General features: G+C 40.5%; 2 protein-coding genes across 10 annotated transcripts; one reads left to right on the top strand and one right to left on the bottom strand.

The window, feature by feature from the left end:
* Window positions 1-702: 702 nt before the first annotated feature.
* Window positions 703-120074, top strand: FLT1 (fms related receptor tyrosine kinase 1). 4 transcript variants are annotated; one of them, XM_065830275.2, is made up of 30 exons: window positions 703-1036; window positions 16798-16894; window positions 17197-17417; window positions 27642-27766; window positions 35424-35586; window positions 35672-35808; window positions 37331-37505; window positions 39392-39509; window positions 41427-41596; window positions 42005-42164; window positions 59797-59911; window positions 68672-68780; window positions 75003-75293; window positions 80387-80533; window positions 85436-85567; window positions 91566-91672; window positions 94903-95041; window positions 100036-100140; window positions 102649-102762; window positions 103480-103568; window positions 105601-105760; window positions 106178-106275; window positions 106821-106943; window positions 108196-108307; window positions 109957-110056; window positions 111431-111536; window positions 111630-111760; window positions 112163-112247; window positions 112782-112873; window positions 118058-120074. In XM_065830275.2, exons 1-30 carry the CDS (start codon window positions 979-981, stop codon window positions 118260-118262), a joined length of 3984 nt encoding a protein of 1327 aa, XP_065686347.2. In that variant the 5' UTR covers window positions 703-978; the 3' UTR covers window positions 118263-120074. The 4 variants fall into 4 exon arrangements, with proteins under 4 accessions (XP_065686347.2, XP_071660650.1, XP_071660657.1 ...); XM_071804549.1 differs by having other exon boundaries at window positions 102649-102792; XM_071804556.1 differs by lacking the exon at window positions 106821-106943 and having other exon boundaries at window positions 102649-102792.
* Window positions 120075-122863: 2789 nt separating this feature from the next.
* Window positions 122864-205009, bottom strand: PAN3 (poly(A) specific ribonuclease subunit PAN3). Of its 6 annotated transcripts, XR_011737537.1 has the most exons (21): window positions 204340-205009; window positions 191509-191630; window positions 180889-180955; window positions 179092-179162; window positions 176853-176915; window positions 167894-168055; window positions 159224-159374; window positions 151144-151391; window positions 150481-150585; window positions 149766-149823; window positions 148460-148621; window positions 148176-148292; window positions 147961-148062; window positions 139959-140124; window positions 139439-139526; window positions 134247-134386; window positions 133270-133399; window positions 129673-129737; window positions 128821-128959; window positions 127548-127685; window positions 125725-125814 (listed from the first exon to the last, which is right to left on the bottom strand). XR_011737537.1 is itself a non-coding variant. In XM_065830289.2 (20 exons), the coding sequence occupies exons 1-20, from the start codon at window positions 204755-204757 to the stop codon at window positions 125674-125676; spliced, it is 2715 nt and encodes a 904-aa protein (XP_065686361.2). In that variant the 5' UTR covers window positions 204758-205009; the 3' UTR covers window positions 122864-125673. The 6 variants fall into 6 exon arrangements, 5 of the variants coding, with proteins under 5 accessions (XP_065686361.2, XP_071660643.1, XP_065686372.2 ...); XM_065830289.2 differs by lacking the exon at window positions 127548-127685 and having other exon boundaries at window positions 122864-125814; XM_071804542.1 differs by lacking the exons at window positions 125725-125814; window positions 127548-127685 and adding an exon at window positions 122864-124748.
* Between the last annotated feature and the right edge of the window lie 5328 nt (window positions 205010-210337).

Genomic DNA, 210337 nt, shown 5'->3' with positions numbered 1-210337 from the left:
GTAAGTGTATAGAGAGAAGAAATATATTTCTAGGGTAGTCCTGGATGTCAGAGGGTCAGTGAAGGTCAGTAGCAGCACTAGCAGGGCAGACTCCTGGAGCATTCTTAGCCAATGCTGCTGTTCTCTGGCTTCCCTCCTCTGACCACTCAGTGATGCTGGCAGGGGACCCATGCTGGTCTGGGTCAGACCACGCATAAAGCAGGCTGCCCCCCAGTCCCCTCCCCAGGGAAGGCGGGGAGAGCAGCCCCGGGGAACAGGCAGCGTTTTGGGGCGCTCTGAGCATCGTGCCTGGCAGCCAGGGAAAGGCTGCACTGCACCGACCTGGCCTGACCCACGAACCAGGAGCCGGCGACAAGACGCGACTCTGGCGGGGTCTTCTTGTAGAGCAGGAGAGGGAGTCTGCTCTCAGCCTTTGGTCCGGGACTCGCGGGTCCGGTGCGCGCCTTCCCTGGAGGAGCCCGGCGGCATGCGGCGAACCCCGCTCCCCGCCCCTGCAGCTCTGCGCCCCCGGTGGCTGGAAACTCCCCAGTGTCGGGCTCCGGTGGGAGGGCATGGCCGGGCTCCGCGGGGACCGGGAGACGTGCGGGGAAGCAACGCTGTGCCCACCGGCGAGCGGGCGGGGGACGCGTCTCGGGGAGGGCGTGCTCCCGGCGGAGGATGTGGGCCGTGGGGGCGGAGGGGTTCGCGGTGAGGGATGAAGAAGTTATAAATCAGCGGGGCTGGAGCTGGCTGGTAATTGATGTCCGCGAGAGGTGAAGCTGGCAGGGCAGCTCGCAGCGGACACTCCCTTTCCGCGGGCCGGGCCGAGTAGGGGAGGGCTTAGAGGCTGCTGGATGTGGATCCCGCACCGCTCTACGCCGTTATCTCAGCCACCGCAGGAGGAGTCTGAGACCGAGGAGAGCCCGTCGGAGCCCAGCCGGCGCCTCTGCCTCACTGCCGTCGGCAGGGGAAGAGCCCTGCGCTCCCGCGGGCAGGACCATGCCCCGCCAGCTCCTCTCAGGGACCGTGCTGCTGGGAGCCGCCCTCCTGCTCGCAGGTAAGGGTCCGCCGGGACCCGCTGGCCCATCCAGCCCCCGCTCTGCGCCGGGGTCTCCGCGACGTGTCCCCAGCGATGTGCCTTCTCGGCGGCGTCTCCCGTGCCCCTGACTGGCCCTGTTGCATCCGGCTTGCTGGCTGGAGCTGGCGGGCACCTGCCTCCTCTCCACCCTTCTCCTATGGGCAGGACCGGGAGAAGCGACCCCGCTTTTCAGAGTCGCGAAACGCCGCGTCCCGAGCGGTCGGTAGTCTGCAGATTCCCGGGGCTGTGCCCCGGTAGCGCCCGAGAGCAGAGCCCTAGGAGCTGGCGGGAGTGCGGAGCTGCCGTGCCTCCTCTCCTCTGGGCAAGGCGGCGGTGCCGGCGGTGAGCCGTCCCTCTCCTGGGCACGGGGGACAGCTGTTCCGGGAGAGGTCCGAACCGGTGCATCACAGAAAGAAGGCATGTTTTAGCTCCAGGGCAGGCTTTTCTCCTCCATACTTTGTTTCCATGTGGGTTCAGCCTCTCACAGTTCCGCCCTTGAAGTGGAAAAGGTGCCCGTTTCCTTCTCAAAAATTCAGGTCTTGCTGCCTCTCGCCCGGGACTGCGGAGCATCAGTCGGGGCTGCCTGCGGGGCTGGCCGCGTGGGTTCCAGGCGTGAGTCTCTCTGGAGAGAGGGATGGAGTTGCTCTTCGGTGCCTGCCGGTGCTTGTGCCGGAGTGGATCAGTGCAGATTAACTTTTTTTAATCGAGTTTCATTTTACTTTGAGGGAAGAGCTGGCCCTCCTGTGCTGGAGGATTGTGGTGGGCAGCGCGTCCCAGCACTGGGTTGCTGATCACCTGTGAGCAGGGATGCATGGGGGTCGTATGCGATCTGGTCTCGCGTTGGTGGGTTCATCGCACCGCAGGGCCACAGACCTGTGGGTCTGCTCACCGGTGCGGATCGGGGATCCCGCAACCCCTCCGTGCCCAGGGCTCCCCGTGTCCTGCACGGGGCTCCCAGGTGCTCCTCGGGACGCGGGCAGCTTCCGCGCAGCATCATCGGTCCCGGAGGCCGTCTGGGAGCCAGAGCTAACTCCTCGTGGGCAACAAAAACCCCGAGCTCTCCCCAGGGTTCGCGCCAAGGCCAGTGGCCGCGCAGCGCCGCGTTTTTGCGGTCAGCCGACCCGCCACACTCCGCCGCCCGAGTGGCCAAGGGCTCGGGCTGCTCCGCACTGCTGAGTCCGCGGGAACGGCCCCGGCGTGGTGCGGTGTCCGGTGTGCCCGCGGGAACAGCCACAGCGCGGTGCCGCCGTGCCCCCGGGAACAACCCCGGCGTGGCGCGGTGCCCGGTGTGCCTGCGGGAACAGCCCCGGCGTGGCGCTCCCTGGGCGCTCCCCGGGCGATGCTCGTGCTGCCGGCTGCGTCCCGAGGCTGGCCGGGAGGAGAGCTGGCGGGACCGCTCCGACGAGACGTTTTTCTGCTCGGGAAGTGCTGATTTAGTCCTTTGATATAGATACATAGTTTGTTGTGGTTTTGGGTGGTTTTTTTTTTTGTTTGTTTTTGCCTTTTTTTTTTTTCCCCCTTTCTTCTCTCCGAGAAAGTGCTAACTTCCTCAGATTATTTGTCTCTGCCAAGGAGGTTCTTTTGCCCAGGATGAAATAGGCAGAGGAACGGGACACTCTCCCTGGACACAGGAAATGTGGGTTCAAATCTTTGCCAAGCTTCCTTCACAGCTTCAGCTTGAACTTCGGCGTTCAGCTCCCACATGGGCTCCTGTAGTGGCCAGCTATGCTGGGGGACTGGCTTCCTCTTTCCGGTCGGAAAGGTTTTCCATTGTGCAAATCATGACAAACCCACTGCCCAGGGAGAAGGTGGATTCTGTGAGTGAGAGGGCCTGTGAGACACCTTGGTTCACCTTCCTGTTCCAGCGACTGTCAGGGACATGTGCACCCTAGACCAATTCCAATGGGAAAAACTTGGCTTGTTTAGAGGAAAACCTGGTGCTCTGGGTTTTGGGCTGCAGGGATGTACATCCCACGGTTGGCTCAGGTGCAGTAGGCACTGCAAAGATGCTTCTCTGTAGTTTGGCCAAGTAGTTTTACAACCGGTTTTTTACAAGAGGTTGTGGTCCAAATCAGAATTTAGACTTTTTAAATTATTATTATTATTTTTTTTTATTTTTACAAAAATCATCCTTGCTTTATTTGGACATCCCATACAGGTTGATCTCTTCTGGGTCGCTGGTAGAACTCTCAGTACTTGCATTTGCACAGAGCATTTCAAAGTTATTGGTGGAGTGGTGGGGTGTTTTCTACCATGCACCTCCCTATGCTTTTCTTCCCTTTCCACCCTCCTTCACTGACTGTTTAACTGAAACTATTACTCAGGCTGTCCAGCAATTCCCATTTCAAGTGTTCTTGATGAAACTAGATTCACCACTGCTATGTGGTCTGATCTTGTAATTCAGTCTCTGCGGGTGTCTGTTGACCTTCCATTTACTGACAGGTACTGGAGGAGATTCACAGAAATAGTCACTGGCTCAGGAGTTACTACAGAGAGCTTCAAAAGGAAGGGACAGGAGGAGGTATTTTAGCTTGTCTATGTCTATTTAATAATTTAAATTTCCTCAAAGCAACATGCAACATACAAGCCATGAGAGTTCCCATTTGAAAAATGAGGTTAAAGAAATGACGTTTCTTTAACGTGTAGATGTTGGAGACTTCAGCCCTCTTGTATTTCTATGCACATGCATATTTTGGCTATTGTGGGAAAGAACAAGATTTTTGTCTGTCTTTTGCATAGTACTTGCATGTGTTTCATTTATAGTTTGTGTATATTTACTCCACAAATTATATTACATGCATTTGTGCTGAAGACTATATACATAATGGTCAATATGAAAATGTTGGTGCCTCATTCAGGTTTGATCTCCTTTGTGTGATAATTTTAATTGATAGCGTTTGGGAATGTGAAGGACTGGCTTTAAACCCTGAAAAGATCAGATTCCACAATTTGGATCAAGGGCTATGTGGTCACAATTCCAGAAACATAAGCAGATAATTTGGCTTTATTTCCAGCTGTTCACACAGAAGCAATACCTCACAATTAGCAGCTACAAGGTAAATGGACTCTGTTACAACCTTATCTGTGAATAGTGCCATACAAATCTCAGTTATTCCAGTTAGAACTAGATAATAAAAATCCACAGGGAATGATGGACTTTTCAATTTCATGGTCAGCTGGAAAAAATGAAGAAAGGAATTACAGGTCAAATCTAATCAGTGCTGAGGTTAATTTCTTACAATAACTAACATGACTTCTCTGAAAGTGCTATTTAGTTAGAAGTTCATACATTAATGTTTCGGTTTGGTTTGAGTACTCAGTTGAAACAGCTGCACCAACACACAGCTACAGCTGTCTAATTTGCAATTAGGGCTCGAGATCTTAACAGACTCTAGAAAAAATGTGTTTACTGCATTTTATGGATCTTCATGGAAAAAGGACTCCTTTAAAAATTCCAGACAACATTCATACAAGGTAGAAGAATTAGACCCCACCATATAATACAGGCTTTAAAAAAATATGTATATGGGGTTTAAATACCAAAGTTTCGGGCATTGCTAAAGAAAATCACTTACATCAGTTCCACTCATATGTCCTACACAAAGCTGGATCTCACTCACTTAGAGCTGGTCTAAATCTGGAGCAATTCCTTTGGTCTTAGCTAGCATCCTTGAGAAGTATGGTTCATGTGTGAGGAAATCACGACTTGGCCTGTATGCAATAAATATCTTTCTATCCAGAAGCACCAAATACATTAAAACTGTAACAAATTGTTTTTCAGGAGATTTGAGGATTCCTTTGGTGATGATTTTTTTTTTTTTTTTTTTTAAACGTGTGAACGGTAGCAAAAAAATTGAGCCTATTTTTTGCGAGATGCTTCAAAGACTGAAACCAGTAGCCCTTCACACTGTGTGGGTGTATAGGAGAAAAGGAAATGCTCCAGATTTGCAGGACAGTTGCTGAGTCCTTACACTTTAATGTGGTTTGGAAACTTCAAGCACAATGTTAATCAAGTCGCTACTTTTCACGTCCGACTGAGATTGGGAAAGGAAGAAGTTCAGCAGATGAGGGTTAAGGTTTGGTGTTTCAGAAGTTTGTGTCCAGTGGGGCTGTGGTGGGGTTTTATCAGCCAAATTGTTCCTTTGAATCCCCCAAAGTTAGGGGTTGGAATCTCCTGCTGCAGTCCTGCAGGGAGTGGAAAGCACCGATGCTGGAAGAGGAGCTTTGCCATGAAGTGTAGGATGCCCAGCTACCACAGCCACCTCTGCTTGTGGAGACAAGTCTCTCCTATTGGTGTGAGACCTTCAAGAAGCCAAATGCTCTGTCCACCGACATGCTTTATCTTCGGATCTCACTTTCCTCCCAGAATTATCTTCTTTTTTCCTCATCAATATTTGTAAGAACGTGCGGAAATGTTTCTGTGCCTATTTGAGTATGAATTCCACCCATGGACTGCACCAGGCTCCTTTCTTTCTGTCCTTGTGATGCATCCTTACTACACACATACCCAGAACTGAGAAATAGCATTTCCCAAGCAGTCCCAGCTAGGATTGGCCAAATTACTTGAACCACTGTGTGAGAATTTCTCATCCTAAAATTAGTCTAGGGATTGTCAGAAAGGTGCCCACACAGTTTTTTTCTATCAAGATAGAGAAGTTCAGTTTCATTCCCCCACAGCTGGAGGTCAGCACAGCATAAATCCTGGTGGTTAAAATAAAAAGTTAGATGTGCTGCAAACAGCAGTTTGAAAGCTGAAAATGCAAGCATTGGAGCTCTCTCCAAAGCCAAGTTTCTATCTGAAACTTAAGTCTTGAGCCATTGAGATGTATGGAGAAACTTGGACTGGGAGTGTGACTGACTGTTTCTTCTGCATGAAATCTTGTTTGTTGGTGTTTGGGTTGTGGTTTTTTGTTTGTTTTTTTCTTTTTTTTCATGTTAGGGTGGCTGGAAATGTGCTGGCCTGAGATGAAGAGGAAGATGTTTTTGTTTCTGATGCATCTGTATTGTTCAAGACCATTATAGATGCTAGTAGAAACGATTAAGTGATTTATTCATCATCTCTCCCAGACATTTTTTTTGTTTCTGTTAATGGAGGGACAAAAGGTTCACGTTTATGATGACCCAATTTTACACTCTGTTGTTTTTCCATCAAATCCCAGTTGATTTTCAGTAAGAAAATCAATTCATCCATATCCACAATGTTAAGTCATCCCTGTAACACATTCAGACAGAGCACAATCCAGCATGGTGGGATTGACACTGATGACTGTTTGCATGGGTCCAATACTTTTCTAGATGTTGGGGGCTACTCTTCCAACATTCACTGATACGTGGCACTAAGCACTCCTAAATGCATCCCTTTTAAGTCACATTCCCTTGTTTGGAGCTACAGCCTTGAAACAAGGTGTTTTTTGCCATGAAAGCAGCTGATGGATGGAGAAATAGTTAGAAGGAAGCTGTTTCTAGGACTCCAGTGGGTTGAAGATGCTGTGGCAATGCAGTGACATTATTTCCGTGCTGTGCCTGGAAGCGGGAGCAGAGTGGATAGGGCACAGTGGCTCTCGCAGAGCCAGGGACCCCTGAACAGATGTCTCTGCTCCAAAGAAGTTCCTTTGGGAAGCCCGTGCTCTGGGAACAGGACCCCCTGCTTAGTGCGTGGGGAGCGGCGAGAGACGAGTGTGAGGGCGTTTGAAGAGAGACATTTCACAATTTCACATAGTTCACTTAAGCGTCCTTCCTGTGGGATTCTTCCCTGCCACAGAGTGAAGGAATTTGCCCCTTTTGTTCCCATTGTCGTTCCTCTGTGGAAAAACCTCTCCTCAGGATGACTGTGGGCTAATGTTAACAGAAGTGTGAGAGTTGCCATCCTGAACTGGATAAGGGCTCTGTTTAGCTCTGTGTCGTGTCTCCGGCAGTGTCCAACATCTGATCTTCAGGGGAGGTTCAAGGAACCTTGCAGGAAGCAGTTATCTGATAAAATTCTCCAGAGAGGAAATTTTTTTTGTAGTATGATCTAAAATCTACTATTATTTACTAAGAAACCATGGGATTGAGGGTAAAAGAAACTAAAATGAGCGTCCACCAAAGATTAGGTGCTGTCTACATTTATGGCAAACAGATATAACATAGTGGGATTAAATGACATTATAATGTATAATACAGAGAATTTTCTTCTGTTGTGCTGGCAGCATTTGAGGTGAAAACCCACCTTTGCTTCATGCCGTGCTGTAATTAACATTCACCCTAATGTGTTTTATAAGCATTAATGATTATAATTTCCCAACATAAAATGAGACATAGGAAAGCTTGCCAAAAGCCTTCTGCGTGTGCACCTACTGTAGACATGGTTGTTTAGATGCCACTTGACTGCAGAATGTGTTTAGCCTCTTGGGGCATTGCAAGGGAATCCTCTGTGCAGACCATTCTGGCTCTTCTCACCTCTGTCATTTAAGTTATTGTATCACATTAGTTATTTTCTCTTGTTTTGAACCTAAGACCATTGCTTATAGCTCTGTTTTATAGGTTTAAGTAGGGTGGATGGAAAGTCAGTTTATGACTTCGTCTTTTTTTTTCTTTTTTGCCTTGGAGCATTACAGGACAGTTCAGCCATAATGATGCAGCATCTGAAATAATAACTGGCAGCCTTCAGCAAAGTAGAAAACCTGCAACTTTGTTTTACTTTTTTTTTTTTAATATACATATATATTTCCTAATTTATTTTGTTGTGCACAGCTTGATGAACAGCCTCAGATGTATTTGACAAGTCTGCGTTGCTGTCTGAGCTGGCAGGTTACTGCCAAGTAGGTAGTTTGTCTATGTATATGAAGCAATCTTCCAATTCAGTCCTATTATATTGTTTAATTTGTCCTGCCAGGGAATCTGCAGCAAATTTGAATTATCAAGTTGATAAAGAAATTTAATCTGCTCAGGAAAATTCCTCCATATAGGAATTCTAAATTATTTTTGTGCTGGTTTCTAATGTGCTTGCTTTCTCTTTATGCCATATCAACACTTCCCTGCTATGCTAGTTAATGGTATAAACTTTTCTCAGAAATATATAATGGATGGTTTTGTGCTGGGATTTGCCACAGTGGAACTGGAGCAGAGGTGCAGTGATTGCTGACATGTGTCATTAAGTGATCAAGTAGATCTGGTGACTCATGGATGTGATTAGGGTAGGGCTACCTACACTGCTGTATGCAGCACAGGCTTAGTCATGCGTGTGAGGTGTGAAACCACGCTCCTGGGTAAATGCCTATGGCTGCTCTCATAGGGTCACTTTTGGATGGCTAGATGATGCAGTCACAACCAGCTCTCATCTGCAATGGTCTGAGCAGGGGCTCCCCAGAGGGGTAGGCACAGGCATGTGGAGGTGGAGGGGCCTGAGAGCCACATGGACCTATAAAGAACATGGTTGTGAAGGTGTCACTACAGTCTAGCTCTGCTATAAACTCTCGTTTCTGAGAACAGCCTCAGCAGACCTTTTTCTTTGAGCTGAGAATTCACCAGACTAACGTGAAAACAACTGTGATATTTCTCTTGCTTTTCTCAATGCACACCATATATGTATGTGTTTTTCTCCCTTGGTCTGTTTTACCAAAGCGATGATCCTATGAGGGTTCATAATGGAGGTGTTAGACTGTACATTTCAATACTCATTCTCAGTTTCATATACTCAATGGGAACTAATAGGTTTGCAATTATGGCTGGTTTTACATCTTCTCTGTAATTGCTTTCTCCTTATATAGCTAGTTAAATGAGCGCCTTCACCAGGCTAGATGCTGGCAAAGGTGCTCATTTCAGATGCTGAGTTTCTAGACTTATTAAAATTGGATGGACAAAAGAGGTAACAAAGATTTTTTTTTTTTTTAAATTATTACTATTTTTTACTGTCAGGTTTCTGAATGTTGAATTTTGAAAGTTATTTTTAATTGGCATTATGTAAAGTGCCCGTGCTCATGCACAAAAGTCATCTGGTGACTTTAGGGCAGAAAGGACACAATGTTTTGTGAAGCAAGTGCTTTCAAGCAAGTGTTGCATGGGCACAGCCCATTGAACTGCATGGCCTTGGCTGTCCAGGTATGATGGGAATTGGTAGCAATTTCAATTGGTAATAACTGAAGCCGGATTGATTTCAAATAACCAACCATGATTTAAGTCTGTTAAATTTCTATATCTACATTTTTTTATTAACAAAACTCCCTGCTATTTAATACAATGGCTTTATCACAGGCTTCTCTAAGTATAGCCTGACTTAGCTAGTGCAAATACTGGCAAAATATTTGGCAGTTATTTGGGAAATACATATCTGTTTACATTTGCAGCTATTGACCATAGTGGTATGGTAGTGTGTAGTGCTCAGAAGTATTAATGAAGTGCTATTAGAATTGTACTTGCTCCATTTTTAGCTACTGCATGTTATGCTTTGCTTCTATAGCATTTAATCTTGTATCAGTGTGCATACACATCTAGGGACCGCAAACCCACACAGATAGTAAATACATTATCACTTACTCTGAGACCCAGAACTCAGAGAGGAAGGACAAACTTGCTCGTATGATAGACATACACAATTTTCTGTCCTGTGAAGGCCTTTCTTGGGCAGTAACATAACCATTTACCCTGATGACTGATTTTTTATTCCAGGGCATGGAGTCAGGGTCAAGGCATATTTGTCTGTTCAGGACTCTTCTAATCTACTGTGATAAACGTTATGCTGTTCAGACTCTATTACGATGCTGTATCACACAGCAGCCCAGCTTTCTCATCCAGTAACCTATCCATTTTCTTGGCTGGCTGTTATGTCCTAATGGTACTTTAAATTTTCAAATTATAGTTGAGATGAATAAGATTTAAGCATTTGATCCAGAAATTGTTGGGTATGCATTGCAGAACACCAGACTGCATAATCAGAATGTCCCTTCTGGACCTGAAAGTGACAAACCAATTCTTTTGGTCACAGCAGAGGCATGTGTGAGTGATAGATCCATTGAGGAGTGAGACAGTTTGAGCCGCTTCTTCTGCACTGAGTGTGTTTCTGTCATGCACACGAGTCAACAGGAAATAGGGACAAAGCTACCTTGAAGTCCAAAGACCTGCATCTGTTAGCTTGTGAAAGTCCCCATGAACATAAATTGCTCTGCAAAGTTCTGCTTTGACAGAAATAGTGGTTACATTTTGCTGTGTCACATCATGAGCTTGCTCATCTGGCCAGTTGTGAACATCAACTTGGGACAAAGGCACACTTCCTTGCTCTCTTGCAGATCAGCTGTCCTAGTTTCTTTTCTGCAGGCTCCAGGTGTGAAGCTTGGATTTGTTTCAGAGAAGTGGTGTGAAATTAGATGTATGAAGGACTGTGAGGTCTCCTTTAGAATTGGGACCCTAGATGGCATCTGAAAGACTCAGAGATACTGCTTTGAATCTTGGAGTGGCTCATGGTTTGGTACTGTAGGTCTTCCCTGGAGGTTGTTTCTCAGTACAGGTGATAGAGATGGTGCTTTTACCTCAGAAACCAGACTGTGCTGCCTGCTTTGCCCATGCTTGAGCATTATTAACCCAGGCGACATAGATGAGATGGGGACTATTGCTGCCATGGAGATAGAAGAGTGTCTTCTTCCAGTAGTGGTTCTTTCCAGCCACCAGCAGTCACAGAAGTACTATAGAAAGCTTCATTATCTAGGGCGATCTCTTCTTCTGGTTCTGTGGCAGAACCAAGCCAGACATTCATACTTTGAGAAGGAAAAAAAAAAATGTTTCTAGTCACCATCCAAATTTTGAGGCAACTCTGCCTAAAAGTTTTCTTGTCTTATAAATGCAAGTATTGATGCTGATGAGAATCTCAGTGTTGATTAATATTGACCTATTGGTCAATATTCCTCCTTACGGTCAGACATAAATTGAAACTTCAAACGGCTCTTCAGAGTTTACCACAAATTCCTTTTTCTGTCTGTCTTTTAAAATAGAGTGATTTGGTGTAACGCTGTGATTGAAATTGCTATGGATAGGTACAAATGTTTGATCAAAAAAAGGGTTATGTTTACTTAAGGAATGCTCTGAAGTCCTTTTAGAAGATATGGTAATGCAACATCTTGTTAGGAAGAGCTCTGAAATAATGACAACTACTGGTAAGTCAAGTTTCTTTACAAAATGGAGTAAAGACTTATATCCCATATGAGGTTTGCTGGTGCTCATGTTCTGGCTAAGGTGCTATTGCAGATTGGAGTCAGCTCATGTCACCAGAGATGCACTGAAGGTCAACAGGCCGGGTACTACCACGCTCCTGAGCATTTTGGCCAGATTCTGCAGTTGCTTCTTAATTGCATACATGTGGGTATTTCTGTTCCCTTCAGTGGGATGACTCATAAGGAAATGCTCATAAGCAAGAATAAAGTCCTAGGCTGTATTTGAACTGAATGACCTGTATTTTAAGGAGCACAGAGAGATGAAGATACTATTAAGAAATCACTTGCACTTTCTTTCCAGTTGAGGAGCATCCTTCACAAAATACATCTTTTGCTGCACGTGTTTGAATCAGGAGAAAATTATATTTGATGGTAAAAACCACAAAGCATCAGTTATGTTTAACAAGCCTTAAAACATGTGCAAATCCAACAATGACTGAAACAATTACTTCATGATGGATAACTTTATTGCCCGCAGATGGCACTTTAAACCCAAAAGGTCAGATTCTTTGTATACACTGAAATTGCAAAAATAAACTGATCATTCTCCTTAACATCTCATTGTGCAGGTGAGAAAAGGTTAGTCAAAATGTTCAAGATAATTGGAGTGGTTGGAAGAGAGCCACTCAGCCTCGACTTACGAAAAAGACTTTAAAAGTAAAAGATCTGTTAACTTCAAAAAAATTTCTGATAACTTCTAATACAGATTTTTTTTTTTAAACTAAGGCTAGCTTTTGGCTTGACTTTCTTTGGTCACAAGTAACAGAAATTCACAGTGTATAAAAAGAAATTTAAAATTAAAACCTGGAAAAAATCAGAATGGGTATCATAGTCCAGAATTTGTTCCCAATTTTAAGCTCAGCGCATCTATCCTTTTAAGAGAAATCGAGTTTTAGCTAAAATCAGTGGAAGATTGATCATGTGTGCATGATTACTCAGATGTCTGTAGAACTGAACTAACACATCATATTGGAAAAAAATATGCATGTTCATTTATTTTTTTAAATTACTTGAAATCAGTGTCTAGTCCTGCAAGGAGCAGGGAGCTGGACTCAATGATCCTTACAGGTCTCTTCCAAGTTGAGATATTTTATGATTCTGTGAAATTTTTGTTTACTTTGTTCAGGAAGAGCATTGCCTTCTTTGCAAGGCAGAAAATAACTGAAGAATGTTTGTTCTTCTCATCCTTTGCAAATTACGGTTTATGCCTTCTACTTTCTTAAAAAAAATATATATATACATATACATATATATATACATATATTCTCCTTCCCTTATGGAATGGTTAACTTTTGTGATCTAAATTAAGGTTTGCTCATTCATTAAGCAGGCCTGTTGACTGACTTTCCAATATATCTAATAAACCTTCAGAAACAAATAGAATATACCAAAAAACTCACCCCTTTCCTTATAGGAGGAGATTCCTCAGTTATCAGGATTAATTAGTTCTCTTGTTATCACATGAAAAGCAGTTGCACCCTTCAATGTAGGTCAGTGTGAGGGTAGGCTGCTGACGGTCGCTTAGTGACAGGCACAATGATAAGTGAACGTGTCCTGTTGAGCCATGACCCTTCAGAAAAGACAGTGTCAAGTAAAATGCCCAGAGAAGGTACATAGAAGACATAATCTGCTTCTAAATATTGACAGTAGGAATTTCCGTGCTATTCTTCTTCCTTTTTCTTTTCTGGTAAGCATGTCAAACTCTATTGCGTTTGTAATCTGCGTTAGTTTTGAAGCATTTAAAAAAGTAAGGAAGCTAATGACCCATGAATAGATAGGATGTGAAATAAAGCTATTTTTCTTCAAGGCTTAGCATCTTGCTGGTAGAGCACTGTCTTGCAGACTTGTAAAAGCAACAGTATTGGCTTGAAATAAGATCTTTTACTTCATTTTTTGTCAGTGAAAAACTAAATGAATGAATACATAACAAATCTGATATTTCATGCCAAATACACTGACATTAGGTCTTGAATATTAATATGATAGATTACTGGATTTAAGTGTCTAAAATATACTTGAGATCAATGAAGAAACTTTGTCTTATATCAATGGGAGCAAAGTTAGACAAACACTAAGCACACCCTAAGATCCCACCCAAAATATTTACAAATACTACAATGTCTTTTAGATATACGTAATAAGAGTAAAAGGGCAAAAGCTTCAATTTGTATCCAGTCTATCTGGGTTTCTTTTTTGCCTGCAGGATGGGGTGAAAAGATTTGGTGGTTTTGTTTGTGTTTTTTTTGTTTTTGTTCGTTTGTTTGTTTGGTTTTAATAACTCTTAGTCAGATCTTCTGAGATAGAGGCTTCCAGGATGCCTTGTTTTGTATACTTAAGACAGATCTTGAGATTTTTGTGCAGACGTGCTTATATCTTTGCTTATATCACCATAGAGTTATCAAGAGAAAAGTCTGCAACATTTCTAATGTTTTCTTGCTTTCACCTTTGGTACACTCTGAAAATAAGCTCAGCCCACACTCCCAGGGCTGGCTTCCTGGTCTCAGCATGGGTCAGGTGGCAGCATGGTGCTGCACGGCTGGTGCTGTTACTGGGCAGGGTGCTGGTGCCGGTGCTGCTGTGGGTGCTGGTGCTGAGCAAAGCCAAGCACTCAGCACTTCAGTCGTGATCAGGCACTACAGACCTGCCTTGTTTTCAGAACCTGTCACTCACCTGGATTTTCCACCTTTCAGTCAGTTTTACACTTGAAGTAACCTACTTGTCTTGGCTCTAGCAGATAAGCTTTGATTCCGACAGGTTCATCTGGCAGACTGTTACTAATGGGTCTTTATACATACTGACCTGTTTGTAAACATCTTTGCATGCTTTCAGCTTTTCTAGAGCCTGAAATAAGGGCAGTTCAGAGGCCAGGCTCTAAAGTCAGGAACAAGATTCATAATGCTGTATGTAAACTCTATGTTCTTGGGAAAGCATGTGAGCCTCCAATTCTGGGATGACAAGAGGAATACAAATACAGTGGCTTCATGAAAATGTCAGATCGTTTTGTTGGAGGATGTTGACAAACCCGCTCAACAAAGTGCTTGGGTTGCTCTTCACAGAAGCTCCCTGATCTCAGTTTCTCAGTGTTTAGCTTCAGGAACATTCTTTCAGAACTGCAAATGAGTAGACTCATAGACCGTAAGCATCTATGGGGAACTATCCCATAAAAGCACAGTGTGCTATTTGGCAGACCCAGCATTTCAGAGTTCAGATCCTTAAACAGTAGGTGAGAAAAATGTATGTTTGCAAGACATCGCGTAGCAAGTTGTTTCTTCAAAGATCTGCTGAATCTTTTTTTCCTCCCTTCTTAACAGCTGACAGAATATATTTGTTTCTAGTTAGAAGCATGGTTGTCTAGACAAATCACAGAGGAAGCCTTTATATTTGTACAGTATTAACATTCAAATTTCTGGTAATATGTGCGGTGTAGTTCAGAGGACCTCTTTATTCTGAAAACTTGTTATGCTCTTGCTTGAAACCTGTTTAGATGAGTTATTATAGAATAATTTATGTCTATGCTTACATGTACCCTTTAAACCTCCTTTTGAGTAGGGATGGATGTTGGTATACACAGGAAAACTGCTGGAACCACAGCTTAAATGAGATTTACAGGGCTAAAAAGAAAAATGTAGATCAATGTAACTAACTTAGATGCCAAAGATTAGTTAAAAGTTACACTGTACATTTCCTATATTGTTAAAGAAGGGAAGCAGGTCCCTGAAGGCATCTAGCAAACAGTTTTGAAAATCTAATCAGCTATTTGCTTCTTTTCATGGATTGTGTTATGTAGACTTGCAAGCTGATATAGATCTCTTGTCGCCACTGATGTTATAAGGAATTAGTAGGAGATACTGATAAATGGAGTACAGCTGGCTCCTCAAAAAAGACTCCCAAAACCAGCAGATGGGGGCAGTGCACCTTTACCTCTTGTACAAAGTATTTGTACTTGTAGCATCTCTCTCCAAAAGTGAAGACTTGGGTTCTAGGCCTTTCTCACACTGAAGGAGTTCAAGTCCACATCTCGGAACAAAGCTCTTGCCGTTCTGCCTCTAATCTGTGGTTACATCTTCTACTGGGTGAAAGCTGCTGAATTTGGAGCAGCCATTGACTTTGGAGAAATTTAGTCGCCAATCTCAGCCAGAGTTGATGTCCAACAATTCCTTCTATAGTCAATGAAAGAGGGAGGCCTTTCTAGTGGTTGAACCATAGCAGCTAAATAAGGTTCACATATTTCTACTGTTGGTACATACAGCTGTTCATATTTGGCTGTGGCAGGGACCTCTTCAAAATGCTTAAAATAGCTAAACTGAAACTACACTTGGCTGTGTTCTTCTGGAAAGTCCATATTACCCTTGTTTACATGATGCTGCTACTCTCCTAAGTTGAGAAATAAATGCTTTGTCTTGGAATAAAGTGATCTGGGGGTACTCTATGCTCCCCTCTCACAGCACTGAAATCTTCACAAATTTCACTCAGGTCCGGATTTAGACTTAAACTGGTTTTCAAATTACACTGTTTCAAAATATTTGCTTGTTATGTTCCTAGCTCCTGGAACATTTGCTGCCACTGCAAGGGCAACAGGATGGATGACTGTTTCTTAAAGCTTTAAGACATGCATTTCTGTCTGTTTGCCATGAAAGCTTTTGTGGCTATAGCCCATTATGGGGCAAAGATGCCTCTCCAGAACTTGCTGGCCTGATGTGATGGAAGGTTCTGCGTTCCTTTAGTCTTCTGACCATGGGGCTTTTTCATTGACTTCCTAAAAATTGCCTTCTGTCTGGATGTTTTCAAGTGTCCTAAGCTACCTCATGTTATGCTGACACCCAAGGCTCCACCCATACCATAATGATCTGGCCATGACCAGAGTCACGTTAGCATGCTTGCTTTCTCAATAAGCAGCAAATCTGATCTGGAGGATTCCTTGAACTTGTTCTCAAAATTTATTGTTGAGCTGCCCAATTACCTTTCAACACCACGTCACTGGTAGAAAGTCTGCAGGTAGTGAGGGACCATAGGTAACAGTGCTGTGACCCTCAGTCAGGAAGGGAAGATCCTTAATCCCCTTTCACACCTTTCAGAACAGTTCCAGCTTTGCAGCAAATTGTTTGAGTGGCAATTTGGTATCTTAGAGGTCAACTTGTGGCTCTTGTTATAGAAGTGGCCAACTTTTACCCTTCCAATTGAACGGGTTGCCATGGTGGTGTTTTCTAAGGAAAGGCAGCAAGTAGTGCTTGAGGTTATGCTTCCTTGGCTAGATGGGTAGCCACAGGTCTTGAGTTTTCTTCCTGGTATGCTAAGTGAACAATTTGGGAGTGAAGTTATTGACCGAAACTTGCATAACTTTCATTTCTACTTTCTTTCCTGAGTAATTCTAATGGAAGATCCACAGTCCTCAGCTAGGACAGCAAGATTTCACTCAGAGGAAAAGAGTATGTGTGATAGGGGGAACATCCTCTTTTCTTTGCTTTCCCTTCCAGTATAACATAATAAATGTGAGTGGATTTGAAACAGCATGATTTGCCATTGTTAATGTGTTTTTTTTTTTTTCCTTTGTTTTTCTAGGATCTAGTTCAGCATCAAAATTAAAAGTTCCTGAGCTGAGCATAAATGGCATACAGTACGTTGTTCAAGCAGGCCAGACTTTAAATCTCACCTGCAGGTAACCAACTGAGTTGAATTCTGATAAATTGGCTGGGAGTTCATGCACCTGACACTTTCTTTTTTTGTAACTGAAATTAGAAAAAAATGAAACCTTATGTTGTGGGGAGAGGTGGGGGAGGGGAGTGAACTTCAATAGCAATTGTTTAATAGTTCTTTGTTGTTTCTGTTGTTGTTTTTGGAAAACAAGATAAAAGAGAACCCCAGAAATAGCCTGATATAATAAAAAAGAAAGCTTGGGAACTGGAGCTGTATAATTGCAGCCCAACATAATTGTTTCAGCTTCCTTATCTGTATTTGCAGGGGGGAAATGGTTCATTCATGGTCTTTGCCTGAAACTCTAAGTAAGGATAGCAAAAGGCTGAAAGTAATTAAATATGCCTGTGGAAAGAATGGGAAGCAGTCCTGCAGCAGTCTGACCTTGAGCAGAACTCAAGCAAGTGACACTGGAAACTATAGCTGCAAATACCCAACAAGTCCAGCAAAAAAGAAGAAGGAATCTACGGTCTATGTATTTATTAACGGTAAGATTGTATTTTTTATCACTTCTTGATACTTTTACTTCAGTACAGCAAAATGGATAAATAAGACAGTTCAGCTGTGATTGAATTCAGGGATTTGAATGATATTTTCAGCCTTGCAAAATGTCATGATAATTTACCAATTCATGTATACAATTTGCTTTCTCAGAGCTTGCAAATACAAGTGCTAGTGTTTTATCTGTTAGGAAGAAAATGAAGAATGAAAAAGACCCAGTCTAAGCAGTTTGCTACAGTAAACAGAACTCCACATGGAAGTAGACTTGAAGTGAAACTGTGAAATGGGTATCAGAGAAATCAGATCTTACAGAATCAGATGATGACTGATGAAAACTGTGTATCTAGTATCACATCCACTTTAACCTAAGATTATAGATTTCTAGGCAGCTGAAGGATGTCAAAGGTGTCTATCCAGATCACTGAATTATCTCATGCTGTAGAAAATTACTACTTACCTGTTAAGTCACATTCAAAAATGTAATCTGTAGTTCATGTTACACAGTTTGTAAAAAATCTAGAATAAATGGAATCAAACTAAACAGAGAACTGTGTTCAGCTAGCAGTATTGTGAAATGTATGGGAAATCCTTGAATTAGGTCAGTTAGACTATAACAAAAATTGCTTTCTGATCCTTTTTTCTTCCAGGATATTAATCAGACACTTCTCAGAACAGTTGAATACAATAGACACAATAATAAAAGAAGACATTATAAACACTTTAGGGATTCAATTTAAATTTCTATTTTAGTTTTTCTTGACTTTTACAGAAAAAATTAATAGATTAATGTAAGCTATCAGGATTCACAGATTTTGAAAGCCCATATTACAGAGAATGTGCAACTGGAAGTTTTCCAAATTATGTGTCTGTTGCTTCTAACGAGTTCACATCAGAGTGACATAGCCTTTGTTTTCATTTTGTGACACAAAAAGTGGGACTGATAATGTGAAAAAACAGAATGAAATGGACCTCTCACTACAGTGTTAGAAAATAAGATAGCTCCCCCATTATTGTGTGTTTTTTATTGAGAATTATTGAATAATACATGCTGTTCATCCTGCTTTCCTTCCTCTGCCTTTCAGTAATTAAAAGGGGCTTGTAAGAAAGATGGGGACAGACTTTATAGCAGGGCCTGTTGAGACAGGACAAGTGGCAATGATTTTAAACCAAAGGAGAGGAGATGCAGGTTAGACATGAGGAAGAAATTTTTTGTAATAAGGGTGGTAAAATACTGGTACAGATTGCCCAGAGAGGTGGTAGATGCCCCATCCCTGGAGACATTCAAGGCCAGGCTGGATGGGGCTCTGAGCAACCTGATCTAGGTGAAGATGTCCCTGATCATTGTGGGGGGTTGGACTAGATGACCTTTGAATGTCCCTTCCAAGCCAAACTGTTCTATGATTCTATGAAATATACTGTGGAATGTTTTTCTCACCCAACTATTTTCATATAATTCACTGGATATCACACTATATATACACTCATGAAAGCATAACCAAAGTAGGTTATCAGTTCAGTGAGCAACATTTCCTGCTGTCTAGTAAAACATACATTTTTCTTGGATGATTTTTGCAAGTTTCCCATCATGGGACCTTCTTGAACCTCCCACCTTGGATGTCATCTCTAGCTGAGATCTACCCACAATTCTCTCCATTCACCACACAAGAAGAGCAAGGATGGTTGCGACTCTGCCTGAGAATCTCTCTGCTAAACCTTCTTTATAAGAGATTCCTTTATGTTCTCTTGGTCTCTTTCCTGTTCAAAGTGTTAATTTTTCAGGATTCTGAATTTTTACAAATGAAAGACAGTCTTTCTAGCTCTTCACTGCTTCTGAGATTATGTGTAGCTTGCATATGAAAGAGGACCTCGATCGGATGTATATGAACAAAGGGTGTCTGCCTAATTCACATGGTGATGGAAGAGAAACATACCATAGAAGAAAAACTTTTTGACACCTTCCCCTCTGCCAATAATCAGTTAAAGAAGAGTACCTGAATGGCTTGGTTTTGTTGACTTTTTTTTTTTGGGAAGACATTCAGTCATTAAATGTTGATGTCACTGTTGAAGGCAGGGTTAGATTACATTTCTCCTCATACCTCACTTGCCAAAGCAGTAAAATTTTTAGATTACAAACCTGGATCAGGCTTAGGCATCTTTGGTACATTAGTTTTCTGAATTTGATAATCCTTTTAATTGAAAACCAGTATCTCAACAGGTAAGTGTTGATTGTGTCTTAGTAAGCACATATGAGAGTTAGAGAAAACTACTGATAATTAGGGAGTCTGCAAGCTAACTGCTCACTTAATGCTTGTTGAAAGTGTCACTTTGCTCTAAGGTGAGGAAAGACATAGTAGCCCTCCAAAAATGTACAGTTTGAGGAAGAATTGTTGAACAGGCTGAAAAGAAAAAAGATACCGAGTACCAAAACTCACCCTTTCTGATCGCGTAAAGTTAGCATTTGGAAAGAAAATACTTAAGGAATCTCTTAATATGCCGTCGTTTTTGCGAACATGCATAAAATTCAGTTATCTGGCTCAAGTGGTGTGAGACAGGGGTAACAAAATCCTCTGTGAAGACTAGCTTTCTTGAGTTTGATTTTATTTTAAATGAATTTGTGGGTGCTTAGGAAATAAGCATTTGTAAAATTCAGCTCCCTCCTAGTTCTCTATTGTTTCCTGTGGCAGGACGTTGTGTCAATCCATTTCCCATATTAGCTCCATGTGGATCACCGAGGTGCCTGTTTCCCATGTCTTAGCATGCTGCAGATGAGAACAAATAGTTGCTATTTACAAACACAGAATTCGAATCAGGAAAGTTGATATTGTTTGTACAGGAAGTGATCACTTATTGTTTTAAAAATGTTATTCATTTCCGTAATTAGAGTGATACTGAATATGAACTGGATTAAAAAAAACCCAAAAAACAGTAGGTCCCTTGGTTCAGTAATAAATGTATGCTAAAACAGAAAATGATCTTCTATAGACAAAACCAAGATGCAGGACACTGAGAAGACTGCAAGTCCCACGTGTCCCAGGATGACTTGAAGCATTTCTGAAGTCCTATGTTTGGGGAACAAGCAGCCTGGTGACTCCTCATGCAGGAGATAATCCTGACACCATCCTTTTTTCAGCTGGAGAGGTCACTACTGAGTCGCTCAGGGCAGCGAGTGCACAGTGTGTGCCGCAGCAATTCTTGACCACACACTAGTCAAAAATTGGGACATCAAGTGAGGGATATTAATTCTCTTAATAACCTTGGACTTTGCTCTAAGAAAACAAATGGCCTGACTTCCACCACAAACCATGGGAAAAATGTGAAATGAAGCAAAGCCTCTTTGCCAATTTCTGCACTGTCTTGGACTAAAAGCTCTTCTCATCTTTGTTTTGTTACGCAACTCCATCCTAGTAGTGAAATGGAAAGGTTTGTAACGAACACTCACTGCATATATTGGAGTGAGGCATGGGGAATTTTCTGCTAGAAAAGGGATAATTATGGAATAAAGACATTTAAGAAACACCAAATTATTAGCTGTTTTGAAACCTATGTAGATTGGGGACAGTGTTAAAGCTTTTTTTTATTATTGTTTTTGTTTTTGTTTTTGTTTGTTTTGTTTTGGTTTTGTTTGTTTGTTTTGGTTTTGTTGCTTGGTTGGTTGGTTTGGTTTGGTTTGGTTTGGTTTGGTTTGGTTTGGTTTGGTTTGGTTTTTTCTGCCTGCTTTCATTCTGTTATCTTCAAGACACTCTTTTACAGTTACTGGAGCTCATTCACTTTCATTCAAAAATGTGAAGTTCTCTTCATTCTCTACTCTCATCATCTCTTGCCTTTGATTGTTCCCGTGGTATGACAGAGGAAAGCCATACAAGTATTTAAAGAAACTTTGATTCAATTTGAAGTGTTGCAACTTTCTGTGATGGAGGCAGCTTTCAGCCGTTAATATACAAGAGTAATGCCTTAATTCTGCTGCAATGGGGAAGTTGTACTTGGCTTTAATATACTAACTCATCTCCTCTCCTTGTCTCTCCTCACACTCCTGCTGTGCATGTCTTCTGATTGCATGCTTTTCCTTGCAAAATGAGACATGTACTGGTTCTTCAATCAAGCACCATTCAAAATATTCTGGTTTTAAAACTGGACCCCTCGCCTGAGTCAATTGTCTATTCTCTTTCTGTACTCAACAGAGAGAAAAAAGGACCTTCTGGTATATATTTCTCATCGCTGACTTTTAAAGGAATCTGGAGAACAAAGCTTAGAATAGATGTCTTGCTTAGAAATTATTTAAGTAGGTGAGACAAATCAGAGCTTGGTAATTAAAGGTACAAGTCCCAACAGTACTTGTACCCAGCAATGCCTAAAATATCAAACATGTCCACTAGTTTTGGATATTTAGCTTGATATGTATCTCAGGTTGGACAGTCCAAAATACAGGGCTTTTGCATTAGTGAATGTTCAAAATCTAAACCTTTGAAGTGCAAAACATCTGGGGTTTTGAGTACATTTTCAAACTCTAGAGTTGTATTCTGCAAGTGCTGATCACATGCACCTTCTCGGGATGTTTGCAAGCGCTGATCATATGGCACCTCCTTGGGAGGTCCACTTGTAGACAGATAGCTGGATCCAGTCCCAGAACTGACATGGAATTAAGATTTAGCTTGAATGAACTGGCTCTTGTAACTCTAAGCGTACTATATTGCAGAACAGGAAGGGCATCCAAACAATACCCCAAAAAGTTCTTTTAAGATCAGAAACATCAAAGTAAAAATAATTCAACTGGTGAAAAAGGTAATAAGACAAAACACCCTGAAAGCTAACAGAAAGGGAGATTTTCTTCTTCTTTTTCTCTTTTTTTTCTTCTTCTTATTCAGAAATAACGTACTGACAGAGGAACCTGCTGAGGCCTCAGAAACTCCTCCCTTGTGCCTTTTCTCTGTCTTTGCTTTTGGCACAGTTTTAACTTATGAGTGCTATGGTTTTGGCTAACATTGTCAGCCTTAATGATATGATATCATTTCTTTTATGAAAAGGAAACTAGTTGAAATTAAACTATGGTACAGCTGTATCAAGTATGTGGACATATTTTTAGTGTCTAATGAGGTTCCTGATACAAAACAGAGCCCTCTAGGACTTGCTGACGTCTATAACCTATAATTACCGTGCTTTTGTTATTACATGTACATGGACTTCACATTATAGTACACTGTGAGTGGTGCATGTGTGGATGCCTTGACAGTATCAAAGGCCATGTACTAAGTCCTTCTTCCTCACTGAGGCTTATAGGTTATCGCTCCTAATGAAACAGAAATACGTTTCCAAGATGAACCATCATGAGGGAGGATTACACCTGAAAAAGTATCCCTAATGTCCACTGGCCTTTCTAGAGGTTGCTTTCTAAACATAGTAATTGCTTTAGTGTGGATTTCCTGGCTGATGTGGTAAGAATATCTTTTCTTAAGAGTTTTAACAGCGGTGTGTGTGTGTTATGGACCTACGTTGATGGCAGCATAGTATAACTAGCCCCAAAGGAAAACAAACAAACCCTGCCTAAAAATCACTGTACAATTACGTTAGCAATGCTTTGTGTCTGAATGTTCTCCAGATATGTTCACTTTTTTCTTTCTTTTCCTCGGCTTCTGTGATTATTAATTTATATCTTGAGTCCTCCTTCAATGTTTATAAATCATTTAAGTACTATTTTACAGGCTAAGAAGATGCAAGAGTGCAAAAGCCCTTCTTGTGGATAAGTGTTGTGCTTTCAGACATATAAAACGAGATTTTTTTTTTTCTTAAGGGACATAGACACATACATGTAAGCAGGTTAAATAGGTGCTTTTCATGGGACATGTTTCATCTCATTGTAACACAGATATCTAGAACAGGTTAGATGAGTCCCATGGCAGAATTTCCCCTTTCTCCTCAGTGACAACAGTAAGAGTTTGGCCACCTATCTCAGTGGGAAAAGAATGTATTTTAGATTTGTGAGATGATGGTCACTCTTGATGTGCAAGGTTCTCCTCAAATTACTTCTGAACAGCCTTACTAATTAATCAGGGACAAATAAAGCTAGCTAGGGTGAATCCCTATAACTGAGAGGGGAATTTGGCATTTGGCACTTTAATGAAGTTTGCAGGTCTGTACTTTAATAAAGACTTCAGTCCTCTTCACATGCATGAGGGAAAAGTTCGTTATGTGAATGTGAGAAAACTGTTTTGGCTCTTCTAGCCTGAAAAAAAGCCTTAATGATGAGCTAAATGTAAGTAGGTGTTTTGGAAGAACTTCAGAGGACAAACTTTCAGAGATTTAAAGGAGCTCAGACTTCCCTGCAGAGATTTTTTCTTTTTGAAAATGTATGTGTAAGTACTCTGACTTACATAGCTCAGATTATTAAAAACAAAAGAACCCCCAGAACAGTAGCTGAAGCTTGTGGAAACAAAGAACTTTTCCATCTTTTCTGAATTTGGCATTTTAGTGTTGGCTGATGTAGTTGTTTGTGCAAACCCCATAAATAGCCTAGATATGTTACTGATACCAGACATAATATTGCTTGTGTTAAATCTCTTATCAAGTTTGTATCTGGCTGCCAACCAGCTTAATAAAAAGCTGATATTTATGTTCTTTAACAATATAGCAAGTGACCTTCATGGATTTTGTGATTTCATGAATGCTCTTTGTGGTTTCATGTTGATTGTAACTGATAGATATTGTAAGGAACACAGTCAAACCAGCACATAGTCATTAATTCCAGACATAATTTAAAAATATGCTAATCTGACTTTTAAAGTAACCTTTAGCATATGCAAATATTTGGACTACCCATCTTTCATTTTGCTACCTTTGTGGGTATCTCTGAAGCAAAAAACCCAAAACCAACCAACCAACCAAAGAAAAATTAAAAAAACTGGGTCAACCCTCTTAGATCTTCCATTCCAAATCCTGATGGAGCTGAATGTATAACTTGGATGTAGTCTTCAAGATATGTCAGTCCATGACGTTGCCTTTATGTCTAGAGCTTTCTGAACATGAAAGTAGGGTGAAGCTGGCCCAGAAGACTGCTGTCAGGAGGTTAGGTCACTCCAGATGTACTGCCAGCCATATGCTCAGGGAAGGATGGCATTTACCTCCCCCCAGGAAGGAATTGTGAGAAAATGTAGCAAGAGCCACTGGCAATAACTAGGGCTATGATGGGAGGGGAAGATGAAAAAGGAATGCTATTATTTGTGGGAATAGAAGGATTCCACGTTGTTGGCATGTCCTGCCAATGTGGCGCAACCTACCCTGGTGCTGCTGTGGGTTCAGCTTTGCATGATCCAGGCTGGTAGAGCCTGCACCAGATTCTGGTCTTGAGGCACTGAGAGTATCCCCTTACGGCCATTAAGACAGAAGGAGAATAAAATCAAAGGGAATCAGGAAAAGCCTCCACACTCATTATAAAAACAAAACTGTGCTAGGAAACATGATGCGTATTTCTTTTAATCAAAAGCAGGAAGACATTTGGAGCACTTGGGGCCATCGATTGCCCTCCGGCCCATGGCGGAAGTCCCCGGTGATGTCAATGGGAGCTCTGCACGCGAATAGCGGGGGCATGGAGACGCCTTGGTGTACCACTGCAGGGAGTGTACCAAGAAAGGCTGTAGCTGGACTTTAAAGCCTACCAAGAGCAGCCAGAGTATTCAGTTGACTTTTATAGAGCATTTCATTGACTTATCCAGACACAAACGCGCATTTCCATTGAAGAAGAAGAAAAGAAGCAAAGTGTGTTGTTTTGTGCATGTTTCCTGTCCCTGCCTTTCGATGGGCAGGAATCCTGCAAGGTCTGAGCTGCACAACCCCCACTGCCTCAGTATTGGCATCAGTCAGTGGTGACACTGTGTCTGCAGACAGCACCGGTAGTCCCCAGAACAGCTCTTCCTCACACTTGTAATGATCTGGAGATTATGATACAGGAAACTACTTTGCAAAGTTTGCTGCTTTGGGGCAGGAGCTCTTAATTTTTTGACAAAGACAAATGAGTCTTGGGAGAGTAGTAAATCCATTTGTGTGGTGATGTTAAAGGGTAGGTGACCTCTTCTGTGGCTGTAGCCCCTGAAAAACAAAAAAGATTCTTTTCACCATGCTACAAACACGTTCATTCTTGGTCTTTCCTTGAATCATATTGCAGAGGAAACGTCAGCCTAACAAGTCCTTAGGGTATTTTTTATTACATATGCATCCTCTATTACTCATAAGTTCCTTTTGCGATCTCTGTGGATATTTAACACCTATTATTAAATAAAGCACTGAGGTAGTCTTTCATTTCAGAATGTTTGTGCAACAGTTTCATTAAATATCTTTAAGACTTTTTTTTTCTGTATCCTGGGGTACATTTGAAATACTCTGCCTTAGGATTCTCCATAGTATAAATTTGAGCAGAAATTGATTCTCTTCCTGCTTGATGTCTCAAACAGAACTATTATTGCATAACATAAGAAAAGAAGATCCCAAGGGCAGAACAGTTCTATGACACTGGGAAGTGCAGTTCATTCTTTTGAAAGAGAAACAAAAGTAGTGCATTTGAAGAACTACTTGAGTGAACAAAGGTCAACATGCAAAAGTCTGGGATCAGAACACTTTAGTAAAGTAATACAATTTAAGGTTTTATAAAGGGTCAGTCTTGCTAGCTTTACTGATTTCTTTTCCAAGAAAGATGTCCATTGTTGTTTGTAAGATTTTTGACTCGGTGAAAATAATAGGATTTGCCTGAAAAAACATTGGAGCCGTAGATAAGCACAGAATTAAGATCTGCATGTTCCACTTTTTTAAGAGTTAAAAGCCAAACCTTATGTGAATTTTGAGGGAGTTTCTGTGCACTGGGAGTCAGACCGAACCTTCAAATCTGAACACCTGCAAAGAAGATTTGGAGCCAGAGCCTGTGGCTTGAGCCCCTCTTTGTTAAGCAACCCAAACAATAGCACTAGCAGCAATGTTCCCTGTTCCCAGCGCAAGCTATTTATGACAATGTCATTTGTTAAAAGGATTGTTCAAGGGACGGTAAATTACTCTGCCAAGCTTTAGTTATTGAGTCAAGCAGAATGAATGTTTTCCTGGCATTTTCATTTACCTTGTCACTTACAAAAGAGACATATAGGTATTGTGATAGTGGGAAGCACAAGAATAATTAACTCTTGCTAGTCTGTATTCTCCGTGTTGAAAATATGGTTGGATAATCACAGTAGATTCTTTCTGCTGGTGAAGTCAACATTTTTTCCATCCATTTCCTTGCAGACAGCAGGAACATGTAGTCTTTAGGTCTTTCCTGATAAATGAATTTCAGTCATAGAATGTCCTGAGTTGCAAGGACTCACAAGGGTCATCTAGTCCAACTTCTCTCCCTGCACATGACAACCCCACAGTTCACACCATGTGTCTGAGGGTGTTGTCCAGACTCTTCTTGAGCACTGTCAGGCTTGCAGCTGTGACACCTCCCTGAGGAGCCTGTTCCAGTGCTCCACCACCCTCTGGGGGAAGAACCTTTTCCTAATGTCCAACCTAAACCTCCCCTGGCACATATTCCTGCCATTCCCTCAGGTTCTGTCATTGGTCACAAGAGAGATCAGCACCTGCCCCTCCTTCTCCTTCCCTTGTGAGGAAGCTGTAGCCACCATGAGGTGTCCCCTCAGTCTCTTCTTCTCCAGGCTGAAGGAAACAAGTGACTTTAGCTACTCCTCATACGGCTTGCCCTCCAAACCCTTCACCAACTTTGTAGCCCTCTTCCAGACACTCTCCAGTAGCTTTATAACCCATTTATACTGTGGTGCCCAGGACTGCACACAGTGCTCCAGGTGAGGCTGCACCAGTGCAGTCCCTTCCCATCTAATTATGTTTCCTTGTGATAATAAAATAGAAATGGCCTGAAATAAGAAACAGATCCCTAAGCAGTAGAGATACTGCTGTAATGGTAAAATTGTACTTGAAACTCTCCTGGATTTTAAAGGAGATACCAAAGTACTGCTATTGATATTGAGCAATGTTTGTTGGTTTGTTTTTTTTCTTCAGATATTCAATAGTATTGTGCTAAACTTGTTTAGATGACAATAAACATAAGAGTCATTTGAGGACATGGTCTAGCTTTCATTACAAACAGGATTAGTCAGTTCTTTCAAGACTGTATGCACCATTGCAATTTCTATAAACTGTCTTAAGGGATCAGATATTAACCTTTTCTTTTTTTTCTCTTGCAGATACAAGCAATCCATTTGTAGAAATGCACAGTGATATACCAAAAATAATACACATGATTGTGGGAAGAGAAATGATCATTCCATGCAGAGTCACAGCACCAAACATTGCTGTTACTTTAAAAAAGGTACTTCAAGCAAAGCATGTTCTGAAGGTGTTATCATGCTTTTTGTTTGTTTGTTTGTTTGTCTACTACTATCGTAGTGCTTTTAAAATATTCTAACAATTTTGTATTTCTTAAACAAGGTTTTTGGGTGTCAGTGTGTTCAGAAATATTGCAACTCTGAAGGCTTCATCTCATATGTCACAGAAGGGCTTCCTCAAGTTGCTTTTATTGGATGAGAGTTTTCTGAAGAGACTTAAACTTTTAATACCATTTTATTAAATTTTTACTGACAAATGTTTCTTAAGCCTAGGAAGTTTTTTTTTGTTAGGAGACTTCCTCCCACATCTTCCCCTGCCCTTCCTCCCCTTTCCTCTTCTGTCCTCTGCAACAGCTGGTCCCTGGAGACTTGCTGGGGCTGTACAAGGATCTCTGCAAGCCTTTGCCCTTCCTCAGTCCCACCACTGACTTCGCTGCTTCCTTTTCCATATGAGTGCACTTATCATCAGACAGGCGAGGGCTTCTCCTTGTAAGGAAACTTGTGCAGGGTTTGAGATGATGAGGACAGTTTTAGAAAATCTAGACAATTTTAATGTTTCGGGGAAACCATTTATTTCCTAGGTTCCTTGAGAGTTACACAGACAGCTAACTGACCTATATGCCTGTAGTAAAGTGCTTAGTACCAAGACAGAGCACAGCTCTTCTTTTTCTAAAGTTCATTTGTTTGGCTTAGAAATGAGGTGGAGGTGCCAGTGATGTTTGGTTTCTAAATAAAAGGTGTTTGGTACATAGCAGCATAAATGTTCATCATTGTTACAAGGAAAATAAATTTGTCTCTTTATAGAATAGCATGCAATTGCCAAACAGTACCACCTTAAAATGCCTATCTAGATCAATACAAGTCTTTGATTCCTCTTTGGCTGTAGAGTTTTACACAAGCCACAGACTTGATCCGGTGTTTTAACGTGATCTAGAGGTTTACAAATAGATACTGATTTTGCCTCTTGTTTTCCACCTGTTAAATCTCGTGAAAGAAAGCAAAATACAGAGAAAATAAAGTAATCTGATCTAGGATGCTACTCTGTGTGTGTATGCAAACATGTACATGGTTCTCCTGCAAGAAGTGCACCATGAGATTCTGTGGCTGTAGAATCAAAAGTAAATGAGATTTAGCTTTCCATAGTGTGGATTTTGTCAAGTGGGAACTTATCATGCTCATCTACAAGAAGTGCTGGAAGGATGATCTGGGGAACTACAGACCTACCAGTCTAACCTCAGTGCCAGGGAAAGTAGTGGAGCAGATTATCCTGAGTGACATCACATGACGCATGCAAGAAAACCAAGTCATCAGGCCGAGTCCACGTGGGTTTATGAAAGGCAGATCCTGCTTGACCAACCTGATCTCCTTCTACAACAATGTGACCCACCTAGGAGATGAGGGAAAAGCTGTGGACGTTGTGTTCTTAGACTTCAGTAAAGCCTTTGACACTGTGTTCCACAGCATTCTCCAGGAGAAGCTGGCAGCTCATGGCCTGGATGGGTGTACTCTTTGATGGATAAAGAACTGGCTGGAGGGCTGGGTCCAAAGGGTTGTGGCGAACGGACCCAAATCCAGTTGGCAGTGGTCATGAGTGCTGTTCCCTAGGGCTCAGTACTGGGGCCAGTTCTGTTTAATAACTTTGTTGGTCATCTGTACGAGTGGATTGAGTGCACCCTTAGCAAATTTGCAGATGACACGAAATTGGGTGGCAGTGTTGATCTGCTGGAGGGTAGGAAGGCCATATTGAGGGATCTGAACTGGCTGGATGGAAGGGCTGAGACCACTGGCAGGAGGTTTAACAAGGGCAAGTGCCGAGTTCTGCACTTGGGTCGCAACAACCCTGGGTAGCTCTACAGGCTTGGGGAAGAGTGGCTGGAAAGCTGCCTGGCAGAAAAGGATCGGGGGGTGTTGATTGACAGCTGGCAGAATATGAACCAGCAGTGTGCCCAGGTGGCCAAAAAGGCTGAGAGCATCCTGGCTTGTATCAGGAACAGTGTGGCCAGCAGTAATCATCCCACTGTACCCACGCTGGTGAGGCCCTATCTTGAATCTTGTGTTCAGTTTTGGGCCTCTCATCATAAGAGGGACATTGAGGTTCAGAGAAAAGCAACGAAGCTGGTGACGGGTCTGGAGCACAAGCCTGATGAGGAGCAGCTGAGGGAACTGGGGCTGTTTAGCCTGAAGAAAAGAAGGCTGAGGGGAGATCTTATCACTGTCTACAACTACCTGAAAGGAGGCTGTAGCATGGAGGGTGTTGGTCTCTTCTCCTAAGTAGCAAGTGATAGGACAAGAGGAAATGGCCTCAGGTTGCACCAGGGGAGGCTTAGATTGGATATTTAGAAAAAAATTCTTCATGGAGACGGTGGCGAAGCAGTGGAACAGGCTGCTCAGAGAAGTGGTAGAGTCACCATCCCTGGAGGTGTTTAGAAGTTGTTCTTAAGAACACGGTTTAGTGCGAGTTAGGTTATGGTTGGACTCAATCCTGAGGGTCTCTTCCATCTGAAATGATTCTATGATTCTATTCTGTGGTTCTATTTGAGCACTGTATTGTAGCATTTGAAATTTCAGCATATTAAATTCCTGACTGTCAGAATTTAGGTTTCTCTCTCATTAAACAATATAAGAAATTTTTTTTCTCCTTATTTGGAGAACATTGAGACATGTCTACTCTCTGGTTTTGTATCAACTTCCCTTTAGTTTGGTCTTGTAGTGTAAGATGCATCTTTACATCATCAAAACCAGATGTAATACACTGGGAACGAGAAAGAGGAGGTGGAGCCAAGTCTTGAAAGAAAGGATTCGTTGCTTACATGTTTTGCATTCCAGGAAAAATTAATCCCAGAAATTCCTGAAGTATGTAAGCTACAATTACATCATATCTTTTTTTATCATCTGTGACACCCACGTATGAAGATTCCAGCAAGTTTTTGCTCACATAGCAATTAAAAGATGTTTTAAATGCATTTCACAGCTGCAGGCAAACTGCTTCGGGAGAGACGGCAAAAGCTCTTATGTGTTTTCCATTTAGCAATAGAGGAAGAAGTCAGTGTCCCCATAATGCAATCCTCTGGAGCTAGAAAGAAAATTCCAGCATTAGAGTAATTAAATTCTGCATTCTATATTCTCGGAAAATCAAAATATAGAATATTTTGGTAATTTCTCTGTTCTAAAAGGACTCATTGGGACAGTTGCATGAACACTGCCTGCAGCATTTTGTTCCTCTGCATTGCTATTTCTTAGTTTTAGTGGACCAGTGTGGGGAAGTTTCATTGTCCATCTTCAACACTACGAATGATTTTTTTACTAAAACTGCATCTTTACCGTACTCAACCCTTTGAGGTACCGTGTTTCTCTAACTTTCAGGATGAACATCTGTGCAAATTAGATTCTTTAGCATGGCAATCATATACAACATGGGAGGAGTCTTGAAAATCAAGTAGTTAATAAAACAGGGATTGGGAAATGGGGATGGAGCTTTTCATTCCTATTTCAAATCCAGCCGTCAGGTCCTGTTATAATCTATATTTGGAACAGCTAATGGCCCTTCTTCATCATATGAAAACCTGTGAAATAAATTTATAGTTTTGATCTAATGCTTAATAGACAGATATCCAGAGCCTCTGAAACCATCATTCCTATCAATATGATTTTGGCAGCCTCATTTAAGATACCTAAAATCAGACAAACCCTATTGCAAATAAAGTATACATTTCTCTTGCCTCTTCATTTGGTCTTATCTTGCTAAACAGAGAAAGCATCACCTTTTTGGTACAATGGTTTGATCCCTCTGTTTATTCTTATTTTGGCTTCTCTGTCATAAAGTCAAAAATGACATTCACAGGAATAAAGGTAAATGAGCTTCTGCATAAGAAATGAAAAGAGTTAAAAAAACCAAGGATGCTGAGAGTCACACACTTGGACAGTCTGAATTCTTGATAATGCCACCTCATCCTTCCCAGATTAATGGAAAGAGGGACATGAAAGACAAGTATTCAAAACTCTAATGTACATTTTTACTATACTTTCAGCTGGTTCTTTCTAACACAATCTGCTTTTGGAGACATGGGGAACCACAGCTTGACTAAGTACACTTGGCCATATGTATATACAGAAAACATTGTGGTAGTACTGTGTTAATGTTACTGGGTACCAAAAAAGGTTCAGTGACTGGTGCTGAACAAATAAGGAGGCACAGCTTATACCAAAAGAAACTGAAGCTTAGTTAGAAACAAAATACAAAGAAGGTGAAAGGCCAAGACTGCACTGGGATCCACAGTGATGTGGTTCATGCAGATAAGTATGTAGACAGTAAATTCCATGTTTACTGCAGCTGTCGCAACACATTGATTCTTTGAATGCTTCTGACTATCTGCTGGTATCCATCTGTAAGCTATTATTTTAGTTGGATTTATCCTCTGCTGCTTCAGGGGAGATCTCACTGTTCCAGCACTCTGTTTCTTCACAGGTTTTCTGCTTCTCTCTGTGTTGACCAAATGGCCAAATTTTTTGACAAGGCCCTGAACTACATTGGCCCTGCTTTGTGTGTGGGAGGGACCAGTTGACCTCTAGAGGTCCCTTCCAATCTAAATTATTGTGTGATTCTGGGATCATCCATCCTGTACCATTTTTGCAGTGATCATCATGGTGATGACGCTGTGTCTCTAGATGGTTGCCTGGAAGTTGGTTTAGGGTGCAGCAAAGCAATCATGCTTCTCTGAGAGTGGGAAACAGGTCACCTGAACCAGTGGGGCTGGCAGGGGAGAACAGCATGGAGAAGAGTTGGGTAAGAAACCAAAGCAAGCAAGGAGAGAGCGTTGAGCTGCGAAGGGCCATCAGGGTGAACACACAGCCTCCACTCTTGGTTTCTTCTGAGACAAAATCCTAGTATTTCCACCCTATGAAGGGGCTTGTTGCAGCATCCTGTTTCCCTGACTTTGCCAGCGACAAGCAGTGTCACGGTGGTCTTCCACTACTCATAGACTTCAGTTTTCTAAAGTATTCTGTGCAATAAATTTAAAACGTCCATTTATGCTTTCATGTGTGAGTGTGTGAAACATTTTAGTCTCAATGTTGCAAAACACTACACAAAAACATGTAACTCTAGCTGGTTTTTGAGGGGTGTCAGATCAGTAAACTGTGCAGGCAAAGATCTGCCTCCAAGGCAGGTGAACCTATTGTATATACAGACAACCAACAACATTCGGTGTTGCAAAGCAGGATCATATTTATTAGATGAGCACTTTATTTACAAGCCCCATACACTTCTGGGTGATTTGGTTACTTTCCCATTCCTGCAGTAAGGCTAATATAAATTCAGTAATCCATCAATGAACTAATTAATGTGAAGTTAATGCTTTCCCTTGGAAATGTCAGTCTAGGGAGGCTCTGAAGCTCGGACTTGTCTCTTCCTTTGTGGGTCTGTATGAAAACCTATAGAGGAATATGCTCAGAAATAGTTTGGTTTCCATGAAAGCAGCAAGAGGATAAATTCAGTTGAAGCCATGGAAAGCAAAATTATGATCTACTTTAAACCAAAGCCTGAATATTTGTTTTATTTAGAACAGGAATGGCAATGGATCTCTTAGAGTACAATATGCTGTTGAATGGTAGCCAGCAGTCTAGAAAGTAATGGGTTTTATTTGTATGTGTGTGTAACACACGTTTCCCCTGCAATTTGCATGCTTATTATAGCATCTTATCAGTTGTTGTAAAGATAAGGAATTCTACCACAACATTTTGTGCTCTGTAATTACTGTTTGTTTGATTCACTGTGCACTTCTGCCAGAGGAAATGGCAAGAGATGAGTGGAAGTGATCTCAAGGGCAGCTTTTGGTGTGCACTGAGCAGACAGCACCAAGGGTTCCATGTTTTGGAGAGACGCTGTACCATGCAGTAGGGTGCTGGGCAGCCATGCTTTCCCCAGCCTCTGGCAGCCTCTGGCAGCCTCTGGCAGCCACACATGCTGGGTTTGGCTGTAGGAAGGAGAGGGCTGGCCAGCATACAAGTCCTCTGCTCAAATAAAGGGGAAGAAAGAGAAGAAGGGGACATAGTGAGACTGGGTGCACAGTGAGAGGTGATGGGCTGCAAGGTGCTTAGTTGACCCAGAAGTCTTTGCTTAGGGAACTAATTCACTAATTCACTCAAGCTCTATGTGCCATCTTTAAAAATATGTTTTTATTGTGAAAGCAGGCTTTGTAAAAGGAGAGTCACATCCAGGCTTTATACTTGTGGCTGATCTCTGTGTTATCCAAATGGTGGCATTTATTCTGTTGATAAGGCATAACAAAAGAGATGATGTGAACAAAAAAGAGGTCTTGTCTAAGCTTCAATGCCTATGTCATGCTTTGTTTCTTAAGGTTTTCTTGATACCTTATTAAAATGGGGCTTAAAACTCGAAGGATCCTAACATAAAATGTAATTTTTACTGCTGACAAAGTGAACACTTGATCCCATGTGGCAATATTTTAGCCTTTCTTAGATTTCAGGCCTTAAATTTAAAAACACTTGATGGCTTTATGCTAATCATTTGTTAGGTCCTCAACTTCGGAGAGATTTAGAAATGCCAATTTTTTTTAAATGTGCTGAATACTTTTTTTTCTGTGGAAATGTGATGTATCTAGTGTTTCAAGATGTCGTCTCAAAATCCCTCGTCAATATGACTTTCTTCATTCAGTATGATCAGAAGTTTCCAACAGAAGTACCTAAGGAACCTAAGGAAGTTGTGTGGTTTTAAAATTTGCACTTCATATTATACATAATGACTTAGAGATGTGTATTCTGTCACTTGTCAGCTTTGGAACTGCCATTCTTGTCCTTAACCTTTTTTTTTTTCCTTTTTTTTTTTTTTTTAACAGTCCAGTCCTTTAGACAACATAAAAGTGAGAAGCATCAGATTGAATCCTGGCAGGAGTTCGTTAAAGCCACAAAATGACAGCAAATTAAGTCCATTTGTCACCTCCATTCAAAAATCTGTATTTGTGTCTCATTGGTGAAACCAGGATACTTAATTGCAAAGGTTTGCCAAGATGAGCACTTTAGCTGCCAAACAGGAGCCAACAGAATAGCAGTCCAAGCACTGAGGCTAATGACAGTGTCAGTCTATTGTGTCATAAATTACATCCTGTTATAAATGATGAAATCTTGGAAACAAATAAAACATTCACATTCTTTACCCAGATTTTTCCTCTATTTTGTGATGAAAGTCTGACTTGAAAAAACTGCATAATTAAATGTCATCCTTTCTACTTTGATTGGCATTTTTAGGCTGTTTTTTTTTTGTGGTTTGTTGTTGTTGTGTGTGTTTTGGTTTTTTTTGTTTTTTTTTTTTTTTTTTTTTTGTTTGTTTGTTTGGGGTTTTTTTTGTTTTTTTTCCATTCCTTTTTATTAAGCTGCTTTGATTAGGCAGGGATATCAAACTCATTTTCACTGGGAGCCGCATCAGCCTCATGGTTGCCTTCAGAGGACCGAATGTAATTTTAGGACTATATAAATGTAACTACTCCTACAGGCCTAAAATTACATTCAGCCCTTTGAAGGCAAACGCAAGGCTGATGTGGCTCCCGGTGAAAATGAGTTTGACATCCCTGTATTAAAGAATAGCATGAGGATGAGTTGTTTCTACAATGTGTTTGACACTTCCAGATTCCACGTGAAACCCTAATTCCTGATGGCAAGACAATAATTTGGGACAGCATGAAAGGCTTCAGAATACCCAAAGCAACCTACAAATTCATAGGGCTCCTGAGCTGTGAGACAACCATTGGTGGACACAAGTATAGCACAAAGTACCTAACACACCGAGAAAGTAAGTAGTGTTCTCCACTCATCTTTGCATTAGGCACTCTGCCCTGGCGATGTTATTCACTTTTCTTTCTCTTCATCACATACAGCCAACACAATTTTTGATGTCCAGTTAAGCACTCCACGTCTTGTCAAGCTGCTGAAAGGTGACAGCCTGGCAATTAACTGCACTGTCACCGCAGCTTGGAACACCAGAGTGCAGATGACGTGGACTTATCCTGGAGAGGTGAGTGCTGTGGTTGAAATAAAGAAACCAGGGTTTTCCCATAGATCACACTGCTTCTAGCATCTCAGGAGGAATTTTGCCTCCAAATGCTTGCCATGCTTCACATTCCATTGTTTCGACCCTTACTGACATGTCTTTAAATGTTTCTCTTTTATTTCTTTCCTGGTGCTTAATTGCATGAGGAACGTGTTCACATGGTGTACTCTGGTAATACTGCATAATCATGAGCAAACACTAGAACTGTTTCATCCCTGGGAGCTTCTTTTCAATCTGGAGAAATGTTAGAAATATATCTACACAGGCAAGGGCTCTCTCTTGTGACAAAATTTTTCAGTGAGTTGCTCTTTCTCAGCATATCCATTTAAAAGACTGGCAGACAGTCAGGCACCCGACTCGAGTGTGTTTAGAAAAGATATTTTGATTTAGCTAGCCAAAATCTCATTTGTTAAGTGTCACATGAACAATCCTCTTGTTTTGACAACCACAGGAATGATCTTGAATGTGCTTCTCCTCCCACCGCATTGGGAGCATCCTCATAAATACTTGTCACTTACAGAATAACTGCCAGGGAGTCCATGTAAAGCTGATAAAAAAATTTACATTATTTTAAGGTTTACAACTCCCATTCCTTTCATGTCAGTTTGATTTATGCTGATGATTCAAGTCAAGAACATTTATTATGTCACTCATTGTACCTAATCACAAGCTGAAATTATGATTACATTATATAGGGAAGATTAATGCAATCATTTATTGCACACTGTAGCCATTTTCCTTGGCATTTTTTCATCTCAGAAATAAACAACTTAGCAACGAGAAATGCTCCAAATATATTACATTACTCATTGGTCCCTTACCAAGCTCTAGCTGAGCACCACACTTGTGAAATTCTGCTTTGTTTTTATTTGGATAATAACTGAAGGGTGCTCAGTGTTTGTGAGACACCAGTGATGTCCTGGGTTAAATAAACTTTGATGCTGAAGGCTGAGGGCGAGTTGCAGGAAATAACTCCTCAGACTCACATTATCTTCAGTTCCACCCTGTTATTCCCTTGCCAAATCTTGTTCCTTTTCTGTTTATACCGTTTCCAGAATTCTCCCCTCTTGTCTGCCCTCTTCTTATATATATCCACTGCTTATGGATGCTGAATCCAGACACCAAACTATGTGCTCCTCTTCACATCACAGCTCTGGGGATTTTTATGAGCAATGCTGGTCAAGGACCAATGTGGAGTTGGGTTTGTTGCTGTGGCAGGCTGTACAGAAGGGATGATCTTCATTTGGAAAGAACTAGTTTGGGTGTTATCACAGCTTTGGTGAAGATAGGAATAAATCGCTATGCTACTTTCGATTTTTATTTTTTGACCCTCTGGAAATGTTAAGTGTATTTTGTATGTCAGTGCTGTCCAGAGGGATCTGGATTTTTTTATTAAGGTATGGTGGCAGTATTGTAAAATAAAAATTTTAATAATAATGAAAATTGGTTTGATTACACTCTTACTTGTTGATTTTTGCTTTTATAGACACGGAAGAGAGGTTCTATAATGCAGCGCATTGACCAGAGGAATATAGAAGCCAACATTTTTTACAGTATCCTTGTTGTTGACAAAGTGCGTGATATTGATAACGGCCAATACACCTGTCACGTGAAGAGTGGGCCATCAATCAAGGCTGTTAACACAACAGTAATTGTTTATGGTAAGAAATGTTGCAGATTTATAGAATACTGAACGCTCATCTACCAAGCTCAGTCGTGCAATAACTTTACACCTTGACACAAAATGGAAGTGAATTTATTGCATCTTTATCATAGTCAGAAAAAGGAGGGAGACAAAAGGCAATATGTGCATTTTCTTCCATGACTGGTTTGTATTGTTGGCAGCAGATATGTTAATATTCAGTTTGGTCATTCTTGTTTGCTAAATACTGTCCTCAGCCAGTTCTGGCAGAAGCAATCAGTTAGATTATAGTTTGCAAAAAACCCACATGTACAAGCTGAACTTAAAAAGAAGAATCTAACTTCCTCTTCTATGGTACTTATTTATTATTTTCTATGAAAAATGAAGAATAAGTAGATACACGACCTCTATGTGGAGCAGGTAGCTGCTAGACCATCCAAAATAATGAAACAAGCACAAGATACTGCAACTCAGGAGTGTGGTTTTACAGTGAGAACCTTGAACAAGTTCCTCATAGTCTTCCTGGGCCTTCTGTGAAACTTGGGCATTTCTGGGGTTATTCCAAATATATGTGAATTATGACTTTTGTGCATTGAGACTACTATGAAAAGTTACCTTCTTTGTGGCATCCTGTTACGATTAGGACTATCTAGGACCTTTGAAGCATTATTGGTATTAAAGACCAAGCCATTTGTGGGTGTCCTCTATGGCAGATGACACATTATCATAATATTGATTTGTTCCATATTTTCAATTATCTAAGTTTTGCCTTGTATCTGAAAGTGTGGACTAAGCATTCCGTCTTGGTATTCTTGGTATTCTTTCAGTTCTTTTTCTTTCTTTAAGCCTTGAACAAGGTCACTGGGAACATAAGATGAATCGTGATAACAGCCTCTTATATTCTTGAACAGATAAGTCTGAAGCTATCAGATATTGATTAAAATTAAAGTCAGAGAAGCTGGAACTGTTGAAGCTAGCTTGTAAACTCTTATTTACATGAGTGTGAATAAGGGTTTGCAGAACTGGCGTTGTATCTTTAAAGTATAACCCAACTTGCATAATTAAACCGCTGATTCATCTTATGCATGTTATTTTCAATGTATATGACAAGCAATTGAATATTGCACCTGTTTAATAGATATCCAACATTCTTATGCAGTGCATAATGTGAGTAAATATTGCACTAGAGCCTCTATCAAAAAGACACTCAAACAATTGTTTATGTTTTGAATATTTTATTTTACTTAAGTGCAGTTTGGGTAGTGAGGGGGAAGGAGGTTTCCTAATGTATTGTAGAGTGTTGTGTTTTATCATCTCTGATAAAACCCATCAACTTGCCAAAGAGTTTGAAATATGGGGCAATACAACTGGAAAAGAACAAATTCCAGCAGGTTGAGATTGTTCCAATGAAGTGATAAAGATTTGTTTGTTTGATGAAACAGCTGTTTACCGACAATACAGAGAGTTTCTCTGAAGATCCCTTAAATCCTCTCTGGCAGAGTATTTTCTTTTGGAACGTTCATTGATTCTCAGCCTTCAGGGGTGGAGGGGTCATCTGCTCATCTAGTTCAGCTTCCCATGTACCACGAATCACCTTATCTCTTGTGCTGAAACAAGTGCCTTTTTTTCTGACTGAAGCACAATGTGAATTTTGGCTAGAGCATATCTTCTCTAGGCAGATTCATGACCCGGGAATCGTATCTCAGTTTCTTGTGTATTTCTGGTATTCTTCTCCATATTTTATAGATCTCCAGGAGGTTAGGTTTTATTCTTCCTGTTGACATTTGGGAACACTGAAATTATAAAAGATAATTTTTATTTGTTTTCCTGTTCTCTTTAGCAGAGCAACTGTTTCTAAAGACCGACAAATGGTAATAAAGGCACACTCTTTTTCTTTTGTTTAAGATAAAATGTTCATTAATTTGAAACGTCGAAGAAAAACTGCACTGGAGGCTGTAGCTGGAAGAAAATCTTATCGTTTGTCAATGAAAGTGAAGGCATTTCCCTCTCCGGAGGTTATATGGTAGGACAACAGTTACTTCCACATATGCACACTCAACCTCTTCTTAGGTGAAAAATAATATCTAGGTAAAATATTTAGAAAAGACCCCTTGAAAATAGCAACAAACTGGAGACAAGCCAGTTGTGGAGTTTTATTAGAAGTTTCAGTGTTGTCCTGGGTTTTAACGATTTGTGAGAACATTATTTCCATTTTGCACATGCAAAAAAGGAGGTCTGGAAAGTTTAAAGCTTAAATCTTCAAATATGTTACATATGTCTCCTATTGAAATCAATGGACACTCTACAGCTAAATATCTCTTCTACCCTTGACTGAAGTGTTGCATTTGACTTCACTCAGACTTAGATATGAGACCTGAACTTGCTTTTCAGACAGTAGGAGAAAGAAAAGGAGGCTTTCGTTAAAATAACTGACTAAGCTGAGTCATGTAGACAAACACTATTAGAAAACCATATACGCTGATCTGCAGGTTGTAGACCTACTTTAGTGACTGGAGCATTAACTTGGCTCACATATACTGTGCTAAGTAATCATTTCAACCATGTTTTGTATTAACCCAAACCATTTTTATATAAAACAATATTATCTATTCAAGATCTCAAGGTTTTTTTGTTTAAATCGTTTTAAATACCCGTAGCTCTTGCTCAGTTCATTGCGCTTTAACAAAGAGTCTATGACAAGACTGATTAAGAAAACAAACCATATATACATGAACAGTAAGAGTTCATGGTATTCACAGCCAGAAATTACTTTTGCTCCAAATGTTTTTACTTTTACAAAACCCTTACATTTACAGCTCCACATGGAAAAGGGAGGAGTGAAAGTGAAGCTGATGCTAGCCATTAATACAATATTTTCTGTTTCTATAATGGTTGGCTTGTTGACTACAATACAGAACCAAAACTTCTGAAATACAAAAAAAAAAGTCTCCATCCTTGGAGCTGTTGAAAACCAGACTGAAAATGGTCTGGGGCGACCTGCTGACCTTGCTTTGACCAGGGGGTTGGACTAGATGATCTCCAGAGGCTCTTTCAGCCTCAACTATTCTGTGGTTCTGTAAAATACAAATACAATGAAATGCCTAAATCCATAGTCCTTAGACCCAGTTTTTAGTGCTCCTCTAAGAACTGTAAGAATTTTCTGTAAATACTTACTAAAACCTGTAAATCATTTTAATTAAGTCCATCATCATAGTGAAATTCTGTTGCACTCTTCTACTAATGCTGTTTCAACCTTTGTACAGCAATCTACCAAAATGTGCTTTATGCTATATTTTAACCTTTGAAGAAAAATGTTGTGCTTTTTCAGGAATATGTGTGTGAGCAACAGTTAGTACTTTTTAGGCTGATTTTCTCTTATCTTTAGAAACATTCACTTGATAGCGGGGTATCTGATTCTTAAGTGCTTATCTAATCTACTTACTCTTCCTCTTCCTAAAATCACAGCTGTGCTTAGGCTACTGTAATACTTTGTCCCAGGATGTATTCTGAGGTCATAAATAAAGGGTCAGTGCTAGATGACACAACCTTCATTTGTGTGAATGAGTCCTAGACAAAATGGTTGTCTACTAGACTAAATGGCGGCACAAGCACGGAAAACTGGGATCTTCAGAAAGAGTTGCGATTTTCAGCTACTCTCAAATGTTATAGAACCCTGTCAGATCCTTATCAACTTTAATATGTAGAATGGCATTTTCCAAATTGCTTTGACAAGATAAGTATACAAATTTATAATTTATTTATAATTTGTAATTATCAGCAATCTTATTGTAAGGGAAGGATAACCCTCTGGTAAACAGGATCTCAGGTTGTAAATTCAATCTTTGCCCAAAGGTCAAGAAATGTTGTGAAACAAAATAACACAGGCAGTTAAAGCAACATTATTTCTCAAAATTTTGATTTCTGGAATTCTTTTAAACAGGTTAAAAGATGGGCTACCTGCTGCTGAAAAATGTGCCCGATACATGGTTAAAGACTATTCATTAATCATCAAGGATGTTGCTGAGGAAGATGCTGGAAACTACACTATAATTTTGAGCATACGACAGTGGAACTTGTCTAAGAATCTTACAGTCACTCTTACAGTAAATGGTAAATTTACAGCATATTCCCACGCTTCTCCTGAACATGCAAATGCTAACTTTTCATTGAGCTAGATTTTCAGTGATCTTGCACAGTTCAAGTTATAGCGGGTTTTTTACTGACTGTCATAGGTCCAAATCCAAGCCCCACATGCAGGGCGACAAACACATCTTTGAATCAGCACAGACACTGGTTTTCATTAGAAGGGTTTCCGTCTTCCACGGTCACATACTTGTTCTTGATGACTTGAACATGTTACTAACCTCTCATCTGACTTGACTTAGACCTGCTGTTTTGCTTGGTTCTCCTGGGGATTTTTCTTATCACTCACCCTGCAGGAATGTAGTATTTTCATGATGGTGCAATACATTGGAAATGAGGTTGTTTAAATTGGTTTGCAATTTTTACCCTTTACAGTGAAGCCCCAGATATACGAAAATGCTGTGTCGTCACTCCTTGATCCCAATCTGTATTTACTGAGCAGCAAACAAATGCTGACATGCACCGTGTATGGTATTCCTCAGCCTAAAATTACGTGGATGTGGTATCCCTGTAGACAAAACCATTCTAAAACAAGGTAGGACAGCTTCCTTACTTCTATTTAGCATGCCTTTCCTTAACATTACATTTAAATATTTACTTTTGTACAAGAATAAAACCTACCATGACCATTGCTTAGTTAATACTTTGTATACTTTTAATCAATGTGTTTTTTGGTAAACATGTAGGCACAATGCATTTTTTTCTGCATAATTATTTGAAAATGGAGGATAGAGTTGTTGTTTTGTATTGCTGTTTAGATTTGTTTATAGTTCACTACTATTCATGCATGCAACGTCCAGAGGTGATAATTGCTTTTTATTTTTTATGAGGGAAATCTTGCAGGCAATGTCTTGCAAAGTTCACGTTTTCTCATGGAGGAGATTTCCATGCATTCGTCCATGCATGGTGATTCTCCAGTGTGGCTCCTTTTGAAATCCAACAGAAATAATCTTAAAGACTTTTTCCATTATAAAAGTCAAATCTCTCTTATGATACATTGACTCATAGATTCAGTTCAGCAAGCCAAATGTGCCCAGTATTCTGCAGAAGATATTTAGACAGGGTAAAATATAAATGGCACCATAAAAGCTTACTTGATGCTGATGTGGCACTTAACTAATCCTCCTTTATATTTAAGCTTTCTTTGGAACTCTGTTTCTTACAAGTTTGTGTGTTGACTCATTTGTCCAAGGCTCTTACTGAATCATGAAATCTGACACAATCTTAATGATCAACACTCAACCTCTACAATGGCATTAGCATTAAGCTACTGTTGGAGGGTTAAACATGCAAGGTATTTGGATCGCTGCACCACAAAGTTATTTAAAAGCCTAACAAAAGTTTAGGAACTAACATTTCTCTGTTTCAGTCGTAATTAATCATTTTACATAGGATTTAACTTCTTCAGCATTTTCATAGAATTGGGTTTTAGTGGCAGTCCATCCAAACATTTAAGCACATACTTAACTGCAGAAACACAAGACACCTCATTCAATTAAATAGGTCAAAAATCGTATTTCAAATTTAGAGTGCTTGCAAGTGCCTTGTGATCAGTGAAAGAGTAGTCAGCACTTTCTAGAAGCACACATAATTTTTCCAATTATGCCTTGCTTTGGGATTATGCTAATGGTTGGCTTTCTGTGCCATTGTCACCAAGAGGTGGCACTAGCAATCTCTTGCTTTGCTGGAATAGGTATAACCTGAAATTCTCCATTTTGAAGACAGGTGAGGGCTGCATTTCCTCTATGTTACCTTCGAAGGACAAGCTACAAAATTCCAAGTATTAATTTATTTTTGCTTACAGGTTCAAGGTGTAAGAGAAAACACAACATCTTTTAGGTAGATAAACCTTGTGAAAGGCATGCATGAAAATTTTCAGTCTTTTAGTTTCTTTCAAGTCTTTATACATCTATGCATGCTCTGGATTGAAATCATGGTGCAGCACTGATAAAACAGTTGGTTCTTCTTTGGTAGCTGGGTTGGTGCTTGTCCATTGTCAAATATTTCCTTGTGTAAACAAGCACAGATCTGCACTATGGCACAGGAGAGCATGTTATGAGAAACAGAAATTAATATCCACAAGCAGGTGTTTAATAATGTGCTAAACTATAGACTCGATTAAATGCTAATTAGAAGTGTATTTGAGCAGGTGATCAAAGGAGAAATGTAACAATTTGAATCAGCTTTTGGCTCTGTTACAAGGTTGTTTCCAGACTTGCTTCCAAATTGCCTTCATAATTGTTCTGTGACAATTCTCTTTAACCCCCTCCCCTTCCTTCTCCTTTAAATGCTCATTGAAGAAGTAGTCTGGAGAGCACCATTTTTAATGCTTTGCCTAAGAGGAGTGGAATGATTTCCCTCTGACTAATATGATGGCAATTAACTATCGCAGAAAGACAGAAATACCTGAATAATTACATTTTGTCTCCAGCTCCGGGAAGGGAGCAGAGTGGAATACCTCAGCAGCTGGCAGGCCTTTGCTCAGGCTGATGTCTGTGCAAGTTCAGGTGTTCTCCATGAAGAACTGGAGAACCCTTTAATTCCACCTATTTCGCTATGCTTACCCCATCGTATGAGGGGACGTTTGCCTAAGCAACAGATTCAAAGTGTGTATACCTTGTACAGTGCATAAAAAAATCTATCTTAGTCTGCCATTACAGCATTTCTTTGGATTTAGCTGTCCAATGTTAAGTTTCCAAGGCCAAAATGTTGCTCTGTTTGTAGTTGAGGATTGCCTGCTTCTGTGCACAGATGTACCTTCTACCTTAAGTTGATAAACCCTTACAGGTAACCATTATCCAGTGTATGGCAATAGGGATTCTCATAAAGTTTCTGAATCCCAAGCTACAGGACAAAGCATACACTTTGAGTAAAAAGATGCTGTTGCTCCAAAGACCTTGCAGTGCACAGATCTGTTTGCTCCAAGATTTATACATGTGCTTAACTTCACATCACTAGAGTACTATCACTGCAAGATGGGGAATGATGCATAGTGCATAAATTAGATGGTTCTATTTTTGAAGCACTGTTGCCTATGGCTCCTTAATAGAAACCATTAGGTTATCTGGCTGCTTACTTCAATTTCTGTTGCAGTTAGTATTTCTGTTTCAAAAATCTAAAAATACTTTGGTGGATTCCGTTGCTTTTAAATAAAATGCAGATGTATTTTAATGCTTTGTGGTTAGTACAATAAATTTGCATAACTCTCATCTCTATATCATTCAGGCCAGTAACAGGAGGTCAGCCAAATTAAACAGTTTTCATAGTTTCCTGGTAGCAAATTAAAAAAAAAAAAAAAGCTGTAAAATTGCTCCACAAACTTGACTTTTTGGAATGTGGAGAGACCAACATCATTAATATTCCCTGTTCTTCATTTTCTGTTGAAATTACTTTGCTTAAAACAAATCTATTGCCATCAAATAACCTTTTGTTAGCTAGCTAGATAACTAGATGGATAGATAGAAATAATCTCTTCTGATGTTCACCCCAGCAATGAAGCTTAGAAAAGTCAAGAAAAATTGTCTGGGGCAAAAAGTAATGTTTTGGATTTTTTTTTGAAGCTTATGAAAAGCTAGTAAATTCAGAGATAACAGGTAAAAGACAGTTGAATATGCAGTGGGAGTTAAAATAAAATGAAATTTAAAAAAATTAAATATTAGTGTCTCTTAAATGATCAAGAAACTTCTTTTTCTGTGCTATCTTAGTCCAACTTAATCTGTTGCTCTGTAGCAGTCACATACATTCCCAGGCTGGGCAGTCCCCAGTTGCTCAGTGGATATAGCAGAAGACAGGCTGAGGGACACTTGCCCTGCAGTAGCCATCAGCCTCTTTGGCCCCTTCCCTACCACCCTGGAGTTGTTCTTTCTGGCCACATTTTCCCTCAGTCTGGGTTGTCAGCAGAGGGGCAGCCAGCGGCAGGGCTTGTCTTTGGAGCCAGCGGGGCTGGGCTCCACCTAAAACTCACCAGCTCTGAGGCTGAAGAATGAGCATCTGCATGCTGAGAATGTGCTTGATGTTAATGGTTCTTGACATGAATCTCTTCAGCAGATTTGTGTTTATCTTAAACTGGTCTGGCAGAGATTGCCAAGAAAGGCACGTGGGATATTGATATTGTTCAGTGAAAGCACTGGTTTCCTCAACGGTTGTGCAGTGTCATTTGGGGAAAGTTTCTCTCTCTGGACAGTTCAAGAGGTGTCTTCATCATGCTCTGCCCAAGATTTGGCTGATTGGCCATTCAGAAACTGCAAACAGGTATAACACTGAATTTTTGCCTTGGGTGTTCTAACTCTCCCACCACCTTGCCACCTTCGTCTCTCCTTTAGCTATCAGTTTTGTTTAGCCTCAAACCTAATGTCAGATTATTATTTTCTGCAGAGATAGAGAAAACCTGAAAATACCATAATGAAAGTACATGACCATACTCTCACCAGCTTTGGTGAAAGAGGAGGCAGGCCATGTGTGCACAGCAGTCTAATTGCATTTCTGCATTGTTTCTGTCAGTGTATTAATAAAGGATTGAAAGGCAGAATCATTAGGATGTGCTTGGATAGATTATCAGGGGAAACCAGATTTGGAACATCAGTGAGGTATGTAAAATGAACAAGTAAAGAACAAATGTTAATTATACTTAATTAGAAATGTACTGAACCACCCAAATTTAATTGTGGATGTCTGCAAACATTGATGCCCATTAGTTTGTCCACAGTGACTGTTTTTGTTCCCCATGCCACCTTCTATTTTCGGGAAAGGGAAGTCTGAGTCCTTAGAGCTGGTAAAAGTAGGTCAGATGCCATTAATAAACAGGTAGTTCAAAAATGCCTTTGTTTAATTTGACATGTGGACAGATCCTCAGCTCTAAATTCACACTGGCTGAGGATCTGGCTGGTGGCATTTGTGCCTTCCACTCTTTACTACAAGAAAATCTTCTTACAGTGATCTAGCAATGTAAAGGCACTTAAAATGGGTACATCAAAGAATATGCTAGCTATTCCCTTATTTTCCTACAGTTGGGGAAATAGATCAGCATAAATAAAAAAAACCTGACCCTGGGTTTTTCACATATTTTTAAAAAAATGCAAAGGAACAGACAGATGTACATTGCGGCAGCATGGACTGGCAGAGAATTTGAAGCCAAAAGAAAGACAGAAGTGAAATAGCTTGACCAATTTGCTGAAGCATCTCATTTTGTATTTCCTCTGTACAAAAGTCAATGCTTGCTTGTGAACACCTTCTATCCTCTGCAAACAGCTTGTAGGACCGTATCCTTGTTCTCAGTCAGTAGTTTGGAATATTTTACATTTTTAAAATACCTTATTTACAAAATAGCATGTGAATCAGACCTGGCATATACATATGGATAAGCTTGATAAATACATGCTGTACATTGCATCTGTCCTCAAGGTAACACACTGATGAATTTATTCTGCAAGCCGTAAATGAGTCTTAGCTGAACTAGAAGCTTAAGCTTTCAAATTTTGATATTGCTAGTTTTCAAATCACTTTAACTCAAAGTTTTTCAGGTTTAATAGGAAATGTTTTAAACCAAAATGCATTATGTTGCCCAAGTAATCTTTTTGATTGGTCATTGATCAAACCTAAAATATAGGAAGTACAGTTACATCCAGGTGGTCAGGGGTTCTTTGGTTAGTATCACACTTCTAACCCTCACTCTCCTACATTTTTTTGCATTTGCTGTCCTTTTTTTTTTTTTTTTTCTCCTGGTCCCTTCACAGGGTGGTCTCTTGACGTTACTAGGGACAGTCTGACACCTAGTCTTAAGGAAGAACAAGTAAGGGTCATGCACATGTTTGGACATTATTTTTCAGTCTTTTACTCACTGTTGCCCAGCCCATAGAATCTAAAGCGTGTGACAAGCTGTACATGGGGATTGCACGTTGTGAGTGAGGCCCCGCACGCTGGCGATGCCCGAGCCTGTGGGACGTCCCAGCCTGTAGCCAGAAACTTGCTTCTGTACTAGCAGGGGCTCTTGGCCAAAGGAAGGCACCAGGTCACACTCTGTGTGTGCTTAGGAGTGATTACAAATGGAGTACTATTACTGGATTGAGTACACCTTTTACAAAAATATACAAACTTTAGTTAGCATCCTTTTTCCTTTTACGTGTATGCCTTTCAAAAAGCATTTGCAGAAGGCTTTGAACAGACACGGCGTATGGGGTAAGATCACGCTCAGAAAAAAAATATTCAGTTAAAAAATAGAACACAGAGGTTAAGAGGGAGCAGTCAGTTCTTGCAGGGTAGGAAGGCAACCAGTGAAGTTTTTCGGGAGGTGGTGCTGGGGTCTGTACTTGTCAACATGTTCAGAAATAACCTGGAAAAGGTGGTAAGGAGGTGACAGAGTTTGCTGATGATATGAAGTTATTCAGATTTGTAAGGATGAGAGCCGATTGAGAAGAAATGCAGAACTATCTGAATCTGGGTATCTGAGTGATAAAGTGGCAGATGAAATTCACTGAAGATAAATGTACATGATGTATACAGGAAATAACAAGCTGAATTTCACACGTAAAATGTAAGGGCAAAAAGGCTGTACATGTGAAAAAGCTGTTGGCTGATCATTGCTACCACAAAGAGAGATCTGAGCATTGTGATAAAAGGGTCTGTGAAATTGATCACAATCATGATCAGCTCAAAAAGCAAATCAAATGTTAGAAATTACCAGGAAGGAAATAAAGAACAAAATAGAGAATGCCACAATAACTCCACATAAATCCATAAATGACCGACATCTTTTATTCTATGAGCATTTTTGACCCTTTCATCTCAAAGGATGCAGCCGAACTGGGAGACACACCAGGAGGGGCAACAAAAAGAATCAAAGGAATTTCAGGGAATGAGAGGAATGTGTCAGGGACAAGTGAGGAGGGAGGTCAAGGCTCTGCAAACCAAAAAAGAGGTGACTTGGGGGCTACATGATAGAGATCTGCAGAGCTGTAAAGGACACATGTCTGAAGATGAGTTTTATGTCTTTTCCAGCTTAGAAAGCAGGGGCCATTCGATGAAGCCAGGAGGAGTGAAATTCCAAACAGAAAAAGGAAATGACTCTTCATGCAGTGGGTAGCAGATCGGTGAAACTCCTTGCCAGGGCATTTGTAAAATTTGCATAAAGTCTTGGAAGAGAAATCCACTGAAGTATAGAAACGACCTCTGTTGTGGGAAGCTCTTGAGCTGATAATAATTGGTGACTGGGGGAGTATTAGGAGGAAGTATCTGAAGTTAGTCCTGCTCTTACTCATCCCCAACCATCTGCTTATGGTAATTGTTGAGACAGGATATGGGGTAGATGGATCTTTGGTCTTATGTCCACATCTGTCAGTATTTTCTCTTCCTGTTTCCCCTCTAATCAACTCCCCTCTCTCCTTAAAAATGTTTCCCTCCATTCTTTCTCATCCTTTCCTTGTTTTCTGCCTGCACTTCCAGTCCCTCACTCCAGTCAGCCTGCAGTTGCTCTCAGACCCCTACTTGCAGTGAAGCTAAAAACAAACCATCTTGAAAAACACCACCTCAATGCAGCAAGAGCTCTTTCATCTCCTCTGCTGATCACTAGAAAATGAAAAGGGTGTTAGTCATGCTTCCAGCTTGTCAACAAGACAGGGAGTATTAATGACTGTGTTAATAGATTAGTAAAGAATTACTCCGTTCTAGAGACAAAAGGATCCAGACAGGACAGCAGAGAAAATTTCAGCATTATGAGAAGGAAGATGTTGGGAGTACCTGGATCTTGAAGTTTATAGATGTGAGGTTATGCCTAGAAGTGAGCTGTTCGGAGTGACTTGTGCATGGAAAATAACTCATGCTGGACGTGTCCGACCAACATGTCTAACTTTATACAGAGGAAACTTATTTGCAAGTAGAAGAAACAGAGTAAGTGTGGACATCATAGGTAGAAGTTTCATGGTCTTTCTCTTTAGGTTTCTGACTGCTCAATCCAATCAGAGAACACCTCTTTCTTTCAGCACAACATAGACTATTGAAATCAGATGCCTTTTCCTAGCAAGAAGTTCTAGGTGCTTGAGTGATAAGTCTAGTTCCAACCAACATTCATTTCCTCTGTGGAGGGCATGGTTGATGCTCTCAGAGAACTAAAGTGAAGGCTGAGTCACAGTGACCACATGGAAGATGAGAGTGAGTATAGTCCAGCAAAGGTGGAAGGGAAAGGAGGCAGACAAGGAGAAATGAAGGAAGGATTGACTGAATCGTGATGGTGTTGTGTGTCCATGAGGAATGCTAAGCAGTGTGAAGTGGGAAATAGAGGGTCAAGAAGCAAAATATAGTTATATGATAACCAACTCAAGGTAAGAAAATTTCAGGTCAACTCAGGATGTGCAAAAAATTGAAGAATTACTTTCAAATGCTGTTAGGTTCCCTGATGGCCAGGGGTCTCAAATACTGGCATACTTGGAAGTAAAATGTGTTTTTTGGTGACCCTTAGCTTCAGTCATGTGAATGTTTTGTTGTGAATAGCTGGTGCTGCAGGGTGTTCAAGTGTGCAAATGTAGAAGTGATTTTTTTCCTGTGGAAATGTGAGCATGGGTTGATGAAGGGTTGAAAAGTGGGTTAGGTTAGACTCCTGTTGATCCTACTGCTCCTTTTGAGATAATTCAGATCAATCAGCTTTATGTGGTAGCATAATGGGGCAGTTCAGGACAAGCCATAATGTTTGGAAAGGATGACTGTGAAAGGGAAACACTATCCATTCATTTGGTTGAATGTAGACAGTAGTGGGAAAGACAGTGTGCTGCTTTCAAACAATTTCTTTTTCCATAGAGCCATGGTGATATGCAGCAACACCATGACTGCCATATCCTCTACTGTTTTCAAAGATGCTCACCGGGAGGATGAGACATTGAGAATGTTGGGGATCTCCTCTACAGAATGTGCTTTCCCTCTAAGTATCCCCCTCAATGGGGACACTGATTATCCTATAAAAAATAAAACAACTCAATCCCCAATCTGTAAACTGAGCAGTCCACCAGGGCCCCAACCCAGCCTAATGCAAAGGCCAATGAGAAATCCTCCAGCAATCCTGCAACTCATCAGTGAATAACTTTTCAGCACAGCTAATAGTGTCCTTGGTCACAAGATACTCCCACTCTGGAGGCAGAGGTTGAGGAGTGGTGATGGAGAATTGCTGCTCTCTGAGAGTTGTGAGCATGTTTGAAGTGAGATGGGTTGGTGATATCCCATCTGTTCTTGGTAGCGAAATGTTGACACTGCAGTGAACAGCAATAGGGACCAGTGACAGTGAGAGCAGAGAGGTGAAGGGTTGAAGAATGAGATATGCAGAGGAGGAACCTGCACCACTCTCATCTGGATTGCTTGTTTGGCATTCCTTGCTAAGCTCCTAAATAAATATAAATAAACAAACTGCAATTTATGATGTAGACTGTATCCAGCTCCTCCTGTTTGCAGAGGATTTCCTCCTAGCTCCACTAACTCACCTACTCTGTGTGAGTGTGTGTATCAGGGAGGATGCCTGGCATGAACTCCCATCTGGCCGCAGCTTTGCCACTGAATGCAGTGGGACCAGCATTTTGACCTATAACCAATGATTTTTTACCTAAAAAGGGAACACTTGGACCATAGCTCCTTAATGGATGAGTATGTTATAGTGGTACAGCCAAAGCTCGTGGAGCACGCTGGCAGGGAGCCAGCCCAAGTTCTCCCCCTCCACCCCCACTAAGTACGTTTCACAACCTGAACATGCTCCCTGCTACTATTCTCCCTCATGATTTCCTGCTTCAAAGTGACTCAGTATTGCCCAGGACACGTGGCTACACCAGCCCTGCACTAGCAATTGCACGGTGCTGCACGCCAAAGGACAGAGCAGGCAAGGTCCATGTCATTCAGATTTCTTCAATAACTTCCAAGTGGAAAACAGTTCCTACATATTCTTTACAATTTCAGGAATTTCCAGAGTTCCTGTCTTAAAGTTAGTGTTGTCACCACTGCCTCTTGAAAGACATGAGTCAGCCCAAGTTGAATTTGTAATAGCATTGTCCTGATGCTTCAAGGGATTGACCGCTGCCCTAAAAAAAAAGATAGATGCCGAGAAAAATATTGTGTTTGCCATTAATCACTCTCAAAAATGGTCACTATCCATGACATGATGGCTTCCTCTTTCTCCTAGTACTGGTGCAATTGTCAAATACTACCTCAGTAAACAAGAGTGTGTTTGAGACTGCCAGTGGCTTTTTCAAGAGGAATTCTTAGAGAACTGAATCACTGAATCACAGAATCACAGAATGGTTGGGGTTGGAAGAGACCTCTGGAGATCATCTAATCCAACCCACCTGCTAAAGCAGGTTCACCTAGAGCAAATCGAGCAGGATCGCATCCAGACAGGTTTTTAATACCTCCAGGGAAGGAGATTCCACAACCTCTCTGAGCAGTCTGTTCCAGTGCTCTGTCACCCTCAAAGTAAAGAAGTTTCTCCTCATGTTTAGATGGAACCTCCTATGCTTTTGTCTGTTCCCGTTGCCTCTCATCCTATTGTTGGGTACCACAGAAAAGAGTCTGGTCCCATCCTCTTGACACCCACCCGTGAGATATTTATAAGCATAAATAAGATCTCCTCTCAGCTTTCTCTTCTCCAGGCTGAACAGATCCAGCTCTCTCAGACTCTCCTCATAAGAAAGATGCTCCAGACCCGTGATCATTTCTGTAGCCTGCCACTGGACTCCCTCCAGTAGTTCCTTGTCCTTCTTAGACTGGGGAGCCCAAAACTGGATGCAATACTCCAGATGCAGCCTCACCAGGGCAGAGTAGAGTGGGAGGAGAACCTCCCTCAACCTGCTGGCCACACTCTTCGTGATGCATCCCAGGATACCATTGGCCACAAGGACACATTGCTGACTTATGGTCATCTTGTTGTCAACCAGAACTCCCAGGTCCCTCTCTGAAATGCTGCTTTCCAGCAGATCCGCCCCTGACTTGTACTGGTGCCTGGGGTTATTTCTCTCCAGGTGCAGGACCTTGCACTTGCCCTTGTTGAACTTCATCGGGATCCTTTCTGCCCAGTCCTTCAGTCTGTCCAGGTCTCGCTGGATGGCAGCACAGCCTTCTGGTGTATCGGCCCTTCCTCCCAGCTTGGTATCATCAGCAAACTTGTTGAGGGTGCACTCAGTCCCTTCATCCCAGTCACTGATGAACAGGTTGAACAAGACTGGACCTAATACTGACCTCTATGGAACCCCACCAATTACAGGCCTCCACCCAGACTCTGCACCATCGATCATAACCCTCTGAGCTCAGCAATCCAGCCAGTTCTCGATCCATCTCACCATGCCTTAATCCAGCCCACACTTCCTGAGCTTACTTAGGAGGATGTTATGAGAGACAGTGTCAAAAGCCTTGCTGAAGTCTAGGTAGACAACAACCACTGCTCTCCCCTCATCTACTCAGCCAGTCATACTATCATAGAAGGCTATCAGATTGGTCAAACATTATTTCCTCTTGGTGAACCCATGCTTACTACTCCTGATAATCTTATTTTCCTCCACATGCTGGGAGATGACGTCCAGAATGAGTTGTTCCATCACCTTTCCAGGGATGGAGGTGAGGTTGACAGGCCTGCGGTCTCCTGGGTCATTTTTCCTGCCCTTTTTGAAGACTGGAGTGACGCTGGCTTTCTTCCAGTCCTCAGTTACCTTTCCTTTTCTCCACAACCTTTCAAAGATGATGGAGAGCAGCTTAGCAATAACACCTGTCAGCTCTCTCAGCACTTGTGGGTGCATCCCATCAGGGCCCATGGATTTATGGATGTCCAAGTTTGCTTAAACAATCTCTAACCTGATCCTCCTCAACCAAGGGAAGTCTTCCTTTCTCCAGACTTTCTCTCCTACCTCTAGGGTCTGGCATTCCTGAGGGCTGGTCTTAGTGGAATGGGATGTTACAGGAAGGAAAGATTGCAATAGCCTCTGGCATCATGCAGGAGGGCTTGGGAGGGAGGAGCTGAGATGATGAGAAGACAGAAGATGAGTATTTTTCCAACTGTTTTGGGGGTGGAGGCTCTTCTGCCGGTATTTGTCACAGTACTACTTGAACTGCAAATTAAAGAACTGTCTCCAGAATGGGGAAGAAGATGTGTCTGGACACAAGCTGGGTCTAGGGCTTTCATTTAGGACTGTCTTTCCTACAGAGTGCCAAGTCTGTCCTGTATATAAGTAGAAAAATCCTTTACCTTAGCTCCTACTCTTTGCTGTAGATCACCAGGATGACAACAAAACCACTTGTCTTCTGAGATCAGTAGTTTCATAGGCAAGACTTTATCTTGGAGCTGGTTTGCAGTTTGATTTCAGTGAAATATATCAAGATGACATGAAGTACACTCTTACCCTGGAAAATTTTCCCTGTCGATAGTTATAAATATACCACACTGTTGTGCTTGGCATGCTGTATGCTAATAGAGGTGAGGGCTCTAAAACTCATTAGGAAAGGGAGCAGGCTGTGGAGCAGAGTGAGGACAGTGTGAAGCTAAGGTTGATAACCATGGCCTTGTCCAGAATAGGCCATGGGAGTTTTCTTATCTCACTTTGGCAGGAGGTGCTGTTAGCTTCCTGTGCGAAATCAGGAGCATATGCTGCTTTCCTCTTGTTGTTTCGCTTCCTCCGCTACACAAGACGGTTCCCAGCACTGTGATTATCTTTGCATCTTCAAACATGGCACACTCTGCTTCCTCAAGGGCTTGATGTATTCTTGAGAAGCAGGCTGGCTCCCCTCCCCCAGGCCACTTCTCTAGGTCCCCCACTGGCCGGTGCCAGCTCCGCACATCACAGATCTTTTACAAAGATGAACCTACTTCTGGTTGCATAAATCTCCCCCTAGCCTTGCCAAAGAAGTGTAAATTCCCAAAGCTAAGGGCAGCAAGCAGACCTGCTGGCAGAGCTCACTCTGCGCTGCAGGCAGAGGGGCTGCCAGGGCGTGCTGCAGGCTTCCCCCAGCACCAGCAGAGCTGTCTCACCCCTCCTTTCCCCCATGCTGGGCTTCTCAAAACCTGCAGGAAACGTAACAGCTTCTGTTTTTACAAAGGAATAGCCTATCTCTCAGGCTCTTGTCTCAGAGGGTGAAGCGTGCCTGTGTGTGCGAGTGTGTGCATGTGCACAGAGGCAACGCACATGCAAGCACGCACGCAGGCACATGGAAAAAAACTGCTTAGGGGTGAGAAACCTCACTGCTCTCTTTCTCCTAGTGCTTGACTATGACAGTAGAGTCTGGTTACCTTGCTCTGAGATTGCATAACATTTATAAACATACATATGTACACATACCTCCTTAGCATTTTTACATAGGATTTCTACACGTGTATAATCGCACCCACAAACTAGGGACATGAAAGGATCTGTAGGGAAACAGGTGTAAGAAGTGCTTAGAAATGTGCTGGCAGATATTAGCTTGTTTATCAATCTCTGTGCACACTGTGTGCTTTTTCATTAACCTGACGGTAACCCTGCTCTGAGCTTTCCTGAAGATGCAAAGCAATGAGGTTCATCCCACAACAAAACATTTCAGGAATTCATGCATGCCAGAGATATGCGGAGTAATATTCAGATATCCAAAATTCAGTGGAATTTCCCTGCAAACACATGCAATTCTTGCTAGAAAAATGGTACCCTTGCTATTTTACTGAGTGGATAGTTTGAAGTAACTTGCAATTTCTTTACAAAAGCATAAAAATATGTAGCTGATGTCATCTGAGGACACATGCAATCAAACATCAATTGACTTAACAGGAAGATTATTGTGTATTTTGATCCCAGCCAGAGTAAATTTTTGTATTTTCGTTTTTCTCTCTTTCCAAGCATTTGTACTTAACACAAACATTTGGCTTGATGACTACATCTAAGTTCAGTGGAACCTTCTCCCTTTCTGTTGCAAAATGCCTCTTGTTAGAAGTTGAAATCAGGTTAGGAGACAGGACTCTTAATTACTACCATTTGTCCCCTCCCCATCTCTCCCCGATGCTGCTGGCTTAACCAGTGGCCTCAGGTGGCACCACTGGTGGCAGCAAGAGGAAAGGTGACCGAGTACTAACCTGAGTAACCAGATCAGGAGACTGGATGTGGCTCATGTTTTCTGTCCCTAGGGCCCTGGTGAAAATGAGTTTGACACCCCTGCCCTAGGCTGTGTTAGTGTATTTGAGGTTAAAGTGAGAGCATTTGGCAGCTGAAGAGATGAAGCATCTGGTTCTACATCCAAAGGAATGAGTCTGAGTCTTGCCCTAGATTTTGGCAGCTGCACTGCAACTGATTACAAACCTTTGCCGGTCCAGCAGACCGTGGAGCCTAAGTGACGCGTACGACAGTGCTCACATCTCCCGCTGTGCACCGTGGCCTGTTGATTAATGTAATCCCAGTTTGGTTGTGACTCCCTTTTTATTAAAACCATGGACAACAACTATTAAGTGTATTCAATTTTCTACTGTAATTGCATTAACATTGTAATTGGCAGTTTGGAGATAGTATGGTACATGAAGTCAGTAGAGTTCATATATATGTGCCTCCAGGGCTGATATTTCACCTAGTGTTTTACATGTGTTTTTCTTGTTATTGTGATGTTATTGTAATTATTATGGTGGTTTGTCTTACGGTATTAATGAGTAGTCAGCACCCCATTGTGCTAACTATCAACAAAGATATAACACTGTCCTCGTCTCTAAGAAATTGCAATCTAAATGTATACAGTCTTTTTCAAGGAATCGTGAGGAAGAGTGTAATAATACCTAAGCCTGGAGGCTCCAGAGCTGCAAGAAAGGAGACTGGAGATGTCTTTCAGAGCTGCAAAAGCAGTTTCTGAACATGCATTGCACCTTCTTTCTGTCCTTTAAAAAACATGTCTCTGTAAGGTTTTCTGTAGTAAAGAGCACAGATTTTCAGCCTTGTAACGAAGAAATATAAATTCATTCTGTGGGGAAAGGTGCTGGTTTCCATTTGTTTGACATGATAGATATTAAAAAAAAATACATAGTATGGATGAAACAAGATTTTCGATTCTCCGTCTTCCTATTCAGAGATCGCCAGAATATCCAGTCACAAGTATGTGCTTTTGATACCGCCTGTTTGTGTGCTCACAGTACTGGCATCATGAAATAAGTTCTGATATGTGTTATGGCATGGAAATGTTATCAGCTTACCAACATTATCACGCCTTCTGTAGCCTAGTCTTGTTACAGAATCAGACTTTTTAAAGCCTTAAATGTGCAAAGTAAATGGCATCTACCTTTCTGAACAATTTTAACCAGTTTTTCCCATCTGAATGCATCACCAGTCTCAATGCAGTTGTCTTTCATCCACTCTGGCTTCAACAGTCATGTATTAGAAGTTGTCTTTTAAACCAGAGTCGGGAAGAAAGAGCTTTCTTAGAATCACAGAATCACAGAAAGTTAGGGATTGGAAGGGACCTAAAAAGATCATCTAGTCCAATCTCCCTGCTGGTGCAAGAACACCTAGATGATTGTTACACAGGAGGGTGTCCAGGAGAGCTTTGAATGTCTCCAGAGAAGGAGACTCTACAACCTCCCTAGGCAGCCTGTTCCAGTGCTCTGTTACCCTCACTGAGAAGTTTCTTCTCATATTTAAGTGGAACCTCCTGTGTTCCAGTTTGTATCCATTGCGCCTTATCCTACCATTGGTTGTCACTGAGAAGAGCCTATCTCCATCCTCCTGACACTCACCCTTTACATATTTATAAACATTAATGAGCTCACCCCTCAGTCTCCTCTTCTCCAAACTAAAGAGACCCAGCTCTCTCAGCCTTTCCCCATAAGGGAGATGCTCCACTCCCTTCGTCATCTTCATTGCCCTGCGCTGGACTCTCTCCAGCAGTTCCCTGTCCTTTTTGAACTGAGGGGCCCAGAACTGGACACAATATTCCAGATGTGGTCTCACCAGGGCAGAGTAGAGGGGAAGGAGAACCTCTCTTGACCTACTAATCACCTCCCTTCTAATACACCCCAGGATGCCATTGGCCTTCTTGGCCACAAGGGCACAGTACTGGTCGTCCTGCTGTCCACCGGGACCACCAGGTCCCTTTCGCCTACGCTGCTCTCTGATAAGTCATTCCCCAATTTATACTGGAACCTGGGTTGTTCCTACCCATACACATGACTCTACACTTGGCCTTGTTATATTTCATTACATTTTTCCCCGCCCAACTCTCCATCCTGTCCAGGTCTCGCTGGATGGCAGCACAGCCTTTTGGCGTGTCAGCCACTCCTCCCAGCTTGGTGTCATCAGCAAACTTGCTGACAGTGCATTCTATTCCCTCATCCAAGTCATTGATAAATATACTGAATAGTACTGGTCCCAGTACTGACCCCTGAGGCACTCCACTAGATACAGGCCTCCAACTAGACTCTGCCCCATTGACCACAACTCTCCGGCTTCTTCCCTCCAATCATCCAGACCACACTTCTTCAGTGTGGCTGCAAGGATGCTCTGGCAGACTGTGTCAAATGCTTTACTGAAGTCAAGGTAGACCACATCCACTGTTTTGCAATCATCTATCCACTTTTTTATGTCCTTATAAAAGGCTATGAGTTTGGTCAAGCACGACTTCCCCTTGGTGAAGCCATGTTGAATGTCATCTTATTGCTCCCTGTCCACACTACATGCATTAATGACCTTGGCCTGCTCCTGTTTTTTGACTTTTTCGTAGAATCATAAAATGTCTTTGAGTTGGAAGGGACTGACAAGGATCACTGAGTATGACTTCTGTCCCTGCGTCTGACAACCTCACAGTTCACACCATGCATCTGAGGGTGCTGTCCAGTCTCTCCTTGAACACTGTCAGGCTCACTGAGCCTCTCAATGCATGTTAAGAAATTTGGGCAAACAGTCGTATATCTGTGCTAATGATTACAGCCCAAGTTAGTTTACATATCACCATTTCTTTAAGCTGTAATATCTGATAAGACACTGGCCAGCTTGACACAAAGCTGCACAATTAAAAACAAGCATGCAAAGTTAGTGTACCATTGATATTATAAACAGCACAAAGTTTAAGCAAACTGCACAGTTAGCTGAAGGGAAATGAACCTCATTCTTTGGTCATGATTGCATCACATGCTGTTATCCACTCACTGGGCTTTAAAGTTCATTTCTCCAAACAGCTGATATACATGTCAGAACTATGTGACTGCAGATACTACAGTCGTTATCTTTCAAATCCATGCAAGATCAAAGGAACATATATTTGAAAGAGCTTGACCTTACTGAGGGGTTAAGCTCCTCTGTCGAAGCTGGAATTGAACAAGCAACAAGTAATTTTGGATGAAATGCAAAACTAGATATCCTCAAAGAAGAATAGGAACAGACAACATTTAAGAAGCATTCCAATATGTTTATTTCCATGTGTACCAAATTAGGCTTTGGGAAATAAATTAGCTCTACCATGACCACACCTGAATGTTCTGATTAGAAGCCAATTCGTTGCATAAGGCAAAAACATTTTTCCCTGAGATTTCCATTCATTAACATGACTTGGATTTTTTCAGATTAAATGAACATTTAAAACCCTTTGGCAATTAGATATAGCTTTGTTTAACATTGTTTTGTGAATTTGCAGGATTATTGTTGTTACTGTGTGTCCTGTAACCATTGAATCCTAGTAGTGATATTTTGCCATTTTGTAAATGAACTGAAGAAAACATTCAAAAATGAGAACTTGCATCATCTTTCATTATAACAAAAAATCCTGCACATAGTGATACATCATCCAATACATAATGGAATGGATCTTGAAAAAATATAACTTGTCTTGATTTTAATGCTGAAAATAATATGAACTCATGTTTGAAGCCAAGCCTGAATCATGACAATGACTGAAAGCAGCAGCACCGGAAATGAGATGTTGGTCTTGCATAGCCCTATAATTAGGCTCAGATTCCAAATTCTGAACTCTCAGTCCACAGTGGGTTAAATGTTAACACTGACTCCAGAAAGCTAATATTCAAGGACAGGCTGTGGAAGTGAATCCAAACATAGGGCTCCAAACCTCAAGATTTTATGAAAAGTAACTATACCTGCCTGGTCAACACAGCACCTACAGTTTCTCTAACTGAACACTGTTTCCAGAAGAATTGTTTTGTCTTACGTGTTGAATGTTTTAGTCTATCATCAAACCAATAAAACTTCAATTTTTGTTGTCTTCAGGCATGGCTTTTGCTCTTATACCGATGGATCTTTCGTCCTGAAAGCTGACAGCAACGTAGGAAACAGGATCCAGAGCATCACTGAGAGAACAGCTGTAATAGAAGGCAAAAATAAGGTAAGATTTCTAGAAAGAGATAATGTTTCTATGTGACAGTATGAGTTGAAAAGACGCTTTAAGATGCTATCATGTAACAGCGAAGAAGCCAGTATCGTTATATTGTTCAGATTTGAAGAGCTGCATACATGCAAATAACTTCCAACTTCCATACTTGGTATTTGTTTGCTGAGATGTAGAGCTGTACTTATATCTGCGTGCAGTCATATTCAGGTAAATGACAAGTCAGGAGAGTATGTCAGTGGGATTCATCATATCTGCTTTTTAGAGCTGGACTGTAGTATCTTGAGACACCTCAGGAGCACAGGGGCAGGTTTCCAGGCCATCTTTGCTTCGTTTTGTGACATTGCACAATTTCCTCTGTTTTGTTTTTCTGTTTTTTTTTTTTTGGTGGTGGTTAGAGAGTTCATTCACAGACGTGGTCCTAGATTATTCAATGACCAGGTCTTTTCTTACAATAAAAAATGTAGAGGGCCAAGTTAATCCAGATGACAGAAGAAGACTTCAAGAGACATCTCAGTCAGAAACAGTATGGTGGGATTCATCCCAGCTGAATTAACTGTCTAAATGTTGTGTCTAGTCCAAGTTGGGCTGTGGGGAGATGCAGGCACTTCTGAAGGATGAGTAGGCCTGTCATCTGTTGGTGTCTAATGTGGGAAAGCCAATGAAATTAAATTACCAAGGGCCATGGAGGATTCTCCATCAGGTAAAACCTTTAAATCAAGGTGTTTTCCTGAAGGATGCCCTAGATCCCTGCATTAGACATGCGACTGGTTTGATATGGTTGATTGCGTGTGCTATGGAGGAGTTCAGGCAAATATGCACAATGCCATGCCACTGTCACAGCATCTGGTTTTTCACACTAGTTGGGTTTGTGGCAACAATGGATGAAGAAATAGATTTTAAAGCCTACCTTATTCTAGGTCTGTGATTTCTAAGGACACTGAAGTGCTTTTTGTGATTGAAGGACTCCAGGGATATAGGTCTCCTTTCCCCGGTAGCTGCCTTCCATCTTCTGCATGTGAAAATGGATATAAACTGTGATTACTCTCATGTTAGAGCCCTTTCACAGACTGCAGAATAAATAGAGCTTTGCATGCGACCAAGAATCAGGCCTGGGACTGCATCTTCTCCTGCTGTTGTATTATTTAGAAAGTACAACAGGTGTTCATGACACTGTTCCAGTGCATGGGAATGGGCTGGATCCCAGTGAGGCATTCAATCTATTTATTTGGTCACCTCTGTGTGCTTAAAGATTGAGGCAAAGATGGGAGCAAACAGCTTCCTAGGGGTGACAATCATAGGAAAACACATGAAAAATGAGACACAAGGAGGGATTTGAAGGAGGAAATGGAAGTATTTTCAGGCACGGGAACACACAATCTATTCCAAACGGGTAATGAAGAACAAAGTGTGATAAGGACCCGTTATTTTCCATAAGGAGTTTAGCCATGGCTATGGCTGAGATCTTACCTGCTTGCAGGGTGCAGAAGGAGCTGTCTAATGAGCAGACCTCATTCTCCTTGTGTGCCATGCATTTTGGAGACAGCGGAAGAGGAGTGGCTGAAATGTCAAAGCAACTTCCAGTCAACAGCAAATAAATTCCTCCCTGGAGGAAGATGCTAATAATGGGTCCTTGTGACAGAACTGCAGGTTTTGTTTGAAGTCTTTGGCAAGCAGCCCTTTTTTAAAAAACGTATCCAGAAATGAACCAAGGCATGGTCTCTGCATGTGTTGCATGGAAAGTTTTAGCAGTAAATCCTAGTGGCTCTCCTAGGTATTCCTTGTCTTCATGTTGTTTAGTTCATCTAAAAAAGGTTACCTTGCATTGATTAATTCCCTCTGGTCCCTATTCGGGAAGGGAAATTAGAGAAACAATCTCTTTGCTTCACTTTTCACAGCTTTTCTAAGGTTTCTTCATTGCTGCTGCTCTTCCATAGCTTTTCAAGCACAGCTGGATTGCTATTTTAAGTAGAAAATGCTCTCCAAGCCTTGATTCCTGGCTAAGCTCTGGGTGGCATGATTTATACACACATAGTTGCTCTAGAACATCCAGGATTTTTTTTCTTCCATGAGAATCTATAGCTTTTCAATCTTTGCAGTCTGAGAGTCATTCTTGATCTCCCAGAGCAAACTCAAAGGGACACAGTTCAGACAAAACCCTTCCTCATCTGCTGAGATATTGTAAGACTTCTAATAGCACTGAGCTCACTGGATGCAGCACGTCATCAGAAGTGTCTGGCTCCAATGAACTGCTACTGTGAGCAGTTCTGCTACTGCAAACAGCTATGAAGATCTTTCTGAGGCATTTCCACATCAATGGAGTCCTGCTATCTAAACAGAGTGTCTACCCCACTTCCACATCCAAACATCACATGATCACATGCATGGTGAACACAATCTCCAAGCTCAATGGAAAAAAACCAAAGAAGTAGGAGACAAAGCAGTAAGAAATGCATCAAGAAACTCAAAAAGTTGCACATTTGGGTTAGCATGAAAGGAGAAATGGGGTTGGCCACAGGATGAGATTATTGTAATCAACGGAAGAGATGAACAAGTAATGGTCAAAAGTTTCTTTCAACAGTCAAGGTAGCTGTTTTCACCTTGCTCAAAGACATTGTGCCAGTTCCACCAATTTCCTGTATGTGCAACATCTCAGTGCCTCCAGTTTGGCATTTTGCTGTGGTAGGTTGATTTGTTTTTTCTTTACTTGTGGTTATCAAGGTAGCCACAAGTACATTTTTAAAGTCAGAAAAACCTCAAACCCTGTGTCGGTACAGTTAAGGTCATGTAAGAAGTCTGTGCTACATTATTCTTCTGGTGACAGAGAAACCATGACAACAGTACTTTAGTAACTTTTCTGCTGAAGCCTCTCTAAAAAGACATTGAGAAACTCATGTGGTATAATGGAGGAACTTTGTAATATAAACCATAATACCTAATCAAAAGACAACTCTCAAAGTGATCTGATTCCCTTTTGTTTTCATTTCATTGGAGTGACTTCCTACAAAGCTGGGCTATTCTTAGGCTTATCATGTAAACAGGTCACAGACACTCTCCTGTCATTCAGCTGCTAAAAACCATAACTTCTCAGTGTTTTCAGCTGAAGCTAACTGCTATGTATAACTCGGGGCTGATACTGATTATTATTATTATTCTTCGCATAAGCAGTGTTCATTAAAATGTCGATGACCTGCAAAAATGAAGTACAAAGAGCTGGTGTATGCATTAATATGGTGCACACATACTGGGCATGTGTTTTCTCCCATGTGTGCAGGCACACACTGATTTATCAACAACTTTGAAAGAAAGAGTCAGTACTCTTTGTACAGGGGTGCAATGGATAGGGAGCTGCAGAAGAGTTGGACAAAGATCCTGGGCATGGAGAATGCACAGAAGAACGCTAAGAAGGCGAGCTCAGGTGAGAGAGAGTAGAAGGTGTTGACCAAGAAGGAAGGATGATAAATCCAGCGGAAGGAGACAGTAGAGAGGACAGAAGTTGAGAACATGGGAAGTTGTAAGGAGTAGGATGAAATCCCCTTGCTTTTGGAAAATAATCTACTGTGGCCACATTCTTGAGCACTTGACATGGGACAGAAGGTCCCTGACTGCCCCACCCCTATACTACTAGAAAATGTTGGAGTCTCACTGACAGTAACAGATACCATGAAGGTTGGATCTGTGTCACAGTGTGTGCCTCCAGGAACTGTGTATAAAGAATAATAATGCACGAAGTTGTGGTTTGTCATTAATATGTGTATGTATATATGTATGTATGGTGTTGTTTTCCACTGCATATGTACCTTACTGACACAAGATTTTAGTGGTCTTCTTTCTCGTGAGTGTCAAAGCCACTTGACTCCAGGGAAAATGGAAAATAAGGACCCTGTAACAAGATTGTGCAAGACCAAACCTAGGCTCGCTCTCACCTATCTCTGGTTTGGCTGGAAATGATGGGTCAATGTGGCATGTGCTTACTGTGACCATCCAGCATAAACAGAGTGCTAGAATCAATTCTTCTTGGACATAAGGTGTGACCATGCAACATAGGATGGGGCCATCTCTTGTGCCTCTTCTATGCTAAGCCCTAAACCTCTAGATCTCTTCCATGTCCCTTTATTACTGATGAGACAAGGAAGCATGTGTGTGTCTGTTCTCAGTCCATACACATGACAGCTGTCTGGCCAGTACATCTGCAAAGATTTGCCATCTGGAACCCAAAGCAGAAGAGAAAGCTGTTTAGCTCACTACAACACTCATTTTGATATTCCTCCTCTACCCAACAGCTGATTTTCAGGAAATGCACGAGATCTTATGAACTTTGATTTGACTGTCAATTTTGGCTGAAATTGGGCAATGGGTTCAAAAATTACTGAGGACATGGAAGAAGGGAGGATACTGGCAGACACATGGACGTGCTGGCAGACAGATGGATGGACAGACACTGTGGTCTTCCTGGGAAGCCAGGCTAAAGATAGCAGTGGGAGTGTAGCTTGTCTCTTTCAGCACAACGTAACTTGTCCTGGGGCCTTCCTGAGTGCTACTAGAATCACTGTCAACAATTTTAAGCAGATCACTGGGATGTGCCAGCTGAGCTGAGCCCTTGGTGAGACTAAAACCAGCAGAACTTGGCACCTGCCTCTGCCAAGCTGCGGCTCCCTCCAGCTCCTGAAACTGATCCCCTCCCTCAGTGCGCAAGGAAGGCAAGAATCAGGCGCTGCCTTGCTCTGCGAGTGTCCCTGGGGAGGAGAAGAGAGGTGCCTGTGGTGCAGCTGTCCGTAGCATCATCTCCTCATAAGTCAGCTGGCTGTGTTCAGTCTCATGGCCTTTTGAATGGGATAACATGGGATGGAGAGGGAAACCACAGCTCTGCTTGCTGAACAGCAGTGACTCGCCTGTCTGACCCCAGGGAGGAAGAGGGTGCTCTCCTGCACATATTCATGTACTGCTGTTGAAGATATTTTGGTGCTGCTTCTGTGGCAGTCCTGAAGGTGAAGTGTGTTGTCCAGATGTTTTACACTGATGCTCCTTGCCAACACATGAGGCATGCAGAGAATATGTCTTCAGCATAAGCAGAACAATCCAATGTTGTGCTGTCAATATTTCAACATGAGTCTTCATAAATAATATTCTTCTAGCCAAAGATGAATCCAGGGGTGTGAGAAGAGTGTATTTTTATTTATTTCCTATTTTTTTAAAAAAACGGAAAAAAATTGTTTTCTTAAAAGCATAACTAGGAGGGAATCAGCAATATTGGGCAGACTTGCACTACCCTGATCAATGGTGAAAGGACAGTATTTTGGGTTTAAAATATATGGGCTGTTTAGAGAAGTTAGCACAGCAATCTCTGGATGAAGCATGTTTATGCCTATGTCTACAGGGGACTTCTAGGACTCAGGAAAGAGTCAAGTTACCAACCATTTTCTGAAACCTCCTCTTGCTTCTCTGCCATCAGCTACAGCAGTGGGAATCCCCTATCTAAGCTACTTTGAGACACGAAAAAAAATCAAGAAGAACCTCCAGGAGGAGGCCCAGCCCACCCTGGCTCCAAGAACAACTATCACGCCACTTGCTTTGCATTCTCTTTCCCCAGCAGTGTTTTCCTCACCAGTCTCCACCATGAACAAACCTGTAATTTCCTCTTCCATCTCAGGATTTCTGCTCAATGCCTCTTTTATTTGCAGACAGAAGCATCAGCAGAATGTGATTTATTTCCCTCACCTGTGGCTCTGAGGTGAGCCCACAGCATAGTGTTTCAGCTGAGGTGATGAGTGCAGAAATGAGGAATAAAGGACCAAAGCTTTCATGGTAAATAGGGTTTGTGGACAGATGATGCTCAAGATGTCCAGCATGCCAGGAAGGATTGGTCCTGTTCTGTCATGGAAGCTGGATTTGGACTTTCTCTATGTAAGATGGATGCTAACCCAGGTCTTCAAACTTCGTTGCAAAGCCAGATGATACAAGGCTGTGCAAAATTTTTCTCTTCCTTCTTTTGCTGCAATGGCTGTATGAAGGAATGATGCAGCACAAAGTGATCTCATACAGCCATCATTGCTCAATAAACAGCAACATGCCAGGCTTAGTTTTGTACACACTTCTTCTCTGGTGGGTTTTGACTGGCATCCACAATGCAGAACACTCACTGCTCCACTGGAGGGCTCACAAACTATTTAAAGAGATGTTATCTTATCCTTATGACTAATTTATATTTATGCAGAGACATACTATCTTTAAAATATTCTGTTCTGTTGCAAAGTCAGTCTTGTTTTTTCGTAGACACTGTGGCTTTCTCTGGCTTAGACAAGTAAACATGCCAATGACTGCTCTCTACCTCTAATGCCTGTGTTCATAACATGTATCTCCCTTGCCCTCCAAAGAGGTTGGTTGAAGTTGCCTGTTGGGAGTGACTCTCAGCCCATGCTGGAGGAGTATTTGGGACACTGCAAGTTGGTCAAAGCCAAAACAATGCTGGGGAAAAGCATTCAGTTTAAATCACTGAATTTCAGTGCCAAGGAATGTTCTCTAGGTTTGTTTAATATGCAAGAAAAGATGCAATCTATAACTGCTCCAGTCAGTAATTGCAGTCATACTACTTAAGTGTAACTGTATGTGCCGTCCTCAGTGTAATAAAAGCAATAATCACATAATAGTGGGCTGGAGCAGTAAAACATGTATAGAGTGCATAATTTTTCATTAAAAACTAATACCTGATAATGTCATGACAAAATACAGTTTAATACTAAAAAAGAATTTCAAAACCATTGAACTAATTGTGGGAGGAATAATTGACATGAATTTTTCAGAAATGCCTCAGTTCTGGATGTAGTAGAATAAAGACAGATGCCCTAGAGTCAGAATCAGAGAGTAACAGCTTCATTCTCCTTCAATGTGCATTTTAGGTCACTCTTCCTACCTGGGTAAAGTTGCTATGAGGTAATACCAAATAATGCAAAAAGAGCTAATTTTGGGGTGGAAAGTGTGGGATGGCAGAATTAGTGTTTAACTGCCCATGTTAGCCCTCTGGCAGATGTTATGGACTTCCTTCTATTTTGAATTAGTGTTGATCAAACAGTAGCAGGAATCCTACTGCTGAGCCTTGTGTCCACACTTCATGAAATTATGTTTAAAAACCATAAGGAATTCAAAGAGAATGACAAAATAAAGACAGGGCTGTAGCCATGCTTTCTAATTATACATTTGTAGAGTTCAGCCTACTGAATTTAGCAAAGCAGGATGATTTTTTAAGGGCTATAATTATCTATCTGGTATTGCTGAGCCTCTTTCATCTCATGGAAGAGCCAAAAAGGTAGATTAGAAAAATTCTAGCTGGAAATAAGGTGTAGTTTGTTAGCAGAGAGGTAGCTGACCATTGAGACAGCTTAATAGGGTAGAGGTCTGTTAGTATCACTTGTAGTCTTGAATTTGCGGTTTTCTAAAACAGGTCTAAATTGAACAACTTGACTCCACTGTGTTTGCTCGACTAGTAGGAAAAGTAATAGACTCATTCTACTATAGAATGCTTTAGGAAACCAGAACATCTGTATTATTTGAGTGTTCAATAAGGAGCCTGGAGATAACCATGAAGTCTCTGAGTAGGAGACACAGAAGCAGTGCAAATGATCAGCCACTGTTTATGTAGATATGTAGATAGCTGGTCTTTATTTATTACTGACTCACCCTCTTGTGTTTGTCTCTGGACTCCAGCAATCAGGCAGACTTAAAATGTATTAATTGCACAAAAATGATTTTGAAGATTTTTAGAAAAGCCAAATAATTCCAAACAACAGGATTCTGCGACCACACAATTTCCATCCATCACTGTCCCAGCTCTGTCTGGTAACTCCAGCCAGTTCATGTTTTATGGAAGAAGTAAAATGGAGACAGAAAATTAAGCTACTAAGTTGTGTCTGAGAGCACATCCCACTGCTGAGCTCCATATGTGTGCCCCATGTCTCATCTTTGTACTAGAATGACACCTCCGTTGCTTCTGCATAGCATTCTTCTTTCATTTAGTGCCCAAGCCATTAGATCATGACTTTCCATCACCATGAAGGTATAAGTCTTATTATTGCAATGGGTTTTTTTCTAAAGGCACATCAAATATCGTTAGTCCCTGATCTTCCAAGGTCTCATCTTGCAAGTCATACTACTTTACAAAAGTATTTCATGTGCTGAACCTTTCAAGATGGTGATAGAATACAACATAAAGAAACCCTACATATTATTTTTTAATAACAGAAATATTAAGTCCAAAAGAGGACACATAAACTTTGCATTCACCCGTCTTTTCTCACCTGACACTTACTTGAGAAAACGAAAGAGAAACCAAGTGCATTTACTGCCAAATGGAGCTATTTTTTACCCTGAGGCATTCCTCACCTATTTCCTTTGCAGTCTGGTTGACTTACAGGCTGTTCATCTCCTTGAGTGAACCACTTTGTGTAATGTTTCATGTTTTCTAGCTTATCATTACCTCAGTGGCAAGAGATAAATCAACTTGAAAGACACATTCAAAGATTTTTTATTATGATGGCTCTGATAATATAAGGGTCTACCAAGGAGCTTGTTTTCTGTTATTCTTCCACACTTTCCAAAACTGCATATGGTGACATCTCCTTAAATAGCCCCAGTGGTACCTATCACTGAATGAATGGAGGGACTGAATCATTGGACTGTCAACAGTAACTTGGGAAAAAGAGTAGAGAACCTTTAACTGAGCTCCTGATCCAATGAGAGCTAAACCTCTTATTTCTTTTGCAGACTGCTAGCACTCTCGTTGTAGCTGAAGCCAAGTCTTCTGGAATCTACAGCTGTGTGGCATCCAATAAAGTCGGAAAAGCCGGAAGAAATGTCAGCTTTATTGTAACAGGTAAGATCTAGTCCCCACTAGAGCCAAATGTGTTTCCTGGTCCTAGAATTATAACTGTCAGGCTCTTATGGCTTTTTCATATACCACAGTTTGAAAATAGCAATAATGTGTGTACCTGTAAACTCATACCACGCTTTTGGGTGATCCTGGGGTGGCATTTCAGAGCAGCTGGTCTGGATTTATAAGAAGGACACCGAATTTGGTGAATGACTCATCCCTCCATGACATATCCCACCACGACACAAATTGCTCACAAGCATAGCAATCATTCCATATGTGACATTTTACTGTATTTTCATGCACCAGTAAGCCAGTTTTGTGTGCTACACTGATGATGTCTACAGCCTCATCCTGTTGCCAACCAGAGCAGTGTCAGTGTCTGCAGGCAGCGTGGTAGCAGGGGGGAAATGCCGGGGCTACCTGGGCAGCTTCTCAGCTCTCAGGGACTATGGAAACTTTTAGGTAGAAAAGTGGCAGGGTACAAACTACAGAGTTTTGTTTCCTCTTCTGAGAAAGACAATCTTGAATGTCATTTGGACCATGGCACTGAGAAGACTCATCATCTTAGCTGGACATACGTTTCCAGTTATTTTTCCATTACTAGATGTATGCAAGTGTTTGCAGGTTCAGAAAAAAATGATTAAGTGTTTGATTTCAGGAATTACTGGGGGAAAAAAAAAAAAAAGAGAATGAGTTTTTGAGAATAACTACTGCATGAGTTAGCAGCACAATGTCTGCAGATGCCATAACAAAGGATCTGTTTTCTGGGGAAAGATATGATTTTGGTTTTATTAAACAAGTGGTAGTTCATAGAGCACTTAGGCTGAGGACAACATTCAGTATAAGTCATTAAAGATACGCAATTTTTTCCAGATTTTGAGAAAAACCAATAAGGTTAAAATATTCTGATATTTTAATCCCAAAATCATAATCTTGAAGATTAAAGGGAAAAATTATTTTAACGTGTCCCATTTAATTTTTGTTGTTTCTCTCATCTGGCTTTATTGTCAGTCTCTTGCTTATCCTTCTGATGAGTGATTGTATTGAAACTCATTCTGTTACTATACTGAGAGATTTCAAGACATACCCTCACTAGATATGTTTAAAAAAAAAAAAAAAAAGAAAGAAAACTTATTTGAAAAATGTCCTCTCTCCTGATTTCGTGGACCAAAATTCATATTTTTAAAATATTCTGACTAGCTGTAATAATACACTTCCACATTTAGAAAGTGCCAATTATCTATAAATATAGGAAACCGGTAACAAGTGTGAGAAGGAGATATTGAAGTATAAACAGAACAGTGACACATAGGCAGGTTCTTTGTTAAAATACAGAAGCAAGAACATCTTCATGTTCTGTTAATGGATGTGACAAGAACATTTGCCACTGTGAAGATGACTGCTGTCCCCACTCTCAATTCACAGTTTTGCTTTTGTCCCTATCTTTACGTCATGTCTGCTTGGACAGAAAGCTAAACAATGATGCACGGTTCTCCATAAATTAGCCTGCCAATGGAGCTGTATTCCTATCTTTATGTGGGGACTTCACATGTAACTTGAGCAGTCACTGAGCGTCGCTCACTGAGGCTGTTACTCTTCTAATGTGCAAGATGCTGCATTTGGCCTTCTCTAGCTCTTACTCCTCATTCTTCAAAATGTCATGTGGAAGATCCTGAAACAAAATGAAGCTGAAGCTTGTTGTGCCCTATTCACTGTACCCAAATCTTCCTTTCAAAGTTTTGATTGTGGCTTTGGGTATTTTAGGGCTGTGACATGAAGGAGTTAGTTTCTCTACTTAGATCTCTCAGTCTTAGATCTTGACCAGGGATAGACGGAAATCCTCCTCCTTGATACTGAAGCTTGCATGAGAACATGCAGAATATTCTGACTTTCCTTTGAAGACTCTTGTATTGGCTGATGTTCAGAAAGAGGAGTGACTGTTTTATTATTGCTTGGAAATTCTTAATGTCTTGACTGGAGGCAAACTTTCTATATAGGGTGGTGACATTGAAATGCATTTGTGCTTTGAGTTCCTGGAGCTGAGCACTTTGATTGTGTGACATGGAAAGTTCTGATCATCCACTGACGCTCACTGGCACTGACTGGAGGCTGTTTGTTTAAACAATGCTGCTGTTTTGCCTTTAAGAAATCAAGTCAGGCTCATTCTTCTGGCTTGCGCACAGAGTGCATCAGTTGGGCTCACGCGGTGTAATCATAGTTCTCCTCTATCAGGCTGAAACCAAACTGCTGTGTTTGGGTAACAGCCTGTGTTCTATATCAATGAAACAAATACATCCAGCATTTGTTGACAAACACATTGAGGGAATAAAAAAATGTGAGCCCTAATTGCTGATGGATGTGAACAGGACACTGCAAAGTATTTCCTTCTGATGAGTCCCAAGCCAATGCTTCAGGTCTCAGGTGACAGCTTGGGGCTAGTTTATCTTGTGTTGTTGGTTCTGCTGGCACCATGTGAAGCTGTCCTGAACTACACAAAAGGAAGTGTAAGAGAAGTGTCTAAGCAGGAGAAGGTGATCCCTTGTAGAAAGAAAAGTTTCTGCCCTCTGTAAAAGGGACAAGCCAGAAAGGACTCTGAAGAGCAGATGAAGATAAAGCCTGTCCTGAACAGAAAGAATCCCTTTCCTTGGAGGCAATCTCCTTCAGGCCTTGTCCTGGGGATTAGAAAACACATGTGCTGCAGTGAAGCATCTGTGGTGGTGTGAGGAGTCTTCTACAGGCAGAAAATGCTGGGAAGGTGGTGGGAAGGCAGAGCTTGTCCCAGCAACCCTACGTTAGCAGCAGCATGTTCCATCGCTTCAGGGAAAGGTAGATCTGAGGTAATAAGTGCAAGAAGGTATAGCAGAGTGTAAATCACATTATTTCTGGGCTTGAAGTGCAATTTGCTTGCATTTCTGGGAGATTTGGCAGTAGTATAATTTTATACCCTTGGCCTGAGGGTGTAGGACATGAAATCTATGGGCTTTGCTGCAGCTTTCCTTTCCTTTACTATGGACATTTCTGGGATGTTGTCACACTCACTTATTTCTCAAAACAAATCTTTGTTCAGGGCACGAAAGTAGCTGTGAGTCTCATATAAAAACCATGTGGAAAGGTGATTTCTGAATGCTCTCCTTGCTGATATGGAAACAGTCTCTGTAAAAACATCTTTACGCCAAATTTAACTGTGGTACTCCCCTGCCCTCCAGCCTGCCCCTTTCCCTACATTTTGGGCTGTTTTGCTGGCACACAGCAGGACCATGGGTGTGTTTGCAATTACAGAGGGTGAAACAGGAACAGCTCTGCCTTATCTCCCTGGTTTCCCAGTGTCACTAAACGCATTTTATTTTGAGATTCCTGATGGTGCTTGGCAAAGATAAACAAAATCTTCCATCAGGAAACCTGGGAGCTATTTCCACAGGAAGCTTCAAATCACTAAAGTAAATAAAACCCTTTTACATTATTCCCAGCTCCATTATTTAGCTAGCCTGAGTCTGTAACAATTGATGAGAGGTGTCATATATTAGGGGGCTCGTGGCCTTTAAACAAATGATTCTCTTGGAATCCTGTGCATTTTGCTTTTGTCCCTAGATCTATTCAGAAAATAGTCTTTCTTCACAGAAAATACATCTAGGAAAAGCTCCAGACCTGACAACATGGAAGTAGCTGCAACTATATTATTCTGTTGACAAGTTATCCTTTTACATTAAAAATAGCTTATTTGCCTCAGTCCCAGGGGATCTTCAGTTTCATCTTAAGAGTTTTGCTTGGCTCTTCCTAGCTTTCATGGAGTACTGACATCTGCAAGAGTCAAAAAAATTATCAGTATTTCAGACCCAAACCCTGCCTTTCCCAACACATATCATAACAATTAGAGATGCAGAGCAAGACACAGCAATTTCTTTGATCCAAATACTCATCCACAGTGAAAACTTTGTTCCCTTGATTGGTTTTAAGTGTGTCTGCATTCAACGCTTTTTACCAAAATCAAGTATAGGATTCACTTCATCTAACTAAAACCTTATAGTTAGGTACTAAGCCTAAGATGATCATGTAGGATCATTTCATAATTAAGTGTGAGGGATCAGGATCTCTGGAATTTGACTCATCTTAAGGCAATGGGTTGCATTGCCCTCTGGAGGTGCCTGTGTCACTCTGTTGACTGTAAACTATTGTCCATACAAAAAACAACTATATTCAAGTAGATGTCTACATTTTGATGACTTAGGCTAAATATTCTCTACCTTCTGTATGGAAAGGTTTCATCTTAGTAGCACTCCCAGTTGACATGTTCCTGAGACCAGAATCTCACACCATGTGTCCTTATATTTTAAAAAGGATGCTGCTGATAGTCACTTATAGATGAGTTTACTGAATTTAAAGTTTTTCTTGTAGTTTTGTTTGCTGGAGAGAGGAAAAAAGGGGAACTCAGTGAAATGTAAGAGGAACAAATAAATACACAGGCTTTAATAGCCATTCTAATATGTTAGTGTCCCTGCCTCCATTAGGCTGATGGTTGGACTACACACCTGAAGTACAGCTGGTGACAGGCACACACTTTGCTCTGTCTTCAAGGGCACAATGAGTTCAACCAACAGAAATCAGGCCTCTCCCTGGAAGGCATCTACAGTCAGAGGAAATTTCAATCCAGGACTTGCAGAAGCTCATTTACTCTGTGTTTGACACTCAGGGCTAAGTGTGAAAAAGAGGATATTAAGGGGAGCAAGTGATGCCAGACTTTCAACAGGCAGAACTTTGAAAGGCAGAGGTGAGCAGGTCATGTTCATGGTCCTTCTGGGAGGGACTCAGTTTGCATTGTGGGGATTTAAGGAGAAGCTTTCTAATGGATTGGTCAATCAGTGAAAGAGGCTACTGAAAGAAGGTATGGAATATTATTGACTTAATTTGTCCCTGCTGCTGTGATATTAAACCCGAAACAAAATTCGTAAGCATGGAACTGAATGGAAGTTAGCATTGAGCTGTTCATGCTCTAAGAGACAAGAAAAAAAGGTATAATTGTCCCTTATGAAAGATGAAACCATTCTTATGATTTTCAGTCAAGTTCACAGCCAAGTGCTGTAGCAATTAGCAGTGAAAGAACAATTGAAAATGGCCAAAGTCTATGTCACTTGACCGAGAAGAAGGAAATGACTTTATCAGAATATTGGCTACAAATAAACGAAGAGTGGTTGCATTCTAGGAGTAAAACTTGGAAGTGCTTTCTCTCAGGAACTTTCACTGAGGTCAGTGGTGTAACTGCCTGGCTGGAGGGATGAGCCCCAGGCAGCAGTGGCTGGGAGGCAGCCAGCGCCACCGCAGGTCTGCCATGCTCCCCAGGTGAGGGAAGCTGCAGTAACAGCACCAAACACTTTTTCAAGTATGACTTTTTACATCATCAGCTAAATTATTCCTGCCTGAACTAACTGCTATGAAAAATCCTTGTGAAAACTTAAGTTGTGTTTACCCTTAGTAAATGGTTGCTGCAATGATCCTTGATTTCTCTCAAGTAGAAATATTATTCTTCTGTGTGTAATGCCAAGCAGTCTGAACAGAGATATCTTCATCCTAGTACTACCTGCACAGAGCTGGACACCCAGGCCAGTGGGTACTGTTTCTACTTTCCTCTTGGGTGGCTGGCACACTTCAAATTCATGGAGGGTAAATATCTCTGTTCCAAGGGAAATATCAGGCATGTAATCACAGATTCAGTAATTTCTTAGAATGTGAAGCATTTTCAAGAAATAGACATGATTTGTCTGGAAACTCAGGAATACCAAGGAAATAATATAACCAAGCATGATAAGCTGCAGTATTTTTCTACTGTCCTCTCAAGATTCATTTTCTCTCATGCAGTTCACAAGCTGGAGCTGAGATCAGAATTTTCTTCCATTTTCATAGTCCCACTGTGTTGTCTTTAAATAATTCTGCTTTTGGTACCTTGCCCCAGCCTGTCTTAACTTGGCATAACATTTATGCAAACTCATTACTTCCAAGAGTGATTACAGTTTACACCAACTGATGTCTGAGCCCAAGTGTCTCCTAGCTCCAAGACAAATTATAAGAATAGCTGGAGCCTAGCATATGAAAGGAAAGATTAGAGACTTCAGCAGGAAGGCAATGACATTGATTAGTTCAAAGGCTTCCTGATAAAGGGGAGAATATATGCTGTGTTAATTTTGGCTCATTTGTTTCGTATAAAGTAAAAAGTGTTCTTGATTTTGACAGATGTACCGAGTGGATTCCATATTAGTTTGGAAAAGATGCCCATTGAAGGAGAGAATTTGATAATGTCCTGTTCGGCCAACAAGTTCCTGTACAAAGACATTGCCTGGATTTTACCAAGGACAGTCAACAATCAAACGAAAGCAAAGAGGTCTCTCAAGAAGGAATACTCCATCACCCTCACTCTGACCATCAGGAACGTTTCCCTGGAACACTCGGGCACCTATGCCTGCCGAGCAAGGAACATATACACGGGGAAAGAAGTGCTTCAAAAGAAAGACGTTACAATCAGAGGTGAGCACTGCAACAAAAAGGCTGTTTACTCTCGGATCCTCAAATATAAAAGCACAAGGAATGATTGTACAACACAGAGCAATGTAAAACATTAAAGGACTCCTTAAACAGTAACAGGTGTCTCATATCATCTTGATTTTTTATTACTGTTGCTACCTTTCAGGCCCTGAGGTGGTGCTTATTCCCCCATGGGTTGGACGTAGGAGGAATAGCAAACAAAATCGTAACGCAGGAGCTTCCAGTTGAGTTCAGACGAGTGTTTTCTGCTTTGACAAGGCACGTGGAAGCTGGGGTTTGGAAGATCCCCCATGCTACGTTTTGCATGTCGTTATTTTTTCGCTTGCTGTCTCCTACTGAGCGATAAGGAAAACTTTGGATCAATCTTTTCTTCCACTTTGATATCGGCCTCATCAAAACTGTCAAAGCTGAATAAACTGATTAACTTTAGAAACTGCTGTTTTCAGTCAACAATGGACATTTAATAAGTTAACTTTAATGTGCAGAATGAGCACTATTCAGTTTGAGATTGACTGGACTATATATTTTTTATTTTAATCTGATCTCGATGGACTTTTATAAATATTACCTGCTGAGCAAGTTCTAATGCTTATTTATTTGAAATTATTTTCTACACTAAAGTACATTAATCTTAAAAAGTATCCTCTAAAGGAAGTATGCAGGGAAGAGATAAAAATGTTGATATAATGCACAGACCTATCATATCATTTATAATAATGATGATTTTAAACTGGTAGACGTGAACCATGTTTCTCCAAATAAATCCAGGTAGACTTCCAGTTACTGTGTTGGTCAATTTTTAAAGTTGGTTCTGCACTAATGTAAAAAGCTACTGATGAAGGTGTGAGTATTGCTCCTGGCCTGAAAATACAGGAATTTGTAATGTTGTAATTATTTTATAAAGTGAGAAATACTACACTAACATGACTGACAAGGTTGCAGCCAGCACAGTGAGTTGTTTAATATGTTTTCAAAAATACAAATTCAAAATCGAAGCCATTAAAAATATTCACTGCTTTTGGTATGCAAATGACAATTGGATTTATTATGGGGATTAAGAACCAGCCAAACTGCTGAAAGAGAAAAAAGGGCAAGCTAAAACTTCCTTGTGAACATTTCCCCTTTTTTTCCTTTGTCATGATTTTGGTATGAGATGTTTCTGTGTATTATAAATTCTGTACAAGGAAGAAGTTGCTATTTTTAATAGATCTGATAACTTTATTTTTTTACAATACATAGCTTTTATTATTTTTGGTTACATTTATGATCGATCATTTATATAGCATTTACATAAGCCGTAGCAAAACAGACCGTAGTGACCAAAATAGCTACAGCAAAGGAACAAAGTGGCTGTGCTTTTAAAATAGAGGGTGACAACATGACAGTTTCTTGTGCTTGGGAACTCACCAGACTATTTCCTCCTTTAGGTATCAAGACTGTGTCCCACGGCTAAACTTGTCTTTCACGTGGGAATTTCTTTTGTCAAGTGTGAAAGGGTAAACAATAGCATTTCCCCATAATGCCAGTTGCATGGGGCCTAAAATGCTTAGAAAACAATTGATAACCTGGAAGTTGTCAGAATAAAGAAAAGAATAATAATTTATATCTTGAAATGTCACCTATAGCCTGCTTATATACAGTAGCTCTTTTGTTCATTATTAGTGTGATGGCTTCCAGAAACAATGTGTTCTTGCAAAGGGACTTGGGTCTCTCTTTTTTTTTTTTTCCCTAAAATATGCCTAAAAAGCAAGCAAAATCATTGGTGGCTGCTTAAAAATGGGGCAAGTGCACTTTTCAGCATTTGCAAGTCTTCAAAAGAATTAAAATACACAAGGCTGTTTCGTGAGAAGACATTTGATGGCAAGGTGGGCGGTGATGACAGGCCATTATGAATTTTCCATGGCCTTGGGAGCCGGGGCATGATGACTTGTAGCAGCCAGTTGCCAGGCAATAAGAGTTTGGGTCAAAAAACAAGAGGTTTGGCAATTAGACTGTTCCTCTATGAAATTGTGAACTGTGATAATGTGTATTACTGTTGTGTGGATGTCCTACCAACCTGGTCTCAACTAGAGCTCGGAGAGCCATGCTGTGCGAGGATGTCGTAAAATCCTGATGTGGCTGCCTGTGTTGGGAGACACAGAGAAACCTCACTGGAAGTATTTGAGGAAAGGAGTTCTTGGTGGCCAGATAAAAACTACTGATGTCACTTTTGATGTCCTCAGATGACTCGAGAATCTCATCAGTTTGGGGAGTTTCTCTGCCTTCTGTTGTGTAATATACTATGTAGGGAGAAAGATGTGAATTATATTTCTTTTGGGTTTTTTAAGTATTAAAGTTAAAGCTTGTATTTATATTTTTGTACTGATTAATAAACATAAGTGAACAGACAACATAATCATAACAAAAGGCAAGAATGGATGGAATGCAAAAGTAACCCCAAATGAACAAATTGTAATGTTTTCCCCTTGTTTGCCATTGTTTGCATTTGGAAATGGAAATTTTCCCTCCTTACTGCCCTGAGTCAGCTGAGTGCTCTGACACCAATGTCCCCTTCTTCCCCTTGTGACTCTCCTGTCGCTCCCCTGGGCCAAACTTTCCCTACAATGAAGTTCCTCAGGGGCACTGAGAGCAGAGTTTGGCCTAGCAAAGCAGCATTTTTGGGCAGGCATAAGGGCTGGTGTTGAGCCTGGGGGGCTGCTCTGGGAGCTGAGCAGGCTGGCAGCTAGGGCAGACCCTCAACTTGTAGGTGAGCAGAATGGGGCATGGGAAACTGTCCCCTTGGCTTCACTGTGGAAGTGAATGGCAGAAAATGAGTGGTTTGCAAAAGAGAACAATGCTCAGGTTGACCAAGTCCTTGAAAAGTCAGCTGACTGGAGCAGAGAAATTATTGAAAGTGTGCGAATGGTGACGTAAGTTTTAAGCAAAAAAGTTTTTCTTAATATGAAAACCCATCTTTAGTGTATGGTTATAAACAAATTAAAATTAATCACAAATAACTCACAGAATGTGTGATTTGCCTTTGTTGTGTCATCTTGTCTGCCTTCATTTTGGATGTCTGGGCTGGGGTGTCAATCAGGGACCACTGATAAATGTGAACTGTTGAGCTCTTCTCAGCGTGTGTATCTGGACATGCATCAGACGATGCCTGTTCATAGACAGTGTTTTGAAAAATGAGAACTGTGCAAAAATCGAACCAAGGTATCAATAAGAAGGCAGTAGTCTTCTTGGTCATGTCATTGTGTAGGTATTTTATGAAGAATTTACTTTACAGCCTCTCTCATGAGCGTTACTGTTTGGGAAGAGAGAACAAATTGTCTACTGCACTGTAAACAAAAACTAGCATTGCCTGTAGAAATTACAGACTTGCAGCTCAGAAAAGCCAAAACTGGTCATTGCAGGGTCATGACTATGCTGGAATTAATTTCAAAGGGTAAACAGCAATGATAGCCTACTTTGAAAGTGTTTTTAGTACTATGGGGTTCATACACACTGCATAAGTTGGTGGTACATAGGTGCATCATTTATCTGAAGAGTTTTTATTTACAGCTGGTAACAGAATGATTGTGAAGATGGAAAAGTCTGATTGCCAGTTTTTCTGAAAAGACAGAGTATAATCTTGCAAACACAGAATGTCAGAAATATAGCTGACATAATACTTGAACTTGGTGTATTTGTATTTATTGCAGTCTAAAAGAAAGTAGTTGCAAAGAGTTTGTTTCTGCTTTGTTTAATTTAATTTAATTTAATTTAATTTCATTTCATTTCATTTCATTTCATTTCGTATTTTGTATTGTGTGTCTTACTATGTTAGTAATTGCTGATCCTGGCAGTGTCCTTGAAGGGAATGATTGCAAATAATCTGTTCTTAGAAGGCTGGGGAATTCAAGGAAACCTGCAGAGCATCTGCACCTGTGAGATTGCTCAGGAGCTCCCTGGATTCTTCATCATTGCTTTTAAGGGACCAAAATAACAAAAAAGACAATGTGAGAGTCACAAATATGACAGAAAGATGTTGCCATCCAATGTGCATAAACATTGCAAATATGTTGATCTTATGTAGAACAGCCTGTGGCTCTGTATGAAATGGGGGAAGGTGTGGCAAAAGGTTGAAATGAGAAAGATTTGCTGTTTTGCTTCTTCTTTCAGGCATGACTTTAACATGATGTTTATAGAGTGTTTTCGAAATGCCCTTCTGCTCGGCTGGGAGGCCCTTGAGCATAAGCAGAACAAACGAGATACACTTTCAGTAGTCATTATCACTGACTGTTATGGAAATGTTTTATTACATTGCATTTATATGAATTTCAGTAGATAAAAGAGGAGCAATGTTGCTATGCTGTGTGGCCTGCTAGCACTCTGCTTCAGCTCCTGCCATCAGGGTTTCCAGCAGCTGTGGGCTGCTGGAGGACACGGGCATGTTTCTTACCAACGCAGTTTTGGCAGGTGGGCTGTGGTGTGGTTTGGCCAGACCTTCTTCTGTTCAGCCAAATATGTGAAATGCAAAAGTAGAAGAGTTTATTAAGACTTTGGAACATGTAACGTGATGAATTTGTGCTTATGGTTCTTGGGTTTAAATGATGTGAGTTTACTGAATATGATTTGTAAGCATACACATTAAAGTAAGTAAATTATACAAGTCACTTTTGTGAGTATCATGGCATACAGAGCTGCATGGTGCTCTTAGTGATGCAAAGACCCTCACTCTGTCCTGCTAATTATTAAAAACTGTGGTGTCATGGTTTGTTTCTCCTGATGGTGAAAACCTCAAAGCTTTCACAGAAACTCATTGCTTTCAGTAAATCAATGTGGTTTGTAAAGGAACTGAAGAAATCTTTTAAACAAAGTCATCATTGGGTCTTCATCAGTCATCATAACCCACTATCGCTGAGTAACAGGAGTACTCTGTACATACCAAACTCTCTTAAGCAAACTGGAACAGTTAATAAAATCTGTAAACAATTAGTTTGGTAGTACAGCCATAACGATCTCTAACATCATTAACATACTGGTAGGGATGATAATTAAACCCCCACAGTTACAAGAATGTAAAATGGAGGTGTCGTTTTGTCTTGTAGCTCAAGAGGCACCAGCCCTGCTTCGGCACCTTATGGATCAGACAGTGAACACCAGTAACTCTGCCATGTTGGAGTGCCAGGTTCGTGGCATCCCCGAGCCCCAGATATCCTGGTTTAAAAACCATGAGGAAATACAGCAAGAATCAGGTGAGAGCTCTGTGTACTCACTTACCTTTAAGAGCTTTTTTATTTGCTCATCTGCCTTAGGTAGCCATTTGCAGGGTCACTGGCATCCATACTGAGATGTAAGGAAGGAATATTGCCTGGGTGTTACAGGCAGGCAGGCAGGCAGCCACACAGGTGCTCCACGTTATTCTGTCTCACTCCAAAACCCCAGCCAGCCTTGTGCAGGCACAAGGGGCCTCTATGGAGTCAGTGGGGGAAAATATACCTCTCAATTTACATCTTAGAAGAGTCATCTCCAGAAAAAAAAATAACATCGTTCTCTCCATTTACTATAGAGGGAGCCTAAGGATCAGGTGTCTTGGCCAGCATATAGCTAGGCAGGAGAAAACCAAGCTTGTGTGATGTGTGTAGGAGTACCAGGAGGAGTCTGTGGTCAGGTTTGCAAAGTCTGGTCCAGGTTCACAGCCTAGCCAGCAGACTAATTCCCTACCTGGGGTCTCTAAAACCAAAATGCATCTGCCAATGGCTTGGGGAATTCAGGTCTCACGCAGCAGAAAGGAACAGCTTCCCAGGTGGCATGTTGCAGCTACAGGAAAACTTTGGGTGGCAATTACAGAAACGTGGTGGGACAGTTCACGTGACTGGAATGTGGTCATGGATGGCTACGCCCTTTTCAGGAAAGACAGGCCAGCCAGGCGTGGTGGTGGAGTTGCTCTCTATGTGAGAGAGCAACTGCAATGTACTAAATTCTGCCCAGGAGCGGATGAGGAACGAGTTGAGAGTGTATGGGTCAGGATCAAGGGACAGGCTGGCAGGGGTGATACTGTTGTAGGTGTCTATTACAGGCCACCAGATCAGGCTGAGGAAGTTGATGAGGCCTTCTATGCGCAGCTGAGAGTGGCCTCACAGTCACAGGCCCTGGTTGTTGTGGGTGATTTTAACCTCCCTGATGTTTGCTGGAAGGACCATTCAGCCAGCCAGCCACAGTCCAGGAGGTTCCTCCAGTGCATTGATGATAACTTCCTCATGCAGATGGTGGAGGAGCCGACCAGGAGAGGTACACTGCTGGATCTCATCCTCACTAACAAAGAGGGTCTGGTCGAAGCAGTAAAGGTCGAGGGCTGCCTGGGTTGCAGTGACCGCGAGATGGTGGAGTTCAGCATCTTGTGTGGCAGGAACAGAACAGCAAGTAGAATTGCAACCCTGGACTTTGGCAGGGCTAATTTCGGCCTTTTCAAGCAATTGCTGGGGGAAATCCCATGGGCAAGACTGCTTGAAGGAAAAGGGGCCCAAGAGAGCTGGATTGCATTCAGAGATTGCTTCTTCCATGCTCAGGATCAGAGCATCCCCACACGTAGGAAGTCGAGGAAGGGAGCCAGAAGACCTGTGTGGTTGAATAGGGATCTGTTGGGTATGCTCAAGCAGAACAGGCGAGTTTACAGGTCATGGAAGCAGGGACTGGCCACTTGGGAGGAATATAAGGCTGCTGTTAGAGGATGCAGGAAGGCAGCTAGGGTAGCCAAGGCCTCCTTAGAATTACAGCTGGTGAGAGGGGTCAAGGACAGCAAGAAGAACTTTTTCAAATACATAGCAGATAAAACTAATACCAGAGGCAATGTAGGCCCACTGATGAATGAGGTGGGTGCCCTGGTGGCAGAAGACACAGAGAAGGCAGAATTGCTGAATGCCTTCTTTGTCTCTGTCTACTCTGCTGGATTCTGTCCTGGGGAACCCTGTACCCCTGAGACCCCGGATGAAGCCAGGTCAATGGAGGAGTTTGCTTTAGTCGATGAGGACTGGGTTAGGGAACAATTAAATAGTCTGGACGTCCATAAATCCATGGGTCCAGATGGGATGCATCCGCGGGTGCTGAGGGAGCTGGCTGAGGTCATTGCTAGACCGCTATCCATCATTTTTGCCAAGTCTTGGGAAATGGGAGAGGTGCCCGAGGACTGGAGGAAAGCAAATGTCACTTCGGTCTTCAAACAGGGCAAGAAGGAGGACCTGGGTAATTATAGACCGGTCAGCCTCACCTCTGTCCCTGGGAAAGTAATGGAACAGCTTATCCTTGGTGTCATCTCAAGGCACATCAGGGATAAGAGGGTCATTAGGGGCAGTCAGCATGGCTTTACCAAGGGTAAGTCATGCTTGACCAACCTCATAGCCTTTTACGAGAATGTAACAAGGTGGATGGATGATGGCAGAGCGGTGGATGTGGTCTACCTTGACTTCAATAAAGCCTTTGACACAGTCCCTCACAGCATCCTCACAGCTAAATTGAGGAGGTGTGGTCTAGACAATAGAGTAGTGAGGTGGCTTGCAAACTGGCTTAAAGAGAGAAGCCAGAGAGTGGTGGTCAATGGTGCGGAGTCCAGTAGGAGGCCAGTATCTAGTGGAGTGCCTCAGGGGTCAGTACTGGGGCCAATATTATTCAATATATTCATTAATGATTTAGACGAGGGAATTGAGTGTACTATCAGCAAGTTTGCTGATGACACTAAGCTGGGAGGAGTGGCTGACACGCCAGAAGGCTGTGCTGCCATCCAGTGGGACCTGGACAGGCTGGAGAGTTGGGCGGGGGATAACCTGATGGAATTTAACAAGGGAAAGTGTAGAGTCCTGCATCTGGGCAGGAACAATCCCAAGTTCCAGTATAGGTTGGGGAATGGCCTATTAGAGAGCAGTGTAGGGGAAAGGGACCTGGGGGTCCTGGTGGACAACAGGATGACCATGAGCCAGCACTGTGCCCTTGTGGCCAGGAAGGCTAATGGCATCCTTGGGTGTATTACAAGGGGGGTGGTCAGTAGATCGAGAGAGGTCCTCCTTCCCCTCTACTCCGCCCTGGTGAGACCCCATCTGGAATATTGTGTTCAGTTCTGGGCCCCTCAGTTCAAGAAGGACAGGGAACTGCTGGAGAGGGTCCAGCGTAGGGCAACAAAGATGATTAAGGGAGTGGAGCATCTCCCTTATGAAGAAAGGCTGAGGGAGCTGGGGCTCTTTAGTTTGGAGAAGAGGAGACTGAGGGGTGACCTTATTAATGTTTATAAATATATAAAGGATGAGTGCCACGAGGATGGAGTCAGGCTCTTCTCAGTGGCAAACAATGATAGGACAAGGGGCAATGGGATCAAGCTGGAACACAAGAGGTTCCACTTAAATTTGAGAAAGAACTTCTTCTCAGTGAGGGTAACAGAGCACTGGAACAGGCTGCCCAGGGGGGTTGTGGAGTCTCCTTCCCTGGAGACATTCAAAGCCCGCCTGGACACATTCCTGTGCGACCTCACCTAGGCGTTCCTGCTCCAGCAGGGGGATTGGACTAGATGATCTTTTGAGGTCCCTTCCAATCCCAAACATACTGTGATACTGTGATATTTACTGCTATGTCCAGAATGTGCCTTCAGATATCAGCTAATGCTACATGTCCAGCTTTGATCGCACCGTAGTCACGGAAGTGTTCCTTGGAGATTTCAGGTGACGATGAATGATGGGGAAAAGGCAAAACCTTTCTCATGGGAGTTTATCCACATTTGGATCAGAAGCACACAATGAGCTAGTGTTACAGGCTCAGCAAAAAATGTTCAAAGTGATTTGGTCTATATGAACTTGAATCCTAAATGTGTTCTTCAATAGCACTGTTTTAGAAGGTTTGTGTTTAAGGTTCTGTCCTGTGTTATTGGAAATTACTATAGCGTGAATAAAAGCAACTGGGAAAAACACTGAGAATTTCTCCAAAAAAGTTAGAAGTCTGTGCAGACCTGCAGCATGGGCACTAAATTTAATCTAGAGCCAGATTCCATGAAGCTTTACAGTGACCACATGGTTGAAATGTATGTTACTAACACTGTCTTCTAACATGAATGTTATGTGTCTAACGTGAGTGTAATGGAACAACGACATTTAGGAGCCAGGATGATGTCTCTAGTGGGTAGATCAGAGCACTTTAGTTACCCTGTTTCCCCTAAAATAGACAGGGTCTTATATTAATTTTTGCTCCAAAACTTATTACTTTTTTACATGTATAGCTGCCTGGACAACATTTAAATAGATGTTTTTAATGAACTGTAACTAGGGTTCATTTTTGGAGTAGAGCTTATATTTTGAGCATCCTCAAAAATTCTGAAAAATCATGCTAGGGCTTATTTTCAGGGTAGGTCTTATTTTGGGGGAAACAGGGTTGGTGCCTGAAACACGTTTTGGTAAGACAGTAGTTCTGACAGAACCAAACACACTTGAGTGCACATTTCCTGGCTATGTGGTGCCCTGAAGGCAGTCCTGAGACCAAATCTGCTCCCTGACTCTTCCTTACTTGCTGCAGTATTGTCCAGACTGGCTTCTGTGTTTACCTAGCTGGAATAAACAAGACATTGAAGACTTCAGGTAACTCCTACATTTTAGGGTGCACCTCATGGGACCTCTCTGCACGAGCTGAGGTCCTTCTGCGAAGGGGCCCATCGTCCCATGCCACATGGACAAGCAAAGATTTGGAGCGAGTCTGCTGCCCATAAGTCCAGTGTGGACACATACAGTTGCATCTTGGAAGTGCTCTAAGCTTGAGCTGCTTCTGGTGCAGACCTGATCCAATAAGTAATCAGACCACCCATTTTCCAAAAGTTGGAGGCATGCTGAAGAACTCACTTGGATGCAAGTCTAGGCACAGTCCTAATCAATACACATGACAACAAGTGCTCCCAAGAGTATTCCCTTAGGCTGAGCTTTTTCACTCACAAAAGTGCTTTGTAAACACTGATTTCCAAAAGATTCCCAAAACATCCAAGTATATTTGGCTTTCCTGCAGATAACATTGTGCTGTGCAGTCTGCGGCTCATTTCTTTTGAGAAGAACTTGAAGCAGATATTATTACACAAGGGCCTGTTTTTGTTTATATCCTGGCTCCCTCTCATTGCAAAATATTTCATTTCACAGGAATAATTTTAGGGCCCGGAAGCCGAATGCTGTTTATTGAAAGAGTAAAAGAGGAGGATGAAGGACTTTATCAGTGCATAGCCACCAACTTAAAAGGTTCCGTGGAGAGTGCAGCATATGTCACAGTACAAGGTAAAGCATGACATTAAATGGGAAGAGCAAGCTTGCTAGGGTGATATTCCTACTCAGGTTGGAAGGGCGAGGGTATGACCTAGGGCTCATGTGATCATCTCTGAAGGCAGCAATTTGAAGGAAGTCCTAGCAAGGGAAGCGTACCAGGTTGGAAAGGAAGCCCATCAGGAAATGCTAACTCAGAGCATGTTTACACTGAACTAGAAAGAAGAATTGCTTCAACCCAGCAAAGATCAGGTCAGGGTGGAAGACAAATGTAAATTTAGTATCATCAAAACAAACGAAAAACAGAGTAAGGAACACTCTCATACCCACCCGTTTTCCCATTTCAGGTTAATTCAATTGAAATTAAAGGCCTGGGATATTTTCTTTTGTTTATTTTCAATGTAAAGTGAACAGCCCAGTCAGACTAGAAGATTTTAGCCTAGCAGTAGCTACACATGCATTTTCAAAGATACTTGTAACAAGTAGGTATGATCTAGTTATTTCTGTAACCATTATTGAGCTATTTTGCTATTCATTTAAATGTCCAGCTTTGTTCTGCTTTCTGCCAAGCTTGACTCAGGCCTGTGGCAGTGACTTCTATCAAGGAATTTTACATTGCATAAAAATAAAGTTTATTCAGTGATTTTTCAGTTTCATTTAATACCCGTTTGGTTCATACATTATGAGACAAGAGAAGCAGGTTGACATTCTCCATATAGGTCAGTGCCATGGATAAATTGAATTTGACGTAACCTGCCTTATGGATCTCATGTGTTAAGTAAATAGTCCTAAATGCATTTAGTTTCTCTTTACAGAAAACAACTTGGTTACCACCAGTACTCTCAGACAGGCATTATGTCTTTGTGGATGTTCTCATAAAATTACTAAATGCACGTGAACACTACTGAGTATTTGGATACTACCCTACAGCGGAAGACAGTCACAGCTAGTAAATCAATATTGATTTTCTACCATGAGTGTGTTAGCAGTCTCAGTTAATAATAGTGATTACTGATGAAACAACGATGCTTTTGCTTTAAAAGGTGAGGGACAAGTATAGGTACATGTGGGCTGGCCTAACTTATATAATCAAGGAGTTAAAACCTATCTTCTGATGAATAATGCTAAGGGTTGTATGGCTTCTATAATAGCTAAAAGAATAACTTGTGCCCAAGTGCTTGCTGTCCAATGCATACTACTAATTGATAGTCCTGGAAAATGTAATTAATTATTGTATTGATTTTTAAAGTTGTACCTTGGCTATTTATTACAACCACAAGCAGTCTGTCAGATGGCTTCTAGGGAGCCATATCTCCTAGTACATGATCCAGAGGAGAGAAAAGAGAGCCACCAGGGCGGCTTCTTCTCTGATTACATGTCCTGAGGGACCACTGGCAATGTTCTTTTATGACTCCTATGGGAGCACTAAAATAAGCAGGAGATTAAGACTACTATATTAAAAGGTATAGCTTTGAGACCGGATGAGAAAGACAGAGATTTTGTCTTATATACTGTGATAAAGGCATTTTTTTTCACTCGTTTCACTCATTCTTACACTGATATGAAGTGTCTGTCCCTCTCCTAGGGGACAGCTGACCCTCACCGCATCCTTGAGCCTGTAGGGATGAGATCAGGGCTTAAACATGGGGCTCTTCCTAGGCTTTGCCACTTGCTTATCTTTTAGAGAAATGTAGATTCAGATTGCCACTGTGAGCACCAAAGCCCTCCTTCCATCCTGGTGGCTCTCAGAGCTGCATATCAAAGGGAGCGAAGCAACATCTCATGTCGATGGCCGTGTTTAGCCGATTGGAAATGTAGCTTGTGAATGAGTCAGGAAGGAAACTGTCTGCTCTCTTTATTTCCTCTGAAAAAACATTCTTATACTCACAGATAAAACAATGTGTTATTTTTGTATCTGAAATGGATGAATGGATGGTGGAATCAAAGGGCCATCTTTAAATAAACACAGCCCGTGTTTGGTTTGGAAGCCACGCTTGCTGGGTTGTCTGAGCAGGAGAGGGGCTACATTTGTGGACATGTCAGAGCAAACTGTCCACTTGCTCTTGGCTGAGGAACTGAAGAGGCAGTGAATCTGAAACACTGGAATGGGAACAGCCATTGGCTGCCAGAGCACCCAGCAGGCAGAGGGGAGTGTGCCCTGGAAAGCCTGGGCACACAAGCTGCTGGGCACAGGGGCAACACAAGCTGTCTTGGGCAGCTCTCTTTCGGGGGTCACCCCGTCGACAGAGTGGACAACTTGCCATGAAAGCCTTGCCCTGCTTCTCCTGGGGACCCTCGCACCCACTCTTAGGGGAGCCAGCAATTTAGCTAGTTGCAGAGAGGCTTCACCATTTGAAGGGGATGTATTGAGGAAGGAAGGAGCCTCTTTTACAGATCATGCTCACTGAAATCTGGATGTATAACAAGCAAATGAATACAGCAACATGCACTGTCTTAAAGTTGATTCTTGATAACTTAATGTCATCCCTGCTGATGAAAAGGAAAATATCACATTTATTAAGCATTCACTGGACTATTCAGACACTATAACATGGGTATTTCCTTTTTAAATTACTGTTTTTCTATCTATCTGTCTATCTATTTATCTCTCTATCTGTTTTTCCGGCTTCATATTGTATGTTGTGCTTTTTGGGTCACTTTGACTCTGAAGTCATCAGGAACATTTCCATGAAGTTTAACTGGAATTCCCTTGGCTACTGAAGGAGGTTCAGCCTGGGTTATGTGGGTGACTATAAGAGAAAAGGCGAACATCAGAGGACACTTAGACTCTTGTTACCTCAGACAACCACAAAAGGGGGTTGGAATGGAGTCCTGGAGGTTCCTAGTTCATCCTCAGCTCAAATAAAGATCATCACTAACACCACATCCAGTCAGTGATGGCTTTGTCTGGCCAAGTCACGAAAACTTCCAAGTATTGGAATTCCTCAGCACCTCTGATCACCCATTGCAGTGCTGCACTGCCATGACCACGGGATCACATGGATTGAGAAGAGTAGGTCACTTTCGTGTAGAGGTGAAGGATGCTTTGGGTACAGCAGTGGTGGTGGTGCCCCAGGCATTGCTTTTTCCCTGATTGACACCTGACACAGAACTGTACCTCAGTGTTTAGAGCTGACATCCTTATGACAGAGCCCATGCCAGTCCAAGGTTTGAGCTTGAGCCTGGAGGGGTCAGTGTGTTAGTCCAGGCTCTTATCCCTACATGCCTGCACGGTCCTGGTGGCACCTGTCACTGCTGAGAGAGAGAAGCTCCTGCATTTCTTCTGTCACCCCTCTGTAGCATTGCAGAGACACAGGATGGTGCTGGGGGGCTTTCAGAGGGGCTCTGAGGCAGAAAGGGGGCAGCTGCTTGCTTCAGCGAGTCAGGCAGGTGGGGCAGAGCTGCACATGGGGGAAAGTTTGTGTCTAATGAGGTGACCTGGTGGGTAAAGTTCTGGAAGGGGCATAGGGGGGAGACAGAAATCTTGGGCTATTGGGCAAAGTCTTAGTCTTAGTCTTAGTCTTAGTCTTAGTCTTAGTCTTAGTCTTAGTCTTAGTCTTAGTCTTAGTCTTAGTCTTGCTTACAGCCTCTCCAAACTGCTAATCCTAAACTCTTTTCTGAGTGTTCCTGTCTGTTCTGCCTCAAATCAAGCCTTTTCCTGCCCAGCCTAGAGGTAGTCAACGAGCTCTGGCTGCAAGGTTTTTAGCAAGACTAGGAATCTGGCATTTGATAACCCTACTCAGCTCCAGCCTGGAAAAATGCTTTCTGGTTGCCTGAATTCATTCGGACATTTCAAAGACATTACCTTTGCATCTCTTCGCTAACTCCTGGGCAGCAAACGTTAATGATTAGGGAGCTGCTGCCTTCCACCCCAGGGCTGGCTGTATAATGCCTCATGGGGTTTTCTGAGACCCACCATATGTTACAGTGGCAACAAATGAACCTTCAGCCCCTCTAGGTTCTGCTGAATAAATGTCAGAAGCTATTACCATCTGGATGGGTGCTGCTCAGAAGCAAGAGGAGAGTATCCATATGTAAAGGGAAAGCCTGATGCACTGGGCTGTACAATTTATGCCATCACTATGTCCCATATCTCAATCAAGCCTTTAAAAAATATTTGTGATAAATTAACACTCCTAGTATTTTGGATAAATAGGTATTTTATATCTCAATTTCTGGTTGCAGTTGTATTTTTCTTGAGTGAGCTTTATCCTCAAATCTCCAGAATGGACATGCCAGAGGAATCATAGATATAGGGTACAAACACAAATCTGATTATCATCTTTAGAGAGGGAAGATGTTATGCTAGTTAAGCTACAGCTACAGGAAGGAATTCAACCTTTGAACAAAGCTCTGTAGCTTTGCCTAAAACCAGGCAGCACATCCTGCTGGATTACCTAGTAAGCCCACCAGTGAGACATCAATCATCCCTTTTTCATGTGTCAGGAGTAACACCAAGTTGTTCAGGGTCTGAAACTGCTGCAAGTGCAGTTGACAAAACTACTGTGAGATCATGTTTAGAATTATTTCTTCTTGTCCTCTCATTTTCTCTCTGTGGAGGGTGTATCAGAATAAGAGGCAGAGCATGAGGAGGTATTTTGCATTTGCTACCAATCAGATGGAAAACGTATTGTGGGAAGTGTGGTATTTTGATACAATCACAGGATCTGCAAAACAGACCACTCTGAAATCAGTTGATGAGTCCCTAAGTAGCAGTCTGAAGTGAATTTTATTTGTGCTTTTTTTTTTTAAAGATCTCTCTATGCGCTCTAATACTCTCCAGATTTCTAATGTTCATGTTTTCTTGCTGCCTTGTTTTCAGTCACTGTTGTTTTTGTTTTTCACTTTCTGTACTTAATCTGTTCCTTGGTTTAGAGAGCTCTTCCAGCTCCCTACCAGATGGGTTCTGTGAGGTGCTGCTGGGGAAGGAGAGAGTCCCATGTCCCCTGGGGGATCCTGGCCCCATGCTGCTAGTGTGACCGACAGGAGACCCACAGGCACAGAGCCTGGCAGAACTGCAGGTTGGAGGGAGCACTAAGCCCTATGCCCAAGGTTTCTGTCCAGTGGGAATGGGGCTCAGGACTCCCATGCCATGTTTTGCATGAGCTGAGCTCACAGATGCCAGACTGGATCCATCCAGGCTCCTGGAATCCTGCTGGCTGCATCACAAACCTCCAAGGGAGCCTCCAGCTCTCCCCCAGCAAGGTTTTTGGTGAGGGCTGGTGGGTTTCCAGCACTGCAAGGTTCGAGCTGAAACCTGCAGGGCTCAGCCATCTGCGTGGAAGAGCTCACTGAGTTGAGACAGAGCAGGTGTGTTGCCCAAGGAAAGGCATCAGACGTCCTGGACAGTAAAAACTAAGCAGTGGCACCACAGCATGCTCCAAGTCATACCTGTATTCACTGGTGTCTACACAAGTGCTCCCTGGAGCTTCTCCTGCATGTTAGCAGCAGCTCTTACACCATGGCATTGCCCTCAGGGAAGGACCAGCAGAGCTGTCCTCTCCGTGCAGACCCCTCCTCTCCCAAGGCTGCTGGGGAGGGAGTGTTTTTGAGACCTCTGCTCCTCTCTTGGATGTGAGCTTGGCCAGATGGGTTTCACTGTTGTGTGTGGGGGGGGCGTGAAACTGCACGCACAGGCCCACACACATTCTCACACAGAGAAAATTTGGCTAAAAATACCCTGCAACTGAGTTTCCACCTCAAAAGTGAATTACTATGTGACTGACCATCCTCAACCTGGTTTACTTTGCCTCCTGCACCCCAAAGAAGAGCTGACTTTTTACTGAAAAACTTATGGACGGATTGAATGCAATTTTGCCGTGTTCAATAAAACAACTTTGTTGTGGGTACCCTTTTTTTTTCCAGGTTCTTTGAGCCAATGCAAACAGAGATTAATACTCCATTGAAAAGAAGCTGGTTCTTCCTGGTATTTTACTTTAATGGCGAAGAAACTTAAAGTGCCCTTGCTTTGCAGGTCATTTTTTAAAATGTTTTTTTCTCTTGATATTCCCAGGCACATCAGAGAGGTCAAACCTGGAGCTAATAACCCTGACCTGCACCTGTGTGGCTGCAACACTCTTCTGGCTGCTGTTGACCCTCTTCATTCGCAAGCTGAAGAGGGTAAGAATGGACAGGGATATCCCGGTGACACCTGCCTCTCCTTACCAGCCTTTGCTCATGCTAGAAAATCCTTCTCAGGTCACTGGGATTGCTAAGTTTAGAAAAAGAAAAAAAATTAATAATAATCCAATTCACTTACTGCTCACCTTTGTTCCTTGTGCAATATCCAGGCTGCTGATAGGTGCCCAGGGAACTGTGACTAGCAAGGCTGAGCATGAGTAAGCCAAGAAGCAAAGCCTGGGTGGGAGCAAGGATCCGAGAATCACAAGCATTTGGGTGCCTGGCTCCCACCAAAGGCATCTCCCTTCCCTTACAGGCTGTGAGGCTTTGGCATCTTAATGTCTTTGAAGATCTGAGTGAGTGGTAATGACAGATCTTCACAGAGGGCGCTGAGGTCTGGTTTGCACACAATGTCTGCTACAATTACATCACTTCCAAAGTGATATTTTACTGAAGTACTTTTGGTGGCACAGCCTCTAGAGCAGATGATCCTGTATCAGCATGATAAAGTTAACTGCCTGTGCAGCTGACCCTTCTTGTCCAAGCCTGACTGTGATGGTTTAAAGCCCCTTTGTGCTGATAGCACCACATCTGGGTTGCATGGTGTGTGCAAGTTAAACCACAGCAGCTCTCATAAGCTGTTCTTCAGTAGTGCAGAAAGATCTCAGAGCAACTTGGAGGAGCAGATGTATTTGAGGGAAGGGGGGTATTGGGGCCATGAGGGCACTGCAGGACATGAGAGGAAGAATGGCTGCTCGACCCCCTCCCCTGACTCCCACACCACTGAAGTGCTGAGCACCAGCTGCCCCCAGCCCAGGAGGTACCACGGCGTGGTGCCACCAGGGTCAGCTCACAGCCACCATAGCTGGGCATGTTCCAGCTGGCCAAGCTCCGTGATGACTGCTAAAGGTTGATTGCAGCCCACCAAATCATCCTACCTCAACCTGTTTTCAGGCCTGCCTGTATCTGAGGTTTTACACTAAGGACTTCTATTGACTGGTGGGAATGCAGGACCAGACCTCGAAACTAGGCTGGCATAGCAGCAGTCACTCTGCCTGCCTTGCTACTGACAAACTTTTGTAAGGAGAAATGCAAGGGAGTTTGGGGAGAAAGAAAAGTAGATGTGAGCTGAAGCTGTGGAGAAACTTTGTAGCTATAGAGAAATAACAAAGCAAGTGAGACCAGTTCTGACTGCTCACCAGTAATGGTGAAGCAATTCATAACATGCCTGCAAAATCTTGGAAAAACATAACTTTTTTAAAAGGAGTAAAGGGTTGCAGATTTTTTTTTCTTATGCCACCAAAACGTGACATTCTCTTGTTAGAGTGTTAAAAGATAGCAAAAAAACCCCACATTGTTGCTGTAGAACAAGGAACATTAATTAGATGACATGGGAAGGCTCCTTTTCAGATGAGCCTTTCCAGCTAGTGTTCATCTATGTTTATGGTCTTCTCTGTGTTTCTATTACAAACTTGCACTCTCAAGGATTTATGTCTGGAATTAACTCTAAATTAATTTCATATACAAATTATGTTGCCTCACCAGGGAAAAATACTTTTATTCTCTCTGAGAGCATTTTCTTAAAGCCTGTCTATTACACAAAAATGAATGATATAGTTAACAATTCTTCATGATTCAAAATGTTGTTTCAAATCTCTAATGGGGCCAAAGATTTGGTTTTCAAAGCACCTGAATAAGGAAACATAGGAAGCTCTCTGAACCTTCCCACTCCCCTGTTGCTTTTTCTGGGATGGATCAATTTAAAAGCTCTTGTAAAGAGACTGGTAAGAGCAGTCCGGTACACACATCTCTACCAAGAACTCTTCTTTTTGGAGCACCACACACACTTCTCTTTCTATCCATATCCCACTCACTTATGTCCGGCCCAGGGTCAGAGGGTGGTTTGGAGCCAGGCTTTATGCCTCCTGAATTTTCCCCAAGCATGCTATCAGTGTAATTGTTCTTGGGACTAACCCTCTTATGTACTTGATAGGGTGAAAGGCAACTAAAAGAGCAACTATTAGCTTTTGTCATCCTAGTGGAGTTACGTTTGTAATGAAAGCATACACAGCCTTTTAAACAGAGGCCTGGAAAAGCATGTGTTAGGAACATATTTCCAGGCTGCAGAGGAAGAAAGCTGAAAGTCACAGGAAGCAATTGAAGCAACAACAAAAGAATATGTAGATCTGTCTGTGTGTTTGTGCATGTGCCCATGTGCTGTTTCTGTGAGTTTAGGAAAAGCAACATGAAGAGTCTCAGTTCAACAGATTTTCCATAAATTCCAACTAATAGCCAGGAAACTAGAACAAACACTAGACCTTTTATATCGGTATGTAAAACAGGTATATAAAATACATATAGATATAAATGGGTATGTGTAATTATATATAAGTATATATAAATATATAGAGAAATAGAACTGCTCCTGTGTCAAGTCCAGTGGATTACAGTGGCAATCTAGGTTCTCTTTGAAGGAAAAGATGCTTCAAAATGGATGGACTGCAGAAAACTTTGAGATGAGGTTCACCTTCCTTTACATTTCTCATTTAAAGTGGATAATTTATTGGATGGTAGAAACGGAACTCCTGGCAAATTCATTCAAAATTCTGTGTTGTAAACTATGTGTTTGTGTCTGGCTGTTTATGAATTCCTCCAAACTCAAATATTTTCAGTAAATTTTTCAGAAATGATACCAAGGAAATAAAAAATTCTGAATATTTGTAAACAGTTTCTGAAATGGATAACATCTAGTCTCCTGATGATTAGTCTTGCACAACTTCTAACCACATACAATCTATCTTTGCCAGGTATATGGAAAAAATAAACACTGGCAGTTGAACTTCATCTGTTGCGTATGGCCATTTCTTGCTTTGTGCAGTCATGAAGGAAAGCTATTTTTATCAGCAATGTTTAGTCATTTTCTGAAAATATTTCTCTTGACTGTGCAGAGGGCCCATATCATAGCACCATAAGTTAATATAGATGCACACAGATTTCATTGAAGAAACCGATATGTCACATATGAGCAAAGCTAAAGAACAGAGTTTCTTTTATATAAAAAGTGTTGCAATATTTAAAAAATACAAAGAGTGCTTACTCAAACCATCTATTGGACTGTGAAACACACAGCCCCGTGGACAGAATTGACTTGAAAACCTTGATCCAAACAGGAAGATGTTGACAGATATCATTAACCTTTTTTACATTTTTCTATATTCTTTGTTTTCTAGCCTTATTCCTCCGAAATGAAGACCAATCATTACCTGTCAATCATAATGGATCCTGACGAAGTCCCCTTAGATGAGCAATGTGAACGTCTGCCTTACGATGCCAGCAAGTGGGAGATTGCAAGGGAAAGGCTTAAACTAGGTAATGGTGGCATGCTTCGTGCTGGGTTTGCAGTGATTGAATGAGATGTACTTGAACAGATAAGGAGGAGAGGGGGTGTGTTTTAGACATGCAGTCCAATGTACTGCCAGGTTCAGTGTAAACTATTCCATACCAACTACCCTGGTCCGTGACTGACAGCATTTAGGACTGACTGTCTCTAGCTGAGTTTACAGGTGTATATTTTTGACTCCATGTAAGGGAACTAAAATACAGAAAATAGTGTTGCACTCTATTTTTTGCAGACTGATTTACTTAAACCACAACAGAAAAAAAGGGCAATCAAAAGCTTCCCAATCAGACTGCTGACTTGGATGATTCTCTCTCTAGATTCAGGAGGCTGACCTTTGGCATTTACTGTAATTTTCTTCCCTTGTAACCTGGTTATGTGCTAATCTGGCAAAAAAACTATGGAGAAATGGGTACTCACAGTACACCCTCTACCCCTCCCTGTTTCCCTCTTTCCTCTTCTAACCAGCACACTCTCCACATTTTCCTTCTGTGCTGCTGATTTATAAACATTCCTGTTCGTGCACTGCAAATGCAAGAATTTGACAGTTTAGTCCACACAGAAATTAATTAATATCTTCAGAAACTTTGAACCTGCAGCTACCTCACCTACAGATACCTCAGTGAAATATGTGGGTTTGGGAGCATTCCTTACGTGCTTAGCCTATTGTGAGGCTGGCAAGGGGGGCAGGAGGGTAGGCACTAGGTTTTGAAGTTGAGGAATCCCTCTGGAAACCACACAGGTTTTAACAAGAGGCTCAGCCTTAGCATATCAGTGATCTCAGCCTGTTCCTATAGTGCTGTTTGTTCTTTCAGCATTAAATTTGTCCTATGGCAAGGGCTAGAAAATCCCTTCATTTTAGCTAGGAGCTGTAGCATATTCCTTCTGTCCTTGCGGGATCAGGGACAGAGAGTGATTAAAACACGCATACAATTAGGATCACGCTTAATTCTCTTACAATAAGTCACAAGGTGACCAGATGTGGATAAGCACAGCTGAAATACATTGCTAGCAATTTGTAATTGTCACACACAATTCTGGGAATGCTGAAACATAACCTTCTGCTGGAGTGTCTTCAATCTTCAAATAGTGTTCTTACAATGATGGAATAAGAACTTCATGTGCAGACAATGTGATCACTGGTTTATGTGATGCTTTATTTGTATATAAACCCCATGGAAAGAAATAAGCAGAAGTGGACTGTAAACACCAAGGAAAACCCCATGTTTTGTAGGGTTGATGTTTGGACTCTGGAGGTAAGGAATGGTGCCCATAGAATGAGTTAAAAGTGGAAGAGCTGGTGTAAACGAATAAAGAATGCCAACAACGAACCAGATTCAGAGAAGTTGGGTATGTGCAGTATGCTCGATTAGCTCAGTGGGAGTCCTGCTTACATGGCAGTTGGCTCAGTCTTTGAGTAACCTTGGCAGCCTCCAAGGGTTAGTGTCTCACAAACACAAAATGCGCTTCTATGTTTTTTAAAAAATATTTTCACTTAGAAATGCAACCCCTTCCAGCATCAGATATGTCAGTTTTTCTCTTTCCACCTACTTATCCTTCAAGTTATGTACTTATTATAACATTTGCAAATAAGTCTCTCCTTTCAGCCCGCGTGTCCTTCTCTGTGCATTCGTCCAACACACATACATGCAGCCCACGGCTGCGATGCAATACTTATATAACAGGACTCCCCCTTCATCTGTAAGAGCTACAGATGTTACAGGAAATTTCATACGGGCACCACCAAAGTCACGATAATTAACATTCAGTGTACATTAGTCTGACTGAGAGCAAAATGTCATCTTTTCTTTAGGCAGAAAAACACAGGTGCTATAAATCACTGTCGGTGTGGATGGCGATAACGTTGCAGTCCAACATAAGTGTTGGGTGAGCTATCATGTATTTCTCACTTAAATCTTGGCCTTGACCTTCCTAATCTATGAGAAGACACACACCGCTGATGCTGTGGTGCAAGACCTGGAGGGAGTGTTGCCATGTCTCGGGTGCTACGTCAAACACACCAGTGTTAGATGTTTTCCTGAACTCTGCTCCTCACTGTGCTCTGCAAGCCCGTAGCACTGACACCCAGCAGAACCCTTTCTGTTCTCCTTCATGTGCAGAGCTGTAGTACATAACAGAATGGAAAATATGAAGCCATATAGGGGAAAACCCAAATGACTCAAACTGCAGCAGAGGACCCGAGAAGAAAACATGGCTTTGGGCCTCTGCCTTCTGGCATACAAGGAGAGTGGTGTCTGCAAGTGTTGCTTGCTGATACCCCAGTCCAGCAGCTCATATGCTTGAAGCACCTTGTTAAAATGGGACTAAAATGGAAATCTTCTGATCCAAAACTCCTTTACTGTGACTCCTTGGCTACGTTCACTTTATTAGGTTCTGAATTGCCCCAGAAAACCAAAGTCAAGTGCTGAACATTTAAGTAGAGCATTTTGATTCCTTGGTCTGGTTATAGATGTTGCAACATGTCACAGCTGAGCATTACCCCAAACGTGGCCACTGTAGCTGCTTGAGGACTGTGACAAGATGACGGCTCAAATGGTTGGGTAACATGATATTCCTCTGTTTGATCATGTTATTTAATAATTTTGTAATTACCTTTTGTGTCAACATAAGGGGCTTTTGCAAATACAACCTGTTAGTGTTATAGACACAATTGCACATACTAAACTGTTGAGTTCGACCTGTGCTGTGAAAAGTTAAAGCATCCTGATTCTGCACTAACATTTAGTGTGGTACAAACAATAGGAGAGTAACAAAGGCTAAAACATCAAGTCTTATTACAGTTTCCCGTTAAAACACAATCGTTGTTTAGAGAAGGAAGTGTTGTTTCCAGTGTTCATTCTCCTTTATGAAAGGTTAGCAGTTTTGTGTAGCTTTATGAGCTAACAGGTACTTTTTCCAAGAGGTGACTAAGTAGGTTATCTTCATGTGGGAAGTGAGTTAACAGTGATGGAAACAGATTAAAGCTATGGATTGAAAAAAGGTACGAGGGGTTTTACAGGACCTCAAACTGCAACTTCATCTTGTAGAAACCACCAACAGTCAATACATTAAGAACTAAGAACATCAATTCACTGAGAAAAACGAGACAATGTTAATGTTCCTTCCCTTATACATCTGATATATGCAGTAACTGAAAAAGGGGACTGTAGAATTCCAAAGATATACACGGATTCACTTGTATTTTTGTGTCAGATTCTGAACCCTTCACACACCAAGGCTCAGTCTGTTGATGCTTTTCATCCATCCAAATTAAGTTCTTTATGTTTTTGGTTTGGTTTGGTTTGTTTTGGTTTGGTTTTGTTTTTTTTTTTTCTGTAAAAAATACAACATTTCTGCATGTCTAGGGGAGAAATAAATGTATGGGGTTGTTTTTGGTTTAGTGTATTCCACTAAATGTTTCCATCGTTTTGATGACATATGCTGTTTGCTTCTACTGACAGACATACTGAGAATTCCAGTTTAGAAATGGGATACACATGTAAAAAGTAGTACTTATTTAATTTAATTTAGAACTGACATCAGCTCTTTTTCTCTGCCTCTGAGTGTGTGGGTGGAATTAATCTCTCCTGTAGCTTTAGGCATCAACAAGGTAGATGTGCAAGTGAGAGCTAGTTAAACAGATGCTCACCACAGAAAAAGGAAATGGTTCTATGGAAATGGCTGTGTCATAAGTGCCTATCTGAGAAATAAATATATGGTACACGTTTTCCTTTACTTTTGTATGAAAAGCTGGCCTTCATTTTCTGCTCTTCTCCTCTACATCACAAAGTCTTCTGCTATGCTCTTTCTTGCCACATAGATGCGTTAGTTCTACTGAAGGTGAAGTACAAATACAATCTGAAAATAGTTACTTGGAAATAAAATTTATTGTTAGCTGATAAGCTGACAAGATCTCTCAGACCAGAACTCTGCCAGTCACTCGAGAAGGGCAGAAGCAGCCAGGCCTGTCTGCGTGAGCACATTGTCAAGGAGGTGGTCAATACTCCCTGCTTCAAACAGTAATAAATCACAAAGGAGGTTGTGAAGATCATAAGATTGGCATAAAATGTCATGAATTCTAGAAAACTTGCAAAGGTATCCTTGGAGCCTTACCTGGTTCTGAACATGAAGGATGAGGATGTTTTGCTTCTACTGCTGGAGAAATTTTTGTGCTCACTGATTTCTCTCTGGGTGCCTCTCCTGGTGTCTCTTTAGTAGCAGCATGATGATGATACCACAGCACAGATGTCTGCCCTCGGATACCTGAAAGCATCAAACCCACCATGAACAAACTCATCTTTCGTCACTCCAAGTCCTCTCTCACTGAAACCCCCTAGAGCTCATTTTGCAAATGTGAAGTTCTCACTTGCACAGATTTGCAGGTTCTCACTACTCCATGATCTCAACGTACAAGGTCTTGCTAGGGAGAAGCATCATGGGGTTGTTCATGTATTACAGGGGTTGCAATGCAAAGTTGCTGCTGCCTTCCTGGAATGAAGATAATTTTAAGGCACCTTGTTCAAGAAGGAAGAATTTCATTTGTAAAAATTACCAAAGTCTGTGTCAATCTGCATCTCAGTGTGTGTGTGAGTTTAAGCTACGACCCTGTGTTGTTGTGGACATGAGTGGCAGTGTCACAGTCCCCTGCATCATGCAGTGTGCTCAGGGTAAAAAAAAAAAAGAGTAAATCTTTCTTTCTGCTGGTAGAGCTAGACTGAAAAAAATGTATCAGAATCCAGTATACATCCACTGAATGGCTGTATTCATTTAGCATCATTTTCAATCATATCACTTATTCCATACAATGATTCAGTCTTCTGGTTTGTCTGCTTACTGTAAAAACAAACAAACAAACGATTTAAGACTCATTGTAAAGCACATTTTTTAATTCATTATCTATGAAGTAATTTCTTGATAGGATTACTTTTTAACCAGAATGTACCTCTCCAATTTATTTTCTTTACAGGGAAGTCTCTTGGACATGGAGCTTTTGGAAAGGTGGTACAAGCATCTGCCTTTGGAATTAAGAAATCGCCAACATGCAGAATAGTTGCTGTGAAAATGCTGAAAGGTATCTTGCTGCAAAGCTGGGATGTAAAGAATGAAAGAGTCACTTTTGTAGGATCAGAAGGGACAATAGTATTTCCTGCATACCCTACCTTGTACCATTATGCTAGACTGATCCTGTACCAAACACTACAAGTGAAACTCATCCCTAACCCAGAGTCATGGTGGCATCCCTTCCTCTGTATTCATTCTGTGTTCAGTTTTCCCTTGTTTGTGTATCTAAGGATCATATCAGGTTTGTGAGGGTTTTGTTTGTGGTGAGTTTTTTGTTTTGTTTTGTTGGGGTTTTTTGTTTGTTTGGTTTGGTTTGGTTTTTTTTTGTTTGCTTGAGTTTTTTTGTTGGTTGGTTAGTTGGTTGGTGCGGTGTGTTTATTTGTTGTTTTAGTTTGGGTTTTTTTTTTGCATTGCCCTGGGAGCTTATGCTGAACTGTTTAGCAGTCTTAATCCTTGAATCCGTTTCAGTGTCATCCTCTGCCAGATCACATCCCCTGTTCTGCCAGTAAGACTTGGATCCCTGATGTTCTCAGCTGGCTCTGTTCAGGCATAGTTGGACTACATCCCTCTTACCCAGTGGCTCCAAGCTCCACAGCTGCTTACCTGCTTATCATTTATCAGGAGATCTGTACATGTTACTTCCAGCCCATGGAGGAACATGTGTGATCCTCTCAAACCTACAGTCTGTCCCTGCAACACTCAACCTGAAATAGCTTCTATTTCTTGCCAGCATTGTTGGCAGCCATATGCTGTGTAGGATGTGTCCTCTTGATATTGTCCTCAATAGGCTTGTTCTGCAATACGATGCTAAATGCTTTCCCAGGGGGTGGGACATGCTGCTGTGACATCCAGGATCATCCTCAAGGAGGCAATTTGCAGCTGAGAGGGTTGCAAACCTTCCTTCTCTCTCTTGTTCCAGAAACACAGAAATACCCTGTTGGCCAACACCAAACCAACAACTACCCTACAGCAAGCATGTCTGGAATATGGGAGGAAGCTAAAGCTTTGATCCCTGTCCAGACCTTCTCTGCAGCAGTGGGCCAATAGCTACCTGTGTCACTGGTTTCAGTGGATGCCTGTCACGTGGGTCACCACCTGACCCGTGGTTAACTGAGCTGTTTTGCCAAAATACAGACATATGTGCTGGCAGAGTGGTCTGATAGATTCAACATTTCTTCCTGTACATCAGCAGGATTCTTGTGCCAGCCAGCACCACCAAGGCAACAGGGTTTGCTCCTGGAATAGACAGGAGCAGACAGCAGTTACAAGACGTCTTCATGGTGGGATTCATGTGCAGAGTATATGTTTGTAGCAGCGTTAGTCACTCAATTTCCCTTCATTTTCAGTGGTGAGAAACAACAATTCATCCCATCCTAAGGTAGACCCCTGCATATGATGAGCTGAGAGCTTGTTTAGCTCTGATGACTATGAAGAGAGCCTGTGGTGATTAGATCTTCTGTAGGCATCTTCACTGTGGGCACCCGAAGTGAGGGAAGATCTGCCTTGTTCCTTATGTCCTCACTAGATTATCCAGGAACTTTGCAGTCATTCATGAGCTTTGTCCACACAGAATTCCCATGAGGTAGAGGGAAAGTGTCACCGCCTATACAGATGAATAGTGAGTCAGCGGGTAGATGACAAGTTTTGTGTGGAGCGGCCAATAAAATCTGTTTAAACCAAGACCTTTAAGATCTAGCTCTAGGTTCTTTCCACTGGAATGTTCTTACTCTTGGTGTCACTAAAGCGAAAAAGTCCTTTTGGGTCTACACAAAACAATATGTTTTTTTCTTACCAAAACAAAATTCTGCAGAAAAAAATTGCTCAGAGGGAATGAAAAGTTTCACTCAACACTAAACTGAATTTGGGCTTAGTTGTGGGATTTCTTATATCATTACTATTACTATTATAATGAATATCAATCATAACCAGTAATGGTAAGATGCAGCCACCTAATTTTAACCATTTAAAATTTACTTCCCTGATCTAAATACTCCAGACCTCTTCTATAATGGACAGAACCAAACAATCAACACCAAAGGGTGATTCATGCCTTCCCTACTCAGATGGGTAAAGCTGATGGCTGTATCAGCCTCTGGAAATGCATTGCTCTTGCCACTGACTCCTTGAGATGTCGATTAGTTCAGGCTGGTACATAACCCTTAGACCTGAAGTCGGGTCAGCTGAAGCCTACTCTAGATGGAGTTAATTATAGCTTTGAAATCCCTTTTTATTTGTTCTTTCATTTTTTGGCTGAAACGACAAAACTATTCATGTGAAAAAAATTTCTCTCAGTTCTAAATATATCAAAGTCTACTGGGAGGAAGTTGAGTGCCTAATTCTTTTTATGGGTTTTATTGCAAGTAAGAGGATGCTGAGCAGGGACAAATAGACAAAGAACATCAACACATGAAGTACATCCAGTAATGGAGGTTATTTCAATTAAAAGTGCTGATAAGTGGTAAAGCTCAGCAGGACCCATTCTTTGCCATTTCATATTGACTTTATTTTTCATTTACAGAAGGGGCCACAGCAAGCGAGTACAAAGCACTGATGACTGAGCTGAAAATCCTGATCCACATTGGTCATCATCTGAATATTGTGAATTTGCTGGGAGCATGCACGAAAAATGGAGGTAAAAAATTCTACACTGCACTGAAAACAGGTTTGGATCACCTCCCAGTAATGATCAGTTGGCCATGTTGTTTTTTATGCAGAGGTCAAGTTATTAACTTGAAATATTTGAAGCTGTCCTGTGGCTGGTGATAAAACAGAAGAGAAAAAGAGATTTTTAGTCATTTAGTGAAATGATTAAACATTTTCTCTACTTAAACTTTCCTTTAGTGTTAACTTGGACAGTGTGAATTTAGGACCATGCCACTTGTTGTCCTTTATCTCCCTCTCTTTACTGCTCAAGCACAGGTTAAACACAATTTGGAAAGGCTGTCAACAAGGGATATTGACCGCTGTAAAATCCTTCACAATATTCCACTAAGAAAATCATAGGGCCAGTATGAGTGATTGTTTTAGATATGTCACTTCTTTTAGTTCAACAAGCGTGGGCTGCAGGACTCCAGTCTGAATGCAGACTGCCCAAAGAGGAAACAGAGGGTCCCTCAGGACCCAGGTTCATGACCCAGTTTTCAAAAATTAGGCCCTCCCTAATTTCCAGAGATGGTGGTGTTTTGCTAACATCCAGTGTCCTTCAAGCAGCCTTCTACTGCATTAAGACATTGTTAGTTAGTCTGGACTCCAGTTACAGCTATGGGACAGAAACACTACTCTTCTTCTCAGAACTGATGGCCCCTTATATTGCTTTACACTACTCAAAATGCACTTTCATTTTGCCCAGGGCCTCTGATGGTGATTGTTGAATACTGCAAATATGGGAATTTATCAAACTACCTGAAGAGCAAGAGGAATCTTTTCTGCCCCAACAAGGTGAGGAGACAGATGTCTCTGATAGGGTTCATCTTACCTAACATGTCAGTAATGTAGATGCCAGCCTCTGAGTTAGTGTCCTTAAACTGTCTCCTGCCAGAAGGGAAGAATGGCTTTTGGGTGCAGTTCACCTGATGCATTTTAATGTTTGGTGTGGGGTGTGCTGTGACAAGAAAGGGCTCATTTCTCTCCCCTGACTGCAAAGGAGAATGCTGTAATTCATATGGAGGTATCTACAATGAGAGGAAGTGAATTCCATCCAAAGTGTCCCCACATGCTCTCACTCTGCTGCTGACAAACCCGTTCCTGCTGGGCTTGGGGTCACTTCAGAGGCTGCTGTCAGCGAAGCCAAGGGAAGTGGTTTTGCCCACTGATTTCAGTATCGCTGGGAACACAACCGAGTTAATGCCATTTAAAGCTCATGTTCCAAGACACCCTAATGTTCAAAGATTTGCAAGTAATCTTCTTATTGTGTGAGGAGAAGGGCTATCAAGAGGAAAAGAGATTAAAGTCTTGTCCTCACATCCCACAACCCTCTGAATCAAATCCACAGGGTGTTTCTTATTACAAACCTGAAGCCAAATGTGCCAACTATATCCCTGCTTGTGCACTTTCAGCAAAATCTCCCAAAGGATTAAGGGATCTGAAGGGGGATTTCAGAGCCTGGACCCAGAAAGGCAGTCCTCAAAACTCCCACTCAACTGTGACAAAAGCTCAGCAGCATCTCAGGGGTTTTTCAGAAGGGCTCTATAGGAGGGCACACTAGGCAGGACCTCCACGTCCAAAGAGTTTTGGCTGAGTGTCTGTTCCCAAGGCCATCCATGTTGGACTCTGCATGAAACACAACAGCTGCCTCCTCCAATGTGTGGTTGTTGGGGCAGGAGGCTCAGCAGGGAGCATGGCCATGTGGGGTCCACCATGAGGACAGTCACCTACATCTTTCCCCCAGTGAGGAGCCTGCCCAGACTCAGTGCTCTGGAACCCCTGGGAATGGTGCCCAGGTAGGAAGGAGGGAGCCTGGCTCTGCAGCAGCATGTGCAGGAGAGAGACATGGCCACAAGACAAGAGGAAAGAGGAGATGGGGCAAGAGCATGGCCAGGTGGCTGGGCTGTTCACCAGGGAACCATTTTCCACACAGTGTTGCATGTGTCCCATTAAACTTCATTGAATGTAACCTGAAAGCATTGGATAAAGGCATTAGGGAAGACAGGCATTCACTTCCAAAAGCAGCTCTATTTCAAACACAAAGTGCCCTTGCTTCTTGTTGGAAGGGTTATAGCCCCACGCCAAGCACTGTGCAGGGACATAGAGGCAGGTGCTTTAAGTAGCCTGGGACAAAAACCTGATGCTTTATTTTGAGAGAGCTGGGACACCTGCACTGTGGGAATATCCTTCTCAACTCATCCCACCATGTTCCTTCTCTAGCTACTGGAGAAAAATAGGCCCTTTCAGGTGTCTTGTTTCAGTCTGAGATGAGCCACAGACCAGCGGATGTGTCCATCCATGGACCCTGCAAATCCCCGCCACATCAGAGTCAGTCCACCACCTGGATTGCCCCAGAATGACGTGCTGGTTCTCCCAAGCCACCATATTTCTGGCATCTGTGAATGGCAACCTTGTTGGAGCGCAGGCCTACCACCAACTCCAGTCTGCTACAGTGGCACTGGACACGTGGACCCATGGGAGACGTGGTTCCACGTGCCATGTCCTCAATGGTCTCAAGTTGCTCCAGGGGAGGTTTAGATTGGATATTTGGAAAAATTTCTTCATGGAAAGGGTTGTCAGGCTTTGGAACAGGCTCCCCAGGGAAGTGATTGAGTCACCATCCCTGGATGTGTAGATGAGGTTCTTAGGGACATGGTTTAGTGCCAGTGTTAGGTTAATGGTTGAACTTGATGACCTTGTGGGTCTCTTCCAACCAAAATTATTCTATGATTCTATGGACTAGCATCTTCTCCTAATGTAAAGGCAACAGAAGTTCCTCTTCCACCCCCTCCATTGCTCTGATGTAGCACATCTTCTCTGTTTGAAGGACTCCTGTCTGCAAGGAGAACCAGTGAAAGAGAAAAAGGATATTGAGCCAGTGGAAGGCAAAAAACAAAGGCTGGCCAGTGTCACCAGCAGTGAGAGCTTCGCAAGCTCTGGGTTCCAGGAAGATAAAAGTCTGAGTGATGTGGAGGAGGACGAGGAGGGTAGGTATTAATTCCTTCCTGTCCCTACACAGTCTGTGATATTTTTACAACATACTGTGCATCCCTGAAATTTTTTTCCTCATTTATCACCCTAATAAACATCCGTGGGAGACGCTCACAGACACTCACAGACACTCATGTCCAGAGGGTAGAAGATTTAAAAAAAGATTATTTCCAGCATTACTAAATCTGACAGGAAAATGCGTGATTGTTTTCTTCTGACTGGTCCTTATCTTTGGGGAAAACACAGCAGTGTCCAAAGCACAGGGTATGAAGCAAGCATTATTTTTGTTTCCAGTGACAGTGGATTGACCTTCAACTACTATTCTGCGAAGACTGAATTTATGGGAGTAATAGGGGGGAAAATAACTGCCTGTGAGCTAACTTAGCAACAAATCATGTTTTCCACTTTTGCAGGTGCTGATGAGCTCTACAAGTTGCCGCTCACGATGGAGGACCTGATCTCTTACAGCTTTCAGGTGGCCAGAGGCATGGAGTTCCTCTCCTCAAGAAAGGTGAGTTGTGCACTGAGGATTTTTCCCTGTAGAAGGATGGGATTCAGAGGTGAAATCATGTCTATGTTTTAGTGACACCTTCCTTGGGAGAGCTCCCAACGGAAGAGTCGTTTTCCTCTTGGTGTTATAAATACAACAGTGTGTTTATCCAAATCTCCATAGTCCATAAACACAGGATCATGGCTGAAGGCAGCAGGTCAAGCTCATTCATTCAGGGGAGATCTTTTGGGTGTGGTGGTCTTTTTTTTTTTTTTAATTCATTCCAACATATATTAGGCAGGGAGCTCCAAATGAACCAGCACTTTCCCTGCAAATGTCAAGGTTCTTAAGAATTCAATACTTTTTGGACTTGCGAGGTTTTTTTGTTGAAGAACTGACACCGTTTACAGTAATTTCATGTAAACTATAGTCAAATTCCCCAAAAAAATGTTAAATTGATCTCTCAAATAGTAATAACAATTTTTAAAAGGATATGGGAGACAGTCAGGAAATTTGTAGGCAGGATTAAGGAAATGCAGTTTGATTGTGAAACTGTTTTATTATAGTGCATTCATCGTGACCTGGCAGCCAGAAACATCCTTTTATCTGAGAACAATGTCGTGAAGATCTGTGATTTTGGCCTCGCAAGAGATATTTATAAAAATCCTGATTATGTGAGAAAAGGAGATGTAAGTCAAGATGCTGCTTATTTACCCAAATATTTATAACGTATCATTTCAAACTGTCCACCAAAATGTTCTGAAGACATTCACATTTCCTGAACTTAAAAGAGCTTGAAAGCTGTCACAGTTTTTATGAGAAGATGCATTGTGGGTCTGGAAAGCGTTTCTATCCTCCAGCATAAGGCTTGGATATGCTAGCTGTTTCACAGCTCTGCCCTGTTAGTACTCTACATGTTCTTTAGACATTTGTTTCTTGGCTGGCTCTGCAGCTTAACCAACTCAGCAAACTTCCTTCACGGAAGCTGTTCCCTCTGAAACAAGGTGCATGTCCCCTGGTGCACCCAAGTCAGAGCCAAGTGCTGCTCGTGGTAACTCCAGTAGCTGAGCTGGACTCACCACCTCCAGCACCTACCCTTTTAATTTTACTTTTCCTGCAAATAGTAGGCAGAAAGCCCCTTACCAGGCCTGCATGAAGGCTGGGTCAGAAAAATGTGCCTGCACCCACTGGTGCCATGGGAATTTGGTGTGGGCATTGGGGTCACACAGAATCTTTCTGAAGGTCTTGCTCACCTGCCAGCTATTGCCCCATCTGTAGCTTTCAAGACTTGCAGCACTACATGTAGCTGTGAAGTAGAGTCACCATCCCTGGAGGTGTTCAAACGGCATTTAGACAAGGTTCAGGGACACGGTTTAGTGCTAGAGTTAGGTTATGGCTGGACTCAATAATCCTGAGGATCTCTTCCAACCAAAATGATTCTATGATTCTACGATTCTAAGTGTTATTTGCCTAACTTGGGTACTGCTCAGGTAGCACTAACAGGCTGCAATTAGGGGGCTTCAAAGGTTGCCAACACACTCCTGCAGTTCAGGCTCTGAAAAATTCCCCGAGAACATCTCTAACACCATCACAGAATGATTTGTGCTTGCATGTAGGGGTTTCTCCAATGTCTCTAGGATCCTGGCAAGAGACCTCTGTTTCTTGCATATCCCCACAAAGACCAGGCTTGGTCATTCTGGTCACAGTTTTCCAGTCTCTGGTGTTTTGTGCCACATGTATTTTAAAAACAGCCTTTTACTCTGAGATTTTGTTAAGAAAGTGTCTGAATGAGTGTGGGTTTATCTTGACTGCCTGTAAGGAAATCCCACAGGTTCCTGTTTGAATGGTAATTATTTACCTAACAATATATAGTTGATTCATCTATGATTAAATTCTTTTAGGCTTTGAAAATAATAGTCAAGTTTGTCCCTTTTACTCCAGGCTCGACTTCCTCTCAAGTGGATGGCTCCAGAATCCATATTTGATAAAATCTACAATACAAAAAGCGATGTGTGGTCCTACGGGGTCTTGCTGTGGGAGATATTTTCCTTGGGTACGTTAACTCTGCACACCAGGAGCTGACTTAGCAGCGGGGACATCAGCCTGGGGAAAAAACATCCATCACCCTCAATGAGCTTTTGCTGGGCCTTCCATAAGGAACGATCTAAATCAGGCAGAGGTGGGGGGTGTGGGGGTAGGGGAGAGAACTGTGTGTATAACACCCCTGTGAACCAGAAATTTTGGTGCTTTTAAGGGCACTGAAAACTGTCTCACCAGGCTGAGTGTCTTATTGGACAGCATAGCTATCTGAAAACTTCCCCGCCTGTTTCTGCCACGGGCAAAACTTCGAGTTTCCCTCTTTCCCCTGCAGAAACCCTTGGCAGAGATGCAGGGCTGCACAGCCAGAGCAGTTGCAGGGCTTCATCTGACCTGCGAGGCAAACCAAGAAAATTGGGAAAATTTTTAAGTGTTTTTATTAAATGTGGGGTAACATGGAGATGTGGGCCTGGGTCAGCAGCTGCCAGGGACTGAGATAATGCCTCCTGTGCCACTGATATCATTCAAGACATTAAGTGACATGGGCTGGGTGTTCCTCGAAAAGCTTCTTACTTCTGTTGTGGGAGCAAGGGAGCTGAACACACATGGAGGTCTTTGCATGTCTCAGACTGTGTCACCCCCATTTCCAGCCTGAGACCAGACAGTCACCTCAGCCCAGGAGGGACCCAGCACCCCCCTTCACCCAGACTGCTGGACACAGCAGGCGACCAAGCATCCGCACAGATGCTGCAGGATGAACTAGAGCATGCAATCTGAAATTAAAACCCAGTGAAGCTTTTTTTTCCTCCTTTCTTTCACGTGGAAAAGGCAGGATACAAGATGCACACTGAGCAGGAACAACAATGACCGTCAGAATAGAAGAATCTTAATTGGGTTCGCCACAGAGGCTGACAAAAGAGGCGAACAGCAGAGGAAACAATACTATACAATTCTCAGGACAATCAATCATTTATTAGTTTAAATACGTGTTGCTGGTCAGCCTGCCAACTCTTGTGATTTTATGGTCAGCCTTATAATACCTACTATTTTTTTCTTAAAGCCCCAGCTCCTTGACCCTGGTGACTGTCTGACTCTCAGAAAGCTCTCTTGTTTCTTCTTTCATTTTCCCTTTTCCTGATGTTTTTCTTATCTACAGAAAGAAGACCAACAGCACAATCAGGCTGAACCTTAAACCAACAGAAACTAGAGAAATAATGCAAATGTACAATGATCTGATTTAAAACCATGATTTTGGTATTTTCAATGTGATTTTGAGCATTTGGGGTTTGCTAATACTTTGCTTACTAGAATTCATGGTGGGCCAAACCACAGAGAGATCAGACTTGGTTGCTCTTGAGGGATTCTTTTCAAGTCAAATTCATGTTTGGTTTTGGTATTCAGGTCAGACAAACACCACAGATAGTGCCAGGTTTCATCCTAGCCACCCCTCCAAGGACCAGGGCTTAAAGCAGTGTCAGCAGCAGCTCCCTGCCTGCAGCAGCTGGGGGGGCCAGACCCCCGGGTGGGGGACGTCCCCAGGCTCCCAGCTCTGCAAGCAGAAGTTGCACACCCTGAGTGTTTGGCAGGGATGCATAGGGCCAAGGCTAGGTCACAGGTGCCCAACTCAAAGCATGTATGACCCTGTTCTCCCAATGTCATCCCCAGGTGCCTCTCCTTACCCTGGAGTCCAAATAGACGAGGATTTCTGCAGCAAACTAAAGGAAGGCACAAGAATGAGAGCCCCGGAGCAAGCGACCGAGGAGATGTAAGATGCCTTTCTACGCTTGCCTTGTGTACCGCTGCCCTCCAGGGTTACCTTGCAGATGATGAATGAGTATCTCCAAAAGTACCTCGTGCCAACATAAGGAAAAACAACTCAGTGCTGCCTTGTATCTGCTTGTTGCTGTCAGCATCTTCTTGTGTCCTCCCCCATGCTTGGCCCCTTGGCCATCCCATGGAGTAGGAGATGATGAGGAGGGACCACTGGGGCTGGGCCCAAGGGGACCTGAGAGAGCAGCCCAGAGGAGGGAGGTCATTCATCCCTCTCCAGGTTTAATATTTACCAACGTGGACACAGATAAGTGCTGGAGGAATGCGATATTATTAACGTCGTCTTGACTTAGGAAGCGACAGGGGAGGTTTCCTCACAAACACTCAGGCGAGGAGTGTCCACCCTTTCCTGGAGACAGTGTCTGACGGTAGAGGAAGGTGACAGGGACCTGCAGCCTCCCTGTCTGTGTCGCCTACAGGGTTTGTCTAAGCCCCTCCACCATGACATTGGCTGTGGCTCCCTGGTCCCCTGCCTTCAGGTGCAGCCTCCAGCTGCCACTGCATGGCCAACACCTTTTTGGAGGTCCCGAGGGAGGGAGTCCAAGTGAGACCCTGAGTTTGCAGCCCCTCTGCCCTGGCAGCAGGACAGAGCACCCTGCTGGGGGAGGCACCTGCAGCACACCCAACACGCACCCCGGGGCTCAAATCATTCAGGAGCAGGAACATGTCAGGGTATTTTTCCTCTGGAGGCAAAATCAAGTACAGGTAGGTGTCTTTGGTGCCTTTTCGAGTGCTACATCATGGCTTTAAATAGCAACACTTACCAAAAAGTAGTTTTGGAAGAAGAGAAAGGATGTGAGCCAGCCATGGCTATGTGGCAGTATTACCCATTGGCTCGTTTTATTATCCTAGTGACAGTAGATAAGAGCTTTTTTTTTTTTTGCTTTTTTTTTTCTTCTTCCACGTATTTTATTGCAGGAAGGAAAGCTCAACTCACCCAATACAAGGAAGTGACACATTCATATAAGTCATCTTAGGATGCCCTAACTTAAACATTGTCACTCAATAGATGTTTAACACAAAGGTTTAATGCTTAATTAGGAATAAAAAAAGAAAGTATGACTAGTTGGCTAAATTATTATTTTGATGTGGTTTTCCTGATGTCTTGCGGGAAGAAGATTATTTGCTTTTTCTTGTGGAAAGTTTATTCTTTTAGTAAGACGTCTTGGTGGTGTTGGAGAGCATCCTTGTAAAGTCAGGTGGGCTTGGGAGTTAACTCTACTGGTGACAAGCTGTCGGAGACTGGGTTGCCTTGAATCCAGCTGGTCTGTAACCCCACCATGTGCTCTTTTTGTTTTTGCCCTCACAGCTACCAAATCATGCTGGACTGCTGGCGAAGCAATCCTAATGACAGACCAAGGTTCTCCGAGCTGGTGAAAAAGTTGGGTGACCTGCTGCAAGCAAACGTCCAGCAGGTACTAATGTCATGACTGTGTGCTGTCACCAAGGCAGGGGTGACTGGTCACAAAGTCCCAGGAATAACACTTGGATTTCTTATGTGTGTTTAGGAAGGCAAAGACTACATACCCCTCAATACTATATTTACAACAGAAAGTGGGTTTCCATCTGCATCCAATCCTTTGTGCAATGAAAATTTCCCTGTTACAAGCTCTAGCTGTGGAAGCACTGAAAATGTCAGGTGAGAGAAACAATATCAGTTCATTTGTTGGGTGTTCTAGCCTGCTGCATAGCCTGGTTTGGACCTGGGTGGGAGAAAACATCCAGAGACACCCCACACAGTCTGAGTGTCCCACCAGCCACCACCATCAGGATCCCATTGGACTGGGATGGCCCATTAAAGCATCTCTGTCCAGGGAGTCCATCAGGTCACCAAGCTCAGGCACTGTGACAGAGGCAGCTGTGTGCGTCCCAGGGCTGGGGAGAGAGATTTGGGTGGGGTCTGGTTAGGAAGTCCCTTTGGTGTAAACTACCTCGGTGACAGTTAGGCAACTGCTTAAAGAAACAGAAATACCCAGGGCTTCCTGCTTACGTACTCCACACTCTCATCAAAAATTGTCCTGCTTTTTTTTTTGTTGAACAGATATATAAACACTTTCAAAATAAAACCACCCCAGCGCATAAAGACATTTGAAGAGCTTCCCATCAAGGAAACACGTGTATTTAATGTAAGTGACTCTTGAGCCAAATAGTACACCATTCATCTCTTTTTATTTGTGTGACAGACTTATACAAGGAGAATCAAGAAAGGGTTTTACTGATTTGTCAGCTCTCCTGATACAAGGTGCAAAATTAGCTGTGCTTGCAGGATGCTGTTATCCCATGTCCTACAAACTGGGGACAGTAGATCCTTGCTGACTACGCAAACACTCCTTCCCTGATAAGAAGTGGCCAGTGCCAGCAGATCTGATAGGTACGGCTGCTGGGGTTCCATCTGAGTCCCACCACTGTGGAAGAGCCACTTAAAATCCCTTAAATTTGTGTTTTTGTCAGAATACTAGTGCACAAATGAGAATTGTGGGACACATTTCCATCAGAGGTTCCTGGCAGGAACAAGTCCTGTTATCAGTCAGATGGAGCTCCCTGAGCGTAAACAACAAAAACAATGCTGAAAAGTTGACCGAAGAGTAATTGAGCCCATTTTAAAACTAACTTTCTACAGTTAATGCCTAATAGACTTATGTCTCTCTTTTTTCTTCAAGGATTACCAAGCAGACAGTGGGATGGTGCTGGCTCCAGAAGAACTGAAACGCTTCACCTGGACAGGCAGCAAGCAGAAACGGACACTTTTTGGGTTTGTATTTTATGTTTCCTTCTTCTCCTTCACGTTTTAGATGGCAAAGGAGTATTCAAGGTCCTTGTGCTAAATCATGCCTAGTGAAAGTGGCTGAGGTCTCCTTGGTCCCTGCAAACACTTGCTGAAGCGTGTCCTGCTCAGCTGAGTCAGCAATCAGCTCCCACACCTCACCCTCCATGTGCCTTTGAGCAAACGAATAACCCTCAGCCCTTTTGATGCGTATCACCAATATGATTTACTAGCATGCTACCGATCAACCTGAGCCTCAACTGCACACTGAGTGCCAGAAGGGACTAAGCTGGGGCAGAGGTAGGTAACTGTAGGAAACAAGCCCTTGGCAAGGGGGAGGAGGAACATGTGGCTATGAAGGATTTGTAGTCATTTCTGCAAGTCCCCAAGGGCACTGCAGCTGGGACAAGGCTCCCCGTGCTTGTTTTTGCCCTTCTTTTCCATGACTCAGCTAAGCACGGCCCATTTAACACCCATGGGCTCAGGATGCTAAAGTGGCAACTTTACAATAGATGGATGTGAGAGCTTCGCTTCTCTTCCTGCCTTTAAGCACTTTAATATACTGGCCACCTTCCTCCACCTAATTCCTGACAGCTGCCCAAGCAAGGAACTAGGGCTGCCCTAAGAAATGCATTGCACTGACACAAACTCTCTGTAAATGGGAAATGTTTATTTTCTCAATGGCGGCGGTGTCTCAGTTCCCAGACGCTGCGAAGCTGGCGGTGTCTGTGGCTGGTTTTGGCTCACTGCTCTCAGCCAGCCCAGGGACTGCCCAGGCCCAACCCAACGTTCATCTTGTGCTGGCAAGAGGTCAAGGCCATCCCGCCATCCTGCCTGAGCCGAACTTGTCAGCAACTTGCAGCTGGGCAGGCTGGGAGGTGTAGTATTGTCTTCATGAACAATTGGAGCTGGCTGAAATGTGCAGTCAAGGCAAAGAGGTCTCGCTTCAAGAAAAATTCCGGTGACTAAGAGGGCGTTAGTCAAAAGCTCAGAAATACGTGTATGAGAGCATGCACGCTCACACAGCCAAAATACACAGTGTGCCGGGCAAACGTGCTGCTGGCGGGAGTCTGCAATGGAGCACTGCTCACGCGTGGCAAAGCTGGGGTGATACAAACCACTCCAAACAAGTGCTGGAAAACCCTTTCTCCTGTCTCGACTGTTCAGAGAAGAGGCTTGTGGGCAATTTTATGGTATTTTGATGTTATTGAGGCAATTTTTCACACTCTCTTTTGAGGACCCAGGTCTTACAGAGCTTGGAATGTGTGTGGATATTACAGGGTTTCAAAGGATGCAATGTTTCCTAGAAGTGGTTTAACCCATTTTTAATTTGTGTAAATGTGACATTTCTGAAGGCTGCTGTCAGCTGCAGAGACAACATGGCAACCTCCCCAAATGAAATGTATGAAATGCCTTTTTCTTTGCATGGCACAGAATATGTGGAGTGTGCCCCAAGCATCCCTCCGGAACTGCTTTAAGGAGCATTTTCAGCTGCAAAAGGAAAAGGAATGCTTGGATGGGGGAAAAATACTGAACTCAACAGTGGCTGCTAGAACATAAATCCTCATAGAAACAGAGCAGTTGGCTGAGAACATACAAGGTCATCTGGCCTGTAAGCTAAACTAGCAGTACTGTAGCACGATGCCAAAAAGCACTCATGCATGTGAACGCATGCAATGACCCTTAGTCTACACACATTCCTAAAAGTGATAGCTTCTTAGCTAAGCATCCTTTACTCAGGCTAACAGTAAATAAATACCCCTGAATGTTGCACGGAACACTGAACAAGGCGGATCCTGGAGGGGTTTGACACATGGAAGCTGATCTAACCAGATGCGTAGTCCTGCTTCTTCCCTTTCGTCTCAAGCATTCTGCTCTGCAGTCCTACCCCCTCTCTTGTGCTGACATTTCTGCTTGGCTTGCCTTGCAGAGAGGTGGTTCAGGTCGCTGGATTATCAGAAGAACAGCCCCAGAATAGCTCCTGAGTGAGCAGCAGCAGCTCACCATCAGTACAGCTGGTGCCATCACTAGGCCGAGGCAGGGGTCATCTTCCTCTGAGCAGCAGCTTATACTTAGATCACCTTCACTATAACACCTCACTGCTTCCGCAGCACTTACCTTCATGCTGTAAACCTCAACACCGCAGTTCAGGACACAGATGCAGAAAAGATGCAGGACTTGCAGGTCCTGCGCTGAGGGTACTGCAGAGCCACGCGCTGTCCTCTCCCCACTCGCCAGCAGGCTGGGGCAGGCTGGCTGTGCTCACTGCAGGGTCACACCGAGCCCTGCCTTTCCCTGGGACCCCGCATTTCGCTGCTGCCCAGAAGAGAACAACTGCGCTCAGCATGTTGTTTTTTTTTCTCAATTCAAAGCATGTGAAATCGTGTGCAAGCCCACACAGTGGGGTGATGCTCTCAGAGCAGCACAAGGGGGTGTGTGTGCCCTGGAGCGCAGCATTAGAGGATTCAGGCTTGGTGGCATGGGGTGGAAGGACCCAAACCTGGTGCATCCTGCCTGTCCCCAAAAGTGCACCCAGGGTTTGTTTCAGAGGAAACTCATCAGTTGACTCCAGGAGGGTGCCAGTACATGCACTGGTCCTTACTCAGCTTGATCAATCCCAGAGGAAGGAGCCAGGTTACCTGAGAGTGCAGGGGCACCCCACTGAGCCAGCAGAGTCCCCTCCCCTCAGGCGCCCGCTGCTGTGGTGGGAAAGGCACCAACATACAAAGCTCACCCTCGGTTTTGCTATAGGAAACAAGCATCAGCCCAAACCCTGGTGAGCCCCTGAGGCCCAGGTGGTGGCCCGGAGTGTAAAAACAGAAGTGGCTGCTACATGTCTCGGACTTGCTATTGCCATTGAGATGAAAATAAGTCATACTCTGAACAGCACAGAGGTAAGTCCTCCCTAATGTAAGGCCTCAGGTGACAAGATCCCAATAGAAAGGTCTGGAGGCAGAGAAAGGACCACCTTCTGAGCTCTGCTCCTTTGCAAGTGGAAAGGATCCCAACTGAACTCTCTTCTAGCTTTTCAGGATTGGTGAAAAAGCCCAACCCAAGTAAGCCAAAATCTTCGGGCTGGAGCAAACCCCTGAGTCAAAGCAAATTGCTAAGCCAGAAAAACAGCTGCGAACTCCACCGCTTGTGTGCTGGAACAAGCATCTCAAGAGCCACAGCCAATCTCTAACCTCCCTCTGTTCTTCAGTCTGTCAGGAAAGCAGCAGCCATTTCCTCCAACAAATGATCCCAATTAAAAACCAACACGACAGCTGCTCATTTATATTTCTAGAGTGCAAATGAGATAGTCCACAGCTAGAGAAGCCTTTACAGACTGTAAGCTCGGTCTCAAAACAAAGCCTGACTATGGATTCCAGAACCCCAGGGGCTCCCTCAAAGCTCTCTATGGGAGGGTATGCCCAGGTACAGCACTGCACTCAGGGTAAAATTAATAGATGCAGCTCTGCTGTTATAGTTTTATTAATCGAAGTAGAAGCCAAATCTAGCTCACAAGAAAATTCTCAGGATGCAAAAGCCTGATGACGAATGAAAGGATCAAAGCATGATGATTTTAAGTCTCATAACTTCACATGCACACTACACTTTTGCCAGCCCACTGCTCCCCAGGACTCACAATGTAAATCACAGAAGTGTTTCTCTTTAAACCCTTCACAAAAATTCTGTGTTAGTCACAGACCCATTCAGTCTGTGACTAACCTTGTCATATAGTTGCAGGATTCATCCTAAGGCAATTACTTGCCCATCTGCCAACAGATGCAATATAAAAATATGGGATGCATCTGCAATCTTCATCATGAGGGCTCCTCCTCATGAATTCCATCCATCTACAAACAAATGTAATGAGGTGGTCTTCTTGGGAGGACCCTCCAATTTCCTAGAGCAGGACAGGAAACAGGGACCACACTCCTTAAAAAGCACACAGGCTCATGAGTTAAAGATTCAAGAAACTGTGAAATCGAAGAGAAACTGTTACTTCTCAATTTCTTAATCAGGAAAGGCTCTGTGCTACCAGTTCTGTGCTTCACTTGAAAACGTAGCAGTGCAAATTAAAACGAAAAGCAAACCCCTGGGCTCCAAAAGCCTCAACAGATGTTCTGACTGTCTCTTCTGGAATTCAGGACTAGGACTGCCAATGTTCCTGACCTTATAAACCCAGAGGAGCAGAGTGTCCATGAACTTGTAAAAATACAAAGGAGAGAATCTAATTTTAGGCATCACAGTCCAACATAGGTTTACATTAGGATTTCATGTATAATCATGATGGAAATTATTCTGTCTTGTCCTTCGTCTACAGAAAGAACTTTGGCATCTAAGTTCAACGGTGTGAAAATTCTCTTTGTCTCAAATTTCTTCATTATTGAAAAAGCCTTTTTAAGCACTATGCTCTCTGAATACAGGTGAGAAAGTGCTGCAAGGTGATCAGTGTCTTAAACAGTGGCTTAGCTCAGAAGACATTAAACCCCTCTTGTAAAGGGCCAGTCTACAAAATAACCGGTCCTTTGTGGGACAGGAAAACTCTAATTCAAACCAGTTCATGTCTGCGGCTGAGAGAAGCCAAAGAGAGGAGATACGCAGACCTTGTGTCCTTCTTCAAAAACATCAGGCATTTATTTTAAAAAGTCATCCCAGCATTAGGCTTTGGGAACACGTACAGTTATAGCTTTCTGCTTTTGCCCAGAGGCTTGAGATCTTTCATTATTTCACTCCTCCTGCTAAAAAACCCCAGTTCCCTTAGAAAGAACATTCAAGTGTGGGGACCCTATGGGCATCCCCAGCCCAGCATCAGCACAGATACTCCACACTGCTTTGCCCTGCCATGAAGTTTCACTCCCTAGCACAGGCCACAAATGAGCAATAGAGCTTAGGCTGAGTGATCAAATATCCCCTGTAAGCACCAAGACACTTAAAAACAACAGCAGCACTTTAACAGAGATGTTCACTCACAGCATCTCTGTTCAGAAAGGGCTTCAAGAGAGACACAGGAGAGCTTTCAGTCCTCCGTTCCGCTCTCCCATTGAGCAATCCCATCTGCATCAATGCCGTTCCCATCAACTGAGAATAAACAATGCTGCTTCTTGTGATGTGGCTTTGCTCAAGTCATTAAAACAAATGCCCGTACACATTAAATATGCTAACAGTGACACTACTCTGTTACAGCGTGAAAGGTGTCAGCAGGAGCAAGGAGTCGGTGCTTTCTGGAATAACCAAGCCAAGAAGCTTCTGCAGTTTCAGTTGTGATCAGCTCAGTGACTCCAAGCAAAGATATACATATGGTAACATGGTGCTGGAGAAAATGAAAGAGTGTCATTCACCCCCTCCAGACTACAACTCCGTGGTGCTTTATTCTCAGCCGCCCATCTAAGCACTTCTAGGCCAAGATTTAAACATGTGTTTAATCCAAAAAGGTTCTTCTGAAACACTGTCAGTTTAAAAACTTTAACCCAAATAATTTTAATTATCCTAAAATTGAGAAAGATATCATTGGCTTAATCTCAATTATCTGCTTTTCTACAGACTGCAACAAGCATATACAAAATATAGCAAAATACTAATGCTTAGGTCTTGACTTTCCCAATGTTGAACACCAACAGCTGCCACCAAAATCGCCCAGTGCTTCTGAAAACCTGGATGGTTATCATTGCGGAGAAAACATGGTTGCTGTTTGGTCCCTGGTGGTAGGATGGTATTTCATACCGTGGTCACCCAGCCTCTGCTCAGCCCCGGTGTTCTTGTTCAGAGAGGCAGCTGGGAGCCTTTGGGAACCCTACTAGTGGGGCCTGTGTAGTGTTGGAAAACACAGGATTCTTCAAGAAGAGGGAAACTAGAAACAGACCATGCTCTACAGCTTTTAGTGAGAATTCTACTTTGAGAACCTTGAGGGAAGGCTGACATCCCAAGGAAGCAGGATTAGTTAGCTGGGGATGGGGCATTACATGGCTCTTACTGCTCTGGATGGCAAGCACGGTAAGGTGTCTTGTGAGGCAAGAATTTCAAATGTGTGTTGCAAAACACAATTGGCAAGGACAGAGGAGAACTAAGATCAGAGCCAGGGCTGCAACAACAGGGAATACAGATCAGTTTGGCTTGGACAAGCCTGATTAAATACGTAAATGTTCTTGAAGTCTTGCACTTTGTCAGTATGCCAACACAGACACTGGAACCAAACCACGAGCTAGATATGTTAAAGCCAAGCTCTGTCCACAAAACCTCGTGGACCTTCTAACACCGCACTGATTGTATTTTATTTATGGGAATCTGTCTGAAAAGACAGTATGGCTACTAAGCTGCATATACTTTAATGAATCGATCACTAGAGAGTTTTAAGAGATTAGTTAGAAATGACAAGACAATCTCCTTTGAAAGTTAGGGCAGCTTTTCTATGAAGACAGTCAATTTTCCAGGTTAGTTATCAGTATATATGTACAGGAATAAAAATGTATCATTCATTTGCAACACACTTTTGTATTAATGAAAGGGTATGAATGTTTGTTTGAGAAGCATAAGGATGCACCATCCCCTTTCACTTTTGAATGCAATATAAAAATGAGAGTTGGCCATTTAACACAGTAGCGCTGTTGTCTTCAAAATCAAAACCCACTGCCCAGTATCAGCTCCTTTTGGTCCACTATAAATATATATTAACTCAAATGCTACATATAATATGGTTCTGACCTCTTAAAACTCAGCTTAAGAGCTGTGACTTTAATCCACTAACAGACTTGAAGGCAAATGACCTTTTGTGTATTTACAAACAAAAATGTTCTTGGACATTCAAGTACAAAAAATACGTACCATACTTATAAGCTATGTATCAATTCTAGATCTTCCTGGCCAAGAGACCATCAGTTTTCAGTATTTATTGCACTGTCTCTTGCTGATAAAGTATATTTGATCTTGATCAAAACAAAAGGAAATTTAAAGAACTGTTATCTCCAATTGAGCAAAGATAGTTATGGGATGATGCATCTCAAAGGAAATATTTGCACAGTGTAAATATATAAATATGCTTTTTGTGCATAAATATTTAAGAAAACTGGACTACATAGATTACTTTTATATCAACCCCCTAAATTTCTTTGGATGTGGATAACTCCTATTTTGTCTTGCATTTTCTGTCTTCATATAATGTATTTGACCGCTAAGTTCATATAATAAAGGTTGCTTTTGAAAGAACCCACAGAGTTCTGCCAAATGAATTAATAATCCAATATAAGAGACTGCTGCAGCAGGCGATTCAGCATTGGGCAGCACCAACGCCTGGCAAACAATCCATCCCATGGGCCAGTTTTGTGAGCAACGGAGAATATGGAGTAATTGCACAGAAGGCACATTTTGCACACAGCAAAGCAGGTATGGTGAGAGACACTTGTACTGCTCCCTGTGTGAGTGACATCCTCTAGATTCAGCATATCAAAGAAATGTTTATTGCTGTCTAAAAGCAAAAATTCAACTCTGCCTCTGGGACAGGCAGGGTTTCAGGCTGCGGGAAGTCAGAGCAGCCCATTGACAAATATCCATTCAACTGTCCCCCATGCCCAGTTACTTCTGCAGTTAAGATCATAGAATTGTTTCGGTTGGAAAAGACCTTTCATCCACCACACCCAGCCATTAACCTAATGCTGCTGAGTCCACCACTAAACCACATCCTTAAGAATCTCATCTATGTGTCTTTTAAACACCTCCAACGTTCCCTGGGCAGCCTGTTCCAACATCTGGCAACCCTTTCCCTGAAGAAGTTTTTCCAAATATCCAATCTAAACCTCCCCTGGTGCAACTTGAGGCCATTCCCTCTTGTTCTATCACTTGTTACTTGGAAAAAGAAACCAACATCCACCTCACTACAATCTCCTCCCAAATAGCTGTAGACAGTGATAAGGTCTCCCTCAGCCTCCTTTTCTCCAGGTTAAACAGACCCAGTTCCGTCAGCTGCTCATCAGACTTGTGCTCCAGGCCCCTCCCTCACCAGCTTCATTGCCTCCTCTGCACTCCACCTAGTACCTCAGTGTCTTTCTTGTAGTGAGGGGCCCAAAACTGAACACAGGATTCGAGGTTGGACCTCACCAGTGCTGAGTACAGCAGCACAATCACTTCCATGGTCCTGCTGGCCACACTATTGCTGATACAAGCGAGGATGCTGTTGCCCTTTTTGACCACCTGGGCTTGCTGCTGGCTCATGTTCGGCCACTGTCAACCAACAACCCCCAGGTCCTTTTCTGCCAGGCAGCTTTCCACCCACTCTTACCCAAGCCTGTAGCACTGCCTGGGGTTGTTGTGACTCAGCTGTAGGACCCAGCGCTTGGCCTCGTTGAATCTCACACAGCCTCAGCCCAACAACACAGCCAGTCCAGATCCCTCTGTATGGCCTTCCTACCCTTCAGCAGATCAACACTCCCACCCAACCTGGTGTCACTTGCAAATTTACTGTGGCTGCACTCAGTCCCCGCATTCGGATCATTGATAAAAAGATTAAACAGAAAATGGCCCCAATATTGAGCCCTGAGGAACATCACTCACAATGAGCCACCAACTGGACTTGACTCTGTTCACCACAACTCCTTGGGCCCAGCCATCCAACCAGTTCTTTACCCCATCCAAGCCATGAGCAGCGAAGGTCTGGTACAGATAAAAGGACAGCAAACAGGGTTAAAGTGTCCTCAACACCACTCTGCTTGTTCAAACAAATCACTGGCTTGTGCAGCCTGGAGGAGACTGAGGGGAGACCACACCATGGTCTACAGCTTCCTCACAAGGGGAGGAGGAAGAGGGGCAGGCGCTGAATGCTTCTCTCTGGTGACCAATGGCAGGAAATATGTGCCAGGGAGGTTTAGGTTGGACATTAGGAAAAGGTTCTTCCCCCAGAGGGTGGTGGAGCACTGGAACAGGCTCCCCAGGGAGGTGTCACAGCTGCAAGCCTGACAGTGTCCAACACCCTCAGACACATGGTGTCCTCTGCAGGGACAGGAGTTGGACTCCATGAGCCTTGTGGGTTCCTTCAAACTCAGGGCATTCTATGATTCTATGAGCAAAGCCTGTTTTGAACCAACTGTGACATGAGTTAGCAGCTTAGGCCTGACAGATGCTTTCTCTAGAGAATCTCCAGATTCCACCCCATCCATCAGAAGCTGGGCATGCTGCCTCCAGAGACCTTCAGTTGAGTGCTCTCTGCTATACAGCATTTTCTTAATGCAGGGGACCTCCAAGCCGCACTGTGGTAAACTACACACAAGTGCTGGAAGGCAGCAGAGATGAAACTTTCCCTGGGGAGACAGAAGGTAATGGGATCACCTAGTGTCACAGGGGTTCTGTAGCTGTTGCTGCACATTGCTAAAAAGGAAACTGGAGACTAGATAAGTGCATCAATCATTGCAGCTTACATAATAACATTTCTAAACCACTGCAATTTAAGGGATAATGACTTCACTTTAAATGTACACAGTGAGTATTGACAGTTTCACAGATATTGCACAAAATCTCACATTACATAAGCGTGGTCAGGATTGGATGGGTATAGAAGATTTTTACCCCACCAGTAAACCATCTCCCCTTTGTTGGTTAACAACACAAAAATAATTCTAGGGAAGGAAGCTGTCATGACTGCACATGCAAATTCTCAGAGAAATTTAGGTACTTTTTTATTGGGCAAAAAGCTCAAACAAAGTAAGGGTACTTAAACAGGGTTTTCAAAATTAGGGCTTGTCTAGCAAAGCAGACCTGATCGAACAGAAGTAGATGGGACTCGAGAGTTAGGGAAAAGCGTACTTGTAGGACTCTAGTCAAGAATATCTATCTGATTTTGGATATCTGATATATTGTAAGTGGCAAGCATGAAACGCACTTTGTGACTCATGATTGTTTAAACTCTGCCTTGCAGACAGAAATACGACAGAAAGAAACACAATTCCAGCAAAGCTGAAAAGCCCTGTATCCAACTTCAGAACTTCACATTGTCAAAATAAGGCCATGTTATTTCTGGTATTCTTTATTAAAAATACTGCTGTACACATGAAGAATGAAAACAGGATTAAAGATGAGTAACACATTGGGATCATGACATTAGAACTTAACATACTGGTGCTTTTTAGGGGAAGCAGTTGACACCTGAATTACTGAAACAAGGGAAATCAAAAATACATAGGTACCCTCAACAAAATATTTACAATATAGTAAATACAGCAACAGAATTTAAAACAGGTACAAAAATTAAAATTACTAACATCAGATGATTTCAAAGGTTGTCCCTTCTGTGCTTTTAGTTGTAAAAACTAGGAAGGTCAGAATTAAATTTCCCATCTGGGAGGGCACATCCTGGTGGCTCTTCTTTTCAAATACAGACACACAGTTCTTCCTATGAATGGATCAAACTACAACTTTAGGACAACCTTCTAAATGGAATTAAAATGGGGTAGAAAGGGCTCTCCCCAAAAAAACACCTAAGCTGAGCTTCAGACTGTTCAAATCATTCCCAAATACGGACCAAATGAAATAAATAAAAAACAAAGCTCAACTTTTCTTTTTTTATGTATTTACCTGACACCAAATATTTTCTGGCTGACATACGTATGAAAACTTATTAGCTGTCTACCTTTTTATTTTTAAACCAAGTCCTGAGGTTTCTAGGGGCTGAAGCAAACTGACATTATGCAAATACAGACAAGTTTGCAATTTAGACATGTCTTGCAGAGGGTGGTTTGCTGGTCTAAAAAGGATGAGAATTCAAGCCCTATTTTACCCCTGCCTACACTTCCACAAAATATTGGTCCACAAATTAAATTCTCAAAGGTTCCCAAACCCCACAACTGAACAGATGATCCCCTTTCATTTTCAAAGAAAACAATACTGGAAAAACCTCAGCCCGCTTATAAATTAAGCATTTCATATTTCTTCTAGAATACAAGTACTTCTTTTTTGTACAAAAGAATTACAATATGATTTGTCAAAAAACATATAAAAGACAGCTGCTCTTCCTCAAATACATGAGCTAATGATAAAAGACTGTTTTGCATGTTCACTTTCCAAAGTTCCTGTTCCTTTTATATTAAAAAGAACATTGTGGCAACTGTTATCGTTTGAATATTAAACATTATGTTCCTTTTAAAATTCATTCGATCAAATGTGACAATAATCGATTTTTAAACTCAACAACTGATGCTACCTAATGTGGATTTAACCACATTTTCTAAAATGTGTAAAGCGCGTCCCTAGTCTTCAAAGCTTTCGATGTGAAGAGAGTTGCTTTTTTCTTGATGCAAGTCTCAAGGCAGAGAATCATTTTAAAGCTTATAAAAGTGGACAGAGAAATATTAAAAACTTCTCTGAAAACTACAAATATTGAGAATTATTAAAATTGATGTCAGTAACATCAGTTGCAAGTGCTTAGAGTCTGTCCTGACCTTTTGAGTTTCCACATTTTCTTCATGGTGAGCACCCAGTGCTATTAAAACATTCAGTGCTGGGAAAGGGTAGATACAGTCTTCACTACTGCTTTAAGAAAGGAAATTCCTACATATTTGGCAGTCTTCAGTATCAAAGTGTAGGTGTTTAACTAGAAATCCCATGAATACTCAGGTTTGGAGGCAACTGCATGTCCAAATATTAGAAAGGTAACTGAGGAGGAAATTCCAGACTTTTGAGACTGAATTACTTCAGGAATATTCATGTGTTGAGTATTATCAAAAGTAATATTACTTTGGGCTAAGCAGTGACTGCAAAGGCACAGCAGATCATTATCCCTCCAGATTCAGGCTGTAAAACTTGAAAAGCTCTTGATGCCAGACAACTGCTGTGTTTAGTTAATCTTCTTTTAACAGTGTCTTTGTATCTGTATCCAGTGTAGCGTACCATAATAAAGCTGTGGTTCAAAGAACAGAACTTTATACAAAAATTATACTGTAAATAACCTAAAGTAATACACTCCTGAAACTTCAGGCATTTAAACAATTTCTTTAAAAAAAAATCTATTAAAAAAATTGCATAAATGTAAATGCTTCTGACTAGCAGGAAAACGTACAAACAGTTTTTAAAAGGCGCTGGTTGTGTTTAGAGCAAGTTTGATATGCTCCTTAAATTATAGGTGTTTCCCATTATGTTATTTTTGTCACTTTGCTTAGACAAACTTTAAATCAAATGACGGGGGACTTTCTTTCCTTCTTTGTCAATTCACCAATACTTCACTTGACTGGTTTTAAAAAGTTTTGTCTTCTCACATTTCTTTGAGCTAACAGTGGGTGGCATACAGAGCTTGCATACAACACGCTTTTACAAAGGTTACAAACTCAACGGTCATTGATAGAACACAATTTCTATTAAATTATTTACCTGGTCCTTTATGCTATTCTGGGTGCAAATAATATAAAAAATGAATAAATTTTGCTATATCCTCAGTGACAAAAATGTATCCCAGAAATGTCCTTGCAAAGAGTTTCCCTTAAGTATACAATGTGGCAAAACTTCAGAGATCAGAAAAGTCTTAAAAAAATTAAAATTAGTGCATATACAAGTGGAAAAAATAAAAGCAGGAACATCATGCACCTGATGTGTTCCTTAATCTAAAATAAATTCTTCACAGATAAAGCCTCCAATGGCAGCCTTAGCTCTAGGATAAGTGAAACATTCTTCCCTTCAAGTAACAGTGTACCTGACTGAAGTGCAAGCAGCTTTGCTCATCTCCTGTTTGTTTCCCAAATGTGAAATGAGATGACAACAACAATTCAGCTGTAGTGCAATTTGCTATTGGTTAAGTTCCTCAGCAATGTCCTGCATGCTTTCAGCAAATACTACAACTGACCATTTGCGGCTGCAATCAGTTCTTGAAAAGTATTTTCAAAGCAGCGTTTTAAATCGCTGTAAGTTACCACAAGTACACTCTTCTCATCTCTGGAAATGAGGCTTATTTTTTCTGGCACACCAGCATCTAACTGTAACAAGAATGCAAAAGATAAAATAAAAGAAGTGTGAAAGAAATGGCAAAACATTTCCCCAATAACAAAAGCAATCAATTTTTTGGCAAGCACATTGTTGTGGTGCAGTTCAAATCTGCTAACGCCACAGAAAGGAAGGATCCAAACTGCACCACAACAATGTGCTTGCCAAAAAATCGAGACATTTTGGTCTTAACCTGATGGACATTCCAGACCTTTGGACTAGGTTACCATTGTTTCTTCCCTTTACATAAAGCTAATAATCCTTCAATGCTACCTTCCTCTGTCTAGAAAGCCTAGCAAAATTTCTATATAGCTCCTGATGAACAAAACCACTTTTGACATTACATTTTGTAATCCACAAGCCTCCATGTAGGTAAATTACTTGCCCACTGTAAAATGAAATAATGGATGGACCAGCCCAAGGTACTCCGAAAGCCCAAGGTACTCTGAAAACCAGTAGAAATCCAAACCTCACATTTTTGGCAGTACTGGAAACAAACTAGTTTGTAAGCTATATGGTACATTTCATCCCTTACTCAAAATAAAACCCCCCAAATAAAACAAAAAAATCCCCACCCACAACAACAAAAACCCCAAAACATCACAGTAACAACACACCCCAGAAGATTACCTATTTATTATCCATTAACAAACAGATAACTTGGGGTTAAAGTCTGGTCCACATTTTTTCCTGTTTTGTTCTGACTTCTCAAATTCAATATTAAAAACCTGTATGTTACACTATGCACTCTAAATACTAATTTGGAACAGAGGAATATCCTACTATACGTCCTGAAGTCCCAACACTACATCTTATGTTCTCCTGTTTCCAATAAATGTTCATCAATAGAGAATTGTCAGACTCCCTTATAATGACTCTGTTTTAGTTCCAATACAGAAGGTGGAGAAGAAAAAAGTGGGATATGACATCATTGAGACAAACTTTGGAAATACAACCCCAGTAGGATTAAATGTATTATAATGCTGTACAGAGTAGCAGAAGAAATTAAATTTGTCACTAAGAGGTTCCATTAGTTGCTGTCTGGAGCAACACAGCAAGTCAAAAATTTCTTGTATTTGTCTTTTAAAATCAGCTTCTCAACATAACCTTAAAAGCTGGAACCTGCTAAATTTAAAGTTCCTTTGTCAATCACTTCAGAAGGACAACAGCAAGCCAATTAGCTTTTAATTCTTGTAAAGCAGAATGAACCCACCAGTCTCTTCCAACATCCATTACAAAATACTATCATGATCAGGGTGTTTGTGAAATATTGTCTACTATTTTCATTAGCATCATACAAGAAATCAGTGAATTAATTAATGTAGGATATGGAAGATCTGTATTAAGAAAACCACACAGCTACCTAAAAACATGAATATTTATGGCTTTCTCTCCTCCTGTAAAGGCATAAATCAATATCTTAGCTGAAAAGATCCCCAAAACATCACACTGGAAAAAAGTTGTTTGGTTTTTTTTTTTAAATAGAGTAATTTTCATTCAAATGAATGATTTTGAAAGGTAGCAGGAAAGCCCAAATAACCACTTCTATTAGCGCACACAGCAGTTTCACAAGTATTTTTTGGAGTGTATTTCCAAAGTAAACTCCATAAACTTTACATTTTTTCGTGTGTGCTGAGCCCACAACCACAGAAGAGAAGAGCCTCTGTTTAAAAACGTAAGCCATGAACATTTATAGAACAAGGCATTCTTTGACACCATCTCTTACCTGACCTACGAATTCAGGACTGTCCCCTCTTGCTACAGTACTGTACGGGTCACTGCTTTCAAATCATGATGGCATTTCACTGCCTATTTGAATATCAACATGCTTTCTTTTTGATTTAGCCTCAATCCCTTTAATGTCCTTTTTAAAGTGATTACAGACACCAACCAGAAAGATAAAAAGGAGGTTAAAGAAATGCACAGTAGCGGTCTAACAGGAGGTCAAAAGCCCCAACTAAATAGAAGAAGATATAACTGTAGTTAAGTCAGTTGTTACATGTCAAAGGATCTGAATATATTCATTTTCTTCTGAAAGAGAAAGTTGGCTATCCTAATCCTAGAAAGAAAATACTAGCCACTGAAACTGTATACTGTCAGTGTCTGCATCACCATTCTCTACAGAGTGAGTGGAATAGTGAGTGGAATGACCAAGCAGCTTAAAAAAAAAAAAAAAAAAACAAACAAGAAATAGCAGCTTAGTCTCCTATGAATTAATTTTGGCAAAATGACATAAAATAAGTTGAAAGCTGATCTGTTAATAATAAAAAAAAAATCACCAAGTACTTTTTTTATTTATGAAGCAAGACAAGTTGTACAACTACTGAAGATCTTGTGGTCTCTCTCACATCTCCCACTATTCATCAAGGAAGCACTCAGCTAAAATTTTGCTAATGGTGCAGCTCTTAGAAAACCGCAAATAGCTGTGTTAAATTAGCCTTGGAAAACAAAGGGCTGGAGATGCTAAGGAAGTTATCGGAAGTGGATTCAACGTTAAGTCACAGAAATTTTCTAGCACTGTTCTAGATGGTAAGGATTTTGCACAAATTTCTATTGCAGTTTCCCTCCTGTCTCCTACTCCATTCAGCAGAGTTTAAGAATGGATCCTCTTGCCTTATGATCATCCTCTGTGATAACCTCCCCCATTTAAAGGGGTTTTATGGATCCTTTATGCTGTGTTGAAAGACCAGAGTAGCATAAAGGGACCAGCATTGCTTATCCACAGTATTCAATGCATTCTAGCATGAAAAGTTATTGTATCTCATGCTATATTACTGAACTCTAAGTTTTAATACTAATATACTAAGTTTATTTAAAATATCCATAAGTGTTTGAATATTAGCTAAGTGAATACATTGTTTTCATCCAAAACAGAGGGAAAATAACCAGTTAAATCAACAGAATTAACTTGCCAACACTAACTTGCTTTGAAGTGGAATATTATTTTAAAGAAAGTTAACCCAAACAAATTTTTAGAAGCTAACCCAAGTACAGTGTACCTTGTTAAGACATGAGATAATGTGACTGAGGTCAATCCAAGGAGTACCCGCTTCTGTCACCTGATGGAAAAGGTGATCTCGAAAGAGCTTTAGTAAATACCTGTCTCCAGTTTCTGACCACGTTGGGTCCTTCTGAAACCTGGTGTAAGACAAAAGGTTCACATTAAAGCTCAGAAAGTTAATAAAAATCAAAATCCACAGATATACATGACTCTTCAATGTAAACTGAGCAATCTCACTGCTCTGCTAAGCTACCTGTTACAATTTGCAATTAAACGGCAGTCTCCCCTCTGCCACAAACAGAAGATAACATATCCAGAATTTCTCAGCTGCTGAAGTACCTGAGGCTGATGCTTAACAGAGGCCCACAGAAAAGTAGCAGAAGCAAGTCCCCTTCAACAAGTTTAACATATAAATGGTAGAAACCAGCATTGCAAACACAGCTCCAAGTCTATTCAATAGGATGGAAAACAGATCATGAACACTTCATTTCTATGTAGTAGTTCATTAAAAAAAAAAAAAAAATCTAGGTTAAAACCAATATTTACATGGTTTGCTACAGTTAAAGCAAACTCTGGATGTCCTCAAAAACTACTGTCACTCACGAGAGACTGCTAAGAGAAACTCTAACAAAAAAAAATGAAGCAACTTTGTCATATCTATTTGCAGTCTTCTCCTTTATTAAAAATTCTGGTCAAAGTGGCTTATCTTAATTCCTGAAGGCTTCTTAAATACTCACTTCTTCAAGAGCAAACATAGGGAAATTATTTAGCTTAAATTTATGAGAGAATAAACTTTGCATTGCAAACTGGGTTTTACATCCTCTACAACATGAAAACAAGAATTTCTTACTCTGGTCTCTCATTGATTGTTCCCAATTTCGCTAGAAGCCTAAACAACCTTCCATTTTGCACCTCCTAGAAAACAAGGAAGAGGTTATTAAACTTCTGAAATACAAAATTAAGATACTTATTTGCAAAAGATCTACAGTAGTAATGCCAATGAAGCACTATTAATTATAATGATTTATTTACTCCAAGAAGAGGGTAGTTTTTTCAGAAAGATATCAGTAGCCCAATGCTCATTTTAGCACTTCACATTCAAATTATAATGTGGAAATTTAACAGTTAACAACATCTTGCTGCCCCAGCAGGAACCAGATCAGGCAATCTATTTCTTTGTGGAAACATAAGTCTAGTCTCTTGCCAGCCTATACCTACAGGTATGATAAAATAAGTTAAACTAGAAGAATATGGTAATATATTTACACACAGCTATCAACACCTGTAGAGGTATATAGTATAATACCTTATTTCAGCTGAAGATAAGAAGAAACAAAATCGACCAAATTTTTCAGAAATGCTTTGTAAGCCATTATTAGTAAATATTTAGCAACAGTAACAGGCCAACATTCAAATCACAATTGATTTCAAATGTAATTTTGAAACAAACTTTTCCAAAAAAAGCTAAAATTTAAGTCTTAGCATAAATTCTGAGTCCATCAATGACAGACATAAAGCAATGAGAATAAGCTCACACAAAACACAGAAAATTAGAATTACACACGCTTAGAATACATGCAATTAAAAAATTGATTTCATACCTTATTTTCTCATCACTTAGGACACAGTAAAAAGAGTTAGATCCTAGCTTACATTAGACTGTGGATTAATCTCTTGTTTAAGTACAAGCTGTACAAAGTTGGTAGGGAAAAGATTCTCTCCTGATATTATTCATATTCTCCAACATTACTCGTGCTAAGCTGCATCTCATTCCATGAACAATCATATTGATTTCAAATGAATTCAGTCTGGAGTAGATTAGTGTGCACAGCTCAGTAAGTAAAGTAGGTCCTGGTGATAACAGCTTGACCTCAGACAACCTATGGGTTGCAAGACTTCTATTACCAGTCTAAAAAACACACAGCAGAACAGCTTGTACTGCAACTCATAGAATCATAGAATAGTTTGGGTTGGAAGGGATCTTCAAAGCTTATTTAGTCCAACACCTTTGCCACAAGCAGGGACATCTTCAACTAGATCAGGTTGCTCAGAGCCCTGTCCAGCCTGGCCTGGAATGTCTCCAGGGACGGGGCATCCACCACTTCTCTGGGCAACCTGGGCCAGTGTTTCACCACCCTCACTGTAAAAAAAATTCTTCCTCATGTCTAGCCCAAATCTCCCCTCCTTTAGTTTAAAACCATTACCCCTTGTCCTATCGCAACAGGCCCTGCTAAAATGTCTGTCCCCATCTCTCAGAGGCCCCTTTTAAGTACAAAAAGGCCACACTGTCTCCCCAGAGTCTTCTCTTCTCTAGGCTGAACAACCCCAACTCTCTCAGCCTGTCCTCATAGGAGAGCTGTTCCAGCCCTCTGATAATTTCTGTGGCTCCTCTGGCCCCTCTGCAACAGGTCCATGTGTTTCCTGTACTGAGGGCTCCAGAGTTGGATGCAAGACTCCAGGTGGGGTCTCACCAGAGGGGCAGAATCACCTCCCTCAACTTGCTGGCCACACTCCTTTTGATGCAGCCCTGGGTATGATTGGCTTTCTGGGCTGTAAGTGCACATAAACTAATTCTAGCTACACTTACAGACTGACAGGGAAGACTTACCTTGTCCAGTTAGCAAAGGTCTATACAACCTGCAAATAATATTTTGGAATACGGCCAAATACACAAATGCCAAACCCACATCTGTATGCCTTACAGATTCCCAGTCAATGGTGACAGAGCTGAGCAACAGTGGTACTAACTCTCCAGGTGTTCTCTCTGCAGGCTTGGCAGCCCGTAAGGCAGGGAGCTCTTCTACAGAGGGGATTAGAGGACTTGAAACACTCAGGGTTTGCATGCTTGAATGGTGTGACATGCAGATGATGAGAATATTAAGGTGAGGAAGGAAAGTGACAGAATAAAGGGGTCACTGTTGTGTGAAATGTGAGGGTTATGAAAGTAACAACATATTCATGGCTACAAGAAAAAGTTAACTACATACAAACCACTTCCAGCTTCAGAATCCTTAAGGTGCAGATAACTGTGTGCTTGAATATGAGGAAAAAAATATAATACATGCTAGTCTTGTACTAAGCACCCCCTAAGCATCTGCTTTGAGGCAATAATGAAAAGAAGGTACCAGGCAAGACTTAAGGGATAGCTCTGATGTTACAGAGGATGTAGTAGTACCAACAAGTTAGTATGACAGCAGCTGCTATTTATCACTGCCAGGTAAACAGCTATTGCCAAACTAGGGGCTATGCAACAACTTGGATTTCTAGTGGCTCTGCTCATCTGCCAGTGACAAGCAACTGCTGTAAACATCTGACTGAAAATGTGGAGTGTTTAATGCTGATTACAGGAAAATTTCCATCTTTGTTATAGGAAAAGATCCACCTGCTGAAATTTGTGCAGTCACACTGAGCCACCTTAACATGAAATGATCTTAAAAGTCTTCAGAGCAGGAGTAGCGGCTGAATGTGACAGAAGTAGTAAGCACCCATTATCTACACCTTTGCATCCAAAGTAGAAATGGACTTGCTCTTCCACAGCTCTTTACTTCTGAGAGATTTCAAGATCTTTCATTAAGGAGGGAAAAGAGTTATCATACAAGCCAATGGTGGATAAGTTAAGAGAATCAGTTCACAAGAATCCAAACCATCAGTCTACTGCCTTTTAAAATAAAAATAGACGATGGGGGCATGTAAACGAAAGGAGTCCAGGACTTGATTAATTCCTTAAAAACATAATATCCTATCTTACACATATAGGCAGCAACATGGAAGCTTTCTGTAACATATCTGTCTTGTTAGAAAATCGTGTGGTCAGTGGCTTCTGAACAGCAGACACCCTTTTCCTGTTGAATAAATACACATTAACATGGGACAAAATACATATTTCCTTTGTAGCTAGCACTTGATACCTTGACTGAACTTGACACTCTAACCAGACCCCCACAGCAGGAGGGGCACACTTCAGGGAAACTGAGGATGGTAGCCTTGACCTCCATCACCTAGCATTCATTTCAAAAGGAAAACACGTAAGTGAAGGGATACCGGAACCCAAATATTTCCAAGAATTTAAAGGCAACACTTTTTGCTGTATGACCTCTAATACAAACTATATGATCTAGCATGCAGTGACATTGTTATTTACTCAGAATACTACTTTTTAACCATTCTATAAAGAACATATTTTTCAACATCGCTGGTTGGACATGACTACGGTACTTCAGTCAAAGCCCAGTTGAAAACATACTAAAGCTTGTGGTTATTGGAGCTTTTGGACTTAAAATACCTTGAAGCTCAGAGTTCTCAAGTCTGCAGGCAGATTACTTAGGCTGATAAACAAAACAGGAAAAAACCAAAGCAAAAAGAAAACAGTAGAAAACAGTCCCTCTTAAGGTACCGCTGTAGGAACACTGACTATAGGACTCCCGGTAGGAATTACTGAATTATTTACCTTTGCAAGGTCTTCCTCTATAACATCATTTCGCATCTGAGCAGCATCCAACTGAGTGTAGAATCGTGCACCAATCATAGGCATGATATCATTTACGCTGCGAAGCCTGTTTTGGTCAGTCAGCAAATACCTGCCAAGATATCCCCACAGCCCAAAAGATTACTTAAACATGCTGCAAATGCCAGTGCTTTTCCTATTATGATTTTATAACTGTTGGACCCTGATGTCTATTTAATACACAAAAGTGACAATCACAGCATTTCTTAAAATATATATTAACAGAGAAAACATGTTAACTTATATACACCCAGTCAATTATTTACATAAGATGGGAGTGCATTTTCGTGGAAATGTATAGTTCACCCACTCAAACAGCAGGAACATACTCAAAAGAGACAGAAGACTCCAAGATTCATTTTGTCGCATAACTGTTTTTCAAATAAGGGAGGGGACAGAGATTTCTACTTTTTCCTCTTAGGTTAATATAGTCACCATTTCTCCTCTTCTGAAGAGTAATAATACACAGACAAGAAAAACTAGCACTCAACCCTTTGGTCAAAAAAGCAATGTGCCTATTTCCCAACACATTCTGAACTGTGAGATAAGACTACCACATCACTACTTAGGTAACAGGGAAAAAAGCCCAGTATTGAAGACAAATTTAAATGCTTGTTTGTTTTGTTTAAGCTGGAAATTAAATTCTTATCAGGAGCTTTAATTGCAGTTAGCAAAGAAAGCACATTCATTTGATTAGCTATATCATAAAAATACACATTATACAAATTCATTCTAAATTATAATGTTTAACAATGCATTGAAAAGGCATGCAGACAACTCTGTCAGTAGTTATATCTAATCTTATTTGCTTCTGAAAATATTATGACACTTTCATTTGTATGTTTAAAAAAGTAATAATTTCCTTTAATTTTTTTTTAAACAAACAAAAAACCCCAACAAACATGTAGTAGCAAACTTACAAAATCAGATTCTTCAGATCAGAGGAATAGTTGATTGTCACCAGTTCCATTGCTTTCTGCAAATTCTCTCTCTGAATTCCTGATAAAGAATTGCAAGCCAAAGCCAATACAACTTTCCCCAGGGAGATCAGATCTGCTTGCTAACAAGGAAAACACACAGATAAGATTTTTAGTATAGATAAATATTACCTAGGGTACTAGATGGCATTTAAAAAAAGATAGTTCTTCAATAATGTTAGAAGAGTTTAAGCAACTAAACTAAGAGCTATTCAAATTATAGTTCAATAAAACTGTCCAAGTTATAGTAGTTAAAAAGTGCCGAGGAAAATCTGTCCTGATACTTGGTGATTTCTAGGTATTACATTTATATCTGAATGCTTAAAATTTACCTACTTTTAGCTTAAGTAGTAGCTTTAGAACCAGAGAGAACTCCTATGTAGTGAGCAGAAGGTCTGCAAAAACACTCTCCTAACCACCCACACACTTGCTCCTGAGGTGTCAAGGAGTTGGTGGCAAGTCTTCCTAATATGAGATGCATATCAAGGATGACTTACTACAACAGAAACATCATTTTCTGGACTCTCATCTTTTCACACTGGTTATCCAGAGGGGTAACTACGTTCACCTGCCTCTGGCTGCATGGCTGAGCAGAGCCTTCCCTGCAGCCACATCTCCCAGGCGCTGAGGGACAGAGTAATGAAAACATTTCCAAGTCTCTCAATGTCCCTGCTGTTTCCATATCAAGTATGATTAAGTAGCATGACTTAAACATGGATACGCAACATGGCAGAAGTTAAAAAGCACAGCACTCTTGTAGCTAATGAAGACAGAAAGAGGACATGGAAAACGAGACAGAAATAAGGACAAAAAGTGCTGGAGAAGGAAATGGGACTGGCATTTGCTAGACTATCTCCTATGGAACCAGGGATTCCTGAGTATCGGCATTCCTTCGTACTTTGGCAAGTAAAACAAGCAAACAAATTCCATCCCGGTGGGAACCAATTTGCTTCCACCACCAAGTAGTCAATTTTAGCAGCTGAGGACACTACTGTAGTACTAAACAGGAATCTTGGTGATGTGGATTCTATACAGAGACATCTGTCACCTGGCACAATAGCATTTTTATTATTTTTTTTCCCCTTCCAAAAGACTTAGAAGTATGTATGTATTTGTACTAGCCATGAGATGATCTTTCTTGTTTCTGCAGTCCTCTACACTTAACACCTTTCAACTTTTAATAATTCATAAGTATGTCTACTAAATAAATCTGCTATCATCAAACAACCCTGACCAATACACACAAAATTTAAAACTTCTGGCAAGACCTTGTGAAAAACTAGTCTTCCTTTACATAGATGTTTTCATAATACAGACTGCATTAGATTTTAAAAATGCTTAAGAGCGAGCCTACATTAACATTAGCCAGGAAATTCTAATTCCAGGCTTTTGTGGGGTTTTTGAGCATCTGACTTGCAACATTAATTTTTGTTTGTTTTGCAAAGTACATCTAATAGAAAAACTGGCAGACATGATACAACACACCAATTCAGCCTCAAACACACACAATTCAAATTACATGCTTAACTTTAGTTGCAGAAGTGGCTTAGATTCATTCCACTAATTTTATTAACTTGACCCTCAAGCGACTCAGTCTGATAGAATCAAGATACCTGTATTCTGCAAGACAATTCAGATTTTGAGCAAGGTGAATTGCTCTCTGGAGGCACCTCACTACTGACTGACAGCTGAAACCTGGCAATAAAATGTTATTACAATGGCCCATGGTTTATGTTTCATAAGTGCACAAAGATAGGTAAAGACAGGGGGATAGACCACAAAAACTTAAGGGAGTCAGATTCCTATTTTAGAAGGGATCAAACTACCATCCACTGACACACTATCTGCACAGATAGGGAACACAACTTCCCAGAAGCTGGGGTGAACCATCTCTTCTATAAGGAAGAAATCCACATATACCTATTAGACCCTAATGCTGCTTCTGAAAATGTCAACAGATTCAGCTCTTCCTGCTTCCAGACAGAGAAAGGTTAAAAGAGGCACACAATTACTAGACCTCCCTGGAGAAGGGACGCCAGAAATTAATGCTGTATTCCTATAGTAGGCTCCCCTAGTACAAGGTACAGATCAACCCCAGCCACGATCATATTTCCCTGCTTATACTCCATACCAGCTTTTCAAATATTTATGGGTCATACCAGTTCCTTTTGCCACAGACCTGCCAAAAGACTTTTACTACAGTAACTATCAACAGTGACTCCTAAGTCATACTAAGTTGATTTTCATTGTCAAGGAAAAGCTTTACAGCTTTTAAGTACAGGCTGCCTTTTGTTCAAAAATGTACCTTACATGCAACTAATGACCATTTAATTAGCAATTCAATTCATAACTGTAACCTGTAATAACATCTCTTATCTCCTGAAAGCTTTGCTAGTAGAAATGTCATCATCATCTAGTTAGTTAACAGAAATATTACATAGCATTGGACTAAAAAGCAGCCCCTAGAAGATAAATTCAGAAACAGTCCTCTTCATTAGTATCTCCCTGTTATCAAATGTATTTCAAGTATATTAGTGAGCAATTTGAAGTTTAATTGAACAGGTACCCTTTCCCTTCTGCATATATATATTTTTTAATATTAAAAAGTAAGTGCTACTATGCCAAGTGCCCTGGATACACCTCAGCATTTTATACACTTGGGTTTATCTTTCAGACATGTAAGCTAGTCAAATAAATCTTATTTTTTACAAGGCCCATTTCACATAAACTCTTTGGAACTGACATTTCTGTTTATCCAGTTCCACTGCTTTGCTTGGATCAATATAATCTCATCCACTCTACAATTCTGTGGATACACCTATCCTTTTAAGTTCTGGAACTGCACTTAAAAGTCCCTCCAAGTTCCTAGATTTTATTTATTATTTATTTTTGTAAAGCAAACATTAATATTTTAGATGCCTCTTCAACTAGTTTCTTTAAATTGGGAGAAGTGTATGTGAAAGTTATTTTGGTTTGCTGAGTTACAAATATTTACTTTGAGAAAATGTAACCTTATAGCCCTTGTTAAATCAATAAAACTTGTTTTCTCATTTTTTTAATGGAGAGAACTCACCTTCATTTTATTCCAAATACAGAAATATTTATTAAGCCTTTTTACTGCTTCCTACACCACCATTTACCATTTTCCCATCTGTACCTCATGATTGACTGACAAAACTGAAAGACTCAGGTGTGGGAAATTATGTGCTGGAATTTATATAGATTTAACACCTTGGTTTTAATGTAAACAGCCATTCATATTTCATTTACTTCTTTTTAGCTTCCCTTATTGTGCCTTCATTTAACTCTGAAATGATCATATAAATTCATGTGTTTAACAAGGATTGTAAAGAACAATTGCATTCCTTTTGCACAGCCTCTTGCTGTTCTGGCTAACTCCTTCCTATCTATATTAACAATGGGAAATAGCCAGAAAGCGACAAATGCTAACAAAAATACCTTCCTCCATTGAAGACAGCAACAAGGAAATGCATATTAGCTGGGCAGCAGACCAAGAGATAACCTACATTTTTAACAGTCACAGGAGTCTCAGAGGAATTCAGGAACTAGGTCATGGATCAAGAGGAAAAAGGACAAGCAGCAGCTGTTATTTTGTAATTTTATCTGGCTAGGACAAACAAAGGTAGAGGATGATAAATGACTGTGAATTTCAAGGAATGAACTCAGTCCAGAATCTTTGAATGAACAAAATGGACAGTGAAAGCCGAGCCCTTCTAGAGGAAGTGACAAAAAAAGGCAATACAATATTTTCTAACTCCAATTTCTTTTCTGGATTAGCAGTGATTCCTGAACAATTTGGATATTAACAATGTATTAAAAAAGCAAAACCATCCCCCCTAAACAAAAATGGGCATTAACAAGCAAGTTAGTTGCCAAGTGTTAGGCTGCCACAATGGTAAATGCTTTTGACAGACTCATATACCTGCAAGTATTTTTAGAGTTGTACCTCCAAGTACATGAAATGTTTTGCTTTAAAATTACTTGAAGGTCACAGTATCTCACAAGGATCTCTATCCCAGGTGCAATTAAAATAAATTTAAAGTAGTATTTAAATTCTAAAAAAATCTCATTACAGTTTTAGACACTGAATCCCTTGCTTGCATGTATTCCTATCTTCTCTCAGCTGTTTTCCACAAAATTATCACCAAAAGCCCATTGATATGTAGCTTAGGGTGAGCAGGGAATCCTTTGATGTACTACTCAAAGTACACTGAAAATGGCTTTACTGTATAATTAAAAAAAAAAAGTTGCTATGTTTTAGGACATGGTCTCCAATAAACTACTTTTTGCCTGGCCAAGGTTCAAACATTTCATTTATTACTGGAAGACTCTGAATAAGCAGATTTCTCACAGTGAATAAGTTGAATTAATGAAAATAAATTAAATCCAACTCCCTGCTGTAGTCTTTCACTCCCAGTATGGACAGGGTATGTGACGAATGCTGAAGCAACGTACTTTACCCTGAGTGGAAGAGGCCTCCTGTACTCAGTGATGTTCCAGGTCACTGTGGAATAGTTTGTTAAGTCTAAAGGGATTCTTCTTAATTCAGGAACTATGCAGAGTCTACACTTTGGAGAACGTCAGGAAAGCACAGAAAAACTAGAAGCCTAAAATAAAGGTACACTAGAAGCATTTAGGACTAAGGCCTTAGTGCATTCACTTAGAAGATCTTACTCCTCTGTGAACAGGTATTCAATACTTAAGTTATTTTTGTTAAAATAACAAAACAAAGCAGAGCAAGAACTGTTACTGAACCATGATTTTTTGATCTCTAACACTAGATTTTTCTTTTCCTTCCTTTGAAAAATTTGTATTTCCAATCACTTCTGACTTAAGTTTGTTGAATACTAGTAATTCATCCTGTTTGTTGAGTTAGCTAAAATTTCAGAAGCAAAAGAAAGCTAAATGAGCATTCTCCTTTCTAAATTACAAGCAAATTTCAACAATGCTTAGCAGAACCAAGATCAAATTAGGAATGAAAAAAGTACAGTTATTTAGGGACAGACATATTGGACTATAGTTTAATTAAAATACTTGTCTTCCAAAAGGAATCACACTGGTTCTCAGTATTCCCTATGTCAAGTCACCAATCTAACTACAGACTGTTGCCTTACCTGAAATTGAGCCATTAATGCCAGTGGATTATTTTGACTGTTGTCAAATGTCAAAACATCAAAGATTCCAACACAATTAACTCGTAACCTTTAGGAATGAGGAAAGAAATAAGTAAATAGGTGTCATTAAGTTTTGTTGGTTACTTGATTTTTTTTGTCTAGCATTCATGGAATACTTTGATATGGTATAAGTCACCAGTACTCAGTAAATTACTATGAAGCAGAAAATACTAATTTTACTATTTGATAAAATAGTGAACAGTCTTCAGTTTACAAATCAACAAATTTCTAGATTGTTAGTAGTGGATCTGAACAGTACTTTGAGAATAACGCATAAGTTTTCCCAAAATATGGTTATAGAAGTTTAAAAAAAATTACAAGTTTTAGCACATTGTCTTATGCCAGTTAAAAGTAACAGAACTTCCTAGTCAGAGTTTGCTATTTTCCCAAGTGGTGCATGGTCAGCAGCTACCCTGAACACAGATCACAAGAACAGAGTGAGAACTAACACTTCCATCACCTTGTTTTGCCTGTTACTAGAATCTTTGTTGGATCCATGACTCGGCACGCCAGCCCTGCTGTGTGAATGGTCCGTAATGCAGAACTGAGCTGCACAATATATGCCCATATCAAGGACTCTGGAAGCAATCCAGCATGCTGCCGTGGTAGAGGTCCATCATGCTGACCTAGAAGCAAAACATTGCAAGCATCAATAGAAGGCTACTAATCAAAATTCAAATTAGAATATTTTGAATTATATAATTAACTTACACATACATTTCATTCAAGCCTTAACAGTCCCCAAGAGACATACCTATCATACTTTAACAGTTGGTTGGTTTGGGGTTGAGGTTTTTCTTGTTTGGTTTAGGCTGGGGTTTTTTTGAAGGATACCATAGTTTAAAATGTTGACAATTCATTAGGTGGTATTATTTTCACTCCCATATTCAGGAAAACCATGCTGATTTTAAAGTTTAGGATGAATAATCATTATGAAAAGAGCACTAAAAAATTGCTGAAAGTAGGTGGTACATCTAAATATGCTGGTATTCTGAAACAATAAGCATGTACCACAACAGCTGCAACAAATCTCATTTTACCCCATTTATTGTAGGAAGGCTTAAAAATTACACATTCTCTATCATCTGATAAGACGAAGAAAAAAAATAAGCTAGTTTAAAATTACATGGGCAAATCAGACTGGAAGATTTGGTAGCTCAACATCACTGAACACAACTTCGTGTACGTTCTGCTGTGACCCCGGTCCCTGACAAGTCATCACTGCATGACCCCTATTCAATGGGCCATATGAAAGCAATGCACCCCTCCCACATAAATTTACAGTCCTCCTTCCTTTCAAAACCAAAACTAATTCTTTGCAAACACACCCAAATTCTATGTTAAACTGTTTCTGAGTAATACTGAGCCACAGATGGAAACAAAGATAGAGATAACAAATGTTATTTTTAGTAAGATGTGTGTAATACAAAGAAATTATTACTGTTAGCATGGCACAAAGCTGAGGTAAGAGAAGAAAATACATCCACAGTATGACGGTGCATCTTAATTTTACAAAATAAGGCATTTTTTTGAGGTTGCCTCACTACTAATCTTGTGACCAATAAAATCATCAGTACTCAATAAAATCATCAGTACTCAATAAAATCATGTAAGCATCCAATTCAGTTGTAAACTGACTGCAGTCCTCTCTTCCAAACATTTGTTTCTTGGGGGTTTTGAGTTTGTTTTGTCTGTTTCTTTTTTCCTCTCCCTATGGGAGCACATGAACATCTATGCAGTTGCTCAAAATAAGTTTGTGTGTCCTTGCATGTGTCCACACATGCACATACATATATACACACTAGTCAAACCATGAAACATTACTGAAAAATTTTTACTTAGAAATTTTACTGATTTTGGGGTGATGGGTTGGGAGTGTTCCCAGCTTTCCTGTCTGAGCTTTTCTTTGTTTTTAGACTTTAGATCATTTTTCAGGTTTAAGGTGCTTTGGTTTAGATTATAAAGATCAGGACTGACTTCTTTAAATAACAATAAGCCTGGCATGTCTATTGAAGGCTGAATATAATGAGATATTCTTTGTTTTTTTCTGGCCTCTTGATGAATCATTATGCAAATCACTTCCCACAAACCAGCATACCAGAAGCCTCACTAGCAAACTTTTTTCCCCTCGTAATTCTTGTCATTCTGAAGGAGAGAGAATCATGATACAAAAGCAATTGAGGAGATATAGCCTCCTTTATTAGTTGAGGCTCTTTCTCTAGTTACTACTTGCTATGGAATACACTCTACATTTAGTAAACAGCAACATGTGTGATATGTTTAACAGGAATACGTACAGACACTGCAAGATGGAGTTCTTTGTATGACAAAAGTATGTCCAGAACAGAAATGTTGCTATAATATCCCAAAGGCAGAGAAAACTCTGGTGTTATGTTTCTGCATGCAACTTAAAAACAAGAGCACTTGTCCTTTGATTTCCAGATAAAAGCCAGGTAACCAAGAGAGTATCCAGCACATGTTGAAAAGCTGAAAGATCAGAGTTCAGCACAGCCTCTCCCCTCTATCAGAAAAATCTCCATCAAGCAATAACATTGTTTTACCACTAGAAAGACACGCTTGAGGCTACAGGCAAATCTACACTGCTGCTTCCAGGCTGGCTGGTTGCAACCCACATTCCCATACACTAAAGGTACAAGCTGAAACACTTGAGCAATCAGTTTTGAAACGCTGTCTTACACATGCACATATATATGTTTAAAACAAGTAAGATTAAAAGCAGCCCAGTTTGCTGCACTGCTGACTATAAAGTATGTGCTCTGAAGGCCCATCAGGCCTGCCACAGACAGCACTCGAGTGAGGACGAGACCCAAAACCTCATTCTTTAGGCAAAATACACAGTGGAAAGCTTTTGAAACAGTGCTGAACACAGTGGAAAACATCACAATATAAGAAAATGCTACAAAAATGACCAAAATTAAGAGTGGTATTTTAGAGGTTTCAGGGTTGATTTGAAAAAGGCTTCCCACCACAGGCTGAATCCACAGCTACAACATACAAAATTTCAGATTATGTTCTTCCCACCTACTGCAGGGCAGATTCACCTATCCCACTACCTTCATCTCAATAAGGTGCAGAACGCAGATATTAATGGAGAAGATTAAAACTTAAAGAACTGCCATCCCAAACACATGGGTTATCCATTACTCCTCCTTGCTGTATTAAGATAAACTCATTGTCAGCATTATTTATTTATTTGTTTTTAAGTTCTGTGGTATGATGTTCTCAACTTAGCAAGAAATGTCCCCTTTGCACTAGTGGGCATGTGTATAATACTTTTTCGTTTGTTTAAAATCCATTCAAATGAAATTCAATTCCTCAAAGCAAAGAAAGCCAGGAATAGTCCCAGGGTGGGAAGGAAGAGCTGGGACCACCAGCAGTAGGACCTGTTTTACATCACCAGAAACACTTGAAGGAAGCATGCTAACAAACAGCAATTCTCAGTTTCAGGGACAGGGGAAAAAAAAAATATAAAGGAAAAAAAAGCCCAGTGAAAGATTCAGCTGCTCACAAACCCAACCTCTCAGGCCTGTAAACCAGTCTTTTACCTTGAGAAGCGTGAATTGTTCAGTGTTTGCTCAGTGTTCCCAAGTTACAGCACTGAAAGTAAGATAAATGCAGTAGTCTTCCTTTCTCTCCTTTCTCCAGGGAAAGGTGAGTTTCGGTTGTGCATTTCCCAATTTTCAATATACAAAAAGGTTCTGAACTACTAGCGCAGCACTATATTTTGTAAAAAATCTAAATATATTGAAAGCCTGAATTGACTTTGAAAAAGTTCCAGCTTCCACCAAAGGTATGTTAGTATAATTATCAGTCAAATATTTTGTCCTCAACAACATCACATTGACTTTCAATATTTGCAGATTCTTTCTCTTCATTACAGTTTAAGTACACAACTTCTTTGTTTTTCAATTTAAGAAGTAGTTTATGAATGAACATTCAGCAACTGTGGATGCAAAAACTGTAAAGTCAGAAGCAAAGTCCATTTTCATACATTACATACTACTACTGTGTCCAAAAGAAAAAAAGATCCAGGAAATTTGCTTCTCTTCTTCATTAGAAAGCATCTGTTTGTTGAAAAGCTGAAACTGTGGTGCTGAAAACTACTATTAACAGCATGTACACCAATGTTTAATTACTCAGAGTGTTTTTAATAAACAGACCAAAGGACATCTCAAAGGCATGCTTATCTCTACCAACCACAAAAATTCATCAGGACGAAGAAAAAGCCTTGCTGGCAGGAGTGGGTAGCTATTGTTAACTTGTCAGGATTTTCTACGTGACAATTTTAAAATATATAAATTCTGAATGTAGTTTACCAATTTAATTATTGGACTGCTAAGAACATTTCAGCACGTTTGGGTTAACTTGCTAATTTAAAGAGAACATCACTTCTGCAGAGATAAATGTACTAACATGTATTCGAATCTTAAGTGGAGAAATATCAGAAAGGTGGAAGAAAACCAACAAGTTCCAGAACGATAGATTTAATGTTTAGACACTTTTGACAGAAATAAGTGTTCTGAAGCAATATGAGGAATGATAATCAAACAAAAAGGAACTTTTCAAATCAGTGTACTCTGAGTGATAATTAACTGAAAAGTCAAGCTCCCGATTTTAAAACTTGTGAAAATTTAGGAAATACAACATAACATTGGATTATCACACTGTAGCACCTAAAGAGGATATTTCATCGAATAAAGAACACAGGCAATAAATTCTATAGAATTCAGAAGTAACAAAAATATTAGTTTACAGTATAAAAAATGAAAAAATTAGCTGCTATTTTTTCCCATACCAAATCTCTTCCAAAGTCGTTCTGTATCAGAGTCTGTAAATGGCATGGAAAAAAAAAAAAAAAAAGAAAAAGAAAAAGACTGACCATACTGACACCAGTGACATGCAAGACAGCTATGTAAACCATCAACCTCATCTTTTCACTGTCAAAGTCTCACGTTGCCAACTGGAGTGTTCAACATAAATAAGGTTGCATACCTGAAATCAAATTCTCTGAGTTCACTGATCAGGTTGACAGTGTTGTGCCTCCTAAAACCTTTAAAAGCAATTGCACTAATCTGGGCCTCATGCTGCAGAGTACCCAACTTCCATCCATTCCCCTGCTTCTCTTGGGAGTCTCCTCTAGGCAGGCAGACGGCCAAGAAACTCTGTGAGGGGACGGAGAAAGGATCCGTGAAGGCAGGCAATTCTGAGAAATCAAGTTATAGGTATGCAATCTTATTTTTCTCTCTTAAATTGCTCCTTCTACTGAGGACCAGACTAGAAAGCAGCAGTTACCAAAAAAGAAAGGCCAGAGCAAAGATGTGCAGAAAGATTTGGCAAAATTGGAGAATTTCAAGTGACTTGTTTCTAGTTTATCTAACAAAAATACTGGAAAAGCAGGTAAAGAGAAGTGTCCCAGGTAGGAGAGAGTTATTTTCCTTACATATCCCTGTAAACTCTGCTGCAACAGTTCCTTTTAATTAAATAATACTTTGGTTTGGCATAACAGAAACTGACAACTTATTTCCAGTTTCAAAGACTGCCCATGCCTACACAACTAAGTTGTAGTAGGTCAAATAAATGCTCCAGATAGCCCACTAGCGTGTTTCAAAGACATTCTAGAATCAGAACAGTAGCTTGCAATAGATACAAGTGTATGAACATAAAAAACTAGAATACTCTTCTAGCCTCCAATGATTTGCAGGTCAGAGAACTCCTGAGCTAGACATAGTGTCTTTGCAGTTAACAGTCCTCAAGTATTTTCTCCCCCATAAGTAAGCTCACTTTCCCCTTGAACCCAGGCAAATGTTCACAATAACCTGTGACAAAGTTCCAAGGCTTCATTATCTTTACACAGGTTTTGAATTAGCTACCTGGCTAGTTTCATTTGACAGTCCGTAGTTCTAGGCTGGAAGAAATAGCAAACTATTGTTGCTTATTAATTTTTTCCTTTAGCCTTGATGATTTTTCAGATATCTACTATATTCCAGTAATTTTTAACCCCACCATATTCCCGTGCATCTTTAAGAGCATGAAAAGTACTATTCCACTTCACTGTTCCGTGACTTTGATTATCTCTGTCACCTCTTTGACTTCTTTGCTGGTCTTCTACACCCTTCAAATTGTGTAAGAAGGACCACAACTACAGATCTGAGTGTAGGATGCACCCGTATCTTGAACATAATGTCTTCTGTTTCATTGTTTACTCTCTTCTTAATAATCTGCACCAATCCATTTCCTATTCCTGCTATTCAGCAAGAGAATGATATTTTCCTTAATTTACTTAACTATAGCCCCAGATCTATTATTATTGAGTGGTAACAGCCATGACAAAGGCAATCATTTTATTTTTATAGTTTTGTTTTCCCCTCAATCACATCGGTTTACATTACATCACCTGCTAGATTATTGCCAAGAGTCTTGTAAGATCCTTCTGCAATCCATCACAATTGGCCTTTGTTTTTAACAAACGAAATAATTTGGTATTATCAGCAATCTTTGACGGACCATTCTTTATCTTCAGTGAAAATAAGTGAATGTGTTTAGAAATACAACTCCCAGTACATATTCTTGTGAGACTCCATCAGTTATCTCCCTTCACTGTAAAAATCAACTGTTCACTCTTACCCTGTCTCTTATTTTCTGACCAGCTAATAACCTGGACAAGGATTTTTTTCTTTTGTCTCATGGTCACTTAGTTTCTTTTAGAGACTCTGATGAACGTAATTGAAAAGCCAAGATCTTACCTACTGGATCTTCCTTCAAAGGACTTTAATAGATTAATCAGACATTACTGCCCTTTATAGGAGCAAAATTTTAATTCATTTGCAGTGCGACAAAAGAACGTCCCCCCAAGAATTTTACAGTAACTTCTGTTTTACCTAGACCAGACATCATTCTTCTGTAATACTCTACAGAGGTATAAAAACATTACAAGGACTTATTTACATGGAAATTGAAACCACGGGTGGGAGACACTGGGAAGTCAAGTTCTGGATGTAGCAACCATTAACCTGGCGGTAGGTGTTCCAGACATATGCTACCAAATCAGCTTCACATCAGGCTCAATGAATTTGTAATCGCATTCTTTGACTCGCCATGGGATACGAGAAGTCAAATTAGGTTTCTCTGTCTGAGATACCACCAAAACCAATGGCAGAAATCAAGTTCCAAGCTCACTTATACCGGTCAGCTCAGAACAAAGCCAGTGGGAATTATTCAGTATGTAAGCGATCTACAAACCCTTGGAATGTATTCACTCATCACCAATCCATTATACTCTGATCTATCAGCCAAGTAAAGTTTTCCACATCAACTTTTGAAATAGATCGAATTCACAGCAAAAGGTTCTGTTTCAAAAGGCACACAAAAGAACAAGCATTAGTTTCTAATTCTCTTCATACACTTGCAGCCTAAAGACACTTAGGGAACACCTATTAAATAAACAAGGCCAGGTCACGGTCTTCTGATTGTCACTGCTGCTGGATCTAATTTCTGGGTTGGTCCTGCATCAAGCAGGAAACTGAGCCAAGAGCTCCAAGGGTACCTTCCTACCCAAAGTCCTGTGATTCCATTCAGCAATGAGCACATCTATGTCTCAGCTCTACTCATAGCTTCGGCCTATTGTGTTCCACACTACAACTGGATGCAGTTTGTGGGACAGCGTGGGTCACAAACTGGTCCTAACAGACACTATGATTGGCAGCACAGTGGTTTGGTGTGGAAGAGGCTTTAGCCTTTAGTCTGCTGGGCAACTTGCTGAGCCACAGACAGATTGTATTTACAAATGTATAATGGATGTAACTTTAGTGATTCCTTTGACGTTATAGTATAAACCTGAAAAAAAAGATCAGACCTATGATGTGAAGTTTGTGTCTGAAAATAATATGTTACAAGGATTTTTCAAACCGTTTCTTGTTTTAACTAGTACTTCATGTTTCAAAACATTAAATAGAACTCTGTCTAATTGGTCTTCATAATACTTCATATGGAAAAAACATTTGTAAATTGACATAGCATGTGCCTTCTACGATTTTGAAAACGTCTCCAGTGTCAAGTATCACCCAGTGACAGACCTGTAACCTCAGAGTTCTTGGCTTTCAGTCCTGTTCAAACTTATTTCCCTGTCAAAAGAACTGTAATACCCCTTACAAACAACATGAATTTTGCAAAGTAGTTATAAGTCAAATACGACCAGAAAAGTAAATTGCTTATTGTTAGACTTTCACCTTAACTTTTAACTCCAGTTATACTTTTCTTTCAAAAAAAACTACATGCAGAAATTTTACAAGTAGAAAGTGAAGAAAATTCTCTAGTCCAAATCCTCATGCAGTATGACAGAACTGATTAGCTAAAAAATTAAGTTAAACAACTATTTCTGACCAGCTACTTACTGCTTAAGTATTGGAAATAGCTTACAGAAGTATTGTATGTGTTTTCCTTACCCCATTTTCGTTTTGTGAAATAGGCATCAGCACTAGGGTCATTGAAGTGTCTGCTCATCATAGTCTCTCCTCCAGCATGAAAATCATATGCAAACACAAGAGCTTAAAAACAGAAACATGTGACAATTACTAACTCAAGCATATTTAGAAAAAAGTCAACACATCAGATGGAAAAAAAAAGAAAACCAGCAAAAAAAAAACCCCACAACACTTACAATGTTCTCCAAATGCTTTAGTGGTAAACACTTCACGCAAGGTTACTATATTTGAGTGCTGAATTTTTTTCCACATGTCAACCAATACCATGCACTTTGTGTTAACAAGACGAAAACCTAGGGGAAAAAAAAAAAACAAAACCAAAACCAATGGTTTAAAATGTAATGTTTTCAGGGAAAGTTTTTTATTTTAACATTTCTTCTGAAACTACTGAAATGCGACCAGATGTTAAAATACATGCTTAGGAATGCTAGTCCTAATGAGACAACTCAATTTTTCTCACCATGTATCCTCCGAAGGCAATATGGCAGGTCATCTTTACTATTTACAGCTTTATAGCATGATGTAATGTACCCAAAGTTACTTGTTTTCTGTATCCGATTGGGTGGTGGCAGTGGTTCTAAGGGAAAGAGACTGTGGTAGCTGTCCACTTCCGCAGGAACTGCTAAAATCAGTTTATACACAGAAACACATTAGGTGTCAGTTGACTTTGAGAAAGTTATTACAGTAGCAGAGTAGATTAAAATGACTACCATTAATACATAAGTTCTTTGCACCACCTCTCAGGTGCATGTAAGGTTAAAATGCGCTATTTTTGCTTTAATTACCAACATATAGGTTCCTTGCAAGAGAGATTCCACAGTGCTAAAATAACTGTCTTCAGAAAAACAGCTACATCTAGTTAAAAACAAAACAAAAGCACAGAATAGAGGAACAGTTCCATCTGCCATTTTCTCATTTGCCTTAAAAAGTCACCTTTCTGAATTACCTTTCTTTGTTGTTTTTTTCCTGCACAGATTCATAAAGTAGTACTGAGTTCCATAAACACCGTAAGAACCCTGTTTTCATCACAAAGAGGCAAATTTGAATCTTATGTGTTGTAACACAGTAGTTTTGAAACAGATAGAGAGGTGCTGAAGGTTTACAAATGACATCAAAAGATTACACTTGCAAGAAGAGATACACTTGTACAGCATTTGGATTAGTAAACTAAACCACATTTTTTACTGTATAATTATAACATTAACCACACATTTGAGAAGTAAGGATACTGCAACCAAAAAAGCAATGTTTAAACCAATCTGCATACAAACTGCAAATTCTCCAAAAGCCAAATTACAATGAATAGAACATGCTTCTCCTACCTGACAACAAGTACAAAGCTTTCTCTGATATACCAGCCAACTCACTTTAAAACAAACTAGTTTGTTTATATACAGCCTTCAAGAACATATGCATCCTTTAAAGGAATATCTAATATGCACAGAGTAATACAATACTGTTTTCCACAATTCTTTGTTGCCTCAATGATCTTTCCTTTCTCAGCAACTTTAAGTACTCCTAACCATTCAGGAGTTTCAAAACAGAAAAAAATGACAGAAAAAAAGAGAACACAGAAGAAACAAATTTCATGTTCCTGAAATACTTCGATTGTTGTTATCCACAGCTTAGACTGATGATTCATGAAAAATTTCATGAAAAATTAAAAACAAGTGGTGGTTTTTTGCAAGATGTTGTTAATATTCTTGAATATGTATGGTTGCAGAACAACATGATCACAGTTTGGTTTATAAGAAACACGCACTTACCAGGAATATCAGCCTGATCAATCTGGGCCATGGTTATTAAGTGTCTGTTGATCAGTTCCTACAAAACAAATTAAGTCCAGTTTTTGATCATTATAATTCAGCTCATGACCTTTGATAAATAACAGTACACTGTCTTTGAAGTACCAGCTACTTGTAGTAAAACAGTGAGTTGATGCAAGTTTCTAGGACGGGGTGGGGAGAAGACAACTATCTTGAAAATGTTAACAAAGCATATAAATGCCTGAAGAAAGGAGCTGCAGAGGACACATTAGTAAGAGCTAACCTTGACAGAGTCACCTACTACAGCAAAACTGAAACAAGTCACAGCCAGCCCTCACCTCAGACAAGGGCTCATTAACTAACACTTGCATATACTTTCATTTCAGTAAGAGACTTTAAAACTGGATAAGACTACAGCTCAAAGGGACACTACATAGATGAACTCATGCACACCAAAACAATACACAAAATAAGAACGTATAGCTGAATAGTAAATAACGGAAGACAGAATAGATTGCAGTCAGATATGTTGTAATCCAGATCCACCCCCTGTTGTACTCCACACATTACAGGACTATTCTTTTTTTTCAAATTCTCCACAGGGAAAACTGACTACACAGATTTTGGCTTGCTATTTCTCTTCTACTATCAATGATTTTCTAGGGCTTTTTTTGCCAAGATATTCAATTTTCTTTTAAATTCCCTATCATCTTACCTGTCTGAGCTCATCTGCCATGAAGAAGGAAGGTGCATTTGCTTTTGGCTGCATGTAAGCAACATGAGGTGCAGCTGGATGGTAAATGTGGTAGTTTGGAAATACCTGAAAGTAAAACATTTTAAGAAGCAGTTTAAAATACTTAAGGATAGGGAAAATGAATATTTTTGTCACCCTTTTAGGTTGAACTACTGAACTACAAAGTCTTCATGCATAGTACATGTTACAAATATACTGTCAAATACATTGCAATTTCCTTATGTGATATTCACTACCAATGCTTTCAAGAGTGTATGTATGTACATAGTTAACTTTTTTGTAATTGCCTTTTCCCCTCCACTGTAAATAAGTTATTTAACCTATCAAAACAAAAATTTTATTTTTTCATGTTTTCTCATTATGTATGTATGCCCTCAGATACATAACAAAAGCTTTTTTTCTATTGTTGTAGAAAAAAATCCCAAAACTCTACACAGAGCTAAACGAAAAATATATTTAAAAATTCCCCGGTCCTTAAATTTCAGTGATTTTGGAGAAAAATTGAAACAATTAGAAAGCCAAATCTTCATACAGAATAAGAGTTTCAAGGGCATTAAGAACAATCATATCAACCAATTCAGCATTTGGAAACTCCATACAGTTCTGTATTGAAATCAAACATACCATTCCTGTGACAGGTGCTGGAGTTGTATCAGTGTAGAAGTATGTCGTTCCACCCACTGTTTCCTTCTGGATCACCTGGCCAGTAGATGGAGGCTGAGAGACAGCATTAGCAACAGAAGCAGAGGCACTAGTAGGCACCATATAGTTTGCTGGGTTAGGAGTATGACTTCTTCTTCGAGGAGCAGGAGATGTATGAGGAGTTATTTTGGGGGAATGAAGAGGAGAAGATCCTGCTGACAGTGACATTCCTTAAAGAAACACAAGAAGATATTCTTGATCAAATTTGTCATGAAAAAAATGGCAATTTGAAAAAAAGAAAAAGAAAACAAAAACACACAAAAAACAGCCTTCACTACCAAGAATATTCTATGCAGATGAGATGCTTAAGGATTGCTACATCTGTGTGAAGAGCTAAAAGGTAAAACATTAAGAGCAAGACTGAATAGATAAATTTTCCCAAAAATCTTTGCTTAATTCAGAGGAAAGGGCTTGGGAACTTAGGATTTACACACGAAGAACTGGAATGAAAGACGCAGAAGTAGTAGAAATTGGGAGATGAATCAAGTCAATGCTGTGTTCTAGAAGAGAGTTTACTAAGCTGCAAAAAGATAAAATATTAAGGCCTGTATGATAACTGAATGTTCCTGTAACAGTTACATGACTGGTCAACGGAGCTCACCAAGCTGTACATCACAACACCTAATTACATGTATACCTTTTACTAGAACCAACTCCACAGCTATGAATGAGTATTAGAGTTGGATCTCCAGTAACTATAGTACACAAATAATAAATACACAATACATTACTTTTAATAATTTCAGAGGAGAAATCATGTTTTCCTATAATAATAATGTTCAAAAATCATCCTCCAAAGCATCTATTTAATATGCAACATAGATAACTTCTAAGAATATGAAGGTTCTTAGGCATTCATGCTGAGATTTTCAAATTTATTTAGAATTATTTTATTGACCAGTGCTCACCCTCAGCATTAGACAGGCAACTCAACTGAAACTTGAGAAGCTCAGCTTCTAAACAAAGTACATCAGTGTGGAAAAACAGGGACAAATTTTTTTGCACACACACTTTTTAGTTACCAAAAACTAGTTTAGTTACTTCGAGAGTCATTGTACTCAGAAATTTCAGATATGCTTATTTATAAAAGCAGATGTCAAAGAAAGCTCCCAGGGATAGGAAGAGATAATCCTTCAGAAAACTCCTAGTATTATGAGTAGAAGATCCTAGATATCCAAGTACTCAGATTAATATAAAGGAGAGAATCCATGAAGCTTATTGATGCTCAGTTCAACTTGGGATGTACTTTTTCTTTAAGAGTCAGAATTATATTAGTCATTCTAAATTATTTTTTGAATGGATGTAAGATACACAACTTTCATATTTAATGCTCTATGGACATCCAAGAATTCTTCTCTAGTTAAGAACTCAGCTGGTATTCATTTGCTTAAATTACTTCCATTTATAAGGTCTACTAACTAGAGTAAAAAACAGCAACTTTTTTTTCATACACAAATTTTAGTTACCAAAAAGTTATTTAGTTATTTCAATAAAGTTATTGTACACAGAGCTCTCGATATGCATCATCAGTAACATGTAGGAGTGTTTTTACATTTGTGTCTACAGTATCATAGTTACATCTCTCCTATTTTATTTTTAAAAACAAATCACAAAAGCAAATAATTTTAGTTTAATGGTTTAATCAGTAGCTGGGGAAAATTATTTTGAAACTATATTATCCTAATATAATTAACAGAATATTTATAACCTTTCATTTAGCTCAAATAATTTATTTGACATCTCAAAAACTACACATTTTAATTCAGCACAATTATTTCTTTTATTCTTGGAAAGTGAATAGTTCCAACAAAATAAACAAGATATTCCCATGTAAACCCTAAGGAAAATCTTATGCCTTTCTCTTTAGTAGGGTCTCTTCAGACATTTATTCTTTTTACAATATAAGAATATGAAAATTATAAAAGTATGTCTAGACTTTTTTGGGGCAGAGCTTTTCATTATATTAATACATGTACATACACACAATTTATAGATAAGTAATACTGTGAAATTGCTTGCTGATTAGTATATTAACTTAATAAAATGTGAACTACAATACGCACTTCTGAATGTTTAATTTTTAAAGTAGTTCTGAATGGTAACATAAGTAGCCTCCTAAAAATCTCTACGACTCAGCTGTATGAATGTAAAACATTACACATTGCGATAGCATTGGTTTATGCTACAAAAGTAATTAAGTTTCCATTAAGGTAAAAGTTGCCTTGAGTCACCAATACTTAAATATTTCAATAGCTGCTGCACAGATGGCTACATTTTTAACAAAAGCCTAAAACATTAATTCATTCTTAATCCATTGTGGGGAAAAGAACAATTTCAAAGGAAACAATATATTACTATTAGAATGCAAAGGCTAACTAAAATGGCCATAAAACTGAAGCAGGTCTACAATTTGTGCCCATGATGTTCAAGGGATTCTCTTCATCCAGGGGAAGTCACTGATGTGTCTTTTTCACTCTATTCCCATAAAACACAGTATTAACTGAAATCCTTGCTAGCATGTAATGTCTACCAAGATAGAAGTAACTGGCTTCAAGAAACTTCTATTTCAATAAAACATTCAATTGTAGGAACCAGGAAAAAGACCCAGTAGCCTCCATATATACTCAGGAAAAATTAGCCGAAGACTTCTCTACTTTGAAACAAAAACTGTACATACAAGACAGAGTATATTGTAAATCTTATTGTAGAAATGAAAGTGATGACTTGGAACCTTGCTGAAATTCTATTGTGACCTTCTACTGAAAGTTTCTCAGAAGAAAAATAATCTATCACTAGCAGTTCTTACTGATACAATTTCAAACAATTTCCACTGCAAGATTTACTTTTTTTAAAATTTATTCCTGCCAGAGAATGGTTACAAATACAAATCCTTAATATCCTTGCTTGTGTATTAACTCAAGATTGAAAGCAAAGGAAGACATCCAGATTTATACAAATCCTTTCAAACGACCTTCCAGCCTCAGTTACGTCTGATTTTAGAAGGACCTTGACAGTTCAATGAAAATCATCTGGTGGGAAGAACATACAGGCTTCTCATTTGCCAAGACACATGGTAAGTTCAAGATATGAGAGAAGCCTGACTACAGTTTGGTTTTAAAGTACTAGAACAATATCCTAGAAGAAATTTGCTGCTAGTGCTGCAGCGGGTAGCAACAGGTTGAGTCGGCAAATATTCAAGGTGACAGATTATTCTGAGACACCCTCTGTAGAGTCTAAATAAATATTAATTACGAGTCAAATACCACAAAAAAACTCCACTGAAACTGATGCACAGCTAAGTACTTACAGAAGCAAGTAACTGGGTACCCAAACTGAAGCAGATCTCACCAATTTCATTAGTATTTCAATCAGTTAAAACCTTACTAATATTAATACTTAATCACAAAGAGAATTAAAGAAAATAGCTGTATTAAAAGCTTAATATATATTCCTACTGACTCATACTGAAGCAAAAAATGGTACTAAAGATATAATGGTAACAATGTGTGTGTGGCAAAAAAAAAAAGCTTTCCCTGTGAGAGTTCAGCATTATCCTATATTAAAATTCAAATGCCCGCAGAAGTACTACAATAAACACCAAAAAGGCTGCTTCAAACCGTCCTTCCTGAGACTTATCTACTAGGAAAGGTACCTCTCCAATTCCTTGTACTGGTGGATCTCAGTACCCTCCAGGAAGAGTCATATGCTACCTTGAAAGGTAAACTGCAAGGAGAAAGGGCTTCTTTCACTTTGCAATTATTTACATGTTAAAAAATGGCATCACGGTATGTGGCTGTCATTGTATCATACCAACACAGAAATGGTTGTGGGTCTTTTCACAGTATTCAGAACAACTGTACAGGCTACCTACACATACTTGGAGCTCCTGCTGCTATTCTCACTTTAGGCAGAGAGATGATATTTACATATCCCTCTTTGTCATTATATTTGAAAGGCATTTGAGATAGTGCTCAAAGATATTTCATGAGATTAACACTCCTAATAAAGCTTTGCAGTGTGCAATGTCTTTGAATTAAAAGCTAGGTTGTATTTTGAATCTAAGAATTCATACAGGTCAACAGGATCCAAGAAAGTACACCAAGCATGAATTCCCGTTAAGGACTCGTACGTCTATATTTTTTTTATTCAATGGAAGTTTACAACTTAAGGAAGCAGGATTTCCTTAAGCTCTGTGTGTAAAAATCAGCTGGCCTACAACAAATATTTTTTTGAAAACAAAGGAATCCAATAAATGTTCTATACATACTTTCTTACCTTTGCCTACAAGTTTACTCATCTAAAACCATATAGCTATGCCTCTAAGGCTTGGAACACAGAGATAAAAAAAAAATATCAAGCATTTACTATTTTATTACTAAAATGTTTTGTACTTCAGAGATACTCCAGGCTCCTAGGTACATTTTGAGGAATAACTAAAAGTAAATAATAAAACCAGACTACTTCAAGACCTTATTTCAAGCAGCATCCTTAAATTCACTGTATATTTCTTTTCATTGTAAGCTCTCTATCAGGTCATTAGCATTAAACCTATATATTTCCAAGTTAATTAAATATGCTTTATTCCCTAAAAACTTTACAGTCATAAGTTCTTTCTCCTCACTTTTTTGGGGATAAAAATTTTATAGTCTCTTTTCCTTCTTCCTCTCTTGTGTTATTCTGGCATGACTGTGGAGCTTCCTCCGCATAATGCTGCACCATATGTGACACAGGAGGTCAGAACAAGCTCTCAGAGCCTTAGGCTGCTCAAACTGCCTCAGATGAAAGTGCTCGACCCCCAGCTGAGGCAGGAGCTCTAAAAACTACACTCTTGCTGCTCATCATGAGTTGAGATGTGTCCACTGGACACCAGCACATCACCTTCATGCTCCTAAGCCTGCAGGTTCAGACAGGCAGCAGAAATGGGATTTCTTACATTCCATACAAGCTTGGAACCTGTCTTGGACTAAAGACAGAAGCAACGGCAATTTGCTGTCATTTCCATCACTGACAAAGGCATCACTCTTTAGCTATAACCTTAAGCAAACCCAAGCCAAAAAAAATATTTTCTCTGCTGAGGGCTCTGCATCTCAAGTTTAATACAGCAACGATGTCTTATCACTATGATACCATTCATGAATTTCTTTCATATGCTCTGCTGCATATTTTAATGGTGCTATTACTCTCAAACTGCTATACAGGCTATACAGCTTGTTAGCAAAAGTACTATTTGAAGATTGTCAACAATTCACTAAATTTTGCATACAGATGATAAATAGGTTGTGTTGGCTAGCATGGGAATGGAAGGAACGAAAATAGGGTATTGCTCAGGGGATCTTAAGGCAAGGAAGTTTGGAGAGGGTGAAGGACATCTGTTCAAAGCTCTTCAATACAACGATTTTCTCCACGTATTTGTGTAAGTCACATTTTCTCTCAGTATGTTTTCATACTCTGTTAAAGGCTACCAAGATGAGGACTGACTCTGTGTTGATATTGTGCTAGAAAGCATTTATCTAAGTAAATACACATAAAAGTAGGAGCAACCTTCTTCCATGCTATACCCTAATGGATATGTCAGGTGTGGAAACAAGTAATTATCTATTAAAACACGTTATGTTTCAGTTGTCATTTTTCCCAGTATTTCTGCAGTACTGTTGATAAGACAGGCAGAAAATACATTTGCCAGGGATAATCAATTTTATGAACAGTTACCTATGAAATACTAGATGTCAGAAGCGGTTTTGATTTAAAAGTACCTTTAAGGAAATCTCAGAAATTAGAGACACGACAGAATTTAATTTTTTCCATCATCACAAAGGAAATCAAAGGTTTGTTCTTATCATTTACCTGCTTCATTATGGGTGAATTAAACTGTGGTACTTTTAACAAATGATTCCTACTACATTTCCTTATTTCTTATGAAACATCCATTTTTTTCCAGTACCCTGTAAGCTACTATAAGCAATCTTAATCGCATGCAAATGCTTAAATTTTATATACGTTTGCTCAAAGCTATTCTACTGGAGAATATACACCATTTAAGTGGAAGGAGACTTATCTTTATTTAAAGGAAAATTCTTATAAACTCTTTACATGGGTTTCACTTGACTTTGTTTCCACTTATTGAAAGCTAACAGATTCAACAATACTTTTAATGACAATTTCAGAACATATTTAATTTTATTATTATTATTATTATTCTGTTATCCAGTATAACATAAATGGTGACATTTACCCACACTTAAATATTGCTTTCTTATTTAAAAGCCTAATATTTTAGAGAGAGCATCTTCTAACTTACCTTGAGTAACAGAAGTGTTTGAAAATGTATATTGCTGACAGGTAAACCATTTAAATAAAGAGAGATGTCTATGAGTATTATTTACACAGGACATTTAGGCTCAGAGAATTCTGAACTCAGTGTAGAGAAAGCAGCTTCTAGAGAAATTCAGAGCACACAACCCAGATCCCTACTCTGAACTATATTCTCTTTTTAATTATACAGGAAGAGCAGAAAAACAAGCCAACTTTGCCTGAAGTTAGCTCTTGTGAATATTCCCCCATCCCTCTCATCCATAAACAATAGTATTTGAACCTGGATAGTTTTCAGCATTGGAATCTATATTTCAAGGAGCTCAAATTGTTGCACGAACTTCTTTCATCAACAGTGTTACTTATCCTTTCAAATATTACTTACAGATAGTAAAGAAATTGGACTGTGAAGGATCCCTCTGAGACCCCACTGGACACTTTCCAAAAGTAGATCATTTTACTGTATTCTATTTAATCCTTTACACACTTTTCAATCCAGGTGACAAGGCTGAGAGGCATATAAACAAAACAGTTTTCCAATAAGACTGTACAGCACAATTAAGGATGAATCACACAGTACTGTAACACGTTCATTTGGTCAGCAGAACCATTGTTCACTTTTCCCAGCTTGCTCTGACAGTAATAGCATGCGAACTAAGTGCTGGCTGCCTTCAAATTGACACTGAGATTTATTCCCTGGCATCAAGAAAACCTGTAGTTCCATTTAATGGATGGTAATTGCCAATACTGGATTAAAAAACCCTACACATTCACAATATTTGCCTCTCTACCTTTTGGCAGCTGCCTAATGCTTCCTGTCCATCACAAGAGATTGATGAAGGTTTAAGTACGTACATAAATTTGCTAAAGGATCTGTGATGTGTAATATCCAGATCTGCTGATGGTTATATCTTATCTATTTTATTTTATTAAAAAAAATACCAGAATTAAACTATCTTCTTAAGATCAGAAGCCCAAAAGATACACGAAGAGCTTGAACTATAAGTGTAAAAAAAAAAAAAAAAAAAGGTCTTGCCACTCAAAATTATATGACTGCATGGAACACATTTCAGTAAGGGTTTTAAACTTGGGAAGTAATAATAAATTGGTTTTAATTGTAAGATTACATATGACAGATATAATAATAATTACCACTACTTTGCAAAGCAAGTTATTTTAGAATAAGCTTATCTTGTACTTTTTCTTTTCTGTCAAGATTTTTAAGTTCTCATACTCATTAACATTGAAAATAATTACTTCTAGATGACATACTGTAGAAACAGAACAGCAGATCAAAGTGTGATAGTCACAGTACACATCCATCGTAGACTGCAGTGCACTTCTAGACTGGGGGTAGTTCAAATCATCATCTTTAGGTACCACCTCTGGCAAGAGCTGCATAGAGAGCAGCATGTGATAACTGAGGACTCCTTTTCCCCAAAAGGGGCAGAGTAAAAGTGAGGCAGAGTTAATCTCAGTGCTTCTGTGACTGAACAGATTTCACAGCCTGCAGTGTGATTTCCATACTACTGGAAGATAAATCCCAAGCTCTTGTACATTCATATGCTTAAAGTTTTAAAGCAAGAGGTAGCTGCTTTTATACCAGATAAATCTGATCACTATCTATGCAGGGTTAACTTTGACATTAACTTAAAAGAAGCAACTGTACTGCAAATTGTTACTCTCAACTTACCTGGTGCTAGCCCAGCAGTGGCAGGACTTCCCATGGAGGGGTGGGAGAACAAGGCTTGAGAGAAGGCAGACATACTGGACTGGGATACATTACTCAGCCTAGAGGTTGATCCTCCTTTAGGAATAAACTCACTTGCAGAAGGATTTGGTGTCTGTTTAAAAACAAACAAATTAAATGTTTATTTTAAATGTGAAGAGATGGACAGTGCCTACTTGGTAGAAAATACCTTCTAGACAAGCCTACTAAGTGCAGGGGATATATTTAAGTTACACGCAGCTTGCTGACAAGAACAGCAGATACCGGAAGCTGGTCTGCACAAACAACTTTAAACATGTTTCTAGCTTATGTCTGCAGTAGCATTAGAAAGCTTTCAGCTGATTAATAAGTTCATACAAACATTTTGCAAAAGACTTTCCAGAAGCATTACATTATACAGTTGGAGAACAGACTTGACACTGAGAAGGTCTCACCACTGCTACACAGACTCTTCCTACATGACTTGAGATCTCATCTCAAACTAAGTAGCAGTTTCAAATTAAAACAGTAAAAATTATTCCTACTAAAGAAGTAATTCCTGCTTCTATTTCTATTTATATTGTGAAGTTTACTCCTGCTTGAATTACCTATTCCATTTGTGTAACCTTTATTATTAAAGTTTAATTTGGTGCCACAGAATCAAACAGCAGCAGGGTAACCATCAAGCATTCAGTATTTATTAGTACATCAAACATTATAACACAAGCAACTTTTAATTTCTATTAAAATCTGTGCACAGGGTTTTGTAGGTTGGGGAGGGGTGTTTGAGTGTGAGTTTTTAGGGTAGGGAGGGTTAGAAGAAAATCCTAATATGATCTCAAAAGGCAAAAAGCTTATTGCACAGCCAATTACAAGAGACATTAGTGGAAGTAAGCCAAGAAATAAAACTGATTATTACATGAACACACTGAAAAGCCCGAAGATTACTTAATCTTCAGAGTACCTCTCAAAAGTGTCTTAACAAAAGAGGTAAACTGAGAAGATACAAATAACTGCCAATAGACAAAGGATACTATTAAAATAATCCATAACGGCAGGGTTTTTTAAGCAAATTACACTGGATCACTTTGGTTTTAGAGAGCTGTAAAACGACCAAGTATATCAACTGTTCGTTAAATTACCAATATTGATTTTTAACAATAAGAATGAAGTGGCAGAGAAGTTAGGTTAGTGCCAAATTAGAAAGAAGTGCGATTACAAAATGCTAAATTAGTGAAGAAAAATATTTGAAAAGTATTCTTTGTGTTAATTTGTTTTTTAAATTTTTATTTGAATACTTCAACCAAATATCATAGTAATAATGTATTTCAAAACAGTGGAAAAGCGAGAGGATTCTAAAAGCTGTAAAGTTAAAGGGGGTGCTCAGACCTAAAAGCAAGTAAGAATGTTCCACCTTTAAGCACACAGTAAACTTTAACCACTAACCACTTTGCGACATTATATGTTAGTCATGCTGTATGTGCATGTGTCTGAATAGTCAAAGAACAGCTCTAACCAAATATGAAGCAAAACACTTAGATTTACATGGGTAAAGGGTCCATGAGAATCTTAAAACTCTTCAAGCACATTTAAAGGTATACATCAATGTAGCAAAACAAATGGTAAGTTGCATCATACAGACTGAAACCAAATAACTGTACATTTAAACTCAAAGGGTAATACTCTGGACTTATCTGAATTTTAGGTACAGGAATAACTAAGAGAATGATGTTCTTCTAGGTAGAATCTGGCATGCAACAATTCTGCCAAATCCACACTGAAACTGGAGAAAATTATAGAGGTGGTAAAGAGTAGAGTAGAATTCATACAAATAGTGATACAGTTGAAAAGTCATCATCAACCAAAACAACCAGGAAAGCAAGGGACAGAATTCATAGCTTCTTGCTAAAAACACGTAATTCCAAAGAACTACAAAAGATCCACGTTTTTCCACTGCTAAAACTTGCAATGATACATCCACAGCCCTATCACACCTAAATACTGTGTCAACTACGCAACCAGGGCAGGACACAGCAAAAAAACTGAAGCATGCAAGTGGAGAGAAAGCCACGTTCTGGAAGATAACCTCAGCCTTTCCTAGAGCAGCTGTGAGTTCCCAAAATCCCATTCATATCATTCTGGGTAAACTCTTAACACTTTCACCAACCGATTCAATTAATGCCTACAGAACACGGCAGCTTTTTATTTCCAAATGTATTCTGCAAGTTTGCATGGCCCAGTTTCGGTCTCTAAAAGTTGCTTATCTATCATCATGTCAGAATGAAGCTGCCTGAGAGCTCCAATTTAAGTGGTGTTTTAATTTATCCAAGTGAAAAAGCCAAACCCAGCAATCTGCCAGAGCAGTTTGTATTTACACTGCAGAATTACAAACACAGTAGTGGGTCAAGCCTGACAGAAATTCCATTTTTATTCCAATTTTCGGTTTCACAATACAGGATCAGAACTAAAGCCTGCTAAGTTTGTGTTGTTTCTATATTACCTTGATGAAAGCATTTTATATGACTAAACAGCTTTGATTTGCACAGCTAAACCTTTTACTGTGAGAAGCCTGTTTTACTTTTGTATGATGTTACAAATGCAAAATTGTACTCCAAGACTTTCCCCATTGTTAAAAAAGGTGATTTAACTTTTTCTTCCAATTTTAGAAGACCCTGCCACATCCAAGCTGTTTCCTAAATACAGAAAAATACCTGAGCTCCACAGTCGCTAGCCAGAATAAACTAACCATAAAGTAGTATAACAAAATTAAATAATTTGTGGTCAAAACTAGTTCATACTTTGTCAGAAAATCCAAAGTTTAAGCCTCAGGCCACATTTAAATATATTACATCTATGTGAAGCTGCACTTTAAAAATGTTTCTGAAAGAATACAAGTTTTCATCTGAAGTAAAACTATTTTTTCAGCATATGCCGCACTTGCAACAAAATAATTAAAAAATATAACTTTAATAGCATGTAGGTTAGAATAAGTGACTATGCTAGCCTAAGTGAGTTAATGGAATATCACTATTAGTTCTTTAGTATTTTCATTATTTTTCAAACTTTGTAGACAACCTATTCTGCACCAATGAGCACACAGATACACCAAAATTAGCAGGCCACATGGTCAATGGCCAGTGATTCAAAAGATTATGTTCTCGGTCTAGAAAAATACCCTGCTTTCACTCTGGCAACTCAAAATACAAAGTGTAAATTCCAGTGTTAGTTTCACATTCAGATCAATGGCAAGCTTGAAAATCCATCTAAAAGGGGACTATGCTTTAAAATCCTACATGGCATCTTCACAGTTTTTCAGCTAGAATCTTACCAAACCTCCCAAAATGAAGTTGAGTAAAAAAAAAATATATTAAATTTTGATAGGATTGAAAATAATCTATACCTTATTAGTAAAAAACATCTTCATGTTGTATTATGTTTAAATTTCCCAAAAGCACAGCTTTCAAACAAATGTCACTTAATTAGTCATTAATTACTCATCTCAGAGTAAAGTAACTTATTCATGCTACACCAGGCTTCAAATTTTAAGTCTGAGTAAATCAGGATTGATGAAACAAGGTAGAGTGTTGAAGACTTTCATTAAAACTTGGGAGTAATTAAAAGAATGGAGAGGCAAGAAATACTTAGAGGACATGCCAATGAATTATGCAATACTGTGATGTTAAAAAAAAAAACAAGCAGCAAATGCACTTTCTAAAGCCTAAACAAGAAACAAAGCCCACCAGCACTGCTTGCACTATGCAACCCACTAAAGACTGTAGTTTCAGTTTCAAATGCAAATGTCCTATAAAAAGGTACATACAAAATTATTTCAAAACTATAATTAACAAGTTTTCAACAAACAGTGTTAAGCAGACACAAGTACAGCTGTGTCAGCTATGTTAAATTTTTCTAGCAAGCCACCTGAAGTAACCTCCAACTCAAATTTGCTAAAATTATCATCATTCCCCTCAACGTGACCAATTTAAAATCTCATCCCCCTTCTTTCAGTATATTCATTAAAATACTGTCAAACTAAAGCAGGGAAACAACTTCCCTAGGCATTATGTGAATCAATATCTGCATCATACATTCTTACCAGAATGATTCCATGAAGAAATTTCACTGAAATACCCCATTTTCAGATTCCTTATATCTGTGCTCTCTCAAAGAGAAGAGCATTTTTTTCAGTCAGCTTTGCAAAGAAACTTCCAGAAACAGACCATGAAACTCAGTTCATCCGGCTTTACATACAAAAACAATTCCTGTACTTCTGTACACTAGAGAACGCAAAATGCTATAAAGCACATCCAAATACAGTTCAAATGAAGGCTGAATTTAGTCTTGATGCAATTAGTAAGGATGGAACCACAAGAGAAGTAAAAAAGCGGGGAAGGACTATAAAACAGCTCATTTGTGTCACTATTCAGCACAGAATCATCCATCTGGTGGCTTTTATGCTTCTAAAGATATAAAAAGAAATACAATTAAAATATAATATGGAAGAGAAGAAACAAATATTTTGTGAGTACCACCAAAAAACAATTCGAGGCTCCTTAAAGGAAGGTGCAAATGAAAGCAAAGAGCAAGCCAAAGATCTCAGCTGAAGACCATCCCTGGGAAGACCACACAGTAACATGCAACACCACTGTATGTTGAGGAGTTGCACATATCAACAGATATGGTCCAGAAGATGAAAATTCCTGTTTCAACCACTATCCATTTCCCCACATGTCCTTTTTCATCTACACTCCTCAGTGATAAACTCCTAAGGCTGCACTGCTGCATTCACACATAAATGAACCTTCCCCCAAAGTACGCTGTAACATGGGGATGCACAAGTCATGGAGCCTGTGGAAGGTCATGCCAGGATCCCACAGGAATACTGGAAACCACCCTTCTCTCTCTCATACCCAATTTAGCATCTGACAACACAGAGCTGCACAGCAGCAGTAGAGCCACCAGCTCTGCTTTGGTAGCTTTAGCACTCCTCCCTTAGATCAGTCCTGGTCCCACATTCTACCAAAGCCAGCTACCTACAGCAAAAAGTAGGCTGATTTATTTCAGAAGAATGTGCTAATGTACTTACCATGCTAAAAACTGGATACAAGCCTTTTTGTCCTCTTTCTATATTCTCTTTCACCTTTAAGTTCATGTTGATCTGTTCTGACATCCCAAATTGCATAATCCTGTAATGGTTGCAGAAAACCACTACTCAACTGTACCCGTGCTGTAAGCAGGGCAGTCTTCTACCAGTCTATTTTTGGCATAGTTTTCAGAATATCCCTTAGAAATTCAAAACCACACAAACGTGTTGTTTGGTTTTCATATGTGGTTATTTTTTTGTTTGTTTGTTTTTTCTTTTTAGGGGGGGTTTCTTTGTTATTGTTTTATAAGGGACAGATGCGCCATCCAGAGCTTCACCTTACACAGAGCGCATGGCCGCAATCCTGCTGTTGCCAGGAGGATTCCTTGTTAACTGTGACATCAGAGAGTGACATGTTCTGGGATGTCAGAGCAGCCCAGCAGACACTGGAGGTCACCAAGGGCTTCAAAGCAAGTCTCTTGCCTTCCCATTATGGCATTTGTGCAACTTGCTTCCTTATCTCAATTACTGTGACAAGTTGTCACATCATCCATACCATAAGCTCTAATAAAACTTCAGTTCAATATTATTAGCTGTATTGCTCTACTGCTCTTTCAGAAGAGTTAGAGACAACTTCATTGAAACTGAGTAAAATTTGTTAGCTAAAGACTTTTTTTTTTTGAACCAGAACACAGGCTCAGAAAAAGAAACCCTACTAGAAAAGTCTCATTACATTTTAGCAAGCAGATCTCACAAAAAAGTAAACTTCTGAAGACTCAGACTATTTCCACATTTCTTTAACAAAATACTTAAAACTACTGTAAAAACTATCAAGTTTTAGAAGTCCATGTTCTGGATGAAAAATATTTTAAAAATTCAGTTCTATTATTTCTTTTTGCTCAAGAAACAACCAAACCCAGTTATTCATGGTGCTGAAGAACTGATCTATATAACAAAAACTGCATTTATTCCTACTATTTTAAGCAGAAGTGCAAATTGCTTTTATGTATAAGGCAGTGGCATAATACCTCCAGATATTTCCTGGAGGTACTGGTTATTACATATTGCTGAAGAACAAACTTTGATTTGTTTGGTTGTTTTGGGGGGTTTTTTGTATGGTTGGTTGGTTTTGGTTTTTTTGTTGTTGTGGCAGTTTGGTTGGTTGGGTTTGGGTGGCTTGTTGTTCTTTTGTATAGTTTTTTTGGGGTTGGGGGGGTTTGTTTGTTGTTTTTGTTTTGTGGTTTTGGTGGGGTTTTTCATTTGTTTTTTGTTGTAGTTTTTAATGCACATCCAGGATGCAATTCACTCTTTGGACTCCACTTTTAATCCATATAAGTGTAAGACAGTATTCAGAGTAAATACAGTTGGTTTATAAATTCATAGCCCTGATGAGAAAGTGTTTTACAATGCATGTTGTAAACTGCCTTGACACCTTTTAGACAAAAATCTCTAAACATTGCACCATGAAATAGTGCATTCCCACACCTTAAACCACACATTTGGAAAAGTGGACATTCAGATAGACACATGAGCTTCAACACCTGTTCGGCACTGCACACCCTCAGCAACTGAGATGTAATTCTGCTCTCACATCTTCAAACAAATGAAAAAAATACTCTCAAACAGATGTACCTCCATCATAATTTAACCTTTCTACTTATTGCTTAGGACTCACCATCAGCCAAAATCTAGTTTGTATAACCTATGTTCACACCCACAAAAATCCCTAAACACCTTGTATTTCAAAATACTGAAAAGCACTGCCATCTGTGGATTATTTACATACTGAGGTAGAAAAACAAGGTCAAACTGAAATCCCAGCATGAAACCACCCATTTTTAAGTATCTTTATGTACCAAATTTCTCCAGCTTTTTTTTTTGTGCTTTTATAATTTAAACTTCCAATTTTTAGTAGTTTGAACTTCATTTTAGCTCTTAGAAAATATTCACACTAGAATACAAAGATTACATCATATAATACAAAAATCTTACGCTGTACGCTGTTTAAGTCAATTACACAGCTGGGATTCTGGCACAATAAAGGAACTTGGGATTACACCCTTCAAAAGTCACACGCTCTGTTTTTGCCGCTAACCTTGAGGGGACCTTGAACTTCTCATTGCCACACTTTCAACACAACTTTGAACCGCACAGGTCCTAAAAAGACAATTTTGTTCCTAGCCAGAAGCTCCAAGTTCCAGACTACTAACTCTCCAACCCCCAGAAACATTTAAGTTTTGCTGCTCTACTCTAAGTTGAATAGAACAACAACAAACCTTTCTGTAATACAGAACAGCAGAGAAAACCATGTAGGTAGGACATGCACACAAACAAATTTGAAGACCAATTATGTTTCTCCCTTCTCAAAGCAACTGTCTAGTGAGTAAGGTTTGCACTAAATTCAATTTGTCAGTCTTCTCTCCCTTGAGAAAAGTGGAGCTTCACTGGCTCCAACCACTCCTCTGCAACCATGCCTGGTCCTTCTACCAATCCTTCCTTCATGCTTCGTATTTACTGCCACAGTGGCTTTGCTGCTGCAGCAAAACGGCCCAGACAGACTTGAGGCCAAATGCCCCTACGCAATGTAGGATCAGTTTGCCAGCACCACGCTGCTCACGACTCCCATTTTCAGTAATGGGGAGACATCCAAACATCAAGTAATACAACACCCGTATTGATATGGAAAGGCTCTGCTATGAGCTTCATTTTGGCTCTTATATGGCAGAACTTTAATGAACTCAAAGAAACTCTTAAGGTGCCAAAAATTCTGTAATAGTTATATGCCTAGTGTCAATTTACCCATTTCACTCACTTAGACATCAAAAAGAACATAACCCTCACAGAAAGACTAAAGTAATGATCACTGAAGAATCAAAAGCACCGCACAAGTACAACGCAGTAATAACAGCAGTGTTGTAGTTATAATCACTACAGTAATTTCCACCTAAACCCCATCTTAAGGGACATCAGGCAGATTCCTCCCAGACTTCATTATCATCCCAAGGATAACCTGCTGGTCCTGTATGAGATATGCTCAAATCCAGCAGTATGTCTCCCCTCTTACAAAGTTGAAGAAAATTCAGAAATAAAGTAGCAATGAAGTTTAACACACAAGTAGAGAAATATACATTATCCCAACATAAAAATTAAGAGTTTACACTTTCTGATCGTGGTGTTTACATCTTCAAATTCTGTACTGATGGAAATTTTAATTTGCATTAAGTATCAACCATTTTAACAAAGAACATGAATTTTACCAGTAGAAATGCTCCTCACATGAAAATGAAATTAAAAAGGTTGTGTGTGTTTGCTTTTAAAATACATTTAATGATTACTTTTGCTTCTCCTCCACAGATTATAGCATAATCAAGCAGAGTACATAGCACAGCAGTGTGAAGGGAATAAAACATCTCTGCAAGTCACTCTCCTGGAGGGCCACTATGCTGACTTTGTGAAATACATACTTCAACCAAACTCAACCCATATTTGGAGTAACTGCTTCTAACATTTTCCAAAATTGAAAATAAAGCATCCAAAATACTGAAAAAGTGACTAGTAAAAAATAATTTTACCTGTAAATTGTTTTCTGTGACTCTGTTCCACCAAACCATATTGATGGGTACTCCTGTTTTACACCTGTCAGCCAGACAGCCAATAGGGTTCTTTGATTTTCTTGCTTTTGATCCCACCGGAACTATCCTCTCATCCAGCATCCCCAGTCGATACTTCCTGGGCTATGAAAAAAAAGGAGAGAAACCAGGCCACTCCTAACAACCCTCATCTAAAGCTACGCTAAGATAGGTATTACACTGTGATATTATTTCTGGATTGGTGGAATAGGAAACAATTTGCAAGTAAAATTTATCTGAGACTGTTTCCTTTCAATCCTGACTATTTGGTTATAATAATCAACACTTAGAGAAATTAAACTTCAGGGACTAGCAATTATTTGTAAGCAAAACTTTCTATCACAAGTCAGTCACTGAAATATGAGTGCAAATTTGGGAATTCTGAAAGAATGAGGAATTGTATTAAAAAAACACGTATTTCTCAAATAGATACCTTCAATCACATCATAATACTGAACTCTAACACTTTCCTTCAGATTTCTGTGGAACAATAAACAAACATTGGCTTTTGTATGCTGTTTTTAAAGTTCTGATTTTCCAAGACTCATCTCTTGAAGACTTGCTTTTAAGAACTCTAGTAGAACTGAGTAGTCAACTGCAGCAGACCTCAATGAGAAAAACACCTCTGCTCAAATTAATATTCAAAAGACTAACTTCAGCTGCTGTCTTAAGTGAAGACAGACAAGAATTACTATGATAAATACATTGGAAACTGACAAACTTCAGAAAATAAAACATGCTTCAAGTGAAAATAGAGAACATACTTGTGCTTTAAGTGACATTTCTATTACAGTGGTAATGATATCAACAAATGAAACTATTTATAAAGCATGATACGAACATTTAAATTTTAAAAGCACACTGTAAGAAAAAAAAATCCGTTAAATACTTTCAAACAGGCAAAGTACACAAGTTCTCCAAATTTCTCTATATTTTCAAACCAGTGCATACTGACCTCAATAGTAAATACCACTAAAAGAAATATTTCATCATGCATGTATATTTAGACCAGAATTTTTATAGCAAGTATACCAACAATTTGACTAAATTGTAGGGGGTTGGTCTGTTTTTCTTTTACTTTTTTTTTAATGTGAAAAATCCAACTATCTTCATCTGATTACAGGCCAATTTTCGATTAATCAAATCTTAACTTACCTTTATTCAGATATCTACTTCATCTGGCACCTTAGCAATCTTAGCAACATCTACCCTGATTCTAATTTAAAAAATTGTTCCTCATGAAACAAGGTGAGAATCCAGTTGGAGAAGATTTCTCACACACAACATATAAAACACAGACAAAGCCACCACAAAATGGCTGCAAACCCAAAACATAAACAGATTTCCCCCCCTCTACTTCCCTGAAAATTTTCAGGCTGAAAGCTTTGGAAAGAATTAAAACTGAGTGACCAGTACCTTATTTGCCTAAAGAAAAAAGAACAAAAAAAGGCCCCTAAAGATACTATGACTATGAACTAAAAAGGCAATAAACTCCATGAAGTTAACCAACTTTATTAACAACAAAGAAGACTGAATTTTAGATTTTTTTATTATTTTTTTTTTTTTTAGAAATTGGGTAAACTCTGTGATGAGTAGACACAAAGTCCTCCCATAGTTCAAATGCAAACCTGATCATAGCAAATGTAAATATTGGTTGTTTATTGGAGAATGACTCAACTATTGGGCAACTTATCATCTTAGTAATTCAGGAGGACTGATAATATCATAAACTGCAAAGCTGTAAGGCCTAAGAAGCCAGACATACAAATAATGTTGGACTTTAGGGTGGGGTTTGAACACAACAGGTGTTTTTCTTAGCCTGGCAATTAGAAATAATGACAACATAATGAAGAGTAACAGTTTCCCCATCTCTCTCCATGTTCTACCAAGTGCAGGGGCACAATCTGCCTCAGACCACTGGACTGTAACTCAGTGTCCAAACACGATCCTATTCATAAAGGTTCTTTTAATCCTCCATAATAGAAGGTGATCTATAAATATTTTTAAAAGGAGAAACAAAACAAAAGAGGAGCTGAGCCAATGTAGACGGAGGCTATTTCAGTTACAATGGGATTCAGATTACAGGCAATAGAATGAAACCATATTTTAGGTTTTATGAAGGACAAAATGGGGGCAAGCAACAGTCAATTCTATGCCATAAACAACATAGAGCCAATGTGAGGTCATGTACCAGCAGTTCTTGGCCTAGTGGTATGAAAAAAAACTAAAATAACTAAAAATAAACTCAAAAGTGGGTGAGACTAAAGAATTTTACTTTCATTATCTTCCATAAAACATCGACAGATTACTAGGCCAGTATTTCATTGTTCAGACAGACATTAGAAGACAGACAATACAATATTAACATTTGAAAACATGTTTCAGTCTATTTGCATCAAAATAATTCTAAATTATACTTTTTTCAATGAGCAAAACAGCATCTGATTCACAAATCAAATCTGAATTTACAAGAGACCAGAAAACATGGGAAAAAGTATTTGCCAAGAGGAGAGATTCAATAGAAAGGGAAGCTCATATAGTCTGAGCAGTCTGAATAAGCACATCAACTTAGCGACATCCCTGCCTTCTGCACAGAGCAGCAAATAAAGCAACAGAGGCAGAACAGCACAGCTTGAGCCAAACAAGAACTCTGCATCCAATGATCATTTCTGAACTGATGGATCTACCTAAAACACAAGAGCCATGACAACCCAGACTAACAAACCTAACTCTTGGCATGGGGACAATTTCTCTTAATGATTACAAAAGCAACTGCATTTTTCCTTCCCTCAAGTCTTTCTGAGAGGTAAAAAAAAAAAAAGTGTTCAACTGTGCAGATGAAAGGATCGTTCAACATACTGAACTTTCTTTTTTTGGGGGGAGAGGTGACTAAAACATGTAAATACTTCATAATCCTTTAGCAATTATTTCTCAAATTAGGTTGCAACTTCCAATGTGGTTACAAGTTGCAAATGAGTTGTAAAAGGTTAAAAACATCACAATTATTTTTAAATAGAAAAATAAGGTTAAGCTACAATAATTAAAATGGAATTTAAGAGAAAGGCAAAAGGCAACAAACCAAACTATTGCAAAGCATTGCTGGAAGAGTTCAGTTCCTCCACGACAAAGAAGTGAATCAGTCATAATTACTGGCTGCAAATGTTTACATGAGGCAGGGAACAACTACCTACCTTTAATTGCTAGCAACAGCTTGGCTCCCCAAGGTGAGAAGGGTAAGCATTTTCAACCATAGCTAATAATTACAACCCTTGCCCTGTAGAACCACATTGTTGCCAGCAATTAACGATAGGAAGCTGTTGGTTGGCATGATTAGAGAAAAGGTATCTATTAGGAGAGATAAACCCCCAAAGTCTGAGAAACATTACACTTGAACAAAAGAAATCCACTCTAAAAACAAAAAGGTCCTTCCTGAGTAGCATCTTCACATCAGAACACTACTACAGATGAGTAATTTAATTAGCCCACGCTAGAAAATATTCCTCAAGTCAGCTTAACTGCTTGCTTCCCATTCATTCAACAAAAAGTTTGGGAACATGTTTCACAAGTCTTTCTTCCTACTGTTTGCTCTAACAGTGTCTTCAGCCCTAGTTCCTGCCATTTGGACAGGGGGCAATGTCACACTCCCTCTTCAGAGTTCAGGGTTGGACATACCACTAGTGTGAGATGTTCTAAGCCTATCCTAGAGGAATAAATCCAAACAAGGAAAGGTTCATGAAGATTCAAACCGTACAGACTTCTCCTGTCTCATAATTCCCATGTAATATTTAAGTCTGGGTAAGCTGACAAATCAAACTACACAGTTTCAACGCTTTCTTCCACTGAAGATCTGCAATTAGATTTTTTTTCAGGATCACTCATGTCCCAAATTACATTTCTGTTCCTTAAAATGCACTTACTGCTAGTGGGTTTTTTATTTTATATTTACAAGACATTTTCTGTACCAAAAAATGCACAATTAAGTTTGGCATACAAATAACATGAGCAGGCCATAGTGTTTTAAACTATTGTGAATAATCTGAGCTATGGTAATGCTGTCTATGAGCATATACTACTGAAGCAAATGCAAGTGATCTTAAGAGTTCTCCATCACAGGCTAAATTAAGCAGTATTACCTTAAATTACCATAGCTAAATGGTATCACAGTAGCATTAGCTAGGGCTCATCTGTTGTACAGCAAGTTGACTGTATATGCGTGTACAAACAGATAAAAATAAATATTACACTATCAAACAAGAAAGATCAGGTATGCAGTATCATATTTTCCTTGTACTACTTAAAACAAAATTAAGCAACATATGCTATTTTAAGTTTCAATGTTGATTTGTTTTTCTAAGACTTCAGTTTTTAACAGAAGCTAGTGGCAAAAAGACCATTAGAAAAACAGGTTAAACACTCAGCTAGGGTGTTAGTCTACTGATACAGAACCAAATTTTGTTGTATTATGTCTTGAAAATCAGAAGTTAACGAGCCAGTGGTATCATCACTGCTATCTTCATCCAGCAGCCATAACTGATTAGCTGGATTAAGACAGTATTTGGAACACCCAGCCATGGATATGAACTTCAAATTTTACTGAGGAAAAGCACAATAGTCCAGACAGGATCCCTATCCAGGTACAATCAACTGAGAAGCATCTTCATAGTGATACAACTATGTAACTGGATTTAGTAGCAAGTTCTACAGGGCAATACAGCTGAACATCAGGTATGTGGCCAATAGAGCTGCAAAGTCCTTCACGTGGTTTGGGTTTGTTGCTACCCGAGACACTTTCTTCTCTTCCTCTTTCATTACAACCTCTCACTGTTAGAGAGTAGATGACACTTGTTTTCTCTGTCTCAAATTCTCAATGTTGGAAGCATTTTTTTTTCACTTGATATGCACAAAAGAAAAGGAGCCTGGTCAACAGGACAAAAATAATTGTGTGCTTGGTTGGTTGTTGTTCATTGTTGGGTGGTGGTTTTTTCTTTTTTATGGAAAAAGAGTATGCTAACATTTATAATTTATAATGTTCGCATATTTACAATTATAAAGTTTAGAATGTTATACACTGGGGTTACAAGTACTTATAGACTAGCCACCTTCTCATCTGGAACCATTTTAATTTTTTTCTTGAAATCCTGGACTTGGCTCGGAATAAAACTTTCACTATTTGAACAGTATCATGCAGAGACAAACAAAAAAAAGATTCTTTTACCCAAACAAAATGTAAATATGCAATTTTGCATGGAGATAAGTGTTATTCCAGAGCAACGTATTTGACCACTGCAAAAAAACTGCATGCTTGGTTCAATCAAATTTTAGAGCAAAGGCTACAACAGATCAGGCTTTACATCATGCATTTTAAGCCACAGCTAAGGAAAAAAGTGTATTTATGAGTAAATACACTGAAGACATGAAAATCCTGAAGAGTTCAGAAGCAGCTAAGGAAAACAGACATATCTTTAAAGCAAATCTTTTCTCACCAATTTTGCAGCCTAGCTAGGTCGGATGAGGTAGGAATTACCAAAACAGCTAAACCTAGCAGAGATGCAGTTATACTGACAAAGTTCTTTACCAAGAAACTAATACCACCTGCTGAATTGAAATAAGCTGGTGGAAAAGCAGGCTTTTTCCACCATTATTAGAGCAGATAGTTCTGTGTACTGAGGACTTGCCAGAGTGTCACCACCCCAAGATGTACTTTCAAAAACTCCGTTGCTAAAGGAGCACACAGTGAACAAACTACAGGTTTTTAATGTTTAAAGGTCTCTTTTCTAATATGCCAGGTGGTTTTATGTTACTTATAAAAATAGTGGAAAAATTATGCACAGTTAAGAACCAAAAATACAGGTAAAAGAGGACTAAAGACTGATGCAGCTTTTACTCTGGTCCTTACTAAGCACATGATTTCTCAAAAATGGTGTATTTTCTAGTCACTTTAAATATTTGTATAGTGTCCTCAACAAACGTGTGCACAAATTAAAAAAAACCTTCAATTATTTTACTGCAAATCACTCTTAAAGACCACATACGCCTTGGCATAGAAAGAATCAAATAAAGCTTGTAAATATAGGCCAAAGTATCTTGCACAGTAAAGTTACATTTTTAGTTAACTGCTTCAGGTTGTAAGCTGCACCTGACAAAAGTCTAGGTGGCTGACAAGTTATGCTTTAAATTTTGGGAGTTTTAGATGTCTGTAGGACATAATATATAACCGACCTGCTTAAGATACAAAACCAAGACAAGCAAAGGTCTTTTTAATACAATTCCAAGGTAAGTGCTGCACTACACAGTCATCTTATTCTGTTCTTCTCCTTCAAGTACAAGGCAACGAAAATATGACAAATCCTCAAAGTGTTACATATTTTTAAAAGGAAGTGCTTTAATAATCTGATCATTTACATGACACAATGACCACTAACCCACAGACAAAAATGCATGTGAATAGATTGTCTCATGTCACACTCTAAAACAAAGAATATCATACTAGTAGCAATTACTTAGACAGCAAAAGCACATGAGCAAGAAACAATTCCAATAACTATTCCAAAGAAAAACTTAACAGATTAGATGACATCATAACCTTAATACTTTATAGATCAAAGTAAACATCATACTACCTGTGAACATACATTAGTTTTCTCTAAAAGCATAGTGTGTCTTTCTATATTCCTGCAACAACTTTTTTTGCATCAAAAAAACCTAGTGTTTTATTATTACAGTTGGGGTGTATAATCCCAAAAGAAAAATTTCAGGTTTGAAATAGAAATTTAGCCCAGATACATTATAAAAATCTGTGCTGTCACAATTCTGCAGTTTACAACACAGTGACATTACGTGGTGTTTGGTAATAACCCCTCAACTTCCCAGAACATGATTCATGCTTCTGAGATGGAATTCAGGAGGCTATGAAACACAAAACAACCGCCTCAGCACATTTTCATTAAAGGTAAATACAGTAAGACCAAACATGGCACACATGCCTTTTCAATGAACATCACCAAACAATCCAAAAATCAGAAGAGGTGTCAAGACAGAGCTGGAGATGGGAAGCTGGAAAGAAATGTAGCTTCCCAGCAGGGAACAAAGCTAGATGGAAGACAGGACACTCAAAAATGGATGAGCAATAATTTAGGTCTCAAGAATTTGGTTTCCACAGGATCTGAAGCTAGCTTTATTGTTTTAACATGAGAGGGTAAACTCTCCTTGTACTCATTAAAAAGCCTGCATTTATGAAGACTAGGCTTACAGACAGTCTCTTTTTCCAAAATAGTTTTCTCTGCATATTTATTACTGCTGGTCAAAGTACATAAGCTACAGAAGTGTGCTGTCCAGTCTCCACAGAGAACACCAAACAGCAGCACCAGGTGTTCAGTGAACTTCAGTCTAAATAATCTCTCACATACTTTCCATTCTAATTGAGTTTAGAGCTTTTTGGTCCTGGCTTTAACTCACCTGAAACCAACAGAAGGAGTTCTGAAAACATTTTCTTCAAAATACATACAAAACAGAACTAGAATTGTACTGAAAGTTGTTCATTATAGCAGTTGGTTCACTCCTTGTAGCCTGTGGACTAAGAGTGATTCTCACCTTAATGGTCCTCCTCTAGATGTGACTGAACAACAACAAAATAATTAAATGGAAATAAACCAATGTTAGGAACTTTTCAGAAGAGTTCAGTTTCCATGAGTATTGAAGGTATGAAAAACAAAGTAAAAATTGTAAAAGCAATGCTTTCACTACCCTGTCAGGCTGAGCAGTGACAAGCGGGGGAACCCTTTAGCCTGGATTTGTGGCAACAGTCTCAGAACAAATTTAAACAGAAGTTTTATCATAGATTTTCTTTTTAGTATATTAAGCTGTCACTCCTTTGGCAAGATATTCTGATCAGTGATATAGGCACATGTTTTTATGAACTATTTACCAGAACCACCAAAATGAATGCAAGGAGTTTTCCAGACAGATCATTTAGGGGTTTAGAGAGGAGCATTTTTCTAGATAATGGCTAAAGCAAATTTAGGAAAAACACCCAAGAAGTTCAAGTTCAGAATGCCACCCTATTTTTAACAAGCATAACATGTATTTGAATTAAGAATAAAATAAGTGTGACATCACTATCATTCTTGGGAAAGAGGGTTAGTGTAGTACTAACTCTAGTTTTTGTTCCATGCTTCACAAATCCTATTTGTGCATTGTAGATTAATACTTACCTGAAAATCTTTTATAGGAAATTCACTTTAAGGTTGCTTGTCTTACTGCATGAGGAGTTACAGCAACCGGACAGTAAATCCAGAAGGTTTTACGGTTGACAGAACCTCCACCAAGGCTCCATCTACAGAAATACTTAGCTCCTTTGATTTCATTTTAAGTATCCTATAAAAATGTCTTTAAATAGTAATCTTAGCTTTCCTGAAATCTAAAATTGAAATGCAGTTTAATAATTTCTAAACAGAGAAAACAACCTCGAGAATGTTCATAAAAATTCAAGAACTACGTTTACTTCTTCAACAAAAAACAGAATGTCTTTAAACATCAAAATAATCACAAGCAACTTAAATAGCCCGGTCACACTAACTAGTTTCAAAAAAGCTGTCTAATTAAAGAGCAAGGATATTCAGAATTCTGATCATGAAGTCTTTAATATTTTATTGATATCAAATATTTACATCTATATGGCTAGCTCACTGTTAAAGCGCTGCCAGGATAACATGATCAGCAGTATTCAGAGACAATAAAGATTAATAAACTTAACTTCCTTGCTTAACACAGCTATGTATTACATGGTTTTATACAACATAAACATGCAGTTTTTATATAGTTGCAAGTAACTTAACAGTTCTAAGTATTCAAAATATCACAACTCTGATTTGTAAAGGAAAGTGATTGCTCTTTATTCACTTACCAAGACTGTATTATATCTGTCCTCCAAGTCTGTGATAAACGAAGGAAATGCTGGTTTTGCCAGCTAGTTCAGAACAAACAAAATCTTAGCCCTGGGCTCTTAGCAAGAAAACAAAGTTTTTTTCAAATAGTAGATGTTGTGAACACCCACACTTGAAATAGTCACCAAGGCTCCCTTTAGAGTCAATGAACAGAAGCACACGTTTCCAGAAGGCCATCTATCTTGTCTTAGAGCAGGCGTCAAGCACTGGCCTGATGTATCACATTGCTCAAAGCCCTAAGTAAACACCAATTACTGGGGCGGGGGGGCAGAATTACCTGGCACTCAAGCATTCAGTGCTTTTGAGGAAATCACTTAAGGCAATTTGAACAACTTTAATTTTTTAAAACAATACCAAAAATATTAAGAAACTATATCCACAACTACTTGCAATGTATTGACCAGCAGTAAAAGTCTATCACAAAAGTGTGATTAGTTTCTTGTAACAATAGCCATCAATTTTTGTCCACTTAAAGCAGTCACTGACATCTTGTCTTTTCCAAAAGACTTTCCTCAATGTGAGCTGAATGTTCCTTTAAGCTGCTCATCTCTCTTTACTGACTATAGAGGGAGCCTGGATGCCTAGATTTCAGACAACCGAAGTAATATTAGATGAAAGCTTCCCCATTACTAGTATTAATTAACAACCCTTTATACAAACATACATTACAAAATAGCAGTCATAATAAATGATAAATTATTAATATGCAAAGCAAAACAAACCTCTTTCAGTTAATGCCAGTTATGTCTGAAATATTAATTGGAAGTCAATCAGTTTCACAGACAAATCTTTCTCTTGATACTATTTTAGCAGTAAGTGACTTAGCTTGCTGATTTTCTCTTGGGAAAAAGAGGGTTCAAGTCAGAAAAGACTCTACATCAGCATTTGAGCTTTGAGTTATTTGAGCTTTATACTCTAACATTAATCTGTTTCCATTTTATACTGTTTTAATTAATTTTGATGTAACTCTTGGAGACAGTGGTCCCTCTGGTAATACTTCTGTATGACAGCACATTTTCTTTTGTGTATGCAGTTTATACATATAAGCACACACACTTGCACGCATATATATAGTGCTTGCAGACTGTTAAAAAGGAATGGATTATTTGCATTCCTACTATCTTTAGTAAGTGAATAAACAATACACATATAGTTGTTTACATCCAACTTCCAATGAGCTATATTGGTATTAAGGAAAAGGGCAATTGGGAGATTCTGTGTAATTTGGATACATCATAATATTAGGAAGTCAACACTCTACAACAGCATTTCATTTCAAGGAACATCAGTCTAAAAGGCCAACTATGGTAACTATCTTCAAGACCACTCTTCACCTGCAGGAATGATACATAGCTGCCAACTGCCAACACACAAATAAAGCTCTTTGGAAAGTCACCAGCACACTGATGCAGCTTACTTTCAAGACAGTATGTTATCAACTACAGAAAAGTTCAGGATCAGGCTAATAGAGTGGTACAACACGAAAGTCATCAGTGAAAGCAAAAACCGATAACTGGTTGGGACAAGGTAACATCTTTTTTGATAAGCCACAGTTCACAAGAATGAGAACGAACTCTGGTGTAGCCAGACTTACGTCTCTTATTCAAGTCACTGTGTTTTTAAGTCTTTAATTGGAAGACATCACAGCTTGTGTTGGCACAGGTCAGAGGTGTTTGAAGGTGCTGTCTAACCCTCAGCAAAAGAAAAATTCCTCAATATAGATCAGAAGGGGGGGAAAAAAAATCTCAAACCCTAGCTTTCCAATATTATTACAGTGTCTTTCAAACTAAATGCATTTCAAACTGTAAGAATTACTTTCACATCATGTACAAATAAATGGGGGAATGATTCTTAATGTATTCAGAACTTGTTGCCATGAAGGCTTACAGGTTGCTTGTGCCTCAGTACCATCAAAATAATTTGTTTTCAAACTCAATGGGCTATGTCCTAATTTTCATATTCAAAACATTCTTATAAAATTCAGTTTACAAGTGTTTGGAATATTGTTTAATAGCAGCAGCAGTCTGATCTGGTGTAGCAAAAGTAATATCTTGTTTATACCAGCAGCAACAAATTAAAATAAATCTAGTAACATTGGAAGAATCATCTTTATTTCACGCAGCATTTCAAGTAATTCCAGATCATCTTGCCTGTCAACTCATATACAAATATGCTACTTAAGACTTAGTTGTTGCCTACCTTCCTCCTTTGAGACACGCTTAGGGCAGCAAAGTCATTAAACAAGGATGAATTCGGTGAAGTTAGTGGATCTGTAAAAAGAAGGTACAACAACATGTTATACATCTCTATGAAAAATAAACTTTGCATTTTACATTTTTTAACTTATTTCTGTATGGAAAAAACCTTTGGACAAGCTAGCCAAACAAAGTTTAGCAACCACACTGCTAAAAATACAGCATTTATTAGATTCTGTGCAACTGCTCAAATGGTGCTTATTAGCAGAATTGAGTAAAATTAATTGCTGGTGACACTATTTAATGTCTATCTAACATTTCAAAGCCTTCATCTCCAGTTACCCAAAATTAGTCATCTTCTGTATAACATAGTATTACAAATAATGATGGGGATCTTACTTTTTCTGTCACTGTTCTGCACAAATTTAAATCAGAACTAAGGGTAGCAAAAGTCTACATCCTGACAGTAGCTTTTTATTGCTTTTTCTTTGTACCTATGCTTCCTTCCCAGAGCTGAAGCAACAAAAAAATAGCAATCACAGATGCAACTTAAAACTCCAAACTGCACAGATAGAACTGACAAATCAGTAGATGCCTGCCAGCTGTAAACACTGGTGTTTTGATGAAACACTTTCTTCAATGTTAATCAATACTCCTTAAAAGTATAATTCTACAAGTGAAGCACAGCTTGTGGAAAGAGAAGAAAAGGACTTGAGACACAACAGAATTTAAACTGGATTTCCAAAAGTCAGTCTGGTTTCTCTCCTTCACATGCATCACCATCAGTATTTGGCCTGTCACAAACTCTGACTGCATTTAAAACTGAAGATCTCCACTGCCTTGAATAGTTCATTGTTCAACGGGACAAAAGAAGAAGGATTAATCACAAAACCTACTGGAAATGAACCAGGAGAAAGAAAACAGAAAAAAGTCACCACAAATTTCAACTTTAAAGCAAGTTACTTTTACAGTACTTACTATCATGCTTAAAAAATTATAACCCTAGTAAGTAGACTAGCTGCAGGGTCAGACATGCAAATGAAGTTCTAGAACATAATTTACACAGCAATTTTCAGAGCAGAAATATATTTTAAACATATGTCCTCGCCATAAGGGAGCAGAACATTCTTCTTTAAAGACCTTAGTTTGAAAGCTACAGCTGAAATTATCTGCAGTGATTCTGAAAAGCGCATTACAGATGTTCAATATACCCTCCACAAGAATTTAGTGAGTATGTAGGCCAACACTACAGAGACATTTTGCAGTTGGAAACCATGTTCCCTATAGCAGGTAAAAAATTGTAAGATGTAAAGTACTGCTTACAGGACAAAACTTAATAGCTATTAGAAATCATTAGTTATGCAATACATTTCACAAAACCCGTACACCCTAAATTTAAGAATAAAAATCTGTACATTCATTCCACACAATAACTTACTTGAACAGCACAATACAAAGGGGTAGCACTGCAGAGCAACAAAAATGCAAAAATGCTTAAGCTACCAGAGCTTTATGGTGGATATTCAAACCAGCATTTCACTTGAAGTGACAAGTCTGATAATGACTTTTTTTAGTTTATTTCCACTGGAGCAAAGAGAAGGCTGAAAATTCATGAGTTCAGTAGCACTCAGCTTCGTATTAAAAGTAATCACAAAACACACTACCGTTAAAAAATAAAGTTCTAGTGTACCTCAAATCAAATCAGAGGAGGAAAAAAAACCAACTCCCTTAAGACTCAGTTTTGCAAAAGTCAATCTTACATTTCTTACTTTTATATATATATTCCTTTAAAAGCACTTACCATGGCCTGCATACTGCTTGGCACTGTCATTGAGAAGGCTAGGGGAGCTGCTGCTATTTGTCATCCTCTGCAAAAATACAACACAAAAGTGTACATGTAAAATAAAGCTGTAAAAGACTAAGTGAAGGCATTGGGGATGACATTTGGAAAGTTTTAAAAACAGACTTTGAAACCTGTGCTCATTCCCCATTTAGCAAATACTCTCAGCAGACAGTAGTTTGTAGTTGACAAAAAAGCATCTTGCTCATTAGTAATGTAAACCAAAAATGACTGTATACAAAAACTAAACACTATCTTAATGAATTTATTCTAATTGGGAGGGTCTAGCAAGCCTGTGGCTCTCCCTGTACGCTGTAAAAATGTTAGATAAGCAAAGAACATCTCTCCTTAAAACACTCTCCAACACTGCACTCCTGGAACAACTCCTCCCTTCATTATACACGATCATCACAGCATGAAAATTTTCCAACTAAAAATACTCAGTATAGCATTTGATAGATTCTTTTGAAGAAAGAACCTTTCAACAAAATCACACAACTCTTATAAGCCAGCAAGGCATCCGAAACCACCTCAATATTCCTCCTAGCCTCCACCTGCTTCTACGTTCCTCTAGAGAAATGGTCTTGCAATAAACTGGACTAAGCAAGGCAGTGCCGCTCTAAGAGTTACCACTGCTTTGATAGAGAAGTTTAAAAGTGTCTCTTCTTACTCCTGCTTATTATTCTCTTTGACCAGTCTCCCAACAGGAGGAAAAAAAAAAAAAAAGGTGAGAAGAAAAGCAAGGCAAGCCCAGGAAGTGTTCTCCATCACTGAGAGAGATGACCAGTAATTTGTTAAAATATTCCCTGGCATGCTTTTGGCCCACATCAACCAGGAGTTTCCCAGCCAATTTCCAGGCACTATTCAGCAGTTAAAAGGTTTGAGATCCCTTCAAACAGACAGTTTGCATGCAGCCTCTGCTTTGCCGGGTAAGCATACAGCAGCACAAACAGGCCATTTCTGCACCAGCTGGCCCTATGCATCAAGGACAGTTTCCAGGCATGTTTAACTTAATAGTCTAGACACAGACCAAGACTCAAAACTGGTCACTGGAGTTGTTCTTTATGCTTATATTTTTCCACAGTCAATCTCCATGATGGTAGCAGAGGGCAAGAAGTCTAATACATTATACTTAAATGCTATTTCATTTAATTCTTGACCAGAAAGAACAATAATCTGGAGTAAACTGGGTAAAAACAGAGAAGAACCAACAGAAGCTGGAATGTTACCCAGTATGGTAGAACTGCAAACCTCCTGCAATTCAAGTTTCTCAACATTTGCAGTTTTCATAGTACCAAAGACTTCACCAGAAGTTGCAGCTTTTAATATTTGTATCTAAAAGGACTAATACATTGTGTAAAGTAATTTTTATGTAGAAAGCAAGTTGTTAAAAAAAAAAAAAAATAGCCTGCATTATTAGAAAACTAAGTTGAACAAAGTTTTGATAAAATTTAGGTACTTCAGCAGATATCTTCAAATGTTACCCTCTCAACGTGCTCAATCCCTCAATGCTGCGTGGTTAAACAGGGAGCTGCTGGGTAAGCTCAAGTGGATGAGAAAAGTTTATAGATCATGGAAGGAGGGGCTGGCCACTTCCCCAGAGGAAGTCAGGACAATGGAGGTGTTTGCCTCGGTTGATGAGGACTGGGTTAGGGAGCAGTTATGCAATCTGGACATCCATAAATCCATGGGTCCAGATGGGATGCACCCACAGGTGCTGAGGGAGCTGGCTGAGGTCATTGCTGGACTGCTCTCCATCATCTTTGCCAATTCTTCAGAAACAGGAGAGGTGCCTGAGGACTGGAGGAAAGCAAATGTTACTCCAGTCTTCAAAGAGGGCAAGAAGGAGGACCCAGGTAACTATAGACCAGTCAGCCTCACCTCCATCCCTGGGAAACTGATGGAACAACTTATCCTTGGTGCCATCTCAAGGCATATTAGGGATAAGAGGGTCATTAGGGGCAGTCAGCATTGCTTCACCAAAGGGAAGTCATGCTTGACCAATGTCATTGACTTTTATGAGGAGATAAGATGGATGGATGATGGCAGAGCAGTGGATGTGGTCTACCTTGACTTGAGTAAGGCATTTGACGCAGTCTCCCACAGCATCCTCACAGCTAAATTGAGGGACTGTGGTCTGGATGAATGGGTAGTGAGGTGGACTGCGAACTCGCTGAAGGGAAGAAGCCAGAGAGTTGTGGTCAGTGGGGAAGAGTCTGGTTGGAGGCCCGTATCTAGTGGAGTGCCTCAAGGGTCAGTACTGGGGCGGGTATTATTCAATATATTCATCAATGATTTGGACGAGGGAATAGAATGTACTAGCAGCAAGTTTGCTGATGACACCAAGCTGGGAGGAGTGGCTGATACATCAGAAGGCTGTGCTGCCATCCAGCGAGACCTGGACAGGCTGGAGACTTGGGCAGGGAAAAATCTAATGAAATATAACAAGGGCAAGTGTAGAGTCTTGCATCTGGGTAGGAACAACCCCAGGTTCCAGTATAAGTTGGGAAATGACCTATTAGAGAGCAGTGTAGGGGAAAGGGACCTGGGGGTCCTGGTGGACAGCAGGATGACCATGAGCCAGCACTGTGCCCTTGTGGCCAGGAAGGCCAATGGCATCCTGGGATGTATTAAAAGGGGGGTGGTTAGTAGGTAGAGAGAGGTTCTCCTTCCCCTCTACTCTGCCCTGGTGAGACCACATCTGGAATACTGTGTCCAGTTCTGGGCCCCTCAGTTCAAGAAGGACAGGGAACTGCTGGAGAGAGTCCAGTGCAGAGCAACAAAGATGAATAAGAGCGTGGAGCATCTCCCTTATGACAAAAGGCTGAGGGAGCTGGGTCTCTTTAGCTTGGAGGAGACTGAGGGGTGATCTCATTAATGCTAAAGGGTGAGTGTCATGAGGATGGAGACAGGTTCTTCTCGCTTGACAACCAGTGATAGGACAAGGGGTAATGGGTACAAACTGGAACACACAAGGTTCCACTTAAATTTGAGAAGAAACTTCTCAGTGAGGGTGACGGAACACTGAAACAGGCTGTCCAGCGAGGTTGTGGAGTCTCCTACTCTGGAGGCATTCAAGACCTGCCTGGACACATTCCTGTGTAACCTCATCTAGGTGTTCCTGCTCCAGCGGGAGCATTGGACTAGATGATCTTTCGAGGTCCCTTCCAATCCCTGACATTCTGTGATTCTGTCCTTTAATGCCCCATGTATTATTTCCATCATCTGTGCTCCATTGCTACAGCAACCTTTCTACAATCATTCAGGTTCCTCTGATACAATTCTTCATTCAGTACAAGTATGTAGCACTATATGAAGTAGAGCTATAGCACATGCAGATGTCCTAGGGCAATATGTGTAACAGGTATACACAAACACGACAAACCTTCATCTTTCTAAAGACTTAAATGAAGAAAGCTGTTTGCTATATGCGCTTTCCTTATTTTGATGCCATGTGTCTCCTGTTCCTAACTACACTGAACTGACACAGTGTAACTCTCACTAAAAGGTTAGTGATCAGCTATTCTTTGCACTAAAGGGATGCCTCTACTGAAACAAAGTTTACCTGTTTCTACAAAACAAGGTAACACTTTCGGAGATCCACACTAAATTAACAGGCTTTGCCAAGTTCAGGGGTGCTTGTCCTGCTCACTGTCATCAAAATAAGAATACATCAAAATGAATAATTCCTGGATTATAGTAGCTCAACTTTGCATACATCATATTCCCTTCCTGACTAAGCAATGGAAAGATGTCAGGTACTTTTTCACACATTTTTAAAAAGCATCTCTATTATACACCTTTTCTGGGCATTTGATCCATCCACACTGATCCTCATAAGAGGAAGTGATTTCTGAAAACATTTCCCAAAGGGAACCTTTCAGATTTGCACACAATACTGTTAACATCTATTTGTAACACTCAGATTTTCACAAAAAAATTCATTTTAAAGATAATGCTCTTTTGGAACAGGGATAAATACAATATTGAGATCTGACTTGGTATCAAAGATGTTTAAGCATGTGGCTTAAAAAATGAATGAAGCACTTCTGTGCCATCAATATTCTACCTGTTCAAGTATAGGAGTTAAACATTCAGTCAACAGACTTGCAATGTGAGTAAGTGACCGCAGGGATGAAAGTCAGTGCTGATATGATCACTAAAAACATATAGTGCATACAATAGAGACAACAGACTGCCACAGAACACATTGTTCAGGATTCCAAAAGAACAGTGCAAACAAAGCCTACGAACATTGACTGTGTTTTTACAAAGTCAAGTCTTGTTCAAGGCGAAAACATATTTTACATGAACCAGGATTCTGAGAAACCAAAGATTCCCTCACTCATTTTGGGCAGCTCTTGCTTCAACAACTGCTTGCAAGCTGTACCTTGAATGAGGTTAAAAGCCTGCACTTCACCACTCACTTTCATGAATTTTTCATTTGACTCATTTTTATTACACATGCACAAGCTTAACATTATTCATACAAGTCCTGCACGTAATCAGTAAAGGATTTTTAAACTGTTTTAATATTAAAACTTCTACCACACCCAAAAGCAGTTAGTCATAACGAAGGTTATTCCTGCATCTGATTTTTACCAAGTCAGGTTGAAAATGTCTTGAAAGGAAAAAAAAAAACAAAACAACAACAAAAAACCCCACACACCCAAGTACTATTTGTGTTTTCCGGAAGGTAGTTTTGATTTTAAATAACACTTCTCAATCTCTTCTATTTATGTTGAACTATTTTTCATACAAATTCAATTTCAAGAAGAATGCAATCACTAAGACTCAAAGCCCAGAAGATTAAAGCTCTAGGAAGGTAAGAGCAACCATTAACAGAAGAAAAACTATTCATTCCTATTAAGCCTGCCAGGCAAAGCAAGCACACACATGAGAGCTTCAGACTTTTTTAGGTACATCTTGACTTTCACCATATGTACGCTAATACAGAAAGATAACTTTGTAGTAACCAAGCACCACACCAATATCGTCCAGTTCCATATAAACTCCTTTTCTTTGTCTGCCTATTGCTGTGATTTATTGAGGTTCTTTAAGCACTAGTTAAAATTCAACTAGGCGGACTGGCACACATCCTGCCCTTCTCCCTTTAAATGAATTAAAAAGTTGTTTCTGTTCACAACTCGAAAGCTACTGCATAACAATAGTGCCACATTCATTACTGTCCAAGGATTTAACCTGAGGCTTCAGCTTAAGTTCGAACCTACCACCAGTAACAAAAATACAGGTTCTTGAATTTCACCGGAAAATTCAGAAATAAAATTTTTCAGACTACTCTGTTAATTCCCAAATATTCAAGCAATTAAGTTACAGGACGGGAATATGCTCATTCAGAAGTTTTTACTCTTTCTTTGAGCACCAGGATTAAAGTAACTCATCTCATCTTAGCAAAAGACTATGTGAGAATGTACTGTGTCAAAAATGAAACTTCTGTCAAACTGAATTAGTATCTTACCTAGAGGTAAGACAGCCTATTGCATACTAACATTTCCTTATCAGAACCGCTGCAAAATAAGGTCTTTTTTAAAAAGCATTTTTTTCACGTAGAATTTAAGAAAACACTGACAGCTAATCAACGTAATCACTGTAAAAATAATTTCCATATCAGGTTGTTATTTTAATAATAGTTTTGAGGATTGGACACCTTGCACAGACTCAGATAGGAAGGGACCTCTGGAGGCCAACTGGTCGAGCTCTCCTGCTCAAGCAAGGCCACCTAGAGCCCAGGACCATGTCCAGACAGCTTGTGAGTATCTCCAAGGAGGGAGACTCCACCACTTCTTGGTGTCAGTGCTTGGTCACCCCCATAGTGAGGGTGTTTCCTGATGTTCAGAGGGAACCTCCTGTGTTTCAGTTTGTGCCCATCACCACTGGTCCTGCCACCGGGCACCACCAAAGAGAGCCTGATTGCATCTTCATTGCACCCTGACTTCAGGTATTTGTCTACATGGATGAGATTCCCCTGAGCCTTCTCTCCTTCTCTTCTCATTAAGATAGAGTATGAATAAAGCTTAGCTGTACAGAATTACATCTAATTTTAAATAGCATATGTTACAAAGCTTATCTTAAGAGAAAGGTTTTGCTTTCTTCTTTACCATTTCTTTTCCTCGAAATACATAAGAGATGGTATTTGTTCCCTCTGTCTCCATATCCCCTGCCTTAACACTACGAAAATAAGCACTTAGCTCAGGTTCATTCCTATGTTAAGTATGTTATCTCAAAATATTCTGTACTATGTCACAACCTATGTTCTTCATACTGTTTCTACTGGAACTATGTTTCAGAATATTTCTCTGTAATTTTTATAATAATGTTAATTGCACTATAAAAGAAGTCATCCCACAAAAGAGTGAGATTGTCACAACCAAACAAATAATTGTTTAGTTGTCAGATTCTGTGACCTACAAAGGGTGATAACTTTTGCTTTCCTTTCTAAACAATCCAAAACTTATTTTGACAGTTAACATATTTGGCATCATCCACAGCATGTCCCACTCACAACTGTTTGAACTAAAGCAACTGGATTTCTTCGGAAAGCATTATGTAAACAACTGCATAATTTTATATTTAAAATAGCACGCCTGTAGTTCCACTCAATTCTCAACAGTTAAAAACTGAAGACATTTACAAGCTTCTGTGCTATAAGGAGAGTTTTATTACTCTACTCTTGGCAGATGCAGCAGTGGGAACAAAAGGCTTCGTGCTTATTCAGCTGCAAGGCTTTGAAGTGAGCATGGTCTCTACTTCTCAGGCTTTTGAAGAACACTTAGTTTACCAACATCAGCACGGTGAAAGCAAGCAAGACCGATTCTTCCCCATTGCTTGGCCTTGACAACTTCAATACTGAAGACTAGAATCATAGAATAGTTTGGGTTGGAAGGGACCTTCAAAAGTCATCTAGTCCAACCCCCCTCCTCCCTGCAATGAGCAGGGACATCTTCAACTAGATCAGGTTGCTCAGAGCCCCGTCCAGCCTGGCCTTGAGTGTCTCCAGGGATGGGGCACTTACCACCTCTCTGGGCAACCTGTGCCAGCATTGCACGACCCTCGGTATAAAAAAATTCTTCATGATGTCTAGTCTGAATTTCCTCTCTTAGTTTAAAACCATTGCCCCTTGCCTTATTGCAAAAGGCCCCAATAAAAAGGACTGTTAGGTCCTTTCTTGGTTTGATTAGTGATTAATTGAAAACTTGTGATTCTTACTTTCTACACTACCTGCAGTCCAATGGAAGCCATGTAGTTATAAATCTCATCCTAGCAAAATAAGGAAAACTGGATTTCTGTGAAGTAATGTACATGAAGACACCTTCTACTGTTTTATGCTCTTACAACCAAATTGCTCAATTCTAATATATTAGAAGTTTTAACATCAAGGTACTCCTTCACCTCATTCTGCTACAAACTCTCTCAGATTAATCACATTCTTTTACCATCCCAACATAATACCGCTAAAGCTCCTTCCCACAACACCTGTATCTTTGAGCAAGCCATCAGCTACTCAAGGGGAGCACCAATGTCAGAGGAACACAGACATCAACCAGCCAAGTGGCACAAGCAGAGCAACTGAGTGAACAGACAAGCACCACAGGCATCCTGGCCAGCCAGCTCCTGCCTCCTCACTGCTGGGAGCACCAAAAGCAACGAGCTGCTTCTTGAACCACACCTCTACCTGTTTCTTGGCAGCTGCTGCTACACTACAAAGGAAAGGAACAGCTTTGGGGACAGCACGCAGCCTGTGGGTCATGTGCTGTGAATGCCTGTACTGTCATTAGAGAAGGGGAAAACAGAAAAAATACATGCTTTGATAAGCTGGAAGCTAATACAGCTAATGTAAAATATGAAAGCACATGCAAATTCAGGCAAGAAAAGACATGAAACAAAACTGTATATGGGAAAATGCAAACCAATGAGGACAGGACACTACTTGTCAACAGGAAACTAGTCAGTAACAACAGAAGAGGCCAACGGAGGGCAGTCAAAGGTCCCTGTGAGGGAGGAGTGGAAGGATGAGGCAGAGAGAGATTTTTCAGAAAGGAAAAAGAAAGGATTAGAGCCACGACCGCTTAAAATCCAGCCTCTTCCGACTGTGTAAAAGATGGTTTTTGTTGTTTGGTTTGTTTTTTTTTCCCACTACAAACTGAGCATTACCATTAACTGCATCTTCACCACTAATCTAACCGGAAGGAGGAGTTCTAGATCTCAGAACATATACTTCAAATACAAATGAAATCTCCGAGTCAGAAATATCCATTCTCCAAAAATGCTGACCACTAGTCACCTATGTTATGTATGATCAAAGAAGCACATCCCCTCCCCCAATTCATCAGGATACAATCCACTTTTACTCGCCTTCCTTTTGCTGCACAATACTGTCACACAGATTATGCAGTGTACACAAAAACATGATGATTGCAAAAAATCTGGATATATCTTTGTTTGAAGCAATTTGGTCCCATTACATACGCATTCTGATAAACCCAGTATACACAGTCACATACCCTTTTCAACAAGCCTCAGTCTTATTTGCTGTACATGACAAACACATTCTGAAGATTTATTAGGAAAAAGTCAAGAAGACTCCTCTATTGAATCCCGGATGATTATTTTGGAAGGTATCTAGGGAATAAAGCACTGACCTCAGAAAGACCATCTCATGGTAAAACAAAATAAGCACTACCCAGAAGAGACCATATCTATTGTTATCTTTGCCAGATCGAGGGCAGTTAAGCAACCTGAACCAAGCTTTCTACAGGTGGCCACTAACTCCATTCCTCAATTTCAATCTGTACAGGTTAATTTCTAAAACTCTGGAGTCTCTTTGCCAGCACTGTTGTGGAGGGGTTTGTTTAATTGCCATCCTTTTTCTTCCCATGCCTCTATAAAATGCATCCTGCTATCACATCTCAACTCCAGTGCCTTTGCTCAAGTCTTCCCTAGTTCCTTATTTACTTATCTTCAGCTCAGTTTCTCTAAGATCACAACACAAATCTCTTTTCTCTTATATAGCCCTCTGCTTCAATTAATATGAATGCAGCTCTCTTTTTCATTAAATACAGGTCCACTTCCACGCTGCTTCAGTCTGAAGTGGAACGAAAGAAGGAAACAAAGCACATCAGCATTCCTGCTTGGAGTTCAGGCAAGGCCTAGATTAGACCAGAGCTGTAACAGCAAGAATCTGTTCAAGCTGGAACATGTAGACAACATCTTCGGGAAATTATCTAATATCTAGGAGGTCTACAGTGGGTCTATATAAACCAGTTTTGCAAAGGTTTAATCAAGTGACAAAATCTGGGCACATTTTCAGAGAGAGAGTAAAAGCTGTATCCTTAACATACACACCAATCTATCAGATTTAAAGTCACCATTTCAAACCAAACTTAATTTAGAAGCTGATATGCAATCACAACAGATAGCACTACCAGTTTTATCTATGCAAACAAGAACTTAAAATACTATTCAAAGGAAAAAAAAAATCGATAAGAATGGTGTTTAAACTGCAGTTTAATTCCTGTAAGCATTTTCTCAACACTAACCAAATCCTTCTTCAGAAATAATTGTCCTTAGACTCCAATGGGTAAGAGGGGCATCAATTTCTTCTCTTTTCTCAAGGAGAAATACAGTGTCTTGACTGTAATCTCACAGGCAGTTGTATTTTAAAATCCTATGAGAATTCATGTTAGATGTATGCCTTATTGTCTTTCTAGAAGATAGTTACAATTAAAAATTGTGTTTAGAAATACATCAATGTTGCTGTAGAATACAGTTTAAGGATAAAAAACATAACAATTTTGTGCTAAAATAATAAAATTGTATGATCTCAGTGATACCAAAATCTGTAACTTTCAGTACACTTCAGGATCAGAGATTATATTTTTTCTTTTTAAATCCTGCCTCACTGTCACTAATAAGCTTCTCCATAGTTTCACAGTTCTCTTGAATGAGAAAAATCCAGCCTTCTCAAAAACATGCAGTGGAAAAAAAGAAATTAAAAAAGTGAACATACCTAACTATTTCCCACCTTTTGCTGAGTTATTTTTCAATCCACAATACAGACACAACTGAGATCAAAGTAAGCTCACAAGGAGAGTTTATATATTAAAAAAAAAAAAAAGAGAGTTGTTGTCAGGACTCAGTGTGAACTGTTTGACTTGTGCTCTCTTTCATTTACCAGAAACTGGTTTGTTAAACTTTTGAGTAGAGGGAGAGACCTTCTCCTTTCCAACTTTTGAAAAGCATAACAATTTGAGGTAGTTACAGCACTTCATGTGTTAATTCACTAGATACTTACTTAGGTTTTGTATCTAGAAACACAGTTGTTATATGTGGCAAAGCCGAAAGCAACAGCTCAGATTAAGTGTCAAAAAAAATGGACTAATTTTAAAGCAATGATACTGTTTCATTTCCATTTGGAAGATTGAAATGAGTATGTACTCTGTATACCCTACAAGATGACACATACCAGAAGGCTCAGTTTTTTCCTTGCCTCTTGAATATTTTTCCCTTCTTGGTGTAATGCCAGCTATAACTAACTAAACACTATACAATTCACTGGATTACCTGCATCATGGGATACTTTGTTTCAGCAGGACTTCCAAATCCATTAACGCCAATGAAGCTGGTGCTGAAGTAGGAATCCGTGAGACTGGCATCAGCTAACGCACCGCCATCTATGCCAGGAACTAAAATAAAAAAAGAAAAATGTTTCAGAACTAAAAAATATAGCTTACTTCTTTCTTTTTTGGGGGGCAGGGAGATAAAATAGGAAAAGATTGGTAATACTGTATTTCAAACCTATTTCTCACCAAAACAATTAAAAACATGTTCGTGGACAGAATGAAAAACAAACTTTATGAAAAAGGTTGCTAAATGACAGCATATGCAGCATGAAGTTACAGCACAAATGCAGAAAGAGGCAAAAAAGTGAAAAGCTTTGACAAAGACAATGGGGAATCTGAACTTTAGAAACAAGAATTACAAGGAAAGTAATATGAGAAAGAAAATAAATCAACTAAAAAAAAAAGTTGCAAGCTTATTTTAAGAAAACCTACATTCTTGCATATCCATCTTGGAAATGTAGGTGTTGAGTAGAGTTTTTAATCGTATGTACTAGTTCTTTCAAAAGGTAACACATAGAAAATATGCATTTAAAATATCCCCAAGTCCTTTCACACAAATCACAAACATTTTAAAAGCTCCCTTAAGAGCATAACACGATTTTTGTTATCTCCTATTTCATAAAGTGGCAACAATTTTATGAAATGTGGCCAAAAAAATCTTTTAGGCTGAAAGCAAGTGTGAAGGATGTAAGAAGAAATTAATCCTCTATCTAGAAACAAAGGCCTTGACATATAAGTACAGTACCTTAATGGCAAATACATGAATTCAATACCATGAAACAGAGAGAACAAGTAGTCATAACACACATAGCACAAAACACTCCAACAGGTATTACTTTGATAACCAAAAAAAGAAAAAAACCACCACCACAGAGTTTATAATGGTACACAAGCTGCAGTTCAAATTAAGCTTCCACAAAAGCACACACAGCAAATTATAAAGACACTAATCAGTATGGCCAGGCCACTGCAAGCCAACAGGCATGAGTAATTGGTAGCTCCAAGGTAGGAAGGCACACGTCCAACTCGGAAGAACATCCTGTACCAAAGTATCTGACTTGAACTGGGAGGACACGCAGCCAGACGGTGACACACGGAAACAACTTCCTGATCCTAATTCTCAAAGGAAATAAATGCAACTTCGTGGCAGAGCTAAAGGAATACAGATTGTAACCCCTCAGATTTCATCAGAATGGGAGTTTTCCCTCCAAAAGAGACTACATCACCTGGTGAGCCATTTCCATGCTGCGGGCAAAGGAAATGGCAAAAGTAGAGCCAGATGAAATCACAGGAAGGGCTGGAGAAGGGCTGGCAGCACCTAAACTACAGACTGATTGAACCACTGCCCAGCTGCACTCCGTAAGACTGGAACTGTGTGAACTAACCGACCAGGGATAACACCAGCAGCACATCAAATGAAGAGATAGTACATGGAGAGAGATCAAATAAACTGAATGCTTCAGTGGCAATAAAGGTCAGGTTTGCGAGCCAAAAAGATTCTTAAAGTATTGCTGTCAAATCTAGAACACTAGATTTGACACTAGATTTTTCCATACTCTGCAGGTTTGAGGGAGACACCTGAGAAACGTCAAGGAAGCTAATTACTAATGAACTGCAACATGATTTCTTTTTTTAAGTTTTAGAAGTTATCTAAGAGAATAGGAAAATAGATCTCACTCCACTACCCATGCCCTCCTCCTCCACCATTTCAAAGGAGCAGCCACGCAAACTTCAGAAGTCTTCCTGCTTACAGCACTAAAAAAGACAAAACATTTTGGATTTGTCTTTTAAACACATGTCCCTCTTTTGCTTTTATTTGGGAAATTTACAGTCAAAAGCCTGGGAAAAGTATTTTATGGAAGTATTTTATAGATGGACTATTGGATCAGGGAAAATATTAATGTCTTCAGTCATGCCAATTACTGTCTCATCCCACCTGCTATGGTCACTCCCTAACTCACACCATGAAGGATGGCATTTTAACACAATTGTTTTCGGGAGTTATGAACAATACTAGCACTTGTTCATACAAGAAAATAAAAAGATAGCAAATCCATGTTTAGTTATGAGTAGTTCCAGTCTAGTTTGCCCATATATTATTCAGGGTTCACACTGTGGTTTTTATATATTTTAAAAATACATATCCAATATAGCTTTCTCTGCTTGCATTTCAGCCATTATCAAAAACTGCTGTGGTTTTTATGCTACATCTTGACTGTAAAAGACCAAGAAAAACTGTTTAATTTCCAGGAACAACTGTCATTTCAAGGTACACCATATAATTTCAGGACTACATCTGCTATTTCATCTTATACTTCTGTCAGAAACTTCAGACTATATCCAATCTTTAACAAACTAGCAAGCAACTCCTTCAGATTACAGCATCAGCTTTACAAATCCTTCAGCCTTTGTTAAAGAGAGAGTTGATTCTCTCCACCTCTCCCACTGCTCCTCACTACACTAGAGTCAACATGATAACCCACGTACCTTCATTTCTCTGATGTACAGATACAGTTAATGCACAAAATCCTTAGAACTGGACAGAGGCAAGTGAAAGCCTTCAAGTTTGGCCACATTCAGCAGCAAGGCATGCAAAGAGTCCTCTGTGTTTGAAGAAACCCCAGAGCTGACCTCTAATAACTCAAGACAACTGCTACAGCTATAGTTACCCAAAGCAAGCACTGGAGCCAGTGCCAGCAGCCTTGCTGGGGCACAAATACAGCACTAGCTTCTCTGTTCCCAGTCTCGCTGCTGCATCCTCAGCATCAGGCAGCTCAAGCTGGAAGCAGGAGCAGGCTTCGGGCAGCAACCTCAGAGCTGAGCAAGGCTGAGGATGCTGCTGGGAATGACCAAAAGTTGATGTTTGACACTGCTCAAATGCTGCTGCCTCTCCACTGCTAGTATCTGCAACAGCAGTGAATCCAAACCACTTAAAGCTGCTCAAAAGCTACAATTTAGGTTTTTTATTGGCACACTGATATCTAACTGAATACTCCAGACAGGAAAAGCTACTCCGAAACGTTTCCTTTAATCTAGCTGTATGAAGATTATCTCTCTACTCAAGAGCAATGGTTTGGCCATGCTAATCAGCCTCCTTGTGGGGTTACCACAAATTGCTGTACTCCACATTGATCCACCATCATACCATTGAATTCTACCCGTGTTCCACCTGCTGCACTAACCACAGTAATTTCAGCGTGGCTTTCAACTATGAGGCTTTCTATTGTCCTCTTCTGAACAGTCTAAAAACACACCTCTAGCTAAGGGACCAAGACCATAAGAAAACATACTGTGCAGGAACAATCAAAACCATCAGAAGGTAAACTGACTAGGGCAGCAGGCAGTTTTCTTGGCAGTAGCTTGTATTTACAACAGAATGCTCTAGAAGTGATAAGTACAACTACTGCCTTCAAGAGAAAACTCAACACTAGCTTCCTTCAACTATCTTCCTTATAGTAACGAGCAAGAAAATCAAGACTAGCAGAGAAAAGATGCAGCTTACACAGGTATAAAAAGAAAAGTAATTCCTGCACATCCTACAGACCCAAGAAAGTGTTCACGGTGTACTCCATTTCTGTTCAAAGAAGGGACATTCAGCTGTTACAGTGATGAAAGCTCAGCAAATACCAAACAGCCAAGGCAGGTTTACTGTATTTGGCATCAGGCCTTCTCCATGAGGAGTAGGCGGCTTTTATCCTCCTTCTGCCAAACATTTGGCACATCATAAATTCTCACTTGCTTCTGGAAGACCACAGTGCTTCAGAGCATGAAAAAGCTAAGTGATTTATCACAGGAGAAGGTCTTCAGAAGTGGGCAAACTTCACCACACAAGCAGTGTGGTATTAAAAAGAAAATAGAAGTCCAAACTGGAAAGAGACAGAAGATCTTACTGCTTATAAAGTTTTTGTGCTCACATGTTTCTTAATTTGCATCAGACCCTGCATTCAATGTATCTCTCCAGAGCTTTCCTACATAACAACTGCAAGCACACACTTTGAAACACTCTGCACGTAGCACTATTGGAATGGAAAATAGAAAACTTCGTTCAAGGTTTATGTCTTATCTTTTAAAGCATTGCTTATAACTTTAGGTAAGCTTAGACAATAATTTTGGGAAAGTCTTGAATTGGCTATTTTTGTCAAAGGAATGTGCCTTTCTATTTCATAACCATACTACCCATGCATTCAAGTTTACATTTCCAATAGACTATTCCTTTCAGAGAAGCAACAACTTCCTTATAAAGAGAAAGGTTGACTAGACAGGTCTGAGAAGAAAATATGGATGTGCAAGGGAACAACTAAGAATCCAGTGGGGAAAAAGTGCTAACATGTTATGTAAGCACATATGTGAAAATAAGAAGAAATTTCTAAATCACACCAATATTAAAGCCAAAAGTTACACTCTGGCAATTCTGGAAAGAAATTAAACAAAATATCTTGAGAAATTCAGAAGACTTTTCATACTCAAATTATCTATTAATTTTTTGCTTGGTGAGTAACACTACAGCTCAATGTGACAACTGCAATTAAAAATAAATATCTTCTTACATAATTCTTCTCCCACTGAATTTTAGCAGAAAGTAGGCTTCCCATCAGATGCCGGCAAAGAGGCGGGGGAAAAAGGCACAGATAGTTATTTTTGCCTTACTTAATACAAAGACATCTTTCAGGAATAAAGGTCTCATCCCAGCTTAAGTACTCGACTACTACTGTGATGAACTCAAACATGCTCCAACAGAATGGGTGGGTTTCAGTTGCTTTTAGTTTAATGCTCATTTTGCCCAACACCAGCAGTATCTGAATACTAACACTAAAACATTCAAAGATTTTACTAACCAGTAAACAAATACTGTAATATCCTATAATGCTTCTTTTATGAACTTAGTATCAGCACTGGTCATCTCAAAAACATATATAAACTGTTATTATATTAAAAAAGACTCCTTTACAGTAACATGATATATTGGTCCAAAATTAATGGGCTAAAGTAAGATCACAGTAGATTTTCTTGAACATATTTTTCAAAACAAGAGTTTAAAGATTTTGGATGAGGTAATAAAACAGGTTGAAATAATTTGTTTCACCGTTATCACTGCTTTAAAAAAAACCTATACAACAATTATTTTTATGCTGGGGAAAAAGGTTCACATATATAGGTAATCTTGACTTAAACTTCTAGCACTGCTACAGTGCAGGCACTTTTCACCTCAACACACACAGCTTGGTAGACTGAATCATAAACTCACTGCACACACGTGCACACAAAGGACAAGGTGTTATCTCCAATGGATATAAAGCAGTGAAAACTACAGTGACATATCTCCAGTGGAATTTTACACAGAGATAGTTAACCTGATATTAAGATGAGGGCAATAAAACTTCTATACAAAGCCTGTCCATGGCAAGTCATTTACGACTTGTGTCCTTTTAGTCTCCCAGAAACATGGAGGTGTCGGGGGAACTTATGTTTGTCCTACTTTGTTTTGTACTGACATGTTTGTATCAGGAAATAATCAAGTGCTTGAAATGCCAGCCTCACTTGTGCACCTCTGTAACAGTCCACAAGCACTACACATACTAACCAGTAAGTGCATGTCAGTGCTGCTTCCTCTGCAGTGTCACCACCCTTGTGACTTGCTAGGGAAAGTGGATTCTCCAGCGTTTTTATGCCTCTCTTATTTAAAGCAATGTTTTTGAAATGCAGACTAGGAATCAGTGAACAGAGACAACAGACAAAGAAAGTGAACTACACCCCCAGGCATGAAGAGAGAAAGTAAAAGCGCCTGCCTGGATTGGGATGCGGTGACAGAGTGCAGTTTGAGGGCAGACAGCATGAACAAACCAAGCTGGCTGAAAGGCAGAGAGGAAGCCAAACAGTTTGGGAAATGCTGCTTTATTTACAAACACTCCCACTAGGCGATGAGATATTCATGGGCAAGGAAAGCAAAATAGCAATCTTTCTTTACCACAATATTAAATGACTGGGCTGTCTTTTTTTTTTTTTTTTTTTAATTTATCTCACATATCATAAAAGCATCTGATAAAGACTGAAAAAAAGGACAGGTGTCATCTTTTTGCTCTATAAAAAACTTGGTACAGTCTAGAGCAACAGGAGTCTGCCTCATGGACCCAGTCCAAAAGCATAGTGATAATACAAATTAAAATTTATACTTTGAAAAAGAGTAATCAGAACTACTCTGTTATCAGAAACAGCAATTCAAAGTAATGTAATTACTTAATATAGCTTTCAGAGTTAAACCTCTCCAAAAGCTTTCACAATTCCTAATACATTGCATCAAATTATCTGATAACTGCATCAAATTTTTCAAAGCACATGTTTAAGCTTTTGTTTTCAACAGCCTCCCTGTACCTAAAACAACTATATACAAATAGTTGTATGAAATGTATGCAGCTAACCTGATCAAAATGTTAGGGTGTTATTCACAGCAGCGGGGGAGAACACATAAAAGAAAGGTCTTCCTGCCAGTTGCTGAAGTCAAGAGAGTCTACCCACAGACTATAGGGTAGTATATATGTATAGGGTAGATGTGTTGCATATCGCATAACCAACCTGACAACAATTTGTACAATGCATGTCTCTACTCTCACTTTTGTATATCTGTACTTTGTTTCTAAATCTCTATTCTCAATTTCTTAAAAAAAAAAAATAAAATCAGGAGTAAAAGGCTGTTCGGAAGTAAATTAAAAAATACAAATAAGTTCTAAGCACAAACTATGTTTGAAGACCCAACAAAACAATCCCATAATTGGAACTTTTTTAACTCCTGGAAGACTCATGGAATGAACACACACACACTGCATAATCTACTCCAACTCATCTCCAATACACAGTGAATACACCAAACCATTTTTCTGGTGGTGTAATGCATTACACATCTTGACTAGAAAGCAACAGATCAGGGAAAAATCAGCCACATCAGCTTACTATCTAAATGCCTCCGTTGACCCCCTTTTTCTTCAGTTGCCTCACAACCAAGATTATATTTTCTGCTTTTGAGGTTCTACGGAAGTGCTTCTGCCTGTGTTTATCACCCCAACCTCACTTACCATTTGTCCACTTTTCTCACAGCAGTCTAAATTTACTTCTAGGTGGTTCCTTACATATGGAACTCTTTCTGAGCTGGTCCCCAAGGTCACTATTTTCTGGCCATTCAAATGCTTCCTGAAGGCCCGCTCCTACAGTGATACCTACAAAAATCAGTTATCTAATACCTGTTAGATAGAAACTAAATGGGGATGTTCCGTATCTTAAAAAAAAATTATCAGAACTTCAAGTTATTAAGCTATAGCATACAGAGTTTGCTCACATGATGTAGCTATCCCACACACACACTCGCTTTCATTTTTTGCCTTTGAAGCAGAAAAGCAATTACAAACAATAGCGCTTTCTTTATGTTCTTCAATACCCAGCACAGAATGGGCACTACCAGAAATAAATAATTACCAGTACTCCTCAGGTATCTGTAATTCCTGTGGAATATTTGGACTTTGAATGATTTTCCATACAATAATGAAAACCCATACAGTATATAAACAGAAACAATCAGTTTCCAAGACATTTAATTGTGGGTGGGTTTTTTTGAAGTTTCATATGATTAATCTGACCCTCAAAATCCCATGCGACTTTGCAGATTGAGAATTTTTTCCTTCTTTCTTTTTCCTTCACTCCCCCAAATAATTCTCCTCCTCATTTCATTTCCACATGGAACACATAAAAGGAGAAAGAAAATCCATGTCTAATTTCCTGATTTCTGGAGCTGACATACGAGACAAAAAGTGATTAAGTGAAATCTGTAATTTTCATTTTCTCCCAAGCATCCTTAACTGGTTATTGTTTTCACTCCTCAATTCTCGGTTGTCTCCAACCTTCTCCAAATGTCTCAGAAGTCTCTGCAATTCTCAGAACTGTCTCCTCATTTCTTAAAAATATTCATAACAAAACAAGATGACAGTTGTATTAACTACTGGAAAAGTCATCAGGAAAATTAGAAGGGGAAATTTCTCTCTAAAAAGAAAACTGAGGTATACAACAACCAATACAGCATCACTTCCAAAAAGTACAAAAAAGTTTGGAAAAATAATTCTCAACCATATACCACACACTATAATACCTATTTTCTGTACACAAGCAAAGAAGAAAAAAACACAGGGAAAACTGACCACTATATGACACACCACAACTATATTCACATTTAAAAGTTTAAGATAACTGCCTGTTTCTAAATACTTCAAGCTGTGAATACCAAAATGCTACCAAAGAGAAGAAAAATCCAGATTTAGAATAATCCTGACCATTGTTTCACTGCATTAAGAAGTATAATCCAACAGATTACCTTTAGTATTTGTTTTGCTGAATAGCTTATCTTCCCATTTTTTTCTATATCCACAGCTTCATTTTGTTTAAAAAAAAAAAAAAAAAGGAATGGACTTCTAAAGACCTAAACACCTTTTAAAAAACAAAGTATATATACAAATGTATAGGACTCCAAGCCTAGCGTATTTATGGATTTCACAAAACCTAAGCTGTAATGCTTACTAAGCTAACCACCAAGCAATTACATACAGAGTTGTTGGAGCAGTGGCCACTACCCACCACTGCTGTCACCAGCCCTGTAACACGTGGGTGACAGGGTGCATAAATATTTGTGATGCTTTTATTAGGCTAACCCAATGCAACTCAACCCTTGGTGCCCCTTTCTACGTTCCCACAGGCTGGCAACAAAGCCTATTCCCAGATAAGGTTTCTCAGCAGGTAGGGAGCAACACAGAGTGAGGCCACTTGGGGAAGCATCACAGGCACCTTGCAGAAACATGGCCCTATATTTTGATTACAGTCTTCCTAGGAGGACTTTGAGAAAGGCTTTCTGGTGGAGAGCCAGATGGAAATATCTCGCAAGGACAGGTGAGCTAACCTCTGGCGCAGGGATGGCAGGCAGCAGCAGCACAGACGCCACAGCCAGTTCCTCTGCTGGCAGCTCAGCAGCGCCCAGCCACCCACCCACCCACCCACCCACCTCTGCTGCTGCTGCCGCTGGGCCCAGGCAGCACAGGGAACTCCCAGCTCAGGGCCACTGTGTTTTGATTGTATTTATAGGCATCAAAGACAAGATGAAAGAGCGAGCACTATGCAAAAGGCGAGGTGGAAGTTAGCAAATGTTTAGAGCCCTACCTCAGCTCATATCTATTAATATACAACATCTACATGCAAAAGAATAATTACATTGTTAAACTACTCCAAAGCTAACAACTACAATTGCAGTTGCCCATGCAACTTTAACTTGTCCAGCTTATGTATAAACATGATACATTTTAATACCACAATGATATTTTTTCTCTTGTTACTCCCTCATGCTGCATCAACAAGGGACAGTGTCACAGGAAGGAGGTAGCAGCATGCAGCAAAGCAGATTTGCATCTTAGAGAAGTTGGGAAGTGCCAGACAGAACAGAGAGTAGATACAAGAGAAGAAATTTTTCATGCTATTATGTCACCTACTCATCCTTCCCTGGGCTGTTCCTTAAAACCCTACTCATCATTCCTATATTTTCCCCTAAAAGCTAAGTAGCAGCAATTGCCCCACCTCTCCTCCTTCTACAACCTTCTCAGATGAGGTACTGCTGCTACTGCTCCTCACCGGGTTGATGCATGGGATATACATCTACTAGAAAAGTATCACATGTGGATTTTGGCAGCTAACAAATCCAGAGAAAACTTTTTTTTTTTTTGGTGTCACAGAGGTCCTTTGAAAAGGGTTGGGTCTTTTTGGTTGGTGGTTGGTTGGTTGTTTTTGTTTTTTTTCAAATCAAACTTTAGACAGATATTACCAGCTACGTCTCCTATATTGTAGACAGCCAGGTCTGTGCTAACTTCTGAGTGTAGGCAAAGCTCACTGGCATGGTCAGTCTCACTTCCCAAGAATGTTAAAAAGCCACACAGTCAGTCCAAAGCCACATTTAGCCCACTACCTCATCTCTAACACAGGATGGCAGTGGATATTTGAACAAAAGCATAAGCATGAGGCAAGGATAAAGCAGGATTTCTCAGCAGGCTCTTAACCACATGTAGGGGAAGATGAGTCTGATTCAAAGATTATTTTTTTACAATTAATACCAAGCAGGGTTTTCTTCCAAGAACATCTGATCAGATGTCAGTATCCAAAACATCTATGGCACAGAACAGCTGGACCACACATCATGCAAGAAACTTCTGGTTAGCTCCAAGGATGTCACCTGTTCATTCCACTTCATACCCTCATAGTGAAATACTTGCGTGCTGGAGTATTTCTTGTATTGCCACTGTTCACCTCCTTATCACCCAATGTTTCCATCACCTATGTTGTGAAAATAAGTTGGTATTCGGGGAGCCTTTGTGATTACCACAGAAAAACCTATAAGTAAATTAATAATCCTGTACTCAAAGCAGGATTAGAGTAACACACATGTTAGAATGAGGCACTGACCCACTTTTAACAATAAATAGGACTACACAGTTAATTAGTCAATGAGAATTATCTGCTCCGTGCACTGAATGAGGCTGGGATCCAGTAAGGAAGGAGGAAGAGCAGGTGACAGCCACATAACTGTAGGTTACTAAATATTTTTTAATTGGGAAAGACAGTCAGTGAGACTTTACAGGCAGGTGATTTTTGGCAATTCCAAATTTCATGTTCTTATCTTCAGAACTCGATTATTTAATACAGCTCTGTGTATTACTTTCTATATCCATAGAAAGAAAACTTTAATTTCATTTGGAAATCATACTGTTAATACTACAGGTCATCAGAAAGGCAAGGATTTTAGATATTAGTTTGTCAGTACTCATACATATCAACTCCAGATTTTGAACAACTATTTTCCTTATTTGTTTCACAAATGCATACCAAAGCAAAGAATCTTAGAAGTGAGACTGGTCCCACTACCCGCCTCTTCAACTTCAATTTCTCTCTCCTTTCTTTTCTTACTCTTTTTTTCTAGTTAGTCTCCTTCCTGTGAGATGATCTTCTACCAGTCCAAGCTTTTGCCTCCTATCACTTCAAGTGAGGTAGCTTTCCCAGCAGATAATAACTGATAACACCAGAGCGCGTGCAATCACAGAGAGCTCTACATAATTTTAAACCTCTGATACATTCAATAGAAACAAGTTTTTCAAATAATTTAAGTGCTCAGCAGTATCAACCTCTGAGCACACACAAATTCTGAATTGTTTTTCTTAGATTTATGGCTCAGGCAAATTTTTGAACTTTTTCTTACAACAACAGCCTTCATATAGGTGCTTTTACCCCCAAGCCAAATCATGTATCCTCTCCACAGGCCTGAATATCCCCTATTTTAACAGTTTAGTGACTTCCTTTTGCATAGGGAAAAAGTCTATTTCATGCCTAACTCTGTCCAAAAGAAAAATGAACAAAGATCAACTTATCACTGCTGAATCTCTCCAAGATATATCTACCTGTTAAAAACAAACAAACAAACCAGACAAACAAAAATAATAAAAAAAACCACGCACAAGACAGACTTCAGTTTGAATAACTGAAGCTTGACAACATGATCAAAGTCTGAAAATAGTGTATTTTAATAGAAAGCATTAAGCAATTTTATATTATAGGCTCCTCCTGAAAGGGTAGACATGACAGTCCTGTGTTACTGTAAGACACTGACAAGCTACCAACTACAGAGATAATACTGCTAAGTGGCACAAGCTCACCAGATCTGGCAAAATATCAGCTGCAGGTTACTGAAACATGTATGAAGCACTAAAAACATACATACAGGATGTTCAGTGCAGTTGCATCTTAATTTTACAAAAAATATGGTTGAGGTCATTTAGTAGTTCAGTCATTTAATGTAAACAAATGCCAGGTTTATGACAGAAATCAATAATGCAACCAAATTTAATATAGTAATTAAAAGCAGCATAACATTTCTGAAGGAGCATCTTTTCCTAGCTGCAAAGTGCTGCTTTACCTACAAAATTAATAGTGACTAAAATCAGTTTACTGCAAACACCATCTATTAAACTGCACATTAGGAAGATGCATAACAAACCAGTAACAGCAATGCCACTCTGCATGGCATACAGGCAACCTGAACAATCATCATCTGAGAATGGGCTGCACATGAAGGTTGACTAAGCCTTGGGAAAAAAGTTAAGAGGCAATTTCTGCTCACAGTAGCAGATAATGTAAATATACAGTTATTTATAAAACTATTTTGTATTTTTGTAATATAACATTTCAGTTGGAACGTTTAAAACTGAGCTGCAACTCAGCAGGAGTTGTTTGTAGGAGCCCATCTAAGGGTACCACTTGGGAAAGCGCTGCCTCTCTGCAACCACCCCCTCTCCCAGCCCGACTTTGGGCAGAGAGGTCCACAGTGAACCCGCGCCGTGCCTAGCACTGAGATGACGAAAAGGCAGCTGCCTAAGCGCCCCTCAAAACCAGTCAGGGGCGGGGGGAGCCCCTTCCAACACACCTGCCAGCTCCTTCCCCATCAGTAACGGCCGTGTCCCCCATGCGTGCCCCGGGGCGGCCGACGCAGCTCCGGCCGGACCTGCCCTAGACGCCCGCGGCGCCCAGCAAAGGCCGAACGCGGGGGCAAGGCGGCGGAGAGGGTGGCCGGGGACCCCTGCCGCCACCATGGCTGTTGTTATTTGTTTCCGGTAGCACCACAGTGTGTCGGGGAGCAAGAACAACGCGCCGCCCGCCCCCCGCCGCCCCACACCGCACCACCCCCAGGCCGCCCCGCCGCACTCACTCGCCAGCCGCGGGCCATCCAGCCCCCCGCCGCCTCCGCCGCCGCCGCCTCCCGCCCCCAGCTCGGCTTTCTTAGGCCCCACCACCGCCGCCGAGCCCGGGCTGGCCCCGTGCGGTGGGTAGCCAGGCCCGGCAGCAGCGGCCGGGGGGATGCCGAGCGGGAGCCCGCCGAGGGGGGCGGCGGGCCCCGGGCCGGCGGGGGCGGTACCGGGCTCCTCATGCAGGAACTGGCACTCCTCGCCGTAGAAGCAGGTCTTGTCCTTGGCGTAGTAACGGCAGAACTTCAGCTTCACGGCGCCGCCACAGCCGGCCCCCGCCCCGCCGGCCACCGGCCCCGCCACGCCGACCCCCACCGCCGGTAGCGGCGGCGGCCCCACCACCGGCGACGGCGACGAGCAGGGGAGGCCGCTGCTGTTCATGGCAACCGCCCCGCCGCCGCCGCCGGGGTCGACACCATGGGGAAGGAGGGCGGGAGGGAGGGGGCGGGGAGGGGGAAGGGGCGCGGGAACCGCCGTCACCCCGGGCTCCGGAAGGGGGAGGAGGGGGCGACTCCGCGCCTCTTAAAGGGGCCGCGCGGCCCGCGGCGGGGGCGGCGGCGCCTCCTCAGTGGTCCCGGCGCTCGGGGTTGTTTATGCCATTTTCCTCTTCCTGAGCGGCCGCACGGGCGCGCCTGCGCCGGCGCGGGGCATGCTGGGTAGCGCCGCCGACCGCCGGGCGAAGCCGAGTCGCCCGCCGAGCCGGGGCTGAGGATGGGTTGCAGACCGAAGAGGAGGGGGATGGCGGGCGGGAGCGGCGCAGCCTCAGGCGGCCAAGCGCGGTGTCTGGCGGGGCGGGAGGGCGCAGGGGCCGCCGCGGAGCGGGCACAGTGTCCAGTGGCTTGGCTGGGTGCGCGCGCGCGGGCGTTAACCGTGGCGCGCGGCGGCGTCCGGCCCTCGGACGAGCGCGGCCTGCGGATCTTAACGCCCGTCCCAGCGGGGCGGGTGACCCCCTGCCGCCCCCTCGTGCCCTGGGGCCGGGACAAAACGGAGCCCAGGGCCGGGGCCGCTCGGCTCCCGTGCCGTCTCTCAAGCTGATTCTCCCGCCTTTCCCCCTCGCGAGGTGGGGGTCAGGGTACCGGCACTCCCAGCAATGTCTCAGCCCGTTTACCCCCCCCAAAAAAAACCTTTCCTGCTGAAAACCACAGGACAGCCTGTTGGCTTTTCCCGGCTTGCTGTGTGAGAGCGGAGCCTGAGGGATTCTCCCTCTCCAGGCGTTGAATTGGCGTGCCTGGTGTTTATAAGGGGATGTTTGAAGTGTTTTCCCTTGAGCGTGGAGAATTTTGTTATGTGAATTTTCAGTGACTCACTTGCTAAGCTACTCAAGACATTTTTTTTTTCTTATGTTGTTGGCATAGCTTGTGGTGCTATTGCTGAAGTGATGTATATAGTGGAAAAACATGACACATAAAAACACACGACATTCTGGTAAGAAAAAAAATTACTGTAGAATTAAGATTGCTTTTTTTTTTTTTATCATAGTCTTCAGTCATATTAAAAATGAAAAGAAAATCATGGCCTTCCTCCACGATGCCTCGACAGAGTGTGCAAAAGAAATGTAAAAAAATGAGTGAGCTTTTGAATGTCGTAACAAATTGAAGTCTTCCTCAAATAAAGTCTTTAAAGACTTTTAAGAAGCAAGCATGCCTTAAACTGATGTCTCAAGACCAACATTTGTGCAGTCAGAAGCATGGCTTCTACAAGCTTATAAACCAGATGAGGAAAAAAAGGTGGTTGGTCTACAAAATAACGTTGGACAGAAAACTAGAGAAGAGCAAGGCTGCAAGAGTCAGGGCTGAAGTCCTAGCCTGGTATCCCAAGAAAATAAGATGAAGGGTACCATTTCTCTGTCATTCCCCAACAATTTTCAGCCTTTTGCTTCCTTTCAACTGAATGACAAAAAGCTCACAGCTTCTGTGTTCCTACAAGTTTAGTAAAGTAGGTAGAAGAGTGGGAAGGCCCTGTTGATGTCTCTGGGTAGGAACTTGGACACAAACCACGGGAAGCCCTCATAAATACCTCAACCATGGGAAATGTTTTAGCCCCAACTTGCACATTCCTAGATAACAGAAATCATTTTAGTACATGGATGAGAGGTGTTCCCAGCTGTTTTAGCTGAGGTGCCCACAGGGCTACTTAGTTGTGTATCATTCAGCCCCTTGGTGTTAGTGTTACACCTCTGAGGAGTGAAACCACAGGCTTCCTTGCACTGTGAGCTGCTGTAGCTACATACAGGTGCTCACAGGTAAAACTTCCCTCTACTGCTGCAGTGGGAAAAAGGAGAGCCTAGGAGTGCATTGTTTTTTCTCCCTTTATCCTGGGAAGATGCCAGCACAGGCAGAGGTCTCAGGCAGATGGGGCATCTGGGGTCTATGGGTTCATAGAGGGGAATGGGAGGTGGAAGATGCTGTGCTGAGGTGATGCCAGGCATGGGGGAAGAGAGGAACCCAGTATCACCTGCTGAAGCCCCCTTACCAGCAGGCTGTTTACCAGCCCTTAAGGATTCCAGGGTTGGTGTCCCCTGGAAAAACCTCCCCTTTCAGAAGGGTCAGACTCAGTGAACGAGTTGTATGTATGTGTGAGGAGGTTGGAAAGGGCCACAGAACTATATTAATGAAGGGAGAAGAAAAATCTCAGCTTTCCCAAGCCCTGTGGATCTTTTAACCAGAGTTTTAGTACTGCGGATTTAATGGTATCAAGAGATTTCGTGACACACATAAGGAAATACCTTTTCTGGGTAAACTGGTTGAACATGAAATTAATTCTTCCAAGCAAAGACTTCAATTGTGTAACCACTCCCACCGCTGAAGTGTATTCTAACCTGTGTTTTCAACCTTGTGAGACTGCTTTTCCCACAGCTCTTTTGCTGATCCTTGCATATGTCTAATATCACATGTGCATAGTGAGGTTAGGAACAAGGACACAAATGGGCTTGTGTATACACGACCCACATTTTTCCTTTCTGCATGCTGTAGCTCAAGCTGAAAACATTCCCACTGGATGCGGGAAGAGCTGAGATAGGGGCTGGGCAGTAGCACCTGATCCTGCCAGCCAGAGTGCCCAGGTAACAATGAGACATGCGGTACAGTGCCAAGGGTGTTCTCGTTCTCCCCCACTGAAGCTGGTATGTTGTACCTGAGCTACTGAGTATCAAATCAGCTTGGAAGCATCCCTCATCTTCTCTGTTTTCTTGGCCAGCAGAACAGAGCCAATAATGCGAAGAGGCTCAAGATGGCATGAGCCTCTTTTTGTGGCTCTGGCAAGCTCTCACCTCTCCTGTCTCTTTAGTTCTGTTAACTATATGTAAGGACTTGACTTATAGCTACTGAGTGTCCATATGGGAGCCTGACACTTTCTCATTAATCACAACCATGTGTTCCCCTCCAAATTTTATTTTTATTGCCTGTTTCTGCTGCTCAGCCAGAGCACTGAGGAGTCCTGTGGCCATTCGCTATCTACTTGAACTTGCTCCACTGCCTCGTGCAGTGCATGGAGATTTACTGGGCACTCCTGCAGAGTAGTGATTGATGATGTTATCATCTTTTTTTCACAAAACTAGTTCCTCTGTGAATTGAAGCTGGCACCTATATGGAGAACACTGCTGTTCCTCTCCTGGGCACATACCCAGATTTGCTTTGCATGAGATCCAGGGAGCAAGATGAAGGAGAAACAGATAGATGCCCTTGGGTCTTGTCCCACTTTGTAGTCACCTAATAACTGTGGTGTGCTTTTTGACCCAGAAATGGAGAAATACTCCTGTATGCTTACATTCAGCCATAGCCAAGTGACAGAGTTTTTAAGAGTTCTGACAGAAAGGCAGAACCAAATATTATGAGGTGAAAAATGAGAGGTGGGGGGGAGGAAAAAAGAAATCCTTGAGAAGGAAAGCCCTGCCAAGAGCTCTTTTCTCCAGCCAAATCAGGTCACAAGCGCCAAATGGCTCTCCCGTAACATTCGAACCAGTGTTGAGAAAGCCGTGTCCGCTATTGAGAGTGACAGTTTCTCTTTGTGTCGACCCAAAATTAACATGTTTAGTAAATCATGTGGAAACAGATCCTGAAGTGCAGGCTGGCATCAGATAATGCAAATGAATAACAATACTTTTTTGAGGGATAGAGTTATTGTAGCTGTGATTTTTCTTTAAGGCATAAGCAAGACAAATTTTGTAGCTAAGAGTCTTGTTAAACCAACCAAGTAGCTGGAAAAAGTAATTCATGTATACTGTTTTTATTCAACAGTGCCAGCTGGTCTATTAAGAGATATTATCTCTGCTTAAAAAACTGACCTTGCTTAATATTATTGAAACAGATCAAATGAAAGACTTCCAAAAAAGTTTTCACATAATTTCAATTTAACCTATAAAGTCTATCATTATAGTATTTCATTAAGAAAAAAAGTTGTTGAGATTTACAAAAATATAAACATGATCAGAGTACCCAGTCATATTAGACAAGAATTTAGCATTTGTTCATTTACTTTTTGAAGGAAGAGTAATAAAGCCTGATAGGTCAGGATATACAGCAACTGTTGTCTGAAGTCTAAGGGAAATTTCCGCTCTTGAGGAGATTATTCCACAAAATTAGGGTTTTTTTAATCTTCCTTTGAAGTGTTTGAGAATGACTAATATGGCAGTTAGAATATTGAATTGAATGGGCCAACCTGCTGTGGCAATACCCATGGGTCCCTAGCTAGGCAGTTTGCTTTACTAACAGTATCTGAAATGTTGCTACTAACCAGATTCCCATTCACATGGAAAAATAAATTCTTTCACACTCAGTGAAGTTTTGAATTCAAATCAAGTAGCAAGTCAGGAGTTGACCCTGAAGTGTTCCTGCTAACACCTACATTAATAATGTATGCTACCACCTGTGTTAATAATGTATGGGGGAGAGGTCTAGCCCTAAGCTAAAGTTCATACTAGTACAAGCACTAAAATATAAGTCTGGTTTCACTGTGCTGGTAATCTAGTCATATGTTTTAGCTAGAAATTTTCTTACCATGTGGCTACTCCCACTGGAGCTGCCTTTATCTAACTGTTGCGGTAAAGACCAACCATGATGTGACATAACCTGGATAAAATACTTGGTAACAGAAGCAATTCTCTCATGGTAGAAATAACCCTACTCACTCAGAAGAATGCTTTACTGTCATGTACATGTGTATGACACATTTGTTGAACCACCTCCAGTCTTTAGAAAGAGGTTGATATTCCAGATTTTATTAACTTATTTTGGCTTAATCCAGTAGATATGAACTGTCATAGCTGATGGCATCTTTCACAGAAGCTTTTAAGCTGAAAACCTGACATGTACATTAAGACTTCTGATACCAGATCAGCTAGATTACCAGCAACAAATTCTCATGATTAAGAAAGTTAATGGTAGTTTCTCCTTGTCTGAACCACAAAAAGGCAAAATATCTTCAACAGAATCCCAGCAGCTTCCAGTGCTGAATGCATCAGGTGGAAGAGAAAACAAAGCACCTTGCTCACTTGTTGATTTTAAATCAAAGGACTCAAAGGACAGGCATCCACTGGTTTAGTATATATGTAAGTATCTGGACGGATCTTTGCCATACCACCCGACTGCCCACGAGCAGTAAATGGCTGGAGTAGATGTTTGGTATTTTTACAACAGAAGCACAAACTGTCTACCCTCTGGTTTCTGAGGGTAAAACTTTTATGCAGGTGTAGTGTTGAAAGGAATACAAGATACAAGAAAACACAAGAAAGGCATGGCCTTACTGGTGCGAGTCCAGTGAAGAACCATGAAGATGATAAGGGATTGAGGTATCTGCCATATGAGAAGGGGGTGAAAGGCTGAAACTGTTTAGCCTGGAGAAGAGGCGGCTTGGGGGTATCTTGTCAATGTGTATAAATACCTGATGGGGGAGCCAGACTCCTTTCTGTGGTACTCAGTGACAGGAACAGAGGTGATGAGCACTCAGTGAAACACAGGATGTTCC

This window comes from Patagioenas fasciata, chromosome 1 (assembly GCF_037038585.1).
Source record: "Patagioenas fasciata isolate bPatFas1 chromosome 1, bPatFas1.hap1, whole genome shotgun sequence".
In the NCBI taxonomy this organism is placed as follows: Eukaryota; Metazoa; Chordata; class Aves; order Columbiformes; family Columbidae; genus Patagioenas; species Patagioenas fasciata.
The sequence above is the reverse complement of the archived record's forward strand: the minus strand, read 5'-3'. Positions and strand labels throughout refer to the sequence as shown.

Excerpts from the sequence above, each read along its gene's own strand:
- FLT1 (XM_071804549.1), top strand. The coding sequence starts at position 979 with ATGCCCCGCCAGCTCCTCTCAGGGACCGTGCTGCTGGGAGCCGCCCTC. Across the intron at positions 35,587-35,671 it reads GTACCTAACACACCGAGAAA|CCAACACAATTTTTGATGTC; the intron begins GTAAGTAGTGTT and ends CATCACATACAG. Across the intron at positions 112,874-118,057 it reads CAGAAACGGACACTTTTTGG|CGTGAAAGGTGTCAGCAGGA; the intron begins GTTTGTATTTTA and ends ACTCTGTTACAG.
- PAN3 (XM_065830289.2), bottom strand. The coding sequence starts at position 204,757 with ATGAACAGCAGCGGCCTCCCCTGCTCGTCGCCGTCGCCGGTGGTGGGG. Across the intron at positions 168,056-176,852 it reads ACAGATATAATACAGTCTTG|CCCAGGAAGTATCGACTGGG; the intron begins GTAAGTGAATAA and ends TTTTTTTCATAG. Across the intron at positions 140,125-147,960 it reads TTTCACAAAACGAAAATGGG|GTCAGCATGATGGACCTCTA; the intron begins GTAAGGAAAACA and ends TTTTGCTTCTAG.